Raw genomic sequence first — 288,358 nt, forward strand, 5'->3', positions numbered from 1 at the left:
GTTCAGTTCATAGATGCCTTCTCTCAGAGGTGTTCTAAGGGATCTCATCTAGTCTCATGGCTTTAAATACCATCTATATGCTGATGATACTCAAATTTCTATCTCCAACTTTGCCTCTTTCCTCAACTGCAGACTCATATATTCAAGTGCTTACTTGCTACCTCCACTTGAATATCTAATAGACATCTTACTCTTAACATGTCCAAAATCAATGTCTTTACATACACATGCCACAAAAAAACCTCCTTCAGTCTTCCCCACCTCAATTTATTGAATCTCCATTCTACCAGTTACTTAGATTCATATCTTGGTGGTAGTCATAACTCTACTCTTACTCTAACAGGCATCATCAAATTCTATTGTTTCTACCACAAAAATGTATTCAGAACATGACTACCTACCACCCCTACTACCATCACCCTGATCCTATCCTCTCTGAATAACTTCTATAGCCTTCTAACTGATCTCCCACCATTCACCCTTGCACTCTTTTCATCTGTTCTCAGTCAGCATAACATTCATTATTCTGCACAAAACCCTCCAATGTTTTGTGCACAAAAAGTTCCAATGGCTTTCCATGGGACTCAGAGCAAGAGCCAATGTTCCTTTCATGGCTTGTAAGATCCTACATGGCCTGGTCTTCATTACCTCTGTGACATCATTTATAACTCTCTCCCTCATTTACTCTACTTCAGTAATCCCAGCCTCTTTAGCTTTCCCCACAAAAATATCAGGCATGACCCAGCCCCACGGCCTTTGCACTTGCTATTCTCTCTGTCTGGATTGCTAACCCACCAGATACCTGCATGGCCACTTCCCTGACTCTCTTTAGGTCTTTCATCAAAATCACCTTATCAATGAGGCCACCCTTGGCTACTCTATCTAAAACTTTCCTTCCAACCCTCCTTTCTTGACTATTAGCCCTTATCTTTTTTTTTTTTTTTTTTGAGACAGGATCTGGCTCTGTCACCCAGGCCGAAGTGCAGTGGCAGGATCTTAGCTCACTGCAACTTCTGCCTCCCAGATGCAAGCAATTCTCCCACCTCAGCCACCCAAGTTGCTGGGTCTACAGGCATGCGCCACCGTGCCCGGCTAATTTTTTTATTTTTCATAGAGATGGTGTTTCGCTATGTTACCCAGGCTGGTCTGGAACTCCTGCGCTCAAGTGATTCACCCACCTCAGCCTCCCAAAGTGCTGGGGTTACAAGCGTGAGCCACTACACCTGGCCCCTTATCACAATCTAATTTTATTTACTTTGTTTACGTATTTTGTTTATTATTCCTCTCACTCACTAGAATGCAAGGTCCAGGAAGGCAGAAGTTTTTTTCTGTCTTGTTCATTACTAAATTCCAGCTCCTAGTGCCTGAAGCATTATAGTATCTCAATAAATAGTTGTTGAATGAATAACATTCAATATAGAGATAGTTTTATCTAACCATCACATTTAACTCAAGCAAAAAGAAATTAGGCAGAGTAAGAGTTGCTCTGGAAACAGATACAGGAGTGCTCACCGGGGGACCAGACCAATCATTAATGAAGCAACATGAGATATCAGACTAGAACTTGTGACCATCCAACTTAACATTGCCACCAAATGCATCAGTCATTGGATGTACATGGTTGGGAAGAAATAGATTTCACCAAAATCATCAGGCATGTTAGGCTCCTAAGAACTTATTTTGTGCTAAATTATCTGCTAAGGTTTTAACCAAGCCCTCAACTTTCTTCCATGCAGTAGGCTTAGCAAATTTACTAACCAGTAGTAATGGTTTTATTAGAACCTACATCACTGTCCTCTTCTTTGAAGTGTGTGTAAACATGAAGTTTTTGTCCTCGATATAGTGAAAAGAATAATGAGAGTTTTGTTTAAAAATTTTTTTTCATAAACTGATGACAAGATTGGTCCCATAACTTGGAGATTCAAATCTCTTTACTCAATCCTTCTACCCCTTATTTTTATTATTTTTTACAATTCTCCTTTTTGCCAACTATTTTTGCCCTCTCTTTTGTTGTTATTATTACTATTATTTTTTAATTTGAAGGTACATAGCAGGCGTCTTACATGGTTCACCTGAGAGCTACAGAAAATTAGTCAAGGAGTAAAGAAATACCTGCAATTTTATTACTCAGTAGAGACAAGTTTAGACAACTTTTCAGAATTGTGGCAAGTCTTCCAGTTTTGTTTGGTTGGTTGTTTGGTTGTTTCTCTGTTTTTTCTGCTTTGCTGATTTCATCACACCTAAGGCCAAGGGGAACTTCCCTTGCCATATTGTATCACCTACAGGCATGAAGATACCTATAGGCATTTGTGTGTATTTTCTGTTCATTTGGGGATTTGGTATATTACTATTAGGGTGTGGAAGATTTGTTTCATACAGGGAGTTATGTAGCATCTTCAGGGGATCTGAGACCTAGAAAACAGCAGTCCTATTCAAGGAAGACCATGTTACCAGGGAGCCCAGTTATCAATCAATGTACCACAAAAATTAAACTGTCTCTTATAACAGCAGTTGAAGCACTGTGGGCAATGAATTCTTAGGGGGTGGCAAAACAGATGAAATCCAGTCATCACATTTTACAACAGATCTGCTGCTTGATAAAGTACAACTGGAGAGCAGACTGTTAGCAATAAGGCCATTTCTAAGAATAAAATGAGTTTGTAAAAGATCTGTTTGAATTATTAACTCCAAAAAGTGGCTGGAGAAGAAAATGATTGCTGATATCACTGGCTTTTCTCCTCACATGTATGATTAGAACAAAGGGAGGCACAGGAGAGCAGGGAAAAGAAGTGAAAGCAAATTTCCCTCCGACATAAGGAGGCACATTTTCACGCAGTGCCTCATTGAAACATGGAGAGGCCACCTACCAGGTAAAGAAAAACACTGCGGCCATTGTAAACGCAAGCAGATGCCGGAGCAGGGGAAAATGACACTCATTTTTACCAAATGTTGTTTCTTTTTGTGCTTGCAGAAGCATTTCCTTAATACCAAGTGGACACATCTAGCCTTTATTCTGCACCCTGTAGATTTCCACTCCCCACCCCCAGACACCCCAGTCCAGATTCAATTTTAAATGCGAGCCATGTTGGAAGTCACAAGGAAACAGCCAAGATGACCATTAATATCTTTTTCTTGTTCGGAAGTTACAAACAGAAGATGAATCAATATGGAAAGACAATGTTAGTGTTTTCCAATTCAATATTTTTCACCACATTAATGATGAGATTTGAAATCTCTCATCCGAAGCAAAGCGGAGAAATATGTTAAACAGGTCACAATAGTCAATGCTCTCCTTTGACTTTGTAAGCATGTGTTCTCTATGTTGTAAGAAGACAAACAAATGCATTTGGACTTCCAAATATAAGATGCTTAGTTATGGAGCCTAGTCCAGTGAAGAAAAACAAAGCCATACTATCACTGCTACTGAAGATTCTGGGGTACTGTTTAGCCTTTTCCTCTATAGAATGTTGCTCTCAGGACCCTTCCAAGTCTTGATTTTCAAATTCTTTCAGTAGAAAACCCTGAAGTCTTCTTAAAAGAATGTACAACATAACCTTTCAGAATATGTGGGGCACATCGACCATAAATACCGTTAATAAGCAATGTCAATGTTTGCTGTTTATTTCATTGCTAAAAATGCATTCCTTTGCTATATAAAGAAATTGAATGTTAAGATAAGGTGAATAATATTTAGGACCACTAAGGATTATGTTGCTCTTCTTTTTAAAAGAAAAAAAAGTAGAGTTGAATTTACATCTCAAGTATTGCAGATCTGATCAGAGCACTTCAAGGAAGACATAATAAAAGACCCTAAATAAGAAAAAAAGAAAAGTGTTACAGACATGCTTCCTCTGAAAATCTGGAGAATGAGAGGCATATGATCAAAGGCTACAAAATCATAATGGATAAATAGATTCATTCACCAAATTCTGGAATAACAGAACTAGAATACTTGAAAGAAATAGCTTTAGATTGAATTATTGCTTATTGCTTGTTGTTGTTTTTAAGAAAAATTTCCAAATAGGGTAGACATTCATTTAGAAAGCCAGAGTTTTCTAAAAAATTGATACATGATCCAAAGATGATTTGGTTTCATTTTATTTGTATATATTCATAGTATGTTAGGCATTCTTCTAAAGGCTTTTTAAAAATTAGCTCATTAATCCCCACAAAACTTCAATAAGGTAGGTACTCATTATCTTCATTATTCAGATGGAAACTGAGGCTTAGAGAGGGTAAGTAACATGCTTGATATCACACAGCTGGTAGGTGGAAGAGTCTAGCCCTAGGGTTTGTGTTCTTCACTACTCCATCATCTCTTCAATAAATGTTTAGTCAGCACCTACTAGGTGCAAGTGGCTGTGCTAAGGTAAATTAGATGTTTCCTTTCTTCAAAATTTTTATAGATTAAGAAAAGGATCAGACATGGACACAAATGCCTACAGCCTAAGAACACATGAGACAGAGGAAATTACCTGACAAAGATGCCTGGAATGTATGAAGCAACTCCATAATCCTTACAAGTAGTCTTAATGAATTGAGAAGTGAAGAAACAAAAGAGAAGGACTTAGGAAGAGGGAATCATGGTGATGATAATGGTGAAGCGAGCCTATAGTAATTACCATTTAAATCTTGGGAAAACACAGTTCTTCATGGGAGAAAAATGGATTCTTACAAAATACTAGGATTGTGCCAATTTCAATGTGCTGTGGACTCAGGAAGTCTAGGTTTGTTAGAGCAAAACTTGTCTCTCTTGCCTTTTCCTCCTTTAGACAGCAAAGAAATTGACCAAACATTTCAACATTTTAAAAATGTAATTCATATACCTTAAATATATACAGTAAAAGATACAATTCAGGTACTACACACACATAATAAAGCTAAATTAAAAAAAAAAGGATTGACAATGCCAAGTGTTGCCAAGAATATAGAGAAAAATAGGACTCCTATGAATTGTGGATTGGAGTGTAAGATGATAAACCTCTCTGGAAAACGTTTGAGAAGTTTCTTTTAAAAAAAACACCCGGATGCACATCTACCTTCTGACCCAGCAATTCTACTCCTAGGTATTTTCCCAAGAGCAATGAAAACAGATGCCTACAAAAAGACTCGCGCAAGCTTGTTCATAGTACTAAAAGGTGGAATAATCTAGGTATCCATCAACAGGAAAATGGATACCTAAACAATCTCTTATACAGTGGGAGATAACTTGGCAACACAAAGAAAATGACTAAAAAACAAAACAACATGGATGAACAGCAGAGAAATTATGCTGAATGAAAATAGCACAAAAGACTGCATGCTGTATGATTCCATTGATATGCAGTTCTAGCCTTGGAAAAACAATTATATTCTGGAATCAAATCAGGACAATGGTTGGCTCTGGGATGGGCAGTTCAGGGACTTAGAAGAAACATGAAGAAATTTTCCTGTATTATGGTGTTGTTCTATATTTTGACCAGAGTTTAGGTGACACAGACCCACACATTTGTCAAAACTCACTGACTGGTAACTAAAGATTTCAACATTCCATTGCACATAAATTTCACCCCCAAAGCAAGAAAAAAAAGCGAAAAACATTGAACTCTTTCAGTTAAAGATATGCGTGAAAGAGTACTTAGGAGCAAAGCATACTCGTGTCTGCTACTTACTTTGAAATGTATCAAAAAATAAGATGGATTGATGGAAGGGTAAATAGATATGTGAGAAAGCAAAGATACTAAAATGTTAATTATAGAATCTAGCTGATAGGTCTATTAGTAGTATAAACTGTACCTTTTTTAGCTTTTCTGTGTGTTTGAAATTTTTCATAATAAAATGTTGAAAACATACAACTCAGATATAGATATACATACATATTTAAAGGGGTTTGAAGATTGAATTGCCAACAAGTTAAAGGTACTTTGCAGTAAGGAAAGCTTAGGTTCTTATTTTTTAAACTAGCCTTCTTTATTGAAGCACAAGAGAAAATAACCAGAGAGGTGACACCACTGTACATCATAGCTGAAAGAGCCCATTTTTATGGTACTAGACATTTGTCCTATATGTGTTATGAAAATAATTTGACTATAGACTTCAAATGGGTTTTGAATTTAAAAAAAAAACTAGAATAGATAAACAAAAGATAGTGGAATATAAGTGTAGTCTCTGGGGGCACTGGGAATTTATTGAAAGATATTTTTTGCTTGTTGTACAGAAAATTTGGAAAAGCACATAAGTGCACAGAGAAGGAGGAAGAAACCACCCATAATCCCACTACCAAAAGAAAAATTCACTGTAATAATAGTGACTTAATAGTCTGAAAAAATCATTTCCAATCATTCATCTTTTCATATTTTTAAGAGTTAAAATGGCAAATACCATACTAAAGTATAGTATAAATATGTTTCATCAGAATAAAACTTTTTTCATTGATAATCTTAAGGAAGGCCAGGCGCAGTGGCTCATGCCTGTAATCTCAGCACTTTGGGAGGCCGAGGCAGGCGGATCACAAGGTCAGGAGATCCAGGCCAACCTGGCTAACACGGTGAAACCCCATCTCTACTAAAAATAGAAAAAATTAGCCGGGTGTGGTGGCACGTGCCTGTAGTCCCAGCCACTCAGGAGGCTGAGGCAGGAGAATCACTTGAACCCGGGAGGCAGAGGCTGCAGACAGCCAAGATCGTGCCATTGCACTCCAGGCTGGGCAACGAAGTGAGACTCTATCTTAAAAATAATAATAATCATAATCATCTTAAGGACTACATAATGTTATTTTTAATGAGTATGTCACATTTTACCATGGAAACATGGACATATAGTTCTGTTGATTGTTTGTTTTTCATTTTATTTTGCTATAAAAAGTAATATTGAAAAGAAACATCCTTGGGCAAAAAATTCTTTACATTCCTATTATTATTAGGACAAAGAACTTCTGGAAATATAATTTTAACAGAGTGTTTAGTTTGCCTGTAAGTTAAGAAGAGTCTTCTTGTACTCTTAACAAAAGTACTCTTATTGCTATAGACAGCTCCATGACATTACATAAAGGTTTAAACCCCATTCCATGGTTTGTCAGTATTCCTCCAGCTCATGAAAACAACTCTGTCTACACTTGCAGTTCATGCAGACAGACTTATGAACTGGGCAGGGGGAGGAATGGGATGTAGGAGATGATGAACTAGACTTGAAAGTGTCCCTGTCTTTCCCAGCAAAGAGAGAATGAAATATTTTCTTAAGTGAGGCAGAAGCCTAGCACTGAGGAAAAGAAGGGAAGAGTTGCTCTTTTTCACAGTGTGAGGCTGTGCTTGAATCTCTCCCAGACTGAGGCCTGGTGGCCCCTGGATGGCCTCTGTATTATAAAAAGGAGGCCCTCTTTGAAGGTAGTGGGCACAAGAGGATAAGGTGTTTTTCATACATAGCTGAAAATAGCGTGAGCTGTAGAGAGACACTCAGAAATGGGGATTCATAGCAAAATAATTTAATTAAACACAATGTATCCTGCAAGCAAGAAGACCTGGTGTAAGGTGAGAAAATATTTGTATCTTTCTCATTTTCTGTCTCAGCAGATGACTCAGATCTAGCCGTTTGCTGGAGGTGGCAGTCACCAGCTGAAAAGAGCTGACTGATAAACATTCAGGAATTTTGCAATCTGGTTTGGTAACTTGAAATTGGTCATGACGCAGTATTTAAAGCATGGAAACCAGCAAATACTACAAGTCACACCTTTCCAGACCCTTCCCATCCCCAGAGATCTGGTGTATCTGTTCACCACACCTCAGATCCAAAGCTCATTTTCTGATTTCTCTCCCAAATTCAAGACCCATTATCGACACTACATTCAGGACATCCCTATCTGTCTCAAATTCATTAGAGGACTCATTATTCTCTCCTAGGTATGATCTTACTAGTGTGCTCTGTATTTCTATTAACAATTTATCATCTTCCCAAACAGCAGCAACCGAAACCTGACAGCCATATTTGACACTTTACTAAGTAATAAACAAGAAGAAAGAAAAAAAGGAGGAGAATTAGTCAATAAAGTAATTTCTTATGTTAGCTCTTGTGATAAGACTTTTACATATATTCCTATAACATCTCTTAAAGAAGGTATTATTCTAGCTGTGCAAAGGGAAAACAAGTTCAGGGAGGTTATGTTACTTACCAGACTTTGACAGTTAATAAGTTTCAGAACTATGGTTTGAGCCTTCTGAGTATAACCCAATATGTAAACCAATATGCCATATTTCTAATCAATTAATTGCAAAATCTGCCCTCTAGAACTTTTTCATTGTTTTAAGGAGGTATTATTTGCATACAATGAAATGCACAAATCTTAAATGTACATTCCCCCAGTGTTGATGAAGATAAACTGTTGTATAACTCACACTCCTATCTATATATATAACATTTCCATTGCTCAAGCACATTTCCTCCTTGTTTGTTCCAGTCAATCCCCACTTGTTACAGTCAGCATAACACTGCCCTAAAAAAATATTACAAATTGAATGACTTATAAACAACATTTATTTGTCACAGCTTTGGAGGGTGGAAAGTCCAAGATCAAGGCACTAGCAGATTCAATGTCTGGTGAGGGCCTGTTTTCTGATTTATAGATAGTGCCTTCTTGCTGTTTTTTCACCTGGTAGAAGGGGCAAGAGAGATTTCTGGAGCCTTTTAATTGGGATTAAGGGCAGTAAATCCCAATTATGAGGGCTCTGTCCTGCTGACCTAATCACCTCCCAAAGTCCCACCTCCTAATGTCATCACACTGGTAAGTAGATCCAACATATGAATTTGAGGGAGACACAAACATTCAGACCACAGAACCACTGCTTTATTTCATCACAGGTGAGTTTTACCTATTCTGGCCCTTCATATAAATGAAATCATATAGCGTATACTCTTTTGTGGAAAACTTCTTTAGCTCAGCATTTTGAGAATAATTTATATTATTTATGTATATCAGTAGTTTGTATATGTTTATTGCCAAGTAATATTCTATTATATGAATAAACCAAAGTTTGTTTATCTACTGTTTTATTGATGGACATTGGAGTGACTGGCTATTCTGAATAAGGATGCTTTAAACATTCTTGTACAAATCTTTTTGTTGACATATGTCTTCACTTCTTTTTAGCAAAACCTAAAAGCATAAGTGGTGAGTCATAGGTCAGATGTGTGTTTATATGAGAAATTGCCAGACTAATTCTTAGGTCGTTTTGTCATTTTATACTCTCATTATCAGTGTATGGTGATTCCACTTGTTTCCCATCCTCAACGACACTTAGTATTGTCAGTATTTTAGTTTTAGCCATTCTAGTGACTCTGTAGTATTAACTCATTGGTTTTAATTCATATTTCTCTAATGATTTATTATGTAGACCTAGACATCAAAGAAAACACAGGCGTATAGCTTAGTGACTTAAGAATAACAAAAAATTCCTTTTACAAGACACAGAAAGCACTCACTATTAAAGGAAAAGCATAAAGATATAGTAGACTTCATAGAAATTAAAATCGTAAGAAAATAGGTTTAAAAGCCACATGTATGTACATATAATATACACATGCAAAGGACTTGTACCTAGACTATGTAACAATTTCTATAACGCAATTTTTTTTAAATCCAGTGGAAAATTATGGGCAAGAGACTTGAACAGGCACCTCACAAAGGAATATATATATATATACACACACATATATATATGTGTATGTGTGTATATATATATATACACACAAACACAATGGCCAAAAAGCACATGAGAAAATGCCTCATAGCATTTCATCATTACCTTTTATAGAAGCCATCATTTTTTATTTTTGTACCACAGTTTGTGAAAGTATAACTCCCAACCCAAACTGTATAAACCTGAAAGTACAATGAATATTTAAGGCACCTTTGTCCTACCTCCAAGGTATATATACATGTGGAGGAGTGAGAGACTCACAAATATTTTTAAATCATTGAGCAAATGAATTAACGTTGTATATCTTAAGACATTTTAGCAGACATTAATATTGCAAACAAACGAAGCAGTAATAAGGCAGTGCCTAAAGAAGAAAAAGAAAACAGATAACAAGAGAAATAAGCCTAAGAAGTGAGGGGGCGGGGGAAGTATTTCTCACAGACAAATGAAGTGAATTTAAAACGCTAGTGTAAAATAAAAGAGGAAATAGGGTTAGTAGAATAAAACAACAAAGATAATGTGAAGCAAGCTTTCCCAAAATAAGACACCTACTCTTTTGCATGGGCAACCCATCTCTGTGTGGGTAATTTTGCATTAACAAAAGCCCAGGGGAAGCTATCAGACCAAAACAGGAAGCCGTGCACGTGTGCTCAGGTGGAAGTTGCCAAGACATGCCCCTTGTGTACTCTGATGTTCGTTCTGCTTGCCAGAAAACTCAGATTCCTTGTCAGAAGTTAGACCCAGAAAATGCAGATAGCATCATTATTGCATCCACAGTAGTGTTTTCAGATTCTGGTGACATCATCTAGGAATTCTTAGCCATCATAATTTTAACTCCTATGGGGCATCCTCTTTCTGAGATAAAATTTGTCCACTGAGCCATTTGTGAAAGACTTATATGAAACCCAATCATCCCCATGATTCAAAGACTACTGTTCAGTATTTATAGTAACTCTATAAGGAATTTTCTAGAACTATAGGCTTACTCGAACCATCTTTATAATTATTTCAAAATAATATGGCACATTGTTTCAGATGATGACCTCAAGACTCAGTTCTTTTCAGGCTAAATCTCTGCATATATTTCAATGATCTTATTTCTATCTCATATTTCAAATTAATTTGTTTAAATCATTTAATTTCCATGTGAAAGACTTTTTTCTCTCCTGATCAGATACTAAAATATCAGAACTTTGAAATGTGTAAATTCTGACCAATAAAGGCAATTTTCATGATTTTTTCTTTTTGGGATTCTCAGGAGGAAAAAAATACTAACCTATTGAATAAGTTAAATTTCACGACTAGGGCAGTAAATTAGTGGATTAGAGGTAAACTCTGGGTGAGGTGTATATGGGTTCTGGGAATAGAACCAAAAACAGACGTTTAAAAAAAGAGAGAAGCATGAAAAAATTTAGAGAACCCTAAAAAATGAAATTCCAGAGGGATATCTTATACTTAACTGTAAAATACATGTGCTTGTGTGTGTGTATGTGTGTGTGTGTGTGTGTGTTTTCGAGGGTGGGTTGGGGGTGTATGGGAGTCAGAAAATGAAAAACTTAAGTGAAAGTTATAGTTTTGTTGGGAAAACCTTCAAGGCTGAATTTTTCTGTCGTGAAACCAACACATAAAGCTATTTTATAAACAAAGGAGATGGAGACAGTTAACTTATAAATAGGTCTAATTCATACACTCATTCATTCATAATTTAAATCCTGCAATAGGAAATAGAGCATATTCTAAACTTAACCTCATCCCCTTCTTCAATGCATTATGAAGCTCAAGACAGTTTTGAAACAAATTAAAGATACTATCTTTATGTAAAAGATAAAATTTGTTATTCTAAGGTATAGTAAGTGGGTTTAGGCAATGTGAATCTTGTGTCTTAGGCCCATCCAAAAGTCCTATAAATGAATCCAACCTAACCTTAGAATGCCCATAACTACATGCACACAGAATTTCTGTCTGAACACCTGGACTTCAGCCCAAACTGTCATGCTCTCCTTAGCTTCCAGGTTCCACATCTCAGCTCCTGACATTGCTCTAAGTTCTTCTGAGTTTGGTGCCCTTGTTTCAGCCCTTCATTCCCACCATGCTATCAAGACTTCAGTATTCAGTCTCTCACACCAGATCTCCAGGTGAGAGTCACCCATATAGCAACTTGACCCAGGTTGGTGAAACCAATCAAACATTTGCTTACTCCCGTCAAGATTCCCTATAAGGAAAGGGTTACATTCAGTAATTCTATTTGCCATCTTTGTTGCAAGCATTCTCTTCTTTTTCTAGAAAATATCTCCTAGAAACTAAATGAAATGCAGGAGATGGCTTGGCAGTTACCAAGAGAAGTCATTGAAATAACTCCTGCAAAGTCATAAACTGTTGAGGAAGCAGAAACTAAGGACTGGCCATTTGCTTTTTTTAAACACCAAGCTGAACAAATTTTCTAGCTGTTTCTAAGAACTAGAAATTGTAATTCATTCCATTATACCTTGATAAAGCTGGAAAATATGAAATAGTTGACACCAACTTAAAGGAATTATCATGTCTGGGAATGTTTGAAATGACATTTTGGATTTCAGAGTGAATATGCAGACACATAAATGAGCCGAGTATAACATCAGGGTGTTAATATACTAAAGATTCATAAAACAATAGCAAACTGTACAAAAATATTGCTTTCCTTGCACACTCTGCTCAAAGAGAATTTCCCATTTTACTTTTAACATTTGGATCCAACTGTTTTTATAGCCATCTCTTTGGTGTTAAAATGGAGGATAAACATATTTATCTCTAAGCAAAACATACCCAGAAAGTAAGAACTCCTCTAAAAAATGACTATGCCTGAGATGCCACCTCAGAAGTATTCTTCTCTAATTGAAGACAACCATCTAAAACACACACACAACATACACACAGGTGTTGTGTGTATGCCAGATCTGAAGCCAGAGACCTAGATAAACATAAGGAAAGGAGAAGCTGCCAAAACCAAATGGCAGAGTACTCTTCAACCTGGGGGATGGACATACTACCTCAAACCATTCTTGAAGCCTCCCTTATTTCTCATGTTTTCTCAACGAATAGCTAAAAGGAGAAAAAAGTGCTGTGGCCAGGATTGGGAGAAAACAAAATTAAATGGTTCATAATTCTAGAATGACATCAAGGTAAAGGTAAATTGATTACAGTTATAATTTTCTTTGCCTTTTCGAATTTATAGTAAACGGACTCTGAGAATACATGCTTGGGGCTCTTCTGCTCTCCTTGACTGCCCTCTCTCAGGGTAATGATGGCTTAGATTTTCCAATAAAAAATCTGATATAGAATATATATACATCATTTTTCAGATGTTTTATATTTTTTAAATGCTCAAAGAGGGTCTCTTATTTAAAAGACTCCCCAAAATTGTATATGTCTAAGTTCTGATTTTGGCATTTGGGACTATAATGTGCATCATATAAGAATAGTATTCCATTTCAGAATTTGTGAATGGGTTTGCTACACCAGAACGTCAGACTTCAGGATGTTATTTTTGTATTTTGTTTTACATCACAATTCAGATCATTTTTGTGACCACCTATCCCTTTCTAATTTGAATTTTGCTGGATGGTTTAAAGCTTTTTTCTTTCTATCCATTCTTTAAGATGCTTAGTTAGCATCTTACATTTTCCCCCCAGGGCTTTATTCATGCATAATTCTTTGGAACCCCAGGCAGCAGGCTCTGAAACAGTTGTTGAGCTTTCTGTGGCCCCCAAACCATTCCAAGGAAAATGGGCAACTTGGGATGCTCCCAAGTATTTGGTGCCTGGGGTAACATGTACTGTTTGTTTAGTGAATTAGCACCTCAGAAAAAGATAGTAAAAGAAGGTGTTCCTAATGGCATGGAGTGCAAAAATAGGAAGCTGATTCAATCACTATTTGGTGCTCCGTCAGCACTATCCAAATTTTAGACTCTGGTTTGAAATTGATAACCTAGAAGATGTTTTTAGCCATGTTTACAGTATTTGAAGATACTATTTAGAAGATGTCAGCTGGAATCTGTGATCTTGGAGGCGCTTTGTATGAGAATGTGGTTTATTTGGTCACGGAGAATTCAACTGCCTATCTTGTTCTCTTGTGCTTCTTTGCTGAAATGTGGTGCAAATTTTCCAGGGATCTCAGTTCCAATGTAGATTTTTTTAAAAATTCTGTACTGTAGCAATAAATTTATAATAACTATTTTAAGATCTAAATATATAAAACAAGTGAAAAGGATACCTGCATTATTAGGGTAGTAACAATGATAGCTACCGTTTATGCTGTGCTAACTAGGGCACAGTTATAAGACTAAGCTATTTGCATACATCTAATCTTTATAATAACGCTACAACTTAAGTACTATTATCTATATTTTTACAGATAAAGAAACTAAGCCTTTACATTGCTAAAAAAGTGTTGCCTTAACTCCAAAGTCTAAGTTTTTGACCTTTACACTACACTGCCTCTTTCTCTAATGCATTTAAGTATACTTTGAAAATGTATAACAATCTCTATAAATGTCAGGTGGTACTCTTACCATGGCTACTAGAAAAGAGTCTTAATCTTGCACTATTCTTATTGCTACCATCTAAAGGAGGCGATACCCTAAAGTGGTATGAATGGTACAGCTATCCTTGTGAGCCATTTAAGTGAGTGTAGTTATACCTTGGGAATTGGGTGCAGTAATACTTCAAAACCAGTGTTTTACACTTTTAAGAACTCAAGATATAGGCCAATGTCACAAGAAGCTGTTGCTATTTATTTCTGAGTGAGAGAAGGAAGAGTCTTGATAAAAAATAAAAAATAAAAAAGCAAACAAAACAACTACTTCAAGGCTGATGAAGGCCTACCTTGGACACCTGCATTTTTCTGAGGCAGTTACAAAGAAAATGTTTGCATTAGGAGAACACTTCAGAATCAGTTCATTTATCCGCTCCCTGGAAGATACCCATATGTTAAGTTCCCTAAGGAAAAGATCTTGTTGCTGTGACACCACAAGTTAAAGACGTTTGTTTCCATTATTCATCACTATTATTCTGAAGAGAGATATCAATTGAAAGTCAAAGGTCAATACTCCTGAAGCAGAGAACTCATACAATATGTTTAGTACTTCAGCAACACTTTCCTCAATTTTTGTGGATATGATGTCTCATAGTTTAAGGATTATTGTTGTCTTACATGTTTCTATGAAAACTATATTATTTATCAGTCTTCCCTGAAGTAAAGGTAGGCATCACTATCAAGACGTGAGGCTGTTTTTGCCAACAAGTCGATGACAGGGGAAGAAATAAGCAATTGCAGGTTATCAATAATTGCTTTGTTAAGCAAACAGATTTTAGCAATTTCTCTCCAGTAAAATATTGCTTTCATGACATCAACCTTTTAAGTGAAAAGAGGAATTAATCTGTTGTTGAGACAACCAAAGTGATCTTAATTACAGCTATGGTTTGGTCTCATCCACAGATTAGAATAACTATTTTATTGATCTCAATGGATTCTTGAATTTTCAAGAATTATCTTTCTCTCTCTCTCTTTCTTTCTTGTGCTCTCTTTCTCTCAAAATTGTGCAAGAATCCTCAGGCCTGAACTAATGTAATAAACTTCTACTGAGGAATTCAAATTATGTACCCACTCTACCATTATCAGTCAACACTGCTTTGGAACGGGCACAACAACAAACAGCCTCTGTCAGTTGAGAGGGGATGTCACTACATACTGCTTGATAAGGTATGATACCTGTGATCACACACCTTCAGGAGGGAGCAGATGGGGTGTGTTAGGGTGAGAAACGTGAATAACCAAACTTGGTGACCATCCAAGCCAGGAGTAACCCAAGAATTGTAATTGGAATATGGAAAAGGGCTACAATGCATAACTAGTTTCTGCCCATTTCTATTTTTAAAATTCTTATTTTAAAAACAATGAAAAAACTGTCCCCAGTATCCCCTTTCAGCATTTTTATTTTTCTCTGCCCTAAAGAAATCTAATTTATTGTACACAATTCTTGTTTTGTGTTATCACCAATTTGTCCCATTTTGTTTTAAATTGCACCATGTTTTATTCTGGAGGGAAAATCTTGAAAATTCCAGCCTCTCATAACAACAATATGGTAGAGAATGTTTAACTTTTATCAGCCCATATCTAAAGATACAAGTAGAAAAATCACAGGGTTCTATGTAAATTGTTATTCCTGATTTAATGAGAGACAATGGCTTTGACCAATTAATACATACTTTTCAACCTTTAAAACAATGTGGAAAAGTCCTTAAAAGATTTCTGACAAAAGTAGCTAAAACAATGTGCATGTGTGCACGTGTGTGTGCACACACAAAGGTAAAAGCCAGAATGAGAGGTGAAAATTAAAACTAATACGCAGAGTCTCAAAAGTCTAAGTGCCGTGTTCAGTCTGAATCTTAAAGAAGGGTTTGAGTGGTCATATTCTATCTAAAATGGTTTGCTCATAAATAATGAATGACAGAAAGGCAGCTTCCATAACCAGTCCCTTTCCACCCAAAAGGAAATTTATCATTCCTTCAAAATTTTAAATCATTTCAGACTGTGTAAAAAGAATACCTTTAGGTATTACTCTTGACCAAAGTTTTACTCAGGCAACTTGCTAGCATTATATTCCATATAAGACAGGGTTACTCAACCTCAGCACAATTTGGACCAGATAACTGATTGTAACAGGGAGCTGTTCTATAAATTGTAGGATGTATAGCACCATTCCTGGTCTCTAGCCACCAGACGCCAGTAGTAACTACCAAGGCTCACTGAGAATCGAAAATGTCTCCAGTCATTGCCAAATGTCCCTTGAGGAAGATAGGGACAAAACTGCACTCAACTGAGAACCACTCATATACAAAATTACTAGTAGTGTCTGTGTATTTTGGGAGGGAAGACGGGGGAGGCAGAGGGTGGAGTTTGTTACTAAAGAAACCTAACTAAAAGATAATTTATCGCTTAAGATGCAACTGTACATTGAAAGACATGGCCACAGCATTTGGCATCTCCTCTCATAAGATGTGAAATGTATTTCCCCCTCTCCTCAAATTTGGCCTTGCCTTGTGAAGAACTTTGATAAAAAGAATGTGCAGAAGTGATATTGTGTGACACCTGAAGCTAGGCCTTAAAAGGTCTCCAAGCTTCCAGTTTGTTGTATTGGGGTGCTGCCCTGAGACCACTATAAAAGGAAGCCAGTCTAGCCTCATAGAAGATGAGAGAGCACACAGAAGCAAAACAAGATGCCCCCATGAACAGCAAGCACCAACTGCCAGACATATGAATGAGGCCATCTTGGACTTTGCAGATTAGCCTATCCTCCAGCCAACTCACCCTCACGAGTGAACCTGGATGAAACCAGCAGAGGAAACACCCAGCCAACCCACAGAATCAGGAGAAATAAGGATTTGTTGTTGTTTTAATCCTCTAAGTTTTAGGGTGGTTTGCTATACAGCAAGGACAAATGATTCCTCAGCTTGGGCTCAAAGTATGCTGCTATCAAAAGACTCTTATCTGTGCTATGTAATGTGGTGGATCAGATCCAGAGAGCTGAATGACTTATGGCTCAAGTCATGAAGACACAGGTCCTAGTGTCTTCAGAGATTTCATACAACTTCTCAATAGCATATTTGTCAATAAGGAAAAAATACATTTATCAACTACAATATCAACAATGTAGGAAGTGTATAAAAGAAGGAGGGGGAGGATATAGTTTTCTACCTGTTTTAAAACAGACTAAAACAAAATCTTGGCTATAACTGAAAAAGAAATAAAACATGGTGCTCTAGAAAAATATAGAAGTATATGCATTAAACTCATAAAGACTCTAAAGGTTTCCTATTGATAATTTATCAAATCGGCTATGCTGGAAGAATTTTCCCAAAGTTTCCTTTCACTTACAGTTCCAGATTACAGTTGATCAAAATCGAAATTCACATGAGGTTTTTAAGAGTCGGAGGTAGGCCAAGTGCAGTGGCTCATACCTGTAATCCCAGCACTTCGGGAGGCCGAGAAGGGTGGATCACCTGAGGTCAGGAGTTCGAGACCAGCCTGGCCAACATGGTGAAACCCAGTCTCTACTTAAAAAAAAAATTAGCCGGTTATGGTGGCACATGCCTGTAATCCCAGCTACTCAGGAGGCTGAGGCAGGAGAGTCACTTGAACCCGCGAGGCAGAGGTTGCAGTGAGCTGAGATCACGCCACTGCACTCCAGCCAGGAAAACTCCATCTCAAAAAAAAAAAAAAAAAAAAAGCTGGAGGTAAAGCTGTAGTCATTATACTCTGAAGTTTGTCATGGCTAGATGCAGTGAAAGATAGATGCAGAGATGCCTATAGATTCCAGCTTGTCCTTACTTCACTTCTGTTCCATGTCCAGTTCTGCTTCTCATCTGTGGCACTGCTGATCAACTGCTACCCCAGACACACCACCTGACACAGAGGCGACAGCTTTCCATATACTTCTCTACTCTCTCCCCTTCACAGTACAACTTCAGCATCTGGACATGCTTTGCTTCCCAGATTTTCCTGTAAGCTACTGGTTCTTTCATACCAGTGTGTCAAAAGGACCACTGAATGGTCCTTTTATTTGATTCTTCAACTCCTCCTTTTGGACATTTCTTCAACTTTACCCTCACATTTGTATAAGGTCTTTCTATTATGGATTCTGTATATCATAATAGTTTTGTTCCCCAACTGAACTCTGACAGAGTAACACAACTGTTCAGAAATGAGATGCTAAGGATGAGATTTTGCTCTGGCATTCTATGTGATCACAGTTTTATTTTGAGGATCCCGTATTAGTTTGCTTTTCTAGCATGAGTGATGCTGGAAAATGTCCTTACATTATAAGGGACACATAGCTCACTCATTCTTCACCTGGCATGGAGAAACAGAGGGTAAGAAAAAACATTAAAATCATTCCTGCCCCTCACTTGCTCCAGTTATAAATCCAAGAGGACTCAGAAGGTATTTTTACAGAATAGCATGGGGGATTATGATACTATCTGAAAACATAAAGATCTCCTATGCGAAAATTGTATTGAGGAATAGTAATTGTGGACATATTTTAAAACCAGAAATGAGAAAATGAACACCAGACATTTTAGTGAGACAAGAAAATGTTTATGGCATTTGAAGGAAAATGTATGTCAGAAATAATTTAAACAGGTTTCAGTGCCCATCATAAATACCAAAATACTGAAAGAAGAGTCTGTAGGCAAATGTAACCTTGAGAGGTATAAATTAGTAAAGAAGAAAAAATTTTCTGTAAGACAAATTCGAATGTGTCAGGAAGAAATAAATGCTAGGCAGTCTGTGCTTCATACAATTGAGCTTTGGACTTCTGAAAGTATTAGATGCACAAAAAAGTTATGTTTGTGGTGTTTTCCATGGTGGCTAGAAGGAGTTTTGAAATTATAAAAAAGGCTACAAGACTATAATTCTGAAATATATATAAAATATTTTTAAGTTTGATGGATCGTGTCAAACATATGCTATTGGTTTTCACTTATTTTGGGCCCTAAACACTTAACCTTGGGCCAAAGCAGTTGCAAAATCTATGCCGGTGGTTCTCTAACTAGAGTGACAAGAAATCACCTGGGGACTTGCTAAAAATAAAACATCTGTACTTATAGCCAGAGATTCTGATTCAATAGATCTTGAGCAGAACCAGGGAATTTGTACCTTCTCAAAATGTTCTAGGTTATTCTGACCTAGACAGTCCAAGGTCGCACCTTGGGAAACAGTTGTCCGGGCCCAACAGAATTGAATTCCACTTATGTATGAAAATACATAAATGTTATTTAAAAGTTTTAAAATAAAACATAATGTCCACCGTGCCACTTTGCTGAAGACGAAGAAAAGAAAACTCAACCATACCATTTGCTTTTGTCCCCAAGGAAAAGGCATGTAAGTTTATTATTTGTGCGTGTGTGAGTGTGTGCATCAACATCCTGTGCTGATGACCTTGATGTGGTTGCAGCTGTGCCTCAGGTGTGAAAGCATGAGGGTCTCAAGTTTGCTAGCAGGCCCGGGAAAGTGGCTCCAGACAAAAGCAAAATCTTCTTTCCTTGTGTATTGCTCATTCCAAAAAATGCATAAAATTGATCACATGAATTTCCTGATGCAACGAAAATCTATATTTTCTTTCTAATAGGGTATATTTAGGAAAATCAAGGAAAACTTTGGTTCACTATAAAGTGTTTACTTTCAGCAGAAGAGGTAATGTTCAAACATTCAGTTTTCAAAAACAGCAGAGGAACGAACATTTTGTGTTTAAGGATTTCTCAATAATTCAGATGTGAAATGGGATATTAATTTTCCAAACTTGGCATCTCAATTTTGCTTATTTTTCTCTGAGTGAAAATGGCATATCTGAAATGTCATTGCATTTAACAACGACAAGTGTTTCAAATGTTCTCTCTTGCATCCCTGCTTTGTAGACTGTGTTTTCCCTGACTGAAATGCCTTCCCTATACCTTCTTCACCTAACTAAATCCTGCTTTCCCTAGACACTCAGCTCAGAATCCATCTTCTCCAGGGGCCTTTGTCTGAAATGCCCCTCTCCCAACTGCCTCACCCCTGAATTAGACATTTCTTTTTATATGGCCTCATAGTGGCTATAGCTTCCCTCAGTGCACTATGATACTGACTTCTGTAGCCCCTTTGACTTTGCCAATAACCCGGGAATTCACTGAGGTCAAAAGCCTTGCCCTACTTGTTTCTGTGCATTTCTGGGGCTGAGCAAATAGTAGGAGTTTTTTTAAAATCTGCATAATAAGTGGAAGTTAAAAATTGAACATTATTGGCCATACATTAAATCCTAATAAAGCACAACATTAGTGTTTGAGCATTAGTGTCATATGTGTACATTTTAAAAAACATGTCATTAGTTGTAAGATGTGTAACAACATCAAGAAAAGCAAACATTATATCACACAACCACAGCAGCAAACACATACATTATTGCATAACTAAGAAAGTAGCACCATATGTTATGTTTAACTGCTGCAAAGTTAGCATGATTAGTAGGTGTTTTCCTCATCACACTGAAAAATACACACACATACACACACACTCAAAAGCAATAAAGTTTTCTGACCATTTTTGTTTGCTCCACATATACCACCTAGCTGTGCAAATATTGATCTTGCTATTTTCTTTGGTCTTATAATAGGAATAATCCAGAACTATTCTTTGAGTTATCCTCACCAAATTATCCTAACCAAAAATAAGAACACAAAAAAGTGCTTAATTTTCAAAGAAAAGGCATAAGATATTTTCTTTCATTGATTTAATCATGTAAAATACAACTCCACCACTTAATTAGCATTGCTTACTTGACTACAATTTTACATTTGTTTTTACTGTCCAAAACTTTTTTTTAAGTACAGATTGCTTATTTGTTTTGTATTCTTTTCTCTAACTGCAAGTTGAGATGTGCAATGCCAAGCAAACTGTGATTAAGAAAATTAGTTTTGCTTTTAATCAATTAAATTAAAAAGTTGGCACATGAAACTCATAGCTCCTTAAAAGAATGACTAAATAAAAAAGAGGTAGTTTAATATTTAGCACAGTGAGACAATAGTCAGAAGGTAATAAAAACAGACATTTTTAAATAGACCAAAGTGACAAATCTATATAATGTATAGGGTTTACTCCAATAATCTCCAAAATTAATATCTTATGAAAGAGTGAGTGCAAATTACTGCACTTTATTCAGTGAAATCATATTGGACCTACTGTCTGCCTATAAAGCTATCATTGCACAGGCATTTATATCCTCAGCAAACAAATATTGTTCAGGTAGGAAGATGAACACATATGGAAGGGCAAAACGTGAATATTTCAAATGGAAAACTATTTATTGAATTCAAAAAGAATAAAGACCTCAAATAGTTTTGCCCTACATTCACTCAAAAATCCCTATATCACTTTATATCATCTTAGAAATCAAAAAGCTTTATGATTTCAAATATAGTGCAGGTTGAGACGTGAGTGAAGATGCATTTATCTTTTTAGAAGTATAATACCTGGTTTGTTTATATACATACATACATACTATATATATAAAATTTCTTTTTAAAAGAGGGGCACCTACATTTTGGATTCTGAGATAGGCATGAACAAATATATTGTTCATATTATTGGAAAATAAATTATTCCAAAAGAAGTAGACATTGATGTAAAATAACTTCAGTATATTTTAAGGAACAATGCTGGGGTAATGTGAATTTGGAATTTTGACTCATCAAAATAATTCAGCAATTTAAGTAAAAGATAAATGCAAATTTCCCTATGAAAACAAATTTCTTTTTCTAAGAGTGCTTAAGGCAGCACTTCATAATCCTTTTCTACTGTTTCACCTCCTTCATGTCTTCACAGAAATGTTTCTTGCTCAACAAGTCCCACCTTGAAGACCCTATTTAAAATTTAAAATTAAAATATCTCACCCACATTTCTGATCCCCTTTACCTTGGTTTCTTTTTCTTTTTCTGCTTTACTTTTTTCATAATACTTTTTACTAAGTATTTAACTTTTATAATATGTTTATTGCTCAGTCTTTCTCCCCACACAAGAAAATGAGTTCCTCAAGAAAGGGATGTTTCACTTGATTTGTTCAGTGGTGTATCCAAGTATCTAGAATAGCTGCTGGTGCTTGAGGGACACACAATAAATTAGGTGACTTTCAGTGAATTTTTATACTGTTTCATAAAATCAAAAATATATGGGTTTTAGTAAAAGCCACTTTATCAATATATAGAAATTGTATTTGTGTATTATTTGACATCAATTCATGGTACAAATTTCAAGCAATTTTTAAATTTTACATAATCAAAATATTTTCATATATACTTTTGTTAATATAATAAATATGCCTGAAACTTCGGTACATTAGACTATAAAACTATTTTGTTTGCCAATGTATAAAGATATGCCTCTATGGGGAAATGACTTTTTCAAGAATAGCTTAACAAAACACAGAATTCTGAAAAAACTGAAGACATGGCTTCATTTTATACCCAAAATTTTGAACCTGAAACTCTGCCTTAAATCTGACATAAAACTTTTGAAAGAAAACAATCGAAAGGCATTTTCATAATACATTGTTTTATACCCATTTCCTTGATGATCTAATCCACCTCCATTACTGATCTACTGCCTCTATATTACTTACTTATCCATTAAATTTCAACACCTGCTGCTCCACATCTGTCTTGCGGGAATAACCTCAATGCTTTGTTATACATAGGACTATGAGTAAAACAAGTACTTTTTTTTAAACTTTTATTACTACACTTTTATTAAATTTTCCCAATGCCCACTTTCTAGTCAGAGAAATGTGACCTTGTTGTAAATTCTACTAGTAAGAGAGTTATCCTTGACCTAAGAAGGCCTCTGCTCTTCCAGGGAACATTGTAATCTTCAACCATGCAATGACATTTGGAAAGAAAATTTAGTATCTGCCTTGGAGTTTAGGGATGAATTGCCTCATCCTCTCAATATCACATCTGGCTACTTGGGCTCACAATTTAGAATTACATGTGATTCCCCACTATCAATACTCAAGTACCCAGACAATTCTAATACAATTTCATTTTGTAGCAGCCCATGATCTACCCATTATGCATAAAATACATGATGTAAAATTTGAACAACATATAACAGTACTAAAATTATAAAACTTTACTGACACTACTCCTCCTGACTACAGTGTGGATAAGGAAAAAGTAACAAGCAAAGTAAATTACAGAAAGGTGACCATTGTGGTTGTTGGTTAATGATGTAGCTCTTTATATGAGATGTAATGCCAGTTTCTAATAAAAGTGCATTTAGGGAAGGTATTGGGTCAAGTATTTTATGCTCCTCTTTCAGTCTCCAGTGCCATTGCAAAAGGTTAGATGACAATGATACTTCTAGACTACAGGAATTACCTACTAAAGATTTTCCCTTTCCAGTCCTGTCTTCTTTCTTTTCATCCTTCATGGTGTTTTAAAAAAAAAAAAAAAATTTCCTAAAAACTTTTCATCCTGGCCAGACAGGGTACCTCACACACTTAATCCCAGTACTCTGGGAGGCCAAGATGGGAGGATTACTTGAGGCCAGGAGATCGAGATCAGCCTGAGAAACACAGCAAGACCCCATATCTACAAAAATAAAATGAAAAATAATAAACCAGTAGGGTGTGGTGGGATGCACTTGTAGTCTCAGCTACTTGGGAGTCTGAGTCAGAAGGATTGCTTGAAGCCTGGGATTCAAGACCAGCCTGGTTAACATAGCAAGATGCCATCTCTATCTAAAACAGATTAACACAAAGTTTAACCCCTTTTCATCTACCTACTGTGTATATAATAAAATCCAAACATCTTAAGAAAGCATACAGAATGAGAGACCCCAATTTGCTGTTCAGATCACCTCTCTCTCCACTTTCTCTCACCTTTTTCTGCGTGCCTCAGAAGAAAACGCTTTAGTGTTTGCAATGTTCATGATGTTCCATTTGATTGAGGTCTCTATGCCTGCATTGTCTATCCAGTGATTAACATGGAACCTGACACATACTAGATAGCAATCAGCAGATTCCAGATTCAAGATGGTTGGTTAAAACATTTAACCAGTACTCCCCCTTCCAAATCACAGGAAAAAAATGAAGGTAAAAATATGTTCATAGCAGCACTTACGAATCTGTGACCCAATATATGTTCAAGAGAAAGCTCTTGTAAATTTTGCTGATTTTCAATTTTTAAGAAAAATGTTTGGTTTTTTTTGCATGGCCACAATAATGAACAGATTAGCAACCTCAAAGATCAAGCAAACCATTCTGTCAGAATGCATTGAGAAGGGTAAAGGTGTAGAAAGTGTGAAGAAACAGAAAAAATAAAGTATAGATTTAAAAGTTTCAATTTCTATTTAACAAAGACTCAATAAAGACACAATTAATAAGGAATAAGGTTGGAATAATGAAAGAATAATAAAAAAATTTCCCTGAGCTGGAAAAAACAGATGCAACTCTTTAATCTGACAGGACCATCAACTCCCAAGCAGAAATGTTCATAACCTGGTGAAAATGTGGAACTTCAAAAATAAAGAAAAAAAATCACAAAACCTTCACACAAATATGAAAAGAGTTATTTCAGCTTCAAAAGCATGAAATTAGAATGAGAATACAAAAGTATCAACTGCAATCTGGATCCTAGAAGACAATGAAAAAATGTCTTCTTGGGTTCTGAGATCACACTATTTTGAACCAAGAATTCTATGTCCAGCAAAATTATCAATAATGTATAAGAGTAAAGGAAAACATTCATGGGCATGAAAAGACTCTGACAGCTTAAAATCCACAAACTTTTTATACCAGAATTACTCAATTCAGTACTCAAATGAAGCAATATATATACATATATATATACATATACATACACATGCAATAAAAAAGCATAAGAATAAAAAAGTAGAAAAAAGAAAGCCATTAAAATCTTTATTCAATTTAAATTTTCATTATTTATTAAGTAACAGACATTTAAGGCAATTGTATAATTCTTATTCTCTAGAAATAATTTTTTAAAATAGCAAATATATACCCATAAAAATGAGAATATTATATTACATACTCCTTTATACCAATACACTAGTAAATCTAGAAATCAAGACTCCAGAATCCTGGATTCTAGGTTTCAATGGGTCCATAATCTTAGATGTTAAAATAAATTATGTCTTTATTTCCACTCATCTCTAACTCAAGTTTAGCGTGGCCTTCAATTATGAATTTAGGTAACAAACACAGAGATATTAGCAATATTTGTGACCTTCATCAATAAAAGTCACAGAAATGTTGACAGAGGCTCCTCGACTTATGTTGGGGTTACATCCTGATAAACCCATCATAAGTTAAAAATATTTTAAAGTTGAAAATGCATTTAATAAACTCAAGCGATTGAACATCATAGCTTAGTCTAAACTGTCTTAAATGTGCTCAGAACACTTACATTAGCCTACAGTTGATCAAAATCCTCTAATACAAGGCTTATTTTATAACAAAATGTTGACTATATCATGGAGCTTATTGAATACCGTACTGAAAGTGAAAAACAGAATGATTTTATGGGTACTCTAAGCACAGTTTCTACTGAATGTATATTGTTTTCACACCATTGTAAAGTCGAAAAATCTTAAATTGAGCCATCATAAATCAGGGACCATCTGTATGTCACTTTTCGGTTGGTGCATCTATGTGAAACTATCATTCATGACAGTCATTAGATCAGCCTATAGATTGCACATAATCTCCAAGTTTCTGTCTACAGATGCCCCTGCAAACGAGCTGACCACCCACCAGGCAAATGTGCCTACTTATCTACATTCTCATATTGGTGACCCAGCCCCTATTTTGCTCTCTAAAATTTTTATCTACCTATATTCATCAATACATGAAAGGGAGTGAGTTTTTTGCATTACTTATTAAAGCTTTGCAGAAGAGGACAGTTGAAATGAGAATTTTTAACTCTCCATAAGGCAGTATGGTATGTTATAATATAGATAACTGTTGAGCTGAAAGTATTAGCCTTGGAAGTTCAAACAAATCACATGATTGAGATAACTGCTGAAGTATTATTTAAAGTAACTTCTTATTATTCACAGATTGTGTGGTGATACAGGCCATACGTGTTGCAAGTTGCACGGGTAGTATTTTCTTTTCTTTATTTGACTTCCTCTTCAATTCCCTTTTTGTACACTGTGTTATGAGGTAAAGGAGGCGAGCACACAGAATATATTATTCAATCAGGGTTTATACATTTTTATTCCATAAAATTACTGAGAATATTGAGATAGCATTGTGAGAAAACCATGTATGTAAACAGAAAACACACACACACACACACACACACACACAATTTTTGTAGGAAGGCACAGAAAGTCATGTGACTCCACTCTCAAGTAGGATTTTTTTAAATGATTCTAAGAAGAGAGCTTTATCAACTTCATCAACTTGATCAACTGTTTCTTCCACAGGGAAGAAATAAATCCCTAATCCAGATGAAGGACAAAGTAGATGTTTTCTGAAGATAAAAATTACCAAAACGAACTTAGGAAGTAGAAGAAAATTGAGATAGACCAATAATTATAGGAGAAACTAAAGAAAAGGATAATCAAAGATTGGCATACACACAGGCACACATACACATACACTAATATCACCCTTACCACTACTCAAAGACTTATACCAAAATGCTGCTACCAAACTTTCAAGGAACAAATTTCTTTGAGCACCGAATGAAAGGAAAAAGCAAAGAAACAAAAGAAAGTTTCCCAAGTCATTCTACAAGTCCAGCAGAATAAACCCTGTTATCAAAACTAAGAAAAGCATGTCTACATAGGAAAACTGTTAAAATAATATTACATAAAAATATATACAAAATTCCTAAATGAAATAACAGCAAAGCAAATACATTTCTTCCATGTAAAAAGAAGGAAGAGAGAGAAAAGATACACAATTGAGAAGGTTTATAAATTGGTATATGGATGTCAAGGCTTCAATTTTCTCTATATTATGAGACATCATCAACCTCTGAGAGGGAAAGTCGGAGGAGATCCAGGGAAATCTGACTTTTGAGGGGAATGGAGACCGTTTGAAATAATAGTGGCAGACAGTGGGAGGGTGACCTAACCAGAGAAACTAGCAGGATTGCCAGATAGTATTGAGTGTCTTAAAAGGTGGGACATAACTGCCCTATGGCAGGATTTTCTTCAACAGTGCTTGTCTGCTTGGTTACACAGGGAATTGAGAGTTGTGGTTTTGCAGATGGGGCAAAAAAAGAGAGCGTCAAATGAAGTAATAACTATATAAGCTGGAAAAGGAGAGAAGTGAAAAGCAGAGAGGAAATGAAGAAAAAGGTCAAATCTATAAATCCTGCTGTTGGAACAGAATGGTGAGAACAGCTGATAAGTATGATAAGCAGTTGATAAGAACAGTCAGAGTAGTTGATAAGAAAGGGTATTACACAATCATATTATGGAATACCACATAGAAATTTAAAGAATGAAGTAGATCTATATGCACTAACACGTAAAATTCTCCAAGATAAACTGTTGAATAAAAAACCAAAACAGAAGTTAGCGTGTGTGTGTGTGTGTGTCCCCTACCAAATTATGCAGTTAAAAGGAAAAGGGCTTACGATTTTTACTTTCCTATAGTTTGAGATTTTTACACATACTATACATTTTAAGAATATTTTAAGAAGCTATTTTCATGTTGGAAAAATGGTATTCACAATTCCTTTATATTCAGATTCTACTGTTAACATTCTATTTGTTTTTATCCAGTATTTTTGATGCAAATTTTTTTCTTACAAAACAGAATCACATCGTGCATACTGTTTTTAATCAGCTTTTTTAACCATTTCCATGGCATTAAATATTTCTCTAGTATCGTTTTTAATGGCTGAATAGAGCCTGGTTGTTAAATATTTATGCTTTATCCAGTTCTTGTTTCTACCAAAAACACTTACATAAAAATCTTGTAGCTATAATTTTGCAAACATCTATGACTATTTTCTTAGCATGAATCCCCTAAAGTAAAAATGCTGGTTTAAAGGTTTTATGCAAAATTTGGAGGTATTCAACAGATATGGCCAAGCTGCCTTCCAGAAAGATTTTTACAATTTACGCTTTCAACAACAGCATACAACAGTGGCTCTTTCCATGCCATTTTGCCAACACTGAGAGTGTGATTTCTTTAAAATGTTGAAAATCCAGTTTCAGTATCAGGTTGCTAAAACTAGATTTATCTTGAAGATAAACATTTTAAAAATTATAACTCTATATTAAATTATATTTGCAAACTCAAATACTATAGTGATGACCTCAAAGCAATCAGTTTGATTCTGTGTGAAGAAATCAGGGAAATATTTGTGTACCTATTGCAGACGTTTTCCTAAGCTTCTGTTCTTTGCCAAGCAGTTGCACTAAAAGATTAAGGATTAAGTTCCGAAAGTCTCATTCTAGCCTCCAATGAGTATAATTATTAAAATTTAAATATAGCTTTAAAAACTGCGCATTGGACCTTTGTGCCATTGAAGAAGGTCAAGTTCAAGCCCCTTATTTAAAAAGACCTCTCCCTAAGAGATCACAAAAGGAAGCCTATTAACATTACTTTTTTCCTTTTTCTTTTCTTTGTTCATTTTAAAACACAGCTAATACAGACTGAAAGCTAAAATTGCAGAAAACAGTCATGGTTTATACTCGGTTGATGCAGAATCAAAATTGAGTGTGCTCCCCCGAACGAACTGGACATGATTATTAGTGGAAATCCTTGTTGAATCATCCATCTAAACAAAGCCTAGCTGTTTTGTTTTCTAAACAGAGCTACTAGAAAGGACCCATGAAATATTGCCATCTTAGGCATTTGGGAAAATTCAAAGTTTGGTATGGCTAAAGTTTGGTTATTAAACATTCTGTTATTCCCGTAAAAGACAGTGGTAAGGTTTCAAATACGAATGCTGTTTGAAATGCTTTAGCACTAAACTTCAAGACTATGAAATGGTCTAATTTTAAAAAAATTATTCTTTTGGAAAGACAAAAATATATTTGCTTGCTATTGCTGCAGTCATGCTGTATATATGCAAATGAAAAAATAATCTACTGAGAAAAAGATGAAGATGATGGTTGCAAATGGTTTTATTGTGTAAACACAGCCATACTCTTCAAATTAATTATGACAGTGTTAACTTTTATTGTTCATTCTCATGTAAAAATTTCAAAAATGCTACAATGCTGAAAAAAGAGTAGCTAAGGGAGATCAAAGAGGATCAAAAACAATTGAAACCTCTGGTGTCTTAGCAGTTATCAAAGAAAATCACATATCTCCCCAGACATTCAATACTTATTTATTTCACTAAAAACACACAGCTGAAGCCAAGAAAAGAAAAATGATATCACAGTAAAACGCTATTTTTGCTCCGTAGTTTCACCCAGGATCTTTTCAAATGTGTAAAGACCTGCTTATCTTATTTAAAAAATTATTACAGAACCCTAAAACTAAACTTTTATTTTTCCTACTAATTACCTATTTTTTTCATTGTTGAGCTCCAATTATAAAAGGTCCATATTAGCCATGTCTATTTCATTTTATTTCCAGCACAATTTCTTTGTAATAGCCCTATCAAAATATTAAGTTGTTAGTTTCAGTTGAGTTACCACATAAGAGTGATGCCATGTGATAAAGGAAGTGCTAGACCATATGGAAATTTACTAAAGGGGATGTGCTGAAACCTAGTTACAAATTTCCTGGAAGCCCTCACCCACCTCAAGGATATAAAAGTGTCAGGTTTGAGAGATGAAAGAGGAATTTCTGAGGAGGACCACTTTGAAAAGAAATGCTCTTGAGTCCAGTTCCCAAGGGGGAGAGGGGACACTGCTACCTCCTGCACTATGAAGTGAGATTCATTACTCAAAATCCTGTACTTGACATGACAAAATTTGCAGTGTAGAACAAAGACTGGTAAACTTCAACTGGAAATGGCCAGAAAGTGCATATTTTAGCCATTGTGCACCACATATTTTCTGTTGGAGCTACTCAACTCTGTTACAGTGTGGAAGCAGCTATAGACAATACATACATAAGTGGACATGACTGTGTTTCGATAAACTTTATTGGACACTGAGAGGGCACCAAAATTTGAATTTCATATAATTTCTAACATGCCATGAAACATTCTTCTTCTCTTTTTTTTTTCAACCACTTAAAAATGTAAACACCATTCTTAGCTTCTGAACCATACAAAAACAGTCAGCGGACAGGATTTGCTTAGCTTTCATAGTTTCCCAACTCATCGTGTAGAATAGGGGCGTCCAATCTTTTGGCTTCCCTGGGCCACACTGGAAGAAGAAGAATTGTCTTGTGCCACACATAAAATACACTAACACTACCGACAGCTGATGAGCTTAAAAAAAATCCCTAAAAAAATTTCATAATGTTTTAAGAAACTTTCCAAATTTGTATTGAGCTGCATTTAAAGCATGTAGCCACAGGGCTGCCAGTCGGACAAGCTTGGTGTAGAACACAATTTAGTACTGAGTGGTTCAGATGCAACAATAACAGAAGCATAAGGAAAAGAGATACATCATCAAGATCCCTTCAAAGAAAAGTCAAAGCTTAAATTGAATCTGGAAGATAGTAAAATAATTTGGATGAAAGGAAAACGGGATGTTTCCAGTCAGCAGTAGCATGATGAGTTGAGTGTGGTATTTAATAAATAGTGAGATTATGCTGAGTAGAGCAGACAGTCCTTATTATCCACCAGCTATTGGGTATCTGTGTGTGTATATACGCACACTATATTTTGTGCACACACACATACATATATGTGTGTGACCATACACACACACAGACATATGTGTGTGACCATACACACACACAGACATATGTGTGTGACCATACACACACATACATATGTGTGTGACCATACACACACACAGACATATATGTGTGTGACCATACACACACAGACATATATGTGTGTGACCATACACACACAGACATATATGTGTGACCATACACACACAGACATATATGTGTGTGACCATACACACACAGACATATATGTGTGTGACCATACACACAGACATATATGTGTGTGACCATACACACACAGACATATATGTGTGTGACCATACACACACAGACATATATGTGTGTGACCATACACACACAGACATATATGTGAGTGACCATACACACACAGACATATATGTGTGTGACCATAAAGTAGATAAAATGTAAATACTGCTTCTCCATCTCTCTTCTATTCTTGTAGAATTGCTTTTAGAAAAATATCGAACCTTCACCTTCTAGCCTTCATGAATCAAATTTTCTTCCAAAATTTTCTTCTCTGTACTTCTTTGATCTTTATTCTGGATGATTTCCTCAGATCTGTTTTCTAGTATCTAATGCTTGTTCTTCATTGTGTCTAATCTCGTGTGTAACACTTCCACTGAGGTTTTAATATCAATGGCTTACATGGGTTATTTCTAAAATTCCATTTTTTCCAAAATCTTCCTTTTCTAGTTTCATACTGTCATTTTTTTCTTAAACAAATTAAACATACTTATTTCAAACTATATTTTAGATTTTTTTTATTATCTTTAGTTTTTAGAGTGTTAATTTTCTGGGTTCATTGCTGATGAGGATTTGTTTCTTTGCTTTATAATTTTTGATAGTAAACTGACATTCAATAGCTTTTTACCTGAGAGACTCTCATGCTCAGGCTTATGAAAACATCCCTGCAAAGTGGTTTTGCATTTGTCCCTGCCAAGCCCATCGGAGTGTTACCCATTTCATAACCATTTCTACATTCATTTATTAGCTTCTGTGCCATATAGATAGTATGAATTTGGATCCCACAACTACAAAGAGTGCAGGTTTGAGTTTGATAATTTATGAGTGATTATTTTCTCACTTGTGGCCCCTAGCATAAGGCGCACATCTTTGACACCTCCCCGGCCAATGATCGGGTCTTTCCTACACCCTGTGTTGTTGAGGATGCAGGGTCCGGTTCTAGCTCCTTACCTTATCCAGGCCTGAAGCTTTCTTTCCTGTCCCAGCAATGGCATTACAACTTCAGTCCTGCCCTCAGGTCCAGGGTTTCGAATGTCTACAGACCATCGCTTTCTGTGCTGGCACCTGGGAATTTTCCCTGTTTGAGTTTACCTATATATTTCACACATTTTAAAAACAATATTTTATCTAGGATTTCTGTACTTGGAGGGCAAAAGGAGACTTGCCATTCACTTCCATCTGAGAAATTATCCAGAAGACCCAGTGGCTTTTATTTTCAAGGTGACAAGATAAACACATGTGAGGACTAAGGGGGTGAAGATTTTAAATGTGGACAGGAAGAAGGCAAAGATTTTTAAAAGGCAGAAAAATAAGATCCTATCAGAGAAACAGAGGACTGAGAGGTCTCTGTAGGTAGATGTTTTGTATGTTTAACTTTTTATTTTGAAATAATTTTACATTTACAGAAGATTTGTAAAGATAACACCGAGCTCCCATATACCCTTCACTCAGGTTCTTCTAATGTTAGCATCTTACATGACCAGGGTACAATGATTAAAAGTTAGAAATTAACATTGGTACAATATCATTACCTGAATTACAGACTTTATTCAGACTTTGCCAGTTTTCCACTAATGTCCTTTTTCTGTTCCTGGGTCCAATGTGGGATTCCACATTGTATGTAACTCTTCATCACCTTAGTCTCCTCCAATCTGGGACAATTCCTCGTTTATCATTGTCTTTCATGACACTCTTGAGAAATACCTGTCAGGTATTTTGTAAAATACTCCTCAATTTGCATTTTTTTTGCAGTAATAGCTATTTATTTATTTATTTATTTATTTATTTATTTATTTATTTTTAGAGATTTTACTTCATATTTCAAATATTGGGTCTCCTAGTCTGAGTAATTCTTTTTTTTTATACTTTAAGTTTTAGGGCACATGTGCACAACGTGCAGGTTAGTTACATATGTGTACATGTGCTGTGTTGGTGTGCTGCACCCATTAACTTGTCATTTAACATTAGATATATCTCCTAATGCTTTCTCATGATCAAATTGAGGCTATGTATTCACAGGAAAGATACTACAGAGGTGCGGTGCTCTTTTCAGTGCATCATATTCGCGGTACCTGTTGTCAGTATGTCTTATTACTGGTGATGTTGACCTTGATCATTTGGCTAATGTGGTGTTTACCATGCTTTTTAATTTACTGTAAAGGTTTTTGTTTGTTTGTGTTTGTGTTTTGTTTTGTTTTGTTTTTTGAGACAGAGTCTTGCTCTGTTGCCCAGGCTGGAGTGCAGCGGTGCAATCTCGGGTCACTGCAACCTCTGCCTCCTGAGTTCAAGCAATTCTCCCACCTCAGCCTCCCGAGTAGCTGGGATTACAGGCACCTGCCACCAAGCCCAGCTAATTTTTTGTATCTGGAGTAGAGACGGGGTTTCACCATGTTGGCCAGGCTGGTCTTGAACTCCTGACCTCGTGATCAGCCTCAGCCTCCCAAAGTGCTAGGATTACAGGTGTAAGCCACCGCACCTGGCCCCAAATAGCCATTTTCTCTCAAAACATTGTCCATTAATTTATGCATGCATAGGCAGATCCTCCCTGCAGCAACGTTTCACCAGTGTTCTAGTGTTCTCACAATGATTTTCTATTTCCTCCTTTCCTTTTACATCTATTATTTGGAATTATTCTGTAAGAAGTTGTCCTTTCTCTACCATTTACTTTTATTCAATCATTTATTCATATCAGTATGGACTAAATTGTGTTTATTTTATTCTGCTTCATAATTCAATATTTTATTTGGTCTTTGAAACTGGTCTAGCTTTAGCCATTGGTAGCTCTTTTAGGTTGGCTCCTGTGTTCTCTCAATGTGCCCCCACCCTTTTCTTGAGTACTTACTTTTTGGTACCATGACATCCTCCAGGCTCATCTTCTTTTATCCCTGCCCCAGCCCTAGACAAATCACTTTTCCAAGGAGCTCTGTAATTGTATTAAACCATAGTGGTGGATAGTTTGAACCCTCTCCTTTCATTCAGAGAATGAGAACAGAGTCAGAAGAGCAGCTAAGGAACTTCAGGTAAGTCCAACATTCAGAGACTGAGTAGAAAAGAGGTTGGGAGCCAACAAATGAAAAGAGAAGGAACCACGAAAGAAATGGGAGCAAACTCAGAGCATGGTATCAGAGAAGCTGAGAAGACATCCTCAGCTCTAACTTCAGGGTCCCCCATCATTTCCTATCTGATCCCTGCCACCTTAATCTATTCCCTCTAAAGGGAAAACAGGAATTTTCCAGGCAGATATCCTTACTGTCCTGGCCTAACCACATCCCTAACTCTGCTGGAACTGCAGTAAACATAGCCACAACCAGCAAATTCAGCCCTAAGGACTTTAGACCTTCATCTCACAAGCTGAAATGCTTTTCCCTCCTCTCTCATAACCAAGTATCACTCATCTTTCCAAAGCCAGGCAAGTCACATCTTTTCTTGAAGCTTTTCCCAAACTCTTGGCCTACATTTATCCACTGCTTTTTATAAATATCATGGTTCTTATCTCTTCAGTCATTTTAGTACTTGCATTATATTCTCTAAAAATTTTTTGTTTCATATAATTTATTACCTAACAATACTGTAGTTCCTTTAGGTGAGAGCCCATACTTCATGCTCTCTGGTATGCATAGTAGTTAGTAATATCTAACTAATAATACACATTTAGTAAATATATGTCAGTTTAACATTTATATCAACAAATCAATCACTATAGATAGTCATCAAAGAAATAGTTGAAAACTGGGAAGATTCCAGGAGCTATCTTATCTATTCAGGAATGTTAAAAACTACTCCTTACGATACAAAGTTGGAATAGCTATCAAATTCCTTATGGCCTTGGTCACATTAGAAGAAAATGTAACCCTGAGCCACAGGAATTCTTATTTCTCATCAGAAAATAATTCATCAGGATATTTATGGCTTATCTATTAATAAAATAAGTCATTATGGTATTTTACACAACCCTTTCTTGCTTTGTTTTAGAACAACTACCTAATTTTCTATTTTCAAAACCAACTACTTGTTATGGAATAACTAATATACAAAGCTATTCAATTTTCAAAGGACAAATAGAAGAATATTAATGGAATTCATTTTTTAAAGGTGAATGTTTATTTTCCTTATTAAAAACATAATGCTTGTTAGTTGAAGGGTCAAGAAAATACATATGAGAAAAAAATGTATTTCATAATCCCACAACCCAAACCAGAGACCATTAACATTTCATTGTATAACATACTATAAGTATATATATGGGGGGGTGGTGTATGAGATGATTTTATGCAAATTATTTTGTAACTTACCTTTTTCACTTAATATTTAGTATTTTCTCACATTACTAAATATGTTTCTACATTATCTCTTTGTGGTTGTGAATGGAATGTCAGATTGGATGTATCTTCATTTACTAAACTTCCAATATATGCCATGCTGTGATAAACATTCTTATGCTAAATTGGGAACACAACCATAATTATTTCATTAGCATAAATTTATAGAAGTAAATCTCTCTGTATGAATAGCTTTATACAGCTTAAGGGTTTTCTTGTTTTGTTTTTAATGACCAGTGCCCACCTGCCCATCAGAAAGGTTGTGCCAATTTACCATCTCAATCATTGGTAGTTAAAGCAACTTTCAGATACTGTATCATTTCATATTTCTAATAAAAACATGTATCTTTCTGAAGAGTCTCTATAAAGATGATGAAGTAATGCTACATTTTCTTTTATCTACTATGGGAGTGCCCTTTTTCCCTTCAACTTTTATAAATTTTTAAGTATTTTGCTTCCTGATATAAAAAATGCAAAACAACACAAATTATTTAGTATGAGTAGCAAAGAAAGCACAAGATCATCTGAGCAATATAGTCCAAGAGAACATGGCTGCAGCTAAGGAACAGTAATGAAACTGATTAGTCAAGCTCCTATTTATAAATCTGTCAAGAAAAATTATTTTTAAGTAAGTTTTTCTGCTTTCTTTGGTATTATTAGTGTATTTGCATGAAAGATAATATTTTGCATTTTTATTTGAAATTCACCATTTTTTTTATAAAAGAGAATCAGGCTTAGCCAACACTTGCATGTGCACAAACACATCATGGAAAGATAACTGACACATTTAAAGTAAGAAATAATGATGTTTCCCAGTAGAAATGTGATCATTAGTTATTTATTTATATTTATATTCATTTATACACTCACCTTTACATAAAAAATTTTAGACAGCAAATTTATATTTTAAATAACAGAATAACAAAATAATTGGCTACACTTATTATTTTAAACAAACCAATAATTCCAAGACAAAGAGAAATACAAATATGTTGGTATGATAGCTCTGCTTGAATTTAAAATTTGATTACATGAATTGTCTGCTCCTATTTGAGCCACAGGTCTTCATTTCTAAGAAACATATCAAACTTAATAAAAAACATTAAAATGAAAATTTAATAATTTTCAATTATTAATACTTATTGCAAGAGAAAAATGTACACAAGTACTTAAAAGAAACAAATGGTTAATATATAAACTTTTCCATTTCTCTAGATAAAAGTCAGAAGAGCAGTGTTGGACTAAGATTACTTTTGAACAACTTTTGAAACATTTGATCAGACTGCAGTTTAAAAAACTAGCCCACTTTCCCCTTCAAAGATCTGAAAGGCAGAGGATAAAATCAACATTTTCCTTTCTACTCACCCAGCATCAATCATGGGTGACAATCTCTACAAGACTGCTTTAAGTTGAACAGTCTTTTAAACTAATATTGTATTCTTAAAGACAGATGAAGTTGGCATCTAAGAAAAAAAAGAAACACTTTATTGATCCCCAAAGAGGTGTTAAGAAAGCCAAAGATCACATAAGAAGTCTGTTTGGCAGTGGCAACAGCACAAGGAAAAGCTATTACTAAACATGACAGGGCCCAGCAGGATGCAGAAATCTGCACATACAACCCCATTTTGCTATTTGTAATATTATTTATATTTCCTGCAAATTAGACAATATACATTTGGTAAGCTAAACAAAGTTGCTTCCAAAACAAAGAAATACTGGGCAAAAGAACTAGTAAGTGATTAGCAAAGTCAGGTCTACTTCCATCAAGCACACACAATATTTATAAGTCATGTACCGTGTGAGATTGCTAGAGTGGCTACAGGACCACTGAGCAAGACTCACGCTTCTCGAAAAATGCCTCCCAGTTTAAATGCTAAGAGAGTGGCTCTGTAAATGCATGTTACACTTTGGAAGCTCCCAATATTGTGGAGTAAAAACACAACACATCTGCATGCAAAATGCCTTATTCTTTCATTGTAATTTTCCAAATTTTAAAATGTATTTTTTTATTGGTATGAGTTGTCTCTATGATATGAGCAAATTACCTGTTTTTCTAGCTTACATTTTTGGAAGAGTGTTTTTTTGGTAGATTAAGAGTATGAATTGAAAAAATGAAATATTATTTTCCAGGAACCATAGTCATTACAAACTTTTAGAGGAAGAAAAAAATTCATGTAAATTGGTACTGTGCAACTCAGTAATTCTGAGAGCTTTAGTTCCTTCTTAGTAGAGAACGAATTTTGTCTGTGTGTGAAACGATATGACTAAATACGGTGAGTTACTGAGAACTTAAAATTAAACTCCAAAGGCAGCTTCACTTATATCCAGCGAATGCCTAAGTAGTCCATCTTTTACTGCATCTCATTGTGTGCAATAATGTCATATTTTGATTATTATGTTTCTTCTTTGTTTTTGTTTCTGGTCTTATAGAAGTATGGTATATCTCCTATGTCTTTTAAATCTCTGACCAGTAAGCACTTTCCTTTTCTGACTGTATAGAGGAGAGAGGAAACACTTTAGAAAGGACCCCAGACTCTTGCTTCTCAGAGACCAGCAGCATGGCATCATCTAGGAACTTTTTATAAAATCAGATTAATGGGCCCCTCCCCAAACATACTGAATCTCAATCTACTTTAAACAAGATCCCCACGAGATGCAAACACAAATCAAAATTTAAGAAGCATTGTCTTGAAGCACCTTTACTCATCTCAGTTCTGGTATTTCCCCTGCCAACTCCAACTATTCTTCCATTTAGAAAGAGAGGCAACTATGTGAACAATGGCCCATTTGCAAATAGACATGAAATAAAGGTAATTATATTAATCTACTCTCTGTTTATGACCTCCTTTATCATCTAGAAACATCCACCCTCAGGGTGGGCAGGATTTGAACTATTACAGAAAGACTATAAAGAAAAAGAGAAAGAGAAAGTTAATGCTCAACATACAGCATCCTAAGTGGAATGTTTTATGCTGCGAAAAGACAAAAGATTTTAAAATCCAAGTTTATTAAGAGAAATAATGTTTCTATCATCCCTTCCCTTCCCACTTTTATTATATCACAAAGCAAGTGAATGTAGGACACAGGGTTTTTCATAGACTAGAGAAGATATCCATTCTATCTATTATGTAGGCCATGTTTTTTTCTTATATTAGTTTTATTTTGAAATAATTTTATGTTTACAGAAAAGTTGTATAGATAGTAGAGTTCCTGTATACCTTTCACCCAGCTTTGCCTAATGTTTGTATTTTCTATAACCATGCCATCAAGTTAGAGATTAAAAACTTAACACTAGTACTATACTCAGACTGTATTCTCATATCCAAGCTTTTCTACTGTCCTTTTCTTTTCAGCCCAACTTATGAAACCATATTAAATTTAGTGCATTAATGTCCTCCAAGTTGTGATTGTTTCTTGTTCTCTCCTTGCCTTTCAGGACCTTAACTGTTCTGAAGAGAACTGGTTAGGTATTTTATAGACTGTCCCATTTTGAGTTTGTTTAATGTTTTTTCATGGTTAGACTATCCTTATAGCTTTGGTGGGAGAAAACAAGAGAGGTGATGTTAGGTCATGAATGTTTATCCTTGATGTATAAGAATAAACTCTGGAGGAAATAAAAAGCTTCTACTTCTGGACCCCAGAGATGGCAGGGAGAGAAAAGAGGCAGAAATAGGGCAAGTAAATAAGATGATCTTAGGGTTTTAGTTTTTATTCTCCTCTGCACACACACCTTTTTGGGGTGGACCCTTATGGGAAGGGCAGCTTAGTAACAGCTAGATATGTATAGGGTTATCACAGGTCATTGGGTTAGTGGCTCACTTTCCCAGATGCAGGCTCTGGGTGGTTGTGTAAATGTTTAACAACTGGCTGGGGGGTGGGGAGGTAAGGGAGGGTGGAATGCTGATTTGTCATATTTGCCAATTTCCAAGATATAAATACTCCTATCATGGCTGATTTCAAGCTACCAAAGTGATGTCACTGAATGCAGAGTTGGGAAGAGCTATGTGGCAGTACACCATTAAATATCATTATGTAGTATTTCCACCATACACATACAATAAGCATAGATAGTACTAAAGTGTAAAACAATAAATAGGAAGTGATGAGTTGAGGGCATTATCTTTATTTTTAATATAATATATTTGATTATAAGTTTATATTGTTTAATTTTCAACAATTGCTGTGTTTAAAAACTGTCTCACAAAATTCCTGAAAATTTAAGAATCAGCTAAGGTATATAAGCTGCCTCCAACATTCCACTGCTTCTAGAAGACTGACCATTTGGCTCAGCACCACATTTCATGTGACTCAGGAGGTACAGAGGTGACAGCAGAAGGTGGGTAGATATATCGGACTTAGAAAGCACCTGTCTCATCATGGCCTTTGTGTGGGAAGCAGGATCCACCAGGCTTCTTACTTCCCCACTGAGAGTGTTGGTGGACTGGCAGAAGTCTAGGGGAAAAGAGGTCATGGGGCCTTTTTGATGCTTGGGGAAATGTTCAGAACTATGGCAGTAGCAGTGAGGGCAAGGACACAACATCTCAAAAGATCAGTTGGGTTCTAGTTATATTTCAGTGCTCCCAATTCCAGGGAGAAGATAAATTGAGCCTCTCTATAGTAGAAACTATTGATTATTTAGAGGATAGTGCATGATCCAAGGGTGTCACAAGATTATAATAAGACCCAGATCTATAATCATGTACCCAGATCTATGTTGGGAACGAGATGGAAGAGGGAGGTAGAGAATCTAAGAAAGACTGTGCATTTTCCTATAAGAGACAGTGTCATCTATAACAATGTCACTCGAAGTGTGGTCCAAGGGCCAGTGCCAGTCCACAAACTGTTCCTGTTCGGGGGTGAGATAAATACAGATGAAAGTTCATGTTTAGAAACTTCTATCATAAATTGACATTTCCATGACATCCTAGTATGTGATCAGTGAGCTGATCTTGTTAAACAGGATATAACCAGTTCAGGTGTGTGGAACTGGCATGGTGAGTTGCTTGTAGCAAAAGCTGAATACTGGTCATGCGCAATCGGACTATGTATTTGGTACATGATTGGAAAAATCAATCAGTTTGAGGAGGATTAATCTAAGATACTTTTTAAATAATCACTTTTGGATATGAAATAAACTCTGAATAGTCTGAATCAGAGGTTCTTAAAAGTGTGGCCTGTGGACCAAAATGTCGGCATCACCTGGGAACTCATTAGAAATGCAAATTCTAGGGCTCCACCTCAGATGTGCTGAATCAGAAACCTTGAGGGCAGACCCAGTAATCTGTGTTTTAACAAGCCCTCCAGGTGACTGATGCATGTTTGCATGTTTGATTTTAAGAACTACTGGCTTCAGTGTTGAAAGTGAAAGAAGTATGTTCAAGCCAGAGGAGAATGAAACACTATTAATTAAGTGTCAATTATCCCTGCTAGACTGCAGACCTGGAGCCCATGAAGATCAGACCAGGCAGAAAAAAGAAAGAAAACTAAACTTTCTTTGCACACTATATTTGAGTGATATGCAAGTGGATGAGGCCAAGATCTGGAGTTGAACACTTTTAGTGGATGATCATTTTGGATTTTTCTCTACAAGCTTACTGCTAGAAGCTTACTACCTGTGGCTCCACATTTCTTTCTTTCCTTTTTTTTTTTTTTTTTTGAGACGGAGTTTCACTTTTGTCACCCAAGCTAGAGTGCAATGGTGTGATCTCGGCTCACCACAACCTCCACCTCCCAGGTTAAAGCGATTCTCCTGCCTCAGCCTCCCAAGCAGCTGGGATTACAGGCATCCACCACCACGGCAGACTAATTTTGTATTTTTAGTAGAGACAGGGTTTCTCCCTGTTGGTCAGGGTGGTCTTGAACTCCTGACCTCAGGTTATCCGCCCTCCTCGGCCTCCCAAAGTACTAGGATTACAGGTGTGAGCCACCACACCGGGCAGGCTCCACATTTCTAAGCATAACCCATTTCCCAGCCCACATCAGCCTAGAAGTGGTAAAAATAGGGTCACAGTACTGGCAACATTAATTTCTCTAGCTTTATTCTTACCATACAATTGCTGGCTTGCTGGCTTTTCTCACATTCCCTACAAATACTACTACTATTAATAGTTCAGGAGGTCCCCTCTTGGCTAATTTGTGTCAGCCATCTTTCTCCCTCTCTGCCTGGGTTGCTCTCCATCCCTAGGTTGTGTCCTTCCCAGGCAAGGTTGATCTGGTTTTAGCTTAGTATCCGATCAACCTGGATATTAGCCATATTACAGCCCAGAGGAAATTATTTCTGCTATTTGTGCTCCATTATTTACTGTGGGATGCCACAAGATCTTTTGAGACAAACTCTAATGTGCATACAAATCACTCAGGGCTCTTGTTAATGTGCAGATTCTGATTCAGTAGGTCTAGGATGCCTGAGTATCTGCATTTCTAACAAGCTCCCAGGTGAAGCCTATGCTGCTAGTTTCTGGACAATATTTTGAGAAGCGAGGTTGATAGCAGTGATTTTTTCTATTTTTATTATGCCTTCTCCCCAGGTCTTGAACACAGGTGAAACGGCAGAGTCTTAAGGTGACTAATTGTCCCGCTTTGACAAGGATTGTCCTGGAAATCCTATGACGTGGGCTATCCCTCACTCTTGGGCAAACCAGGATGACTGGTCATCCTAGCCATCTGGATTGGTCATGCTAGCAATCTGAACAGCTCACCTCCTGCCTCTCCCCTCCATCTCCTTCCCAACTGACCCATGATATCTCTGTCTTGACTCTTTCCCCTTTAGGATAAATGTTTCCCTGCAGCTCTTCCTTCTTCCTCCATGTAATGTGCTCTCCTTTGGCAGATTTGTATCCACCAGCCCTAAAGACATAGGTGTGTTTGTAGCCAGTGCAGTTGGCTTAGTCCTTGGCATAGGCTTAGCTGCCCACTTTAAACCAATTTGGAAGGTTCCATTTAATGTTTTCCCACAGTTGGTCAGGACTAAAGGCTTACTTACTCCTCTCTCTGCAGAAAGGTTGGGGCCATATTTGACAGTCTGCTCTCATTTTTTTTTTCACATAAACATTCTCATCCTGCCTGGCCTCTGCAGACCAAGTGGGTTTTCCCAGTGCCTGGGAGCAATGCTTGTTCTGCTTTGCCTCTTAGGTAAGTATGGGGATATTATTTGGAAATAGGAAAAAACAAAATCTTCATCTCTGGAGCTTGGAAAATACAGTGTGTTTTCCAGTACTTCTAATTGTCCTTTTAATGCTGAAGTCATAGATATTGTAGGTACAACCACCTGCCTCATCATCCTAGAAATACAGCAGTGATTATATCCACCCACAGTTGAAAATCTTCATTAGCACTGAACTTACAGAAAAATAATTTCCAAACTCCCCACCTTAATACAAAGTCATGGTTCTCAAAATTTTGCTATGCGTCAGAATGACTTAGAGAGAAACAGATTGCTGGGTCCCACCCTGAATTTCAAATTCATAATTCTTTTTGCATTTCTAACAAGTTAACAGGTGGTATTGACACTGCTGGTCAACAGATCACATTGTGAGAACCACAGACCCATTCCAGCTAGCCACATTCACATCCCTAACATCCAGTTCTAGTGCATGCTTCCAAATAGAACCCCTTATTCTCTGCTCATATTATGTGCTTTCCTACTCCATACCTTTGTTTAATTCATGTATTCACTTATAAATTCATTCATTCAACCAATAACTAATTATTTCACCAAACATTTTTTAAATACCAAAATGACTAGCTCTGTTAAGCGCCATCATGAAATTTATGGTACAAGGGAGAAAAGGAAAAAAGATACCCTTTTCATTTGCAGAGTGTTTCTTGGTTTCCAAAGAGCTTCCACATCCAAGCTCCCATTTGATCTTCTCCAGAGTCCTGAAAGACCAACAGGGCAGGGATTATTCTACATCTCTCACAAGTGCAGAAATTGAAGGCTAGAGGGGAGAAGTGGTTCATCCAAGGTAATACCAATCTGTCTTTCCAATCCTGGGACAATGGTTTTTCTCTCAATTATACTACAGTTGTACCTCTCCTCGGCATGCGCAGGGACACCCCACAGCATACCAAAATCCTGGTACACTCAAGTGGACCCTGCTGAATCCACATAGAAGAAAAGTTGGTCCTCCCTATACATGGGTTTTGCATCTATCAAATACCATATTTTTGATCCACTTCTGGATGACAAGAATCCACTATAAGTGGACCCATACAGTTCAAACTTGTGTTGTTCAAGGGTCAACTGTGCTTCAGTCATAACTCATTATATTTCCTCTCTTCTTGCTTTCCAAACTATACCCATTCTTTAAAGCCCAAACACTACCTATTCCATGAAACCTTCCCTGGTAACCCCAGATAAAATGATTTTTCCTGCTTAAAACTAGGACAGTGCTTTATTTTGTCTCTCTAATGGCATTAAAAAAAAAATCTCCCTTTCTAGATGCCAATGTCCTTGAGAACAGAACAATACCTGACTCTCCTTTGTGTCTCCCATAGCACTCAGTTCTTAGTTCATAGTAGAAATTTGATAAAGCACTGAGAAATGAAGGATGAAGAGATGAGAATTTTGCCTGTTTTTAAGTTTACTCATAAGGTAATCAATGAAGGATATATGTAAAAATAAAAGTAGAGCTGTCTGTTATCTTTTTTCATTTTACCTCCATAAATAAGGGTGGGAAGGACTAGCATTAATTGCTTGCTGGGTGCCAGGTGTTTTATGTTATGATAATTTTGCTCTCATAACCTAATAGACAAATAATAGAAAATACAATTGTTCTCACTTTCAAGCAGAGGTAGTGAAGCTCAGAATTGTTTAGAAATTTACCCAAGTTCAGACACTGAACTCATGTTAGAGAGGGAACCAAATCAATTCCGTTTAAACCCATGTGGCAAAATGAACACATGAAATTGCGTCTAATTATACTATGACAATAAGCAATTATCCAGTATTTTCCTATATAAAAAAGCAATTCATATGCACCAGTAATCTCGAGAAAAACATTTTTTTCTCACCATTTTACCACTTTTTATTGATTCACCACTTGCTGGTTGAATCTTTTGATCCACTTTTTCAAGAAGGAAAATGAATTTCACTACTACCAGACTATGGTTCTTCATGTGACCAGTTATTTCTGGTTGTGAAATGCTGTCCTGAGACTTAGATGGTAAATCTGTCTTAATAAGTACTATTGTGTCATAACAGAACTTTCGTGTTAGAAAAGCGTGGAAGGTTTGGGGTAAATCCTGGAATGGGTCGGGGGAGGCATAAATCCAGAAATGCCTTCATGAATAAGCCTGAGAGGAATAACTTCAGCAAAAATGAAAAACTCAAACATTAAAGCAATGTGTTAAACATTTACCATAAGATAGAGCTGAGAATTATTAGGAAGTTTAACCAAAGGACTTTGCCAATGAATGTCAGATGGACTTAATTGAGGCAATTAGAACACAGATGGTATTAGTGAAATGGTGGACTCACCTACAAGGATTCACACGTGGGTTCTGCAGCTAACTTCTTACAAGAGCAGAGGCCTGCAATATTATGAAAACCAAATAGACACATTAAAGGTGATTGTTCTCACAAACGTATGAAATGACAATTTGTATCCCTTCCTCTTACAGGTACTGCAATATCCTCCCTGGTAAAATCCTGTCAGTTCCATTGGTAGGGTTTGTTACAAGGTCTTATATCACTAGCCATTAAGATAGTTAACCATAAGTCTTGGTAACCTAACAGATATATACATTCAATTTTCATGAAACAACTTCAAGTCATGAGGGAATTCAACCAAAAGCTTCCAAATTTTTTTTGGATCTGCCGGGTGGAACAAAAAGTTTTAAAGCACATTTCTAGGTTCTCTGGGGCACTTAATTCAAAAAAAACCCCTGCATAGCAACTCTTCTATTTTTTAAAAAAACTTTCTCTTGCTGTTTAGCCTGTCAGGCAGAAAGTCATGCATCAAGAGACAGGTGGAATTGGTGACATTAATAGATATTTTCTCTAATTCAGTATTGATAATGTTAATGTAATATTGCTTTCAATAGACAGTTTCAATCACACACGTACGTATGTTTAGACACAAGCAGGAAGCCTGAGCTTACTGAAAGTTAAAGAACACATCAGATGTTTGATTTTTGTCACTGCCTCTGGGAAAGAATTCAGAAGCAACCCTTCAGCCAATGGCAGGTAGGTTCCTAGAAACCTCAGTATTGGGGAATTCATAGTAAGGATGAATAAAGATCCACATACAGAAATGAAACTTACTAATAGATGTGCCCATCTGAGGACCAGCTGGAGGGAACTGTCATTTTGCCTGGTCACCTAGGGGCTCTGAAACAATAAGCTTTGGTAGTAAAATAACAATAACAACAAAATAGCTTATGCTTGCATATTTTCCAAGTAACAAATAGTGTTCTAAATAATTTAATCCTTACAATCATGTTATTAGGTAGTTACTACAATTATCTTCATTTTACAGGATAAACTTAGAGACTTAGAAACAAAAGGTCAATAACTTGTCCCTGGTCACACATCTAATAAGAGATGACACAGGCAGTCTGAGCCCATGCTCTGATCCAATACATGCTACTACTTTTTAATATTTGTTTTTTAATATAGGCAACACACATTACTAAAAATGTGAGAAAATGAGAAAACAAACTATTGTACTACTAACCTCACCTAACTGCCATTAACCTTTTGGGATATTTGCTTTTGATCATATTTATATGCATACATCACATCAGAAGTATTTGCCATGTTGCTAAAAGGGTTCAGAATGTTCACTTTTTAATACCTGCAAATGTCACACAGACCAGGTATATTGCATTTACTTAGCGAATGTTAGCTATTTAGGTTGCTTCCAAAAGCCTAAATAAAGCAGGTTAAAGTGCATGTGGAACCAGGCAGCCTGGTTCAAATCCTTGCCCCTCTATGCACTAGCTATATAATCTTGAGCAAGTTACTTGACTTCTCAATGTTTCAGTTTTCTCATCTGTACAATGAGGATAGTAATGTTCACTAGCACCATAGATTGTTGTGAGGATTAATCTGCATTAATTGAAATAAAGTATTTAAACATTGTCTGTAGATAGTTATTACTATCATAAGTCTGTAGGGAATATCTTCATACATGAGGCACTGTGGATTTAAAAACTTACTTCCTATGGCACATTCCCAGAGATAAGATTACTTGGCTAAAAGACATAAATTTTTTGTTCAAATAATGAATTCACATTGTCAAAGTATTTCCAAAAAGTGGTATATAGGTTTACATGTCACCAGTTACATGAGAGAAACCATTTTCCAATACACCTTTTCTGACTTTGTTAGGTATTAACATCAAACTTTCTACTGCTCATAAGTTTGTTCAACAATTTCTAATCTGCTCTTATATCCAACTATTGAGTTTTTAATTTCAGTTAATTTTTCAGTTCTGGAATTTCCATTTGATTCTTTATCACAGTTAATAGTAATCTGTTGAAATTTTCTATCTCCTTATATAATTTTTAAAAGATAGCATAGCTATTTTAAAATTTGTTACTCCTGTATCTGGATCTCCTCTAGCTCTGTTTTCAGTCATTTTATCTTGTCTTCTGGTATGCCTGGTAATTTTGTTGAATGCCAGACATTGTGTATGAAAAATTGTAGAGATAATTTAGACCTCTGGCAGATCATCTCTTCTTTAAGTGATGTTTTACTTTAGTTCCTGACAGGCAGTTTGGATCTCTCTTAAATTCTCTGCTCTCAAGCCCTCTCCACTGTGGAGCTCTCCAGAGCTTTTAAACAAACGTTTGGTAGATTTTATTCAACTTTTCTATTTGTTCTACTTGTACTTATAGGATGAGCTGATCTAAATGTAACAGCTGAAAGTGTAAGTCCTTGACATCAATTTTAAATAGTTGATGAAACCTAAACATAACTCATTTTTTTTTATTTTAGTGTATATTCATTTGATTATTATTAAGGCTGGATTTTTATGTGCTTGCAAATGTGTTATATTTCATATTTTATGAAATGTGATTTCATTCTTATCTCATATATTGATTAAGTATGAGTTTGTATGAGCTCTTGTGAAATAATCATATCAACTCTTTGTTATTATGTTCAAATAACTGCAATTGCACCTAGGCCACCCTTTGCTTGTTACATTGTTGTTTTAACTAATCAAGTGTTTAATATAATCAAATCTATTTTACTGTTCACTTTGCAATTTTGTTACAATGTTTTAAGCCTTTGAAATAAAGTCTTGTTAGACTTCCTAAGGTTTGAGTTTGTGTAATGTATTTTATGTATATAATGAGTGTAAAAGCTGATTTTTTTTTCCAAACTGTTAGTCCATATATTGCAAAATATTTTCCCTCTCCTTTAATTTGTGGTCCAGTCATTATCAAATATTTCATTTTTATATATAATTTATTTGCCCACATGTTTTCCCTCATTAATATATTTATTTTGGTGCCAGTATGGCTTTAATTATTATAACTTTATTATATATTTTAATATTTGATAAGACTAGTCACTCATTCTTCTTCTCTCTAAAAATTGAACTTTGCTATTCTTGACTACTTTTTCTTCTAGATTTATAATAAAATCAAATTCTTCTCACCACTACCTCAAAAAGTAAAAAATGAAAGGGAGATTGTTATTATATTTCCATTAAACTTGGGAAATAATTAGCAATATAAAAATGTTATCCTTCACACTTGAAACCAGTCTGTGAATTTGTTTTTTATAGCTCTTTTAAAAGTTTATGTTTGAGTTAATGATTGCTTACATTTATACTGCTGATTTATGTTAATGTTTATATGTTTCAATATTTTACTAATTATTAAGTTTATTTAGGTTTTCATTGACTACTTTGGGTTTTTAAACTATAAAAATATTTTTTCAATACATAATGTTGTATCTCTTTTTTCATCCTATATAGCTTTTCTTTCCTTGGTATGTTTTATTACATTGATCAGAGTTTTTAAAATACTATTAAATGATATTATTATGGCGAAACCATTACAGCAACTTCCATCCCATCCTGTTTTAAATATGTACATTTTTAGTATTCTGAATTAATTTTGATATTAATAATTAGGATAAAATATTTATTATTTTGAAAAATATTTTATTTTTTCTATTTTCACCATTTTATCATGAACAGATAGTAAATTTTCTCTTCTGCTTTCAAAAAACCTATTAAATTAATAATTTATTTCTTATTTAACCTACTGATACAAAGTATTTCACTTGTATAGCTCCTAAATTTGTAAACTTTTGTACTGCTTGTATATATATTATTTTGCTGTGGTAAGTAATACTGTATTTTTAAAACAGAATGTATAAATTATTTTTTATTTGTAGTTATTTAATGCATAATCTTTCAGTACTATCATTCCTTCAGTAGAACGACATTATTAGCAAGTATAAAATAGTCCCCTTTGTCATGTTTACTGTTTTGGAGTTTTTTTGCCAAAAATTCTGCCCTGTTTGATATTCATATTGTATTTTTGATTTGGACATGAACATGTTAGGCTGGAAAAAACTTTGCCATTAAAAAATAATTCTGTGTCCTTTTTCTTTAAGTATGACTTTTTTAAGCACCACCAAATCATTAGACTTTCATTTTAATTTAATCTAAGGATCTTTCCATTTGAATAGGAAAATTTAAGCCATTTATACTCGTCATATTTTTTAAGCTTGATTGGACTTAAACTTTCTTCTCTTCAATAGTTCCTTGTTGTTGTCTTTCCATTTTGTCTTTTGAATGGACTATGTTTGCTTTTTTATCTTTGATAATTATTTAGAAAATAGATATCCTGCTTTCAATTCTACTAGTGCCGACATTAAATTGTCTACAACTATACTTTTATATGCATTCTTATTTAATGACTTGAAAATAAAGCAACAATGCTGCTTCTTATAATGCTTTTATTTCCTTCCTGTCCTCTTTCCATATTGTGATCACTAGGTATAGATGCTTTATTTAAAAATGTAAAACCCTCCAGGATTATTTTATTGAAAACATTGCTCCCTTAGTAAAAAATATCTAGCTATCAGCATCAATTCCCAATTCACTTTGATTTCACTATATTTCACTTATTTTGTCTTTGCCTTCAATGCTTAGTATTAATCTTTTTTATTGGAATTTCTTATTCTTGAGTTTTTATACTATCTCACCTCTCAGTGACCTGGACAATATTTCCTGCAATTTTTAAGGAAAAGACATTCAGTTGTTATGTTCTCTGATACCTGGAAGATTTTGTTATTCTGTTGCTTTTATGCATAAGTTGATAATTGGGTAGGCATAAAACGTTTTATAGAACAACACCATTTCTACATAAATAGCTATAGTTCCAAATATACCATTGTGTTAAAACTAATACTAGCTGGTACAATGCAAATGATGTAGCTTAGTGCATCATTGGTGTTATCTCCAATTCCTTTTGTAAAATATCAGGAAGTAGAAGTGATTGAACTCTCATACGGAAACAACCAGAATTTCTAGTATACTTCAAACTTGTTTCTCTTAAAATTATGTGGACATTTACCTGTGTTCTTTAAAAAGTTCTTGTTCTATATAAGAAAGATGAAGGCAATCTACAAAAGCATGATGTTTTTCCTTCACATGTACTTTAAGAAATTTTCTTTGTCCCAGAAATTTAAAAATTTATTTACTTACACCTTGCATTCCTTAATTTTGCTCAAAAGAAATCCTACAATGTCAGTGTAGTTGTTACATATGGAAAGTTTTATTTTATTATAACTTATTATAACAAGTTTTTGCTTCTGATCCATCTGCTCTATTTTTAAAACACTCATTATTTTATTTATAAATTCAAGAAAGGAATGTTTATTTAACAATAATAGTATATACTATATGTTAAGCTATGTCTTTGGGGTTGGGTAACAACAAGATGTTTATTGCCATTAAGTAGCTTACATGCTAAATTAGAGCACCATAATTTGTCATCTAATTACCTCTTATCCATTTAACTCTATTCATTTCCTTGGATGTTTATGAAGTTATGAAGTTTTTCCTCTATATCTTTGATTTCTATTTCTGCAAAACAGAAGTTACATCTAGTACATTTTTTCATTTGGTCATGATCTATTCTTATTTTCACCTGTTCTTGTTTAATTAAAAACAATATAGTCTCTCCTACTATACTGTTATAATTACATTCCTAACAACATTCATATTATCAAATTGGTATTATAAAAACAATTGTTTCCAGAGGAAAGGGGGCTAGGGGCCAAAGAGTTTCAAATGCATAACAATAAAATAATTTTTACTACAATCTCAACAATAAATGTGTTTCTATATCTCTAAATGTTTTTTTAACTCAAATTACAACTAATGAATTGGTCTACAAAAACAAATATATACAATTCTAAACATTATTGATCAAGTAATGGAATACCTACAACGTAAAATAAGATCAGATCTTAGACAAGAAGTTTCCAGGACCATAAAATAAATTACATCAGTTTGTGACTGCCCATGGTAAAGACTGTTAACAGTAATTGAGCAACTAGCCATTCAAACAAATGTATTCCCATTTTTTCTTTATGGAACAACTTCATTTCTACATGGATAACTCTAGTTCTAAATATGCCATCATGTTAAAACTAATAATAGCTGGTAAAATGCAAACGATGTATCCTAATGTATCAATGGTGTTATCTCCAATTTCATCTATAAAATCCTCAGGAAGTAGAAGTGATTGAACTCTCATTTGAAAACAACCACAGCTTCTGGTACACTTAATGTACTGGGGGATGTTAATAGGCCCACCTCCAAAAGCTGCAAGGAGACCCCACCAAGTGGGAACCCAAAAGGAAAAGAACCCATGCTTTCAGTGTGCTTCCACGAAACTCTCCTTTTCCTATAAGCTCACAGAGTCAGCTTCTGGCACTTACAACTAGAAAACAAAGGAGAAAACAGAAAAGATCAAAGAAAAAATATCTGTGTGGTGCTAGCATATTTCAAGTCACCCATGCACTAGGCTCAAGAAGCCATCAGATGGGAAGTTTTTTATGTTTGTCCATTAAAACGCAGAAATAAAGTTCTGACCAGGAGCAACTTTCACTCTGTTAGCAGAGGAAACTCTCAAGATATTTTAAGGTCAGCAATACAGAAGACCATATCATAGGGTTTGGCTGTGTCTCCACCCAAATCTCATCTTGAATTTTCACATGTTGTGGGAGGAACCTGGTAGGAGGGAATTGAATCACTGGGGCAAGTCTTTCCCATGCTGTTCTCGTGATAGTGAATAAGTCTCACAAAAAAGAGGAGTTCCCCCGCACAAGTTCTCTCTCTTTGCCTGCTGCCATCCATGCAAGACATGACTTGCTCTTCCTTGCCTTCTACCGTAATTGTGAGGCTTCCCTAGCCACGTGGAACTGTAAGTTCAATTAAACCTCTTTCTTTTGTAAATTGCCCAGTCTCAGGTATGTCTTCATCAGCAGTGTGAAAACAAACTAATACACCATAGGACCATGTTAGCAAGCAAACTGGAATTAAAGAAGCAAACCCTCCATCCCTTCCAATAACTGAAATATTCTTATTTCTTATATTTTTATTGTTGATAGTTTTTTTCAGATGATTCTGAAGCTTTTAAAGAGTAATTCAGTAGAAGAGTGTTCATATACTGAAACTCACTTTGCGTCTTTCTAGAGTCCCCCAAATTGGAATCTTAAAATATGCATATTAGGATAAAAAAGCAGCTTAAAAACAGTTTTGTTAAATAAGTCTATTTTTTAATTCAATGAATGATTTTAAAAATTAGCTTCATTGTTTTTTAATTTACCATCTGTTAACTCAATAAATACGAGTTCTTAAAGTTATCCTAATTGTCTTGGAATTTGCTGTTTTTGAAGTTGATTAAAATTATTTAAATTAATTTTATTGTATATCCAGGCTAGAACAAATCATGTCTGGATTTGAATAGATCTTGGCTAATAATTTATAAATAAATGTGCCCATTTCTAAAATGAACCATCTTTGTTTATGGCCCTTAATATGTATTAGTCAATATGTAGATATGCGGAGAAGAGATGCCGATATTAGATAATCAAAGAAGTAAAAAACCAACACAACAATAATTGTTGCCATTAAAAACTGTGACCAAATGCAAAATTTTTGTGAACTCTGTCTCATGTCTAATGAAGAGCAAATGTACAGTAGATCTCAACTGTGATGCAATTTCTTTTCACCCCACATTACAAGAGATGAAAGAAAATGCTATGTTTCTTTAAACATCATCCTGCCACTTGTCACAGCTTATTGGAATAAGGGTGGTCACTGGACCCAAGCAGGCCAATCAGACTCTTCCCTGAGAATTGTGAAAGACAGGAAGATGGTCCTTTCTCAGGGTGGACTGACTGCAAATGGCTCAAGAACAATTGGAAACCATGATTCGCTGTGTGAACTGAGGAGGCGGGGAGCTGGACTACTCTGAGGAAGAAAGACAAAGATGAGATATGGAGAGAAAGAATTGACTTGGTTCCCTATAGTACTTCAATAGTTCCTCTATTCTTTTTTTTTTTTTGAGACGGAGTCTCTCTCTCTCACCCAGGCTGGAGTGCAGTGCAATCTTGGCTCACTGCAACCTCCGCCTCCCAGGTTCAAGTGATTCTCCTGCCCCAGCCTCCCAAGTAGCTGGGACTACAGGTGTGTGCCACCACGCCCAGCTGATTTTCGTATTTTTAGTAGAGACAGGGTTTCACCATGTTGGCCAGGATGGTCTCGATCTCCTGGCCTCATGATCTGCCCACCTCGGCCTCCCAAAGTGCTGGGATTACAGGCATAAGCCACTGTGCCCAGCCAGTTCTTCTATTCTTAAGGCTCCATTGCATCCCTGATTTTGGATTGCATGAAAATCCCCCATGTGCTTTGCTTAAACTCACAGAGTCAGCTTCTATCACTGCACTGCAGCCTGGGCGATAGAGTGGAGCCCCTGTCTCAAAAACAACAAAACAAAACAAACAAAAAACTTGAACGAAATGCACAAGAGAGGAAATCCTTCTGGTAGTAATGCTTGTTTATAAGGAATTTCCAGATATCACCCCTCACTCTGCTTTTCTTTAAACATAACTTTTTAATTAATTAATCGTAGAAATGCAGTCTTGCTATGATGCCCCGGCTTGACTTGAACTCCTGAGCTAAAGGGATCCTCCTGCCTCAGCCTCCTGGGTAGCTGGGACTACAAGCACACGCCATTATGCTAAGTTTTACATTTTAACATGTAATTTACCTATTTTTTATTTTATGGTTATTGTTTTCTATGGCTTATCTAAGAAATCTTTGTCTATCTACAACTTACATTATGTTTCCCTATAAAAGCTTTATACTTGTAGCTTCTACATTTGGATCTATAATCCATTGCAAATGAATTTTGTGTATGGCATGATATGGATAAATGTTGTTTTGTTTTCCCACGTGGATATCTATTTATTCTAGCATTATTTGTTGAAAACACTTTTCTCTGCACATTGGATTACTTTGGTGAAGGTAAGAGTGGGGCGAGGGTATGGAAAAGCCATCTGAAACTAAACTAATGACTGAATACTAAAATGAAGAGGTAGACATTTTATTTTTATTAATTGTATTAATGAGCTTAAGGAAATGATAGCAGCTTCTTCACTTAACAAAAATAGGGGTTAATAATTCATTCATCAGAATTTACTTCCATGAACTCACATGTAATACACCTAAGACCTATCTGATAACTAAGTCAACTCAATTTTGTCTTCCACACTGTTGCCTGCTTACCCCTTTTCATTATCTGTATAGCGTGTATCCATTATGTTTCAAACATTAGTGGGAACCAGGCATGCTGGGATCCAGGCTGGGGCTGTATTCATTAGATGAATACATTTGTCCAAGATTATTAAATAAACACAAACTGATAACCAAATCAAAGCAAGATTCAATTGCTGGTCCTGCTTATTTCTTTGTCCCATTTTTTTTGTACTAGGGCTTTGTCTTTTCAATTGCATCAACCAACTTCCAGGTTCTCTCATGAAGATCCTAGAGTAGTACTATTATTGTACGTCTGAGATGACTTCAAAGTCATGTCAAACATACAATAATGATTTTGACTGATTCTCAAAATCCACTGATTCCCAAAGCACAAGTCACAGATCACCTGCACATAAATCACCTTCATAGCTGATATGGTTTTGCTCTGTATCTCCACCCAAATCTCATGTCAAATTGTAATCCCCACAAGTTGAAGGTGGGACCTGGTGGGAGGTGACTGGATCATGGGGGTGGTTTTAATGGTTTAGCACCATCCCCCTAGTGCTGTCTGAAGATCTGATGATATCTGACGGCTTAAAAGTGTGGCAGTTCCTCGCTTGCTCTCTCTCTCTCTCTCTCTCGTGCTGCCATGTAAGATATGTCTTGCTTCTCCTTCGCCTTCTGCCAAGATTGAAAGTTTCCTGAGGCCTCTCCAGCCATGTGGAACTTTGAGTCAATTAAACCTCTGTTCTTTATAAATTACCCAGTCTCAGGTAGTTTTTATAGCAGAGTGAAAACGAACTAACACAATAACACGTGTGGAAAATACTTAATATTTTCCCCAAACACTGAGGTAAATAGGTGAGGCACCTGGCACTGGGACTGTGACCATCTTAGGTACTTCTCAGCCCCTGCTTTGTCACGTTGAGGGCTGAATGCCTCAATGTCTTGGAATATTGGTTATATTTTTGTAACATTTTTGGATCATTCATCTCTAAATACATCTTAAAAATGCTCAGTAGTGGAAGGAGATCTATAGTTTTGGCTAAAAAGCACCCATTTTCCTTATTTCTAAAAAAATTAATACCAATTTGTCTTGGAGAACCACCCCACCTTCACGTCCAAGCCCACATGGTTTGAGTAGAGTGACTGTACTCCCAAATGCAAGGTGGGCATTTGACTCAAGGCTGCTGAGGAGTGAGTGAATCACAGGTGCTGACCATGGTGATGAGTGCAGGTATGGGTACCTGACATAATCTAATAGTCAAGTTGGGCATAGTTCTTTAGCTGGAAAATTTGAGAAAAAGGAATACTGTTTGTGCTGGGGTTTCTATGTCAGAAGAATGGAAGCTAGGAGAAAAGGCAGATTAAGAATGAAGTTCTTAAAAATGAACTCCTTAAAGTAAAAACCAGACTAAAAAGAGAAGAAAGCATAACCAAAAGATGGTTGGTGACATTATTTGAACAGCTAGATCTAATTATGCCTTAAGCAGTCCTTGCATTGTATTTTCCAATTTATGTGCAGGGAGGGGAAGAGAGGGGGGACAAAAAATGAAGCAAAATAAAAAATAAAACTTTCCTTTTTAAGTTGGATTTTTGCTCCTTACAACCCAAGCCCCAAATCCATGTGGATTGCAGAATAGCATCTGGTTCTACCAAATCTGAATTTCTGGGCATGGACTCAAAGAACCTGCATTTTAAACAAACACTCTATTTAATTCCATACACAATAAAGTTTAAGATCACATCTTTGTTTTGTAGCTGAGGAAACTGAGACTTTAACAAAGTGTCTTTCCCAAGATCATTCAACATTATCTATTTATTCAAGGTGTGGAGGATTATCAATGAAAAGGACAAAAATCTCTCTCTTTATGGACATTAATAAGCCAGCTGGTTAGTAACAGAATGGGAAATAGAATTCAGTTCAGCTCTTTTCTTTTTTGTGACTTGATTTCCCTAAGGTCATGCTCTAATAATTTTCTTCTTTACCCCAACACATTTCTGGTTTAAAATCTGAACATTTAAATGGCAAAGATTCTACACTTGGGCAGCATTCATAGCACATAAAAACAGGAGGTACTTTCACAGTTTTGAGGTAAATGCAACTAATGTAACTAGTGTATATGGTCTGCTAATCGTTAAGCATTTCCACCAACCTGAAAAAGGAGAGAGTGCAGCAAAAGGAAGAAAATGCAGTTCCCATTCTTCCCCCCAAAGTCCGAAGCAGCTGAAAGATTTTTAAAGACTCTTATTTTTCTTTAAAATTCATGCAAAATGCTACAGTTAATTCCATTATATGTGTGACTTTTTTCATAAGAAAATAATTTCTAAAATCCTCAAGTAAAAAATAAATATTCCAGAAATACAAGCCATAATTCTTCTTTGGCTTGTGTACCCCCAGCACAACATCATGTCATCCAGGAGTAAGTACTTATATCCCCCTTACATCCTAGTAAATTCATTTTTCTATTCTGAAGCACTCTGCATCTACTAACCCCATCTACTATTAGCATCCCTGTAACATGGATGAGGAAATTGAGGCATAAAGAAATTAGGAGATTTGCTCTAGGTCACATAGGTAGCAACTAATTGAACCAGGATTAGAATCCAGACAGTTGGACACCTAAAGTGGCTTTGCCTAGATGTATTTATTTACTCCAAAGTTCACATAAAATATAATTTGCTCATGCTGCCCCTTCATATTCAAAACTCACAGAACACATAAAATGGATGACTTTTATTGTTTATAAGTTAGATAAAACAACTCAGGAACGTTGACTTTCTTTTAGTCAAGAAGATCGAATAAAATTTGTAATCTGTAGAGCCAAGTTGTCAAGAACTTAAAGACCTGATGGCCCAGTGAATTGAATGACTTTAAGAATATGGATGTACCCATGGGACCAAATCTACAAGAAAATGGTCAGCATGCGTTATGAAAGGATACCTAGTATTTCTAATATTATAATGGTTATAGGAAAGTGTGGGGTGTTGCTGCATATTTCTGACTATTGAGTGGCAGGCAAGTCTGGCATCAAAGCAAGAGAGCAGCTAGGAAGAGTAAGTAATTAGTGGACTCAATTAAAAAAATAACAAAAATTAAATATCCTCAAGACAGTCCTTAGGCACATGGCTATGGGATAGGTTGAGATAAAATAGGCAATAGTCTTCCTTTATTTGAGGTTTCTCTTCTGGAGTTTCAGTTACCTGAGGTCAACTGCAGTCTGAAAATAGGTGAGTACAGTGTAATAAGATAACTTTGAAAGAGAGAGATCATAGTCTCTTTTCTTACAGTGTATCATAACTATTCAATTTTATTATTAGCTATTGTTAGTAATATCTTACTGTGCCTAATTTATAAATTAAACTTCCTCACAGGTATGTATGTATAGGACAAAACAGTATACATACAGTTCAGTACTATCCACAGTTTCAGGTATCCACTGGGGATCTTGGAACATATAACTTGCAGATAAAGAGTGGCTACTGTTCTCCAATGGGTATAAACACTTTGACCTTCAGTAGAAATATACATGCAAAAGCTATACAAAATGTGTCTGTAGGTCAAAATTAGCTTAAGGACTAACAGTGTACTTCAAAATATGGATAAGTTGACAACACTTAATATTCAATTTTTCATATAAATCTAAATTTCCTGCTTTTCTTTGGAGAATGGAGGCATCAATGGCATTTACTATCCCATTTGGACAGAGGATATATTCTTCACGTTGCCACAGCCCCACCACTGCTTATAGTCTTAACTTGGTCTGCTTTAATCATGCACATCCATGCATGGCCCAAGGTAGACATAAGAGTTTGCAATTCCTGATGTATGGGATAATGTCCGAACTCCAGAGAATGTCTGCAAGGCCCTTCAGAATTTTCAGCGTTTACAAAGACCCCATGTGCCAGCCTCACTGAATTCCTTATAGTTCCATAAACAATAAGTTTTGTCATGTTCAGTGTCTTTGTCCATGCTGGTCTCCTTGGTTGAAATATCCCCTCTCTCCCTCCTCTTTCTGCCTGGAGAAGTCTCACTTATCCTCAAGACTTAGTTTAAGTGTCAATTCCTCTATGGAACTTTTCTAAATCCTGCCAGCTAGCTATTTGCTTCTTTCTAAGTGTTCACATAACACTTTGTGCTTCTATTAGCATTATAATGACTTTTAATTCTGTCTGCCCAATCAGAAAATGTGTTTCTTGAAGAGGAGAACTCTTAATCATCTCCATATCCCCGGTCCTTAAAAGAGTGCCTGCCTTCTACTAGATAGAAAATGAATATTTATTGAATGAGCAAAAGTAGGATAAATGAATGAATGAAGATTTTTAAAATTTGTGTTACAAAATCGTATAACACATTTGACGTTCACAACAAGGGAAGTAGCTACTCAAGACCACATTTCAAATTTTGATAACGATCATGACATTTTCAGATAACAGTTGTTAAAAATGCCTGTTTATTATACCCTTGCCAGGAAAGTAAGTCCTGAGAAAATAGAATGTATATAATATTAGTAAATATAAAAGAGTGACATAAAATTGATAGGAGGCTACACTTTGTTAGGGGTTCTAAGGGTACAGGAGGTTGCAGTGTTGCATTCAAAGAGACAGTAGGGAGTAAAAGAAGTCACACAATGTGTTGCAGGAAGTCAGGGACCCCGAACAGAGGGACCAGCTAGAGTGACAGCAGAGGAACATAAATTGTGAAGATTTCACTTTAATATGGACACATATCAGTTCCCAAAATTAATACTTTTATAATTTCTTACACCTGTCTTTACTGCAATCTCTGAACATAAATTGTGAAGACTTCATGGACATTTATCAGTTCCCCAAATTAATACTTTTATATTTCTTATGCCTGTCTTTAACCTCTTAATCCTGTTATCTTCATAAGCTGAGAATGTACATCACCTCAGGACCACTATTGTGTTAAACTGTACAAATTGATTGTAAAACGTGTGTTTGAACAATATGAAATCACTGCACCTTGAAAAAGAACAGAATAACAGCGATTTTCAGGGAACAAGGGAAGACAACCATAAGGTCTGACTGCCTATGGGGTCGGGAAAAAAGAGCCATATTTTTCTTCTTGCAGAGAGCCTATAAACAGACGTGCAAGCAGGAGAGATATCGCTAAATTCTTTTCCTAGCAAGGAATATAATATTAAGACCCTAGGAAAAGAATTGCACTCCTGGGGGGAGGTCTACAAATGGCCACTCCAGGATTGTCTGTCCTATGCGGTTGAGATAAGGACTGAGATACGCCCTGGTCTCCTGCAGTACCCTCAGGCTTACTAGGATTGGGAAACCCCAGCCCTGGTAAATTTGAGGTCAGACTGGTTCTCTGCTCTCAAACCCTGTTTTCTGTTAAGATGTTTATCAAGACAATACGTGCACCACTGAACATAGACCCTTATCAGGAGTTTCTGATTTTGCTCTGGTCCTGTTTCCTCAGAAGCATGTGATCTTTGCTCTGCCTTTTGCCCTTTGAAGCAGGTTATCTTTGTGACCTACTCCCGGTTCATACACCCCCTCCCCTTTTGAAATCCCTAATAAAAACTTGCAGGTTTTGCAGCTCAGGTGGGCATCACAGATCTACTGATATGTGATGTCATCCCCAGCGGCCCAGCTGTAAAATTCTTCCCTTTGTACTCTTTCTCTTTATTGCTCAGACTGGCCGACACTTAGGGAAAATAGAAAGAATCTACGTTGAAATATTGGGGGTGGGTTCCCCTGATAACAATGTTTCCCTCTAAGCTGGTGGCTACTCTGGCAGTGTTTGCCCTAAAAAATGGAAGACTTGGGCCATAAAGTGACAGGAAGAGACTGTTTAGCTGGCAGGTTATCATATGGACAAGGATTACCACCAGGCAGTAGTCCACAGAATTGTGTACCACAGCTCTCTACTGTTGGGTACAAGATAGGCTGCACTATCTGATCTCCTTGTCATGATTCTTTGGAGCCGCACAACTAATCCTGGTTAATTCTTTGTGAGGTCATATGATGTATGTCATTTCCAGGCCATAGCATTTAAATGTCACCATGAAACCCTCCAGAGTGATCTTTATTTTTGCCATAACATGAAACATTCAAGATGGCAACTGTTCCATTAGCCAGGGACCTGGAGTGACAGACACGGAACAGACCAGCTGGACTGCAATGGATTCAAACCATAACCAAGAAAACGTTTGCTGTTACAGGCCACTAAAAAATTGGAATTGTTACTCCAGCACAACATTGCCTATCTTGACTGATAAACAAATTTGTTCTGTTTGGCTGCAACTGGCAGGACGAAGACTAATGGTTGGAAGTTTCAGGAAGACTAATTCTGTGCAATATAAGGTAAAAAAATATATATAAGGTAAAAACATAATAAAGTATATAAAGATAAACTGAAATACTTTTGAAATTATCCATTCACTTGCACAATATATAGTGAACTCTATTCTCTGGTAAGTACTGTATAGGTAAAAATCCTTGCCTTAATGGTGGAAAGTAGTAAGTTCCCCTTCACACCCAAAATGTCTGCATTGAATGGCCTCTAAAGATTTGACAGAACAAATGAACTTTAAAAATACCTTCCAACCTAGAGCTTTAGGATCTCTGATTCTTCCGGTCTTAAAAGAAAAGAAAAATACATACATATATATAAATTTTTTTCCTCAAGTATTTCTTTGATTTAAACCACTAACTGATCCATTGTCTTTTCACATTTTGATGTCTTTTTTCCAGCAAATAAGTTCCTTCAAGGCCAATGCTGTTTTATCCTTTCCCTTGATCTTCCTTCTAATATTTAGTAGGCAATATTGTATTGTCTATTCTTTCAAGGAAATAACCAGTGTAGCTTTTGATACCAGCTACTATTATTGGCCATTTGATATGTTCCAGATTTGTCTTTCAGTCATTTAAGTTAGATTTGGACTTGTTAAAAAAAATCTAGTAGCACAAATATATTATCGTGTTAGTTCATTCGAGGTGCTATAACAAATTATCTTTGACTGGGTAATTTATAAGCAACAGAAATTTATTGCTCACAGTTCTGGAAGCTGGGGAGTCCAAGATTACAGCACCAGCAGATTCAGTGTCTGGTGAAGGCTCACTCCTTGCTTCACAGATGGCACTTTTGTTGCTGTGTCCTCACATAGTGGCAGGGGCAAGGTAGCTAGATTCAGCCTGTCTTATAAAGGCACTCCTCTCACTCATGAGGGTTGGAGCCTTCATGACTTAATCACTTCCCAAAGGCCCTACTTCTTAATACTATCACTTTTGATATTAGGTTCTAACACATGAACCCTAATATTGGAGGAACACTAACATTCAGACCATAGCAACTAACCAAATAATCCAGATTAAATGCCCCTTTCTTCTGAAAAATGATCTTAGCCTTGTGCTATGAAATTTGTGGCCAACTACAATATTTTATTAACATCTTAATATTTAATAAACCCCTACTATGTGGAGGTGTAAGGCTTAAGAGTTTATCAAGCTATGTTATTTAATGCACTGCACCCAGAATTACATAATTCTGTATTCTAACAGAGCCCATGTGCTTTCTATACAAGACAACTTGGAGGAAAAAGCAAATTCAAAAAATGAGGGGCAAAATGTCTCTTGGTTCAACTCAGAGGAGCATATCATACTTACAGTTATAGGGGCTTGGCTGATAACTTGGGGAAGCAGATGAGTATATAAGAGTGTAAGAAAGAAAAAAAAACCTTTTTTAAAAATTTCAAATTTCTGTTCAGCTTCATTTCAGGCTTTCAGAATTGGAAAATCAACTGCCTGCTACCATAAATTACTGTTAAGTAGTAATTAAATACTGAGAATGTATTTTTTTCCATTCAAAACCTGATGTCTTTCTCAGACAGAGATATTGTTACTGGTTAGGAAATGCAGCATTTTTGGTAAATTAAGGCAGGAGGATTTAATGTCTCCTGGGACCTGTGGGCGCAGAAAGTGATCCAAGAAGGAAAACGTTTTACTATGTTTTGCTCATTATAATCATTTATACCTTTTTGCTTTGCTTTACAAAACTAGGAGTCGTGGTGGGCACTTGTATCTTTAAAAAGGAGGGTTGGTTCCCTAAAAGAACCCTAATTCATAATTTTAAAAAATTCCTGTATGTTTGGAATTGTGGTCTCGGCATAAAATGATGATCAACTGAAAAAAGATGAATAAATTCCAGCGAATTCAATAACCATGGATGAGGGAAAAAAAGCAGCATGAATACATGCTGTATTCTCCTTTATTTAGAAAAAGCACACAAAAATACAGCAGAGTTGATGTGTTTGTCACCAGGGCTTGAAAGTCGAATCAACCACTGTGTAAAAGATAAAATAAGACTGCACGGATATCAGGATTTTCCCAGCGTGCTTTATTCATAGCCATCTGACACAACAGGACCTAACAGAGCTTTTAGGAAAAACTGAATTCTCAGCCCACAATCACTTTCCAGGAACTTCCCTGCAAACAGTGCTGTGCGCTGGCAGGATGGAAATCTTAGCAATCTCCCTCCTGCTTCCATAGTTTCCTCCTCTCTAAATAAAATTATTTATGGGGACTTAATGAGAGAGCAAGCCTTTTGTGAAAGGCATTCAAGAAAGTGCGGCTTCTAAAAATACACCTAGGCAGCTCCACAGTCCTTATTGTTATAACCTGACGTTTTGCAGTTCATGCCATGAACCTAACTACACTTCTTGCCAAATACACACACGTACAAAAAAGAGGAAAAGTAAAAACTATGTTTTCTCTTTCTGCAATCCCTTTAACTTTGAGTAAACAGTAGTAATTTTCTGTTGACATACTCAATGCAAATTTCCCAAAGGCTACACAATACAAAACAAAAGACCTGTTAGCTTCCTCAGAGCTGGGGGGAGGAGAGGCAGGGGCAGAGAAATAAAGTTGATGGAGCTCCAGTTTCTCCTAAGCCTGCAGTCCTGAGCCTCCAGTCACCCTAGTCTTTTTGTAGAGATTTTTTGAGTTTCAGTCTCCACTTGGGAAGGTTCCTTGGCCCCTTCTCTCCCAATGTCAATAAAATCCTCATCTCTCCCGCTTTGCCCCCAGCTTTTTGGGGAAATTGGACCTTGCCTAGGCGTCTTGTTCCAGTGGGTTGAAAAGTACAGCTGGTAACGTGAGGATATTTAAACAAATGGGTTGGGTCACAGCGTGGGGGTCTTCAAGAGAGGGCCTCCTCCTCCTTCCGCCACGTGCTCCTCACTTCGGGTGCAGGGCTCCTGGATAGGGGGCTAAGAGGGACGAGAGTGGGATGAAGGGAGATGGACAGACCAGGCTGTAAGTGAAGGAGGCCCTCTAGGAAACATCGTCTCCACCGAACATTGACAGAGGAAAAAAAAAAAAATGGCCCACATGCCCCTAGTGGGGAAGCATACACCCCACGCAGGCTGGGTTGGGGTGGGGGTGCTTCGCGGCCTCTCACCTGACTTCCTCCTCCGCCTGCACACACACTACAGTAACCCCCCTACTCACCCCCCAAAACCCAGCCAAACAACGAACAACAAGAGGAAGCCGCAGGCGACAAGAGGAGGGGTGCGCGTGTTAGGGGCCCCCGGAGAGGTGAGGGGGCAGGGTTGGCGGGCGACGAGAACCGCGCCGCGCACCCCAAGCGGACCCCCAAGCGCCCACACTTACCCCTCGAGGCTGAGGGTCCTGTCTTCCGCGCCAAACCCCGTGTGCGCCCCCTGGCCCGCCCTCGCCCCTCCGGACCGCCGCCCCCCACACCCCGGCCGGCGCGCTGGGAGGGAGCCCGGGAGCGGTGCGCAGCGGCGGCGGCGGCGGCGGCGGCTCGGGCTCGGCTCGGCTCGGGCTTCAGTGCGCCTAGTGTCGCCAGCGGCCGCCGAGGCTCCCACCGCCAGGGGGAGAAGCCGGGCGGGCGCTGGGGAGGCGGGCCAGGCCCTGGCCGCCCCGCTGGCCAGCCCGCGCCGTACAAGCTCCGAAGCGGCGGCTACGCGGGGTCCGCCGAGCCCCCGGGCGCAGCGTGCCCGGCGCGAAGCGCCACGGCTGGATGCGCGTCCCGGGTGGCTGCGGGCTCCCGCGGGGGGCGCCCCGGCCGCTCCGGTGCGCCTCCAGACTGCGGGCGCCGCGACCGACGAGCCGAGAGCAGCTCCCGCCGGCCCCTTCCCCCTCCCGCCCCCGCCGCCGCCCCCTCCCCCTTCTCCCCCCCCCGCCCGTTAACATCTCCTCCCTCCCCCTCCTTCTCTTCCTTCCCTTGGCCCCGCGCGCTCGCTCGCTCGCTCCTCGCCTCGCTCTCCCCTTTAAACGCCCACTTCGGATGGGGAAAGAGGACAACTTGAAGTCAAGTTGCAATTAACTTCCGCGGCAGCCGCAGCTCCGGCGGCGGCGGCGGCGGCAGGAGAGGCAGAAGCCGCCGCCTCGGAAGTCCGACGCCGGCGCGCCCGCCCGGGGAGCCGTTCCTGGTTTCAGGCCCGCACTCGACAGCCACCGCCGCCCCCAACGTCCATGCCTGAGTGAGTTCTGCTCTTTTGCCTCCCTTTTCCCCTTGCTACTCTTGCTGTTTTATCTCTGTCCCTCTTTTAACGGAATCAACCCAAACTTCTCTGTAGCACCCACCCCGCGTTCCGTATTGGGGCGGCTCGGCTCCCCTCTCTTGGGCGCAGGGCTTCAACGGTCTTCCGAGCCCCTTTTCTCACGCAGACGGACCTTGGAGGGGTGGGCTGGTAGAGTAGGGGAGAGCGGTCGGGATGGGGGACTTGAAGATGCCATTCATTTTCTGTCTGGGTGTGGACGCACCACCACACCTGCCCAATAGACCCTAGCTGAACAAACTCCTTCAGGTCACCGGTATGGCCCCTTTTAGAAGAGGAAAGGGGAGTGGAAAAGACCGAAGGAAGCAAATGGGGAAAAGGGGAGCCTCTCGGTGCGTTCTGGAGCCGGGCGGGCAGTAAGGTGCCTGGAGGAGTGGGCTGCAGGAGTGGTAATGTTCCCCCACCGGATCGCGACTCTGCTCTGCATCCTTTCCCGGTCCATCTCCGCCTCCCTCCGCTCCCTGCCGGCGCGGCTGATTGTAAGCATCGGCGAAGAGGGGCCTGGGAAGTTTGTGGCAACTTCTGCATCCCGGGAGCTACTCAGGCGCCGGGGCGCTCAAGTTGGAGCCTGGAGTTTGAAAGCGGCGGCACTCCTCATTTCGAGCCCTTGCTGGCTGTAGCGAGGCCGGTCCTGGAGAGGTTGCTGGCGTGAATGTGGGTTTGGAGTTGGGCAAGAGGCGGAAGAAAGGGCCGTCCTCTTAGCAGGGGCCGGGACATCACAGGTGCAGCCTCGCAGTCCACATCGTGTCTCCCTCCTGCTGTCCAGACCCGAGCGCGGTGGCCTTTTCCTATTGCTCCAGTGCCAAGGCTCCCGGGGCGGCAGAACCGGGGTTTGGGAAACCACGACGAGAAGGACGAAGCAGGCAGGTGGCAGGTCCGGGGAGTGCCACGTGCTTACTGGGGAAACGCAGTTTCCTCTTGGGATGACCTCAGAAGACCAACAGGGGAAAGGGGCATAGGGATCTCCTTGAAGGGTTTGGCCTTGGCCTCCACTGGGGTGTTGCAAATTTCACTAACAAATGTCAACCACAGGGTTCTCTCTCAAAGTGTCCTGGTTGGCAACTTTGACCTCTGCGCCCTTCCTTGGCGAACTTTCTCAGTGGCATTCCGGACTTACAAGCAAATGTTCTAAGACTTGGACTCCACATGGTTATAAAAGAGACAGGGAAAACAGAAAGATGCCCTATTACCCGGAGAGAACCTTACTGCTCTGACTGACTGGGGTTCCATGTTTGCATCCTTGGAGGCTAGGGGACCTGACTTTCTCAAGGGGGTGGGGGGTAGGGTAAGAATGAGTAAAATGTTACCGCTCGGTGTCAGGTTTTGTCCTAAGCAATCTGATATTTACGGTGTTTGTACTGCTGACAGAGTAACTCATCCCGTTGAAACTTAGTTGAAATTTACACTCTATCTAAAGTGGATTTTTCTGAGATGTCAGGAATGTGAGATTTATTCTGTGGTCAAATGTAGCTGCAAAAATCAAAAATAAAAACCCATACTTTAAGTCTGAAGAAAACCAAGGTTGAGGTGTTTTCTCTAAAAACCTCTCATCTCCTGTATGGTACTAGTGCTATGATTTAGCAGTAGTCCTTTATTTCTATTGCATATTATTTTCGTAGAACAGTAGTACATTCATATACTGGCTGCTTCAGTCTGCTGGCAAACATTAGCATTCAAGCTTACATTTTTGACAAATGTGCAGACAGGAATAGCATGAATAGGCATCTTAAATATTAACAACCTAAGCATCTGTTGTGAAACAAATTTAATATATTTACTCTGTTTTTCTCACATTGTTAGAAAAGGTTATAATAAGTGCATAATTTCAACTTTAGTTAGCAGAAGTAACTGGCTGTATCTTTCACTACCTCTCCAAGTGTTTATTACACAATCATCAGACATAAATACTTTAATTAACTTGGTTAAGCACATTATTAAATACACTGTAGACAATGTGTATACTATATAAAATGTAACAGTAGCAAACTATGTATTCTATTTGTACACGTTTTAAATGACTATGCATTTTATAAATATACCAAATATGTTTATTCTTCATCTTCATTTGACACTTACTACTTCATAGTTTTTTCTAATGAAAACAATATTTTAAATGTAGAGTTGTTCAGTCATACATAATACATAATATGTAAACAGTAGCTATAAAATAAAAGGCATTGTCAAATTTGGATAATGCTACATCTAACATTATACAAGAGAAATGAAATTACAATTCAATTTTGTATTTATTTCTGAATAATGAATATAAATGATGTATGAAAAAATAACGAATAGGAATTTCTCTCCTAAAGTACTACCTCCTTAAAATTTGGTGGGAGGGCAGGATGGGGGGAGAAAAAGGATAGAGAAAGAAGACCTAAATAACTTCCAAAAGTCTGAATAGTTATTTCCAGAATCAATGCATTCCTCACTTTCCCACAAGCTGAAATATGTAATAAATAATAGTTCTTTGTATGTAAAAGTATTCAAAAGGAATGTTTTTTGTTCAAATTTGTAAGAAATTAATATATTCTTTGGTTGATAATCTACAAAAGTAGTTCTTTTGTCTCCCAGCATCTTAAGAACGACAACAAAATGAATATTGGTTTATTTCTGCAAAGAAATCTGTTGCCAGCTATATGAACCTGTGATTAAATAAGACATGATATGCTGAGTGATGGTAAAGAAATACTACATTAACTTAGTAAGGACTAAAATATCTGGAGGAGAAGTTTTAGTTCTTTTTCATATGACAGGTTGTGGATTGTAAATTAGGCCTAAAAGGTCAGGTGACAGGCACCTGTTCCTCATTATTGTAAAAATATTTTGGTTACAAACACTATTAAGCTAAACACAACATGGATATACAGCAGGGACTCTATAAAGCACTCTAGTGGGTTTTCGTCTGCTCTGTAAATTTCCAAAAGGGCTATACATAGATATGCCCTTTACACACATAGTTTCTTCCATACATGTTGTCTTGGATGGCTGTAATTAATATATTAGCACTTGGAATTGATGAAGTATTTAAAATAAATGCATATGACTAAAGCAATCTTCAGACTATTTCTAGGCATGATGTAGTTGAATGCAAAAATGTTTTTAATCTCTTTTTCCTTTTCAATATATTGATTATCAGAATTTTGTTCATGTTATAAATAGAAACCTCCCCAGATTGCCTTTTACACTTTTTAGATAAGATGGGTTCTTATTTTAAATGATACCACGAAATATTTTGCTCAGTACTTATGTATAAAAAGAAAATTAGTTGCTATATACTGTCATAGCTTTATGGCATACATAAAATAGAAAAAACACGTTTTACATGAATGCTGTTAGGAAGGATATCATCATTTGATCTTCAAACTTGCCGCTTCTCTCAGGAGAGTTCAGCAATATTTCTATTGGAATTAAGGAATGGGGTTTGATTTTTATGAATGGTTTACCTTCAGATATTTCAGAGAGCAGAATAAGCATACATATTGAAAAGACCAAAGTGGCACAAGGCTGTAAAATATTAAAGGTGCCAGGTGCTTTTAATTAACAAATGAGGAATATCTCGAGTAAATCAGATAACTCAGATTAAGTTCTATGATATTTCAAAATGTTTTTTGTCTTTTTCGGTTTTGTGTGGTTTGTGCTTATTATATTAAGTATTCATTTTTAGCATTTGTGATCAGATTACAGAACAGTCATTACTCTTGCTTTTCAAATTGATTTGGTTTTCAAACTCCAAAACTCTGTGATGATTTTTACAAATTGGTTTACATTTTGACAGAACAGAGTTAAGTTAATTAATAGATCAGGCACGAAAAATCATCCACAGTAGGGTATATTTTCTGGTAAAATGAAAGTTATGTTTCAGCATGATGAGCATCAGGCTTCAGTAATCTGTTCCTCGTGTGGAATGAACACTTCCTACTTCGAGCTAGCAGGCACCTACTGTTTATTTACGCTGCATTAAACTGACAGTGCAGCAATCAGAGGAAAAATATTACTTGCCTTCCTGAAGTAAATACCAGTTTATAGGTTAGTGCACGTATTTATATTCCTGTTACCACTAAATAACGGCTCTGTCTCCTTTTTAATATCTACCTGTGCTATAATCCAGGGCTTCAGACTCTTCCTGGTTGGGGATAGGGGTCCAGAGGAGTTTTTCTTATCATTTCCCTATGGCAAAATTTTAAAGACAAGTAATTTCATCTTCTCATTTCTGTCATGTGAGAACCAGTTGAAAGAAATGTTATGCACTTTTACTTTGCATACCTCAACTATAACATCAAAACCCCAAAAGAATCTGCATGCCACTTAAAATAGTCATCTTAAAGCAACCTCAGGATAAATATGTTCAAACACATTCAAATGTGTTTTGCTAAATTAACTTTCTACAAAGTTCCAAAAAGATTAAACTATTTGATTCCTCAGATAATAACTTCAATAAAGTGTCTCCTCTTCCAAGTCTTAGATGGAATGTTTGAGTTTTTAATGGAGTTCTGAAAATATGAATATAAAGTGGGGCTCATTGATTGATTTATTGATTGACTCGCTAAGCTTTTCTCTGAAAATATTCTTACCTCCTTCATTTGACTTCTTGTTAATCTGCCATCCTTAAAATAAGGGAGATTTCTACTTTGTTGTAATACTAAATGTGTTCGTTGTTTTTCTTTTACATTAAAAATCCTTTCTCTTTCAAGACGCCTTTGAAACATCAAAATACTATTAAAGTTGAATTCCAGAACTCACAATTAACTTGAGAAAAGGCTTATTTTCACTTAAGTTATCTAAGAAGCGGTTACACTTAACTGTCTATACACAGTTATCAATACCTAGTCACATATTCCACTGACATCAGGGTAGAATATGGTCTTAATAACAACATATAAATCAAATCTGTTACACAAGGTTCTTCTCCTTCACTATACTGAAGAAAAAGTGTCTACTATAGTAATTTATATATCATTCCTAAATGCTGTTCTCAATGGTAAGTCTATTTAAACTTCATGTCTTCATAGAGTGTGATCAACACATTAACACACATTATTTCATACTTTTGAACTTACGCCAATGGTATCTTTTGCTGTTTATTTTTTTAAGTCTTTTTTAAGATTAGATATTTCAGAGTAAATAGATACAGATTGTGTGTATATATATTCAGGGTGAGATTTAGTAGGGTAGCATTTCTCCAACATATTGGCCTATCTTTATGCTTTCAAGTTATTTTGTATCACTTCTACAGTTGTTGCAGTTTGAAAGTTCATAATCGAAATTCTAATAACCTCTTTCAATGGACTTTCAAGGATGTAATTCAGTTTATGCGGTGATGTAGTTTAGTTACAAGAGATGAAAATTAGTTAACTGGTACCTCAGGATTTATGTCCCTGGTTTCTGCTGAAATTTATTCAGTCCAGTTATTTGACATTTGGTAGAGAAGTGGCTTGTAATCAAAAATTAAGAGTTGGTTCAGTTTCCAGTGGAGGAAAGATTTTGCTGGATAAAACATTTAACTGTGCAATATTTTATTACACTCATCACTCATTTTAGAGCCTGCTTATTGTTGCACACATTTTTGAATACCTAGGGGTGCAGGTCCCCAGATGAGGCTGAAATGCTTGCAGAAGAAGCAGATGTCAGGCTGCACCTGGCTGTGCCTTTACTAGTACCTATGTGGACTTAAGCTGCCCCCCCGCACCCCTTTCCCCCCAGGTGTGCAGGAAGTAGAGGGCGTTATACTGGGTGAAGTGGGTGGACTCTACCCAGAGCTATGACCTGATTTGTGACGCACCCTCAGAACTGCAGTAATGGTCCAGCTGCTTCACAGGCAACTGGTAACCACCTCATTTGGGGATGTTTCTGCCTTGCTAGCAGTGCCAGAGAGAACTTCATCATTGTCACCTCATCAAAGACTACTTTTTCAGCCATCTCCTGTAGGGCTAGATTCGGAGAGCAGCTTCTGATATTTGGAGGGTAAGTGCCAGAAAAGTTACTGTCATGTTACATATGGAGAATCAGGACTCCAGCCACAGTGACAGATAGGCATTGAGTGTTCGGGGGAGGGCTTTCTGTTGGGATGTTGCTTTTTCTCAGCTCTAGAAAATTTGGGACCAGATACTAAGAAAAATTCTTCAGTGGGCATTCTTTTTTGGGTGGTGAGATATAGTAGCAAGTTCCCAGGGAGAATTATTAGACCTTCTTGAAATATTTAAAGAAAAGGTAGTCAGTAATCTGTGTGAGGGGGCATTCTTTAGATGCAATTTTCCTGGAAGCTAGGCATGTAGTAGAGTTGATTGCTAGAGATTCCTCTATAGTCTTATTCAGTGGTTCCTGATATGCCATTAAGAGCATGTAAATGACAATTTGGCCTTTTAATGTTTATAATGTTAAGGACTTTAAGGCAAAAGAGGTTTTATGTTATAAATATTTTATTGTAATAATTATTGTAAATAGAACCTAGTGTATGCAGATATCTTTGAAATGGAGATAGTCTTGAATATAGCATATCCATAATTAGTTGTTTGATATTGAATGCAATTGAGTTTTCTTGTTCTAGTGAAACAGACAATGGAAATCATTGGGGATTAACAACAGGGCTATGTGATTCTTGATATAGCAAGCCTTTCTTTCCCCCAGAAAATATTTTATCAATGAATGAAGTACTAAATTAAGATGCATACAGTTTTAAATTTTAAAAAAATCTATAGAATTTGTAAAATAATCCAAATGCTTCCCATTGTATTTTCACCAAATGAAATGATACTTAGATGTAGTGTTTAATGGTAGACGGTGATCTCCAGACTGTGGGAGGAAAAAACAATATTTTAATAACTATGTTTTAAAAAATTTCTTAGAGTTGCATTTCCCTTTGGGTGGTTTAAGAGGACTCAGAAACAATTTAGATCATTATCTTAAAAGTTTAACAATGACAGTTTGTATAGAATCACTGTATTTTAATAATACTGTTTGCTTATTAGTGTTATTAGAGCAGTAGACAGTTAATTACAGCCTTTTCTGAGACATGTTAACTATATATTAACAACCATGTTAAAAAAGAATGATGTATACTCTTAACATACAAGCGGCTGCTTGCTTGATTCTTTAAAAAAATTCTTTTAGAATGTATGGAGTCAGGGTTTTGGTTCAGAATTATGAAAGATTTTCTACTAAAGCAACTTAATTTTAAAACTTTTCACTGGGTTATAAAATTTTTCTCCTGTGTTTTTTTTCTTTCCAGTGTCATTAGAAATTATTGCTCCTCAGTGGTTTTAGTTTTCCCAAATTGTATTTTGAGATACCCATGTTTTCTTGTTTTTTGATGACTTTGGCCAACATAATCCATTAAAAGCTTATTCCATTGATTTTGCTCCTCTTAATACTTCTTTTTGTGGAATAATTTTAGTCACTTTTTCTTTAGCCAAATTGTGATTACTTACAACTCTGTATAACCTAATATTCTACATACATTTCAGCAGTTAATCACAGAGGTAGTTCTAAGATTATTTCATTGTCTAAATCTCAAACCTGGATTTTCACTATGGCTTCTGGCATGGCAAAACAATGGGTTACTGAAACTAGAGGGATTTAAAGCTAGACTTAGCCTTACTTAGACAATTCTATCAAATTGGTTAACTATTTGAGTTATCTTGGTTGATTTGAATTTGTAGATCTTGTAACCTCGTAATATGGCTCTCAAAAACGCATTAGTATTCCCAATTTCTGAAGTTTGTAGAAGCTGCTATATATTTCTGTAAGTATTAAACTACAAAAAAGTAAGTAAGTAATAAGGTATGTCTGTGTTATATAAAACAGAAAGTTCATAGTTAGCATTCTGTGTCTTGTACGTATTGAGCACTCATTAAAGAATTGCTAAATTAATAATAAAATATAAAATGTAGCTTGTGCCGATAAAGATTTATTGGCAAAGAGACTTTTCTTTCTAATTTTCTGCTTTTACTAGGGTTATCTGAACACTTAATCTGCATATGACTCATTTTCTGGATAATTGGATAATATTTTTTTTTTTTTTTTTTTTTTTTTTTTTGGTAGCATCTGGGTCTCTGTTCTAGCCTCATTGTCTGACCTTCAGTATTAGGTTAAGTATGCCTGCTCAGCTTCATTCTTTGGTGTTTGGTTGTGGTAACAAACAATACTGGAGTCAAACAGAGCACTCCCCTGAGTTCCTTGCAATTTGAGCCATCAAGTAGCCATCCTTCTGATATTCCAGAACCAAAAATACTATGGACTAGTGCCTCAAGGCTGATTGACCTTCTATGCGTTCTTTCCTACAATAATGATTGTTTTTCAGGCTTCCATTGAATAAATACTACTGTACTTATTGCATAAAAAGATATTTTTCATTGCAGCTTAAATACATTGTTTGAAAAATATTCTAAGATTTGGAGTGTTTATATATGAATATTTTACTCCATTCCTTAAAACTAATTCTGAAATTGCAGTAGGGTTGTGTTAGCTGCATCCAAAATATTCTGAAAAGTTCTAGGCATTCTATGAAAGTTATCTAAAAAAGACACTTCCTTTTAAAATTTATTTTCATTTTAAAATATGAGTGGGGCTGCTTGTAAGACAGTCCTATTTAGTTACACAAAAGACAGAATTTCTTAAGTGGTGCACTGCTGTGTGACCTATTACATTATCATGCACATTCTGTCTCTTTAAAAACACAGTCTCCTCTATTTGCCCTATTAATTGTTGATATGTTGCCATCCACGAGACAAAAATTAGAGCTGTAATTAAATAATCATGTGATGCTCCTTAGTGCCAATGAGAGCAAACTCATTTTTCCAGGCCCTGATGGTCACTGATTATTGTATTACTACTGGCTTGCTTTATTTTTTTTAATGATTCTCTATCTGTAGATTACCTAACTACTGTCCTTTTCAAAATTAAAGAAAGTAGAAAACATTCAGCCAGTTAATTGGCTAGAGGTCCTCAGGGACATAAGGTAGACATACCTTTTTTGCTTTTGGTCACCTGGTAGGTTCTTTGGGGAGGCTACATCAGTGGTGTGGTTGCCTGCCATTTAATTTACACTGGTGTTTTGGCTGGGATGGAGGCATATGGGGAATGCCAGGAGAATTACAAAAGGAGCCGGGTATTAAAATTCAGAAATGATTAAAATTGAAATAAAAGGATGCTGCTTCTTTGCCAGTACTCTGGCAGTCATAATGACACATAGAGATTAGTTTCCACCTTCATCTTTTCCTTCTTTCTCATTTCCTCTTGTTTATTGTTGACACATTTTCCTTATGTCTGTCTCCTGTCTCTGTATCTTTTTGCACCATTATGCATTCCTACTTCTCCCTCTTTCTTTAAGCATGGAGAAGCCTACTTAACCTTATTATAACAATAACAGAATAGGTTATTAATATTTAATATGCACATGATTAAAATTTCTCTCCTTTAAACATAGGTCAGCTGTATTATTACTAACCGGCATGTAATTTTTCATTTAAAATATTCGTATTCTGCCCCATGCCGTTTCTGAAATGCAGTCAACTTTAGTAGTGATTTAATACACAACGTTCAGAAAATTGTGGTCGGCTAGTGAGAAAAGAATTTACCAGTCATGGATAATCAATTATGCATGAATTCAAATGTAACAGATGGAATCTGGTGAGTTAAAGTTTCTCTTTGCCTTAGCGGTTTTTTTTTTTTTTTATTTGTTTGTTTGACACCTGTCTCTTATATAGAGATAAACATCTAACGTAGCATGTGAGAAATTTCCTTATATTTGTATTTTCTCTTTCAAGTGAACTTATTTTTTTAATTGAAGAAGGATTTTTTTATGTGATCTTAAAGATGATCAGACTCTATCCATTCATTTTATAGATACAGAGCCTGATCCTGCTTAACTAATGAAGGATCACTCAGCTAGTGAGTAGAGTAAGAAGCAAGACCCAAATCTAGTTTCTCTATCTTTTCTCCACTACTTTTCCCACTATGTGATTTATGTTCCTTTTTGTGGGAGTTACTTAATAGTAGGGGTATTATACTAACTCTGAGTTTTAAAGGCTTTCTGATGAAAACTGTGGTAGACTAGTTTTAAACTGTGAAATACTCTCGTATAACATGCAAATATTATCTGTGTACATATAAAAATGTTATGCTATGTGTATATTTTATATATATATATATACTTATTCTTACTTGGATGTTGGCCAAACAATTGGATTTTTCAAATCTATTGAGAATGCCCCAAGATTTGGTTTAACATCCTAAACTGCGGCATATGCCAGCCTTGAAGATACATTTACACTTGGTTGCAGTGTTGTAAATTTTTAGTGACAAAACTCCTTTGTGCAAATCAAAATAAAAAGTTATTTTTGAGAGCCTTGTTACCTCAAAGAAAAGAGGTTAATTTTTATTAAATATAATGTGAATATGTAGTGTTTCTTCAACTGTAAAAGTAATAGAAGAATAGTGGATATTGACCTTTAAAGCAGTGTAGCCTTAAAACAGAAGGCTGGTTTCCATCAAAATTTTTCATAAATGTGCTATTTGTTTCTCTCCCAAGTGTATTTATGTATTAAATAATACAAATGAAAAGTCTTTGCAAAATAAATAAAAAATAAATGATTAAAAAACAGCCTCAAGGCTCTCTAGTTCTTTTTTTAAAGTTCTACTGTGGCATTATTTATCAACTTTTTCCTTCATGTTGGCTCAAAATGTCCATGTATAGTCCATGCTAGTTATTTAATAAATTTTTAAATGAACACATTAATAAAGAAAAAGGCACCTACAAGATAGGTAACTGGATATGCTTTAAGTACAGCTATACTGTGAAGCTGTCTTTTAGTATTTTATTTAATGCTTTTACACATAATAAATATATGTTTGTAAGTTGGTTTCACTATATTAGCATTCCTTAATCATGCGTATAAGAAAAAATATAGATATGAACGTCAATAAAATGATTTATACATGAATTTCCAAATCATTAAAAACTCCATCATTAATACAAGTTTTTAATATAAAATCCGTAGGAATAGATGATATGAAAACTGAATGTGGAACAGTATAGGAAAAGATGATATTTCAAATTATTATATGTAGATATACTTTCATCCTTATTACCAGCACTAAAAAAGTAACTGACCTGATTAAATTTGAAAGTGTTTTTTTAAACAAAATTTTCTTTTATTAAAAAAATAGAATCTAAAGTCTTTTTATATAGACAATTAGCAAATTAGTACTTTATACTATTGTTACAATTGCAGCTGTTCTGCATATACGAGCGTGACACTCAAAGTACTGTGTAACTGAGAAAATCTATTTCATGCATATAGTTAATTTTTACTGTTTTGAAAAACATTCCAAAAGAATTTTTTGGGCTTAAGGAACTCCTGTTTGTTTTTGTCTATGCGCCTTTCTCTTTTTTTGGCTAAGATATTGTATTGAATAAAACCTTAAAAGAGAACCATTTTCTTACATTGAAGGAACCTCAAAGTGGGTGGGATCTTGGTCTCTAATTACCAATCCGTGTTAATTATCCTTGGGTCAGGTATTCATCATATTAATTATGTAGCATAGACTGGACTGTAGCTGTTAGCAGGTAAGGACAAAGCAATGTAAGATTGGGGTGGGGATGGGATTGTTCAATGTGATGTAGCTCATTGTTTCTCTGAGGCTTGGCATGATATTTTCCTGATATTATATATCTGCCAATGTTTGGCATACACGAAAGATTGTTTTGCTTTTGTTTTTTTTTTTTGAAAATGTTTATATGGTAAAATATGTGTAACAAAATACGCCATTTTGACTGTTTCTAGGTGTACAATTCCGTGACATTAATTACATTCACACTGTTGTGCAACCATCACCACAGTTTCCAACTCTTTTTCTATCAGCCCAAATACAATGTGCTTTAGTTTTGAATTTAATTTCCCCTTCACTTCAACAGATTTCAAGTGTTACAGTAGTATTTAATTATTGTCCAGGTGTGAAGCATTTGTTTCTGATGGTGGCTTTCCTTCTCGACGGACAATGCCTCGTCCAGTGCCTTATGGTGGTGGGCATAGCAGTACAATATCAGATATTGCCTTTGGCTGATGTTGCCACAAGAATGACCTGGACAAGGATTCAGGACCATTGTAACCTCAAATTCTTTCTCCCTCCAATTAAGCTAGGAAAGATTAGAAATAACATTCACATCAACTAAGGAAATTTGGTTGATATGTACATCTTGGTTAAAAGTTGATTGGGCACAGTTGCTGTTTGATTTCACCGGAATTAAAAATTGGAAGATTTTACCTCGAGCTTTCTGAGAATATTAAAGGCACAGCAACTAGGTCTAGGATGCTTTGCAGTTGGCTCCTTGACATGGACAATCTAAATACTTTGGTTCTGTTCAAGTGCAGTGACAGTCTGGAAATAAGTTGAACAGTTTTCAGCCCTTCAAAGAGAAGCCCACTCAAGGTTGAACAGTTGACTGAGAGAAAAATCATGTTATCTTGAAAAAAGAATTAGAGGAAACTTGGATGGTTCTGGCTCCAGTAAATAATAGACTGGTTTGAGAACTGTACTTCCATGTATAATTTTGTGGTTAGTCACTTATGTCTATCATGATAAATAACATACCTGCACAGGATTTCTGGCACCCCAGTAAATCTCAAACAAGTGCCCAAATGCTAGTTTATTATGCTTCCTCAAATAGCATGTGTTTATTTGCCAAATCAACAATCCAATAGCTTCCTGCCCCCACTTTTATTGCCTTTTTAGAAATTTGAAACAAGTAGCTTGTCCACACATACATTTCTCAAATTTTGGTCTACTGCTGGTTCATACAACAGCTTTAGCTTTTCCAAGTGACTCCAGGAGTGAGTTAAAAACCATCTCAGAGATGTCCTGAGTATTTGATTCTCTATCTCTAAAACATCACCTAACCTGGTAGATGCCAACTGGCTGTATATGAGAATCACCTTGAGAGCTTTAAAAAACTGAATGTCTTCTCCTCATCCTCAGCCATTCTGATTTAATTGCAGTGGGGTTCAGCCTGGACATCTGGACTGTGATCTCAGTACCTGGTTTTACTTCCTAAGATTGTCAAAGAGAATCCAGAAATATATACATAAGTAAACCTTCAAGATGCTTAGAGTCTTGCAGTTTGGAGAGGCAGACATATAGATAGATATGAAATGTCACATTGCATTCAGGCAGTGTGATGGAGCATGGAGAAGGAAATAACTAACAACTGGAGAAGGCTTCGGACTGAAAAGGGGAAATCAAACCGCACATTAAAGAAGATAGCAGAAAGGAGGTCCTCAAGTGAGAAGGGACGGGAAGGGCACTCCACAAGCTATAGGAAAAAAATGAGGCATCTTTGTGGACTCTAGGGCAATTTCAAGAATCCTTCCTTCTTACTCGATTTTGGATCTGGGTCCAGATAAAGGTACCAATTTTGATGGAATTATTACCACTGTGCCCTGTCAAATAAGTGATCCATACTGACATCCATGGAAGGAAAGGTAGCTAAAATTTTTTTTCCAAAGAAGTTCCCAATGAAACAGTATTGTTTCTGAGTAAAAGGCCCAGATATCCTGTCGGTTTCCAGAAGCCAGCTGCAATGGCTGCTCGTTTTCCCTCTCCAGATCTCTCAAAATAAACATAAACATTGGGTTTTCCACCCCTCAACTATAATGACCTTTGTCTATTAAAACTGTATCATGAATTACCACTCTGTATTTACATCTATGCCAAGTAATTAGGGAAACAACTTTTGATCGCTATCAGTCTAGCTAAAACTGAAACTCAACTTCTTAGAGGAAGAAAACAAAACCAAAAAATCCTTAAACCCTATATTTAGAGTTCATTATCATCACTCCTTTAACTCGCCTGCAACATTTTGAAGCTTTTTGCCATTATTCTCTGCAGTGCATCATTATTTGTTATCTGGATGCCCTCCCAGTTCGAGTAGGTATCTACATTAATGCTTCCAGAAGAGGCATTTCTAACGGTAGCTATGCTTATATAATGTAGGTACAGGGGTAAGGGTGGGAATGACTGGTTTTTAACTTCACCTATGAGACATTTAAATGTTCATGGAAAGCAGCTTTTGGAGTAAACACATTACTTAAAATGTATTACAGAACCCTTTCAAGTACAGACATGTCTAGAAAGTTCTTAAATTTGTATTTAGCAGTATACAGGTATCATTTCCTGCAACTTTACAGATCTACAGGCTAATTCTAAAATGGAAAATTATCTTGACTCAGATGTCATTGGAATGTCTGAAAGCCATTTAGCACCTCTAAGACTCCTGCTGGCCAGGTCTTAGATTCCCTTAGTTGTCTTTTAAAGGAGTTCTCTAGGGTAAGCACTGTCCAATGGAACTTTCTGCAATGAGGAAGTGTTCTATAGTCTACACTGTCCGCTATTAGAGTATTAGTCACATGGGGCTATTGAGCACCTGAAATGTGAATGAGGAATTAAATCATAAATTTTATTTAAATTAATTCAAATTTAAATGATATAGCCACCTTCTTCAATGTTCCCTCCTACAATCGCTCTAAAAAACTGTCAATGCAATTTGTAGTGGAAATTGGTTGCAAGAGACACTGTGAGCTTTTGTTCCCATTTATTCATTTATAATATAAATATTACAAGGACACTGTATAAATTCCTAGTAATATGGTAGTGAGCAAGACACCCAGTCTCTGCTCTCATAGGGCTTACAGTCTAGTAAGGGAGACATGTATTAAGCCAGTAATTACCCAAATTGTTAATTAATTAAGACTGTGATGACTGTTTCAAAGGAGAAATACAAGATTCTGTGAGGGTATATAATGGGGGCCAGAACTTCTTGCATAATTAGAGAGTTTAATCAGAGTTCTAATTATTAACTAGACAAGAAAAGCATGAGGCAGCTTCCTTTCCCCAAGTTCAAGGCTGGGTCAGGTTGGCTGCAGGAGGCACAGCTCTCAGAGTAGGGCAGCTAGCATGTGCCATGCCATGACCTCCAAAGAAGTGGGATCTGTTTAAGACGTAGGATCTTAATCTGATTAAGCTGTGTGCACACAAATACTGCAAACTTCTGAACTTGAACAAGTAGATTCTTTCCCAAACTGTATGCAGTTGTAATGATGTCGGTCACAGATAATATGTGAGAAGAAGGGTGCAATGTTTACAGGATATTGCATTTCTTCTCCAATATATATTTTGACAAAGTTGTTTGGGCTGCAGCCCCAGCTTTTTCCTCCTTGCTCTTTCAAATTGGTATTTGGTCCATTCAGGAAATGATGCAGAAATCGGTCCTGACATCCCAGACAGACAAAATGAGACACATGACAGCAAAACATATGGCTCAGATACACATCCTTATATGGCCAACAGAGACCATATTCCCAGAAATTCATATATGGAAAACACCACCTGCAGCTAAAGCCAAAAAACAAAGAGTTGACACGACAAAAAGAGCAATATGCTACATAAATTGTGCTGCTTTAAGAGTGTAGAGATAGCCAACTGTATTTGAATTTAAAAAGATGAAAAAAAAAAAAAAACATGTCCTTAGAAAGTGTTATGGTGGTAAGCATTGCTTTGCTAACACAGTCACTGGCGGAGTTGCTATATCTTAAAAGCATTCGAATTCTAAATGCTTTCTCTGTTTATTACAAATGTATGTGCTATTCAGAACTCTGAATGTGTTTTAATGCGTTCGGATATCTGCCTGCATATTTATCTTAATACATTGCCATCTGAAACATTGCAGTAGTCCTTTCATTAAGTTTTTAAAAATTTTGTGTGTAGCCAGGATAATGCCTTCTCATGTGATAGAAAATTGATGCACTCTGTTTTAAATGTGCATCCACATGTTAAATAGTTCATGTATTTGAATTGCAATATTTTATGTTCCTGAGGTTTTCTATTTTGATGGCCAGACTTATAAAGTTTAACTTTCTTCAATACTTGCATGCATCATTATTGCTTAATATAAGATCCCTGTATTGACGTTTTTTCCTCCCACCGTGGTAGTTTATGCTCACATATGCCTAGGAAGGTGGTATTTTCTTAATTATTGCTATTATTTGAATACTTGTCCTCTCCAAAACTCATGTTGAAATTTAATCCCCAATGTGGCAATATTGAGAGGTGGGGCCTTTAAGAGGTATTTGGATCATGTGGGCTTTGCTCTTGTGAATGGATTAATCCATTCGTGGATTAATGGGTTAATGGATTAATGGGTTATCATGGGAGTGGGACTGTTGGCTTTGTAAGAAAAGGAAGGGAGCCCTGAGCTAGCATATTCAAGCCCCTTGCGATGTAATATCCGGTGCCACCACGGGACTCTGCAGAGAACTCCCACTAGGAAGAAGGCCCTCACCAGATGAGGCCCCTCCACCTGGAATTTCTCAGCCTCCACAGTGTAAGAAATAAATTCCTTTTCTTTATAAATCACCCAATTTCAGGTATTCTGTTATAAGGAACAGAAAACAGACTAAGACAAATTTCTTTCTTTTTTTGTTCTTTATTTTTATCTGGCTTTACACTGGCCAATACTCAGTGGCTTATAATGAAATATTCTAAAGGGTAGTTAATATATAGTAATTAATTTCATCAGTGATGTATACCACTAGTACATTAACCTCTATGTGCCATTTTACTTATGTCATTTCTTATAGTTCTGGAATAAAAAATGTGCTTGAGGGAAAGTTTATTGTGCTATATTGTTATTCATTATAATATAGTCATTATTAGATGCCTTTATGCTCATTTATTCTGTTTATCATTTTCCAAGGCCATGTCAGTCCTTATTACATACTTTCATGTTTTGTGTTTATGAATAATTTGTGACTCAGATAAAAGGTGCTATTCAAATTTAAGGATTGCTGTATTCCTATATTATATTAGCATTCACCAGGTCATTAGGAGGGTAAAGCATTCAGATGGCATTTTGTCTTATTTATTTCTGTAAAATGATGTAATAAGCATATTTACGATATTTTATTTCAGTCTATCTTAATATTGATATTTCCTGTGATCTTTGTTTAGTGGTGTTTTCTCTTAGTTTAAATTTTATTTTGCCCAACAGCCCTCTTTTCTTTTATAAAAAACATTCAGCTTGAGGTGACATTGCCTGGCTAAATTACATTTTTGTGTGTGTGGACCACTATAATTTTTCTTTATTTTTAAATGTTGCTATTGTTTGTAAATTTGTACAAGATACTAGAGTGCACAGTCCCTGCTGAAAACAAGGCAGGTTTCAGGGAAACATGTCAGGCATTACTAGTTTGAAGCAACTATTAAAGTATCCATATTGGAAATTTCAAATTTAACCTACCATATTTCTATTTCTTATACTTTAGCTAACATATCTTCCTTCCGATTTCCCCACATTTTAACTTTTAAAAATTTACTATCATTTGGGCTTTTTACTAAAAATTTGCCTTAAATTTCTTTTCCTATTTTTGATGCTGTGTTTTCTGTTTTATTATCACATGTTCATTCTTTTGCTCAAGGCTTGGGTTTGTGTGCCAAGATTCACGGTTGCCTTCCCAGATTTTGACTAACCTTTCTGGTTTGTGGGTGAAACTTAGGTGCTACTAGAGTGATATATTTTCATTGTGTTTCTCCTAAACTTACTCTCCCCCAGGAGGCCATCATTTCCTACACTTTTCTGCTTTACCTTTTGGCTTTTCTTTAGATTTGTAATGTAAACGGTGTGCCTAAGAGTGTATTGGTGGCTTTACAGAGCTTAATTTGCATATTTACCTTTTATCTCAGTACTTGTGCTAACTTGTTGCTTTTTTGTGTAACAAAATGTTTATCTGACTGATTTTTCTCTTTTCCCTACCAGCATATTCTGAAAAATAATTCTTATTTTTGTTCATGATTAACTGCCTTCAGGATGCTAAAATGGTAAAACTAAAACCTAAGCGATAAATGATGCATTTCTATTTTGGGTTACATTGTAATATTCTTTATTTTTACATGAACTATATTTAATAGATTGTCTAAATAATAGGATCATACTTATGTGGTAATGACCGTTTATCTAACTGGGTAACCTACCCTAGATTACAGCAGAAGTGTTTATTGCTACAACAGATGTATTTACCAACCCAAACTTTCCTCTTTTGCCTAGGGTAAATTATTTGAATGATGGCATCTTTTCCTTTATAATAAGAAGTCAGGTCTCTTTCAAGTGACCCAAATTTTGTTTAACTCGGCCACGTATTTCTTCTTCCAAAGTATTCTATGGCTCAGAAGTGAGGGCGATTTGAACCAACGTCTGACTAGTACAGAAAGCTCTTACTCAGTTCTTTCTAATGTTGGCTCTTCATAGTTTAAGGACCACCCTCCTTAGAGGATAAACACTCGGAGCGTTTCGAGGCTCCTGGCCTTTATTGCTGTACGTTTCTGCACCCTCCGTGCTTCTCCGGAGAGATCTGCCTTCCGTCTGTACCCCTCCAGCCACTTCCTGATGTCTCCCTACCTCAGTCCTCAGCGCCTGTCACCTGCGTATCCGCGCCCTTCTCCCACTGGGCCGGTGCGTCTCCCTGTCCCCCCACCTCGCCTGTCCCTCTGCGACGCTCCAGGCGTACTCCTTTTTGTGGCTTTTGTGGTATGTGGGTGGTTGGTTAGTTTTCTCCCCTGGCCCTCGCCCCCTCCTCCCCGTCATTTTCTTTCCCCCCGCCCCCCGTGCCCGTCCTGCCCCTCCTCCCTCCCCGCTCCCACTCACACACCTGCCCCTGCCGCCAGCGCGCCGCGCGCTCCCCTCCCCGCTCCGGCGGACGCTGCCAGGGAAGCCCCCTCTCCTCCTCCCCTCTGCGCCCTCCCTGGCGCGTCTGGCGGCGGCCGGCGCTAGCCCTCGCGCAGCGCCCTGTTATTCTGGGTATTGTGTGTAATAAATGTCGGGCCGCCTCACTCTAATCAAGCTCATTACAAATTCTTGCGCGCCCGGGGCCGGAAATCGTGCGCTCCCCCCCTTCCCACACTCATTCACTAGTTACTTGTCTTTCGGCTTTTTAACTCGCCGCCCCCGCCCCCTCCCCCAATCCCGGCCCTCCAGCCCGGGTTTTAATCTCCATCCCTTTTCCGCCCGCTCCGTGCACCCTGCCCCCCCACGCCGCCTTCCTCCTCGGCTCCGCACCCCCTTCCTCCTCTCCTCCCCCCTCCTCCTCCGCCGCCGCCGCCGCCACTTTCTCGCTCGCTCCCGTTCCCCGGACGCGGCGGATGAGCCGGCCCCGCTGGGGAAGGCTCCGGGCGGCGGCGGGCGGCCGGGAGGAGGCTGCGTGCTCGGGGCTGGGGCTGCGAGCGGGGTGATTTTGTATTAAAATGAGGAGGAGGAAGAAGAGGCACCCACAGCGGCAGCGGCGGCGGCGGCGGCAGCAGCAGCAGGAGCAGCGGCGGAGAGGGCTGCAGCCCGGGCGGACGCGCGGAGCCGAGCGGGGCACGGCGGCGGCAGCGACAGCGGCCGGGATGAGTCAACTAATAATTTAATGGGGGCAGAGACGGCAGCGAGGGGGAGAGCTAGCGAGGGAGAGAGCGAGAGAAGCAGCCCCGTCCGGGGACGCGCTCACACTCACGCACACACACAAACACACACACACCTCTCCCTGTGCCACCCAGCAACACCCGGCCTCGTCACAACAACAACAGCCGCGGCCGCCCTCTAGCCTGCCCGGGGGCCCAGCCGAAAGCCAGGGCGACTCTAGAGGACGCTGCCCGCCCCCCTCTTTCATTTCAGGAAACTCCTGATCAGTTTTGTTGGGGTTTCTGGGTTTCTTTTCCCCCAAAGTCCTAGTGCCATTGTGGTGCTCGTTGTTTACCTCGGACTCTGGACGAGTGAGAGCTTGGCGACTTTTTGGGGGGAGGGGGCGGGGAGTTTGTCGCTGCCTAGGCGGTGGAGGTGGCTGGGGGTGCCTTCTGATCTTCTTCCTCCTCCCCCTCCCCCCGAACCTCTTCTCTCCTCACTTGCTGGGACCCCAGACGCTCACAGCCCCGCGTCAATGGGCAGGGAGAGGGTCCTTGGGGCTGTTGTCAGCGAGGGCAGAATCAAAAGTGGCATTTTAGTGCCTTTCCGGGGCTTTTCTCGCGACCCTCTGCCCCCCACCCTCGCTGTCCCCCGCTAGATGCCCTCGTTGGGGGTGCGAGGCTGTGGGGAAAAGTTTAAGGTTCGTTAATATTAGTCGCGATTGTTGGGGAGGGGGGTGGGGGTGATTGGAAGGGAGGCGAGGTGGCCTTCCCAGTGCGCGTTCTTCGGGGTTATTGAAGAATAATATTGCAAGTGACAGCCAGAAGTAGACTTTCTGTCCTCACGCCGAAGAACCCGAGCGAGCAGGAGGGAGGGAGAGACGCGAAGAGACCTTTTTTCCTTTTTGAAGACCTTGTCCGCAGTGATTTTTTTTTTTTTTTTTAAAGAGAATCATCAGTCACCACCTCGTTTCCCCAGCACCATCACAGTGTACAGCTCATAACGGGTTTTGCTTTGTTTTTACGATTTCCCCCCAACGAATCACTTGTCAGATCAATTTTATCTTTTTCCTCCTCCCTGCTTCCCACTCTCCCCTCCTCCCCATCGCAAACCCCGTTCTCTGAGGTTAGACATTTTACAAACCCATATATGTTGGTTTTCGAATTGTGATTTTTATTTAAACCCCTTTCTCATGGCTACTCTTCTAGACGTTTATTTCTGCCCTTCCCCCGCTTAGGGGGGCGGGGGTAGGGAAAAGGAAAATAATACAATTTCAGGGGAAGTCGCCTTCAGGTCTGCTGCTGTTTTTTTTTTTTTTTTTTTTTTTTTTTTTTTTAATTAAAAAAAAAAGGACATAGAAAACATCAGTCTTGAACTTCTCTTCAAGAACCCGGGCTGCAAAGGAAATCTCCTTTGTTTTTGTTATTTATATGCTGTCAAGTTTTGAAGTGGTGAGTTTCAGGTCGGTTTTGCTAATTTCACTCAGTAAAACTGCAGTGTTTCTGTTTCTAGATAGTACTTTGCTTCTTTGTCTCTTTAAAAGGTCACAGTGAAAGCTTGGCCTGGATCGTGCTGGCCATATGGAATGGATAAGGGCACAATCTTAAAATGTGATTGTGGGGTTGTGTGGGGGTGAAGGAGGCGATCCAGCTAGAAACTCATTGAAAAGGATCTCACTTTGCAAAAAATCGGTTCTTAACTAGAATTTCGAGATTTTCTTTCTTTTTAAAGGAAATAATTGTTGTTACTGAGTTCACTGTTTTATTCAGTAATTATCATATATGGTCTTAGTTTATGGGCAGATAAATGGGATTTTCAGAAAGTAGCTTGCTTTCTGTGTGGCAACCAGACATTACACTAAAATGGGTTGTAACATGTGTAACTCAAAAGAAACTCTTCAGCCTGGCATCTGTTGAGACCATAGTTAGTTCCTGCTGCTGTCATCCAGGCAGGCCTGTTGGAGGTTGCTCTTTTCAATTCCAAACTGAGGTTTGGTGAACTTTAGCCCGGGCATAGAGTTAAAATGAGTAAATTGGGTGTTTTATGGGCATTTAATTTTGATTTGTAATGTAAAGCTTTTTACACCACGACTTAGTGTTTAATAGATGCTTATAGGTGGGTATTCAAAGGACAGTTTTTCATGACCTATATGATACTTTAGATTGTCAATACATTAAATTATAATGTATCACTTTCATTTGCTGTACAGTTTCTAGTGTTGTTAAGCCTCATGATTACTTAATATGTTTTATAGCATTAACTTTGATGCTGTTGGCTACACCCCCTCCCTTTTTTTCCACTTAAATTGCCCCAAGGGCTAAAGATTTTTCTTTTCAAATCATATGTTTTAAAATTCATCTTCTGCTCTAGCATGAGGCAACCAATTTCAGAAAAAGCAGCTCTGTGTTATCCACATGAAACATTATAAAGAGTGTTTTGAATAAGTTAATAATCATCTCTTTCTAATTTTGGCTTTAGACTGCAGTTTAATATAATGGAAAAGAGTAATCTTGCTAAAAAGTGGTTTAAAAAGGCACATTTATTGTTAATGAACCTCATAACCAAAAACAGATGGGACCTCTATCAACGGTAAACCTTTAGTTCTCAGTGTGCCACTCTGGAGTACAAAGATAAATAGCCATTAATTTTTCTCAAACTTTATAGTTCTTCAACTGGCATTCTTAAGGTTGCTTTTAAACTTCCAGATTATCATTGCTGCCCCCCTTTTCTTGATTATATGGTAAGAAGTAGGCTATGGTTAAACAGAAGAAAAAAATATTTACAGAAAAGCCATGCTAATACAAACTGGCTTTCAACAAATCCAGATTTAAATAGCTCCAGTGTAAGAATTTACAACAAAAACAAGCTATGTCAAATTACTAGACAGCTAGGAAAAATGGTAATTATTCTCTCTGGTTTTCCTAAATATGATCCCCTTAGTTTCATAAGCTCAATATTTCAAATACCATCAAAGTTCATAAAATAATTCTACTTACGTGTTCTTATCAATTCTAATTAAAACTATACTTTAAAAATGACTTTGATATTGTCTAATCACTTTACTATAAATGATGGGAAAATTGATATCTAATATATAACTGAAAATAATTATCTGTTAATTTTTTTGAAGTTAATTACACTGTTAACGCCATTGCATGCTGACGTTATTTCTGAATACTGGATATTTTGTTTTACCAGTATCATCAAGGTTTTTTGTTTGTGTTTTGTTTTTTTTTTTAATTGAGCTTGGCACTTCAACCTGATGTGCATATCACGAAGTGTATTCAATTTTTTAAAAATATTTATTGTTAACAGCCCTCTATTACTAATGGACACCTAAATACTAACTCTAAAACACATGAGTTTTAATGCATCAGTACGTTGGATATTTGAAAACCCTTCACTTCTTCCTGTTTCTTTAGGGGTAAACTGATCCAATCACATCTTTGACCCAAAACTTGACTAGATCTGTCACATACTCTTGGAACTTTGACAGTAGAAAACTTTTTCTATGCATTAATTTACAAAAGCCAATGGGGAGTTTAAAAAGCAGTTAGATGTTTGTTACCTTCTTTTGAGATGGTTTATGTTTTTTCTCATAAGAATTAATATACATACACATATAAAATATATACATATGAAACATATACATTAGATTTCTAATATTTTGAACTGTGATCATCTTTCCATCCTTTATTAAAGTGTTTCTGTTGTATTTTGTAATGAGTTTCTAGTTGTTAAAAATTGGGACTACATAAGTACAATTTGCTGTTTTCTTTTTAGCTATACTTGTAATAATTCTTGTTCTAAAAGTAAGCCCATTTTTCCCCACTTAGTTTTTTTATAGGTCAATTACCTTTTTATTCATGTGTATTGGTACAGTTTCCACAGATCATTTTGTTAATTTGAATAAGAATGTAAGGCTATCATCTAGAAATACAGTAACATCTGTATCATATCTAGATAGGCCATTTTACAAATACATTATATTTGTGGAGAGATATCTAGAGCTAAAATATTTACATAGGACACATATATACACGTAGGTCCCCACCCAATTATAACATGTCTTCTTTTTAAATTCTGGCAGGTGATCTTTAGACAGTGACTGAGTATGGATCATTTGAACGAGGCAACTCAGGGGAAAGAACATTCAGAAATGTCTAACAATGTGAGTGATCCGAAGGGTCCACCAGCCAAGATTGCACGCCTGGAGCAGAACGGGAGCCCGCTAGGAAGAGGAAGGCTTGGGAGTACAGGTGCAAAAATGCAGGGAGTGCCTTTAAAACACTCGGGCCATCTGATGAAAACCAACCTTAGGAAAGGTAAATACTTTCAAGCCAAATCTTGGAAAGCCGAAAGCCCTGTTGTCTACACAAGGCCACACTGTGTGGGGGTGGAATGGCAGAACATGTTTTGTATACTCTGCCTTTATTCTCCTTATGGTCTTACATTAGTTACATTCTGGGTCCTTAGTATCAATCATGTTGGAAAGTATAGGCTCCATGCTTGGGTGGAGCGTTTTACTATAGACTGGAATCATGGAACATTTTGGGTAATAAGGACTGAATTAAATATAATGGTTTTAGTTTTGGCAAGGGTCCATTCAAAAGGTGTTATAGTAGAGGATTGTAGGCGGCTGTTTCTTTAAAATAACCTGATTAAGAATAAAACACTTAGGTGATGTGAGAGTTACCCTAGCTTCTTCCTAAGATTCTTAGTTGTAGGGCAGTTTCAGAGATCTTGGAAATCTTATGTAGAAGTTTGGTAATGTTATTTTTTGTGGCTTATTTTCTTAAGAGCAAATTCATTAGCAGTAAAAAATCTGATGATTCTAGTTTTTGATTTTTGTTTTAATTGCGTATTTTTGATGAAGAAAGAACAGATTTAGGCAAGTTTATAAGGGGAAGATGTGTAACTGTGTGACTCTTTTTCTTTTCTACCAATATTAAATTGATGCAGTTTAACAACTTTGACTGTGTTTAACAGTGTTGTTCCTGTAAAGCAGTGCCTACTCTGGGTGTAATGCATGTGCCTCATAAGGAGTTTCATGTTGTGTCTGAATAACATGTATAGGAATCAGATGTTCCTTACATTTGCTAAGCAATGGATAAAAATGCTATATTTTAGCAACCAAGGATATTAAGTAGATAAAGTTAGAAGGCAGAGGAATTTCATTGTGTTTGATGCATAACATTTATCATACAATCATTTATTTTTTCCTTGGTTTGGCGAAAACAAAGAATATATTGATCCTGAAATGAACAGACACAGCAGTCCGTATTGTTAGATCTTTATCTATTAAAAATGGGAAAACAGCACTTCAGCAAATTCTTTGGCCTCTACTCATGATTACCCTATTTATTGATTGTTTGCCAAGAATGTATGCATCTTAAGAAAGCCAGGGTAAGAGCATTAAAAATATAATTTATTACGGCTTTTCAAACAGAGTGCATTAATATCGTACTGTGAAGCACTGGGGCTCTATAAAAAAGACTTTCTGACGCCTGCAAACATGTAAGTTCCATAAATTCCTAAATAGGAGATTTCAGCTGTCTCTGGTATTATGTGATATTTGCACAGCAAACTTTAATGCCAGGACAGTTTTAGACAAGGATTCTACAGACTTCACTGCTCCTTATGGCAGACGTGCTGTTTACACAGGCTCATAAACCTTCAGCAAAAGCTTCTAAGACTGCCTTCAGGTTTAAATCATGTGGTATTTTTAGCATTCAGCAGTGACCAGTGCTCTCCCCTTTAAATGCTGGAAGGTTATGAAGTTGCTGTAGTTGGAACTCTCACCAAACACTAGCACAAATAATCAGACAGTTCAGAAAAGGCTTATGTTCAGCATTACTCCCAGGAACGGGAGGGTAACCGCAACAGTTTGCTAGAAGGTCTGTAATTAGATAGTACTATTGTCACTTTATAGCCATCTTTATTATTTTAGGGTACCTCTAAACATGCTCAATAAAATCCACAATAAATCCAATATATTTCAATAGTTTGAAAACCCTGCAGTTATTTCATAGATCTAAGGAAAAGCATATTGTAGAGTACATCTGATTCATCCTACAAAAGGAAAAATAAATGTATATGTTTTTGTTGTACTTACCCAACTCTTTGAAGATATCAGGACAGGAGGAGGAAGAACTAAAAGTACAGTAAATTCACTTCCTGCTCAAATGCTTTTTGGTTTTGTTTTGTTTTGTTTTGGATGTATTCTAAAAATGCAGTTTAATTGTAGGAGGGTCTCAGATACTCCAAATAACAAAATTGCTAAAGTCTTTTTGTGGGTTTTTATTAACATTTTCATCTTATTTTTCATGTGCATGGTTTCTGTCTGACAGGTGCTAGATGAAAATTATGGCTGAGATGAGAAAACACTACTAAGAAAAAGGGATTGAATGTTTTTATTTGTTTAGGCGATTTTGCCAAAATATCTTCAAACCAAGGAAGGAATCACCAGTTTGCATATTACTATATTTGCTATGGTCTCCCCAAGTTGTCTTCCGATCCCCGACGGGTTCTCTCTCTGGTATAAAACAGCTGAATGAATGACAAAAATATTGGCAAGCTCTGTGGCTTGTTTTTCATGCCTAGCCTGTTGGTACCTCCGAATGAGTTTGAGTTTTTCTAAGTAAACCTAAAGGGTTTTGTCAGACCTAGAATCTCTTGTGAACAGTTCACTAAAGCTTTGGTGAAGACTCACATGTAGAAAGATGTGGCTGTTTTAGTGCCGGCTTTTGTTCAGCAGAAACGAGCAAATAGAGAATCTTTGAAGGGCCTCTCTGGTGTCAGTAGGAAATCCTGATTTTTAGCTACGGTTGGTGTGCACTAAGACATCTTCAGAAGTTGGTATGATTCTGTGAGTCCAGAGGACAGAGCTTATAGAGGCGTTAGTATTGTAGGACTAATTGTGGATCCTGGGTGCCCTGTTAAAGTAACCCTTGTCATCATTTATGCTAAAGATGATACCCTTCTGGCAGTTTGCCACAGTACAATTCAGATGCATCTGCTTTTAACCCTTTTCCGTTATCATTGGAAGTCTGACAGTGCGCTGCGTAAACACCTTGTGTACCACAGCATTCCGTAATACCAATTTCTAGAAGAAGCCTCTTTCTAATAGTAGTGTGGCCTGTGCTTATTAATCATCTGGCTACTGAGTTACTATATTGGATTAAAATAAAGAGAGAGCACACCAAATCTATGCATATTCCTTTATCCAAGTATATCAGTTTCCTTTTCTGTCTCTCATTTTTACCTTATTTACTGTAACAAAGATTGTTGATTTTAAAGACTTATGGGTACCGTGCTCTCTTTTTAGTTAGGTAGGTTAAATGAATATTCATAAAAGCAAATGTTATTTTTCTACATTATGCAGACATTGAAATTGTGTATTATGAGCACCAGTTTGGTTAAGTACTTTTTGTGGAACCAGTTAGAGTTAATATCTAAAAAAGGAAGAAAATGAAAATTCGTGGTCAAAGATAATTTGTTTGGACACAAACCCAGGAAAAGTTTATTATTAACAAAATCATGTAAGCAGTAGAAAGGTGGGTTCTTCTGAAGATAAATAGTGAGTTATGTTTGCATACTGTATACTTCTCATAGCAAATTAGAGAAGACACATTTATTTCTCTTTCGTCACCATTATTATTTGATCAGAAAGGTAATTCTGCATTCATTGCTTTTGGAAAATGCACTGTTAATTTAGAGCACAACTTACCTTAGGACCAAGTTCATATTCTACTTAAATATTTCTGTTACAACTTTAAATAATATGAGAATGTATATATTTGTGTGCATTTGCCTGTAGTTCTGTACCCAGTCTGCCTTGGAAGCACAGTGAATCTCTTGTGATTATTTATTTTCATGGCTAATTTTTCCTCCCCCCCATCCACAAGCTGTATTTCTGAAGATTGTTGGTTTTCCATCTCTTCTTCATCTTTTTGATAGGAACCATGCTGCCAGTTTTCTGTGTGGTGGAACATTATGAAAACGCCATTGAATATGATTGCAAGGAGGAGCATGCAGAATTTGTGCTGGTGAGAAAGGATATGCTTTTCAACCAGCTGATCGAAATGGCATTGCTGTCTCTAGGTTATTCACATAGCTCTGCTGCCCAGGCCAAAGGTAAATAATGTGTACGTGGGGTTGGAAAAATTGCTTGGCATTCTTTGTTTACCTTGCAGAGAAAGCACTGAATATTTTTATTCAAAGAACTGTAGCCTGTGTATTACATTGGTTCCTTATAGGCTGTGGCTTTAAAAAATTGGCTTAATTCAGTTTGGTTTAGTTAACACACATTTTGCTCATGTGGAATGTCGAGGTAGATTTTTTTTTTTAAATTACTTCAGCTGAATCATTAGTATGCTTATTGACCTTAATAATCTGCTCCACTGAGGACCCACAAGGAAGTGAGGAGTGTATTTGAGCAGATGGACTGTTGAGAGTCAATTTGCATTTATGACTGAATATCTAGTTCTGTTTCTTTTATTCTGTTTCTGATGGTTTTATGGACTGTAAAGTATTTTTCAATGCTGATTCCCACTGCAATAGAGAATCTTATCTAAATTGTAAAGCCATTTAGAACTGGTTCAGCTATGTCTTATTAGAACTTCCTGTAAGTTAGGAAAATGTGGCCTTATGCATAGGTTTTATTGATGGGGTTTTATTTCCAAAATAATAACAACCCTACAGTCATTTACATAATTTTACAATTTGGAAAGCTAAGCTGTGAATATTTTCATTGACCTGCCTTTTAGAGGGAAGGGAATCATTCAAACAGAAATAACGGTATTACTTGTGGTAGGAGTAGTAGAAAAGAAAAGAACACCCTTCTGCTAGATATATTATCTGAGGGTAAAATATTTATTGACATATTCTCTTTATCTGAAATAGGGCTAATCCAGGTTGGAAAGTGGAATCCAGTTCCACTGTCTTACGTGACAGATGCCCCTGATGCTACAGTAGCAGATATGCTTCAAGATGTGTATCATGTGGTCACATTGAAAATTCAGTTACACAGGTGAGTCAAGACAGCAAATCTAGGGTGAAACATTCTTCTTACCTGGTCTTTTGAAATGAAGCATTTCTCTCTGTTTGACCTTCAATTTTTTTTAGTCTGTGTTTCAGAAAGGTTAATACAGATCAATTTTGTTACCCTACCCTTCTGCCTTTTTTCCTAACTTCAATGTATAATTTAAAAGCAATCCCCCCCCCACACACACACACAAAATGTGTAGGTTTGTGGAGGTTATCAAAAGACAAGACTTTTTACGTTTAGTCAATTAAATAATGCATCACAAGAAGGCATTTTACATAAAGTTTACTTAAGAAAAAAATGTTTTTGCATATCATGAACAGTGCCATCTGTGTACATTTTGTGAAAGACTGTCTTATTCACTATTACCACAGTCTTATTTATTTATTTATTTATGATTTTAATTCGTATGAACAGAGTAATGAAAGGAAATCAGTTAATACATTAAAGCTTTTCACGATGGCTCAGGAGAAAGCAGTACACCTTAAATTGTCTTCCCAAGCGCATCAGAGCAGGAAGGTAGAAGTAACATGAAAAAATAGCCACCACAGGCAGCTGATGTATAATTCATGCATCGATACAGCAGATGTGTTGTATAAAGTAATTAACTAATCGGAACAATCAGGAGACCGAGAGCAATCTCCAGATGCATCTGTTTGATGCGCAAAATGAAATCTGTCTGTCTTAAAGGAATGTTCTGCAGCGGGATGCAATCTTGTAATAATCCCCTTTCTAATCTATGTCTCAAATAGTTGCCCCAAACTAGAAGACTTGCCTCCCGAACAATGGTCGCACACCACAGTGAGGAATGCTCTGAAGGACTTACTGAAAGATATGAATCAGAGTTCGTTGGCCAAGGAGTGCCCCCTTTCACAGGTACTTAGCATAGCATGTAATAAATAATAAGACATCATGGGCAACCCTGATTTGAGGTTTGATGGAGCTCCCTGGTTTAAAGCAACTGGTATCTGAAGGAAGAATCTGCCAAAAATGCAAAGTGACTTGACCACTGGTGACCTTTTAAAATATGCCTGATTCCTTGTGAACAGAGCCTATAGGCTTTTTCTCCCTTGGGGAAAAGAGCCAAAGGACTGTTTACAGGAAAAACAGTTCTGTGGAAGACTCCGCTGGCTAATTTTTAGATTCGTCTTCTGAGTGCTATTAGCATGATGGCTACATTCTCCTGAATGCCCTTATTTAAGAAAGAGTCGAGGTGGTACTACTCCCACAAAGCTTCGGTGAGAGGGAATGGCAGTGTCAGTGTTAATGTGTAAAACTTCACCGTGCTATCTGAGTAAAATAACAGTACAATTCTTGGATACTTTACTCATTACTAAAAAATTAAAAGTATTTTGGTACAAATAATTATTAAAATAATTACTCTTAACTAAAGGTTGAATAGTTGTTAATTCATTAGGATTTTGTGACCAGTTTTGTGGCTTTGGTTTACTTCTTTTCTGTTTTTTTAAGTGGAATTTTCTTTTTTCCCTCTGAGATGCCTGTCATACCATCAGGGATTTTTGAAATGAAATAAAGATTTTTTAATTATTTTCCTTGATTTCTTTTTTTAGAATAAATTTGGTGGAGGGCAGCTAAAACGCTAGATAGAGACTGCCTACCTGCTTATAGACAGAAAATCAAACATCATTTTTGATGAAACTCAGCTGATTTCAAATAAAAAAGAAAAAGGATGCCGTGAACCTGCTCTTAAAGGGCTGCTTTTGTGGTCACCATGTAAATGTGTTATAGTCATCCCCTCAGTACTCAAACCCATTTTAAGGCCATTCCATGATACAGTATAATTAAAATGTTGGTCCAACTAGATTTTTACCAAATTTTTAATGCTATCTTTTAATTTGAGTTTTAATTCTGAATATTAATCTTAGCCATTTGAACTTGAACTGTAGGACGCTGCTGTAAACATTTCTGCAGTTGAGAGATCTCAAAGTGTATTTCTGCTATATTCTGAGTAGCAGATATTCTCAAAATGTGTTTCTAATGTGAGGCTCATGAAGATTATTGGGTACCTTTGAAGGGAATCTTGTCAGCTTTGTGCTTCTGTTTCATAGAAACTCCATGCATTTCAGATTTGCTAAGTTACATTCCAACATTTTTACTTTGATATTTGCTAGAAATTTTAGGAATGAAGCAAATGAATTAAGTTTATAATTAATAGCTTCCTATATTCTTCTAAAATAAGCTGTAGCCACAGGTTACATATTCTCTGTATTGTTAAGTGTCCGTTTCTTGCAATTCAGAGAAAACTCTTATTTGTCATTTCAGTTATACCTACAGCTAATCTCCTATCTTCCCTCTCACCCTTGGAATAGAGAGGATATGAATTTATAACCATCAAATAAAAGTAATTTAAATTAATTAATCACAAATGAATAGGATGATAGAATAAAAGGGTGACTCTTACTTCAGGGACTTTGTTTCGCAGACAACTCCAGATAACATGTTACATGGTTGCTAACATTTGAAAATTTGAAATGATCTAGAAATAAACTTTTTAAAAACTCAGTTAAAATATAATGTAAACACCCAGTACTGGAATCGCATGTGTCTTTATGTTACTAAATGTCCCATTGATCTTGGAGGCATATTCAGACAAAGACTTAAGGCATTTACTATGAGCTGAAGAAGAGGATGTCGGTACAAATATTTATTGATAGAGTCAGTGAGAACTAACTGTTAAATGATATCAACATTCCGCCAATAAACTCCACCTCGCTATAACTTTATAAACAGAATTGTGAATTTACTTAATGTTATCATGCAAAATGAATTGCATACAATTATAACATTACGTAGAATGACAAAATGTAATTCAGGACTTGGTTTTGGAGTCATACATTGGTGAATTTCTGTAGAGAGAGGTTTTCAGATATATGGCTTCCTGTGACTGGATACCTCACTGTAATCATTAAGTGATGGAGCTAGGCTACAATTTCAACATCAGTTATAATTGCAGTATTCTTTTCCTTAAAAAAACTTCTAAAAATTATGCATAGTTTAGCAGTGAAAGCAAATATTTGAAATTAATTTAACAATATGAAAAAATGTAAATTGTTCTCTAAATGAGGTACTTATTTTATATTTTGCTGAATCATCTTCTCTTTTTCTACGAATCTAATACTCCAGTCAGAATGTTTTCAACATAAACTGTTTTCTGTTTGCTTCTTTATTATGTTTTTCTGTCTAGAGTTATTAAGATGGGAGATGCAAGTTCCCTAAAGCCTATGTCCAAAATATATGCCAAGTTTGACAAAACTACTCTTTTTCCTATGGTTAAGATTTGGTGATGAAGATGTCATGGTGAAAAAAGCCTAGCAAATAAATATGGCCTCAGTCTTGAGCAAAATGGGACCTAGCACCAAGAAATGCCAAGTATTAAGCCCTTTCTTCCCCTGTGGAGTGTTGGTTTATTCATGGGAGAGAACCTTTAGCATGCAATTCACCATACACATTTTACTGTACAGTATGGGTTTTATTTTGTTGAATATGATAAAGTACTTCAGTAGCAAGTATGGCTACAGGGGCCCTAAATACTACAGTTAGTAGAAAGTTCACCCCGTGGGCAGGTAAATTCCTTTTATAGAGCAGGGGCCAAGAGGAGTGGAACTGGGGAGCCACCAGGATTTTGCCTGGGGTGTTGAATAAGCCCTGCCTCCAATGCTCTTAGGACGATTGTCTAATACTTGCTAAGCAAATGTCCATTTGGACTTGGATTCTTAGGACCAGAAGGGATTATCCTTCCTAGGCTCCTCCTTTTGACAATTGAAGGAGCCAGTGTCCCTGGAGATTAAAGTCACGGTGCAATGACTAACAAGAAAGTCCTGACTTGCTAAGCCTATGTCCTTGCCTGACAATAAATTTTAAAGTGCTGATTTGGCTACTTGGGAGGCTGAGGCAGGAGAATTGCTTGAACCCAGGAGGCGGAGGTTGCAGTGAGCCGAGATCGCACCACTGCACTCTAGTTTGGTGACAGAGCGAGACTCCGTCTCAAAAAAAAAAGGGAATACTTACATTTGGATACAATAATGTTTTCTTTGATAATATTCATAAGGTTTTCTCCAGCTGCAGAAATTCCTAAGTGGGCTTGGTTTGATTTACAACTCATGCCTTTATTTCTGTTATCGCTTTCCTATCATAAATCTGCCCAAACAGATTGACACTAATTTATTAAATTCTTTGTACCATGTATTTTTTTATATTTGTAAAGTGTTCTAAGACATAAGAAACGCTTAGCTCATTATAGGTCTGAGGTTAGATGTTTTGTTGTTACTTTTGTTTTTTTCAGTGGATGTGGTTAGGTAAGTTGGATGGTGCATTCTGAACTGCAGCTAAGGAGAGAATAAACACTGATTTGGGGACAAGAGAGCCTGTAGTCATAAAACTTTTGAGGATATGGATTTGGGAGGAAAATTGGGAATTTAAAAAGTAAACATTTGTATTCATAATAAAACATTACATTTTGATGCTTATTTTCCCTGGAGTTTTAGAAATTGCATTTAAAAACTAGATAAATATATATACATTCTGATACAGGGTAGATTCATTTTGTTAAGCAAAGGTCAGCTATTCTACCAGCGTAATGTCTTCCTTCTAAAAATGTTTAGGTCAAATATTTCATGGAGGTTTTACTCTGATTTGCGCATTTTTACCTTCCCTCTTTCACCACACATGTGGGCATACATACACACTCGCGCGCGCACACGCGCACACACACACGTCACAACTTTCACATTTTTAAGGCATTGGATTATTTTCTATCTTATTTCTCACCTGGAAAAGATATCTTTAAGCCAAGTCATATAAAGTGGGTGAGAAGTGTTATTTTTATTTTCAAGTTGCAAAATATATATAAAATAAATTTAAATTTGAACATTCCATTTAGAAGTAATATTGAGAAAGATGATTTTCCAATTTTCCTTTTATTCACAGCTTCCTAGGATCTCTAATATGTTGGACAATTTATTTATTAATGGAAAAATAAATTTTAAAAAGAAACTACCTCGTGCTCCTGAAGCTTAGCTTCAGTACTGCTCTCCTGAAACGTGACAGTCATTTCCGTAGGAATTAAATATACTTACGTGTTTAGTTGATTTTCAGTCTGTATTATAAATGATACTGGAGCAACAATTACAAATCTATAATGTTATACAAATGTGTTTTTAATAAACTGTACTTTATTTTACAGTTTTTGGACTATAATGACATGTTTCTTAAAATTTTAAATCAGTTTTAGTAATCACATTCTTAAGAGAATAGCCAGCATCAGTGTTCATATACTGCATTTCACATGAGAGTCTAATCTATGAAATTTGTTCACATTCATATATTCAAAAGTATGTATTGACAGTCTGCCGTATGCCAGGCAATCCATTTCCTATGTAGTGTTAAGGATATAACATCTTATTAGTTGAAATAATAGTATTACACTTTCATTTAGTGCTTTTGATGTATCAAGAGTGCCTTTGGTCCCCCTAAGTAGGATATATAGTTTTATATCCCCATTTTTAAATGAGGAACCTGAGGCACAGAATGTTGACATGAGTGTCCATGGCTACATCGCTGGTGAAGCAGAAGGGTGAGACTTCATACCCAGAGCCCGTGAGCTTCACCAAGTAGCCTTTTCATCACATACCACAGATAAAGGAAATTTAAAAAAGACAAAATGAAAGCCTCTCAGATGAATTGGATAGGTTTTATAATATGCTTTGATTTCTCTAAAGTAGTGATAACTACTTGTAGTTTTCCAAGTGTATTTATTCTCATTGCTGAAAATTTTCTTTAACGTGTTTTGGTTTTGTGTTTTTGATTTTTTGTTTGTATGTTGTCTTGTTTTAAAAGTACATTGCTGTCATATCAAGCCCCTAATCATGGGTGATCTAGACAGGAACTGACTTTTGGGATAACTTGGTATTTGGGACGTTCCAGAAGATTTGCCGCTATAGTTCTGTGCGGTTACTTCTCTTTCCTGTTCTTTCATATCCTCAAGACCAGTAGGCATAATTATACTAATAGCCCTTTGTTTTGAACCCCAAGGTAACATTAGTTATTTTTATTAGAAATAGTGGGCAGATGAATTTCTTGGGTCTGTTTGAAAATACAGACTCTAGTCATGAGACTGGCCTGATCCAGTGAACGAGTCTTTTACGAGCAGCTCCATTTTAAAATAAAAGGATTTCTGTTTGAGATGAGCTGGAACGATTTTGTACTTGCCCCTTCCCAGTATAAAATTATCTTATGTTTAAACATCATATATTTTGAAGAAAAGCTCTACAGAGAATCTTCTTTCCTTTTTAAAATTACAAAACTTTCCCTAGTTTTTACCCTACTGACCATGGGAATCTTAGATTATAGATATCTGCTTTGCCAGGCACTGAAGTACTTGATACTAATTGGATATTATGACCACTTTTCAGCAATTGTATTACTGTAATGGTGGGATCCATAAAGGAAATGGTAAACCTGTCTTATATGGGTAGTTGTGTGAATTGCAAAACTTACATCAAATAATTTTTTTGCCTCGTCTTTTGAACCAGTCATGACATCATTCTAGTTCCTTTTTCAACTTAGTGAGATGTCTGCTCTGTGTTAATATTATAATATGTATAATCTACAACAGAATTGTCCTCCAAATTGCAAGTTTTCCTTTTTGAATCTAATATATCAGGCTCATTTTTAGATGACTTAGATACATAAGGATTTTATTGTAGCTTGATGTTAGCTCTCTGTAACCTTTCAGATATATTAATCAAAAAAGCCAAACTTAATAAAGCATCTAACTTAAAATGGATTGATCTCATATATTTTATAGCCACTATCTTTTCACAATAGTAAAACATAAAAGAGTTTAAGCTATGCCAATTTAGAGAGTGCTTAACAATGTGTAATTACTTTATTTTCACTTAGTAGATTTTTACCTGTGCCTTGTTTCAGATCTGAACAGGTTTCCTTTGACCTCAAAATCACTAATGCAAGGAAAATTACCGTATCATGAGAGTATTTTTCCTCTTTTTTTTTTTTTTTTTTTTGCCTGATGCTTAGAATAATAAATACTCCCAAGGCTTAAGAGTAGACATGGCCTGAGAGAAAGCCTATTAAATGCTGTTTTCTAATGGTTTTAAAAAACAACTTAACCAAATCGTGCTAACCAAACTGATTTTCTTGCTAAAACAGAACTAGTTTTAGAGTATATTTTAGACATCTTTTTTTCTCAATTACTAGTTAAACTTGAAGTTGGGCTCTATCTGGATTTGCTTTATAGATCTGCTTCATTTCATGCCAGATTTGGGCAAACCATGAACAACCCCCCACTCCAAAAAAAAAATCCAGATAATCAAAACAAACAGATACACGAACTCAATTTCCCCCTCTTTCGTTGGAAACTGCTTGATTATAACGTGCTCTGAGTATAAAAAACATAAGAGAGCCTTTAACATAACAGAGGAGAGCCTCAGCCCTGGTTCTGCAGCTCATTGCCAATTGAAGTAAGGAACGCTCTGGCTGTTGGGACTTTTAAATCTAGAGTTAAAAGTTATTTGTTCCGTTTAGCATTTTTAAAATGATTCTATTAGGAATTGTATGTGCTTCAGTTTTAATTTTAACTCATAATGATTGTAAAGCATCCTGGGATGCTCGCATGAAGGGCGCTACAGAAATATAAGATTGTATTGTGTTCTAATATGCAGTCTTACGGGGTGCTGGAGTTTCATCATGGACAATTCATAAGGTTGCAGAATTCCTCATGGCAGAGAAGGTGGCTGACTTCTTTAGCAGTCTTTTTCTCTCATTCTTACTCTGAAACTTTGTTCTCTTTAGTCATCATCTTTCTCTCTTAAAGAAAATTGATTATTTTCTATTGTAATATTTTCCCATAGAAATGCTAATCTAATTTAGTTTACTCAGGTTGAAGATGCAAACCAGTTGATAGGTTGGAAGTTAAGAAACGATTAAAGCTTTAATTGCTAGCACTATTTGAGATCACATTCTTATCTGAGTAACAAGACATGGTACTTCATTACTGGATACCACCAACTCTCTCAAGCTTGTCCCATTTTACTGTCCACCTAGTATTTGTTCCAAGGCAGTTCAGAAATGTAACAAGTATTAACTTTGTGAAGTGTCACAATGAGACCCTTCTCTGTATTGAAACTCCTGTGTTATGATAACATACGACACAGCTTGGTCTAGTTTTCTTTTTACTTTTTAATGGGACTATTTCTTTAGAGTAATGGCATTTCTTCAGCAACTTCATTCTGTTACTTTTTGTGTGTTTTTGTTTGTCGTTGCTCTCTAGCATCACTTTAATTAGCTCCTAGCATCGTAGGAATCGGGAATGTGAGTTATGTTGTGGCCAGCTATATGAGCTTGGGCAGCTGACTCCATGACTCAATTTTCTCATCTGTAAAGTAGGAAGATAATAGTACCAATGTCTTGCATTGTTTAGAGAATTAAATGAGCTAGTACTTAGAAAACATTTAGAACAGTTTTCAGTCCTAAAGTGTGCCATAACTAGTTGTTTTTCTCAAATGTGGGCATTGAGAGTTTGAAATCACACTTGTGCATGCCACATGGTCTACGTAACTCTCTGGCTACATGGAAGATTTTGGTGCAATCTTCATTTTTAGTGAAAATAACCAAATACTTTTCATTTGTGAAAAAATTAAAAAACTATATTATAACTCAATCTCAACATTAAGGAACACTTACAGTTATTATAAAGTTATGATGTATTTTAAAATGGAAGTGGAAGACTGAAGCTTATACTTTAAATAAATCCATTTGAAAGTTTAGCAAATATGATACCCTAGGCTAGATAATGTCAGATATAATAAAGATACCTGATGGGACTGTTACCAAGAGGTGAGCTTTTCCCAATGTCTTTTCCATTAACTAACTTCGCCTGTACTCCCAGCACCCAAGGTTCTGTCCTCTCCTTATGTGCCCATCGTAGCATTTGCCACATTGTTCTGAAATAGTCTGGACTAACTAGGCTGTCTGTGTACACTGTAATTGTCCCAAAGGAACTAAGTTGTATTCATCACTGTCATAGATCCTGACACACAGTAGGAACTCGGGAATATTCATCAGATTTAAACAATCTTGTAGGATTTGCACATGTTTATTTCATAAACCAGTATACCATCTCAGTAGTTGTATTAGTAGTACTTTATACTTTTATCTACAGTATCCTATCTTATGAAATATTTTCCTATTATACTTAATTCTGTATTTTTACCTAACAAAGAACAAATCACTTCTGAATTTTTCTCTAAGAAAACCTACTGACATTCCAAGCTGTCTCATGCTTTTATATATTTGATAATGTTCATGAATATGTGTACTAAACGTTTGTAAGCCCAACAATAGCCTTGGAGTTACAGGGAACACAGAGGTCTGAGTGCTTAAAAAGACTTGATTATACATCACAGTTAAGGACAAGCTTTAAAAACATATGCAGCATTTCTAAATTTTAAAATTTTTCTTCCACAATTGTACGTGTATTTCAGCCTGGCTAATAATTTTCATTTTGTCTCAGTTGCATTATATTTGAGACCCACACTTCTTCACTGTTATTTTCTTCTCATATTCAAGAGTAAAATAGGAAATTTTCAATAACAGATAATTTATAGACAAAGATGCTGATGTTGCCAATACGGAAATGTTAACAGTATCACCCCATGTTCACTTCCAACGTCCATTCCTCGGTTGTGTTTTAAAGTCTACGTTTGGCATAAGAGACTCCATTTAAGGCTATAAACATATAGTGTTTTAAAGTCAGCTGTATACAGGTCTAGAGTCACCTGAATTTAGAGAGAGCTGCAAGGGTAGATAACTGTTCAGCCATTCCATAATCGGCCTTAGGGACTTGGTTTGTTCACTTTCTGCATGATCACCAGCTCAGCCTGGAAAACACATGTTGAGTGATGGATGGAGCTCTTTATTATATGATTTACAACCCATTCCAACACATTTTTATCATTTCGCCATAACTTCTAATGAGATGATTACCAGAGGATGGCATTTTCCTACACTGTGAAGGATTTTCGTAATATTGATTGAGATGAAGCCAGATTAATTTGATTTTTCTTTATGATCTAATCCAGAGGTGACATTGGTTTATGTTTATCTGGTAGACATGGGAAGTCTTATCTAAAAGCTAACAATGATGAATAAAACACAGAAATCAAAGCTGTGGTTTAGCCCTCAGTCTTCTGTGAAGTTTTGGGTCAGATCTCAGTGGGGTCCATGGACCCCCAAATTGCTCCAAGGTTTTGTGCAGACCCTGAAATTATAAGCCAATTTTGGGAATGCATGGAGGACAGCATTCATAGGTTTTATGTAATTTCCAGAGTTAGTTCTGTGGCCCTGTAAAGAGCTAAAAGCCAGGAGATATTTTACCCCCAATTTTTAGGCAGTATGGCCTAAAAATCTAATATGCTTATGTACAGAAGGAATGCAAAGAGGTAATATAAAGTCTTCCTGTGAAGAGTTACAGAACCTAATTCTAATATTTACTTTTGGAAAATGAATTGCTCAAAGTACTTTAGTTCTTGTTTTCGCTCTGTGGTTTAAGGGTTTTTTTGTTTTGTTTTGTTTTGTTTAAAGGCTCTATTTAGGACCTCTGGAACTTAACACAAATTTGGTATCTTTCCAGATACTAGAAATTGTAATCTCTAGAGAGGATGAGCGATTTAACCACACAAGGGCATCGGAGAAAGAGATTTCTCAAATGTATACATTGGTATAGAGTGCCTAAGATTCAGAATCAGGAAACAATTTTTGCAATAAAATCAAATAAAATTCTTTGGATTCATATTTATCTAATGAAAAACTTGTGAAAATTCTATTTGGATATAACATAATATTTAAGTTAATAATGAGTATATTTTAAATAATCATAAGCAGGATGCCAATGGGGTCATAACCTTCCTAAAAATAAGACTCTAGTTGGAGACATTTGCACAGTGAGTACCTGAGAATGAATAATGTGCGTTACAATTGAATCTTCTTTAGTCACTCTGTTTGAGAAGACATACGGATTTCATAGACTTTTAAATCTGTTAGAGGAGACGTTGGAGATTATCTAGTTCAGTTCCCTTCATGTTACAGCTTCTGTGTGCAGTTAATTTGGAATATCACATGCTCTTAATATACCTTTTAAAAATATTTTATAGTTTAAGCTCTTTACCAGTATATTCATTTGGTTTGAGTAAGGTTTCAGTGTGATAAGAAAGGTCTGGCTAGGTACTTATACAAAAGGGCAGAATAGAAAATCTGGTCGGAACATACTATCTGGGCATTATATAAGTTATTTTAACTATACGGAAGAGCCATATAAACTGTGAACCAACATTTTCTTTAAAAGTTATGAATTGAGTATTTAAATAAATAAAATTTCTGTGCTTTGATATGATCACGTTTTCATCTTTAGGAAATATAGTAGGAAAATTAAAATAGAATTGGATGTGTTCTCTTTGTACTTCCTTTTGTATTCCTTTGGAGCTTTGTGCTGAGTTTCCAATTTTAGCAATGTGCCAGGGTTACTTTGTATGAAAATGCCATTTTCAGGCACTAGGATTGATCAAGATGGCAAGAGCCATAACTATGACAACTGGAGTTTAAGTAAAATTTAGAAGTGATTAGTCTCTTCTCAACAAATTTGAGATTCCAAATATGCCCCAGTTGTATCTCCCAAGAGAATAGCTTAGAAAGCAATAGAGGATCCAGAGGGAAAGATTTGGGAAACAGAAGCTAACAAGCACAGACAGAATATTACACTTAGAAATCCTGCCATTCGCTCTCATAAATTGAAGCCCATTTCCTGTCCTTCCCACCCCAAAATACCAGATGGGAACTACCTGTTAATTTTCAACAAATTCATTTTTTGTCAATATATCATATCTCATACGATGCCTCTTAGAGCTTGTTTGTAGTATTTGGTGTCCTTTGAGATTAAAAGAAAACCTCATTTACGAGGCATCCCTGTGAAAACTGTATTTGAATGTGGAGTTGATGTGAAGTTAAAGTTTGACCTTTGAATTTTCCATGGACAGATAAAAAGCTGCTGTAAAAAATCAGGCCATAGGTAGTCAGGACATGCACAAAGGGGTAGGAGATTAGAATGTATGAGGTTGTACTTCTCAAAAAATAAAAATATAACAAAAGCCAGTAGTTTGACAGATTGTTAAGTAAATGCTCGTTTTATTGAAAACTACAAAAACTTAATGCCTTTGCACCATTAATACAATACATAAAAAGGTTACTGTCAAGATTAGTGTTCCATCCCTGAAAATTAACTGTAGGGCTTTATACATCACCATGCATAGACTGAGAAGTTAAAAGTTTTTTTAAATACACATTTTGCATTGTGCAGGCATTTATTTCAGAAAACAATTATTTTAGACTTTGTGCCAAAGACATTAGGAATGATGTGCTTTCATTTAAAGCATAGACATAGCAGATATGTATTATAAACAAGGTAGAACCATGAAATTTTCCTTATAGAATAAAACCTGTGCAAGATTATTTCCCTTGCTGTCTCTCTACAGTATTCCAATTCAAAACATACATTCCTTCCTACAGAAAAAAGATATTCAGATTCCTTAGTTGAAATTAATTAGCATTCAGAAACCAGATAGCATGTTTTTGGGTATTCATGAGATCTCTGTTTGAAAAAAATGTTTTTAACTTGTAGAAATGTGTTGCAACACACAGATGGGAAGAAAAAGAAAAAAAAATCTCTTTAGCAAGCACTGTGTGTAAAAGGAATATTACATTTTGCACGCTCCTGATTGCTCTGTGTAAACAGTTTTTGACATCTGTCTTTATAGTTTTCGAGGAGAGGAAGACTTTGTTAAAAGAATCATTTTTATACAGCAGTCACCATTTCAGTCTTGCTTTACCTGTATTATGAAAGCAGATGGTCTGCATGTCTTTTGAATATTTATAACTATCAAAAACAATCTCTTGCTATTCACCCTTAGGCTTATGAGATGTCAGGACTGTTCTGGTTGAAAAAAATCATCTTGGGTGTTTACAGAAAGAGGATTACATTAAGCTGAAATGACTATACATTTTCCAGTTTAATATTTGTCCATCAGCTGTTTAATCGTATTTAGATAATTGTGTAAATAAGATGTTGTAGCCCTTGCCCTCTCTGCTGATGGAGCCTGAAAGCTTTAAACATGGGTGAACCACCATTTTGTAGATGCTCTTGCTACCTCCTCCCCACCTCAGCTAAACCATCGGCAAGTCCTTGATAAGTTTTGATCATGATATCATAGTCCTGTTTTTTTTGTTTTGTTTTGTTTTTAAAGTAGTGCACAAAAAGCAAGTATGTAGATCATATGAAATACTAGGAAGCTGCTGGCTTCCGGTACAGGCTGTTTAGTTTATTAGGGTATATTGTAATATGCAAATATGGTACAGCACTCCAATTACCCTTTAAAGCTGACATGGTTTTCTCTTTATTTTCTATGAGCATGCAGAGCTCTGAGGGTATTTGGAAAACTTTTGGTATAGTGGGGGTTAACTGTTTTTTGACTGGAAGCTGAGCAATCAGAGATAACAGATTTTGCTGTGGTTGGTTGATTTGGCAGAAAAGCATGAACAGTTTTGGTTTAAATGATTGAATAACCTGATTAGCATTGTTTTGGGGTGGTTTTTTTTGGTTGTTGTTAAAGGCACAACAAAGCAATTTTAAGGGTAATCAGATCACTGCCTTTACCCATCTGATGAATCTTTTTTTGAGAAGGCCTCACCTCTCAAAACCCCTTCATTGGCTACTGAGATGAACAAGTAAAAAAAATAAAACAATCTTCCTTCATTTTTTAAACGTGTTATAGATATATACCTACAGTACATATGATATTGTAGCAGGGGTTTAAAAGAATATGATTTTTTGAAAAATTATGTAACCTTAACCGATTCCTTGTGGTTTTTGTTTTTCAAATTTAAAAGAGCTAGAGTATTTTAGAGCAAAGGTTCAGAATGTTCTATCTATCTTTAAGTTAGGCTTTAGAAAAATTCCACCCTTACCTTTTCACAATTAGAAAGGTTATAAATAATGTATTTGGCTGAAAAGGAAGCTCAGCCTGTGGCAGATGGTATCATTCTAGAGTACTGGGGTTTCTGTGAAGATGGCATTCTTTCAGATCGGAACTTCAGCAGACTCGCAGAAAGAACCGAAGCTCCTCATAGGGAGTAGACATGTGCTTTATGGATCTTAGAAAAGCTTACAACTTGGCTCCTAGGATGAGAATATTGTGTCACACTGGGGTTATGAGACCCACAGCCAATTTCTGCCAACTTTGAAATTGTATTTCCCAACACTGGAAGCTGTGGCCTATTTATTGGTTGGTGTACCGTGTAGCATTTGAACTTGGGATTTCAACCGACTGAGTTTTGTCGGTTGGTTTATTTTATTCTGTGAACATTGATGTTTTATACAGACCAGCCACTGAATAGGAAACTTGCCATACAAGTTGTGTCTTTTTCAAAGTGCTTTGGATAGCTTATATAAATAGACACTGAGAGAGAACTGGAATAACATAACCACCGAGCACTGCAACTTCCGAGACATCTGTGTGGATGTATTTTGAAAAACCTGGGAAGGGATCTCTTGCAAATTAATGAACAAAGGTTCTTGAAACTATGATTTCTATCACGACAGCCAAAGCGATGGATTTGAAAGATTCGTGTCACAGTTAAGCTGCTATTATGTTTGACATTTAAGGGGAAAAAAGGGGAAGAGGATTTCTGGTGGCTTGCTTCAGTGACCCTTTTTATTGATCACCTAGTCTGTGTCCAGCCCTCTGATGAGTCCAGGATATATTGAGATGAGACCTAAGGCCCACAGTCCAGTGCAAAATAAACAGCAGGATAAGTGCTGTGGTGCAGAAGGTTTGGGAAGTTAGGAAAGGCTTCATGGAAGCAAGGATGCCCAGGCTGTATCCTGAAGGATGAGCAGCTGTTAGGTAGAGATGGGAGAGGGCATGGGCCGTGCATCCAAGCCAGAGGAGTGGTGTGCCTTCTTGATGCTTTCTACCAGATATAGGCCAGCTTCAGAAAACACCACCAAATTGGAGTATGAGAAGGAATGAAATATTTCCCCTTGGTGTTTTCCCTTACTATGCCTTGTCCCAACTTGTAACTTAATAATTTAATCAGTATACTTCATTCTACATTAAAAAGACTCAAAATACTGTATATCATTTGAAAATTTTATCTGATACTCAAAACATAGTCACCTGATATGAAATGTGATCATATAATGAAAGCCCAGTGATGAGGAGGAGGCAAAGGGTTGTCATAGTAATTAATATGTCTTCAGTCTATATGTAATATGTTACAGGCTCTGTGCTAATTGTATCACATCTTTTATTTATTTTCTGTCCAAGGGCAGATAATATGTCTCTTCAAGTCATTATTTTCCTAGTGACTTGCCCAGTGCTTGGCACATAGTAGAATTTAAGTATATGCTAAATTAATTTTAAAAATGCCTGAATTGATGGATTCTCAGAACAACTCCATGAGGTGTATGCTATTATCATTCCCATTTAGCATAGGAAATTGTGATGGAATGGTCAACTATTGGACCCAAGCTCATACTACCAGTGTGTGACATATCCTCACTTGAATATATGTTTATTTCTATTCTGTTTTGTCAGATGAACATTTAGTGTTTATTTTAATACATGCCAGGCATTGAGCTAGAAAATAATATGGTGCCCCAGACCTACGTGAACTCACAGCTTAGCGCAGTCTTTTTAAACCAGTACCTCCTTTTAAGTGACACAAGAATCCCAAGCCTTTCTAACATGGAACTTGGCCTACTATCTGTACATCCCACCACCTAGGAAAATATTACCAGTCATGACTTTTTTATTTGTGTTATCAAAACAGTACGTGTTTTTTTCCTGATATTCTAAATTTAAGATTACACTACTGAATATGATTTTTCAAATGCCATGTGCACCAGAAAATTCTGCAATCTCTTTCCTGCCATTGAAACCGGCTGGCTGGTCTACTCTAATGCTATGCCTAAGCCTTTAGTAGGAATTTTACCACCTGAAACACACACACACGCCCACGCCCACACACATACACCTCATGAAGTGGCTATATGAGCAATCTGATTGGACAGATTATTGCGTATTCTCCAATAAAAATAGACATGACTCCAAGTTACCTGAATTAGGAAATATTTCCCAGTCACCCGAAAGCACAGAAAGATAGGGAATCCAAAAAGTTGCTTTGTCATGCATTATAAGTTACGCATTAGCCTTTTGATTTAAGTCTTGCTTAGGCTATTATTTACATTAATCAGAGTTTCCTGAGCATATACCATGTGACAGAAAAGCACTTAAGCCCAGAACCTACCAATTTAGGGTTAAGTAGGGTAGGGGGAAGCTTTGACGATGATGCACATATGGATATTATTTTCCATGTACGTATAATAATAAACCATATATAGCACTATTACATATAGGGTCTAGTTTTATAAAACTATTTCAGACATTTTTTCACACACATCATGGATGATTCTTCCTTCCGTCATCCCCTGTACAGTTTCCACTGTCGATATACCAAATCACATTAAATTGAGATGATCTATTTACATATCTGTGTTCTTAATAGATAGTAAACTTCTTGTAGGCAGAGGCTGTCTGCCATCTTTGGATGACAGGTGCCTCATCTTTGTACGCAGAGGCTGTGTGCCATCTTTGCATCGTTAGTACCAGCCAGGCATATAGTAGGTGTACAGCAAAGAGCAAATTTCATATATAGAATTTGTTGGCAAACTGGAGTAGACTGGATGTTTGTCAAAAACCTTGGCAAAATGTGGATATTCCATACACTTCTAAAAAGTAAGACATAAACCACATCTAAAACTTATGTGTATTATTATATTAACATTTAAGGAACTGCCAGAATGTCTAGATAAAGAGTAATAATTTTTTAAAAATTGGACCAGAGCGGAAGAACATCAACTGTCATCCATTTGCAGAAGAATCACCATTATCCATCAGCGATCTCAATAGTTTTTATTAGTGTCTGACTTTATTGATCCCTTATTACAAGAGAGTAAGTGAGATGGAAGCTGAAAGATCAGGTAATCTTCTGGCTCTGGTTTTGGCAACTTTGCTAAGTGTCTTTTTACACTGTGGACTGTGGGAGGCTCTTAGTGAAATTGCAAGCTATTGGATTAATGGCAGAGCATCATGAACACATTAAGAATGTCTTTTTAGAGATATAAAATGTGAAAATGACTATAGAGAGTGTCAAAAAAAAAAAGATATCACAGTGCCTCTTAGGAAAGATAGCTGTGTTTTACATAAATAATGCGACTGCAGCTTATCCTTCACTGGAAGTTCTTTAGAGATCTCCCAAATTTACATATTCCAGAAATGTGTGCATGCTACAGAATTAACACTGATAGTGGATGTCAGGAGAATGAATAACAACTGAAAGAGCTTTACATTAGAGGTAACTTAAATAAGATAATTATATAAAAATACTTTTGTCCCCAAACTGGCTTTTCTGGTTGTTACTGCCTCCTGAACAATGCTGCCTTCTATAAATTATTTCACCATAGACCAACTGATGTCTGAAATGTGAGTTCTCCTGTTCCTGCACATAGGGGTGAGGGATAGATTGGTGCTACAAAATCTTACTCCTAAGACTCAGTAGGAAATTAAGTTAGCTGTTACTAGAGAATATGGGTAACAGGTTAAAATGGACCATGAATTTAGTCATTGAAATTACCATAACCAAAATTTGCTGGGAAGATTGAAAATGATTAAAAAAAAACCCTCCTAGTAATACATTAAAATCATGTCTGTCTTCATTTTTGTATGTTAAAGGGCTGACAGTTTTCAGGGCATTTATTAAAAGCAGGATGAAGATAAGTCACAATAGGTCATCTTTTTGTGGTATCCTTGAGAAATTTAGAAGCATGAAATGTATAAATTTAAAATTTTTATGATCGGTTTGAAATTCAAAACTTAAGCTTTACTATTGATGAAGCCAGTAATAAGATTGCAGAATGTTTTTCTCTTGATAAAGGATCTCTGTGAATAGTTTGTTTCTTCTCAAATGTGGTCAGTTAACCTTTGATCAGCGTTAATGCACCTCCACTTTAAATCCAGATAATAGAGTGGAAAGTGCAAGTTCTGTTTCTCATATTTTAACATTCATGCGAATCCCCTGGGATCTTGGTAAAATTCAGGTGCTAAGTGCACTGGTCTGGGGTAGGGCCCAAGATTCTGCATTTCTAACAAGCTTCCAAGTGATGCCCATATTGCTGGTCCCTGGTCTATACTTTGAGTAGAAAAGATGTAGAGTCCAGTCAAAAAATCACAAAGTCTCGTATATTTATGAATAACAATTATAAAGTCATCTTCATGTATTTGGATTTATTGGGACCAGTGAAAGTTTGACAGCCTAGTAATAGATGACATTGATGGAGATTCAATAAATGTTAGAGCAAAGTCTGTGGGTTTGATAGCTTTATACTGGTCTCAGTGGGCTGTTGCTTTCTACTTAAATAAGCATTTGATGATCTACTTAATGAATTTTAAGAAGTCGAAGCTTTAGGCTAAAGTGTGAAACCAAAATGTATTGGTACTCAGTTGATTAAAAAAAATACAGTTGCCACAATTGAGATTATTTCTGTGTTCCATCTTGTGCTGCTGTGTATTACAAATGTTCTCCCCCCTTCTTCATGCAGAGTATGATTTCTTCCATTGTGAACAGTACTTACTATGCAAATGTCTCAGCAGCAAAATGTCAAGAATTTGGAAGGTGGTACAAACATTTCAAGAAGACAAAAGATATGATGGGTAAGCAAAAAAACGTTGCAGCAGTGGCTACGTACCATTACGTGTCATTTGGGGTTTTATCAAAGTCACATCTAAAGCCAGGTCTTTTGATTGCCCAATTAGAGATCAATTTAGAATGTTTCTTTGAGGGGGTGGGAAGTGGGTATGAGTATAATGAGATAATTAAATTCAATAAATGTTTGCGTTTAAATCAGCCAAACTGACTTGGTTGTCAGACATGCAGGAAATCGAGGCATTAGAAGGGGAGGTGTCATTTTTTAACATCTCAGTGAAGACCTAACCAGGCCTTGAATAACTAATATTAGCTGTGATTTCTTTCTCTGATAAGTCCTGCTTTTAGGTTTTTTGTTTTTGTCTGGTTGAATTAGAAAGTGCCTATTTTTACACCCGATTTTTAAGGAAATTAAGCTTCTTAAATTAAACTATATTTATAGTTTCCACAGCAGAGATCAAGTGATTTTTATAGTTCTTACCCCCAGCCCCCATGGATGGGCACTTTGATAAGCACATTGCTCTACCATCCGTACCAGAACAATTATTGCATCATTTCTAAACTTTTAATTCCAAGGTAGCATTCTATCTTAACACATAAATTTAGGTGAATATTTGTTATGCAAGAAGTACACTAAAATTATCTGCAGTGTAAAATGATAGATAAAAGTTATGTATGGTACCTAAGCATTTAGATGATGGCATTTTCTCTCTGTTGAGTTTGTTAATGTTCACAAAAGCAAACACTGTGATTAAGGTTAATGTTTTAATTTTTATTAATGTTCTCTTTCACCTACTTTTACCCTCCAAAACATATATTTTAAAACAATATAGGAATGGGCATTATGTCCTGTTTTAAATCATTTCTGTTTATTTCTTTACATTCATTTAATTTTTTTTTAATTTTTTAAGAAAAATTAATCCAAATTTTGAGCATGTTTTAGCTGTTAATATTTGAAGAAAAACCATCCATCTACCAAAATGGATACTTTGCCTTTTATAGCTTAAGGCTGTAATGAAGACAATGCATCATTTTTGGAATAATTGCTTGAATTACTATTCTCTGTGAATGGCCCACTTGGGCTGATATCACTGGTAGAAATTGAAGGTTTCTTCCCCAATTCTTAGTTACATTTTGCATATATCAGGAGCTATAGCGCTATGATAAAGTTCCTCTAAATGTAAAACCTGCATATTTAATGAAAAGAGAATTGATGATTAAAATCAAACCAGAGTCTACACATGGGAAGTCTGTGTACAATTTGGAAAGTCCTGTTTACGTACAGCTTCGTGCTCAGCCCTTCCAGCCAAGAGCATCGAACCAGTCTCCTCCTCCTACAGAAAAGCATTTACACACTTAGAGATGATGCTCAGCCAATCCGCATGAGGAACCTAGCCAAGGGAGAAGCATTCATCCTGGGTAGGTGGGAATAAATTGCAAAATCATGACAGCCTCACCATTGTACCAGAACGATTCCCTGCAAGATTGTCTTTAGCATCTGGTGATGGCCATAGCTTCCTGAAGAAAAAACATTTGGATCTTAGCAACACTGGGTATGCTGGCTTGATATACAATAAATCCCTTGCTTTATTCTAAAAAATATTTCCAGATACACCTACTGCCCATGATGGTTAGAATTAAAATGAAACAAGGCATATAAGATATTCAGCAAGCGTTCAATATACACTTACTATTATGCCCATTTTTATTTATTACATTAACTACTTCTGTTCACTGCTAGGTAAAAATTGAAAGCAGGTAACTTTTTATGTCATATTTTTTCTTTTACACCTTTTTCCTAGAGTACTAAAGTTAATGAGTATCATGAGAATATATTTGTAAATTTTTTTAGTTGCTTATTATAAGCTTATTTTCTCAGCTCAGCTCACTGTTTTTAGTTGTCATTAAGCAAATGACGTTCTTTTAGAAGCCATTTTAAAAAATTGTCACTTAGAAGCCTTCTTGGGGTGATAAGTGAGAGTGAACAACTAGTCGGAAAGAATTTGGATATAATTGATTTTGTGCCTTAAATCTAAACCACTTTTTAAAAATGAGATTAGGAGTGCTGTCCCATTTCCAAAGTTTGTAGAATTGTTCAGGAAAGGAGAGCAAAAACACAGCCTGGTAAGTTGCAACTTGAAATTTTCTTGGTTTTATTGGATTTGGGGTGTGCCCTGTGCCTACCCTTTTTTAATTTAGGAAATGGTTAGAAATCTTTATCAATGCCAATCATTGTTGGCTGAATGTGATTTTACTCTTTGTCCACTTTAGTTGAAATGGATAGTCTTTCTGAGCTATCCCAGCAAGGCGCCAATCATGTCAATTTTGGCCAGCAACCAGTTCCAGGGAACACAGCCGAGCAGCCTCCATCCCCTGCGCAGCTCTCCCATGGCAGCCAGCCCTCTGTCCGGACACCTCTTCCAAACCTGCACCCTGGGCTCGTATCAACGCCTATCAGTCCTCAATTGGTCAACCAGCAGCTGGTGATGGCTCAGCTGCTGAACCAGCAGTATGCAGTGAATAGACTTCTAGCCCAGCAGTCCTTAAACCAACAATACTTGAACCACCCTCCCCCTGTCAGTAGATCTATGAATAAGCCTTTGGAGCAACAGGTTTCGACCAACACAGAGGTGTCTTCCGAAATCTACCAGTGGGTACGCGATGAACTGAAACGAGCAGGAATCTCCCAGGCGGTATTTGCACGTGTGGCTTTTAACAGAACTCAGGTCAGTTGTGTTTTGTAAGTGGTTCTGTGCTGTCTCCTATTTTCTCTTTCTTTAGTCCCATCTATAACTAAAGTTTATTCTTTTACTTCTGTACTAACATTTTCTCTCTCTCTTCATGTGATCATATTACCTAGTCCTGGTGGAGCCTCAATTTTACCACTCCTTTTCCTATGATATACTTCTGAATCAAGGGAAACCTATGTGCAGATTGATCCCAATTCAGGGCCTTTGAAAGACTAATTAAATGTATTTTAAACTGGCATTACTTATGCTTTTATAATAATGGAATCATAAACTACAGTAGATGGTTAAGAAAATTTCATGACTCGGTCAAGGCTATTGGCATGATTCCAGGCTTCTGGCCTATTGTCTTTTCCATTTATGTTATGTTACTACCCATATCAAACTTAGGTATATAAATGTTCCCTGTTAAAGTTCTACTGCAGCGTTGTTGTTGTTAACACCTTGGAAGCAATAATCCACTTAATTCTAAGTAGCCATTTTGAAAAAATATTATATGACTTATTAACATAAACTGTTTGTAAGGTATGTGCTCTCCCTCATGCTATTGTCTTCCAAATTGATTGTCTAGACCAGGCATCAGCAAACTTTATTCTGTTATCGACCAGATAGTAAATATTTTAGGTTTTGAAGCACTTAAATCTCGGTCACACTGTAGAGTAATAAAGCAGCCATAAACAATAAATGAATGGCACTGGGTATGGTAGTATTTCAGTAAAACTATTTATAAAACAGCCATGGAGTAAGTGTGGCTGGCAGGCCTTAGTTTGCAGACCCATTTGTAGAGATCTCACTGCCTGCTTATACCGCTAATGTGCACACCTTTGTCTTCCTGGCCCAGTTCCTGTGAAGATACTATCTATCAGCGTGGAGGATGTTTAAGAGGGTCATGGAGAAAAAGTGATACATATGAGAGGTCATAAGATAAAGATACTTGAGAAGCCCTAAACAAATTGACTCTGTTGAACTGTGAATGAGAAGAATTTTTTTCTTTGTTTGGAAACTAGTATGATACATGATATATATGGTGTTTATTTTTGGCCCAGGTACACTAAAACAAAACAAAAAAAACAACAAAACCAAAAAACAAACAAACAAAAACGAAAAACCACGTAACTTTATTAGAATGAGGACATTATGCCTTTTCAACTTTTTTGTTTTACCACTGTTCTTTCTTTTGTCAATTTATCTTATTTTTTGGCCTGACTCACATTTTCCTTTCATATTTAAGTTATTTTGTTTATTACATGATTATGATTATAAGAATAAAATTCTGGTACAGAAATAATCTAGTATTAATTCCTAGTTGGCAGAGTTTCCATACCTAGGAGAATCCCAGCTGTGACTTATTTTTGGCGTGCCTTAACTAGATGGGGAGTTAGGAGACCCAACAAAGCCTCTAATTCAGTGTTTGTTTTCAGTCGATTCATCTTTTTTTTTTTTTTTTTTTTTGTACGTTCGTCTGTTTTTAAAAAGGCAGTTGCACAAGGCTATGTCTCAGGTTAAAATTATATGGTTTTACCTAGTTCTATATCTTTATAGCTTAAAAACTGTGTTCATTATTAGCTGGTGAATTTAATATGACACCTATATTCAGTTGGGGGATAATTATTGAAAATGAATGACTCAAAAGTCAACCCTCTAAATATTCCTGTTTCTGGTAACATTCTTTATTTTAGTAAATATAGTAAGTACTAATAATTCTCCATACTAGGCCAAAAAAAGTAGGTCTTTACATAACATTTCAATAATGCTTTTTTGAATTGAGTTAAAAGCCCACAAAGACATCATGACATAGACACAAATTATATATATACGTATATATGTGTATATATATATGTGTGTGTGTGTGTGTATGTGTGTGTATATATATGTATATATGTGTATATATATAGTTAACTGGTGTCTTAAAAATTGAGCAAATAGTTATTTCTTAAAGCACTAAGTAAGTGTCCTTTATATAGTGAAGAATGCTAAGACAGTAGAACTCAGAGAAGTGAGGATAAAGTTGCCACCCATCATTACAGCTTTTCTCCTCTTGGGTTTATGATGTTACAGCCATTACTATGAGGAGTTGGCCATTTGTTCTGCCTTTGGTCCTTAAAAGGACAAATTCCACGACATCTACAGGAGTTGTTACTGGAAGAAAGGCAAAATTTTCTCTTTTATACCATATTAATCTCTTTGAAAAGGTAATCATCTCTGTGGTTAATATCAAAAACAGTGACTTTTTTTTTCTGTGAGAGGAGAATGAAAACTTTACCTTGTATAGCTTGATTACAGATACCTCCTTATTAATAATAGCCAATTTAGGAAAAAAAGTCATTACCAAAAAAATATTTAGTGCCCTGGATTATGAAGGGTGTTTTAAAGCTTTATATTGATAATTGATACTCTTCAGTCAAAGTAGATATAGGGCCATATTTGAAGATGTTTGACTTAAGAGGAAATTTGTATATATATTTCAATATTCCTTGAGAACTAACTTTTGCACATGCAGGCATGAATGTATTTTCATTGGTCATTCTTAAAAACCACACACACGTACATACACAGCTGCATTTTTTTTTAATGATTATGTATTGGTACGACTGGATGTAGTGTGTTTATTTCAAAGTGTGTGCATTTCAATAAAAGCAGGTGCAGAGAGAGGGTATGGTGTGAGTGTGGAGTACGAAAATACACATGCTAATGCATATGTATAGACAAGGAGCTCTGCAGAGTTAAATCGCACATCACACATTTGTGTGCACCTAGTACAATGTGCAGTTCCCACTCCGACTTTTAAAAAATTAATGTAAAATATATACATACAAATACAAAGTTATATGATAGAGTCAGATAAAGATACTGTTTCTTATAAATAAAGATACTGTTTCTTATAAACAGCATTAAGACCTTAATATGATAGAAAACACTTGTATGAATTGAGGGTTATTTTAGTCATTGACAGCTCTGTATAACTTTAAAATCCTGGGTCTTATGTTTTAACTATGGAGAATTTTCTTATCATCTTAATAGGGTTCGCTATATTAACACATTACCCTCTCAAGACTTTCATACGTGGCTTTTTTTTTAAGCCTACCTTTTCTGAAAATTTATGGTAAACTTATATAATTACTTGGTTTAAGGAATTTTTCCCCTTCTGAATTGATGGGCATATGTTCTTTAATTGCCGTTGACGATATCAGCTTTTAGCATATGTCATTCATTCAGTTATGCCTACTTGATGTCTTTTTAATGGAAACCTATGGCTAAAAGTAATTGCCAAAGCTTCTAGATTTATACGTTTCAATTCACTTCTCTATCTTGTTATTTAATGGTTCTGATACATGCAAATACATTCCTTAATACCCTTTGATTTTTAAAAGAATAAAATCCAGAGTTTAACTCTGATCCCACTCTGTGGCTTTTTTCCCCTTTTTCTTCCCCTCCTCTTGTCTTTGGCACACTTTATTTTCCAGTAAAATAAAGAATGAAGATGGATTATTCAAAACTGATAACAGTAATGGACCATCATGTAATGTTTTATTAAATTTGAGTTCTGTAAATTATGTGGTGGAGAGAAATTTGCCTGCTTAAGTATAACAGAAATTGCTACTGTGTTTCTATAATTCTTCACAGTGTAATTTAAGAAAAGTCCACTATCCATATCACTATTGAATAAAAGGTAAAAAGGTGCTATTACCCCAACAAGACAGCTCTCTGGTTAGCCTGCCAAACGACAGAGATAAATGTGTCTACTTAAAACTTACTTGGCATGAGTCCATGGTAGTAGGTGGAGTTTGAAAATAGTCTTTTACCTGGACATGTGATTAAAAATTCACCAAACAACAGAGGCAGGTAGCCTTGAAGAATATTCTATGTATTTTCTTTTTAGGAGGGAGGTTTCATCAAATCATATTTTCTTTCTGAGGGCTTTGAAGTTCCATGAAGCTGATAAAATCTATTTGAATCAGTGATTATGTTCAAAGAGGAGACAAACGGGAGGCCAGACAGGCTTTTTGTTCAGATTGGCAGTCTCTTTCGCTTATCTGCTGTTTTAAAGAATTCATAATTAGCTTTTGGAAATACTGATAATATTTATTGGAGATTTTTTTCTTTCTTTTACAACTACTAATGAATTTTACTTGTAATAACTTGTAAACTGTTTTTGGAATGTTAAAACAGGTTTAGGAATTCAGCATTAAATTCATTCTTTAGTTGAAAAAATTAGAACTCTGACTTAACCACTATGTAATGACAATGCAAAATAATTTTATGTTTTCATAGTTAGAGCACACATCTAATTATTGGTAAGATGTGAAGTCCCAATGAAAGGCAGCTTCTGATTTTCAATAAAATTAATATTTATGAGGTACTGGTAACTTCCTACATAACATACAAGTTCTCAGATTCTTTTCAGACACAAGAATGACTAATGATTTTGTTTAATTTAATTCAACAAATTTATTGAGCGCCGATGATTCTTGATACTGATGACATATTTTAGTCCTGATGTTTCAGCATATTCTATGACATAAATAAGGTACATGATGGCTTTGGCATGCTATTTTTTAGCATGAAGAATTTTTGGTAAAGGGTCATGCTTACTTTCCACTGTGTGGGCATTACTACAAATGACCTTGGCAAGTCTATACTATATCTTCAATTATAGGATATGGGAACTGGTGGCCACATATATCTTGAATTCAGCATATAAATATGAATGCAGCTATTCAAGTAACAACAACCTGAACAGGACCAAAACATGCATTCCCATATCTGGGATCTGATAGCAGTCATTTTGCATCCAAAATTATTCTAAAGTGACTTTTTTTTTTTTTTTTAAGTAATTATCACTAATCAAAATGTTTTCTGACAATATTTTCAAGCATTTCCACCAGGGGGCACTCCCCTCATTGAAAGCTCTGGGCCAAAAAAAAAAAAACAAAAAAACCCCGAAGGTTTCTGAAACACCTGAGACTGTCTACACTGGCTGCTTTAAAGCTCTTTGAGTGTTTCAGGGTTTGAAACATCACTTTATACCATCAACATATTTCAGACAAACAAAAAACTTTGTTCCAGTAGAATAATTAAGTGGTAGTAAAATGCTTTGCCCCTAAAAACACTTGTATGCTCAAATAGGAAGTCACACCAACATCAAAATATAGGTAGAGAACTTTTAAAATTTTCTCCCAAGTGACATACTACCTTCCAGTCTCAACCATATGGAAATGACTTAGTCTTATATGTTAGCAAGACTTGAGAAAGAATATTATTTTGTATGTTTTCCTGTATTTGACTTTCTTACTATAGATCTCTGCTGCCTCAGGAAATATTTTTGATAGAAATATGTGATATAGTACTTTGTTATTTGGGATTTTTAAATATCTAATTTCAAGTTTCCCAAATAACATCCTAAATATTTATAACTATGTTTTGCCCAAATCTAATTTTTTAAATTATTAGACAATTAGGAAAAACATCTCAAAAAATGCCACAGAACTTTTCACTGTAGGCCCAACATGAGTGCTAATAACTACCACTAGAATTTACTCATGGGTAACACATCTTAAGTTTTTATCACCTGTTTGTGATTTTTTTCTCCATTGTGGTCTTTATACACATGATCAGTCCATTTGGTAAATACTTATTAAACATTTACATGAGAGACATTGTGCTGGGATGATGAAAGTGAATATTAGATTATTATGCTCAAGGAATTTGTAGCATATTGTGTTTATACTGATGTTTTCATGTATCCATATCTGTGTAGTTGAGAATATATTGCTTTGTCAAGTACATTTTTTAAGACATAACATTTGGTGGAGAGGACTAAAGAGCAAGGGTTATTTCATTACACCTATTTTCAAACTTTTTTTTTTTGAGACCTGAATGTTTTACTTTCAATATGGCACATCAGAAGCACAGTCAAACTAATTAGATGGCCTTGTGCAAATTAAATAGCTGGATGATTGACTGCCTGTTTGACTGAATTTTAGTTAAATTGACTAGATGTTTTGCTCTTGTGTAGACACAGTTACAGCATTACTCATGAGTATCCTAAGTAAAAGGACACATGCCCTTCATTCTTCAGTCACATTTCTTAGGGTAAAAACGAAAGTTCAGGTCCAATTTCCAGGCTTTAGCTATAAGAGACTAAGTGAGAGACAACTTTAAAATGGACTCTGAAGCCCTCTGCACCTGTTAAAAGTTCCTTTTAAATACCAGCTTATAAATCATTTTAAGAAGTATCAGTACTTTTGTATTGTCTGCACCCAACTGTTGCATTTCGGCAGTGTGGTACATTATCTTTAAATTTGGGAACAAAACCAGGTTTGTACTTCTAACAAACCATGAGAAAAACAAATGTTTTAACCTTGGGACTTCATTGTTTTGACATGACACGTTACCTTCCTTCCCCCAATATACCTTTAACCATTTCTGCAGGATATTGGAAAGTAGATTTGCAAATTATATAGAAATCTTGACAGAATTTTATTCTGAAGCTGATACTCTGGCTAAGTGAAGAAACCAAATATGTCTTACTATTCCAAGCATTATTTCATATACAAAATTAAAGAGAGAAGGGCTGCTTAGCCCTTATAAAATGAACAGAAAATTTTCCAATACTTTTATTTCATATTGTCTCTTAAATGCAATGGGGAAAACCACCCATTTTTGAAAGAGTTCTTCCAAAAGTTAAAAAAAATTAGTTGAAAATTGATGTTCTGTTATTTAGGGGGGAAAGACACCTTAAGAGTTTTCTAATGGTTTATAAATTTCTTCTATCACTAATAATTTTTATTCCCCAAGAAATTTGATAATTACAGAATTTGATACTCTTTTCCTTGGCATTCTATGATGGACTTTCACAATGTTGAAAATTAGTTAATATATTTCAAATCTTGTCTATGGTTTTTAAAGTTCAAAATTTAAACCTGTTACCCAGTGGTATAATACAGCAAGATAGTATTTAGAATCATTTGTGAGAGTCAGTGAGGTTCTCTGAAAATGGTAAATTGAAAGGGTCATGTAGTGTCATGTACTTTGATAAGTTGGAGTTTAAGGAATAATTTTTAACATTGCCTGTGAAAATACAGCATAAACCTTAGGTGATGCTTTAGTAATAACCTTTGTTCTAATATGTTAAAATTCATTTTCTGGTATTTTCTTTGAAAGTTTTACTTCTCTAGAAATGGCTTTGTATCTACGTATTGGGCTGTAGGCATTACACTGCCTTTGTCTAGGCAGCTTGAGAACTATACAGTTCAATGCTGTTGCATTATAAGGATTTCATTTATTCTTAACTTCCCTGGATCGTCTCTCTGTGAAAGATTTCATGGCAAGTTAAGCTACTCAAAGGAAGGAGACCAATTAGGCAGTTTCAGTTTATGTTATATGTAAAGCAGATGCTTAATAAAATTAAGAATACAATTGAGGCTCTCTTCTCTACCACTTCAATTGTAACTAATATATTCCTATGCAGAATTAATGCCTCTGACTGTTCATTTTCTAAACAGAGTGGAGAAGAAAAGGGAAGGATCACTGCTGGCCAGGCAAAGCAAGGGAGCAGGCTCACCCTGTGCCTTTCATTTCTTGCAGGGCTTGCTTTCAGAAATCCTCCGAAAGGAAGAGGACCCCAAGACAGCATCCCAGTCTTTGCTGGTAAACCTTCGGGCTATGCAGAATTTCTTGCAGTTACCGGAAGCTGAAAGAGACCGAATATACCAGGACGAAAGGGAAAGGAGCTTGAATGCTGCCTCGGCCATGGGTCCTGCCCCCCTGATAAGCACACCACCCAGCCGTCCTCCCCAGGTGCAGTCTCCTTTTCCTCCTTGCCCTTCTTTGTTTAGCCTTTTTTTTTTTTTTAATGCTTGAGGAAGAATCTCAATAAGAAATTAGATAGATAGATACATAGATTTATATGTTTTTAAATTCGTATGGTTGCTTGAGGAGAATTTGGTCCCAAATCATTAATTCTGATATAAAAACAATAAGCTTCTAATTAGACAGAGGGAAGAAAATTGGTTTGTGTTCCTTCATTCTTTGGGTTATTTGGGGGTGAAAGTAGTCTTTAAATGGGATATTTGTCTCTACTGTTGTTATTAAGTAAAGTATTTTAAACTCAATAGAAAAAGAATAAAGTCAGTTTTTTCCCAAGTGGTTTCAGAATCGCCATTTGAATAGTAAATAAATAAAAATAAATAATTTCGTTTGTATTTATACTTTCCAATACGAACTGCAGCTGGTACCAATTACACACCATCTCGTTTGTAATCTTTCATAATTAAGTTTAATAAAATCCTTGAAGGCAGCTTTAAATGGGGCTGATAAGGAATTCTATCCATACTCCAAGATACGGGCATGTTTTCTCTTTCTTAAAATTTTTGGACTTTTTAGGAAAGAAAGTTGCCTTCTGGGTAACTTTGGGTATGTGAATCTGTATTGTTTTTTAAACTAAGTTTAAAAAGTAACCTCGTAACTGTTATAATTCAGTAAATCAATTTGCATTACAAACCCTTAGATAAAAGTTTGCTAGTTAGTGTATTAGACTCAAAAACCACAAGCAAATGTTTTCTTTTTTTTTTCTTTTGAGACGGAGTGTCTCTCTGTCACCCAGGCTGGAGTGCAGTGGCACGATCTTTACTCACTGCAAGCTCCGCCTCCTGGGTTCATGCCATTCTCCTGCCTCAGCCTCCCAAGTAGCTGAGACTACAGGCACCTGCCACCACGCCCAGCTAATTTTTTTGTGTTTTTAATAGAGACGGGGTTTCACTGAATAAGGTCAGCTGAAATTGGATAAAAATTGAACATGGAAGAAAAAGTCAAAATACTCATATGACAATGTCATAGTGAAATTGTATCTCGATGTTACTTTATTCTCATCAATAGTAGAAAGAGGTTATACATTTTCATGTATAGAAATCTAGAAAAAGCTCATTCAACACTAAAGAGTGAAAGTACTATGGATACTGCATAAATAAGAAATATTTAGCCACTTGTTGAGTGGCTAAATTGCTTATCATAAGGTTCTGAAACGATTATTTTTTAGAAATGTCACAAAATCCATTTTTGCTAGTTTATTTAATGAAAATCAATCTGGTCTTGATGTCTATAGGAACAGACTATAAGGAAATCATTGCTATAATTGTGAATAAAAAAGTCATGCTTTAGGAGAAAAGCATGGCATCTATATACATATGTACACACCCACCTGCCCATGCACACAAAGTTATTGAATTTGATCTCTAAATGCTTCTATAAAATATTTCCTAAGATAAAGAATGAGGAACTCTTTATGTATAAAAAATATGACTTCTAAGTATGGTTAAAGAGAAAAGATAAACTATGACTTCTAGGAATGATTAAAGAGAAAAAATGTACGAAATGAAATAAAATAATTTGGTTTGGTACTTTTTCTGTAGTGTTTGGTGTTAATACACACACTTTTATTAGTTAACTTTGCTCCTGAAGTCATCACTGACAGGACTCTGAGCAGAGAATTACTTTACTTATCATAATCTGCAGTACTAATAAAAGAATGGCTTACTTAAGACCAATATGAACTTCAACATTGAACTGCTTTTAAAAAAAAAAAAATCTAGCCAGATATTTGACTTTGTGGTTCCTTAATACAGCTTTTGTTTTCTAATTTTTCTAGGACTCTGGTTTTATTTATTTTCCAAATGTGATTTGGGTGTCCTTACTTACCAAGTTTTTTCTTGAGCTAAAGTTATACCAGTTCTTATTAAGTGATATTTCTTTTCACATGCTGTTAAGATACTATAGGATAACTTTCCTATATGTATGCTTAAAGGCTTTATCTGCTGCTAAGTTGAGATAGAGTATATTTTTGATTTATCTTTGCCTGAATTATTGGTTAACTGGTTGAGCCACCCTTAGCTGTATTTGTTTGTTCTGAAGAGGAGTTGAGACCACGCCCATAGCGAGGGTATTCAGCCAGTGATGAAAATATACAGTATATACATACTGTAGATTCTTAGTGAAACTCTTTCAAATAAAACATTTCTATTACTGCAGTATTACTGGCTATCTAACCAAACTCCAAAATGACTAACTGGTATGTGTATGTGTGTGTAATTTTATTTTGCTGCTACAATATAAATCTTTAAATTATTAATATTATTATAATGGAGATCACTACCAATTTGTTCACATTCTTCCCTTTAACCATAATTAAATGAATTAAATTTTAAGAAATCTTAAGGTATTAAAGGTATTATCAATGCAAAATTAGTACTTTAGATTTGGAAAACCACGTTATAGAGCACTTGAATTAGTACTCTCTTGTAGCAGTTGAAATAATGAAATAATGCTTAAACTGGAACCAGTATGCATATTAAAAATGAGTTAAAATAAAGGATAAAATGGAGAAAACCACAGATAACACAGACTGCAACATTTTGTCTTTTTAAATTTTACATTTTGCCAAAGAGGAGTCCATGTGAAATCAGTATACCTTTCATTTCCCCCAAAATGAGGAGATTTGAAACATATTTTGAGACAAATCTTGGGTTTGGGGTGCAACTGAAACCTGATTTCTTTCTAAAGAACCACACGTTAAAAGCAGAGGCCCTCAGTGGTTCACAGAAAACCCAGCCCCCATTAAGGCCTGGGAAACTGCATTCTCTTCCACCTCTTTATAGAGTGTAAAACATGCAGAAGATGATTTTGGAGTGCCCTTGGGGCATACCATAACAAGGACCTAAACTATTGAAGGACTTGAATTCTAAGTCATCTTCAAGAAAGGACTTCCTGGCTAGTCAGGCCCCACCTGGGGACACCTAGCTTCGGGAAACACCAGAGCTCCTTGGTGGCCCAGTCCAGGTGAGATGCCTCCCTGCAGAGGTATCCCATGTGCTCCAGTAGGGACAGTTATGCCCTGTGCTTCATCCTCTGCCTGGGCTATAGGCTCTGGGCCAGACCTGGTTGCTACAAACATATTTTCACAACTTACATGCTCTAGTTCAACAAATAAGAATATCTTGCACCTGATAATGTTTCACACCCTAACTTGATAAAAGCTATTCTGAAAGCAACTGAATACATTAGTTCATTGAATCCTCATACCAACCTTTCGCTAGAAGAAAAATGAGAAAACCAAGTTTAAGGTTTAGTCAGAGTTTTCAAATCCTCTGCTAAGTCTCTTGCTCCTTCCTCTACTTCAAGCCACCTCCTCAGAATCCAAGCAAACTTATTTTAGAAAGGGAAAAGTGAAACTTGGAGATCTTTTTGTTTGTCATAGAGGATGGGAGGTTTTATTGTTAGAATGGGAAGAGGAACATGTGCTAAAGCATTGTCCTAATGAAATAACTTGTTTGACAAATTATCTAGTTGGGAAAACTAGACAATGGCATTTCTGGGATTGTGGGGAGAACAGCCCCTTTTAAACTTTGGTCTTATGAAAATATCTGGGAGAACCCAGTCCTCCCAAGTTCCTTGGTCTTAAGGTTTCTTTTCACTATAAGCTTTGCAAATTTTCCTGATGAGTTTATTAGAGGAATTTTTATAAACAATAATAATTCATGATTATTATCTGAGAATTGTATATTTTACAGAATTTTAAGTGATGATTTCTACCATAGGGGTATGTTTTTTTTAAAATTTGATTTGTGCATTTTACTGTGTGTGACTTTTGGAGTTAAATTAATTTAGCAGTTTGTTTCCATGAATACTGTTAGAAAGCATATAATTATTGAGTTACAGCTTTTACATGAATTACACAAAAGTCTTTTTTTCTTCATTTTTTACATCTCTTTATGTAATTCTTTAGTTTCTACTAAAGGTATGCTATTTCATAACAATGCTTTAGAAAATTTATGAAGTTAATATAAACAGTATATGATTAATCTGGTAGTTGCACTGTTCTGTCTCTTTACAAGAAATCCCTCTACGATATAATGAAGCATAGGTTCATCTTGATTTCAGGTTCAGTTACAGGCAGGAACTTAACACTTGGTAAAAGTTTTATTTCTTATGAATCCTTTGAAGATCATTTTAAGATGTTGCTTATGTGGTTATAAAATGCATCCCATTAATTGTCATCTTTTAAAAGCTGGAAGACTTTTAAAGTCTAGATTTGGAAAATAATACTGTTCCTGGAAAGAAAGAAATATCTAAAAATATGAAACCATGGTGCTAAAGACAGTGTTAATATATTAAAATTTGAGAGTGGGAAATATTTTCCATCACTAATAAGCATCCATAAAATAGGACATTTCTTATTTTCATTAATAAGAAAACATAATTTTTATACCCTGAAAAATAAATTTAGATTGGATTTTAATATTAATTAAAAATCAATAGTTATTAAAAAATTAGACATTAATGAGCTAGATTTATCAAAGGGCCACCAAAAAACAAGTCCAGCCTGCTCTAAAAATTAAGAATTTTTTCAAGTAAAGAAGGCGCATGTAATGTCATGAACTCTAAATAACTTTGTGGTTTCTAGTTAAGTTTAGATCTCAGCATTGCTCCACCAACAAATTGTTTAACCTGTTTTAACAGAGTTTTCTCAGTTTTAAAATGGGACAATCATAATACCTCCTCTGGGCTGTTAGGCAAGTTAAGAAGTTAATATACATTAATACAATGTCCAGCACATTATAAACAACTAATAAATGTCAGTGTTTATTATCACAATTATTAAAACTACATATAACTTTAACTTTGCTTGTGTAAAAGCAGTGTGCTTGCAGGCAATTCCTCATGCATCAGAGTAGGATGTTCACCAATCAAAGCTAAAGTAGAGTTCATTTTGTGTAAAGTATAAAAGCATGATTCAATGCATGCAGCAATCCATGAAGAAGGAAAATAGAGTTTTCATGGAAAATGTGTGTCCTGCCGCACAATTTTAGTGAAATAAAAAGCAGACCCTAGTGCTGCACCCTGTCCCCACATGGGAGGGTAAGTAGCAGAAGCTCCAATTCTTAACTACTTCCCCGGCGCCGCCTTAATAATGGAGTAGTACACCCTACCTTGATAAAAGCTATTCTGAAAGCAACTGCATTTATTTTACCTCCTGTGCTATTTGCGGAGAAGAGCTGAACAGTAGTTTGTTTTGCCTGGAATGAACTACTTTATGAATTTTAATGTGTGATATAATATTAAAAGCTAAACCAGGATTAAAGAAGATTTTTTTTATACTAAGCTAAAATAGTACTTAGTAGAGTGAGGTATAAAAGATTTTTGTTTCCATTTTTACCTGGGGAAAAATTCAGCTTTCATATTTTTGAAAAGCTGTCCAAGTCAGTTTCCCTTAAGCAATAGCTTGTGTTTAGGGAAAAAAAAAATGTGATTCTAGAATTCTAATAGCTTATCTATGATAAGATGTGTATCTGGGCCAACAAGATGGTAAAGAAGAGCTTTCCTAAATATTTTTTAAATGAGTAGTACAGAGATACTTTCTAACTTTGTAATTGTTAAAGTTTCACCCTCACATTCTTTTTTTTTTAAAAAATTGTTTCTTGTATACTTTTTTCACTTTTGTTTTGATTGTGTTGGCTACTAGGAAATGATTTTTTTAAATAATTTAGAATTTGTGCTTGATTATAATTGCTTTAAAATAAAAAAAAATTAACCAAAGAAGTTTTTAGAAACAAAGTCACAGGGTTGAAACAAATGATTATAGCACACCTCAAAGATCCATTCTTAAACATCATTTTTACAAAACAATGAAAATTATTTTAAAAACAGATCGAAACACCAACTTTCCAAAGTCTGTTCTTTTAACTTAACTATTGCTTAGCAGATTGCTACCAAGGATCTATTTCTTCAGTGCACTGCACTTGGTGCCCCCATTTCCATAACATTCAATTTTCAAAATGATTGAAATGGGTTTTCTTTTCTCTTTCATTTAAGCAGTGAGAAAAATAGGTATTAAAAGGGACCCCATGGGGTGATCAAATCTATCCCTCTGCCTCAAAGCAAGACCACCCCAGAGCAAAGTTTCCAATCTCACCAAAGCAACTTTGTAGGCAATTTATGGTAATGTGTTAACTCTTCTGCCTCTTAAAGTGGTGTTTAGCAGATTATTGCTTCAAAGCCCTGTATGTGTTCTAGTGGCCTCCAGTCATTAATATATCTCTATGAGTGCCCTTGCTTACTGGAGTGGCAAAGCTAGAAGGGGAACTCTGGAGAGGAGGCGGATGAGGCCCCAACTTTGGTCACCTGTCCTGCCTTACCTGCTGTGTCCTCTTCAGGCCTGCGGGCCAACTATTTCCCAGCATTATCTTTTCCATGCTTGGAAAGGTGGTATCATGGTGAAAGCATCTACCAGCTTTCTCAAGATAAGCAAGAAATGAATTATTTTTTTAATTGGCTAGAAATTAGGATTCAGCAGGCACATTTTAAAGGGATCTCCTATTTATGCTTTAATTACGGAGATTGAATCACTGAATATTTTAGGAACAGAATAAAATAAATCTTAAAGTCCTGCAGCTTGACTCAAAGGCTATATCATTTAATGCCAAAAAAATCATTTGTTTATTCCACAGCATACTTCATTTTCTGTTTTCATGGTTTATGTGAGAAATTGTCCAGGATGGTAAGTTTCTAGAGGATAGAAACCTGGGTTCTGTAAAGTAACTGAAAAGATGAGGTCTTTAAGGGATCAGTTTGCTGGAAGAAACATGGTTTTGTGTCTGTAGTAATTTTTCATTTATATTTTCATCAGTTTCCTAGTAAAAAATCAGCTACATGTTTTTATGTAAATTTTCCAGGTTAGTTCATACTACTGTGTAATAAAAAATAAATTTGGAGTTTTAAAAATGAATCATAGTATCAGTACACTTTGAAGTTGAGATTCGATTTCAGCCCCTAAAATTTTGTTGCATTTTACTGCAGATATCTGCTTATCACTATTACTAAAGGCATTGATGCTGATTTTTCTCTCAAGATTGTACTTTTTGAATATATTAGTAAAGTCACTGATTATATATTTTGTGATGCTTACAGCAATATTTTATTAAATATTGTGAAACATTATCTTATTGTGTGGTTTCACAAGTCAAGAGGAAATAGTTATATACAGGGGTGCCAGGAAAAGATGAAATAATTATACAGAACAGCTTGGACATGCACGTGTAAAATTCAACCAGCCTTTATGATAATTAAGCAAGGCACTCTACCTGCTTCATGGATGGATAGAAGATTTAAATACGCAGTTCTACAAATGGCTTTGTTATGGAAGATTTTTTAAATGAAACATAAGAGGAAGATGCATAAAAATAGTCTAAAATTAAAAAGGCTGTAGTACGTAATAGCTATTAGTGATGCAATTGTCTATTAGGCACCAGGCACCCAGTGAAGATACAGCACTGTGCGTTATGATTTTAATTGTGAATTTCCTTTGTTAGGATTGCAATGGAAGGTAATTGGGAGACAATTAGTTTAGGGTTTTTCAAGTCTTTGAAACTATTTCGTTTTCCAGAAAACTTACTTTATAGCATTATAATTCCTGGTTGTCAGCTGGCAGTTGCTGTCATATTACAGATGCAATCACCTGTGACAATGTGACTTCCTTAACTTAAGCAATCTGATCTCAGGGCAATAACTAATGTTGAATGACTACACTGTTGATCACCTTGATCATAAAAGGAGCAACAGTGTCCAGTTTGGATGCTGAGCCTGAGAAGCTTCAAAACAATTTAGCCAATGAAAAATGACAGCCCTGTTCAAAATGTTTTGTAGGTGAAAACAGCTACTATTGCCACTGAGAGGAATGGGAAACCAGAGAACAATACCATGAACATTAATGCTTCCATTTATGATGAGATTCAGCAGGAAATGAAGCGCGCTAAAGTGTCTCAAGCACTGTTTGCAAAGGTTGCAGCAACCAAAAGCCAGGTAAGAGCCTCTGTTAGGCATTGAGAATGTTTATCTGTGTTGTCTGTGGAATTTTCAGTAAAAGGAGTGTCTATTTTCAATATGAACTTGCATCACGGAGAGGCCTCTATGTCTAGGATTATTTCCAGAGCTCTAAAATGAAACAATATTCAAATTCAGGTTATAGGCACTTAATTTTGTTTTTTCCAATAGCCACTCCTCAGACCAAGGATTTTATGGTAAATCCCCAAGTCAGTTAATAGGTATTTTGAGAAGGATATCATAATGGATAGTCAGTTTCTCAGTCTGGTCTATTGTAGTAGAATAAATAATGTGAATTACTATTATTTCATTATTGCTTAGATGATCTTGATATTTTTTCCTACTTAAAATGCTACAAAACTTTATACAGTTTCTTCTGTTCCAATTCAGCCATCTAATGTGGCATTGGTGGTATAGTGGTGAGCATAGTTGCCTCTCAACTCAGCTGTCTGCAACTATTAAATAAACTTATTAAGACAAACTGACACACACACACAGCTTTGCATATTAATTATTTTAATTTTTCTGTAGAGTATACAAGACACACAGATTGATTACAAGTTGTCCAACTCTGAATTACAGCTGAATAGACTTGAATTGGAAAAGTTGTAAACTTCTACCAAACTAAATAAAAAAGGATAGGTCGTATAGTCTTTTATCAGCATAACTGTCATATATTAATAATTCATGTTCATCAAAAGTGGAATCATCTACATGAACAAACTTAGTTATCTATAAACCCTTCTCCAAAGCCAAGAACACTTTTTAAAGGACCAGAAGAACACTAAACTCTTTTCCCCCTTGAAAAAGGATTTGATGACACTATCAAGGTGAGATTAGAGGCAAATAGGGACTCCAGGTAAGATTTTAACAACTTGAAATTTTACACAAGTATATTTTCATTATCATTAATGAATCCTAAAACAGCCTGGCTGTTGTCAACTTCTGATAAAATACACAATTGTGGGAGTATTTATAATCCCATACATTTGTAACATCATAATCTTTTCAGATTTTCCTAAACTTCTACCCTGTCGACATTTATAGTGTTACTTGACAGGAGTTTTGCTTTAGAAGAATGTTGTTCTTGTTTAAGTTATAGACCTGATGAAATACTTAAGGAATATCTTGGAAATGTTATATAAAAATGATTAAACTCAAGCTGTGGACTGTAAAAATTATAGCTTTATAGGCCACATGCCTGCCTACCCTTCAATCACTGTCAAAGTGATAATTTCTACAATAATATGTTTCTTTTATTGTGAGATTCTAAACATCAAGTGCTGTTTAAACATTAAACTGAATTGTTTATGTTAGTGCTGTACTCAGCGTGTCATACATCAGGCCACCGTAATCTCTCATGGAATGTAAAATTCTGTCATGAATCATGGCTTGTATATCGGAAATTACTGTAATTTTGATTGGAAATTACAGGGCTCTTGAAATGTTTCTAATTATGATAGAATGTTAGAGCCGCTTTAAACCTGTGTGCTTCTTCAGATGTCTTCATTTACATGCCAAGACTACGCATTAAAGAGAAATATCGTGGTCTCACTTTCCCCCCCAACCTACTTGCCCACCCCACACATTCTTGTTTTGGCTCTTTAGTCTAATTATGATGAGGATCTCATATTTAAATGTATATTATCTTGCCTTTCTTATTCTACATTTTTTTTTCTGACCTGTCCAATCATCAGTAATAATCAGACTGCATTCCTACAAAAGCCTCTTTCCCTAAATCTCCAAAATGGAGAAACTGGACATGTATTATTATAGTAAAGGTTAGCTTTAAAACAAAAATTAATATTACAACTTTTTAATAACCATATTTAGTTGTCTATCACCTGTCATTTAATTCAATCTACCCCCACCCCCTGCCATCATTTTCTTTTCTGATTCCCTGTGATTGATAGTTCCTTTGCTATCTTTGACTTCATCCTTTTAAATGATACCCCGGGTTCTCCCCAACCTGGGCTGAGTACTGATTTTGGAGCTATTTAGACAGTAGCAGCAATTGGCTAATAATGTCATATAGGTGATGTTCTAAGCCATTTTAAACATCCCTGCTCTTTGTTACCCTGTCCTACACAGCTCCTCATGGGTCTCTTATTTCAGCAATGTAAATAAGCAAATTCCAAGCATCTTCTGTGATGGTGTGTTTCCCAAAGCCCCAAAGCTTTTAGCTAATTACTCATTACTGGTTGAGAGAAAAATCAAAGGGGCCAATAGTGGGCTATGGGAGTCAAGCAAACTATTAACTTTATTCCCTTGGATAGTTATTCTCAACTTCTAATTTACTCTAACGTCCTAGTAGAGCATTTTTGTAGTCTTGACTTAGTTGTTCAGTTTAATGTTAGCACTACCCTGTTTATGAAAATATGTAGAAAGATTGATGATTGCTTAAAAAGTTAGTCCAAAACCTGTGTATATCACTAACAAAAGAAACCCGACTTAATAAGGAAAAGTGGCCATTTACTTAGGTTCTTTTCTCATGCTATGATGTTTTGTGAAGGAAACAGAAAAACTAACAGAAAAAAAACCTTCAAATCAGACTGACCTTTTTAATGGTCAAAATGTTGCACTTCTAAAAATAGATATTTAGGCCTCAGATGTGTGCCAGGGCTTGCCAAAATGAGGCAGCAGTCCCCCAAGACAAAATGTGTGTAAAGCAGCAAGAACCAGAGTCTCTTCTGTCTCAGCCCATCTACCTCCATCTGCTTCTGCATCTTGCCCTGGTTGTCTGGATTGACTTAACCATCGTGTTTTTTGTGCTAGACCCTATCATGCATTATAGATTATCTGCATTAATTTAGTAACCCTGTGAGCTATTATTTTCTTACTTTTACACATGAGAGTTTCTTAAATAATAAATGTAGTACAGCCAACTCCAAATTCTCTGCATTTCTCCTATTTTAGACTGTCTTCAGGGTTCAAGGCAGCTTCATCACTGAAGTACTACCCTGATCTGGGGAAGAGGAATTAGGGATAGTGGTCTTATTGATAGTAGAAACAGTGAGGGCTTTCCTTTCTTCATTGACATATTCATGGAACACAAGGTTCTTACCAACACACAGCCTTCAGAATCCAGGCTCTATCATACCTAATGGAGGTGGGTGTACAGGGTGGAGGAGTCAAAGGAGGCCAGCTCTGATCCAGGTTGTGTCATTGGTGGTATAATATTGGGAAATTTTAACTTTTGAGCCCAGGATTCTTTTAACATAGAAGGCACATGCTACAATGTATGCAAAAGAGCTTTTAAATTATACAGCACTATACCCAAATGGTAACGTTTCATAATGTGCTAAGCAAGAGGTTCAGTCCTCCACATGGATAAGAGATTTATTTATCATGTATTTATGTATCATAAATACCTTCCATTTTAAAAGGTAAAGCGTGCTCTGCAGTGACTAATGCACAGTGTATTTTCGGTAAAAGAAACCAACTCATGTGGATTCCACCATTTCACATGTATTGTCTCTTCAATGAATAATAGATATGGAATTGTTTTTAACTCTAATAGAAGTATCTGATAAAATATGCAAGTAAAAACTGAAGGTAGGCTACTTTTTGTGCTTGGTTAGGAAAGCAGGCTAATGCAAACTTTAAAAAGATGATATGCTTTAAACATAATGTGAATAGCTACAAATGAATACACTTTATATTCTGGGTATTCAAATAAGCAGCAGTTTTTCCAAGTGAATCATATTGGAATTTTATCAAACATTTAGTCTGATAACATTCAAATAATTATGAGAGCAGAATTTGCTAATTTTACTGTTTAAAAAAAAGTTGATTTGGGTAATAACCATTACAGTATCAAGGTTCAGTTACTGTTCATTGGTTAGTGTTTTCATATGGGAGATGGAAATGGAATTTTTTCCTTAATGGTGGCAGATGTTGGAATCTAATTTTATTCCACAGCAAACCCCTTGAGAGCTCTGAGACTTAAGGTGTGTGTCCAGCAAGGGGACATTAGCAGCACCGTAGGCCTTGCCTTGTACACTGAATTGTTACATTGATTTTCATGTTTGCACAGGTGGAGCTTGCAGATACAGTAGTGCAGTAAGACAGTAAAGGGCTTTCACAGAACCACACTGCATCATCACTTGTGCTTAGAAAATAATTTCCTCTAGTGTTTTATTGAACAATGTATTTATTTTGGGTAAAGCAACTAGCCGATAAAAATTCTGTTTGACTAACTTACTTTTGGTATAATATTTTTGCAGTCTCTGAGTTGTAGTACTTTCTGGCTGCTACAACTTTGGCTGATGAATAGGTATGTTTTTAATACTAAAAAAAATAAAAATAAAGCACATTTCTGACTATGCAAAAATAACATGGCAAGTAGAAGAGACCAAATAATTTAAAGCTTTCTCTTTCATCTACTTTTCAGTCACTTTGTTTGTCATTGAGATTCATGACCCCTAGGATGAGAGAGAGGGGAAAACAAGGACGAAAGAGAAAAAGAATACCTCCATTTTCCTTAGCTTTGTAGGTGAAAGAAAACATCGTTCTGACCTTTAGGTTTGGAAATTCTCACATGGTAATGGATGTCTTAAATGCAAGTAAGACATATGTCACACATCATTGGGGCTAGGAATAGGGCTAAAAATGTAATTTTCATTGCTGAAAATAGATCTATAGTGACAAAATCCAGGAATAAAATCATGGAACCATTGACATTGCATTCTGTATGCAAGCATGCTAGTGAAGGCATCTTTTATTCTATTAGAATTAAATTACACTTCAGTTTTTAATTCTGTGCTGATTCATTCTTTTGGAATGTTCATGTAACAGGCTTTGCTGCAACAGGAGTTCACCTGTGTAGCCTCCTATTTAAGGCACACAGGAGGCCTTGCAGATTTGAGAATCATGGTTTCTGTTATTTCCGGTGCTACATCCTTTTGTAGCGGTCTGTGGGATCTTCACATTGTGGCCTAAGAGCCCCTTCTCTTGGGCAAACGAAGCCTTCTTCATTCACTTTCTAAAGAGAGAACTGCCCCTTTACATGTTCTCCATCTAAATGTGTAGAGGATACTCTGAGGGGGATACAGCTTCTGTTTCCCTGGGACCCACTTGCCTGGAAGAGGAGGAGGCAAGAGAAGTATTTGTGGGGAAAACAAGAAGACACATAAGACAGTCCAGAGTGTGGTCCCTGCATCTCAGCAGTCCGCTGGTGTTAAGTTTAACACAGATCTTTGGAGGTCCCTGTGCTCCATTCTTGAGTAAGAAGGATGTGGAGTTCATCAGTCTCCTATTTAAGGTGTTCTATATTAGTAGCCATTTATAACAATCTCTTACATCTTAATGTTGGGATTTCATATTGGATTCAGTTTTCTAAAACGTTGATGTATTTTTATATTTCTACCTGAATGCCAAACAGGACTATTAAAATTAATGGCTTTAAATATTGACATTAATAGTTTGAAGGTACATGATTGTATATGATTTTTTAAGAGCTAATTAAATTTGCGGATCTGAATATGCCTTCTTTTCAGATTTCTGCCTCCTAAAACTAAGTATGTTTGTTTTAGTAATCTAGGATTTGATCTATGAGGTCCAGAATTATTAAATAGAACAATTGCTGACTTATCATATTTTTGGCTAAAAAGTCGTATCAAGAGGTGATTTATCCCCTAGACACTTGGTATTACCTACTTTTAAAAAAATGAACAGAAGATCTTTGGTTATCGTGTTGCTTCTTTGAAATAATGTAAAATTTTCACCTTTTCCCCATAAATTTCGAATTAACTGAAAGTCAAATGTATTTTCTCTTCGACCCACTTAATATGCTTAACTGTTACAAATATAGACATAACTCATTAAGCCTCATTTCTCCATCTTTAGAAGATGTCATAAGAAAATTTTTAGACCAGATTTGAAGAGAATTGATTTGTGAATATTGAGCCAGCTTTAAGGAGGTTCATCATGTGAGGAAGCACAAAGAAGTTCACTGCAAGAGTGGTCCCTTTACAGCAATCCAGCATATATGTTCTGAAGCACGGCTATGCCGACTATATATTCATAGAACCTGCTTTAATATGAGAGTACCTTTTGTCCTAAAATGTTAGTGTAAGCTGAAAAGTGTAAACTAAGAATATTCTATAACGTTTTCTCTTTTTGGAAGCTCTTCTGTATTCAGCTTTGTCAGTTGAAGAGTTAGTTCTTCAGGACAGGTTCGGGTGGGTACAGAAAACAGCAAATCAACAAGGTTTCACTCCTAACAGGAATTAATCTTAAAACTGAGTGTCATTCAGTTAAACTTATCACACAACTGTAACACTGATATAATCCGTTAACAGTCTACCAATTTAGAAGATGAAAGTGTTTTTTCTTAAAAGTCTCAGTAGTTGTCTTTTATGTTTTTGATAATGAAGGTAGGTTTTATTTTAATTTTATCTTCTTTTTTCCTCACATGAGAAATGAAAATAAAGACCCTGTGAAATGAATGAGCTATGAAAATGCATTTATACTAAATGACAATAGAAAAATAGCTGTGGAAGAGACTGTACCATTAAAATTTCACATCAGTGAAAGGTGCTAAGAGAGGAATGGAAGAACTTATGTTAGTAAAATGAATCTAATGTAGAAATTTTCTGCCCTGCCAAGAATATCAATGGTATCTTAAAAAGTAACCTTAGAGATTACTCATTTTTCTAAGTATAATTGTTATGCTTTTAGATATGCAGCCCATTTGCTTGGCAGAATGACACAAATCATAGACCACCCATTTAAAAATATGTATCTATATTTTAGAGATTAGTAGACATATAACTACTCTGTAATTTATAATTACATACCATGTAAAAATAGAAGTTCTAAACCATTTATGAAATCAGCATACAATTGTCAAATTGATGATGTTTTTTTCCCTAAGTCTTAATCTACTTCTGTTGTATGTTAATAGAAAATCTATTCTCCTTTGATTTTGTGATTCAACTATCCCAGTTGCCTCTGTGTATTTTTTTAACAATTCCCTTTTCAACCAGGATGCTTCAGGAATTGGGTTTAAACACACTGTTTCATAAACTGCCAGCCTCCTCGGCCGCCTCAGTGCCTCTGATTTCGTAAATCAGATCATAGGCAGCATGCTGTCATATAATAAGGTGTCTGATCCTTATTACCAGTTTGTTGATGCACAGACTCCTTCAAATTGACCATTGCAACACATGGTTTCCCCTGAAACTAGCTGTGATAATTAGCGTGGTTCTAATGAGACAGAATGTCACTGATCTTGTGCTGAACTGTCGAGTATCGACGCTACGGATGGGAACTGTCAGAGCCTGCCATCTGTGACAGCGCTTGGCATATTCCAGTGGCAAGGTAGAGCATGCTCAATAGTATTTTCAAACAAATGGCCCTTTTCTTGATGAGGCCTCTGTTTTCTGTTCAGCAGGAAGAATGCATGCCCCAACTCTGTCCTATGCTAAACCCATTTTGAGATCTAAATTTGAGTAAATATTTAAATCTGTTATGTGTTACATAAGAGAGGAATCTTTTGTTTAGCAGGTGACTCTTCAGTGGCATTTCTTTCCTTATTTTGGGGGTTTTTTTCTTTTCTTTTTTTTTCTTTTTTCTTTTCTGTTTTTCCTTTTTTCTTTTTTTTTTTTTTTTTTTTTTTTGCCTATCTCAGTTTGGTCCAATATTGTCAGTTAACAGTAAAGCAGTAATTTAAGATACTTTTCCCCAATTTTAAAATTGCCTTGTTTAGAGGAGATTTGTTGGGGAGTTGGGGATGGCTCTTAGTGATAAAGCAGTCTGATTTAACAGAGGGAAAGGGGAATTGAAAGTAGTTGTTCAGAATGTGTATAAGAATACATAAGTTGGATAGAAGAATTAAAATGGACAAGACAGATCTGTCGGCTCCAGAGAAAAGTAGAGATTTTTTGCTATAGTAAAAGTCCAGCGCTGCTTATCATTCCAAAATATGCTTTGTTGCTTTTTATTTCCTCCTCTCTGGCAGACCACACAGGGCTTGTTCTGAAGAACATTTTCACTAATCTGATCAGGCAGCCAAATACGCCGGGAAAACTGCTTTAATGATCCCACTAATTACCTCAAGTCAATATGAACTGTATTATTAGACTGAGGGAAAATATTCCATTAGGTCTCCCCCTTGGGAGTTTCTCCGCTTTGTGATGTCACTGAAGCCTTCACCCTCTCGCTTGTAATTAATTTTATTTACACACGCAGGCACGCACAAGGTCACACCTGCACAACCGGCGCTGGCCAGGGAGCTTGTGGCACTCCGGCTTAATCAGATCTGTCATAATTACCATTCTGCATGTTTCTGACACACGCTGTGAAATATTTCAATTTAACTGCCGCTACCAGCACAACCAGATGTAGTGCGAGTGTGGCTGCATTGGAAATATTATTCCTCAGGATAAACTCTCTCCTCCTCCTTTTTCCTCCCACCTCCCCCCCCGCCCCCCCTTTTACAGCTAATGTGGCACAGAAGCTGATGTATCCTGTAAATCTTGAATGCAGTGCTAGATTGATAACAGGCGATTAGACAGTTTAACCACAAACAGCTTGTTCATTTTTCACAAATGAAAACCACATGTGGTGTAACTAAAATTTCAGGCCCCCCCCTTTTTTTTTTTAAGGGTTGGGGTATGTATGTGTGTGTAAGATGTTCTTAAATAAAAATAAAATGCAATCAAAAGAAGTTGTGTCTAGAAAAATTGGGTTGTCTAGTTTTTTCCAGGTTATTTTATCAAAACCTTCATCAAATTCCATTTTTATACTTTTACCAAAATTCAAATAGGAAAAAGATTGTATTCTGTATTGGGCTTTTCATTTGTTTTCTGTAAGTTTTTTTTTGGGGGGGGGTGGGTAGGGTGCATAATGTCCCTTGATTCTATGCTCTATTATGTTTTCAGTGTTAAACTGTTTATTTGAACCTAAATTCTGAAAGTATTTCTAAGACTGGACACAGGTAGTTTTCTAAAGGGCAGTTTTTCTTTTTTTTTTTAATGCAAAGTTGTTACTTCAGGCTTTATAGTCAGATACCAGACACTCAAAAAGCAAAAATGGCCCCAGTTAGGAACTTTATTTCCTGGAGATATTTGTGGATTTGTGTAATTGATTTGAAAGGCAGAGTTGGAAACCCTGAGGATTCTGTTTTTATAGAAATTGGAGATTACCTGGCAAAATGCAGGCACAGTAGGTAACTGTTTAAGGCTAAAGTTATCACCAGTCTGAGAAGAATCCCCCTATAAAAAATTGGATCCATAAGAAGGCAGATAAGCTGGTGGAAAACTAAAGCTAAGAGCGGAGGAGGAAATAGAATCAGTGGTGCTTTTGAATCATACGTCCTGGAGCCAGATCACAACAATCCACTTTAGAGACCATTTAAAACATAGATATAGCCTACTTAAATATCTTTTAACTCCCAAGTAAAATACACTCTTTTTCTTTTTATCTTTATTTTTGTTTCATGACTTCAGTTATGAACCTAGCTTGGAAGCTACTTAGAATGGTGGTGGTGGTGATTCCTCCTGTCCAACTGAGAGAAGGTGTACTTTCCCAAAGAATAGTGGGGGTTTTTTGTTTCCTTACTCTACCCATTTTCCCTTTGCTTAGTAGTTTCCTCATGTTGTGTTTCTTGTTCTTCTTTGTATAATCTTTGCTTCCTAGTTTTTTTCTGGAACTTTCTTCCCACTTAGTCTATTTTCCATGTGTTTTGTGTTTACTCCATGATAACTTTCAACTTTAAAATCTGATATTTTCTTCTTCCTATTCATTGTTTCTTTTGGCCTAAATATCACTTTAAAGGGAAAATAAAGTACTGTCTTAGCCTTTTAGTTAGAACTCTTCTTCCATCTAATTTAGGTCATTTGTTTCCCCCATCTTAATCTACCTTTGTAATCATTTTGCAAGATATAGTTATTGTAGAATATTTGATTCAATTCCCATATCACAACACTCTCCTGATGAGTACAGATATCACCTCAGAATCCTTCTTAACACAGAAGTAAAAATACCCATTGCTATTCAGGGAAATAAACCCATCCCTGCTGTAGTCACTTGTATTTTAGGATTCCCAAATGGGGGTTTGCTATTCAAAGCATAGTTGTGTAGGATAAGTCTTAAGAAATAAGAAAAGTGGAGGTAAATAAAATTTATGGCTTCATTGCTAATGCTCTTTCTTTAATAACCCTGAAGTTTTTTTGTACAGCTACTTGAAGGTATGTTAGGGATAAGCCAGCATGCAAGTTCAATCACATTTTGCAATCACTGGTGGAGCTCACCATTAAAAGGAGTCCTAAATTGTTCCTTTGCAAATGAAAGATTTCACTTGCAAGATAGAAAATTATCCACTAGTTTTTCATGTTTGCAAACATTTTTGTGTATTTGTATTTCTTTGCCTGGCATACCTGTTAAGACAAAAGGGAACAGAAAAGAGATGGGAAAAAAGTTGCTTCATTAAGGATGCTGTTGTGTATACGGAGTTTAACAAGATCATTATTCTGAGTACAAAGAAAGAGCACATCTTTTCATTAAATTAATCAGTAGACTACAAGAATCCTGCGTTTCAAAGACAAATTATTTATTTACGGACCCTTCTAGGTCCCTATCTAATAAGGAGATATTTTCCATTTGTCTGTTAACAAGTCACCAATGAAGAGTCAATAGAAATGTTACAAACTTTATCTTGCCCCAACTCAATCCACCATCCTCAGTCACTCTGCAATCGCTATTCTTCAGTGCTCTCATATCTTCATGAAAACATACAGGAAGGAAAATTGATTCCTTTTAATGTTCTTTGTTGTTTTCTTCTGGACCCACTGTCTTCATTTTTCATCATCATTGTTGAAGTCATCAGTATCATTTGCAGTGTAGCCTAAGCTGAAAGGAACTAGAGGGCATGGCTACTGATTTTCTACATAATACAGAAATAAGGTAATAGTACCTAATTTGCAAACTCACCGATGTTTTACCTAACAACTTGTAAATGAATTGCATCATTCATGGAAAACATTGGGAACTGCAAAGAGTGGTAGTCCCAGTTCCACTGCTAACCTGCTGTGTGGTCCCAGGCAAGCCGTTTGACCTCTCAGACATTGAACTTCCCCTTCAGGAAAGTAAAATAGGTTAGGTCATATTATATCTAATGTGCCTTGAAGTTCTAGGTCTGTGTGTTTGTGACTGAAACAGGTACACAAGTATTAACAGAGAATGCTATTTTGATTGAAGACACTGCTGACAGGTGTTCTAGTCTGGGAAACAAAAGGTAAGAGTTTGGATAATGGAAGGGCTTAGTTTGGGGGGTAGGCGGAAAAGTGATATTTTGGGGTCTAGAGCCAAGAAGGGTTATTTACGGGTGGCATATAATGGGTTGAATTGATTGTTGGAATCCAGTATATGAACTCCATATTACATGGTGTGAGTTGAGCTCGTGATTGATATACACTCTTCATCTGAGACTTGTTGATAGATGACTGGAAACTCTCCCTTTTATCATACAGAGACCTGGCAGCGTCAGTACAGTATAGAGTATGAGATTAGCTGAATTCCATTGGGGAATGGGCTTAGTTTAATATGTGGTAGGGTGGTGATTGCTAGCATGATATGATTTGAAGGTTGCTAAAGACTTTCCTCTTTAAATATGTCTCTTTTTTTGTTTGCTTTTCAATTGATGCCTGAAGGTCCACCCTTAGCTGCTCTTTTGATTGATTGATTGATTGATTGATTGAAGTTTTTTTCTGGAACATTAAAAACTTTAATAGCACATTAAACAGGGGAAAACAGGGCAATGTGAGAATACTCGATTGATGAGAAATCACAGATTTGGAAGAGATTAGGGAGATAGGGAGTAAACACAAAGGAAAAGGAAGCAGGGAGTGACAGCTCATTCGAGAGAATACCTTGAAAAAAAAAAAAGAATACCTTGAAATCCATTTTTGCAAGTTTATAAATTGGTACCTGTAGCATTTAATAGCTGCTGAGATGTGTCCATCCCCAAATGTCGCGTTTAAATGTTTACCCATTTTACTTATGGTACCAACAGGAGTGCTGCTTGTCATGGGTGTTACTTGACTGGTTTACTGATTAAGTATTTGGTTGTTTAAATGAAATGCAGATTAGGTAAAAATAAATTACTTTCAACAAGGTCAAGGAAGTGAAGGTTGTAAATAAAATATACATTCACAAACAGACAAATGCTATTTGGAAATCTAGCTTAGTCCATGCCAAGCTGTTACTGTCTAAATTACCTTCTTTCTTCCTGGCTTGCAATTAATTTTTGCTTGTATGTTTGGAGATTGGGGGAAGGGTAATAGCCTAATGGATAATGATTTTATTTTAGTATTTTGATTAAAGAGACTAAATAGCTTGGACCCTGGATAACCATAAGGACGAAAGCCTTATCCATCAAGCTTAATTTCTAAACAGAAGTTTATGCTTGTATTTCTGAGCAAATTAGCATTGAGCCACATATAATGTAAAGTTATGAGATGGTTATGTGCTCAATTATTTTCTACCTGTCTCCCCCCTTACCATCTTTTCTACTCACCTTCTTTGATCTTCTATTAGACTGGAGGACAAGGCACAAGGCAGCTAGTTAGACAGACAAAGACTGTATAGCCATGTGCTCTTTGAGAGGCAGTGATGAGAGAGCAGGGACTGGTATTTGATCATTGCTAGTTTCCCAGCATTTGCAGAGCCACTCCCCTCCCCAATCCTACCCACCCACACATCCAATGCTCGTGCCACTCTTCCATTCTGTATCCTGCCTCTATCCTGTATCTGTCCTACCTTATCTCCTTCTATTTGGAAAACCTCTGTGTCTTTGGAAAAACTTGTTGGTGTTCTCCTGGCAGGTAGACATTTCTGAAAGGATACTCTGCTAATCTTATTTACCTTCAAAATTACTTGGATGATATGATGTCAATAACCCAGTAAGAATTTAGATGCTTTATTCAGAAATTGTAAGCCCAATCTCTGCGTTTGTAACAGGACCCGGAAAACAATGAGGTATATATGTGCTAGTGCAATTGTAAACCAAAAATTGTAAGCTGTAGAACCATCATTTAATGAATGAAATCTCATTCAGAACTGAAATATATAAATCAGATGAAAGTTTTCTCCATTTTGATTGACCTGAGGATTGAATGGGGGCAGGGACCTTCTCATCAACCCCTTACCCTACACATATACAACGCGGGTACTTCTGAAACACCTCTAATGGAAACCTGGGGCTACTAAGGACACAGTCTGGGAACCCCTGTGGTAGTGACTGTTTCTCTCTAACCCATCTCTAAGAGGCATGGTCCTTCAGTGGCAAAAAAAAAAAAAAGGAAATTTGTTTCACAAATCCGTAAATACTAAGATTTTCTAATATGTTAAGAACTTATAGGAGATAGTTCTGGAACAGTATTTGAAGTGTATGTATATGTACATGTGTATATATATATATACATACATATATATTTGATAGCTATGTATGTATACACACACACGTTTATGTGGGGTAAGAGGAAGGGCCACCCATTTAGAGGTTCTTAACCTTGGCCCACCTTCTCCCCCAGGGAACCATGAACTTGGATGAAAAAAATGACTTTATTTTCTCTAACCTCTTCTTACTGAAAGTTGACATTTTATTCAGTTATCAATATAGGCAACAAATCACAGTAGCAATACCTATGAATTTGTCACCATTAAAAAAAATCACAAAATATTTTCCTGTCCTATTATGTTGTTCTAGATATCTTAAAATATTATTTATGCCCATCACTATAAAATTACAGTAGTTATTAGATCTGTTGCTGAACTGTTAGTGTGTTAATGAAGTATATATATTACTGTATCACAAATTTTTGATAGCTGTATTTCAGTATAATTGGTTTTCTTTGTAATCTTATGTATTTTATTTCAGGCACATAAAAACGCTGTTCTGAAAAGGCATCCATGGGCTTTACCAGACTCCCAGAAGGGTCCATGGCACAAGAGATGAGATCAATGATTAGATAAATTTTGTAGAGGAAAAAGATGTATATATATTTTATCACATGAGCCGAGGGATTCTCAAATTAACCTGAGAAACATTTACTTTTTGTTTATTGCATTTTGGTATGCTTGCTCTTCAAGCATCCTTCACTCCAAAGCATGTAAACAGAGGTAACAGTGATGCAGTGGCATTTAAAACAACCACCAAAACAGAAACCTTACAGACAACCTTTTCTCTGATATTCGCATGCCCACATGCAGTGCTGTAGGACTTTGTGAGAGAATGCCTTTGCTTTTAGATTAGACATTTTTTTTTTCCAATTGAAGTAACTATACCTTTAGTATCAACTTAAACCTGAAGTTTAAGTGCTTCTTACCTCACTGGACAAGAAGTTTTGTCCCCACATCTCCTGTTAGCCTACACAATGACTAGCACATAGATGGTAGTCAGGAATTCTTTGTAGGAGGATAGAATGATTCAGAAGTAAATTTTAATCAGCTCCCAATATTACTGTCACAAATGCCAACCTATTCCAAAGGGAGTCAGTGTGGGACAGTGGGAAGAGGCGCTGGAGTGGGCTCACAAGGACGGAGTAGGGTCATGCTTCACTGCTGCCATTCTCCCCTGGAGCCTTCTCTGAGCTTGCTTTCCCCAGATGTAAAATGTGATCAGAGGAGTGATTGAGACAGTCTGTGCAAAGCCCCAGTCTCCCTTGTCTCCTTTTATTGGTAAAATTATAACCCGGCCATTGTCACTGAGACCCACATGATGCTTCTAGAAATATTTATGCTTGCCTTTTTTAATGCCTACTTGTAAATCACAAGATTTGGGTCTTTCAAATTAAGCCAACTTCTGATTAGCAAGTTTGTATAATGGATAAAATGATGTGGTTTTGGCCACAAAATGGGTGTTACTTTATCAGCAAAATCATAGGCAAGTTGGGAGCTCATAATGACCCTGCTTGCTTGTTCCTCTTAGGATGTGATTCCCTAACTTTTACAGTCCCAAATTGCTTTGCCCTGCTTTTAAAAATTTTTTGTTATCTCTCCTAAAACATCATAGAGGGAATATTTAAATTTTTAATTCCCAGTCCCTAAATATGCATAATAAGGAGTGTAGCTCATTTTAGGATATACATGCAGTGTTGAAAAGTTTTACATAAATCAGTGTAAAAGGCAGTGGCAGAAATATTTATCCAAATCAACCTGGTAGTAAATTATTTTTGTAAGCAAACAAACTACCCTGTCAGGTAAATTGTCACCTTAAAATTATTCTTTTTATGATTTCTAATATTTATGTGGGGTTTTGGGTTTGGGGTTTTGGGTTTTTTGTTGTTTTTTTTTTTTTTTGCACATGGCATATATGAATATTCAGCAATATTTTTTTCTTAATGACCTTCATTATTTTGAATAGGAAAATAAATATTGTAAATTTTTAATAGTGACTTTAGGAAGCAACATAATAAATTTGCTTCATAACATTGCAATATGAGAGCACATACTCATTTGGGTTAAGAAATTTAGGAAAAGTAAAGTTTCCTAGCATAAATTCTTCTTTTTAAAGAAAATAATAATTTTATTTGCCTTTGACAGAGGTTTTTATGGTGCTGTCCTGTCTTAAACCTATTATGCTGAGCTCAATTTGAACCTTATTTTTTTTTTGGAATACAGAAACATCATTATGAATACAAATTGTTGGACTTTGCTACTATACATGAGCCCTCAGAAATTGCCGAGGTGTATACAGTATTTTACCACTAAATGGCCCAGATTGGGCCATTTTTGTATCTTTCTGTGTACCCCCATTTGCTGCCGCTTGAATTTGTTGTGGTGAATCTTTTGCTGCATTTTTACATTCACTCATTGAAGTGTGAGCCTCAGGGTGTTTCCAAGCTCTTTGGGTGAAGGAAAGTGAGGAGTTTGCCACTCAAAGGGCTATTTGTGTTCACATTTGTTTGTGATAAATGTAACTCAAATAGCAGGGTTGGGGGTGGGCTGGAATAAAGAAGCCCATCAGAATTAGATTATTGAAGAAATGCTGTGGGACTGAACCACAGCAGGAGGAATGGAAAAGAAGGAACAAATTCAAGAGATGTTTGAGGGAGTATTGACAGGAATTCATCAGTTATGGAAGAGACAGACAAGAAAAGTTAGATTTTTAGTTAAAGCCACTTGCTATATATTTTTATTACAAAACTAATACCTAGCTACTATAGAAAAGGTAGAAGATATAGGCATAAGGAAAAACATAAAATTATCCATAAATTTAATCACCTAGAGATGACCACCTTAAGGATCCCGATTGACGCTCTTTATACATACACACACACCCACATGTATCTGTCTGTACGTATATATGTGTGTATGCATGTATGTCTTACATTTATTGATGTGCTGAACATACCATTTAATTCCCCACTGAGGTGTATTTAGGCTATATTCAACTTTTGTTAGTACAAATAATATGAATGTAAACATTATAGTTAAATATTTGTACATATCCTTATTTCCTTAAATCCTTAAAAGTGAAATTATTGGATCAAAAAGGCATTTGTGTTTTACAGATGATTGCTAGATATTTCCACATTCTGCAATTCACAGTGTCCTTCAGAAAAACCATACCAATTTATGCTTCAAATAATAGCCTTTCAGCCTAGGTGATTGGGTATGTGGTAATACTATTAACTGAGTAAAACTTCCTAGGAGGAGAACCTGGCTTAGGGGAAGATGCTTGGTTCAGATTGGAATATTGTAACTGAATTATTTTCATTAGCCCCCTTGATATTCAAATCCCTTGTGTGATAATAACAACAATAAAATAATAATAGCTTACATTCATCCTACTGTTATTGTGTGCCAAGCCCTTTTCATGAATTATTTTACTTAATTCTCACAACCCTGTGAATTAAGTGGTAAAATTAGACCCCATTTTATAGAGCAGAAAATTGAGGTTTAGCGAACTTGAGTAATCTGCCTAAGGTTACAAGGCTATGATAAATGGTAGAATAGATACTCAAATTAAAACCCAGACTTCTTAAAAAATAGATCTTAAAAGTCCAGTAGAGGAAATGAGGTTACAGTAACTAAGTAGTATTCTCAAGAAAGTATGGTAAAGAGCTATTAAAAAAGGGTCATAGACAGTCAGTTCAAAAGCAACTGGTCTGTTTTCCCAGCCTCCTGCTAATTCATCTTGTTCTGTTATTTATTATTTTTCCTGTTTTAAATATTGTCCCCTTTCAAATCCAAGCCAGTATTTCTCTTCATTAATGAAGAATTCCTTGACAACCCTACCTCAACTCTTCTTCTCCACGTGGATCCCACTTGATGTCTGCCCATCAATGACCTTTATCACGTGCTATCTTGCACTAATAGTTATTTTTGAATTCCAGATTTTCCCAAATGTGCTTGGAGACATTTAAGGCAAGTGCTTTCAGTAAAGTTTATAAGACCTTTCGGTAGTTACCATGGAGCAGGCATTGGGCTGAATGTATTCTGTTTCACTTGTACTGGCTACTATCCTGTGAGATTAATACCATTATTATCTACAGTTTGTAGAGGAAGAATCTTGAGGCTCAGAAACATTATTCAAGTTCACATAGATAAATGCCTATATGAGATATAATCATTTTATTGGCATACAGAAGTGCTTGAGCATGTCTTGAAAGACAAGTAGTATTTGAATGGGCACCAATAAAAATAGGAGAAAGGGCTTTCCCATTAGAGAGAATTGTATAAGGAATGGAGAATAGAATGTAGGGCAGTGCTCAGCAATAGTTAATAAATAGTCCAACAGATTTGGACATCAGTGTCATTGGGAGGAACCTTGAAAACAGCCCCTGAGAAGGTGAACTTTTCTCCTACCTTGGGAAGCCACTGAAGGTCATGGCGCACAGTAGGGTAACTATGGGCAGTTTGAAAGTGGAAGACTAATGTAATGATTCACACTCTGGGATCCGATTTACAAGGATATCACAAAGATGGTTAAGAGGATTCAAGAAAGCTTAATGAAACCCGTTTCTTTAGCTATCAGTAAGTTTCATGGGCAAAATTAAACATCGGATTAATGTGCTTTTTTGTAGGAATCACATCAACTCTGTGTGATGACACTGGTTCTCTATTCTTCCTGAAAACTCTGGTCATCATTGACTTACTTTTCCCCTAACTTAAGAGAGGAAAAGGAATGATTACTTAAAAGCTTTTTTGTTCAGAAATCAAAATAATTGCCCATTGGAAGTAATTAAAAAAGAATGTTGTTGTCTAACAGAGTAATTCAAGGAAGAGGTGCTCCAGTTCCGACGAGTCAATAGTGGTAGAATGGAAGAGAGTAGATGGTTCTTAATGATAGAAAGAGACACTAAAACTGATGAAAATATTACAGCATGAACCTTCAGAGTGTTGAGTTTTCTGTTTTTTTAATGATACCAGCTATGAAGAATGAGGAGAAAATTAAAAGTTAACATTTGAAGAGAAAGTGCATAAATGTTAAATAGGAGCCAGATCATATCACTGAAATTTATGTAATGTCAAAAATATATCTTAGGCTGACAAGAAAAAAACAGGAACTTTTTTTCAGAGTCCTTATTCAAGTATCAGATATATAAGCCAGAATTTTATTTGTTTTGTTTCAGCTTTGACTAAACTACCCTAAAAGCAGGTTTGACGTATATATGAAAATTAAACTTTCAAATTAGGTATTTTCCAGATCTAGTGTTTTAAAAATAAATTCAGACCTTTTTTTGGGAAATTCTCTATTTCAATTAAGAGCTCCTCTTTTTGCTAACTGGTTTAATGGGTTGTCTAGAATTTTATACTTTTATGTTCATTCCTGTTTTTTTTTTTCTCCCCCCTTCTCAAATTCTCCCTCTGAAAATATTCTTTAAAATGTGAGATCTCCTTGCTCAACAACCTATTTAAGTCAGAACCATTTGTATCTGCTCTGGCCAGGTTGTCATTTGATAATCTTGTTATGGACCAAATGATTTGTAGCCTAAGAAAAACCACCAAATCCACATGTGCCCTAAAGTTAGTGGCTTTGAAAAAGTAGAAAAGAGGTAAACATAAATACCATTAAAAACAAATGATTTGCACCTTTTTATCTGATTAAATTGTAAACAAAATTGAAAAATAAGATCATTTACCAGTGACTGTGAGTATTCCTTCCAAGTTCACAAAATTTTAATAGAAATTTTTCTCCAGGTTTATGCTAATAATTTTCTTTATGTGTAACCTTTAGAAACTCTGGTAGAGGTGTTTAACTTCTTAATGTCTAAGTGGCAAAAATTTACTCAAGCAAAAAATTTCCTGATAGCCATTTTATGTCCTATTATTACCCCAGTATTGGAACGCACAAATTTTTGGCTAAGATATTGAGTCTCTTAAATAAACTGGAGCCTCTAGAGAATTCAAAAACAGTAACAGTTTAGAAGTTAAGAATGGTAACATTTAAAAAGATTATTATTATTTTTTTCTTTCAGCAAATATAAGTATCAGAAACCACACTTTGAAAAATAAACATATTGGGGGATACATACGTGCACACACATATGCCTTTTAAAATATATTTCCTTTTTAAAACCCGTCTTTGAATCAAGTGGATGTAATGTGCTACTTTTAGAATGGAAAATGCATTTACTGGCACGTCTCTGTTCAAATTTATTTTCCATGTTTTCTTTAATAAGACCAATGTTAACTTAGCAGGAAAAGTTACTTACAGTGCCAGCTGAGGTTCTTTTCACTTTACACAAAGTAGATGTTATTAAGCTGGAGAGAAAGATTAATGCATTTCCTACTAATTCCATAGAGGAGAACATGTATCTTTATTAATGTTAATGGTGGGGGCCTCTCATAATGTTACAGAATAATCTGCTTTAGCAAAGGTATTTGTTCTAAAGAACTTCATAACATTTAAAGGTTAATATGTTAGGTAAAGAACAATATCTTAAGACAAGTGTTTTTATTACAGGACATGATGGGATGGTTTATATTAAATTATATGATGATTTGAATGGGAAAGAAGAAAAAGTGCATCGCTTCTTGCCCTCAACTTTAATGCCTTTAATCAAATAATGACCTTCTGGAAAATAGTTAATTTTAAGCATTTGGAAAGATCAATACCACTTTGCCACCAAAAAATGGTCTAGATGATGAAATTTGATGTATTTAAAGTATCATTTCACCCTTTTAACCTAGTAAATAATTTAAAATGCTTTCAGTATTGCTTTGCCACTGTTTTGTTTCTCACTGCACAGTGTTATGATTCTTCATGAAAAAAGGTCACAAGTGGGTGTGTGAAGCATTTAGACCTCACACCTAGAAATGGGGTTGTATCTCCGTTAGGTCTTGGGTGTTTCTGCATTAGCCCTCCCCCCTAAAAGTATATATTTAAATAGTACCTTTGAGGCAGAGTGTGCATAAAACATGAAAATAGAACCCTTCTGTAACTGTACTGTTGTAATATTGTTTTAGTTGTTTTTTCAGACAGAAAAAGGGGTGGTTTAAAACATTAGTCACTTTGCATCTTTGTGATATCTTTAAACCTTTATGCTAAAGGTGAAGGATATGGTAGCTCTGACAATTAGAACCCATTTTCCCCCAGCTTGTAGAACACACTGATACGAAATTACCCTTGAGTGCCGACAGCTTTGTTTTTTAAAAAAAAAAAAATTGCCCTCTATTAGCATGTTTGTGGGCAGATTAAAAACTGTCTTCATTAGCATAAGTAACACTTACAGATTCTTTTAAAAGTCGAAAATTATTTGCTGAATGATAAATTGCTAGCTTTATAGTTAGTTGTTGTTGAAAATGTACTCATTCAAATGCCTGGTGTAGTTTAGTCTACAATACTGAATTTTTTGTTAGAAGTACTATTTAATGGATTACGTACTTAATCCTTGTTCCTACTACTTGCTGAAATGTAATTCATGCTTTCCACTAAAATGTTTGTATCAAATACTTTCCTATTTAGATTGATTTCTTTTAATATCATATATTATTATACTATATGCCCCAGAGATTGGAACAAAATATTCCTGCAAATAACACATAAAAGATGAGGGTGAGGGGGAATAAATACAGACTGTAAAATGTTTTGCTTTTTAGAACTCAAATTACCATTCTATTTTTTCAGATGTATTTTTCCTTCTTAGTTGCAGTAAGAATTATTTGTCATTTTCTTTCTCTTTTTATAGCTCTTAGTTTTAAAATGTATATGTACATAATGATAATATATACATATATGTATATTGCATTAAATGACTTTTTTTCTCAGAGAATACCAAAGTCTGTTTCCTCCTGGAAAAGTAGTTATGTTACATACTCCCAGCTTTGTCACAGAACAGGCCTTGTTAGGGGTTCTCTTTTTATGCATGTGAGGCTTTATAAAGTACAATAAATTCATTTATGAAAGGAGGTTACTTTCTTGACTCAATTAAAATCATTGTGCACCCCTTCCCTATCTGTTAAAATGTCAGAAGCGAATTGACTTGAATTAAATGTTCTAAAAAGAGTGGAGTGGAAATCAGAGATTGAGTTTGGTTGGAAATTAGCAGCTGAGAGATGAAGGTGCCAGGATTTTTATTTAAATGTGGTACAACAAGATTTTGTCAGTAAAGCACATCATTAGAATATTGAGTTTAGAACTGCTAATTTTTCCTTTAAAATGAGCATACAGTCATGTGTTTCATGGACCATAATAAATTGCCATTGTGTTATCATTGAGTTTGTTTTGCTTTTCTGCGGTACTGATTTGGCAGTTATTCTGCATTTTCTCTTTTCCTTTTTTTTTTTTCAATCTTACATTTCTTTAATAGATCCCTAACCAAAACCAGTCAAAAGAATGTTATTTATTTCATGCAGTCTTAGGTTTAGCATCTTTTGCACCATTTTCTTGCTTACGGTAGCAAGACATTTGCAGATGGTTCTTGGTTACTATAAAGTACATAACAGTATTTCCTTTGTGGCAGATGGATTTAAGACTTTTAGTTCTCAATAAATGTAGGTTTACAATACATAACTTTACAGGATTTGTGTTGTATATAACAGGTTTGAACATATTATCTCAGAATTCATCTGCATGGCATTTTCAGCTTATTCGGGGTCCATGCCACTTTTTTTAAGTAATAAGGGGAGCACTGTGATTGATCGCAGTAGCTCAAGGCGTGATTTTGAATAGAAACAAAGGGTTTAGAACAGAAGGTGTCAAATTAAACTTTGTCAGTTTGAAAAGTAGTAACATCCTGAAAGTTTTACTAATTTATTTACATGTGGCTACTGTTTATATTTTGCCCTCTTTATATGCAGTGTAATGTTGCTTGGCAAATTTACTACATTTAAAGTTTAGGTTGTTCCTTGTACCATTTTAGTTTTCTGAGAATGGATCGGTCTCATTATTTTAAGGCTGTTAGTCCCCTGTCTTTTCTACTGTTCAAGACAGTTGTGAGCTAATTTAATTTAGAGAACAGTTCCCTGTTCCTTCCTATGGTCTTATGTATATCAAGTCCCAGAGACCTCTCTTAAAAACGTAATTATGTTTTGTTTTGTTTTTTTGGTGTTTTTTTTTTCTTTTTGCAACAGAGCACTGCATTTCATTCCTCATCTCTGCTCCCCCACATAAGTCTATGCAGTTATCACTTAAAAACTAGTACAGTACTTTGGGGAATCATTATTTTTGTCAGATATTAAAAATATTGTGACATATTCATTTTCTTCCCAAGTTTATTTGTTCTAACAATATCACTTGTGGAAAACTGACCTAGAAAAAGGTACTGAAGCATTAGAAAGCATTTGGCTTCTTCAGTCATTTTCTGCAAAACATAAATCAGATTACTGTCATTATTAATAGAGTAACAATCAATAGGATTTGAGGTAGTCAAAATATTCCAAGGTATTTAAATAGCATTAGAATAAATTATCTTATTTTTGCCAGTGTAAATTGGGAATGAGCCAATTTATTTCTACACTGACAGAGAGCTAATGTATCAAAATGTCTGTTTTCCATTATTTTTTTAAGAGCAATGCACATGAAGAGAAGCAACCCCTCCCCCTTTTAAATTTTTTTGGAATACCCTTTAGAGCTAACAGTTCCCAGCTGCACCGTTAAATATTTTTCTAAGAAGCATCTGATTTCAGTCTCTTAAAATCATCGCATTTCTTGAAAGGCTAGCGGAGACATGCTTCAACTTATAATTCATCAAATTATTTTTAGATAAGGAATTAGAAGTATTATTTAAGGGCAGAGGTTAATAGCAAACTACTGGAAATGTTATGTTAGTCATGGGCAATTAATAAAAATAAGGATCTGTCTCGTAAGTCTAGAGACACAGAAGTGACAATATGAGCAAAATATTTGTTGAATGAGTCGGGGCTCTTTTTCTGAAATATTTGTTAAACCAGCATGAGTGTGATTGTTTAGGAATTAGCTATCATTATTAGCCATTTTAAAAGAACTAATGATTTTCTTTTCCAAAGAACATCTGTGATCCACATGTTTTTTCACATATATCCAAGTGCTAACTGATCTCTGCATTACTTTAAAAAGTTTCTAAAGGATGTGAAAAATCACTGGAGTTTTTCAGCTCTCTCCAAGAAGCTTTTCTTACATGAATCATTCTTAATTTAACTTTTAGCAATTTTTAGTTACAAGCATTTATTTCTAAAAAAAAATTCTTAGATGCTCAATGTTTAGCATTTATTGCAATAGTAGAATACTAGCTGAGTTTAAAAAAAATCTTCTGTGTTCTTTATGAACCTCTAACTTCTTTTGAAAGGTATATAAAACTGTGTGTTTGCTGTGTTCGGGTAGAGGGGTTCTGTCAATTATGATCGCTAAAGGAGGCAGACAAGGGGGAGAGGGAAAGTAATCTCACCCACAGTTAATATTCAAGCCTACCAGAAGATAATATATCTAAAACATACATAGCAACAAAATTTAAAGGTAAAGTATAAAGAATAGCTTAGTTGTAGGAAAATGTATATTTTCATGGCTTAATTCAGATGGCAAATATTTACCAGTAAAAGCTAAGTAAACATCTGCAGGGCACCATATGCAAGTGGGTCTCAGATACTTCAGATGTTCACATACAGTTTTATAGTTAATATATTCACATAAATAGAGCTGAAATATGTCGTATTATAGTATTCTGGAAATAAACATAGAATTGCCATGGTTAGAAGAGAAGCAAATTCAGTGACATTGCCATCACAATGATTTTTATGTTTTATTTAGCTAGCTAACAGTCTTTCAGGTAAATCTTCAGTTTACTGCCTGCTGTCTTAACCTTGAATTATGCCTTCAGTGGCATCAAATGAGTGCATGGTTACAAGACCATCCCATGCATATATTTGCTTAATTAAAAGACCTGTTGAGTAGGAATACTAGTAGATGTCATGAGATACAGCAGTCGTCACGATGAGCTGGTTAGCAGATAGGCCTTAGGAAGCCAATATGTCAGTTTTCTACCTTTTCTTTTAAAATATTTCAAGTAGGCCATTTTTGGGAGAACAGGCCATGCTTCTTTCCACTATATATATTGCAGTTGAAGAATTTTCTCTCTAATGGTTTCAGTTTGAGAAGGGAAGGAAAGTCATGCCATCCTCTGGCCTCACTCCTGGTAACATAAGAAACAAAACCCTCCTTGGCTAGATCTAAAAATTACATAATTAAAAAAAAAACTACTTCCATTTTCATCCGACTTATTTAAAATTTCCAAGAAATGTCTTTGTCTTAGATCAAGTTCCCTAAATGCAGAGCCTAGGATGGGGAGTTAGGTGATCATGATTTGGTGAGGGCCCTGGGAAGAAAGGAGGAGGATAGGGAAGAGAAGGAGGTCCCGTAAGGATGTGGTCTCAGGCAAAATCTAGCACCAGATTGATGGGGGCAGGGAGCAAGATGAATGGGGATGACTGTCTCTAGTGAGTAAATTGAAGGGTAGAGTAAGTTGTCCATTTTCAGAAACAGGGGCAGAGACTTTGTGCCACTGGGTCAGCCAGTCACTGGCCACCTGGGGTGAGGAGGTCAATGAAGAAGTGTAGAGATGGCTTCAAGACAATTTTTTGAGAGCTGAGTGCAGGTGAGAGGTATTAGCAGGCAGCAGAACAGCTGAGGGGTAGCTGCCTTGGCTGGTGGGGGTCTGGATCAGACACCCTCACTCTTCCCCTTCACTCCATTGTTTAGTGTCCATCATGGCAGGCAAGGTGAAGACTCGAGATGACTGGAAAATGTATTCTCATGATCATTCAGTTCTTGATAGATAACCTCAGGGTAAAAAACTGGGCCTTGGAAGCATCAGAGAGGTGCAGATTTTGGCAGTCATTGGACATTTTCTTCTCTCTTAGCCCAAGAAACCTATTAAATTCTTGCCTGACAAATCATATGCTCCCACTGCAGCAGACGGAAAAATAGGACTCCAGTGTCTCTTTTTGGAGAGTTCTTTCATGGCAAATTCCTGTAATGCCCATTCTAATCATTATGCCTTATACTGGACAACATTCTTGCTGGTGTAATTGCACCTGTCCTTTCTGTTTCATACATGTACACACATAAATATTCACACACAGTTTTCTTTCAAATCCAGAAAGTACAAGCTTAGGAAATCCTTTTAGAAAAAAATTATTTCTAAAATCTGTCCTGCCCCTTAGGCATTTCAGTATCCTCAGATGGCCAGCCACTCATCACATAGCAAAGTTGTGCAAGACTGAAGCACATCAACTTTGTTTTTCTCCTGTTTCATATATTAAAAAATCTGTGATAAATGCTCTCTTACCCTCAGAGTCTGAAAAAATATGTCCCTCCTTTGAGATGCAAATCTGAAGTTTGATTAGAAACAGAGTCTACCTCTGTGACAGCCACAGATAACCTCTCTTAACAAGTTAAAAACAATTTTTAAAGCAGAATGGTGTGTTCTGAGCTTACGAAAAAGTTAATTCCTAGGGTTTTTCCTTTTTAGCTCCCAATGGAAAATGCCAGCACCTCTCATAGGCACAAACTGACCTATTATGCCGTTGTCTCTAAGGGATGGTTGTGCGAGCTGTTACGCTGGAAAGAAGATCCTTCTCCAGAAAACAGAACCCTGTGGGAGAACCTCTCCATGATCCGAAGGTTCCTCAGTCTTCCTCAGCCAGAACGTGATGCCATTTATGAACAGGAGAGCAATGCGGTGCATCACCATGGCGACAGGCCGCCCCACATTATCCATGTTCCAGCAGAGCAGATTCAGGTTCGTTTACTTTGGCCAATTCAATATAGCAGTAAGTAAATAAAGCTTTAAACTTAGCAGGGAAATTAGTGTTTCTCTTCTTCCTGCCAGTCTAACCATAGGCTTTTTAGCAAGAGATAACAATACACTGCCATCTTGCTCAGGGGATAAAATGAAAATTAACATGCTTTTTCCAACGTATGTATTGTGTTTCTCTTTCCTCATCTCCCAACCCCCAAAGCAACAGGAATGCCTTTTTTACACTCGTTTGGCAAATGTGTCTTTGTTGGTATTGGGTTTTGTGTTAAGAGCTTAAAATTTTTGTGTGTTTTTTAAAAATCACAATTTAAAACACCACCTATTTTTTAATTAATACCACAGTGCCCCTGAGGAAAAGAGCAACCGCTGTTGCTGTAAAGGAAGTTTGTAGAATCACAATTTTATACATTGGATTCTGTCCAGAAAGAGGAGGGGAGGGAAGCTTAATTGGAATCTTGCTTTACAGTCCTTGGCCCTTCCTTCACCTTGTATTTAATAGCTGTCTCCCCACACTTCACAGAATGTAGGTTAGGGGTGAGTCATATCTGTTTGTTTTTCCTTTAGAGCCCCTCTCCCACCACCCTTGGGAAAGGAGAGTCTAGAGGCGTTTTCTTACCAGGCCTGCTGATCCCTGCACCATGGCTCGGTGCTGCTCCTCAGGTGAGCGGGCACAGTTACCTATGCCAGCAAGGGACACAGAGAGAGGGTGACCTAAAGACCTGCTCCCCAGGTCAGGATTTTCAAACCTGTAAAGGCCCTACTAACCATGGTCGTGAGCAGAGCTCACTGTGCCAGCAGATGCAGCCTTATGCTTTGTTTGTCATGTCATGGGACTTGTCACCATTCATCTCCTGAAGACACTCTTCTGTGAATGTAGATGGAAAAGTTCTGGGATCAGGTCTTAGGGCCTGATCTGGGAACTGCTCTTAGGGCCCCAGTTGCTTAGAAAGCGTGTTGTCATTGAACTTGAGTTGCATAGCTTATTTTTGTTAAAAGGGGATGATTTTAGCTGTCTTTTAAAGTAAAATGCCATTGCCTTCCAGAGTCCTAAAATTCTACCTCTGTTGAATCACCTACATTCTGCAATTTTTTTGTATTTCTGTGAAAAATTATATATGTGTGTGTGTGTGTATAGATATATACGTATAACTAAAAACAGAAATAAAGTTATTTATCTACCAGGATAAAAAAATTCTCAAGTGTGTATTAAAGATAAAACAAGTTGACAAAGAGCTTCCCTTTAGGATATCAAGCACTAAAATAATCGTGAAAGCCTGAAAAACTTACTGTTTAGCAAAAACAAAAAAGAGAACAATATATGTTAATTAATTTTAAAAGTATTTATTTGAAAATATAAATTGTTTTTAATAAAATTGCTTCTTAGGGGTGTAAAAGGAAATGCGTAGACACGGTATCAGCATTCTAATATTTTGCCACTTAGGTTGATTTGCTTTGCTGATAAGAATTATGGATATCGAGTGTACAGTATGTGCATGTGTCACATATTTATGTATAATTGTGTATGGAAATTGTAGCGCATATACATATACTGATTATGAAGAAGTGTCTGTATACACTAAATTTGAATCCTAATCATATCTGAGTTTACTATAGACAAAATTCGCTAGCCGTCATATGGTGGATTGAACCTTTTGAGGTAAGAAAAAAACTTGCAGTGTCAGCCTAGTGCAATTTGGTAAGAAATTGTGTGTGTATTAAATTGGAACTGTCTGATAGAAAATTCACAAGTGTGAGAATATCAGAAATCCTTTAGTCTCATGACAGATAACACTGAATAAGAGCATAAGCTCATCTTCTATTCTTGCTGGCCATCCGATGAAACAGAGGAGAACACAAATTTCTTTTCCCACTGCTGTGTAGCTCACCTTTCTGAAATGTCTTTGAAATCCTTTCCTCTCAATCTTCATTTTAAATCTTTGTTAATTATTTACATCATAATTTGACGTGCTGTCTTCGCCTTTGATGCGTATCCTTCTAGTGAATTTTATGGTTCACATTTTCAGAGCACTGAGTTTTCACTTCCCCTGCTGATCTCTGATAAGTAAGTGCAGTAGCCCCCCAAAGCTGTATTAATTCATCCCTTCCTAGTCATATCATTTTGATTTTTTTGTAAATGCTGTCGGCCATTTCGCTGGCCTACCTTTTCATTCTAAATCTTCATCCCTATCAAAGAAGCTATATGTAGGATCCGGGACCACATTTTTCCTGATTGTAGACGGCTTTGTGTGGAACTCCACGATAGCAGAGCTCTGACTGTTTCCTTGTTTCTTTGCAGCAACAGCAGCAGCAACAGCAACAGCAGCAGCAGCAGCAGCAGGCACCGCCGCCTCCACAGCCACAGCAGCAGCCACAGGCAGGCCCTCGGCTTCCCCCACGGCAACCCACGGTGGCCTCTCCAGCAGAGTCGGATGAGGAAAACCGACAGAAGACCCGGCCACGAACAAAAATTTCAGTGGAAGCCTTGGGAATCCTCCAGAGTTTCATACAAGACGTAGGCCTGTACCCTGACGAAGAGGCCATCCAGACTTTGTCTGCCCAGCTCGACCTTCCCAAGTACACCATCATCAAGTTCTTTCAGAACCAGCGGTACTATCTCAAGCACCATGGCAAACTGAAGGACAATTCCGGTTTAGAGGTCGATGTGGCAGAATATAAAGAAGAGGAGCTGCTCAAGGATTTGGAAGAGAGTGTCCAAGATAAAAATACTAACACCCTTTTTTCAGTGAAACTAGAAGAAGAGCTGTCAGTGGAAGGAAACACAGACATTAATGCTGATTTGAAAGACTGAGATAAAAGTATTTGTTTCGTTCAACAGTGCCACTGGTATTTACTAACAAAATGAAAAGTCCACCTTGTCTTCTCTCAGAATACCTTTGTTGTTCATTGTTTGGCCAATGAATCTTCAAAAACTTGCACAAACAGAAAAGTTGGAAAAGGATAATACAGACTGCACTAAATGTTTTACTCTGTTTTACAAACTGCTTGGCAGCCCCAGGTGAAGCATCCAGGATTGTTTGGTATTAAAATTTGTGTTCACGGGATGCACCAAAGTGTGTATCCCGTAAGCATGAAACCAGTGATTTTTTTTTTTTTTTTTTAGTTCTTATTCTGGAGCCTCAAACAAGCATTATACCTTCTGTGATTATGATTTCCTCTCCTATAATTATTTCTGTAGCACTCCACACTGATCTTTGGAAACTCGCCCCTTATTTAAAAAAAAAAAAAAGAAAAAAAAGAGTTTGTTACTCTATTGTATGTTACAAAAGAACTATAGACTGTGGAATGCAGTTTAAAGATGACATATGCCAACAAATGCCTTGTATTATATGGCACTGCCGTAATTCAAATTTGTTTTTATTTTGGAAATAAAAGTTCACTGTAATTTTTTTTCATTTTCATTGTTACATGATTTTTTAAAAAAAGGAAAAGAAAATGTGAAACACAATTTAGTCCTCTATTTATTTGTAGATCTGCAGCATCATGTTGTAATTAATTTTTTGGAAGTTTCCGTTAAATGTAATATTGCTTCTCTTGTTACCATACTGATTCTTTTCTATTTATAAATGTATTTTGATGGGCAGTAAAACAAAGTGTCTTAAAAGTTTTAAATAGAGAAAATGTGCTTTACACAGTTGCCTATAAAAAGTGCTCTATGTTATCCAAGCAATTCATACTATAAGCTTCACTCTTATTGTTGTATGCAATTTTTACTATCATGCAAATAAGCTTAGGTAAATAAAACTAATAGATCACGTTAGAAAATTATGCAATTAATGTGAAAATAATTGATGTTTGCAATGTGTCTTCCTTTGGTTTACAATCAATTTTAAAGCTACATCTGTATAAAATTTCTGTATAAAGGTGTATTTCTTTTTTATGAGTTTATGGCTATGAAAACACCAGCTATTTTGTTACAGCTGGCTGTTTTTATAAGTGTATCACAATTTTCTTTATGCAGAAATGTTCTGACTAGGAGTGGTTATTGACTGTAACTACACAATTAAAATTGTTTGTATCATATGACACGGTAGGGTTTGTCTGCTTATGTGAAGTAACTAAAGAAGAGTCAAAGGATGGCCCTCTCATTTAGGTGCATGTTAATACTTGTTATTTTACTGATTTTAAAAAGAGCAATTGACAAGTTACTTGAAACACTGTAAATTTAAATTACAAACACGTGCTCATTTTTAAATAGGTATGAAATTTCACAATGAAAATAACCTGTTTTGGTTAACATTTTGCTTAATAAGTAGAGATAGGATGGTCAAAAGACTCTCCAACAAAAACAAATCCAGTCTCTAGCAGTTATGTTGTTAGAATGGATTCATCTCTGCTTATTTCACAATACTTCATTTATAGCAACGCTTTTCCTTAAGCTAATGTACAAATATTTCTAAAGGCCATTAATAGTAACAAAATAAGTAGGGGAAAAAATGGACCTTCTGTATAAAAACCGCTTAGCTTTTTTTTTCACAAGTTATATAAGTGGAATAAGTTAATAACTGAGCTCATAAGTGTATGTCATAACTATAAGAGTTACATGAAGAAAGGAATAACACACCTGGTATTTAAACACAATCTTCAAAATTCTTGCAACATTAAACATAGTAAAATGCCAGAATATAAAATGAGGTGTGCTAATGGTCACAGGATTGGGGCCAGCATTACAGTTTGGGGTGATTTTTCTTTTATTTGCTTCCTCACTTTGTTTCCTAGATGCTAGTAGGGGTATCTGGGTTGCTTGAGATACTATTTTGCAATTGCCCCTTCTCTTTCTGCCTACCGTCTTCTCAGGCCCTGATGAGCTTATTGGTAGGCAACTGGGCTGCTTTAATGTTGAACTTGTACTTTAGAAACTGAAATGGAATCATTGAAAACTTTCAATAAAGCTTTAAAGTTCCATTCACTTTTGAAGCACAGCTAAGCTCCTCTGAAGGCAGCTGGTTTGTTGCAAACTTAAAATTGTACTGAAAAGTTGCCACTTTTTATTTAGTAAGAAAACAAACATTCCTGCTAACTAGAGTTCAGAAAGGTAATAATTTGAGCCAAAGGAATTTGAATTAAGAAAATAGAAACTAGGTTTCATGTATTTAAAAAATAGGAAATAAAATAGAAACTCGAATGCCATGAAGTTATCTTCCTCTTCCTTATATCCCCTAAGTTTAAGGGAAAAGGCTGGATACAGCAGAGAGTAGAATGGATACCCTTTATTTTTAACCAGCCCGACCCTTAACACAAGGTGTCAAATGGTATGAAATTTAGTAATTTTTTTTTGGAAGGAGAAATTGGGTTGCAAATAACTTTCCCATTCCTAATAACCTAAATTATTTTGAAATAGTGTTTTCAGTGAAATGATGAATGTTTGTTTGGTAATCAACATAACAATGCTAACAAAATTCCCACTTAGATTTTTTAACTTTTAAAAGTCAGCATGGTTTTGATAATTTGATATTTTAAATGCCCACACACACACACACACACACACACACACACACACAAGCATGTTAATAAACTGATAGGAGGGAGTGAGCAAAATTGTTTTCAGGGAAGATGGCACATTTTAGAAAAGACTTGCCCAGATGATCTTCCATATTGCTCCCCCAATGTCATTTATCGCTCGTGCCAGTCCTCCTCTTGTTACCTGTGGCTATGGTAAAATTCCTTTAGCAAGCTTCATTGTGTCCAAGTATTTCAGAGACTTTTAAAAGCTGGGCATGACATAGCGTTTTGTGCTATTAAGACCTTAGCAGAGTCAGGTAGTTTACGGGTAATATTCAACCTTGTGCATCTGAATCTGTCATGGATTCCCTTCACTCAGCACTTTGCCACTAATTTGTATTACAGTCTGTGGCCATATAATACTTGCACATTATGCAAAAAAAAATGTTGATAGTATCTCCTTGCCACACAGTATGCAGAGTTGACACATAACCTTTGAAAACCAAGGTAACTAATATGTATGTCTTAGTTGTGTGGCGCTTGGTAACAAAGTCTGTACATATTATGTATAAAATGTGTATTGGTTAGCATTTAGTACTAAGAATTTCTGAGTTTAAAATAAGTGATTTTTTTCAAAGTAGCGATATCTATATCTGTGTTTATCTAAAAATACTAGCTTGAATAGAAAACATTCTCAAATGGTTCAAGATTGAGTAAAAATGAGAATCCCATACATTCCATTATTAAATTCTGCCCTATTCCCAATTGTTAGCATCTGGCTGATATTAAGGTCTTTGATTGTCACAATATTCTCAATAAATGAGACATTCTGAACTGCCTGGTGATATTTTCAAAAAGAGCAATTAAAATGTGTATTCCCTCTAATACAGCTGATAGAACTGTTGTGTTAAAGCAAGTTGGAAATTTGCATGATAGTGTGGAAACCAATGGAGGTCCAAAATACTAATCATATCTAAAATATCAGAAAATATCAATACTAGTCTTCCTTATGCATATTTTTGACTTTTTAAGAGGGCTTATGAATTCAATGTTTCTTCCGAGGCAATCCTTTTAATGTAAATACTAAATACTTGCATGTCTTTTGACAAAGGCTAAACTACAATCTATTAATATGCACATTTTTGATAAAATATAAAGTACCCTAATTAAAGAAATTGTGGTAGAAGGTGTATGTCCTGAATACTATACCTGTTTAACAATACCAAATGTTAAATAAAAATAGTTTGAAATTAATGTTTAAAAGATGAGCCACATTTTTAAGACTTTCTTACATTACCCTACTTATAGAGAGCATATATCTCCAAATTTAATTCTATCAAAAGAACACTACCAAAACTCAATTACAGCTTCTTGTCTGGTACCAAGGTTGTGTGATTACCTTTTCCCAACAATTATTTTCAGCTGCTAATACACTTACTGTGATCAAAAGCACTTGACTTGGGCCCTGTTCTCTATGATAGTGGTTGATGAGCGAATGCAGTAGAGCAGTATGTTATGCAAAGTAAACACTTGCAAAGAAACTCCGAAGTGACATATTTTGCAACAAAGTAAATGTTGAACATTATTTACTGTGAGTTGAATCAGAAATACTTGCTTTTTTTGGTACTCAAATACAAAATTTTCATTACAATGACACTTTAATGCATGCCCTTACACCACCACCCCCACCTGACACAATGATGTCCCATGTGCTACTCTGATTTTCCTTTCACAGGAGAAACAATACCTGTTAGATGAGAATGTTGAAGAATATTCAAATATTTAAATATGTTTATTTGTTAGTCTGTGGCAATGTGATGCAAAATGAACATTTGTCCAGAGCACAAACCTGTTGAACGGCATCTTAATCTAGGGACAGGTTTCATCTATTCTACCTTTGTTTCCAAAGGGAATTTGCAAACATTTGTTTCGCTAGATCTAGTACAAAGGTTTTCTCCTTCTGAGGCCCCCTTCTTAGAACCATCCTCACACATGTTTTAAATATAGAAAAAATATTTGTAGAATGCTTCATTTTATTAGGCACTGCCACAAACATATCTTGTTTAAACCTCTGCATTCCACCTTGAGGTATTTAAGGCAGGCACTGACATTCTCACTTCAAAGACAAGGGAAGGGAAACTCAAATAGGTTAACTGATTCGTTTAGCTGTTAAGTGGCCACATTTGTCTCAAACTCAAGTCTATCTTCACATTTCTCTCTCTCTTTTCCCTAATAAAAACTCTCTCAAATGCAAAAAAAATGCACACACAAAAACCTAATGGTAATTTAAAATTTTCAGAAATATATTATAATGCATATTTTGCTAATATGAAGACTTTGATCACTAACTACTTGAAATCAAGTGTATGGAATATTTCATCATGAATAGTGACCTCCAAAGACCTATACATACTAAATGTCTTTCAAAAAACAAACTTTGTTATGGAAAATTTCAAACACACACACAAAAGTAGAGACAAGGAACTCCTATGAATTTATCACCTAATTCAACAATTGTAACATTTTTTCATCAATAAATACTTCATGAAACTCAATGAAGATAAAATTTCTACAAAAATCTTTAAACTATTCAATGGTTTTAACCCATAATGTCGTTATGACATCATCTTTTTTTTTAAGAAATGAATTTTCTGATTTCTAGAGAAAACATTAAAACTTGAAGTTTTTCTCAGAGCTCTCTGAGCATTTTCAAAAAGCCAAGTTTTAGAAGGAGAACATGTGAGAATTCCACAAATATTTGTAATATAAAAAAAAGAGACAAACCAGTCTCTATTTATAAACAATACATGCTTTCATATCATTGTTGAAACTAAAGTACATAATTTTCAGTTATGCATAATAAAATATGTAATTAAGCAACATTCCATGGTGGATTAAAGAATTAAAAGCTTCAGGTGCAGAAAAGATTTTGTTGGCATTTTCCTTTTCAAGGTAGTATTTTGAGGTGTTACTTTTCATTTTCGTTTGACATCTTATACACAAATAAATAGACAAAAACAGGTGAGAAGCAGAGAAAATGAAGAATTGGCTCTATTACAATAGACCTGGAAAACATAACTAGGTAGAATATTTGCAACATGCCCAAGAAGGCTAAATAAAAAAGAACAGAAATCTTAGCCTGGAGAGAAAAATCTCTAAACAGGGGTGTATGCCTCAAGACATAGAAATAGCATAATAAAAACTTAACTGGATTTGGTAATTCCTATATTTCAAACTACATTAAATTAATCCACACTCCAACTGGTACAGTCCAGCAAACTTATTTTTCAAATGAAGAACTAAATTTAATTAATAATTCTGTGCTGTAAACACTGAAGTTGATACAGGCATTTGGCATTTGTCCTATTTTTTTAAAGGATAATACATCATATAAAATCAAACTACTTAAATGTCAGAATGTGTCAGGATGATTCTGAAAATAAATTATTCTACCAAGCATCTAAGAAGAAAATAATGTTATAGAAATGAAACTGCATCTAACATCAGGACTTGCTATTTAGTGTCTAAAATTTTAAACTACAGTTATAATCAACCATATAAGATCAAGTAAATTCAATATCATGTACTTATATCACTCAAATCCTGCCACAGAAATATGTTCAGTGAATGAATGAATGAATGAATGAAATTAGACAAATTAGAAAAACCATTGAACAGATTGTATGGGAATGAGAACTACATCCTATGGACAGTCCTCTTAGTGAGGCGTTCTAAATTGACATGCAAAGAGGCATTTATTAGCCTTTAAAATATCACATCTCATGGTCCTGTTGAAATATAACATTGTTGTACATCTTATTACAAAAAGAATTTGCTAAGACTTTCATATATACTACAATGCAATAGAATCGAAAAGAAAAAAATACAACAAAATTAATGCAAACTTGAACAGAAAATAACAAATTTAAAGGAAAGCTTGACACAAACAAATGAATATCATGAGATCTTACACAATTTATTAGAGGGGCCTAACAAAATTATTGATGTATGATTAACATAAACTTTACATATTTACAGTATACAACTGATGTTTTGACATATATATGAAAAATATACATGAAATGTTTGTATATATATACATACAAATACATACATGCACACAACTTGGAAACATATTGAACATATCCATCACCCCAGTAGTTTCCTTGTGCCCCTAATCCCTCCCTCCTATCCTTCCCATTAGCATCAATCACCATCCCCATGAAATCATTGATCTGCTTTATAATGAATATTAAATTCAAGTACCCAAGTCTTCTATATTTCTTCTTCTTCTAACTTGTTTCAGTGATTCTGGGTACTTTCATTATGAATTTTAGATTCAGCTTGTCAATTTCTAAAAAAAAAAAAAAAATACAGGATTTTGATTGAGATTGCTTTCACTCTCCATAGATCATTTTGGGGAGAATTGGCAGGTTAACAATATTGAATCTTTAGATCCATAAACACAATACATCTCTCCATCTATTTAAATCTTTAACTTCCCTCGGCAATGTTTTATAGTTTCCATGTACAGTTCTAGCACATCTTTGTCAGATTTATTTCATATTATTATCAATATTAAATTATCTCATTTTTCTATTTGATTGTGAGTGATATTTTTACACATTTTCATTTCTAATTCTTTGTTTTTAGTATAGGGAGATACAATTGATTTTTTTGTATATTGAGCTTCTATCCTACAACGTAGTGTGAACTCAATAGTTCTAATAGCTTTTAGATTTCACCATCAGATTTTCTACATAAACAATAATGTCATCTCTGAATAAAGACAATTTTATTTCTTCTTTCCAATCAAAATCCTTCTTTCTTTTTGGTTCCTACAATGTCTAGTAAAATGTTCAGTAGAGATAGATAGTAAGAACAGATATCCTTGCTTTGTTCCTGAAGCTAAGTGCTAGCTCTGTTCTAAGGCCTTTACAATACAAATTCACTTATTCTTTAAAAAGACCATGGAAGGTAGCTACATTATGATCACTATATCTATTGATGATAAAACTGAGGCACAGAAAGGTTATGTAACTGGCCCCAGTGGATATGCTGTCCACCTCTCAAAATGCAGTTGTACTTTTCGCCCTACACTTACTGGTCTATCCTGACTTTCCACAAGGAATCAGCTTCTGATTACGTTGTCAGGCTAATCCATAAAATCCTATTTAAGCAAAATTAAGATGAAATATGGTAAGGGGAGTAGGAGGAAAATTGCGCAAAAGAATAAAACTAAGAGAAGAATAGGAGAGCTAGGAGAAGGGAGAGGGACACAGGAAGAGAAGGATGAAGGGTGTGTTGGAGAGATGATAGGAAGACTTTGGCTGGTAAGTGCAATTACTCAAAGGGGAAGCATACCTGCCGCATGTGTTCATATTATGAGTGAAAAACAAGTTCTAGGAACCACATAGAAATTTATTTTGTAATGACTCTAAAGACATTACCTATTTATGTTTGGTGCTTTCTATAAAATGCCCTAATTTTGGAGAAAGAATGTATTTTTACATACAATTGACCCTGGAACAATGACAGAGTTAGGAGCACCAACACCCCATACAGCCAAGAATCCACTTACAACTTTTGACTCCCCCACAACTTAACTACTAATAGCCTACTTTTGACTTGAAGCCTTATCAATAACATAAACAGTCTATTAACATCTATTTTGCCTGTTATATGTGTTATATAATGCATTCTTACAATAAAGTAACCTAGAGAAAAGAAAATGTTATTAAGAAAATCATAAGGAAGAGAAAATACATTTGTAGTGATGTACTGTATTTATTGATGTCATAAGTTTACAATCTATTCACAAGATGAATCCTCTGTCTGAAATGCTGGGCCACCATGGCTGCAGACCTCAATCTATGATACATATCAAGCAATTTAACTTTTTCTTGTAATGTCAACACTTTCCTCTGCTTTTTGGAAGCACTTCTAGTATCACTAGTGACACCTTGTATGTGTCCCATGTTACTCAAGATTTACAGTATTCCACTAAACATCATGAAAAATACACAGTCACTGCGAAAGATCACTTTTTACTGAGATGCAATTTACTGGAGAGAGGAACAGATCACACGAAGGTGATTAATGAGTGTCACATGGTGTTTTAAGCAGACACTTGAAGCATGTAAGTTCACCACAATGGCTACAGGGGTACAGTATGGACTGCCGTTAATTTTATGCAGTTATGGTTTAACACTGCACCTTTACATTTGTTTACATTTCTCTAGACTGTGAATGGCACATGTACAGTCTATGTTTGTGTTCCTAGGTTCTGATCATTTTAACTTTTTAAAATAGATTTATATATATTTTATGGTAGGGAATGATAAAAATAGACTGGTATCTACATATATTTTATGCATTCATGACATACTTTTTCTTAATGTTTTCATTATTTCTAGGCTATGTGATTCTTCTTCAAGTTTTTTCAAATTGTTGCAAATATAAAAAAAAAATCCCAGTATCTTTATGGAAAATAGTTCATGTGTAAGTGGACCTGCACAGTTCAAACCCATGCTTTTCAGCATCAACTATATAATGTTAGAGGAGATAAAATGATAATGCCCTAGATCAAAAAACAGCAAGATCAAAAAGCAGCAAGCTCTGGTTCATGGGCCCAATTTGGCCTGCCACTTGTTTATAAAGTTTTGTTGGAACACAGCCGTACCCGTTCATTTACCTATCTCTATGACTGCTTTTGTGGTATGACAGCAAAGTTAAGAGTGGTTGTGAAAGAGACCATATGACCCACCAAGCCTAAAATATTTACTCTCTGGTCCTTTACACAAAATGTTTGTCAACCTCTGCCCTAGATCATTAAGCTGTGCCTAAGTTTGCAAAGGTAAAACATTAAAGCAATTTTCTGAATAACTTGTATCAAAACAAAATAATCACTTCAGTGTTTTTCAGAAGAGTTGGAGCATATATTAATCAGAAAACTCTTTCACTCCCAGTTCTACATCTCACTTGATGTGTATGAAGGACCTAATTTTTGTGTTTCTATTAATTACTTTGGCCTACACAAGAGCATGAGATCAGAGATCCTACACCCTGTTGCTCACCAGTAAATATTCTATAAATTTAGAAAATTATTGAGTAGAAACTTCACCCCTTCTTGATAAACTCTAGAAGTGTTAATATTCTTGGCAAAATTGTTTTTGCACTAATTGCTGTATCCATCTGCTCTGTGAGATTGATTAGACTGTGAGAGCATTTGCTCTCTCCTGCAATCAATGCTTCCTGGCCCAGCAGAAAGCTAGAGCTGTTTTATTTCCATCCTGAGAAGGACGCGCCACTGACAACTGTAAGCTTTTCCTTTGAGGATTTGAGATTAAATTGGCACTTGGCTTGATGGTCCTTCGGGAAATGATTCAGTCTAGAGAGAGTTCCATTGAAGTAAACCAAGACCACGAGGATTTAAATGATTCCTTCTTACACAAAGAACCCTCCCCCCGGCCCCGATTTCAGAAAAGCTATTTTTTTTTTACACCCAGTGCTTGGGTGCTATATCCTGGAGAAATGTTCTACTGACCACTGGAGAACCAATGTAGAACAAAGGGCTCCGCCCTCATCTCTCTTAACTTTTCGGCTCATGAAACCTGCAGAGACTGAGTAATGCTGTCAGTGTGTCTAGGAGAAAGCAGCTGCATGGACTAATTCTGTCTGGATTGGCTAAATATTTATCTGAATTTTATTTATTTATGTGCTAAAAATACACTCATCATGATAGCCTCTGGTAAAAAAAAATGGGGAAAACATGAGAAAGATATAATAAAATTTTATGCAAAAATATTAACAAATTGTAATCCTCCTCATGGATCTTAATGTAACACCATATTGGACGATCATTCCAGAATCTGGGAGTATGTGGTATAGTGTCCTGCACAGAATAAGCAACTTGATTTTACAGATCAAGTGTGAAAAGATACTCTTCTCTGCAAGCCTCACAGAATGAATCTGGAGAGTATTTCATTTAACAAAATTGTATACTCTCCTTACTTTGAGCCAGGCAGTGTTACTTTAAAATTCCCATTTCCAGAAAGGCCAACTACAACAGGAGTTCCCACATACTTGCCTCTTCATACGTGTCTAAGGAAAGCTGGGTTTCCACTGGACCAGAGAGAATTGAGAAAAATAAAAAGACAATTGAGGTCAGTTTCTTTTACAGTGCTAAATTTGTGCGTCTGAAAGGACTGAAACTTCTAAGCCTTTAGTCTTTTACTTCTGGTGGTAAAACACCTCTTCTGTGAAAAGATGGTGATAAGTTATAAGAGGGTCATTTGTTTTCTACTATCATTATGTGGTGCAATGAGTAGAAGGCATTCTTACTGAGACCACCTTCAAAGATTTTTATTTTATTTTGTTTTACATATTTATAACATTTAATACCTAAGAACATTTGAATTTGGCCAGTAGTTGTCAAACCTTTTGGACTCAGGATTTCTTTACATTCTTAAAAGCTACTGAGACTTCCACTTCTGGGAAAATGGAGCAGGTAAACTTCTCCTTATTCCTTCTGCTAAGTACAACTAAAAAGCTCTGAACATTATACATAAAACATGCACTGAAAGACTGTGAAAGTGGACAAGAAGGAGGAAGACCAGGTAGGGACCTCAGGACCGAAAGAACAACACAGTGATAAGTGCCTTGGATTTTCTTTTTGCCTCATCCATCCTAGACTTGAAGCTGAAGAGGCTAGCAACCCAGAAATAGCAATGGATGTGACAAAGGAAGTCTCCCAAAGCCTGTTCTCTCTAACTGAAGGAAAAGAAAAAGGACAGCTCAGCAAGACTTTTAGACCGTAAAAGAAAACTTTTAGGCCATAACTATGTTACTCCAGCCAAACACCATAGAAAAACTGCGGCCCTACCTCCACCCAGGCCAAAAAAGTTGAATGGGGAGCCCAGATTTCTACCCTTGAGAGGCTATAAAAAGGTTCCCCAGTGTCCCCAGGGAGTGGTGTCAGAAGAGAGCCTACTGGACAGTCAAGAATTTTATCACTGCCCAGTGGTGACAAAGCCACCCGAACCCCCACCCAATTATGTCAGTGGAAGGTGCAAAAGGAATAGTAACAAGGTACTCCCACTTCTCCCAGCCAGGGAGATAGCACTGGAGTCCTAGTGGGGAGCTGGAACTCCTATCCCCACTTGGCAGTAAAAAGGTGGCATCCCCACTTTCCTTGCCAAAGCAATGTCAAAAAAAGACAGCTAAAATAGAGGATTTAAATAAGATCCAGAGTCTCATAACATAATACCCAAAATATCCAGGTTTCAAGAAAAAAATAAATTATACTGCAACCCAAAAAAATCTCAAACTGGATATGAAAAAAGGAATCAATAGGGGTAAAGGAAGGGAGAAGGATAAATATGTGGCACACAGATGATTCTTAGGGCAGTAAAACTACTCCCTATGATACCATAAGGGTGGGTACATGTCATTGCAAATTTGCCCAAACCCATAACATGTACAACACCTGTAATGAACCCTAATGTAAACTATGGACTCTTGGTGATGGTGATGTGTCAGTGCAGGTTCATCGACTGTAACAAACGTACCACTGTGGTGGGGGATGTCACAATGGGCAGGCTATGCGTGTGTGATCATGAGGGCAGGGATGTATAAAATCTCTGTACCTTCTGCTCAATTTTGCTGTGAACCTAAAACTTCTAGTTTCTTATTTTTGGTGGTAAAATACCTCTTTTGTGTTCTGTCTTTTAGAACTAAAAACACATTTTTTGCTCTAAAAAGTGAAGCTTATTAAAAAATGTTTAAACCTAAGTATTACTTACACTAGTTTGAATTAATATGTTATGAGAAGATAAGGTTTTTAACATCTTTCATGACTGTGGGGAGCAATGAACATTATTTCAGATTTAAAAAATAGACCCAGGCTGGGCACAGTGGTTCACACCTATAGTCCCAGCACTTTGGGAGGCCAAGGCAGGCAAATTTCTTGAGCCCAGGAGTTCAAGACCAGGTTGAGCAACATGACAAAACCTCGTTTCTACAGAAAATACAAAAATTAGGCATGACAGTGTGCACCTGTAGTCCCAGCTACTTGGGAGGCTGAGATGGGAAGATTATGTGAGCCCAGAAAGGCAAGGCTGCAGTAAGCCATGATTGTGCCACTGCACTCCAGCCTGGGCAATAGGAGGGAGACCTGTCTCAAAAAAAAAAAAAAAATATATATATATATATATATATATATATATAGGCCTGTTATGATTGCTTTGCTCCACAATGAAATAGAGAAATGCAGGATATATTCATTTTACCCACTTTTAGAAAAAAGATCAAGATAGAAAAGAATTTATATGTGTGGCTTTTTAAAAGATCATCTTTATAAAATAAACATATTAAGCATTAAAAAATACAAGATGTGCAGACATTGAGATTACAGAAATGTTAGAATTATCCAGTAAAGATTTTAAAGCAGTCATATAAATTGCTTCAATGAGCAAGTACAAACATGTTGAAAACAAATGAAGAAATAGAAAGTCTCAGCAAAGGAACAGAAGATATAAACAAGAATCAAATAGAAATTTTAGAACTTAAAAGTACGAAAACTAAAAAAAAGAAAAAAAAACTGAGGGGATGGGCTGAACAGCAGACTAGAGACAGAAGAGAAAAGATTAGAATATGGAAGATAGAACAATATATGTTACCAAGTCCGAACAACACAGAGCAAAAATGCCACCCCCAAACCAAATGAGCAAACAAAGCTTCAGAGATCTGTGAGATGATCAGTAAAGATCTAACATTGATGTCATCTGAATCTTAGAAAGAATAGAAAGAAAGCAAAGCTGAAGAAGTACTTAAATATTATATATTTTACTTTTTTAGTGTATTTACTACTATATCCCACTTCAAACCCCTATGGATTCCAATTTCATTGAGTTTGGCTATTATAAATATATCATTTGGAAAATTAAAAAAAAAGAAAAAGAAATAATAGCTGAAAACTTCCCAAATCTAGCAAAACACATGTAGTCAAGTTGATGAAAAGTAAAGACTAAGAAATTATCTTGAAAAAAGCAAGAGAGAAACAACAAATTACAAACAGGGGAAAAACAATTTGAAAAACAGCACATTTCTCATCAGAAACCATGGAGAACAGCAGGAAGTGACATACCATGTTTTAAGTACAGAAAGAAAACAACTGTCAATGCACAGGTTAAGAAGGGGATGGGAGGGGAAGTGGGTCTGACTATAAAAGGGAACCATGAGAGCTCACTGTGATGATGAAAATGTTCAGTATCTTTATTGTATCAGTGTCAATGTCCTCTTTGTGATATTGTGCTATCATTTCTAAGATGTTTCTCTTGGGGATAACTAGGTAAAGGATGCATAGATCTCTCTGTATTAATTCTTAAACTGCATGTGAATCTACAATTATCTCAAAATAAAAAGTTTAGTTAAAAATAAATTGTTGAACCAAAAATAGAAATACCATATGATCCAGCAATCCCACTTCTGGGTATATATCCAAAAGAATTGAAAACAGGATCTTGAAGAGCTATTTGCACACCCATATTCATAGCAGCACTATTCACAGTAGCCAAGAGGTGGAAGCAAATCAAATGTTCATTGACAGATGAATGGATAAACAAAATGTGGTATATACATACAGTGGAACATTTTTCAGCTTTAAAAAGGAAGGAAATCCTGTCACATGTTACAACATGGATGAACCTTGAGGACATTATGCTAAGTGAAATAATCCAGTCACAAAAAAATAAATACTATATGATTACACTTATGTGAGGTATCTAAAGTAGTCAAATTCATAGAAATAGAAAGCAGAATGGGTTTTCCAGGGGCTGGAGGAAGGAGGAAAAGGGGAGTTGTTGTTTAATGGGTATAGAGTTTCGGACTAACAAGGTGAAAAAGTTCTGGAGAGCTGTTTCACAATAATGTGAAGTTACTTAACACTACTGAACTGTACACTTCAAAATGTTTAAGATAATAAATTTTATGTTATTTGTTTTATTTACCACAATAAAAAAGAAGGAAAAAATCACTAAAAATCCCAAAGACTTTTTGTTTATAAAGATGATATCTATTAATATTTACCATATTTAACATTAAAACAGAAATTTTAAAAATATGTATTTATAAATTCATTTAAAATGATAATTAAAAAGCCATTGCTTATTAACATAAATATTTTTTCATAAAAATTGCCAAATATCTGGAAATAATTTACAAGAATAGTGGTATTGTTTTACATTTTGCAAATTTCTTTTTTTGTTTGGTTTCTTTGAGACAGGGTCTCACTCTGTCACCCAGGCTGGAGTACAGTGGTACAATTGATCATGGCTCACTGCAGCCTTGATCTCCCAGGCCCAAGTGATCCTCCTACTTCAGCCTCCTGAGTAGCTGGGACCACAGATGTGCGCTACCATGCCAGGCTAATTTTTTTGTTTGTTTCATTTTTTGTAGAGATGAGGTCTCACTTCATTGCCCAGGCCATCTCAAATTCTTGGGCTGAACCAATCCTCTTGCTTCAGCCTCCCAAAGTGCTGGCATTACAGGTGTGAGTCACTGTTCCTGGCTTGCAAATCTCTTTAATGTCTGCCCCCTCAGAAGACAGCTGGATTTTTACGTCTGCTTCTGCATTCAATTGCTATCATGTTACACATCTTGTAGGCTCTGGAAAACTACACTGTACATTCATGAAGGAATAAGCATAAACAGGTCAAATAACATCTCATTATTACTATTGTGAACATAGTTTTAACCTTGCAGATCCCTAAAATATTCTTGGGGATCCCAACAGGTTTCAAGATTACACTTTGAGAACCACTAAACAGACCATTTATCACCCCAACAGAAACAGCATTGTAGTGCATTGAGCTATTATTGGTCACAGTTCTTGACTCCCATGTGGTAGTGTTTACATCGTCACTCCTGCCATGGAAAAGTACATTTTCCCACACCTTAATTTTGGGCTTGGCCATGTGATTTGCTTTAGCCAGTGAAATGTTAGCTGATTTGAGACAAGTACGGGGCGTTAAATGTCTTGGGTAGCTACTTTCCCTTCAGCTGACACCTCATAACAAACATGGAGTAGACCTGAGTTCAACTTACAGTGAGGAAACAAACTCAACCAAATACCCAGATTAAAGCAGAGCTCAACTGAGCCCATCTTGATTAGCTTAATCCACAAACTGCAGATTCATGACTATAAGAATTAATATTTATCATTGGATGCCACTGAGTTTTGGGTTGGTTTATTATACAGTCTTACTGTGACAATGATTTACTAACTAAAGCCTAAACCTTGTCAATAGAATAACTGAGAAGAAACAGCAGGATTGTTCAGATAAAAGAAAGATGAAAGTAAAGGGCAAAATTATAATCTTATTAAAAGAATTCTGATCATGAGTCTTGTCTTGAATGAGGTCAGAACAAAAGAAAATTCATTAAAAACACAGCTAAAGCTCAGTGAAATGAAAGATAAATTCTTTGATGAGTAGCCATGAAATATTACTGAAGCAGACCCAGACAGGAAGAAGCTCTCTTTCTTTGCATAGGGAAGCTACTAAAGGTGAATCCCAGTAAAGACTTTTAGAAACCATGTAGAATGAAGCCCAAAGTTGCCCTTCTAGGAATGGGAAGGCTTGGATATTTATCCACCGATTTCTACCTCTCATTGATTGTGAGATGGCACTCAATTTATTAAATCCAGTAGGTTTGAATTGTTATCGTGATAGTTATTCTTAACATAATTTTATTGACAAAGAGTTGCCAACTATAGCAGGAAATACTAGAAATGTGATTGCGGTGGAACAGGCAAACTGAGCATATTCCAGATAACCACTTACCTGGGAGTATTAATAACCCACACGTTGATTAAGCCTGGCCTTTCATAATGTGGTCCAGAGAGGAATGCCCTTGGTTCTTTTTAGAAATGCCGATTCCTGGCCAGGCACGGTGGCTCATGCCTGTACTCCTAGCACTTTGGGAGGCCAAGGCGGGCAGATCACCAGGTCAGGAGATTGAGACCATCCTGGCTAACACGGTGAAACCCCGTCTCTACTAAAAATACAAAAAATTAGCTGGGCGTGGTGGCGGGCGCCTGTAATCTCAGCTGCTCGGAGGCTGAGGCAGGAGAATGGCGTGAACCTGGGAGGTGGAGTTTGCAGTGAGCCAAGATCGTGCCACCTCACTCCAGCCTAGGGGACAGAGCGAGACTCCGTCTCAAAAAAAAATAATAAAAATAAAAATAAATAGAAATGCCGATTCCTAAATATCTGAGGGTGACTCTTATATCCATGAAATGTCAGATTTATTTAGACTGAAATTTAGGATCTATGGATTAGGAAGTAAGAGTCTGTTGATAGGGAAAGCACAGGACACTGGAGAAAGATTTGTTTTCACTCGAGAAAAATGCATACTACAGTCTATTAATTTCCAGATTAAAATCTCACCTACACGTATCATTATATCTTTTATTCTATTCTATTGTCCCCAACAACTCAGTGGGTTGTGAAACAGTGTGGAGGACATACGAGGATATCTAAAACTGGTGACAAATAAATCATAAGTAGAAAAGCCTGCAATGAGGAAAATACTACCATAATACAGAGAAAAATCTCTCTCCAGGACATTCACCACAAATCTTTATTCCTGAAAATGTTTCAAGGTTAATTGTTTTAAAAATGTTATCATGAAGTTCCTCTTCCTACTAGCTAAAATGGGTAGGGTGACAGTGGGGTGAAATGGGAATTCAATTCACAAACAAAAATAATATCATCCATATGGTTCTCCAATCAATAGCCTCTAATAAATGAAAACTTATCTTCAAGTTTTTCAGTTAGAGATTGAAATACAAAACAAATTCACTTTCACTATAAATATATGTTAGAAAAGCATCTTTATCAATGAGACTTACGTATAATATTGCCCTGATTTTAATTTATTCCAGTATACCTTTCCACATTTAGAACAGTTGTTTCACTATAGTAGAGATTGCTGGCTAGATGACAATTCAAAAAGTTAAGATGGGGTAAATTTAAGAGAATCAAAATCACAGAGCATATCTTCAGACATAATGGAATTAAACCAGTAACAGAAAAATATGGGAAAGTCTCCAAACACAAGTTAAACAATATACCTGCAAGTAACCCACGGGTGAATGAGGAAATCTCAAAAGACGTTATAAAATATTTTGAAGTGAACAAAAATTAAAATGCACTACAGCTAAAGCAGTGCTTTGAAAGAAATTTATAGCATTAAGGGCTTATATTAGAGAAGAAAAAGTCTCAAAGAAATAACTTAGTTTACCATCCTTAGAAATTAGAAAAAGTAGACCAAAATAAACCCAATTAAGCAGAAGGAAGAAAATGATAAGCCGAAAACTTAAAAATAAAAACAGAAAAACAATAAGAAAATAAAACCAATAGATGATTCTTCGAAAATATCAATAAAATTGATAAACCTCTAACAGGATGACACAGGAAAAAAAAGACTCAAATTATGCATATTGGAAATGAAAGAGGAGATATCACTACGAACCCAGCAAATGGTAAAAATAAATAAATAAATAAAAGAACACTATGAACAACTCTGCATACATATATTTGAAAACCAAGATGAAGGGGACTGATTCCCCCAAATTCACAAACTACCAAAACTCACCCTAAACGAAATGTGTAATCCAAATATCTCTATAATTATTAAAGAAATTTATTTTAGAGTTAAGAAACAAATTCTTAAAAAAAAAATTTCCAGGTTCAGGTGATTTCACTGGTGAATTCTACCAAACATTAAAATGAGAAATAATACTAAGTTTGCACAGAATAGAATTTTCACAGAATATAAAAGGAAGAGACACTTCTCATTCATTTTATGAGACTATTACCCTCATACAACACCAAAGACATTAAAAGAAAACTAAAAACCAATATCTCTCTCAAAAACAAAAATACAAAAATACTTTTAAAAAAGAACAAATTGAATCCAGCAACATATAAACAGAATAATATACCACAAACAAGTGGGATTTGTCCAGAGAATGCAACAATTTTTCAATGTTTGGGAATCAATCAATGCAATCTACCGTGTTAGCAAATGAAAGCAGAAAACCCACATGGCCATATCAATGCAGAAAAGCATTTGAAAAAATTCTATTTACAGCAAACTAGAAATAGAAGTAAACTTCCTCCACCTGATAAAGGGCATCTGTAAAGAAAAAAAAAAAAGAAAGAAAGAAACCCTACAACTAACATCAAAATGTGTAAAGGCTGAATGCTTTCTACTTAAGATCAAGGGAAAGGCAAGGATGTCCACTCTCATCACCTCTATTTTTTACAATAGGGTGAGAAAAAAAAAAGGCAAATGGTCTGGAAAGAAGGTTAAACTAGCCCTATCTGTGGATAATATGATATATTTTATGTAGAAAATTCCAAGAAATCTGCCCAAAAAAACCTTCTGGAAATAATAAGTAAATTTTGAAAGGTCATGGAAATCAAGGTCAGCAAATAAAAATAAGTCACATTTCTATAAACAAGCAAAGTAAAATGAAAAACTGAAATTTAAAAATAATACCATTTACAAAAGCTTCAAAAAACTAAACACTTAGGTGTGTATCTATCAAAACATGCACAAGATCTATGTACTAAAAGCTATAAAACACTGCTGAAAGAAATCAAAGAAGTTATAAATAAACATCATATGATGGATTAGAAAACAGCATAATGGAAATATCAATTCTCCCCACATAATACGTAGATTTAATTCAATAGTGATCAAAATCCCAAAACGATTTTTTGTATATTTATGCAATGCTCTAAAATTTATGCAGAAATGTGAAGTAAAAAGAATAGCTAAAACAATTTTGAAAAAAAAAGTTGAAAGGAATCATACTACCCAATTTTCACCCTTACTATAAAGTTACAATAATCAAGGTAGTACTATATGGGCAAAATGATAGACATAGATCCATGGAACAGAATAGAGAAGCCAGAAATAGACTTGCGCAAATGTGCCCAACTGATTTTTGACAACTGTGCAAAGGAATTCAGTGAAGGAAGTATAATCTTTTCAGCAAAGGGTGTTAGAACAATTGAATGTCCATAGGCAAAAATATTAACCTCTTCTGCATCTGTTGAGATAATCATGTGGTTTTTGTTTTTACTTCTGTTTATGTGATGAATCACATATATTGATTTGCATATGTTGAACCAACCTTGCATCCTAAGGATAAAGCCTACTTGATAGTGGTGGATTCGTTTTTCAATGTGCTGTTGGATTCAGTTTGCTAGTATTTTGTTGAGGATTTTTGCATCTGTGTTCATCAAGGATATTAGCCTGAAGTTTGTTGTTGTTGTTGTTGTTGTGTCTCTGCCAGATTTTGGTATCATAATTTTGCTGGCCTCATAGAATGAGTTAGGGAGGAGCCCCTCCTCCTCAATTTCTTGGAATAGTTTCAGTAGGGGTACCAGCTCTTCTTTATACATCTGGTAGAATTTGGCTGTGAATCCATCTGGTCCTGGGCTTTCTTTGATTGGTTGGCTTTTTAGTACAGATTCAATTTTGGAACTTGTTTATTAGTCTTTTCAGGGATTCAATTTCTTCCTGGTTCAGTCTTTGAAAGTTATATGTGTCTGGGAATTTATTCATTTTTTTCTCTATTTTCTAGTTTGTGTGCATAGAGGTATTCACAGTAATCCCTGATGATTTTTTGTATTTCTGTGGGCTCAGTGGTAATGTCCTCTTTTTCATTTATAATTGTGTTTATTTGGCTTTTCATTCTTTTCTATTAGTATTGCTAGCAGTCTATCTATCTTATTAATTTGAAAACAACAACAACAACAACTGCTGGATTTGTTGACCTTTTGTATGGTTTCTCATGCTCAAGTTTGTTCAGTTCAGTTCTGATCCTGGTTATTTCTCATCTTCTGCTAGCTTTGGGGTTGGTTTGCTCTTGCTTATATAATACTTCTAGTTATGATGTTAGGTTGTTATTTTGAGATCTTTCTAACTCTTTGATGTGGGCATTTAATGCTATAAACTTCCCTCTTAACACTGTCTTAGCTGTGTCCCAGAGATACTGGTGTGTCGTATCTTTGGTCTCATTAGTTTCAAAGAATTTCCTGATTTCTGCCTTAATTTCATTATTTACCCAAAAGTCATTCAGGAGCAGGTTGTGTAATTTCCATGTAATTATATGGTTTTGAGCAATTTTATTGTACTGTGGTCCGAGAATGTGGTTGTTACTATTTTAGCTTTTTTTTTGAAAGGCTTTCAATAAAATACAACATCTTTTCATGTTAAAAAACCCTCAACAAACTAGACATTGAAGGAACATATTTCAAAATAATACAAGCTATCTATGACAAACCGACAGCCAACATCTTACTGAATGGGCAAAAGCTGGAAACATTCTCCTTGAAAACTGGCACAAAACAAGGATATTCTCTCTCACCACACCTATTCAACATAGTACTGGGATTCCTGGCCAGAGCGATCAGGCAAGCGAAATAAATAAAAGGCATCCAAATAGGAAAAGAGGAAGTCAAACTATCCCTGTTTGCATATGACATGATTCTATATCTCTGGCCCAAAGCCCCTTGATTTAATAAACAATTTAAGCAAAGTTTCAGGGCGCAAAATCAATACGCAAAAATCAGTAGCATTCTTATACAACAACAGCATCTAAGCCAAGAACCAAATCAGAAATGCAATCCCATTCACAATTGCCACAAAAAGAATAAAATTCCTAGGAATACAGCTAACCAGGGAAATGAAAGATCTCTACAACAAGAATTACAAAACACCGATGAAAGAAAACAGAGGTCATACAAACAAGTGGAAAAACATTCCATGCTCATGGATAGGAAGAATCAATATCATTAAAATGGCCATACTGCCAAAAGCAATTTACAGATTCATTGCTATTCCTATCAAACTGCCAATGACATTCTTCACAGAACTAGAGAAAACTATTTTAAAATTCATATGGAACCCAAAAAGAGTCTGAATAGCCAAGGCAATTCTAAGAAAAAAGAATAAAGCTGGAGGCATCACATTATCTGACTTCAAACTATATTACAGGGCTACAGTAACCAAAACAGAATGGTATTGGTATAAATACAAAAATACAGACCAATGGAACAGAACAGAGAGCCCAGAAATAAGGCCACATGCCTAAAACTAGGATCTTCAACAAAGCTGACAAAACAAGCAGTGAGGAAAAGAGTCTCCATTCAATAAATGGTGCTGAGATAACAGGCTAGCTATAGGCAGATGGTTGAAATTAGATTCCTACCTTACACCACATATAAAAATCAACTCAAGATAAATTAAAGACTTAAATGTAAAACCTAAAACTATAAAACCCTGGAAGATAACCTAGGCAATACCATTTTGGACATACAACTCGCCAATAATTTTATGATGCAACCCCAAAAGCAATTGCAACAAAAGCAAAAATTGAAAAATGGGATCTAATTAAACTTAAGAGCTTCCGCACAGCAAAAGAAACTATCAGCAAAGGAAAGAGAAAACCTACTGAATGGGAGAGACTATTTGCAAACTATACATACAACAAAGGTCAATATCCAGATCTATAAGGGACTTAAATAAATTTACAAGCAATAAACAAACAACTCCATTAATAAGAAGGCAAAGGACATGAACAGACATTTTTCAAAAGACATATATGTGGCCAAAAAGCATTTGAAAAAATGCTTAATTAACATCACTAATCATTAGAGAAATGCAAATCAAAACCACAATGAAATGCTATTTTACAATAGTCAGAATGGCTATTATTAAAAAGTCTGAAAACAACAGATGCTAGAGAGGTTGTGGAGAAAAGGGAACATTTATACACTTTTGGTGAGAGTATAAATTAATTCAGCCATTGTGGAAAGCAGTGTGGCAATTCTCAAAGAACTTTAAACAGAATTACCATTTAACCCAACAATCCCATTACTGGGTATATACCCAAAGGAATATAAATCATCCTACCATGAAGACACATACAAGTATATGGTCATTGCAGTACTATTCACAACAGCAAAGACATGGTGGAATCAACCTGAATGCCCATCAACGGCAGGTTGGATAAAGAAAATGTGGTACATATATATCATGGAATATTATGCAGCCATAGAAACAAACGAGGTCATGTCCTTTGTAGCAACATGGATGTAGCTGAAGGCCATTATTCTAAGTCAACTAACACTGGAACAGAAAACCAAATACTGCATTTTCTCACTTACTAGTGGGATCTAAATGATGAGAACACATGGACACTAGGAGGAGAACAACAGATACTGGGGCCTACTTGAGGGTGGAGGGTGGGAAGAGGGAGATCAGGAAAATTATCTATCAAGTTCTATGCTTATTACCCAGGTGACAAAATTATCTGTACACCACAACCCCATGACATGCAGTTTACCAATATAACGAATGTACACATGTAAGTTTGAACCTAAAATAAAAGTTAAAAAAAATTAACCTCAACCTAAACTTTACATCTTTTATAAAATAAATATATAGAGGCCAGGAATAGTGACTCACACCTGTAATCCCAGCACTTAGGGAGGCTGAGGTGGGAGAATTGCATGACACCAAGAGTTTGAAACTAGCCTGGTCAATATAGCAAGACCCTGTCTCCAAAAAAATAAAAATGAAAAAAATTAGCAGGGTGTAGTGTCATGTACCTGTAGTCTCAGCTACTTGGGAGGCTGGGGAGAAGGATTGCTTGAGCCCAGGAGTTCCAGGCTGCAGTGAGCCATGATCACGCCACTGCACTCCAGCCTGGGTGACAGAGTAAGATCTTGTCTTATAGAAAAACTTAACCTAAAAATGAAGCATGGATCTAAATGTAAAAGTATAAAAATTTTAGAATAAAAACAGAAGGCTGCGTGCGGTGGCTGACGCCTGTACTCCCAGAACTTTGGGAGGCCGAAGAAGGTGGAACAAGTGAGGTCAGGAGTTTGAGACCAGCTTGGCCAACATGGCGAAACCCTGTATCTACTAAAAATGCAAAAAACAAAAAACAAAAAACAAAAAAAAGCTGGGCATAGTGGCAGGCACCTGTAATCTCAGCTACTTGGGAGGCTAGGGCAGTAGACTCACTGGAACCCGGAGGCAGAGATTGCAGTGAGCCGAGATCACGCCATTGCACTCCAGCCTGGGTGACAAAGGGAGACTCCATCTCAAAAAAAAAAAAAAAAAAGAGAGAGAGAGAAAATCCATGTGATCTTGGATTTGGCAATGAGTTCTTGAACATGACACAAAAACCATAAGCCACAAAAACAAAAACATCAATAAATTGGACATAAAAATTAAAAATGTTTGCTCTGCAAAAGACACTGTTCAGAAAATAAAAAACTCGGTGAAAATATTCACAAATTCTATATTCAACAAAAGATTTATGTCCAGGATATATGAATTCTCAAAGCCAACAAATAAACAAGCCCATTTTTTACACAAAGCAAAATCTATCAACAGACATTTCCAACAAAGAGTATATCAGAATGTTGAAAAGATGTTCAGCATCATTGTGCATCAGGGAAATACTGATTAAAATCACAGGGAGATACCACTACACACCCATTAGGTGTAAAATATACCTAAAATACCAAGTTTTGGAGAGGATGTGGAGCAATTGGAACTCTAATACATTGATTATGGAAATGCAAAACGATACAGCCACTGTGGAAAATTGGTTGTCAGTTTCTTATAAATTTCAAGATATGCATGCTTTTTGATCCCATAATACCACTACTGAATATTTGCCCTAATGAAATGAAAACTTACATCCACAAAAATCTGTACACAAGTTTACAGTAGTTCTATTCACAGTTCTCAAAAACGAGAAACACTCTAGATGTCCTTCAAACAAAAAAACAGCAGGAAATTCATACAATAAACTACTATTGAGCAATAAAAAGAATGAAATTTTGATAAATGAAACAAGTTAAATCACAAAAGCATTATGCTGAGTAAACAAAGCCAACCTCAGATAGGTTACATTTTGTATGATTCTATTTACAGTTGAACCTCATTATTCATGAATTCTAAATTTACACATTCACCTACACACTAAAAATATTTGTAACTCCAAAATGTATACTTGGGACATTTTCATGGTCATTTGTAGACATGTGCAGAGAGCACATTCCCAGCTGAGGTAGAATAAGACAATACTCTGCTTTCTTGTTTCAGCTCTCATCCTAAAGAAGTGCCCTTTTCAAAGTATATATTTTTGCATTTTTGTGCATTCTGTTGGTGATTTTGCTGTTTAAATTGGCCCCCAAGCATAGCGTTGAAATGTCTAGTGTTCCTAAGTGCAAGAAGGCCGTGATGTGCCTTATGGAGAAAACGTGTGTGTTAGATAAGCTTTCATTCAGGCATGAGTTACAGTGCTATTGGCTTGAGTTCAATGTTAATGAATCAACAATCTACAGTAGACCCTTTGTATCTGTGGGTTCCACATCTATTGATTGAACTAACCAATGATCAAAAATATTTGGAAAAAAAATTGCATCTGTATTGAACATATAAAGACTTCTTTGGTCATTATTCCCTAAACAACAGAGAATAACAACTATTTACATAGCATTTATATTATATTAGGTATTGTAAGTAACCTAGAAATGATTTAAACCATACAGGAGGATGTGCAGTAGGTTATATGCAAATACTGCGTCATTTTATAGTAGAGACTTAGGCATTCACAGATTTTGGTGTCCATGGGAGGTACTGAAATGAATCCCTCAAAGATACTGAGGGACGACAGTATACTGAATGAGATATCTAAACAGAAACACATATAAAATAAGATTATGTATTGATAAGTTGATGAAGATGTTGTGATCAGAGGTTCACTGTTTAGCCCCAAGTCAATAGTTTAGTATTTGCTAATTCAGTGTTCATAGCAACTTCATAGAAGATAACAACTGAGAACCAGCTGTATATGATATTCCAAAAAGGCCAAACTATAGGGATGGAAAATAGATCAGTGGTTTCATGGAAGTGTGGAAGGGGAGTGTGAAATAGGTGTGATAACAAAGGAATGGCACAAGGGATATCCTGTTGGTGAGAGAAATGTTCTGTATCTTCATTACGGTGGTGAATACACAAATGTTTACATGGGTTAGAATTTATGGACTTGCATATTAAAAGAGAAAAAGTCATTTTACTATATGACAATTTAAAAATAAATTTTTTGAAAGCTTAGCAAGGATACGTTATTGCGAAGGGCTTCCCTGCCCTGATTATAGTATACAAAACTTACATTCTGTGTTTCTCCTTACACTGATCGAGTAATAATTGATGACTTCTATACCTTTGAATGATTATGAATTTGAACTCACATAGCTACAATCTATAGATTCAAACATTTGGAACATTTCACTTTGCTGAGTCTTCATATAATTTGTATGCTTCAAAATCAACATACAAGAATCACTAACATTCCTATGCAACAACATCCAAGGTGAGAACCAAATCTGGAATGTAATTCCAATCACAATTGCCACAAAAAGAATAAAATTCCTAGGTATACAGCTAACCAGGGAAGTAATAGATCTCTCAAAAAACAAAACACTGATGAAAGAAATCAGAGGTCATACAAACAAGTGGAAAAACCTTCCATGCTCATGGATAAGAAAAAGCAATATCATTAAAATGGCCATACTGCCAAAAGCAATTTGCAGATTCAATGCTATTCCTATCAAACTACCAATGACATTCTTCACAGAACTAGAGAAAACTATTTTAAAATTCATATGGAGCCCAAAAAGAGTCTGAATAGCCAAGGCATTTCTAAGCAAAAAGAACAAAGCTGGAGGCATCACATTATCTGACTTCAAACTATATTATAGGGATACAGTAATGAAAACAGTATCGTACTAGTATAAAAACAGAAACATAAACCAATGGAACAGAATAGAGAGCACAGAAACATGCTGCACACTTAAAACCATCTGATCTTTGACAAAGCAGGCAAAAACAAGCAATAGGGAAAGGACTCTCCATTCAATAAATGGTGTTGGGAAAACTGGCTACCCATATGCAGAAGATTAAAATGGACATCTTCTTTAAACCATGCACAAAAATCAACTCAAGTTGGATTAAATACTTAAATGTAAAACTTAAAGCTATAAAAACCCTGGAAAACAAGCTAGGCAATAACATTCTGGACATCAAACTTGCCAAGAATTTTATGATGAAGACCCCAAAAGCAATTGCAACAAAGGCAAAAATTGAAAAATGGGATCTAATTAAACTTAAGAGCTTCTACACAGCAAAATAAACTATCAACAAAGTAAACAGACAACCTACAGAATGGTAGAAACTATTTGTAAACTGCATCAACCAAAGATCTAATATCTAAGGCTGGGCACAGTGGCTCATGCCTGTAATCCCAGCACTTTGGGAGGCAGAGGCAGTTGGATCACTTGAATTCAGGATTTTGAGACCAGCCTGGAGACCAGCCTCGCCAACATGATGAAATCCCGTCTCTACTAAAAATACAAAAATTAGCCAGGTGTGTGGTGCATGCCTGTAGTCCCAGCTACTCTGGAGGCTGAGGCAGGAGAATTGCTTGAGCCAGGGAGGTGGAGGTTGCAGTGAGCCAAGACTGTGCCACTGCCCTCCAGATTGAGTGACAGAGTGAGACTCTATCTAAAAAAACAACAACAACAACAACAACAAAAAACTAATATCTAGCATCTATAAGAAAATCAATTTTACAAGCAAGAAACAACCCCATTAAAAAGTGGGCAAAGGATGTGAACAGACACTTTTCAAAAGAAGACATACATGTGGCCAACAACCATATGAAAAAAGCTCAATATCATTGATCACTAGAGAAATGCAAATCAAAACCATAATGAGTTACCATCTCATGCCAGTCAAAACAGCTATTATTAAAAAGTCAAAAAGCAACAGATGTTGAAGAGGTTGTGGAGAAAAGGGAACACTTATACACTGTTGGTGGGAGTGTAAATTAATTCAGCCATTGTGGAAAGCAATGTGATGATCCCTCAAAGAGCTACAAACAGAACTACTATTTGACTCAGCAATCCCATTACTGAGTATATACTTGAAGGAATATAAATCATTCTATCATAAAGACACATGCTTGTGTATGTTTATCGTAACACTATTCACAATAGCAAAGACATAGAATCAAACTAAATGCCCATCAATGGCAGATTGAATAAAGAAAATTTGGTACATATACATCATGCAATACTATGTAGCCATATAAAAGAATGAGACCATGTTCTTTGCAGGACCATGGATGGAACTGGAGGCCATTATCCTTAGCAGACTAATGCAGGAACAGAAAACCAAATACTGCATATTCTCACTTGTAAGTGGGAACTAAATGATAAGAACACATGGACTCCAGGAGGGGAAAAACAGACACTGGGGCCTACCAGAGGGTGAAGATTGTGAGGAGGGAGAGAAGCAGAAAGCATAACTATGTAGTACTAGGCTTAGTACCTGGGTGATAAAATAATCTGTACAACAAATCCCTGTGACATGAGCCTACCTAAATAACAAACCTACACATGTACCCCTGAAAGTAAAATAAAAGTTAAAAAAAATCAATCAAAAAATGGACAAAGGATTTGAATAGACAATTCTCAAAAGAAGACATACAAATGGCAAACAGGCATATGAGAAGATGCTCCACATCACTGATCATCAAAGAAATGCAAATCAAAACTACGATGAGATATCCTCTTACCCCAGTTAAAATAGCTTTTATCCAAAAGACAAACAATAACAAAGGCTGGTGATGATATGAAAAGGGAACCCTGGTATCTACTGGTGAGGAGTGTAAGTTAGTACAAGCACTATGTAGAACAGTTTGGAGCTTCCTCAAAAAACTAAAAGTAGAGCTACCATGTGATCCAGCAATTCTCCTTCTGGGTATATACCGAAAAAAAGAGTGGAAATCAGTTTATCAAAGAGATATCTGCACTCCTATGTTCACTGCAGCACTACTTACAATAGGCAAGATTTGGAAGCAACCTAAATGTCTATCAACAGATGAATGGATAAAGAAAATTTGGTACTTACACACATGTACTATTCAGCCTTAAAAAGAATGAGATCCTGTCATTTGCAATAACATGGATGGAAGTGGAGGTCATTATGTTAAGTGAAATAAGTCTGGCACAAAAAGACAAACATTGTATATTCTCACTTATTTGTGGGAACTAAAAATCAAAATAATTGAACTCACAGAGATAGAGAGTAGAGGGATGGTTACCAAAGGCTAGGAAGAGTATTGGGGGCTCAAGGGGGTGGAAGATAGGGATGATTAATGGGTCCAAAAAATAGTTAGAAAGAATAAGACCTACTATTGATAGCACAACAGGGTGACTATAGTCAATAATAATTTAATCATACATTATAAAATAACTAAAAGAGTAAAATTGGATTTTTTGTAACACAAAGGATATGCTTCAGGAGATGAATTCCCCATTCTTTATGTGATTATTACACATTGCATGCCTAAATCAAAACATCTCATGTACTGTATAAATACATACATGTACTATGTACCCACAAAAAATAAAAATTAAAAAAATTTACAAAATAATAAAAAAATTATTCTTGTTCCTAGGACTCTTCTGAAAACCACATTTACTTGTACTTAAAGTCAACTGTTTCGAAGTGAGCTAAAAAGTTCAACATTCTTCATTCATGTGATGTGAGATTTTCAAAGTAGTAGTAAAGGCCAGTATTTTACCAACTGCCTCCTCACTTGCCTACAACCACCATCACCACCAAAACCTGGAAATCTTAGAAGCATTGAAATGAACTAAGCTACTAGTACTTCATAATTAAAATAAAAATATTAAACCTTACTATCTCATTATTGACCAAATTAGTGAGTATCTTATCTTCCAGAAATAAGATGTCAGGGTTTGCTATGGGTATTTAAAATCTGTACATACATACAACAACAGAACTAACTGATGTTTAGAATTTTTTTCACTCTTTGTTAATTTAAAACTATGAAATGTAAGTGTTGGGATATAAACATTTATTTCTATTTTTCATGAACTTAACTTGGTATAGCACATAGATGACATTTTATACACTAAAACCACCAAAGACTGTAGACATATTTTTATTTAAGATCTTTGGTGATTAGGGAAATGTTTAGAAAAAACAGAGAATTTCTTTTTAGGAGATGCAAAGTGGTTTTAGGCCTATGAGACTGTAAACCCAGAAGAAATCATTCTGCCCTCCAAGGCCAAATGTTGGGAGCTAACATAGCATAAACACATGGAAAGGAAATGGCATTGTTGCACTGATGAAGGAGCAGTTGAGATCAACAGACTCTGGGATATTCTGAGGCTTTCTCCTGGAGAGGTGGGTCAGGACCAACCTGCGCAGAAAACATTGATAGGATAAACTTCTGTTTTGCTTCCTTTCTCCTTTCTTCATGGAGTTCTGTTCATGTTCTGTGAAGTCAGATACTTTCTGGGGGAGTTGAGGAAGCTCACTGACAATACAAAACATAAAAAACAAAGATTAAGAGAACATTAATTGGCTTTTTAAAAGTCAGGACCATATGATCCGGCCATTTTATGCCTAGATACTCACCAAGAGAAATGAAAGCATATGTCCACACAAAGACTTGTACACAAATGTTTGTAGCAACTTCAGTCATAATAGCCCTAAATTGTAATGTCCATCAATTGGTGAATGGGTAAACAAATTGTGGCATATTTACACTATGGAATATTAATTAGCAATAAAAGGGATAAATTACTGATATATAATACAGTGTAGATTAATTGCAAAACATTATACTGAATGAAAGAAGCCAGATACAAGAGAGTGTATACTGTATTATTCTATTTAAATATAATTCTATAAGAAGCAAAATTGATCTATAGTGACAGAAAGCAGATTAATGTTGCCTGGGGCAGGGGTGAGGAAGATTATAATGGGACATGAGGGAACCTTTTGGGGTGAGGGAAGTGTTCTGTCAATTGTGGTGGTGGATATACCAATAAATAAATTTGTCAAAACTTATAGAAATTGTTCCACTTAAAATGGGTGCATTTTAATTTATGTAATTTATATCTTATTATTGTTTGTTTTTAAAGAAGACAATCACTTTTCTTTACTTCTTTCTACCAACTATCTGACTCTGAATTATCCTTCCTCCCTCTCTCTCTCCCTGCTTCCCTCTCACCCTTCCATCCTTCCTTCCTTCCTTCCTTCTCTATCTCTTTTTCTTTCTTTCCTTTATTATTACTATTATTATTTTAAAACTCAAATACTCTTCAAGCTACAGATGGTTCTACTGATCTTGGGATAAGAGGAAAATCAATATCCTCTGGTCAACAACCCAAAATATTAAAAAGGGATTGACAGAATGCTGGAATTATTTGGAATCATGTGTGATAAAAACATATTCAGTCAACTGGTAGAAAGCATAAATCATACCTGTATGTGTATTTCTGAAACAAGCTCAAGCTTAGCATAAAATATGGTGGACAAACACTCTAAAGTGGCCCGGCTAGCAGAAGGCAAGGCTTTCAGGCTGTCAAAGAATTCAGGGGAAGAGAAATGTTTTGGAGGCTAAGATATTTCTGATGGTGACTCAAGCTGACTGAATTACTCTAATGGAAAAGACAAAGATGGCACTTTCTCTTATTGTCAGACTTGGGCTCACTACCAAGATGAAAGAAATTGTTAGGGAGAATTTCTCTTCTGGGACATTAGGGTCACAAAACAGGACATTTTAGCTCTTGTTTTACATTATTCTAATGTTTGGAGTCTAATTCCTATATTCACATAAATTTTATTTGGATCAATAAAGAATTCCTTCAAAGAGGAAAATCTCTGCTTGGTTCACTGAAACAATAGTTTTCCTTCAGTTTTTTTAATTCATAGAAACCAGGGTTCTTCCTAAGGACAATTTATTAAACGGCTAAAAGTTTAGTCAAGGAAATATCTTGATATCATTTAAAACAAAAATTGAGCTGACATAAACTTTTTTCATTTTCAATAAATTATATTTGAAGGCACAATCTAAAACCCATTTCTCTGTCTAAAGTTCACTAAGCAAAAAAGAACTAGTAAGATTGTATCATCGCGTCCATGTGGGTACACAAATCAATTTGGCCAGGGCAGACAGGACAGAGTACGAATATGGATAAGATCAGCAGTGTTCCTTTCCAGTTCAGTGGACAAAGCCACATAGTGGTCAAATGGTTTGACCAAACATCTTGTACCATTGGTACGAGTGCAAATGACACACAAGTGTGTGTGTGTGTGTGTGTAATGGTTTCCTGTTCCCACAGATTAATGGCTATATCTTCAACCAATAATCACTGAAAGTTTGAAATGTGACTACACCCCATCAAAAACCAGCCAAAAGTTCGTTAGTGAAAGAATGTTCTAAAATTAGCTGCATGACATTATTTGCTAGAATGACATTATCTGCCAGTTACGTGGAGAAAAATGTCACTTATGCACAATATTATTTGTAATTATAAAAACAATATATTGACACAAAAGATATTTTGAAAGATAAAAGCCTAATGTCATCATCTTAATGGGACTTTTTGTTTTGTGCTTTTCTTTATCATTGGCCCATTAAAAATAAATATCTATTTACTTTATTGAAGTCTTATGTTACTTACAATCGTGTTTTGAGAAACTATACCAAGAACACTTTGAAGAAACATTTCCATTTTTTGCTGTTTTTTTCTAAATGTCCTAAAATAAAACTATTAAAAATTTCTGCAATAGACCATAACTCACAAGGAAATGAATGTTTTAGTGAAATAACAGGTTGTTTTCTTAGTTCTATAGTACCTTAATTTTTATTCTGAAACTCTAAAAAATACCTACTCTGCTTGCCAGAATGGTTGATGAAATCCTACTATGCTATAAAAGAATGAATTCTTGGTATCACATGTAGTTCTTTAGCAAACATTCTACTAGCTCACATACTAATGTTATTTAAGGCACACTCTATTAGTAATGTCTTGGTTCAAAACACTGCTTCTAAATGATACGAGTTAAGGGTTATTTCTGCATGTTAAAAAAAATAAAGAAGTATCTTTTCCCTCATCCTCAGGATGGCAGCTGATATTCCCAAGATATCTGTATTTCTTTCATCTTAAGACTTGATCCATATGTAATGCTAATATAACCTTATCAGTTTGTATATGCAAATGAATTTTCAAGAACCCAAAGTTCTTGTCCTTGTCTCTGTCTGCCCAGACCAGAAGCTTCCTTTCTTTCAAAATCTCCTTAGAATGTCCCTGGGAATCTCCAAAGGGCTAGACTATCTGGCACATGCTGGTCTACCAGTTATTTTTGGCAGGTTTTCAGTCAGATTGGCTGTCATGGTATCATGCTGTACAGGTTGTTAAATATTTTACATTGAAACCCCTGTATGTGCTGACAAACTAGGCTATATGCTATGGACAACTATTGGCACCTGTTGCTTCTCCTATCTGCTGTGCAAGGAGAGTGACCTGTCTCACAAATAAGCCACTCTCTAATTTCACTCCTGCCATTGCCAATGGTACTTCTGTGAAAAAGTCTGCCATCTATGCTCCTAAAGCCACCAGTCTCTTATGTGTCATGACAGACTGCGAAAAGAAAAGGAGAATGACTCCTGCCCACACTCTGGCCACACTTTGTCACCTATAACCTAAAGCAAACTTGCCTCTGCCCAGAGCTTCACGAAGTCCCTCATGAAAGGAATCACACTGTCCTCAGACAATTCCCCAGATAGACCCAAACCCAGCCCATAAGAACAGGGTCAGTCTTAGCTGCTTCACCAGAGTACTCATCACTTCTCCACATTTTGTGAGTTCTGCCCTCAACCGTATACTTCCTTTTTCAAATAGTCTCAAAAAGAAAGTTCTCATGAATATCAGTGAATGCTACCAGATAGGTGGTAGCTTGAGAATGAGTACAGTTCTCATCAGTTGCTACCTGGATCCCAAGTCAAGTCAAAAACATATCCCTTCATACTTATTAAAAGGTATCAGGCCTTGGAAGGATAAATGTACACACTAGTGTATATTAAAAGACTTGCATAAGTGACAAGGGAGAACGTGGAGGGGTGGGAAACTGATGAAGCCATCTGTAGCACTTATATTGAAATAGCTGTTTCTTGGGTATTTATTGAAAGCATTGATTGTTGACAACATAGACTCTTCTATCTCCACTAAGCAATGACTGCCTTCTTAACTCCACAAGAAAAAAAAAATGCATCAGTATCTTTTATTTTTGTTTCAAATGGCAGGAATGTAAGGTATAGGCCTACACCTTCAGATTTAGAGCTGCAACAAAAATCTGGCCTTTAAAGAAGTTTCCAGTTTCAAAACACAGATTCTGTGAAAGAATGAAAACACTGATGGTTAAGCAGCCATGGTCAGGTGAAAACTTTAATGATATTGGTCAAATTCTATTCAAAAAGCCTCTTTAAACAATCGATATGATGCAGTCTTTCAAATAACATACGAAGTCCCAATCAGTGGAGATGGAATATTTCCAAAATTAAAAAATGGTGATATTTCAAAGCTGGTTTCACATATCAAATCAATGCATCAGTGTAACTATGGCATCTCATATTACTTTTGCTCTTTTTTTAAAGTTATGATTCTAAAAGAAATGCTCAGAAAGTTAGTACATGGTCATGTAATACAGTAATTTTATTATTTAATGAGAATTATCTTCAGTATAAACTTATATCATGATTCCAACTTTGCACGCAGAAGGGAAGGTAACATTAAGTGCTGAATATTTTTGGTGCCTAGATTATATTCTCATTAAATGTGGCAGAGGCTGTTTACCAAAATCTTAATGCTGTTCTTCCTGAGCACACAGTTATGTTGATTTTCCAGACTTCCTTGTAGTTGGGTAAGATCATGTGACCCAGCTCTAGCCGTGGTGTGCATATAAAAATGATGTAAGCCCTTTCTAGGCCAAGGCTTTTAAGAAATGGCAATTTTTTCTACATGCTCACTTTCTTTTTATAGGCTGAATGTAGATAATGGCAAGTGTTGGAGGGGAATGTGATGTTCAATGATTCATGGGTATAAATGAGTATAGTGAATAAAGACGATTGCAATTGTATGTGTCGCAGAAACATAGATGGACACATAGGACTGTCAAGAGTAGTGAGGGTTAGATCATGAGGACTATTTTTGTCATACCGACCTGTACTGGCTGTGGAGCTATGGAAGAGTTCTAAAAAAAAAAAAAAAAAAAAAAAGAAGAAGCTACTTGCTACTTGTATTTAGAAAAATCAGTCCAGCAACATTAGAGAGGATGGACCAGTGGCTCAGAAGTCTGGAGGTAGAGAGTCAAGCAAGGAGATGATTGCACAAGGCTTTACATAGAAGACAAGAACTTGGTCAATGAGAAAAAAGAGCAACTGAGCATTCAGGAAATGCCTCAGAGACACAATTCATAAGGCATGTGATTAGATGGATGTAGATAATGATGAAGAGAGATAAGTTTAAAATAATTCCTGTTTTGTGTGTGTGGTTTAGTTTTGCCTTGAAGGCAGAGTGGATTATAATACCATTTACAAAGGAAGAGAATTTTTTTAAAGGAGCATAATGTGGGGCAAAGCTGAGGAATGTGGTTCTGGATGTCAAAAATGTAAGATGTTATCACAGATGTAGTAGGCAGTTATATATCTATGCATCTGGATTGCAAGAGAAGTCAGGGAGTGAATGGGATTTGCAGACCATCAGCAGAATTAGGAGTTGAAATATTGAGCGAGCATGTGCCAATGTACAAATGAAGAAAAGACAAGGCCTGATAGAAGAGTGTTGAAGAGCCCAGATTTCAGAATCAAGGGAAGTAAAGCCTGAAAGAATGAAGAACGTTATAGACCCAAGTGATTTGACAGATGTTGATGAGGAGAGAATTTCTGAGAAAAGAGAAAAAGTAGATACTGTTGTTTTGACTGTCAGTCATCCCATTCTCCATGCTGCTTTCCTTCATTGCGAGTAGTGTTGGTCAGAGGGCTGGCCTATTCTCTATGATAAAACCAAATGAGGCCAGGTCCCTCCTTTTCCTACCCTGAGCCAACACAGATCTAGGCTGGGCCAGAGGGAACATTCTCTGTCATGACTTTCCGTTTTGAACATAAACAGCAAGAAGGTAGGGAACAATGGAGAGTTAAATCACCTCAGTGACAATGTGGACAAGTCTGAACCTGGTATGTGCTCACAGTAGTAGGTCTTTTACCAAGTTCACCTGGGCAGATTTGTCCCTCCTAATTTTCCAGTTTCCTAATCATTTTCCCAATAAATTCACTTTTACTTAAGACAGATAAGGTAGAGTTAAATGAGTTACACCTAAAAACTCTATAATAGTTTCACTGTATAAATAGATTAGTAAACACAGGTTCAGTGAAATTAAAATCATCCAGAATCACAGAGTTAATTATGATGTAATGGGACTAGAATTTATGTCTCTTAACTTCTAGGTTAATTTTTTTAAAATTTTTAATTGTGATAAAATACACAGAACATAAAATGTATCATTTCAATCATTTTTTAAGTGTAGAGTTCTGTAGTGTTAAGTACACTTACATTGTTGTGCATCTAATCTTTAGAACTCTTTTCCCCTTAGGCTAAGATACGTTTGGTCATACTACTTGGGTAGGTACTTCTGTATATGCCCCCAGTATTCTTTCTCGCCTTTGCTTTCATGGTAAAAGGACTCCTCCAACCTCTGCAAGTTTAACCTGGGCACATGGACACCCAATACAAATCTACTTTCTGAGTATTCCTTGTAGCTAGGTCTGGTTGATGGATGTGAGAGGATATGACTTGTGCAACCTATAGATTGTATCCTTGAGAAGAAACAGTAACCCTTCTTTTTCCATTGAAAGAAATGTGGACTATGGGCCGGATGTTGAAGGCAATAAGCAGAGATGAAGGCAGAACAAGTTTGAAGAACACCCTAACAACTGACAACTTCATGAAGCAGAGAGCCCATGATATCTCAGCCTATTATATGCTAAAAACAACAACAAAATCCTCGTATACCCTTTAAACCACTGTTATTTTGGGTGCATCTGCTACAAAAGCTAAACTAATTGCACCTCATACAACAATACTGGATCTTATTTTCCTTACTCTTCTCAAGTCCCACAGAAAAACAGAAATGGTTTAGGTTCTTTCCTTCTGAAATGTTGAATAGACAGACTCACATTTAATATCTTTGAACTGAAAATCCAAGAATGACATTTACTTTATCTGGTTAGCAAAGTCAAGTTGATGGAGACACACATGCATGTAATGCTACAATTGAGTGGATGAGGAAACCAGGAGGAAATCTATTTTAGACAATGTGTTTGAAGTGAGACCTTGTTACCAAAGCTTACCAGATAAATAAAGAGAAAAAAAAACCCATCTCTTTTATTCAGGTTTATTTCCAAAAGATAAGTGTGTGCAGTTGGGGCGGGGGATGAGCAACAAGAATGCACAAACATTTTAATGTATTCTTACACATGTGAAAACTAGGAATATTCACTCAGGAGCTGGTAGTTCCACCAGGTGGTAAAATGCTGGATAAATAATACAGAAAAGAACGTTTTGTATTTTAGCAAACCATGGAGAGCACTGTAAATGTTACTCATTCTAATTCACAAAAGCCTATAATTCTTATGAAACACTCCTTTATATAAAGATGAATTATAACTCTGAACGCTTTTCTTCTAGAGACTTCTTAGATAAATCAATCATGTACTACTTCAAATAATGACAACAAAGCTACTTAATTTTCCTCCAGTAAGGTCATTTAGTGTATTCTACTAGTAGAGATGCTCAGTGCCTTAAACTCTCTCATCAAGGAATCAGAAAGACTGCGGTACAAACTCTACCTCAACCACATGGTAGTTGGAGAAAGCTACTTAGCTTTTCTGAGCCTCAGTTTCCTCACCTGAAATTGGAGATAATTATGTTTTTACTATAGGGTTGCTATGTTCTTTAGAGAATATAATTATGTAAAGTGCTCAGTAAATAGTGCATGCTGCTATTGTTTATTGTTGTTATTACTATTTCTAAATGGTAATTTCATTATAATAAAGCTTGATAGTTGGAAGCACCCCCTTCATGTGTCATTTTTAAAAATTTTCTTGGCCCTGGTGATGTTTTTGAATATGAATATTGAGTTTTAAATTAGAGAAATTACAATTCAAAAAACTTTAAGGAAATATTTTACCTGAATTAGAATCAGGACAAATATTTTCTTAGAAGAGGAGAGAGAGAGAGAGAGAGAGAGAGATAATTCAGGTCATATGCAAAAGTGCAGAAAACAAAAGAGTAAAAAAAAAAATTAAAATAGCAAAAAACTAAGATGTCGCTGGGCGTGGTGGGCCATGCCTGTAATCCTAGCACTTTGGGAGGCTGAGAGGGGAGGATTGCCTGAACTCAGGAGTTCAAGACCAGCTTGGACAATATGGCAAAACCCTGTCCCTACAAAAATACAAAAAAGTAGCCGGACATGATGGTGCACACCTGTAATCCAAGCTACTCAGAAGGCTGAGGCAGGAGAATCACTTGAACCTGGGAGGCAGAGGTTGCAGTGAGTGGGGATCGCACCACTGCACTCCAGCCTGGGTGACAGAGCAAGACTCTGTTTCCAAAAACAACAACAACAACAGCAACAACTAAGATGTCTAGTATTTTGTTGGTGCTCAATAAATATTAAGTATCACTAGTGTGAAGTTTTATTATTGAAAAACATTGCATCAACAGACATAGACCAAAAGCTTTTGGAAATACAAGGAACAATGCACAAAATATTATTTTACCAAATTACTTGATAATACAGGTAAAAAGTAAATAATGACATATAGGACCGAAGTAATACAACTTTTCTAATTGAATTCAGTTAAATACACACACACACACACACACACACACACACACACACACACATTAGTCTTTAGACCCTTCGGAAAATAATATATATATTTTAGGCGAGTATAGAACATGTACAAATTTTATTTGTCAAAAAGAAACTCCACTACTAAAAAGCTAGATTTATACAGGCTATGAATGCCAATGCAAAGAAAAAAGAAATTAGTACTGCAAGCTAAAATTTAAAGGCCAAATTACTAAAAAAAAAAAATTTTAACTCCACTTTTGTGTCAAAAGGGACAAAAACATTACAATTACAAAAATATTTAGAAAATAGTAATAACAATGCTATGCATCTGTAACTGTGCATTGTGGACAAAGATATACTCAGGGGAAAGTTCATAAACTTTCACTTTTTAATAAGAAAGAATTTTAGAAAACAAAGCAGATGTTTAACCCAGGGAGGGGGATTTGCTGAGTTCCTAAATAGCTTTAATCAGATAATATTCACTTTAACCAGATAATGTGTAGCCGAATCAACTATCTTGAATTAAGATACATTGAGGTAACAAATTACTCAAAAATTATAGTGGTTTACAATAACAAAGGTTTATTTTGAATGATTTTATATGCTCATCATGAATTGGCTGTAGCTCCATGCTTTCACTCCCATCTCCAGGATGATGGAGTAAGACCTTAGGGAGCTGGCTCATGGCACACGGAAAAGAGAGCATGCTTATGCTTCTTCAAAGTTATTCTCAGTAGTGGTACATGTGTTTTCTGCTCACATATCATAGCCAAAATGACTTCAATCAACATAGTGTAAATGTATAATTCAATCACAGGAAAGGACAGCAAATGCTTGGAACAGTAATGCAATCTTTCCACCCTCCTCCTTCTTGGTCACAAATATTTTTTCCTTCCCTTCTGCATGTAAAATACATTCAGTTCATCCCTAAAGGACACAACACAAATGACTCCTCCAATCACAGTGTCAGTCTTAAATAACAGAATTGTGACAGTTTACACCAGGTGTGAATAGGACTCCATCTGGTTTGGAGATGTATGAACTAAAAAGAAATCAGGGGCAGGATAATCACAGTAAACACACTCTCTTGGAAAGGGAAAGAGTGAGAGTCATTGCAGCCACTGATGCATAACAATGTTGAAAGCCCTTTCAACAGAGCCAGGACTCTGAACCACAGCACTGGAAAATATATCTTTAATAGGTCCTGGTTTTGCCTCTGCAGTTACTGCCCAGTCCATTATTCTTCATGGATCTTGTCCATTTTTGTGAGGTCCTGCCTTTTGCACATTCTCTCTTGACCACATATAAAACCTAGGGGAACACTTCCTCCTTAAGGACTGAGCAACTCTCTTGACCTGCTTCTTGGCTACAGAAACATGAGAGTCTGTGTATAATCTTCCTGATGTGTTAGTAAAGAGAATAAAAAATACTTTCTACCATAATACAATCTACCACACATACTTATTTTTGTTTCTGTTGAAACCTTCCATGGAAAAACATTGTTACCAACTTGGGGCCATATTGGATTTCCTTTCAAACATGTATTTCAGGTTCTAGGTTTTTTGTTTAGTTTCATTTTGGTTTCTGCTTTTTTTTTTTTTTTTTTTTTTTAATGAGGCTCACAACTTGCCTCAGAGAGACATTATTTTGGTTAATCAGCTTATTGTTTGATATGCCTGTATAGTTATCTTGACTTGGGGCCATTAGTTCTCAACTGAGTCAGTAGTTTCTAGTAACTTATTCTGCATTTTTGCAGCCGTCCACCAGGTCAGAGGAAAACGAAATTTATCTAGGTATGATGGTTTTTCTTATCTTGCTTTAATGGCCTTAGAATATTTCACCTGCAATAAAAAAAAGAGCTACCCATGGAGCTACTGTAGTCTTTTCCTTGAATTAATCTCAGTACTAAATCCTGTTCCTCAAAATTAGGAAATATGAGTTAGGGTTTTTAATTTTTTTAAGTATTTATTTTACATTATGGTGTTTTCTTGAAGGTCATTGTGAGTTGCTTCATGGTTTCATGTTTCAATTTGATTCCAATTTTACATGTTAGTTTCAAAATGGAAATATATTTATTCTCTTTTCTGGTTACCAAAGTAGTACATGCTCATTGTTAAAAAAAAAAAAAAAAAAAAAAGCAAAATGAAATTAACAAACTCTGACCTGATCGCATCATCTGATGGAAAGTGGGAATTTCCATTTGGACACCTCATATATGAAACAGAAGCAGCTGGATGGCACAATCCCAAAATGGGCTCCATATATGTAGTAGATCATCTCCACCCACCTGTACTTATGCAACCAAGTCCAGTTTATTACCTGCTAATCAGCAGCACTCAGAGACTGTGCTTCCTTAATATGGGACAGAAACATGTGCAGTGTTCTGGCTTTGCAAGACCTACTTCATTTTCTCTACCATGAACCTCATTCTCCAGTGCCTAGACTGTGTAATTGGGTTTTGTGTTTGGCAGTAAAATTATTTCACTCGGTGCTCAGCATTTGAAGTCTGAATCTTTTATTTTCTTTAACAAGACATTTTTATGAGCTTCTTGCCAATTTTAATCTCTGCCTCTTGTCATTACCTGTACCGGACTTTTTCCATTTTTTCATTTTCATCATTTTATGTGTTCATCTTTTAAATTTTTATTTGTAGGAGTACTATCCTTTTGTGAAATATGTTCAAGCTTTTATTTCAATTTGTTATTTGTTTACTGTGTATATTTTCATATATAATATCTTACATATTTATAGAATGTATTAGTCCATTTTCATACTGCTATGAAGGAATACCTGATACTGCATAATTTATAAAGAAAAATAAGTTTAATGGACTCACAGTTCTACATTGCTGGGGAGGCCTCATAGCCATGGTGGAAGGCGAAAGAGGAGCAAAGGCACATCTTACATGGCAGCAGGCAAGAGAGTGTGTGCAGGAAACTGCCCTTTATAAAACCATCAGATCTCATGATTACTCACTATCACAAGAACAGCATGGGAAAACCCTACCCCCATTATTCAATTACCTCCCACCAGCTCCCTCTCATGACATGTGGTAATTATGGGAGCTATAATTCTTGATGATATTTGGATGGCAACAGAGTGAAACCATACCGTGAAGTAAATGTGATATTTTGTTACATGCATAAAATGTGTTAATGATCAAGCCAGCATATTTGAGGTGTCCATCACATTGAGTATTTATCATTTCCATGTGTTGAAAACAATTCAAGTCCTCTCTTCTAGCTACTTCAAAATATAAAATACATTGTTGTTAACTATAGTCACTCTCATCTGCTGTCAAACAACAGAACTTATACCTTTTATCTGCTATGTTTGTATCTGTTAACCTACCTTTCTTTATACCCACTTCCTACCCACCCATTCCTCCTAGCCTCTATTATCTATCATTCTACTTTCTACCTTTATGAGATTAACTTTTTTTTAGCTCCTACATACAAGTACATGTGATATTTGTCTTTCTATGCCTGCATTATTTCACCTAATATCATAGCCTTCAGTTCCATCCATATTGCTGCAAATGACATGATTTCATTCTTTTTATGGTGGAATATTATTCCATTCTATAGATATATCACATTTTCCTTATCTGTTTGTCCATTGATGGACACTTATGTTGACTCCATATTTTTGCTATTGTGAATAGTACTGCAATAACTATGCGAGTGCAGGTATTCCTTTGTTATACTGATTTCTTTTCCTCTGGATAGATACCCAGTAGTGGAATTGCTGGATTGCATGATACTTCTATTTTTAGTTTGTTGAGAAATCTCCTTACTGGCTGAACTAGTTTACATTCCCATCAACAGTGTGTAAGAGTTCCTTTTTCTCCACATCCTTGCCAGCGTCTGTTATTTTTTATCCTTTAGATAATCATTCTAACTGGGGTAAGATGAGTATCTTATCGTGGTTTATTTACATTTCCCTGATGATTAGTGATGTTGAACATTTTTTCGTATACCTGCTAGCCATTTGTATGTTTTCTTTTGAGAAATGTCCATTCATGTCTTTTGCCCACTTTTTAATGGGATTATTCGTTTTTATATTGTTCAATTGTTTGAATTCCTTGTATAATCTAGATATCAGTCCCTTGTCAGATGAATAGTTTTCAAATATTTTCCACCATTCAACAGATTGTCTCTTCACTCTGTTAAATGCTTTCTTTGCTATGCAGAAGCTTTGTAGTTTAATATAGTCCCAGTTGTCTATTTTTGTTTTAGTTGTTTGCGCTTTTGAAGTCTTAGCCATAAAATCATTGCGTAGACCAATGTATTGAAGTGTTTTCCTCATGTTTTCTTCTAGCAGTTTTATAGTTTTGGGTGTTACATTTAAGTATTTAATCCATCTTCAGTTGATTTTTTATATGATGAGAGATAGGGGTTTCATTCTTCTGCACAAGGATATCCAATTTTCCCAGCACCGTTTACTGAAAACGGTATACATTTTCCAATGTATGTTCTTGGCACCTTTGTCAAAAATCAGTTGGCTCTAAATATGCGGATTTACATATACTGATCCAGTAGTCTATTCTGTTTCATTGGTCTAATTTTAATTTTATTTTTAATTCTAATTTTAGGTGCATATGCTGTTTTGGTTACTATAACCTTATATTTTGAAGTCAGGTAGTGTGATGCCTCCAGGTTTGTTCTTTTTGCTCAAGATTGCTTTGGCTATTCTGACTCTCTTTTTGTTCTATGTGAATTTTAATATTGTTTTTTCTATTTCTGTGAAAAATGACATTGGCATTTTGATATGGATTTCATTGAATCTGTATATTCCTTTGGGCAATATGCTCATTTTAACAATATTGATTCTTCCAATCCATGAGCATGGGATGCCTTTCCATTTGTTTGTGTCCTTTTCAATTTCTTTCATCAGTGTTTTGCAGTTCTCCTTGTAGAGTTCTTTCACCTCCTTGGTTAAATTTATTCCCAGATTTTTTGTAGCTATTCTAAATGGTATTGATTTCTTGGTTACTTTTTCACTTATTTCATTATCGGTGTCTAGAAATGCTACTGATTTTTGTATGTTGATTTTGTATCCTAGAATTTTACTAAATTTCTTTATCACCTCTGAGAGTTTTTTTGGTGAAGTCTTATGGTTTCTCTAAATATAAGATCCTGTTATCTGCAAAGAGGGACAATTTGACTTCCTATTTTCCAATTTGAATGTATTTTATTTCTTTCTCTTGCCTGATTGCTCTGACTAGGACTTCCAGTACTATGCTGAATAGGAGTGGTGAAAGTATGCATCCTTGCCTTGTTGCAGTTCTTAGAGGAAAGATTTTCAACTTTTTCCCATTCAGTATGATGTTAGCTGTGGGTTTTTCATAGATGGCCTTCATTATTTTGAGATATAGTCCTTCTATGCCTAGTTCATCAAGACTTTTTATTATGAAGGAATGTTGAATGTTTGCAAATGCTTTCTCTGCATCTATCGAGATGATCATATGATTTTTGTCTTTCATTCTGTTGATGTGATGAATCATGTTTACTGATTCACGTATGTTAAACTGTCATTGCATCTCTGGTATAAATCCTGTTTGATCATGGTATATTACCTTTCTTATATGCTGTTAATTCAATTTGCTAGTATTTTGTTGAGGATTTTTGCATCTTCATCAGACATGTTGGCGTGTATTTGGTGGTTGTTGTTTTTGTGTCTTTGTCTGGTTTTAGTATCAGGGTAATGCTGGCCTCATTGAATGAGTTATGAATTCATAGTCATATCACATGAATTATTTTCCTGACCAATTTTTTGGAATAGCTTGAGGAGGATTGGTATTAGTTCTTCTCAGTATGTTTGGTAGAGTCTGACAGTGAATACATTCAGTCCTGGGCTTTTCTTTGTTTGAAGACTTTTTATTACAAATTCAATCTTGCTACTCATTATTGTTCTGTTCAGATTTTCTATTTCTTCCTGATTCAATCTTAGTAGGTTGTATGTTTCTAGGACATTATCCATTTTCTCTAAGTTTCTCAGCTTGTTAGTGCATATTCACAACGTTTCTGATTATCTTTCATATTTCAGTGGCATTAGTTGTAATGTCTCCTTTTTACTTCTTATTTTGTTTATTTCAGTCTTCTTTTTTTCTTGGTTATTCTAATTAGTGGTTTTCAATTTTGTTTATTTTTGAAGAACCAATCTTTAGTTTCATTGATTCTTTGTGTGTATATATATATATAGTTTCCATTTCATTTACTTCTGGTCTTTATTCTTTCTCTCTTCCTGCTATCACTTATTTCCTTCTTCTCATTTTGGATTTGGTTTGTTCTTGCTTTTCTGGTTCCTTGAGGTGCATCATTAGACAGTTTATTTGAAATATTTCTAATTTTTTGATGTAGACATTTATTGACATCAATTTTCCTTTTAGTACTGCTTTTGCTGTATCCCAGAGGTTTTGGTATGTTGTGTCTCCATTTTCATTTGTTTGAATAAATTTTTTTATTTCCATTTTAATTTCTTCATTGACAACTATAGTTCATGAGTGTGTTATTTAATTTCCATGTATTTGTATAGTTTCCAAATTTCCTTTTAGTATTCATTTATAGTTTTATTCTATTGTGGCCTGAGAAAATAGTTGACATGATATATATATTTTAAAATTTGTTGAGACTTCTTTGTGGTCTAACAGACGATCTGTCCTGGAAAACATTCCATGTGCTAAGGAGAAGAATGTGTATTCTGCCATTGTTAGATAAAATGCTCTTTAAATGCCTGTTAGGTCTATTTGGTCTAAACTCCAGTTTAAATGCAATGTTTCTTTATTGATTATCTGTGTAGATAATCTGACTAATGCTGAGAGTGGGGTGTTGACGTCCCTATTATTGGATTGGAGTCCATCTCTCTCTTTAAATCTAGTAATATTTGCTTCATAAATCTAGGTGTTTCAGTGTTGGGTATATATGTTTAGAATTGTTATTTCCTCTCTCTGCATTGATAATTTTATAATTATATAATGATCTTCTTTGTATTTTTTTTAACTGTTTTTGGTTTATTGTCTGTTTTATCTAAGTATAGCCACTCCTGCTTGTTTTTGGTTTCTGTTTGTATGCAACAGTATTTTCCATCTTTTTACTTTCAGTCATTACATGTCTTTACAGGTGAAGTGCATATTTTGTAGGCAGCATATAGTTGAATCATGGTTTTTATCCATTCAGTCAGTCTATAGCTTTTAAGTGAGAGTTTAATCCATTTACATTCAAGATTATTATTGATATGTGAGGTTTTGTATCTGTCATATTGTTTTCTGATTGTTTTGTATAGTCTTTGTTCCTTTCCTTTTCTCTTATTGTTTATTATTGTGGTTTGGCAGTTATTTCTGGATGTGTCATTTGAGTCCTTTCTCTTTCTCATTTGTGTGTTTGCTTTACCATTTTTATACTCTTATGTGTTTTTATAATGGTAAATCTCATTATTTCACATCCAGGTTTAGGACTCCCTTGAACATTTTTTGTAGGGCTGGTTTAGTAGTGATGAATTCTCTCAGCTTTTGCTTGTCTGGGAAAGACTATTTATTAAAGATATTTTTGCTGGGTATAGTATCCTTGACTGACAGTTTTTTTCCTTCCATTTCAGCACTTTGAATATATCATCTCATTCTCTTGTGGCCTGTCAGATTTCTGATAATAAGTCCGCGGTTAGTCAGTTAGGGGTTTCCTTATAGGTGACTAGATGCTTTCTTCTTGCTGTTTTTAGGATTCTCTCTTTGTCATTGACTTTAGACATCTTGTCTGTAAAGTTCTGTGGAGAAGACCTTTTTACATTGTATTTGTTTGGGTATCATTGGGCCTCCTGTATCTGGATGTCTAAATCTCCTGTTAGACTTGCAAAGTTTTCTTCTATTATTTCATTAAATAGGTTTTTGTACCCTTTTGTTTTCTCTTCACCTTCTGGGATACCAATAATTAAGGTATTTGGTTGCTTTATGGTGTTGCACATATCATGAAGGCTTTGTTCATTCCTTTTTTATTCTTTTTTTAAATTTTTGTCTGAGTGGGTTATTTCAAAAGACCTATCTTCAAGTTCTGAGATTCTTTCTTTTTTTTGATCTGGTCTATTGTTGGAGCTTTTGAATGTATTTTGTCATTCAGTCAATGAATTCTTCAGTTTCAGAATTTGTTTGGTTCTTTTTTGTGATATCTATCTCTTTGGTAAATTTCACATTCATATTCTGAATTTTTTTTTGTACTTTTTTTTTTTGAGAGAATTTCACTCTTGTTGCCCAGGCTGGAGTGCAATGGCATGATCTTGGCTCACTGCAACCTCCGCCTCCTGGGTTGAAGTGATTCTCCTGTCTCAGCCTCCCAAGTAGCTGGGATTGTAATCCTGCCACCACACCTGGCTAATTTCTGTATTTTTAGAAGAGATCAGGTTTCATCATATTGGTCAGGTGGGTCTCAAACTCCTGACCTCAGGTGATTCATCCTCCTCAGCCTCCCAAAGTGCTGGGATTACAGGCGTGAGCCACTGCATCCGGCCTGTACTGTTTTTAAAGTTCTTTTGTATCTCACTAAGCTGCTTTAAAATCAATAATTTGAATTCTTTTTCCAGGATTTTGTGGATTTCTTTTTGATTGGGATGTGTTTCTGAAAAATTATTGTGTTCCTTTGGGTGTGTCATATTTCTTTGCTTTTTCATGTTTCCTGTGTCCTTATGTTGCTATCTATGCATCTGGCATATAAGTCGCTTCTTCCAGTTTTCTGAATTTGCTTTTGTAGGGAAGGACTTTTTCCTAAGGATGAATCTATGGTGTTAGTTGGCTAAGGCACTTTGGCTTTGACTCTTGGTGTATGCAGGAGAGTTGTCTCTGCGTGATTTGTTTGTCTGTAAACAGCGTCAGTGGTATTTGATATTTCCTTGGTGGCTTAGAGTGCAGTTATTAGTAGATGCTGTGTGCAGTTTTTCCGGGAACTGAGATGCCAGATAGGTCAGCCTTTGGGCCTCAGTGGTGGGTAGAATGTGCCTGTCTTAAAAGAGAAGCTGGCATAGCATGGGCAATGGCAATGGCAGTGGCAGTGGCAGTTGTAGGACAACTCTCTGGTTCCTGATCACTGTGTGCTGGTGCTGGCAGTGGCTGCAATGGCTGAAGAAGTCAGTCTCCAGGCCCACAGGTAGCAGTGCATCTAGGTGCCAGCTGTGGTGATAGTGGCCCAGTAGTTAGGCCCAACCTCAGGTCCCTGGGAGGAGTGTTCAGGTACCATTGGTGGTGGACTAGGCTGGGCAATCCCCCGGTCCCTGAACTGTGTGCTGCTCTGTCATGGCAGAGGAAGGAGGGATGAAGCTGGGGCAGGCTGTCTTGCCCTCAGGCCCCTTTATAATGTGTATAGGAACTGGCCATGTATGCAGGGGTAGGGTAATTCCTAGGCAATCAGTGGAATGTTCAGGTAGGGAGTGGCAGTGGCCATGCTGCTGCTTTGCCACTGGGGGGCAGTGCTATCTTCAGTGATGGCATCCTAGACTGGCAGTTGGGGAGTGTGCATGCCACTCATGCCTCAGCCCTGGGTGTGGTAGCCTGCAGTTACTCATGCCTAAGCCAGCTCTTTTCTTGCACCTCAGCCTCAGCGCTGCTGGGCTTCAGGATAGTGTGCAGCCTGTTGGGGATGGAGTTCTAAAATGGCACCTTGCCATTGCTGCTTAGGTCTCAAAGAATGTGAGGGACCCAGCACAAGCTTTCCTCCCTGGCACAGTGCTTGTGGTACAATTTCTTGTCAGCTCCCTACATTAGTTTCAGGGCCTGTGAGGGTTGAGGGGTTCTTCCATGGCTAGGATTGAAGGAGTCCATGGTGAGAATGTGGACTGCTGAGGGTCTCTCACTCTTTCCCCCATATTGGGGAGTCTCTCTCAGCTCCCAGCTAAGCCAGCCAAGTAGGCTGCCTTGCTTCTTTCTCCTTCCTTGCTTTAGGTATTGCCTGTCACTTATATGTTGAATTCCAGTGTTTTCTCTTGGATGATCTATTTAAAGTGTGATTATCTACTTGCTATTTTGGTTCTTCTTAGTGGAGGAAGCAAGTATAAAATGCCCCTAGTTAGCCAACTTGGAGCCTCTTATTGTGTACTTTTTTACATAAAGACTCAACTTTGAAAAAAATAGTTAAAACTGCCAATTCTTTCCAAAGTATACTATTTTTTTGTGCTTTTCTTCTTTTCAAATTTGGGAAAATGTTTTTAAAATTTGCACTTACTATACCTGAAATTCCATTTAATTTATAATAATTTTCACTTTATATGTGTGGTTGTAATTGTAATTGGTACAGGGAGGTTTATAATTTTTACATTTTCTTTACCAAATATACCCTGTATTGATGTAAAATGACCCTCTAAGACAAGGACATCCTTTACATGTTGCACTGAATTCTATTTTGCCTAATATTAATTAAACAACATGGTTTCCTTGATCAGTGCTTATTAAACACATTTTAATCTGTACTTTAATGTTTAGTGGTACAGCTTTGTGTCCGTTTTTGATGTATGCCATTGTCAGCAGATAATGGGATTTTGGTTTTGATCAAATATAAATCTTGGCTTTTAATGCGGTATTTTAATCAATTAATTTTTTTAGAAAATAGATATTTGCTTTTAATTATCATTTTATCTGTGTGATCTATTTTATGCGTCCTCATTTTTTCACTTTTTTCTGACTTTTGCTATCAAAACTATATTTCCATATTTCATATTTTCCAAGCTTTGTAAAGATAGCTTCTGATTTTTAATTCCATTAAGTTATAATTAACAATTTCAAAATACATATTTAATCTATATTTCTCTAATTTTCAAAACCTTAGAAAAACAACAAAATTTGAGTTTTTTCCCACCCCACATCAATCAAAGTTCAGTACACTTTTTCACATATACCTCACTTTTCAGTCTTTCTTAGTATAACATAAGATTTTAGATGCCCATTATTATATATATACACACACTATATATATCTATAGTTATAAATACTATATATAGAGTTATACATTATATATACTATGTTACTCTGGCTATATACCAACTATATCTTTAATTTTGAAAATAATTATTGACAATTATAATTATTTAATAGCTAGTTTTCAATAATATTGTAATGCTTTATACTTACTGTTACAGTTAATTGGCAGTACTTACTGCTTTTTGTATCCATCTTTTTTGAGTGTTTTTTCTTTACTAAGTTATTTTTAAAATATCATCAATTTTTTCCAAGAAGGGCATATGTGGGGTGTATTTTAAGAACTCTTGAGTATCTAAGAATGTCTTAACTCTATATAAAATCATTGAGTCAGAATATTTTCTCCAAATTCAGTAGATACTCATTTACAGATATCTGCCATTTAGTGTTGTGGAAGAGAAGTCTGATCTATTTTTATTTTTGTTCTCTTAAGTAACTTTTAGGTAGAATGCTTATTAACAGCACATAACTCTTTTTAATATATTTTATATATAATAATTTTTGCATCAACATAATATATAGGTAGTTTTAAAATGATGGCAAGGTATGTCAGCTATCTATTTCAGCATTTTTAAATTACCCTCAAATTTGGGGGCTTAATAAAAACAGACATTTGTTATCACTTCTGTGGGTCAGAATCCAGTAGAGGCTTAGCTGAGTAATTTTGACTTAGCATCTCTGATGAGGTTGCAGTCAAGGTATTGGCTAGAGCTATAGTTATCTGAAGGCCTGCATGGAGCTGAAGGATCCGCTTCTAAGATGGTTCACTCACATTGGCTATTGGCTGGAGGTCTCAATTCCTTACTGGTTCTCATCTGGATGCTTTTGTTCTTTACCACATAGAACTATTTTATAAAGCAGCTGACTCCCCTCAAAGCAAGTGAAAAGAGAGAGAGAGAGAGACAGAAGCTGTGGTGTCTTTTATATTCTAGTCTCTAAGTCAAAAACTGTCATTTCCAGAAGCAAGTTAGAAGCAAGTCACTACTAAATCTGGTCCATTCTCAAGGGAAGAGAAACTAAGCTCTTGAAGGGAAGAATATAAAATAACGTGTGGCCATGTTTTCTTAAAGCATCACACAGAATAAGTTCAGTTATGGGTATGGATTCACTAATTTTTTTCCCTGGAAATTATTAGCTCATGAAATCTTCCTTTTTTTTGAAAGGTTTTTCTCAATAATATTTTTGGTGTTTTTTTCTGTTGTATTTGCTTAAGATTTTCTTCATGAATTCTAATTATTCTGATAGATAGATAGATAGATAGATAGATGATAGATCAGCTTTCTGTTCTTTATAGTTATATCTTTTTTGTAACTTTCGTATCTGTGTTCTTTTCCTCTGAAATCTGGTAAAGGATCCCAAGTTTGTGCTCTACAGCAATTCTGCTCTTTCTGACCTCAAATATCATTTTAAATTCCCTGTTGCATTTTAAAATTTATCTGCAATACTTTCACATCTCATCCACATCTGTTTTTCCCTAACACTGTTGTCTTTTTGTGTCAACTTGTTGGCTTTCTTCCTGGGTTATTCTCACCATGCACATTTCAGCTCCTCTTCATCAAAGTAATTTTTCCTTGTATGAATTAAAGATGCCAAAGAGTTTCAAGATTTTCTTCTGAACTAGAAGCTGATAACCTTTATAGTTACACTTGTCATTTGAACCTTCCAGATTGGCATTATTTTCTATAGGCCAACTGGTGCTTTCTTTTCACTTTCTTTATAATCTTGTCATCTGTCAACAAATAAGATATATGGATTCCCTTGGTTCTGTCCACTTGCAAACAGATGGTAAAATTCCTTGTTCATCATAACAACTAGAGGGCAGGTTGATGAGTTTACTCCATGTTCAATATCTACTTCCTAGAAAGTGCTCATCTATTGCAGCTTTACTTTATTGATATGGCATCTTCTGCTGCTACTGTCTGGTTTTATGATGCTGTGAACAGGTACTTTTTGATGCGCATTTCCCAGCATTCTTCCTATCTCTGCCCCTAACTTAACAGATTTCTTTATAGGGCTCCGTATCCTAGGATGGGAGGTATTACCACCAGCATCCCATTTGTTTCATCAGTTGCATCTTGGGTATAGCTGTTTATGTAGTGGTGTACCAAAAAGAGGTATTGAAAGGAAAGAGTCGCATTCTTAAGAAGAAACAGCTATAGTGCAAAGAATAGCTTCTAATGTTCCATTTAGTGAAGATCTTGAATTCTGAGTAGGGGAAAGGGAGTGGGAATGCACCTAGAGTCATTTTTCTTCTCAGAGGGCTTTTGTACTAAATACAGGAGATAAAGATTGGGCATCTCATGAGGTAAAACTTAAATAGTTTTGTTTCTTGCCCAGTTTTTTTTTTTTTTTTTTTTGCTTTGTAATTAGTAGTCCTTTGAGAGTCTAACGTTAAATTGCTAATAAATCAAAATTTTTAGAGTTTCTATGAGCTTTCATTATTTTCTGGTCTTTATAGTTGTTTTAGTTGGAAATTAGATAAAGTTGTATTTTGGTAATCAGCCAGAATGGAATTTTAACCTGGAACTATCTCACGGTATTATTTACATTAGCAAAAAATAAAATACTTTGAATGCCCAACAATAGAAGATAAACCAAATGAATTAAAACATCTCGTTGTGAAAGAACACTCTGTAGTCATTAGAAATCATACTGCTGAAGCATATTTAGTGGTATAGGAAAATACAATTTATCACTTGGTGAAAAAAAAAATTGCAGAACAGTATGTCCAATGTGGTTCCAATTTCATAAAGCGAAAAAGGAGAACAAAAGAGGCAGGAGAGATATATAACATTCACAGAGGTTGTCTAGAGTGTGGGGTTTGTGGTAACCTTCATGTGTTATTTTGAACTTTTTTTATTTCTTTAAAATTCTTAAAATTTTATATATTTTAAAATATTTTTATTAACATATGCATTACTTACCAAAATAAAAAAATTCTATTTAAATTATCAGTGTATACCTGCAAGTTAATTCATTTGCAAAGATTACATCTTCTCTAAGTATTAATTATATATAGTGGTTTGGGAGTCAAAAGGGAAATATATTCCCAGGTATAGAGAGAAATTTCTATATCCAATTAAGAGCAAACACGTGAGAACCACAGTGTTCTATATTTAGTGTAACACTAATGAGATATAGATTTATTATCTTTTAAAGTAATTGATATATAAATATTCTAATGTGTGCATGCACCCACATATGTGGTGTGTCTTCTAAAATTGATTTGAGGGTATTCAGTGGCCACCTTAATAGGATAATGATATCCTATAGCCGTAATAAGGCAATGTCTGGCCACAATAAGAAAGACTAATCAATAGCCACAGTGTAGTCCCTGGACCAGCAGCAACAGCATCACTTGGGCTCATATTTCAAATGCAAGTCCTCAAGCTTCACCCTAGACCCACTGAATCAGAAACTCTGCATTTTAACAAGCCCCCCAGATGATTCTAACATGTGTCAATCTGACAGACACTGCCATGGTCATGGTAATGTGAACATTATCAAAAGAGCAAAAGATTTTAACATGTGTGGTCACAAAGAAACAAGAACACTCTGAGGCAGAAACCTCTCTGATACTCAGCTAGATGACTATTCAAAAGACACGATTGATTGTGAGTGCCAGATTGAACAATAGGAAAGTGAGAACTTGTTCTTATTTCCTTTGTAGTTCTGGTAAGCCACAGGTATTTATTGTGGAAAATAAAGAAGAACAAAAAATACAATGTGTATTACAAAGTTCTTGTGAGCCCATCAGTTTAATTTGTATACCCATCATAACATAAGAAATAGCAGCGTCTCAGAAGTATGTTACCCTGTACTTCAGTAGAAATGATTTGCTAGCACTCTGGCCCTGTGGAAGAAGCGTGCTGATGTCAAGGAGCCACATCTAAGGTCATTTGTTGGACCACACTGCTTACTGTTGGAAAGATTGAAGGTATGAGAGCTCAGAGACCTTAAAGCAGGATGGATGTTCCTAGTCTCCCTTTCTTCTTACATGTGGTTGGTGTGGTAGAGGGGCCCTGGGCTACCTGACATTTGGGAAGAGGCATCTTTGTGGTGAAGCCTGAGCTAAAAAGGTTAGACGCATCTGCTATAGACTTTATAAAGAAAATCTCTTTCTTCCACTTCCTTATTTGTGATGTCCTTTGCTAGCTAGTGGGCTGGTGATGATGTATGTGACTGGGATATGGATGTAGGTCCAGGTGAAAGGGGCCCAAAAGGGCACTTGCCTTAGGCTTACAGGTAATTCAGGTACTGGGAGTCTTCTCCTTAATAGGTTTGCCAGATTTAGAAAAAACAAAACAAACTACAAAACCCCTAATGCCCAGTGAAATTTGAATTTTAAATAAACAACAAATAATCTTTTAGTATAAATATGTCCCATGCAGTATTTAGGACTTCCTATATACTATAGAGTATAAGTTTTTCTTATATAAAATATAAGAAATATTTTATATGTATAATATATATGTTATTTTAGTATAATTACAATTTCATAATTATGCTTGCATATCCTATGTCACTAGATTGGATATTTTGGGGGGGGGTTGACTATACATTATACCTCTAGCATGCAATATTTGGGACATACTAATACCACTTATTTGTTGTTCATCTGAAATTTGAATTAATGGGGTGTCCTGTATTTTATCTGGCAGCCCTACCAGGTACACTTAGCTCACTGGGAGACTCCACCATTAGGATTGAGACAAAAGCCTTATGAGAAAAAAAAATATTTAACCTGAATATTCATCCTCCTTCAGGAACGTGGCCTAGTAATAGGCAGATGGCTAGAGATTTGAGTGTTTAGTGCTCCTGTAACCCAGAAACCCTGAAGCTATCTTAATATTATTCAACCAGTAGTGGAACAGCCAACCAGCTATACATTTAAAGTCATGTTTTTTCTTGAGTAATTTCCTAATTTCTCATGAATGTTGACCCTCAAAGAGGTGAGATTGGAGTGGAGCTAATTCTTTTTCATGACCCATTATCAATTTCTTGAGAGAAATATATTTTTTTGGTTCACTAACTGCAGAAAATACAACCATAGTTCTTCTGCATATAATTTCCAAGTAGAAGTAACAGCATTGCTGATAAATGGGTCCATCACTAGGACTAGCAGACAAATTTCAGCCAGGAGCTCAGGAAAGCAACTGTGATTTATACTTGATTTTTACATTCCTATATCCATGACAGTTTACCTAAAGCAAACAACAACAAAAAAGACTTTCAAAAAAAGAAAAATGACATTTTATGAAAAAAAAAATAAAGTCCAAAGCTCATCAAAGAAGGCTAAAGGAATTTATTTCATGTTCTCCAACTCGGCCTATTTGTCAGTTTGGAGGCACAGTTCTATGCAAAGTTTTTGTGTACTGCTGGTTTTCAGCTGGGGAAGTTGTGTATGAGCTATTGCTCCTCTCCCAGGTGAGAACAGGTGTACACCACTTTAAATTTCCCGTGGCTCTGATTGCATCATTTGTTATATTGTCCAACATAATGACACGAAATACGTAAATAATAAAATGCCAGTTGCCTGCTGAAAATTTAAAGTGGCAGATCCTCTTTCTTCCATTGGAAAGGCTGCTATCTCTTGATGGAGCTTTCACCACTGAAAAATGACGATCAAGCTGAAGGGAGCCACAGGGAAAAACTTATTCCCCTGGGTGATAAAGTGAATACAAAAAGGAACAGCAGGACATTGCCCCATCTCCATTCCACACAACTGGCATATCTTCCTGCGGTTATCATATGCTTGACAGAACAGGTTAACTTTAAAGAATGCATTTAAATTGTAAGACTGTGGAAGGGAGTATATGCAAAGGTTAAATGCTCTGCTCTTAAGAAAGGGTGAAAGAAGTTGCAGCCTTTTCCACTGTTTATTTGTTTGTTTAAATATATATGGTTACTTTTGCTTGCTTTTTTATCCAAGGGTCAGTTTGATAGGTAAGTGTTCATTTTGGGTAGAATCTATAGTTCCAGGGGTGGAGTGTAGAAACATAATATGTTGATTAAAGTATTTCCCAGAGATTTGGGAATACAAGGCAAAACTCTTCCAAGTTGATTCTACATACTGTTTGTTTTGCTACCTAAGTTCTTTAAAAGCCCAGAAAATTTCCCTAAACTTGGATAACATTATCCTCAGATTTCCACCTGTAGCATTAACAAAATGGGCCAGGCACGATGGCTCATGCCTGTAATCTCAACACTTTGGGAGGCTGAGGCAGGAGGATTGCTTGAGCCTGGGAGTTCAAGACCAGCCTGGTCAACAGGGTGAGACACTGCAATGTAAAAATTGCATTTTTAATTAACCTTAGCTATTTTTTTAAAAAATTAGCTAAACATGGTGGCACACACACCTGTAGTTTCAGCCATTCAGGAGGCTGAGATGGGGCAATTGCTTGAGCGCAAGAGGTTGAGGCTGCAGTGAGCTGTGATTGTGCTGTTGCACTCTAGCCTGGGCAGCAGAATGAGGCCCGTCTCAAACAAAAAAACAAAATGAACCACCATTTTTTATTCAGTTGCATTCAACACAAACATATGAAGCACCCATTTTGGAAGTTTTGTGTGAAGTGCAAGGAGTATGATTGCATTGAGTTGAGTGAATAAAACAGTTTCTGCTCCCAAAGGCCTTACAGTCCTGTTGATCATTTCAATATGAATTTAGGATTTCAAATCTATGATGCAATTTACAACCAAGAGATAAAGAAGCTTCATAAAACAACCATTACTTATCTCTAATTTTCTTTTAAAAAGAACAAAAGATAGAATTTTCAGCTAGTGTTTAAACGATTGGACAGAAATGACAATTGAAGTCTAACTCAGCAAATGTCTCTAGATGCTAATACCAGGTCAAGAATTGTAAGGGATAAACATATATATGGAATATGAGAATAAATAACCCATTAACAAAGTAATGTTTGTCCTAACCAATACTGTTGGGCTTTTGTTCTGGACCAGAAAAAAAATAGATATACAAAATATATTCTGGAGACCCTACAGGAGACAGAAACAGTGTGGTGCAGGACTTAATGGGGGATTTGGCTATGGAGCAATTGCTGGTGTGTTGGATAAGGAATGGATGCCAGCACTGTACACAGTTATGAGAATTGCCAGCTCAAAGTATTATCTGCTTATGAATTAAGAATGCATTTTGATGGAGCTCTGCTAATTTGCCTAAAGGAATGAGAGTGAGGGCCATAGGAATAGAAAAAGCTCCCAGATTGGTGAGATACTGATGACCTAAACTCTATGTCAGTTGTAGTTGAATATGTATGTGGGAGGAGAAAACATTATGTATTTATATTGTTACCATTCTGGGCAGTGTTTTGGATGGTGCACCATCTGACTATAACTATTCTGACTTAAAACTTGTCATTTACAACGAAAGTGAAAATGAGGTTTTGAGATATTTATTCAGAACTATCATGGTGTCTTATGTCCTTTTCTTCATATACGTTAGCATCTCTTCTATGCTCTGTTTACCCTTCCCATCCCTCCACTTTCAACTTACTCCTTCCCCCTCTAGGTAGGAGAGTAAAAATGTATGATGAACTGTTGAAGGCTTAAAAGTGTAAATTTGGATTAATGAAATGTAAATGGTATTTCTCCTAAAATTGAATGGTTACACAAAGTTTCATTATGATTATATATATACATGTCTTATCTCACTTATGTCTGTTTTTGAGGGCAATGATTTTACTTTATACCTCCATGACCCCTCTACTATGCCTTAAGCACAATAGAAGCTCACTAAGTGTTTACTGGATAAATAAATAAATGAATAATTCTAGAGAATCATTCACAGTCCTATTGCAAAATAATACACAATACCATATGCTTCTATGAATTGGAGATTTTTTTAAAAAACAACTAAGAAACAAAAGTACCAAAATTTGTGCACCTACAACAAATAGTGCTTTCTAGTTCCAAATGTGCCCAATTAATCACTATTGTTATTATAACAGATCTCAATCTTACCATCAACATGGTAGGGCATCAACTCAAGTTTGTAGAATGAGCTGGTCTTCTTCCTCAAATCCTGGCTCCACTTGATCATAGTCCTTCTATTCAAAGAGCTCACATCTCACAGTATAATTAGAGCTCTATATAACTAGTTCTGATATGCTTGGATGGTAGAGGCCAGATACTGGAAAATAAAATAGTTAAGCTATGGTGCTTGGAATCAGATGTTCACAGATTTGAATCTCAGCTCTGCTAATTGCTAGCAACTTGACCTTGGCTTTCATTTCCCTTGTTTGTAAATGAGAGAAAATAATTGTGAGAATTAAGTTAGATAGGCGTATAGAGTACATGACACACAGTAGAAGCTTTTATGTGCTAATGTTATAGAATATTGGGAAAGACATGATCAATTTTTGTGATGAAAATTGGATGTAAATTTTGGGCAAGGCCTTAAAGGATGAGCAGGGATTTGTTTTGTTTTATTTTGTTTTAGACATAGAAATAAGAGAACAAGATTCCAGACACAGGAAACCGCAGAAGCAAAGGCACTCAGGTTAGAAAATATATATGTTCAGAGGCCAAAAGGCCATCCACATACAGTGCCTAGAACACAGTGAAGAGTACACAGGGATGGCCGGGAGGACATTCAAAGCCATGGCTTGTTCATAGCATAGATAATGCTTAGAACCTATCTCCTGACTTTCAATGAATGAGTTCTTTAATAAATACCAGTCTCCCTGAACCTAAAATTTAAATTTCCAACAGTTTTTAGTATCTCCAAGGAAGTTAAAATTCAGTCAATGCAGATTGCTGGGTAGAGAGGATCTTTATTCAACCCCCTGAAAGCCAAGAGCCTACCTGTTCTGGGTGAATATTAAAGCCTTCTCAGCATGCACCGACAATGAGGACAGATGTTGCTGCCAATATTTTTAGACAGAATTCAGAGACCTGCTAAGAATTCTGAGCAGCTGAGCATTTCACTCTCCATATAGGCTATTAGTCATCCCACAGACATATCTTTAAATGCCCTAGTATGAAGTTTGCTCATCTTGATCCTGCAATTCCAACATCAGCTGTTTGTGGATGGTTACTTAGTAATTGTGATTTAAAGAAGTGCAGTGGGGTCCATTTAGAGTGGACCAACCTATTTATAGACAGGAAGCCCAGAATTACTGCCATGCTTTGGGAAAATTATAGTTCTACTTATAATGACTTACTTTCCATTACATTTGGCTTAGGGAAAATAACAACTGTTAAGTTTTTAACTCGGTTTTTTTGATTCTCTATGTAGGAGTGCAGTGATTAGCATAAAATGTTCAATAGTATATAGATGCTTAGCATAGTAGGTGTCCCATGGCATATGGTAGGCATATTTTCAATAAACATTTGTTGAATAAATGAATGAATGAATAAAATCGACTGACCTATACTTTTAAACTGTATCTCAGGATTTGTGAATCATTGGTTAAAGATGACACCTGTGGCTATGCTACTGTATGGAAAAATGAACCACGATATGTTCTAGAGAGATTCATGGGCTGGTGTCAGTTTACCGACCTTGAACTAGTCATGTAACTTCTTTTATTTCCTCTTCAGAAAAATGAAGGATTTGAACTCAATGACAACTCATATCCCTTGTAGCTCAAAAACCCTATGATTCAAATTCTGGTTTGACTGACACCAGAAGACATAAAATGGTCTCCTGTAACACTGTCCAAAGTTGAATTATTTTGTTTCACATTTGAAGCATTGCAATCCATCTTAATTTTTTAATAAAAATAATGTTTCCTTTCACGGTTTGCATCCTTGTTTGAATTTTTTCTTTTATACTCCCCTTGCATTTAGTATATATTTTTCTTATACTGAGTCATTTTTAATTCTGGTGTTTCCCTCTCTAGCCAGGGAATCCTGAGAGGCAGAGTCCATGCTTTATTCATCTTTGTATCCTGTAAGCACCTAGCACAATGCCATGCATAACGGAATCCATTTTTTTACAATCCCAGTGTTATTTGTTTAGCAGTCATCCTGGAATAATGGTTCCACCCTAATTTGTGGGTTTAATAAAATGCAGCTGCTGCAGCAGCCAACCCATTTTATCTCTCCCTCCCTCATTAGGTTCTAGCCACGTGGCTGCCTTTTGATTCCTCAAAAATGCCAGTTTGTTCTGGCTTCTGGGACTATGTCTTACCTGAACTGCTTTTAGCTGAGGTCCTCATTCAGGCTTCAGGACTAAGGGCACCAATTGAGAGAGAAACTTCCTGGCCATCCACTCTAGGTTGCCACTCAGCAAATGTTGCCTCCTTCTTATCACACCACTACCTGAAATGACCATTGCTTAAAAACTTATTTTTTTGTCTTTCCCACTAGAATATAAGACTCACAAAAGCAAAAGAGTGTGTCTGTCTTGTTTTTCATTCTATCGTTAAAGATTTGTGAAATAACTTGAGTGCCTTCTTCCTCCCTAGCACCACCAGCTCCCTGTCACCCTGTCACCTGCTGCTCCTTTTCGCTGCTCCCCACCACCCTCTATGGCACACCTTTGCCTATGGCACACCTTGGTCAAGGACCATCATTCAACACTTCCATGAAATATCATTCACCACGTTTTCTTTTTGCTACCTTCAGCACTATCAACCGAGACTTTCTTACATTGGTCCTATTTTACTACTAAAAATAGAAAATGTAATCTGTAAGCAAGTACAGATTTTGTCAGCGAACAGAGAAAAATTCTTTGAAATTTTAATGTGATGTTACTGCTAGACATTATATGATTATAATAATGGGAATGGAGTTGAAGGCGTACCGGAAACTTGCCAGTTTATGGAATAAGAGCATGCTAATAATAATTGTTATAAGACTTCATTAGCACTGATACTATCTTTGGTTCTATATATAGAGGAAAGAAAAATAAATAGCTCATCATAAGGAAAGCAAATAAACTAATATTTAAAAAATAACTATAGTCTGGTATCATAATACTTTGTGTGTATTTTCAGAACAGTTTTCGGTACAATGAGATCCCTCACAGAACAGTTGCTACAGAAAGCCCTGTTAAATAACTTATAGGCAGAAGAGTAAGTGGAAGCAGTTTCAGACAATCCTGCTGCAGTTGCAAACTTTCCCTGAGGTTGCTGTGGCAGCCATTGGACTGTCGCTTCTCAGTTTATTTCCCACCCTTCCCTTGCCTGCAGTGAATCACAAAGGACTGAGACATAGATTTCCCAGTTCCTTTGCCAACTGACTTTCAGTCAGACTCTGTCAATGGGAGTTCCTGGCAGGAAACTGGATGTGAAAGGAGGGTAAAATCCAATGCATTTCTTCCCATTTCTTTGCTTTTGGCTGTATCTCCAGCAGTGGCTGCCTCTCTTCCCCGGTTCCAGCTCTCTGGAGGGAAGCCCTGGCACCTGAACTTGGGCTACACCAACTCTTCCACTTGTCCTTCCAGTGCTAGAGATGAGAACAATTTTTTGCTGTTGTTAATATCTCGGCTGTCTAGGCATCTACTATCTTCCTTTTTGTTCTTCCAATATCTTTCTAATTATTTCCTGCCATAAACTTCCCTCTATTAAATGATCTGGAGTGAGTTCTCTTGTCCTGAGTAAATATTGATGGATACAATAGCTTAGTAGTCAATTCCAAAACTACTAGGCTATTGTATCAATTTAAATTTTTAAATTTAAATTTATGAACCCATGGTCTTTATAAAGACTTTAAGAAAGAGAAAAATGATCTCCACTAACTTGGACCATATTCTTTTCAAGTACTTTATACAATGCTTAGTCTCTATTGAAAAAAAAGTAATTGAAGTTTAAGAATGAAGGATAATTCATACATAATAAAAATGAAAGCATGATTTAAATATAATAATGGGAACTTTAGCTTTTGAAAGACCCACTTAAGCATCTAATTAATAAAGGAACAAGGAAGGGCAATAGAAGATTTTCAACACCAAGTGATTTGACTGAGAGCAAAAACAAAAATAGCTTTCTCAGAAGCCAAGAATATTTGCCTATTAAAAGGACATGGACATCTTGAAACTCATTTTACTGAATTTGAGAGCAAGCTAACTGCAAAATCAAATGACATTCAACAAAACACTTCTAGAGAAAAGTTATAAAACTCTAAACAATATGTAGGAAAGGTAAACAAGAAGGGATTCAAAGGTTTACTAATGGCCCTAGCCAAGAGTCCTCATGATACTGAAAAACAGGGCTGTGTGTTCTAATAGTAGACACAAGCTATAATGGCAGATGGGGATAGGGAATATTGTTAGAAAACTGGAAACAAACTACACAGAACATTATTTTAAAAGTCTGATATACCTAACCCAAATACTGTAAGACATAAACCTTCATTCCTTTCATAAAGATACAGCAGATTTGGCAGTTTTTATACCACCTACCATGGAATTCTCTTGTTTTCAGACTACACTTTGCGAAATACATGATCTGAATGAATGTGCCTCAAACTAAAGTTTCTAAAAAGTAGTTCAACCTGAAAAACATTGCTTGTGCACATTTATTATCCTTCTCCTAACCCTCCCCAGGCTATTTCAAATCTTTCCTTTCTTCTCTGGCTTTTGCAGTATGACTCCTGAGACCCATGAAAAGACTTTCTTTTTTTTTTTATGAATTCTTTTCTCTTTTCACAACATATCATGTTCTCATGATCTAAAAAGTTGTCGTTAAAAAAAGATCAGGCACAAATACATTCTGAGGAATACATGATTGTTAACAATTTAAAATGTTGCCTATTCTGGAGAGAGAAGTTAAAGATATGAAGTATTAAAAAGTCCCTCATTTCAATTCTAGCTCCAACACTTCATTTACTTTTTGTATGATAGGTATTAGATGAATTAATTAACTTCAATGTACCTCCATTTATTTTGCTCTTTGGGAGGATAACACAGGCATGCATCATTTAACAATAGGGATACCACCTAAGAAATGTGTTGTTAGGCAATTTTGTCATTGGCGAAAAGCATGTACTCACACAAATGTAGATGGTACAGCCTGCCACACACCTAGGCTATATGGTATGGCCTATCGCTCCTAGGCTACAAACCTGTAAAGCATGTTACTGTACTGAATACTGTACGCAATTGTAACACAGTGGTATATATTTGTGTATCTAAACACAGAAAAAGTACAATAAAAGTATCTTCCAGGACCAGGGGCCACCATTGTATATGCAGTCAATCGTTGACTGAAACATTGTAATAATGTCTATGACTGTCCTAATAGTACTGTATTGGTCATATTTCTTAGGTGCAAACAACAGAATCTACTTTGGCTATGTTAAGGTGAGATCAAAAATTTTAAAGGATATTAGGCATCTCATAGAATCTGTAGGAGTAATGAAAGAACAGGCTCAATTCTAAAGTTTCAGAAACAATGAACAATATCCTAAGCCATGAAGAATTAAATGGATGAGGAAGATAATCCTACTGTATCCGGAATCCAATTGGACAGGAATTCTTCTGTATTCACCACTGCTAACCACTTCTTCTGCCACCCATGAGAGAAAAATGGTTGTCCTTCCCCACCCATTCAGAGCCTCTTACCTCAAGCTGTTCAAATCTGAATGAAGCATGAGCAGATCGTTGAAATTATGGCACATCTCCACCCTAGCTGCAAAGGAGCCTGTGGGAAGTGAATGTTTGTGTACACCTTGGGAAGGTGGGACTCATACAGGGAATCATGAAAACAACGGATGCCCATTGTTAAGTGCTCACCTCATATAATTGGAGTAAGGCATGCTTGTGATAATCCACATAAAATGTTTAGTAGGTGTTCAGTCCAGGAAACCTCTTTACCAAATAGATTTTATCAATAGTTGTAATAAGAAGCTGGGAATGAACTTGTTACCCAAACCAAGCACCAACTAAAAGTTTGTCAGAGAAAATTAGCTCAACCACTATAAACTCTCATGTGATTAATTCCATAATCGCTTTAATGAGATCAAGAACAAGGACTCAGCCATTGAATATGGAGACCACAGGCTAAATGTAAGGTAAGGACATAGAAAGCAGATGTGAAGATTCTGTAGGTTTATATGAATAGATACAAGGGAAGCCTGGGAAGCAGAAATTTGAACAGATATGAGAGAAATCAGGAGAGATTTAATTGTAAATAAAATCCTACTTACAAAGATATCTTGGCCTTGTACAACTGTTTTTGTTCATTTATTTCTAGATGAAGGATATTTGTGATTGTTTATACTTTGGTTGAATGGTACTTATGAAAAGAGGCTATTATTTTTAATGGCAGTCATTGAAATACAAAACATAGAATATGTAACAAAGGAAACTTAGGACCCTTATATTACTTTCCTTTCCTTGTTCAAATTCTACTTTGAATTGTACACCATTGTGTAACACAGAAGATGTTATTTTTCCAACATCAAATAAGGTAAATGGTGGTTTGCAAGAAAGCCTGGATGTTGTACAACCATTTCCTTAGCTCCTAGAAGATGTGCATATATCCTGCTTCCCTTTAGCATATGAGGCAACTTCAGTTTATTTAGCATATGAGGCACCTTCAGTTTAAAATGCAGATGTTCTTGGTTACAGTTGCTATGTGAAATGTTATGAGATAGAAATTACTGTCATAATTAATAATAGGTAAAGGTTTTACCTTTGATATGCTGCATTCTACCTTTGATTGAGTCTTTTTGATTGTATTTATTGTACATCTCTATCATCCCCTTGGTTTTCTGGCTGTTTGTGTGCTTAGCTTGATGTCTGTTTCTATTTAGTCAAGGCTATTAGTGCCTTTCAGACTTACTTTCAACTGCTCTGTAAACCCATATGGTTTACCTTTAAAGGGAGATTTACGCTATTACACTCCTGGATATTAAAACTCGCTTGTGTCTTTCTACATTTTGCTATCCTTAGAAAGATGCTGTGATTTATCGAGAAGGTGCATATAATTTTGTTCTCACAGTAGCTGAAATAAGAACAAAGACAGTCCAGAAAATAGACTCTCCCAAAGCCAGAAATTTTAGTAAAATAAAACCCCTCCCTGGTATATGTGAATGGAGAATTCCATTGGTAATTTACAAACCCCATTCACATATACTGGGGAGGTATTTAATATAACACTTTGGTGTTACATTAAATGGGATTTTATGATTGGAATGGACAAGGTTTGCTTTTACTTGTTCAGCATCTTTTATCCTTTCTTCTGGAAATAGCATCCTAATTTTGCTTTGGAAAATGTCTCATCCTCAATTGAATATAATATTGATAAAACTGTTCATCAAAGAGATCTGACCTCTCCTGGCAAACGGGTGGGCACACGGTTGAAAAGACATTAGTATCCTTCTTCCTGGAATGTGAATGTTAAGTATAATTCCCCAGGCTGAAAATAGTTGAAGGTAATTTATTCTGACCATGTACCCCTAAAGAGACTGCCTGTTAAGTTTTGCTACTCACCCATTCAGTGCTGTTTGGCTTTCTAAAACTTCAAATTTAGCTTTTCTTCTAATTCTAAGGGTTACCTGATATCCATTTTGTAAGATCATGCACATTTTTTTTGTCATAGCACCTTTTATTTGCAACCAAAGAACTCTGATACAAGCACTGGGAGGAGGAGTAAGGGGGCAGCTAACACCGTCAGGATAATACGCAGTATTTGGAATTGGTAATTAGGCAAAACACACAATGGAAAAACGACGAAGTTATTGCCTCTGGATACTCAGCCTCATACACCCATTGGAAACAAAAGTCTCCATGGAGTACATGTTTCAGTCCCACAGAACAACATGAGGAAACTGGAGTGAAGTTGGCATTGGCCATCTTTAAGGAGAGAGGATGGTAAACCAGAATAGGGAAATTCTTTTATCAAGGCCCCGAATGAAATTCAGAGACTGTCCTCACCATGCCTCATATAGACAAAGGTTAAAATCACCAAAAATCATAGCCCAGAGTAAGATTCACAAGTTGCTGAATTGTAATGATGGTTGAACTCACAACCACAAAAGTCTTTTACGTGAAAGTTATGTGGTAATCTAGCCTGTGACAACAGGAATGGTGACGTCTGGAGAGAGTTCAGGGTGTTTGTAATACCCTGAACCCAACAAAACACTCTGAAAAATTCCCGTGAAATACTCCCTTATCTCATGAGATATTCTCTTCATTGCCTGACGAAGCAGAGACTTTTGTGCAGGATGGGGGAACTAATAAAAGCTCCCCCAAATCCCCCACCATTATTCTAGGCCAGAATCTGATCTTAACATGGAATGGGGTGAGGAATTTGGAGTCAGAGCAAAGAAAAGCGTTACAAAAGTTTGCTAATGTATATTATAAAAATATGTGCGTTGTGAAGATAGACTCTCAAGGTAGTTGATAAAAAGGCATAGATTGGTCTGAATTCTTTGATATGAGCGTACCTTGAAAATGTCTGCCCTCAATGTGTTAGTTCAGACAGCTTGCTGTGGTTCTGAAACTTTCTAGGTCAGTTAATACAGAGATGGATTAAATGCTTTCCTCAGTAAATTAAATAGACAGGCCAGAAATTCTGTGGCATAATGTAGAACAGTGGTTCTCAAACTGTGGTTCCTGGACCAGCAGCATCAGCCTCCTTTGGGACTGTCTAGAAATAAAGAGTCCAGGCTCCACTCAGACCTGCAGATTCTGAAACTCTAGGGTTGGGGCACAACAAACTGTGTTTGTAACAAAACTTCCAGGTGATTCTGATGCGTGTTCAAGTTTAAGAACCACAAATGTAGGGGAATAATTTAAGGAGTGGGAAGCCACAGTGCTGGCTGTTTCTTTTAGGTACTTCCTGCCCACTCACCCCAAACCTATGCCCTTCTAGAGGGCCTGGAAGACTCTCTTGTTCAGGAAGGCCTTGAGCAGAGAGTCATAGAAATAACTCTGTTGGCCCCTTTCTCTCAGATGGCAACACTCGTGGAAAGGACTGCAATAGAAACTTCCCTGACTCTAGTGGGCATGATCTCATAGTGGCAGAGGGAACAGATGCCAACCATAATAGGCATCAAGGCTGGTGGGGTAGCCAAAATATTCGAGGCTTATTCTGACCTGCAGATAGTTCTGGGTGTTCTTAATTAAATGTGAACTCGAAAGGATTAAAATTAATAAGCCACTACCCCTAAGTCTTCTCTTCATTTATTTAATGAACAAACCAACAAAACACTCTGGGTCTGGTGAATAGAAGTCCAACTTGAATCATCATCCTTGAGACGCACAGCCCTTCACCAGGTCCCAGACCTGAACTGTATAGCTCCAGAGTCCCAGCCACGAAAGAACAGTAGGATCCTGGGAAGAGAAAGTCCACAGCTATACTATTGGTGTTTATTTCATGCTTTCTGTGTGCAATAAACACAGGTCCCTGGAAGGGACCTACAAACATGTATCAAGGTAACTGTGTACTGGAAAAAGGTAACATCTAGAGAGAGTTTTGCTTAATTCAGCCTCGTGGTATGTCTAATAAGATCTTGAATATTTTCAAGAGTTATTTTCCCAGATTTCCAATATGTAGTTGGAATAGATGTTTCTATAAACCATCAGAATTCCTTCTTTAGATTATTCAGTAAGTTGTGACTATTACAGAAAGGGACTAGACAAACTGATGCTGCTCTTTTTCCATCTCAAAGGGGTAAATCAAAAGCCACTGAGTATCATTGAAGGGAGTATGGTGATCAGAGCCTACGTAAAAGACTTCATAAGAATAGGGTATCTTAATCAATTTGGGCTATGACAAATGCCATAAACTGGGTAGCTTATAAAAACAGAAATTTATGTCTCACAGTTTTGGAGGGAGGAAATTCGAGATTAAAGCACCAGCAGGTTCGGTGTCTGGTGAAGGCCTGCTTTCTGGTTCAAAGATGGCACCTTCTTGCTGTGTTCTCACATGCTAGAAGGAGCAGGACAGTTCCCTAGGGCTCGAATCCCATGAGGGCTCTGCCCTCCTGACCAGATCATTTCCCAAAGGTCCCCACCTCCTAATTCCATCACACTGGTGATTAAGTTTCTATGTATGAATTTGAGGAGACACAAACATTCAAAGCATAGCATATGGGAAGCGTATCATTCACATATAAATCACTAAAACTAAAGGTGGAGTTAGAGCATTGATGATAAATGAGGTGCATCCTCAGGTACCTTGGCATGGCATAGTGGTCAAAAGCATAAACTCCAGCACCAGACTACCTGGAGTGAGCCCAGCTTTGCCACTTACTAGCTGTGTGACTAAGAGTGTCACTTGATCTCTATGTGTTTAAATTTCTCTCTGTATAAAATGGAGATGGTAGTATTAATTTCCAATAAATAAGGTTAGAGTGAGGAATGTATGAGTTAATATAACTTTATTTAACAAGTTAAATAAAGCTCTTGGACAATATCTAGAACATAAATGCTCCATAAGATGTTATATAAAATCAGAGAAATTCAGAACTATGGCTTAGTTTGCTTTTATTTATTCATACTCAATGACTATATTAGTCCTGTAGATCACTGTGTCAGGGGTTTAAATTGGTTCACATTGACTATATTTGGTATGTTCATCTAGACAATGGATAGTCCTTTCAGTGTATCTGTTTAGTTTTCTAAGGCTTCCATAACAAAGTACCACAAATTGGGTGGCATAAAATAAAATAAGTTTATTCTCTCACAGCTCTGGAGACCAGAAGTCCAAAATCAGAGTGTCAGTAGGGCCATGCTCTTCCTGAAACTTGTAAGAAATCTTTCCTTGCCTTTTCCTAGCTTATGGTTGTTTATTGGCAATATTTGGCATTTCCTAGTTTGTAGATGCATTGCTCCAATCCTCTGTCTGCATATGGTGTTGTCCCTGTGTACTCTTCTCCTAACGGTAGACCTGCCATATTGGATTAGGGGCCTACTACATTCCAGTATGACCTATTTTTAACTTATGTTTGCAGCAAACCTATTTCCAAATAAGGTCACCTTCTGAGGTACAGGAGTCAGGACTTCAACATATCTCTTTTGCAGAGACACAATTGAACCCATAATGGTATTTTTAAATGAATTTTAATAACTTTGGATAGGCATATGTTCTTGATTTTGCCACAGATCCCACCCCTCCATATTGTCTCACACCTAACTTGCTTTGTTTATTCATATGACTTGCTTTCCATTTGCTCTACACCATGAATATCAACAGACAATTAGGTGAGAAAAGAGAAACAACTTTATTAAAATGTCATATTCAAAGCTGGATTATATTCCACATACCTAGAAACTTCCATGCGTCTATACTTGAATGCTGTAGAGAATACCAGATTTCAGACTTTTTTCTTTTTAAGGGCATGAGCTTTGGAGTTGAATTTACTTGGGTCAGAATGCAGCTCCACTACTCACAAGCAATGAGTCTAAACTGAGCTTGTTTCATCATCTACAAAGTAAAGGAATTAACATCAATCATGTAGAATTGATCTACAAAATGAGGGAAATAACATCCATCAATGTGAAGTATTTAGTATAGTTCTTGGAACTTAGTAGGCCCTCAAAAATGGTAGCATAGCAACAGCAGCAGTAGGAGTAATAAGAATGACAGTTATTCTTAGGTAGGTATTAATATCAAACTGGGCAAATATTTACTTTAACCATGCATTCTGTTTTTTATATTTTTGCTTGTATATTCTTATTCATCTTTTTTGCTGATTGCATGTTTAATTTTGCATCTTTTACCAAGAAAGCAAGTCCTTAATACTTATCCATCCTTATACCACAGGGTCTCTCGCCTGCTGTTGGCACAGATTGACCCTGTCTGTGCCCAGTGACATTAGTACACCTCTTGAAAATTAATTCCATATATTTTTTATATTCAGCTATATCTTCTGCATGCTTTTAGCATTCAGACTTCATGTATCCTTGGGTCTATGTTTGCATTATTTGTTCACCCCTAGAGAAGGAAGCCAAAGAAAGATTAATTCATAAAAAATGAATGATTGTTGAAACTCTCTCTTCAAAACCTTGATTTACTGCATAGTTAGTAGACAACACTAGAAAACAGAATCTCTTTCTGCCTGTGAATTAAGTAAATTGATTAATTCATTAATTACGTATGATAACTCCATAGATAGCATAATTGTATCACTGGTTAACAAAACACAGCAAAAGAATCAAGCATGTTTTCAACATGGTCAAAAATTTAATTTACATTATTGGATCTCTCTCTTAGAATCCTAATTAAAGATCTCAGGCCCTGGCGCGGTGGCTCATGCCTGTAATCCCAACACTTTGGGAGGCTGAGGTGGGCGGATCACGAGGTCAGGAGATGAAGACCATCCTGGCCAATATGGTGAAACCCCATCTCTACTAAAAATACAAAAATTAGCCAGGCGTGGCAGTGCATGCCTGTAGTCCCAGCTACCCGGGAGGCCCAGGAGGTGGAAGCTGCAGTGAGCCGAGATCATGCCACTGCACTCCAGCCAGGGCAACAGAGTGAGACTCTGTCAAAAAAAAAAAAAAAAAAAAAATCAGAAGAGCTCTATATAGTCCAAATACAAACACATTACTGGAAGGAGAGTTGTATTACTTATAAAGTATGCTACAATTAACAACAATCCTCTTTTCTCCCAGAATTTCTTCTCAACAAGAAATAACCCATTCATTTGCTCATTAAACAAATGTTCCTGAGCATACAGGATACAGCAGTGAAAAAATTAGACAAAAATCTCATCCCTCATGGAGCACACATTTGAGCACTGTTCTGTTCATTATGGTAGCCGCTAGGCACATGTGACTTTTTACACTTTAAATTAATTGAAACTAAAAATTTGGCTCCTCACTGACTAGTTAAATTTCACATGATCAGTAACCATACATGGCTAGTGGTTGTCATATATATATGTATTTTTTTTGAGACGGAATCTTGCTCTGTCGCCAGGCTGGAGTGCAATGTCAATGCAACCTCTGCCTCCTGGGTTCAAGCGGTTCCCCTGCCTCAGCCTCCCAAGTAGCTGGAACTACAGGTGCCCATGCCCGGCTAATTTTTTTGTATTTTAGTAGAGACTGGGTTTCACCATGTTGGCCAGGATGGTCTCAATCTCCTGACCTCATGATCCACCCACCTCAGCCTCCCAAACTGCTGGGATTACAGGCGTGAGCCACCGTGCCTGGCCTAGTTATCATATTTGACAGCACAGAAGAACATTTTCAACATTGCAGGGAGTTCTCTCAAATAGCATTATTCTAGAAAGTGGAGATAGAGAACAAAAATTAATTAAGTAAAGAAGATACTTTTCGACTATGATAAAAACTCTGACAGAAACAAACAGGGAAATGTGATAGAGACCATTTGGGGACTGGGACAGACATGTCTAATGAGAACACATTTTAACTAAAACTTAAAAGAATTCAACTACACGAAAAGCTGTCAAAGCAAAGGATCAGCACGTGCAAAGGCTGCAAGGCATGAATGAACCAGATGTATTTGAGGAAAAGAAAAGGGGTCAATGTGAAATGTAAATGCAAAGAAGAAATAGAGTTGAGTACAGAATCTTTTGAAAATAGAGTTGAGTACAGAAACTTTTCAGAAATAGGCCCAGAAGCAGCAATGGAACAAGGTCTCAAGAAAAGACCTCTTTTATAATGGGAGAAAGAAGAACATGCTTGCATGCTTAGGAAGCTGATGCAGTAGACAGGGAAACAATGATGGATCTAGGAAAAAGAGGGTAAGATCTTAAGAAAGCAACATTATAGAGATACAGAGCATGAATAAAAAGGGTTGGTCTTCTATTGTACTAGAAAACAAAAGCAGAAAATGAGGGTGGAGATACAGATAGGTTTGCAGATTAAGTGGCTGGCTTGGAAGATAAGAGAGTTCCAGTAATGTTGCTTGTAGCTTCACAACAAAAATTTTTTAAAAAATTGTTGAAGCCACAGTTGTAAGATGCAATGAAGTAAGTCATTTTTCATCGCCTTGGGCTGAGAAGAAATCATTTCAGTGTCCTCTGAGGTCATTAGCTGAAGACTGTACCAGATAGGACTTTGGAGTTAGACCTGGTATCAAATCTTGGCTCCATCAGTTGGGACATATGTGCCTTTGAGCAAATTATTTAAATTATCTTAGCCTCTGCCTCTTCATATGTAAAATTGCAATTATCACATATTTAGCCCATTAAGGTTCTGGATAATATGTAAGAAGCAATATACATATAAAGCACATCTGAAAAGACAAGCAAAGAAAATATAAAAGCAGCAAACAGAGATTGAAGAACAAGAGGGGCACACTAGTATTAATGTCAAGGGAGGAGAGAATTTCAAGACTAGGAAGTGGTCCATAGACTCACATGATACAAAATAATGCAAGGAGATTCAAGCTGAGGGAAGGCTGCTGTACTTACTCATGAAAATGCCACGGATGATTTTCAACATAACAGTTTCTGTGAAAAGGTAGTCACCAAAATCAGAATGTATGGGCTTTTTATATAAGTAAGCTGTGAGGAAACAGGCAGATACTATAAAGTTTGAGTGGTAAGTAAGGAGAAATAGAGGCTATTGATAGTAATACAAGAGTAGAGTTGGAACAAGAGAAGGCCCTCTTTCGGTATGAAGGAAATGGAGCTATGCTTTAGGCAGATGAGAAGGAGTTATGCTAAGGGAGAGAAGATGCAGGAGAGAGTGCCCATGTTAACAAAGAGCAAAGTACCTCAAGGACTCCATAGAGGTGGGACTTTGGAAAAGCAAATGAATTTCTGTTCTTATAGACAGAAAAAAAGGAGAGGATGAAAGCTGAGGGAACCAGGTTGATACGACCTCCAAGTAGAGAAAAAATAAAGGAGTAGAATACCAAATGAAAACCAGAGTTACTAGGAAATCAGAAAAATGGAATGAACAGGTTTAAGAGCATCAGATTTGGGTAGACTGAGAAGTCTTCAAAATTAGGATTCACCTGTCTGGAAGATGGACTTTCCCAATAGCCTTTCCCTTCTTGGCTTCCAAGACACAAAAATGGCAACTTCTTTTTTTTTAATTAGTCTTTTTTCATGATCTGTTCTCAAATAGGTTCCATTATAGCAGATCTGGTCTCCCCTTCCTAGATTGCAAATGAGTTTCTGACCCATCATTACACGATGTCTTTCAGTTCATTCTGTCATCTGAGATTTCCTTAGATAGTCCCAAAACATTGAGTCACAAACTTGTAGCTACTCTTACAGTTGGCTAATCAAATGTACTGTGAGCGGAACTTATTCATTGAATTATTAATAGAAAATCTTAGTCTGTTGCTTCTATGAAGATCACTAACAGGACATAGCTAAAAATCAACCAATTCACAGATTGATGTAACAGGTGCTCATATTGGAATGAACTGCTCATCAGAGTTCTCATCTTATTCTCTCTCTCTCTCTCTCTCTCTCCATTGTCTGTACCCCACAGAAGGCCTGAGCTGTACAATGGAAATGATCGTAAGACAAGTTCTCTCCACCATGGCCTCCGAACACATATACCATTTCATTAATCAGCTGGTATTCCCAAAACCTCCAGGTTGTAAAAGGAGTCTATTTATGAAATATCTGGCTACGGCGTATAATAAACAATGCCAGAGTGAACTGAAAACAGACTAATTTAATAAGCAATTCCTTTCCCCTACACTATTTAAATTTACATAATCAACTGGCTATAATATTTAGCATACTTTTAATGTTTCTCATTTGTTTACACTACGATTCCGTGCTTCAGACTTCTCCATTCACCAAAATATTGATTGGTCTACTAAGGGTACAGAACAGCAAATATTCCACTGGTAATCATTACGTGAATATGGAGGAAGTGAGAAGTGGAGCTACTGTATTTTTCTTGTTAATTACAAACCTAATATTCTATTAAAATGTATGAGATGACAAAATCTCAACAAACTCTTTAAAGCTATTACTAGCAGATAAAGTATTCTACCAAAGTATTAATATTAGCATCATTAAAATAGTTTTATCAAGTGTGCATTTATCTCCAGATTGGAAACAATAGCAGCCTGAAGGCGAGAAATGCCCTTGAGTGTTGTGGTATGAAAACCAACAGCAGTTTTAGAGTCATATAAAATCTTCTTGCGGCTTCACAACTAAAGAAAAAAAAATCTTGAAGCCGCAGTTATAAGATGTAATAGAGTAAATGAGTCCATTTTTCATCACCTTGGGCTCTGAGAAGAAAACATGGCAGAGTTATATCGATAAGGGAAGAGCTCAGATATTAAAATACATTAACTTTACTTTAATTGATTTAAACAGATCCAGAGCTTTCTTAATGCACATGATGTTATTTCTGCATTAGTGGACAAAATAGATCTGTGTTAGATTGCAAAGCTCCATCTCTGTATCTCTGTCTGGTATGGAGAGAAAAACCTCTCCATTTCTTAATCTCTCTTAAAAAAAAACAAAACAACACAGGAAACCATGCATATTTATTAGCTCTAGCCAAATAATTTCTTTCTTTATCTTCTCCTTGAAATGTCTTTTGGTAACATCAATACAGTGTTCTCCTATAGCTCAGAAAGCTATAATCAGGGAACAATAACAATAGATAGCCAAAGTTTCTTCTATACACCATAAGAATAAAACCTTTACTTAGACCCCTCCAAATCTCTAACTGAAATAGTTTATCTCATCAGTTTCTTCCTCTCTATTATTCTCATTGTTTCTCTAGCACAGTTTGAAAAATGTCAGATGAATCACTGAAGGGTAGAACCAACTAGAAAGGCTCACCAGATATGACATCCAATCTCGCATTCACAGATGAGGAAACCGAAGCTCAAAGAAGGAAAGTGACATCACAGAACTTGTTTATGACAGAGTCCACTCTAAACTCTTGATCTCCTTTATGTTATTTGAAGCATTTGTATGGGGTCCCAGAGAAAAAGTGAAAAGTGTAAGTATAGGCTTCCATTTCAACTCACTCCTTTTAAATTCAGAAAATTTTAATTTTTGGTCAAAAATCTATAACAATCCCTTGTTCTGATGTGAGAAGAACGTGAGAAATGTGTAGATGTTTCTCTAGCAGTCACATTAAATGATGAAGCTTCCTCTTTGTTTTTTGGTTCATAGAAAGTATTTTCTTCTAGAGTCTCTGCAGACTGGAGTACTGCTTTTAATCTTGGGTTTACTGAAGCACCAGTCAGGGCCATAAAAAAGTTAGAAACTATGTTGATTCTCAGAAAGGTAAAGTCCAAGGTGATATAGAAATATGCTGCTACCACCCCCACTTTCAACATCCTACTACACATACAAGGATCAGCAAATGAAAGATTAATCCATGTTAGCACACTCTGCGGAAGCCAAAACTGTATTTCTTTAATAATCCTAAAACAAATGCTATTGAATGGACTGATTTAAGTGCTTTGTTTATTTTATGGAAATATTTCCGAAGAAAGCCCTTCTATGTGGTGCCATGAAAAGGCTTTTATAAAAGTATATGAATTATATGCTGAAGTTGAACCTATCATTGAGCAAGTACTTGCTGGATAAAATACCAATATACTATCACATAGATCTACTAATTTAGGTCAGTCCTGATCCTAGATTTCCAGCTGGGATCTGGAATTATTTAGCAATTATTTAGCTGAGCATAAATATTTAGAGACAGTTTTTGCTAACAAATCTTGCCTCTAGGAGCCAGGCCTATAACAATATTCTTGGCACTAGCTTTCCACACATAAATCAAGGATCTAACTTCACACCTTCTCTATTTCATTTTTACTATTTTGTGTAGTACCATCACTCCTTTTTAAATTTCTGGTCTCTTTTTGCAGTATCCTGTAGAACAGAAATCTGACTGACCTCATGGGGCCTGTAATGAGAGTCTGAAAAGTTGCTCAAGAGAAACAGGTTGAGTTCTTTTTGAATATTCCATTTTGGATTTGTAAAATTTGTGAGAGTTTGGGATTTTCCAGGCCTGGGATCTCACTTTTGTAAAATGTGCTCCTGTTAAGCATTCTCTCTCTTTGTTTTGTGTCTGTGCACACATGTGCACAAGTGTGTGTCCCTGATCCATGACATGGAAGGCTATGAAAAGCACTAGGATATTTCTCAACCTGCAGGAGATTCCCCTGCTTTGAATAACTGACCAACTGTTAATATGAAATCAAGTGTTCAAAGCAAGATATGCCCTTTGGTGGAGTGGGGTAGGTTTTCCTATATCATGTGGGTTTTGAGCACTATGACTCTTATTAACTTTTATCCTTTGAAAATGTAATTCCTCTTTGGAAATAAACAGTTTGCTGATTTTCCAACTCTCTGCTGAAATTTCATTGGGAGCATCATTGACAGTAGCACTCCAGCTGAGTTCTCTATATATGGTAAATAAATCATGTGAACAACAGTACCCAATTTCACATTAATTGTTTGGAAATCTCCACAACATCAAACATTTTGTTAAAAGTCTAGAAAGAAATAAGTGTGGCTCTTTTGTTGTTGTCATCGTTGTTTTGCTTCGGAGTGATTTGTTCTAAATACAGCTTAACAGGCAGATGACTGGTTTGTGACTAGAGTATCTTTTCTGAGATGAAAAAGCAATACAAATGCTTCCCAAAAGGATGCCAACCAGGCTCAGAGCAACACAGGGACTATGGAGTGGGTGCACCTGGGGAAATCCTTATCACAAATTGGATTGACAGGGAGGACTCAGTGCCTTTCCCAGCACACGTGCCTCTGAAAAGCTGAAAGGGAATCACAATGCTTTAAGAACGAGATCTGGGAATTGCCTAAATATGAGAGCTTCAAATTGCTCAGGCAGTAAGAGAATAAAAACATGAAATGCAAATATTGCAGGAATAAAGGGGGAGAAGATATGGCACAAAACTCATAATCATTGAGAAATGGGAGCAGAATCTGAAGCCATACTCTAGGATTGGTTTTAGAGAGATCGCTTATTCCTTATGAAGGGCATCCTTCACTTGCTTTCATCCCTCCTTTTCACAGCTGACTTCGGCACACCATGCCTGAACAGAAAGAGAAAATGAGGATTCCTTCAGAATTCCATTGAGCATGAAAGAGGAACATCTATTTAGACCTTTGTTGGTCAAGATCTTTCTCACTTGTGAGAAAAATTACTAGACTACAGAAATAGGTGAAAACCAAGTTATAGTTGTCTGCAAGAGTTGCTGTAAGGGTTAGAAATTAAGAGCTTTGATTTTTTATGTGATGCCCTCTTGGCTCTTCTAGAAAGTTAAGATGCCAATACCTCTATTACTACAAGGGATTAAATAGCATAAAGTAAGACAATGAACATTATTCCACAAAACTCACCCAGAAATGTGGAAATGTCATATTTCTATATGGTTCCTTAAACTCTACTTATATTTCCATTTAGAGTCTGCTTTGCAGGTAAGATCATGGCAAATTTTGCTTACATTTTTATTTTTATAAGATGGAATCCAAAATCCCTGTTGTAATGGGTTTCTGTCTAATCAATCATGCTCCCCAAAATAAAATAAATCATTTATTTTATTCTGATGAGCCCACTCATGTGAGTTATGAGCATGGGCATTGGCATTAAGGTATTGAGTTCCAAAGCTATATGAATCCTTAGACATTATTTCACATGAAGACTTCTGGATATAAGAACACGTGACCCCACTGAGGTAAAGGAACTGACTGAAAATCACAAAAGCAATTTTAAGCTGAAGGGCAGAAAGAGCAGCCTAGATTCTCCCAACATTACTTTTTTCACTCCATGCTCTCGGGATTGAGGCAGTCTTGAGATTTTGCATAGCTCAGTATCAATGGAAGCTTAAATGTTGGGGTATCAGGATGAAAGAAATCAATCCTGTTGACTCTTCTCAACAGAAAATCAGAGGAGCCTGTTCATAAAAAGAACAATGTGAGACTATGGAGTTTCCCCCAAAGTATTAGCTCCTATATTTTCTCTTCCTCCTCACTCTATAGAGCATATTAAATAGTCTTAGGAGGGGGCAAAATGTTCCTTTGACAGAGCTGTGGTTGATACATTTATGAGCACAAGAGAGCGGGAGGCAGGATAATGGAATCAGGAGGTTAAACTCTGCCCAGGACTTTTAGGAAGCATAGGCTGGCTCATTATCCTTTATTGAGACCTAGACTGTTGCTTTCTAGAATGGGAACAACTCTAACCCACTTTATTGCTGACTTGACTTCCTTTCTTTATAATAGTGTTTCCTATAAATACCACAGAACTCTTTCCAAGGGGCTCCTTCTGCACACAATGTACACAGTGCCTTCTGGGCTATCATGCTACATAGCAAAAAAGGAATATGCTATTCTTATTAAGAGTGAGGACTGCTACCCATTATACCTGAGTTGGCTCTTGAGTAAGTTGCTGAAGTTTTCTAAACCTCAGTTGCCTAATATGTAACATGGAGCTACTGGGATCTCCAAAGGTGATTAGGAATATTGAATGAGACAGTGTGTGTAGCATAATCTGAAAAATGCCTGTTTTATAATAAACTTGCAATAATGCTTGCTATTGGTATTATTATTATTATTAAAAGATGCTCAATAATATTTCTGGAATCATTTCATGACCAGACAGGGAACAACTGAAAGTGTTTTTCCTTAAAAGTTTAACCTGTGTTTCCACCCGTGGTTCTGTAAACATTTGAATATCCCCTAAGTTTCTAATGTTGTACATGCAGCTGGCCCTTAAGTAGATGGGCTCCTACCCTGGAATTGTCTTTTTACCAGAAGCTAAAAATGTAAAGGCTCAGATATGCTAGTGATCCCTGGAAGAGGAAAGCAAAAACAGTAATACTAATTAGTAGCTACCAGAGCTGTTCAGCATGGCAATAAGCTGTGAATTTATGGTTTTGTTAAGAGTCAGGATACATTTGAAATCTTTTATATAATATTAGATATGAAAATACACACCATCTGGACCTCTTGCTGGTAGCCTTGAAATGTCTACATCTCACAGGAATCAAACCCATTTTACCTGCTAGGGAATAAAACACCTGTTTCACATATTACCTCACACTGGGTGATGAACATTTCCACTATCTCCAGCCAGAAAGAAAAAAATGAAACTGTGGCTTCACATTGTTTAGTAGATTTTAAAAAGCTAGCAGGGCTGGGGGCTGTTTTACTGTCTTGTTGGAAGAAGGCTCTGCAAATTGCCCCTGTAACAACCCCTAATAATTTGGGGGAGTTCTCTGTAGCCCTGGTTACTATCAATAAAATGCATTTTCCTCTCATTATAAATCTGCTTATGAAAACACTTAGTGAGATGAGCCAACTGCATCTTGGCTGCTGGTTGCATCTTGTAATGGATGGTCCCAAAGCGGATAGAGGACTGTAATTCACTGGAGGAACTCTGCTGATGACATAAAATAGTTGAACAGTTTATGAATAGTCCTAGAATCTTGAAAGAGAATGAGGCTTTGCATTCTTTCCTAGGACATCTGTTGTTATTCTATAGATATCCTTCTGCAAACTTGGGGAAGTGGGGGCGGTGGCAGGGGAGCTTCCTTAGCATGTCTTTCCTTTTCACTTGCCATAAATCTTTTTGTTCTTCAGCTGAAACCAAACTGCCCTGGTAGGAAATTAGGTTGTTTTTTTTCTTCAACATAATCACACTACCATTATCTCTCTTGAAAAATGTCACAATAACCCCTTAATATTTTCAAATATCTAATCAATGTTAAACTTTCCAGTTGTCTCATGATTTTTAAAGTTTATTTGTTTGAGTCAGGATCCAAATAAGATCTGTACATTGCTATTTCCTTGCAATGTGTTGCCTGCCATTTATTCCTTGCGTAACTATTTGTCTTATAAAGGTTCCCATAGTCTGGATTTTGCCGATTGCATCCCTGTGGTGTCATTTAACATGTTCTTGTGTCCTCTGTATTTTTGTATATTAAGATAAGATATAGTATATACAGTATATACTGTAAGTTAAACACTTGATTGAATTCAGGTTAATTTCTTTGGCAAGAGAGTTTGATTGGCAGTATTTCCTCTCCTACCAGGAGGCATGTATTATCTGGCAGCTTGTGTTCTTGTCACATCAGCAGTCATTGATGATCAATATTGAGATTCATTAGTTCATTAATTGAAAAAGCATTGCTATTTTAGTCCTATCACACCTTCCCTGTGTATTAATTGTAATAAGAGGAAACTTTTTCCTGATCCACTCTTGGTTACTCAGTGAATAATTTCATATAGGAAAGAGAGACCAAATACATTATTTTTCTCTTTCTATATCAATTTCAAAATAGTGATGTGGGTTTCTAGCCTGCCCAAAATTACCTATTTTCTAAAGTATCATTATAAACTCATAGATTTAAACATATTTGAAATGTTCCAATCAATTGAAGTTTTATATATTTTTATGTTTTTTCTTGAAGAGGAGATTTTTTGACATGGCTCTAGTAAATTTTAGTAACTTCCTTACCATCTGCTACAAGATGTTCCATACTCATTTTGTACATATGCTGCCTCAAACCTGGAGTCGACAATTTGTTAAAGGTGTCCAGGCTCCTCTTAGCGGGAAATGGTATTTGTATACTATCATCTGGACACTAGGATGAATCATTGTTACTGGGTTGGTCAATGTTTCTAGACGTTTTCAGTGGAAAGAGCTCAATGATATATACCCATACTATTAAGTAGTGGTAGTGATGCTTTCAATTCTAATTCAAGACCACAGAACTCTTCAATCTCAAATGTGTATCTCCTCTTTCCCTTGCCAAGAATCCCAGTTCTCAACAATGACAACAACGATAGAATTGGAATATCCCATAATTATTTGGCTGCTTTATCACATGGTATACGCACAGCAAGGTCAGAATAGCAATACCTACCCTACCAATGATAATATGATTACTGAAAATAGTTTATGATTTTTAAATTTCTTTCTGTACGTAAGATACGTCACATTAGACATGTCAAAGTTCAGAGTTTTAATAGCAAATGGAATTGTTTCTCTCTGTTGTTATGCCACCAACTGTAAATGCATTAGGTCCATTTGTTTCTTTTTATTTCCTTTCTCTCTCTCTCTCTTTTTGAGACAGGGTCTCAGTCTGTCACCTAGGCTGGAATGCAGTGGTGCCATCTCAGCTCGATGAAAACTCTGCCTCCTGGGTTCAAGCCATCCTTCCACCTCAGCCTCCCGAGTAGCTGGAATCAAAGGCACACACCACCATGCCCAACTATTTTTTTTTAATTTTCTGTAGACACGGGGGGTTTACCATGTTGCACAGGCTGGTCTCAAACTCCTGAGCTCAAGCAATCCACGTGACTCAGCCTCCCAAAGTGCTGGGATTATAGGCATGAGCCACCACACATGGCCTCATCTTATTTTTCTTTCTAAAAGTTACTTTTTAAATTTTGTTTTTATTTTGTAATTGTGTAAAATATTTACATGATGTGAAAATCAAATCTACAAATAAGGCAAATTAAATAAAGTGTAGCATCTATTCCTATCCCCTAGTGTTGCCCTCTTCCCATAAACCATAGGTAATTTTTTAAATTACCTCCTCCAGAGATTATTATATAGTATTTTAAAAACCAAATTATGCCTTAACCATTCAGGAGCTTGTTTATTAAATATAAGTAGGTATATTTTATATCTGTCTCTATATAGATATATCTTAGATAAACAGTAGCTCGCTATATAAATTTTTATCCATTTTGCTTTTTTGACTTCAGGTACAACTTGAAAATCTCATAGTGGCATACAAAGGAATTTCTTGTTTCTTTTAATTGCATAATACCCCATTCTATGGCTATACTGTAGTTTATTCAATCAGTCTCCTATTGTTAACTGTTTGGGTTGATTTTGGACCTTTGTTATTAAAAATAGTTCTGTAATGAGTATCTTAGGGCACATATTTTTTCATAGTTTTATCAGGTATCTACCTGAACTAGATACCTAGAAATGGGATCACTGGGTCAAAGGGTAAATGGGCATTTACCCTTTGACCCAGCAATTTTTGCCAAATTCCCTTCCCGTAGATATCACACTATTTTGCACTCCCAGAGACAATATAAGAGAGTAAGGCCCTGTTTTCATGGCCAACATCTTCCTTGCTGGGTAGAGTAGCAATTGGTATTTTACCTTACTCCCTTTATTTCAGGAACAAGATATAAGGACAGTCATTTCTTTAAGTGACATTTGTGGAAAAAAATCTTTCAATATAGCAAAAATTGAAAGAGATTTATAATGATCTCTTGCTCTACTCCAGTTAGTCAAGAAGTAGGAGTATGAAACTTACACAAAAAAGCTATCAACTTATGAAAATGGTCACATTCCTTATTCCTTTAATATTTGTTGACTAAGTTATTTCTTCCTTTTAATTCTTTCTTCATGTGATTTTAAATGGTATGGCCTCCTCTGTGTCCCGCTAATCATCAGAATGAGTTAGCGTGTCTTCTTGTTTATCTATTTTATTTTATTTTACTGAGATGGAGTCTCGCTCTGTCGGCCGTGCTGGACTGCAGTGGCGCAACCTTGGCTCACTGCAAGCTCTGCCTCCCGGGTTCAGGCCATTCTGCTGCCTCAGCCTCCCGAGTAGCTGGGACTACAGGAGCCCGCCACTACACCAGGCTAATTTTTTGTATTTTTATTATTCATTTATTTATTTATTTTTTATTATACTTTAAGTTTTAGGGTACATGTGCACAATGTGCAGGTTAGTTACATATGTATACATGTGCCATGCTGGTGTGCTGCACCCATTAACTCGTCATTTAGCATTAGGTATATCTCCTAATGCTATCCCTCCCCCCTCCCCCCACTCCATAACAGTCCCCAGAGTGTGATGTTCCCCTTCCTGTGTCCATGTGTTCTCATTGTTCAATTCCCATCTATGAGTGAGAACATGCGGTGTTTGGTTTTTTGTCCTTGCGATAGTTTACTGAGAATGATGATTTCCAGTTTCATCCATGTCCCTACAAAGGACATGAACTCATCATTTTTTATGGCTGCATAGTATTCCATGGTGTATATGTGCCACATTTTCTTAATCCAGTCTATCATTGTTGGACATTTGGGTTGGTTCCAAGTCTTTGCTATTGTGAATAGTGCCGCAATAAACATACGTGTGCATGTGTCTTTATAGCAGCATGATTTATAGTCCTTTGGGTATATACCCAGTAATGGGATGGCTGGGTCAAATGGTATTTCTAGTTCTAGATCCCTGAGGAATCGCCACACTGACTTCCACAATGGTTGAACTAGTTTACAGTCCCACCAACAGTGTAAAAGTGTTCCTATTTCTCCACATCCTCCCAGCACCTGTTGTTTCCTGACTTTTTAATGATTGCCATTCTAACTGGTGTGAGATGGTATCTCATTGTGGTTTTGATTTGCATTTCTCTGATGGCCAGTGATGATGAGCATTTTTTCATGTGTCTTTTGCCTGCATAAATGTCTTCTTTTGAGAAGTGTCTGTTCATATCCTTTGCCCACTTTTTGATGGGGTTGTTTGTTTTTTTCTTATAAATTTGTTGGAGTTCATTGTAGATTCTGGATATTAGCCCTTTGTCAGATGAGTAGGTTGCGAAACTTTTCTCCCATTTTGTAGGTTGCCTGTTCACTCTGATGGTAGTTTCTTTTGCTGTGCAGAGGCTCTTTAGTTTAATTAGATCCCATTTGTGAATTTTGGCTTTTGTTGCCATTGCTTTTGGTGTTTTAGACATGAAGTCCTTGCCCATGCCTATGTCCTGAATGGTAATGCCTAGGTTTTCTTCTAGGGTTTTTATGGTTTTCGGTCTAACATTTAAGTCTTTAATCCATCTTGAATTAATTTTTGTATAAGGTGTAAGGAAGGGACCCAGTTTCAGCTTTCTACATATGGCTAGCCAGTTTTCCCAGCACCATTTATCAAATAGGGAATCCTTTCCCCATTGCTTGTTTTTCTCAGGTTTGTCAAAGATCAGATAGTTGTAGATATCAGAAATTATAACAAACTGTCTCTCAGACCACAGTGCAATCAAACCAGAACTCAGGATTAAGAAACTCACTCAAAACCGCTCAACTACACGGAAACTGAACAACCTGCTTCTGAATGACTACTGGGTACATAACGAAATGAAGGCAGAAATAAAGATGTTCTTTGAAACCAACGAGAACAAAGACACAACATACCAGAATCTCTGGGACACATTCAAAGCAGTGTGTACAGGGAAATTTATAGCACTAAATGCCCACAAGAGAAAGCAGGAAAGATCCAAAATTGACACCCTAACATCACAATTAAAAGAACTAGAAAAGCAAGAGTGAACACATTCAAAAGCTAGCAGAAGGCAAGAAATAACTAAAATCCGAGCAGAACTGAAGGAAATAGAGACACAAAAAACCCTTCAAAAAATTAATGAATCCAGGAGCTGGTTTTTTGAAAGGATCAACAAAATTGATAGACCGCTAGCAAGACTAATAAAGAAAAACAGAGAGAAGAATCAAATAGACGCAATAAAAAATGATAAAGGGGATATCACCACCGATCCCACAGAAATACAAACTACCATCAGAGAATACTACAAACACCTCTACGCAAATAAACTAGAAAATCTAGAAGAAATGGATAAATTCCTCGACACATACACTCTCCCAAGACTAAACCAGGAAGAAGTTGAATCTCTGAATAGACCAATAACAGGATCTGAAATTGTGGCAATAATCAATAGCTTACCAACCAAAAAGAGTCCAGGACGAGATGGATTCACAGCCGAATTCTACCAGAGGTACAAGGAGGAACTGGTACCATTCCTTCTGAAACTATTCCAATCAATAGAAAAAGAGGGAATCCTCCCTAACTCATTTTATGAGGCCAGCGTCATCCTGATACCAAAGCCAGGCAGAGACACAACCAAAAAAGAGAATTTTAGACCAATATCCTTCATTTTTTGTATTTTTAGTAGAGATGGGGTTTCACCGTGTTAGCCAGGATGGTCTCGATCTCCTGACCTCGTGATTGGCCCACCTTGGCCTCCCAAAGTGCTGGGATTACAGGCGTGAGCCACCGCACCCGGCCTATCTATTTTAAAACATTCTGGATTGAAAAAAATGATGCACCAGATTTATATCCTCAACTTACTACCCTCTATGGCAGTGCTACTCAAAGTGCACTCCATAGGCAGTGCCAGTCCACAACTTGTTTCCTACCACAGTGAGATAAGCACACAAATTAGAATAGGTATAGCAAAACTCTTAGAGTAATTTGACATCATGTGGACACCAAGAGCATGATCAGCAGACTTTACAAAGGTGTTGATCTATGATGGAACAGATATGTTTTAAAAATGGCCATTTGCCGCAGATAGTTTAAGTAGCACTGCTCTGTGGTCCCGTGTTTTCTTTCATCATTTTCCTGAGATCCTGAGCCAATAGTTCTGCCTCTTATGTGTTTGCAGAATCTCCTTTCATTTGACTTAATCTTCGAATACAATTTTCTCCATTGGTTTGGTTCAGGGCTTTCCAAAGTAGGCCGTGCTGTAGAGTTATACAGATGTTATTTATGTCTTCCCTGAGGAACTTCTCAGGGCCTTTTTATGCTAATGTGTATTACCAGTCTCTCTGAGATAATATCCCAGAGGTAGTTGACTATGGAAGTCTTGTTTATAAGTGTTTTATAGAATCAGGTTTGCAGAGGAGACACAGGGAAGTTCTGGTATAGGCTCATAATTTTCTTTCTACAAAAATGGCATCAAAATTGGATAGTTCTATCAAATCATCAGGCATGAAATAAAGGCAGGGCAAAAACAAACAAGCAAAAACCGTCCCAAGACTTTAGATCACCAGATATGTCTTAACCTCTAAAATTAACCTTTATTCCACGCTTTCAAAATATCTGATTATTTATTTGATGCTGAAAGATTAGTTAGAAACAAGGTCCTGTAAATTTTTTAATAGCTTGCTGTAATGTTTAATAATTTCTATTTTCTGGAAGTTCTCCTATGTGACTGCTGTAAATCTTATTGGCTTTATTACAATTGAAATTATCTTCTCTGTGTTTCTAAAGTACTTCAAGTTTCCTTTTCCATTTTTAATAATTCCAGAGCTAGAACTCTATACATTCAATCTTTTTCTCCCAAGAGCAGAATATTTCTATAGTAGCTTTCAATCCATGTGATAGAGACATAAGGGGCCTATGTTTTGGAAGCAAACACACCTGGGCACAGGAGTAGTGTAAGATGTCTAAGGAGACACTGATTAGTTCAAGCAGATTTTTGCCTTGATGAGTTGAAATTCTGTGATTGACCCTTATTCCCCATCTCTTTATCTCTAATTGTGTTGAGTTGTGTCCTATTCTCAAAATGAATTCCAGAGGCCAGTTCCCTCTTCTCTCAGTGAATTTTTTCAGTTAATATTTATTATTATTCTTCCTCATTACCAAAGACATATTCATTGCAGAAACTTAAGAAAATATAGAAAAGTAAATATTTAAAAACAAAAATAATCCCAAATACGATCACCTGACATAAAAAACATTCTGGCATCCCTCCATCTGATGCTTTCCCCAAGAATACATATTATCTGTATATGCAATAGGTATTCAATCTGTACAACATTGTATATCTATCACATATATGTATCAAAATATGATACATATATTAGATGACAAGTATAATAAAAATAGGTTTGTATATTGCAAATATCAGTTCTCATTACTATGTTTTATTTTATGAATCATTTTTAGTGACTGCATAGCTCATCATTTCATGGATTTGCCATACTTTCTTTACATTAACTGCTGTTTTGTAACACTCAGCATTAGGTTTTAAGCAAAAGGTAACACTTAATGTTATGTTCTATGATTCTCCATTTTGTTGTATATAGTGGGGGTAGATTTATTTTTATTTTTACTGTTGCATAATATCTATTGTGTTAATATACCAACATTTATTTATGTAATGTCCTCTCAATGGGCTTATAGGATGTTTCGATATTTTTGCTATTATTTTCTGGTGTATATTCAAGAATGTCTTTGTTATTCTGGGTCAAATGATATGTGCATATCCAATTTTATAGGACAATGACAAATTGTTTTCCCAAGTGGTTATATCAATTTATACTTCTATTAAAAGAATATGAGAATTCCTTTTCATCCAGATTCTGACCAATATTTGGTTTTACTAGACATTTTAATTTTTCATTCTGAGATATTTATAATGTTCATCAGCCTATTAAGGACTCTGAGAAGTTCTACAAAAGAAAGTTGTTTTATTTCATTTTATTCCAAATCTCCCAAATTCTTTGACGATGGAAGCCTTGTTTTGTAATTTACCCATGAAACCTATGCATCAGAGCCCACTTTTAGGAGCCCTGATCTGAACTGATGATGAAAACTAAATGAGGGTATGAAATTCGGTAAGCAGAAACTTCAAGCCCACAGTTGGAAAACTACTGGTTCAGTACAATCGTAGCCAAAGAAACAGGGTCATAGAATAATGCTTCTCAAAGGTACAAATTTATGGTTAAGAATCAGTACTTACCACCAAATCATTCACGAATCGATAATTTTGTGAAAGTCCACCAATGACATGTTTGAATGTTACCACTGTAGAAGTTTCTAAAAGCTGAGTTTCAGTTTCTGTACTGATCTCATTGTGAAACGGTGACACGCTTTCATGGACTGGCATCATCCATGGACCACACCTTAAGCAACACTAACATAAAGGATAGTACTTGAAGATGAAAATCTAATACATCATTTTATTTAATGGAGACTATTTAAAAATAAATAAATAAATAAATAAGGGTATGTCCCTTTCCTTGGTGATAGTGACTAGTTAATGCCTGAGTAAAAAGGCCAGGCTTGGGCATGGTGGCAGGCGCCTGTAATCCCAGCTACTCTGGAGGCTGAGGCAGGAGAATTGCTTGAACCTGGGAGGCAGAGCTTGCAGTGAGCCAAGATGGTGCCACTGCACTCCAGTCTGGGCGACAGAGCGAGATTCTGTCATAAAAAAAAAAAAAAGGCCAGGCTTTCTTGCCTCCATTAGGGATAACGTTGACGAGTGATGCCAGCTCCAGGGCTCCCTGTGGGATGGGCTGAGGCTTTTATTACAAACGACTTGAAGTTCACAAGTTCCAAAACAACTTTCCCTCCACCCAATTATGTTTGCTTCACTTCCTTATAGATCTTCATCTTGTCCATGAGAACATTTCCTAATAATTCTTCTGCAGGTAAGGCTCAATCTCAGTGCCTGTTTCCTGATTACCTTACCTAAGATGCCACATTTTTATATGCTTATGTGTCAGTTGTGTTTCCTTTTATAGGGTATTTCTGTTTATATTTTTCTCTATTTTTTAATTTATTGGGTTGTTTGATTTTTTCTTGTTGATTTGTGAAAGTTATTAATATGTTCTTTTTTAATTTTGTGGCAACTGTCTTTTTTCATTTTGTGTCTTGTCTTTTCGTTATCTTTATGGTGACTGTTGATGAGCAGGTAATCTTATTTTTATGGCAGTTTAATTTGTCAATCTTTTCTTACATAGTTTATTATTTTTGTGTTTTATTTAGGAAAGACTTCCATACTCTGAGATCAGAAATATATTCTCCATATTTACTTTAAAATGTTTTCTATTTTGTCTTTCACATAAATCTTTAATTTATAGGGAATTATATTTACAAGGACTGTTAGGTAAAGATTTTATTTACTTCTACAAGGATCTCATATCTATCCATATTGCTAAACTCTTATTTCTAATAAATATTTGGCAACTTTGGAAAATTTTTTTATATTAAAAATCACTTCCTCTTTGGAAAATGACAATTTTGTTTCTTTCTCTCTCTCATATTTTTTAAACCTTTTTTCTTGTTTTATTCCAATGGCTGAGAATTCAAATTCAGTCTTGAATATAAGTAGTAGGTAGTGGGCATTTCTTGCTCCTGCCTTCAGAGGATCATTCTCACCATTAAGAAAGATATTTGCTTTACCTTTTGGTGATAATTTTTACAGGCTAAAATACATGTTTATTTCTAAGGGAATTAAAAAAAAATCATTATCAAATGCCTAAATTCATCAGATGTCTATTTTGCCTATATCATGAAAATCATATGTATTTTTATTTAGTCTTCTTTAAAATGTTTTTTTTTTAATTATTTTTTAGAGATGGGGTCTTGCTGTGTTGCCCAGGCTGGTCTCAAACTCCTGAGCTGATGTGATCCTCCCACCTTGGCCTCCCAAAGTGTTAGGATTACAGGCCAGAGCCACAGCACCTGGCCTTATTTAATCTTTTAATAGTATAACTAATATTTACAAATTTTTCTAACACACTGTCCTTGTAGAAGTGTGATAAATCCAACTTAGTCATGACATATTATCTCTTTTATTTGCTTCCTGAATCATTTTGTCCGTAAGTTGTTTCAAAAGTTTGTATCTATGTTCATATATAATGGTGACTTCTCTTATACTCTCCATTGTCTGGCTTTAATACTAAAGTTTTATAACATTCATAAATTGAATTAGAAAATTTTTTTGTTTCCTATATTGTAGAAAGTTTTATGAAAGTTTAGAATGATTCGGGTTTTTTGAAAGTTTTGTAGAACTCACTTAAAAAGCCATCTAGGCCAGGCGCGGTGGCTCACGCCTGTAATCCCAGCACTTTGGGAGGCCGAGGCGGGCGGATCACAAGGTCAGGAGATCGAGACCTTCCTGGCTAACACGGTGAAACCCCGTCTCTACTAAAAATACAAAAAATTAGCCGGGCGTAGTGGCGGGCGCCTGTAGTCCCAGCTACTCGGGAGGCTGAGGCAGGAGAATGGCGTGAACCCGGGAAGCGGAGCTTGCAGTGAGCCAAGATCATACCACTGCACTCCAGGCTGGGGGACAGAGCGAGACTCCGTCTCAAAAAAAAAAAAAAAAAAAAAAATCCATCTGGATTTTTGTATTCTTTGTATTCTTTGTAGAAGGTTTTAAGCTACTAATTAATTTTTTTTAAAGCTTATAGAGTTATGCAAGCTTTGCAATTCTTGAGAAAGTTTAGTGTCTTTATTTATTCTTCTTTTCAATGGACCAACTTTTGGCTTTATGGTCCTTCTCTATTGTGTTCTCTTTTCTATTTTTTAATTTTTCTACTTTATTTCTTATCTTGTTGAAAATTTTTCTAACTTCTTAAGTTTGACATCTTCATTTCCAGCCTTTCTTTTTTTTCTTTTTAACATAAACATTTAATGTTACAGGTTTTGCTCTAGGTACCACTTTGGCCAAATTCTATGTTTTGATCTTAATATTTTCATTAATGTTTAGTTCTTGTGTATTGTTATATTCCATACAAGTTCATCTTTGGCCACTTATTTGAATTTATGTCATTTTGTTTCCAAATATATGTTTTTGTCTTTTGTTATTGACTTCTAATTCAATTGTATTTACAAAGAATGTGGTCTTTATAATAATGATTTTTTGAAATTAGTTTAAAAATGTATTTTGTAACCCAGTACATAGTGCTTCCATGTTTATTTGAAAAGAATGTGTTTTCTTTTTTGTAATATTCCATAAATGTCCTGTATCACAAGTTTCTTTTAAAGTTTCTTCTTTCAACTTTTGCCCTTGAAATAGTCTTGCTTTATTAAATTTTTGGCCATTTGGAAGAGGTATATTGAAATGTCTCACTATGATCATGGATATGTAATTTTCTCCCTGATTTCTACCAACTATTGATTTACTTATTTTGAGATATTTTAATGATGCATAGACATTTAGATTTTTATGTTTTTCTGGAAAATTTCCCCTTTTAGTCTAAGATTAGATTTCTTCCCTAACACAGCCCATATTCAATTATCATAGTGTCCTTTGTGGTAAGCAGAATTCCACAAATGTGCCCCAAGATTTCCTGTCCCCTTGCTATACCCACACTACATAATCCCTGGGACTATGATTTTGATGGCTTTTTCCCCATGGTTATGTTGTGGCACTGTTGACTTTAAGAAAGGGAGATGACTAGGGTGGGCATAAAAGGCTCACACGAGCCTTTACACAGAGAGTTTTTGCTGGCTAGGGGCAGAAACAGAAGCCAGAGAGATTTGACGCATGAAGAAAGATTGGATGCAAGAGAGGTCTCTGTTGCTGAGATGGCAAGGATCCAGTGTGAAGACCTGATAGTAGCCCTAACAGCTGAAAACAGTCCCTGATTAACAGCTAGCAAGACAACAGAGACCTCAATCATATAGCAACAAGGAAATATTTTCAGCCAACAACCAGAAGGTGTTCAAAGCAAATCTCTCCCTCCTTATGCCTCCAGGTAAGAATGCAGCCTGCCAACACTTTGATACCATCTTTATGAGATCCTAAGCACGGAATCTAGCCATGTTGTGCCAGTCTTCTGACCCATGTTTACTGTGAGATAATAAATTGGTGTTTTTTAAGCCCAAGTTTGTAATAATTTCTTACAGAGCAATAGAAAACATATGTAACCTCCTTACCCTTAAGAACGCTTTTTGTTGGGGCAGAGCACAGTGGCTCATGCCTGTAATCCCAGTACTTTGGGAGGCCAAGGCAGGTGGATCATGAGGTCAGGAGTTCGAGAACAACCTGGCCAGCATGGTGAAACTCCGTCTCTACTAAAAGTGTAAAAAATTAGCAGGGCAGGTGGCACACGCCTGTAGTCCCAGCTACTCGGGAGGCTGAGGCAGGAGAATTGCTTGAATCCTGCAGGCGGAGGTTGCAGTGAGCTGAGATCACGCCACTGCAATCCAGCCTGGTTGACAGAGCGAGACTCATGTCTCAATTAAAAAAAAAAAAAGGAAAAAGAAAAGAATGCTTTTTGTTTTAACATCTATTTTGTTTGTTATGATTACAGTTATAACAGTTCCCTTTTGTTCATATTTTGGATGTTTTCCATCCTTCTGTTTTTAGGTTTTCCATATTATTATTTTTTAGACATTGTCTTATAAGCAGCATATATCAAACTGCAAAAATCCAAACTGAAAATCTCTGTGTTTTAATTTAAGAATTTTGTCTAAATTCATTTAGTGCAATTACTAATGTGTTTAAATTTGGATCTACCATCTTTTTTTCTGTGCTTTTTTCTTCTATGCTTTCTTCTACTTCCTTGCTTTTAAAAAATTGGGCATTTTCTTTTTTATTGAATGTTTCCCTTTTAATAGTTTGGAAGTTATACATTCTAACTCTATTTTAGTGTTTACACTTAAATTTTACTATGCATATTCAATAAAAATATGGGAAATTTTGTGAATTTAGATGTCATTCTTGTCCCTGGAACCATCAAAATGTTCCTACATTATTTAAATTTACTAAACATGTAACTAAAGTGAGAAGTTGCCCAGTGATTCTTTGCCTTCTCGCTTCACCTCCTCTGAAAAAAGGGAGGGAGGATGTCTTCCTATTCTTCCCACCTTTGTCTTGTCCATGCTGATATCATCTATATACAACAGCGTTCAGATTCCAGAACTCCTGCAACTTTTGACAAGTTACCTGTTTTGAGTTTTACTTTACTGATCTATAAAGTGGGGATAGCAAAACCAAGCTTGTTGGAGTTTTTGAGATAAATAAATTAGATAATATATGTATAGCAGGTAAATGCCTAATGTGCAATAAAATCATTATTTTTATTCATTAAATATATTGATTTTACTTTTTATATCATAACTTCCTTTGATTAGCAACTTCTCTCTTCTCAAGGATATGCATATCTTTATGTATGTCTGTGTTCACATTGTATCCCATTTTGTTTCACTGAATTAGACTCCCATGTCAGACACAGTAGTCTATTAAAGGCCTTTTCATATAGGGTTTGGAGTGTAAAGACTATCAGGTGAAAAGTAGTCCCTAGGGAGCACCATTCTGTAGGTTCCCATAATACTTTTGAATATGGAATGAGTGAGCAGCAATAATTATAACCCTAAAAAATATTATCCCCATGACAGCCAAGAAGGACAGGGCAACTTTAGTAAGTTTATGTAAATTGAAAACTGTATAATTTTTAACCTATGTATTTGGACTTCAGTAAAAGCCAAGTGGAGAGCATTGCTCCAAATAGGCTTTCAAAAAGAGTTCATGAGATTTTAGTAGCTTTCTAAATTTGACCATGGATGCTTATACCTTTTAATTTAGTGGATTTGAAATGCTTGGCTTCAAGTAGCATGTTGTAAGAAGGTTATTTCTGGACCTTCTCCATGTGTAATGTATAAAATTAGCATCCTTCTTTGGCAATTGAACCTCTTCATTTCAAAGTTAACCCAACTCATCAGATTGTTATAAATGAAGACTAATTAACTGTTCTTCTGCTTTAAGTTTAAATCCTTTATTGGCACAGATGCCTAGAAGTCAAGTTTGTGTGGCATGAGTCAAACAAATGATCAGCAGTATTACAATTACACTGAAGCACAAATAATTGAAAATAATAAAACAGAATTACCTCTTTGTGATCATATTAAAGTCAAAATGTAATTGTAAGTGTTGCTCTTCAAAGATTCAACCCAAGGGTGAAAAAAAGGAAGTCTACTTAAAGCATATCTCTCGGACCTTCACATTTCCTTTTTTTCTGAAGTTGAGCAGCTGCAATGGAAACTGCCAGCACGTCTGCCTTGCACATGAACAATGAAAACTATACCCATGATTGCCAAGTTAGCTAGAACCCACGATGGTAGAGAGGCCAATGCTGTTAAAAAGGATGCAGATCTTCACTAAATAACAGTATAAAAAGACTTGTCCTAGATCACTACTGCCAAGGGCAGGGAGGAGAGTCCTTTGAAGACTAAAAGACACACAGAAGACCATGTTGTTCTCATTTTTCAAGGAACCGGGAACATTACAGGCAGGGAAATGTTAAATGTGGGTATATAACAAGGTTTCACTGTGTTTCTACTTTCAAAAAGTTTCAACAAAATGAGAAAATTGAATCATTCTGCAGCAAGACCTCATGAAAAACAATCTATGGGGCATTTGAGGAAGAGAATGCATGCAGACACTGTGTTTATTTTGCCTTTAGAAATCTATATAGTGTGGGTGCCTTCTCTTCAATGCACTTTGAATTAATAATCATTTTAAATTATTCTTCCCAACAGCTTCGTGAGGCAAAACCCTTTTACAGATAAGGAAATAAAGTTAAGGAAGATTTAAGAAATAATAACCATAGTACTTCTATTATTCATTAGGTATTGATGATACACCAGTCACTGAATTAGTGAATTAGAAAACATTATCTCGCTAAATACAGACAACAATCACAGGGATAGGTCACATGATTTCAATATTAGAAGTTAGAAATGGAAACTCAGAGAAGTATAATAATTTCTCCCCAAGGACAAGTTGTGAAGGAATGGCAGAGTCAGAATTTGAACCCAAGCTTGTTGGATTCCAAAGTCTTGTCCTCTTTTTTAAAATCCTCTAATGAAAAGTCTCTCTCAGTCCACTATATTGTTGAGCCAAGGAAACTCCAAGGCTGACAAGTGTCCTATAATAAACAGCCCTGCAGGTTCCACGGCAATAGTAGAGCTATCACTCAAATGTACCCACTGAGCCAAAAGGGCTACACTGCTCCCGGAAACTAGTAGCTCTGTAACGAGCTACCATCATTGCCGATGGACTGGTATTAAAACAAAAACTGGGATAGCCCCAACAGATGCTTTCCTTGTGGCTGCTAGCACAGGTACCACAGCCAATGGTGTGGCCCACCATAGTGAGCTTTAGCCTCCTGCCTTGGTTGTGGTAACTGCTGCTGATATATATTTGTACCCAGGCCGCCATGTCCCTTTCAAGATGCGAGAGAGGACAATACCCAGCTTAAAACATTTGCCAGGAACTCTAGGGCTCTTTATATTCATTCACCTCGCTCTTTCTCCAAGATGCAAGCCTGCCCGCAGCACGGCTGGTTAAACGTAAGCAGCACGGCTGGTTAAACGTAGCAGCACGGCTGGTTAAACGTAAGCTTCAGGGACTATGCTCCTTGAACCACTCAACTCAGCACCAGCTCTTCCTACTCTCCTGGTGATTTCTCAGACACTGTCTTGCCTGAATCTAGGCCTTAGAGACATTTTTTTCTCTAAAACAACAATTTTCTGAGGACTTCACCAGTAGACTGCAGTGCTGGTGAATTTTTTTCTGCTACAGTTTCATCAGAGATGAAACGCAGTATCTCCTTTCTCTCTGGTCAGAGCCAGCATTATGTTCCTAGAGAATTGACTTCCCCTTGCTAAGGTAGACTATTGATGTGGGAAGTTGATAACATTGTGTTCTGTAACATTTCAGATGCAACATTTAACATGATAACATTTCAGAGCAAGTAGAGAATTTGAATCATGGTTCTACCACTGTTTGATCTTGTGAAAGTTACTAAAGCTTTGTGCGCCTCGGTTTTTTGCATCTGTCAAATGGAGATAATAGTGGTACCTACTTCATAGGATTATGTGGAGGATTAAGTGACTTAAAACATACAAAGCGATTAGAAAAGATGTTGACCAGTGACTCTAGGTCCTAGAGTCAGGCAAGAAGGTCCCTGGGGGAAATCACCATGAGATTAGGAAGAGCTGGGGTTGAGTTGAGTGGTTCAAGGAGCATAGCCCCTGAAGCTTACGTTCATTTAACCAGCCGTGCTGCAGGCAGGCCTGTGTATGGAGAAAGAGCAATGTGAATAGAGAGAAGCTCCATCAGGGTGTTTCTGCCATCCTGCCATAAAGGAGGCTGTATATTCCAAACACTAATAAGAACATCAGCCTGACTCTGGATGACTCTAGAGACTGCAAGGAAGATAGAAAATTGTGAGTAATACAAGGGGCAGAAACTGGATTGTCATGTGACTCACCAGCTGAGGTTGACTGCATGGTACCCATGCAGGCTGGGCCTTCAGGCACCATGGCCTGAAAGGTTGCAGAGGCTGAGCTTGGTATGCAAGGAGCAGAATGACAACAGAGCTGGAATTTTAAATAATCCATTCAGGCTTGAGCAAAAAACGACACTGTGGCCTGAAAACCTAAATTCTCCTTTAGTGCTCTGGATTGTGTAAACCACTAAGATATTATATAAGCAAAGATAGGGGAAGATGGCCCTTGAAATGGAAAATTTACCATTGATGGATCTATCATAATTTTGAGTAATAGCTAGACCTAGATTTAATTTGATTTATTTAAAACAAAACAAACAAACAAAAAAAGGACTGTAACCTTTTTTGCTCTCAAATCTGTCAGTTATATAGATCTTTTCTATTCTTTAGCTGCTTTGTAGGTATTAGGGATGACTGCAATGTTTGGACAATTTTGCCAAGCACTTAGGGGCTCTACCATGAATTGTGGGAAGCAGGAAATGTACAAGCAGCATAGGAGTGCACCACTGAGGACAGAGTGACTATTTTACAGCAAAGTTTTCCTTTCTAGTGATATAAAAAGCAGTGGGACATTCACTGCTAATCTCCTTGTGATGACATAAGGAAGAATCCTTATAAAGGTTTAGGACTCAGGGAGAGATGTACTTCCCTTTTGAAAGGATATTTCTAACAATGTAGAGCTTGAATTTGGCTTCTGTCACACACATCTAATGTGATGGGTGCCGCATGTGAAACTCAGCACCTGTGACAACCTACTGAGGGACTGCTCAGAGACTACTGCTTCTAGGAATTTGCTGAAAGCCTTGGAAAAAGTGGGGAATCTCCATTTTCAGGGTTAATGGACTTAGGTATAATTGTTTCAATTATCTGAAATAACATGTTTGATTTTCCTCAGAATATCACAGTGATTAAAGGGCAGGCTCTGGTTCTGAAGTAGTTGGTTCAAATCCTAGCCCTGCCACTTCCTGGCAGTGAGACCTTGAGCAAGTTGTTTAGCTTCTCTATACCTCAGTTTCCCCCTTACTAAAAAGCAATAATAATAATCACTTAATTTCTATGAGGTTAAATATACGATACACTTGTAATCAATGAATTCAATACACCTGTAATCAAACTGGTATGTATTAAGGATTCAAGAAATGTTGGCTACCAGTCTTTTACTAATACTATCCTATTTATACCCTGGAGAATGCCTGATGCAGTCATTTGTGGTCATGCAGGTATGCATACTTGGGGTCCAGCCCACTGGATTCTTTGTTTTCTACGTTGGATAAGTACTGGGGAGTCCCAGCTGGAGTTGAAGCTCTGCTCACAACTAGAAATTTTAAAAGGCTAGACATTCTAGGGGACTGGTGGTGTGTACTGCTAGGGTTTATTGCATCAGAAGATAGAAGACCTTCCTGGAAGACCAGTAAGGAACCAGCTGAGACACAAGTTCACCTTGGGGAAACAGTCATCAGGTACACAGCATAGTTGATTAGCAGTGGCCAAGTCATTGAAAAGAAGGGGAAGCGTGATTTCAAATACATCAGGGGAGACTGTTTTGCTCTTCCTATATTCCCTTGTTATTGAATATTTAAAAATTAGGGGCTATTAGAAAACCCACAAGCACTATTTTCATGAAAACCTGTACTAGATTGTCATGAGAAATCCTTAAGAAAATCCTTAACGTAATGGTTTCTCTTCTTCCAGGAATAAACGATTGTCACCAAGTTTGCTAAGCAAAGGAGGCTTGGGAAATACCAGTCGGATTCCCACCAGCTGTCCACTGGGGAATCTGAATGTTTTTACTGTGGGAAGGAAACTTCCATTCCTTTCTTTTGGTAATGAAGAGAGTCTGAAAGATTGGTGAGGACTGAAAGAAATAGAGGTGGATTGTGCTCACTCTGGCTGGTCAAAGTAAACTGAACAACCTTGTTCTCTAAAGCTTGCAAGCCTGATGATATTTCAGGATGGGCATGGCTGACTTGCATTCAAATTTCAAAATTCTTCTCTTTGGTTGAATTTTTTCCTTTTTCCATTTCCATATGTTGTTACATGGACATCTTCGCCTCTGGCCCAAGTAAACTATGATATCAGAGTCCTCTAAATACAACTATGCATACTGTTTAGATTTCGGACTGTATTTCCAATAGGTTCTTACCTCCAAAGGTACAGCTAACAGTAAATACACTCTTCTCCTCCACTCAAACTTCTACTCTGCTCCAGCCTCCCCTCTGTGCTTTCCCTTCAAAAGAGGTGAGGTTTTGTTCACAAAGACCTGTTTTAAAATAGAGACATTCATCTTAAGGATAATACACTCCACCTCTCCAAAAAGAATGAGGCAAACAAACAGTTACTGTTGGAATGAGAATAGGAAACCGATGCTACACACCATATCTGCTCCAGGCATGGGATCTGGCTTCCATTGAACTCTGGCCTGTTTTTGCATTGTGACTGGCCAGGGGACCAGAAACCAAAGGTGGCCTGGTCAGGATGCAGCCATGAATAGAGTGGGCATAGATCATTTACAGAAGATTAGTTCACAATACCCCTGGAAATAAAGAAGTCTAATAGGATCTGGGGTCAGAAAGCCTTCACCTTGGTTACCCTCTGGAGCTTCGGGTTTTGTCTCAGGCATATTCCCTGATTGTTAACTTTCTAAAATCCAGTAAAATCTCTTGTTCCAATGACTTACTGATGAATTTCTCTACAGGCCACCTCCCTGGGAGCTATTGAGAACTTCCACATATCAAAGCTGTTGAATTATACATCCCTTACACAGAATGCTTCAATGCATTGTTAAATGTCTTGACAGTGGCCCTATTTATCTGATATTGCTAATCTGACTTAATCTAGACCAACCCCCCACCCCCCCAAAAAATGTCTGCTGGGCGCCACAAAATGCAAAGGAACTCTCTTCTTTCTAACTACAAAGCTTGCTGCTTAATTGTACAAATATTTGTGGTTTTGGCAAAGGTGAATGCTAATTTGTTGTTTTAGTATAAAGCTGGAAAGGTTAGGAGAGTGCTAAGAAAATAGGATCTACATACATGTGATGTGCTAAATTCTTGGGAGAAGCTGAGGCTCTGCAAATAGGACTCTACAAGTAAAAGCTTGCAAAAAATCTGAAAGGAAACATTTTTGGTAGTTACAGGACACACAGAAGAGACAACAGAAAAAAAAAGGCAAGAACTGGCCCTAGGGGTAAAAAGGAATTTTTTTCTCTCTATAGATGTGTCTTGCCTTCATTTGGTTGCTTACTGAATTTGATTGTTACTTTAGAAATTGGTTTAAGGATTATAAGGGAGGGAATGATTTAATGAGTCATAATGCTTCAGCCTGAAAATTAGAATATTCAACAATGAGAGATAATCAAATAATTAAAATTACAAATATGCCTTTCTTTATGCATCTCTAAAATAGGTGCAGTGTCCTGTTAGGAAGATGAATTAGCTAATGATTAGGAATCACTTGGAGACCCTCAGGTGAAAGTTTTATTGCTTTGCTGGATTTATTTGTCTGAGTTGAATGTTCTGTGGTCTAAGGCAGTGCTTCTCAAACTTCAATGTGCATACGAAACCCAGGGGGGCTCTTGTTAAAATGTGGATTCTGATTCAGTAGGTTTGGGGTGTTGCTCAAGAGTTTGCATTTCTGGTCAGCTCCCAGTGTGAATCTGCCGGACCACACTTTGAACAAGGATCTAAAATCCCTATTTTTCAAAGCTGGCTATAAATTGGAATCAGCTGTTGACCTTTGTAAAAACTTTCCAAAGATTCCGATTTAATTAGCCTGGGGCCTCAGCCGGGCATTGGGATTTTTTAAGTTCCTCCTTTTCTTGAATCTCATGTACATCCAAGTGTAAGAACCACACTGGTCCAAGGAGCCGGTATTCTGGCCCAGTCTAACAGGTTGTGGTGAGAACTAAATGAGATAATGCAGCAAAGTACTTGGCCCAGCCCCTGTCACATAATGGTCCCTAAATAAACCTTAATTGTTACAGGCAGCCTTGGCTGTGACAAGAGATACCACCCAAGGCGCAGACAACACTAACTCACAGAATATCAGGCAGATGTCAAGGATATTGGCAGACGTCAAGGTCAGCGATAGGGCAGGGGAAACTTTGGCCCATAGTAGCTGCACAGCAGGTATCTCTGTGTAAGCAGAATAAGAGAGGAGATGGGACAGCTGTGAAGCTGCATGTCATGGCCTCTGTGTGAACTTGAGAAGGACCCTTAAAAGGGTGGTTCACACTATGGAAAACAATATGTCGGATCCTCAAAAAATTAAAAATAGAATCACCATATGATGCAGCAATTCCACTTCTGGGGGTATACCCAAAAGAACTGAAAACAGGATCTTGAGGAAGTATTTGTACACGCATGCTGATAGCGGCACTATTCACAATAGCCAAGAAGTGGAAGCAACCCAAGTGTTCATTGGCAGATAAATGGATAAACAAAATGTGATGTATATGCACAATGGCATAGTATTCAGCCTTTAATAGGAAGCAAATTCTGACACACGCTGCAACATGGATGAATCTTGAGGACATTATGCTAAGAAAATAAACCAGTCACAAAAGGACCAATAGTGTATAATGCAACTTATATGAGCTACCTGTATTAGTCAAATTCATAGAGACAGAAAGTAGAATGGTGGTTGCCAGGGGATGGAGGGAGAAGGGAATGAGAAGTTGTGTTTTGTGGGTATGGAGTTTCAGTTTTATAAGACAAAAAAAGTTTTGGAGGTTGGTTGCACAACCATGTCAATGTACTTAACGCCACTTAACTATACACTTCAAAACAATTAAGATGGAAAACTCTATGTTATGTATATTTTACTATAATTTTAAAAATAATATATATTTAAAAATAACTAGAAAAGTGGATTTGGAATATTAACAATGCAAAGAAATGATAAATGTTTGAGGTGATGGAAATCCCAGTTACTCTGATTTGATCATTACACACTGTAGGCTTGTATCAAAATATCACATGTACCCCCCAAAATATGTACAATTATTATGTATCCATAAAACTAAAAAGAAAAGTTTTTTAAAAAGATGTAACTCAAGTGTCCTCAGAATGAGTGAACAAGGAATCAGAAAAATGTAGGCTTTTATATAACTTGCCTTTTCCTGTAGACCTCTGGAATATGGAAATTTCTAGGTCCATAAGTAGAATGCATTTGAAAGTATCCAGTAGGACAGCTGGGCTATTAAAATGATAACTTTATCAACACAGTAACAGTTAAGAACTTACTGTGTGGCAGACACCGTGCTAATCACTTCATATTGATTATTTCCATTTACCCTCATTTTAACTCTGTGCAGTAGGTTCAAGTATTATCCCATTTTCAGATGAGGAAAAAGGCTAAGGGAGCTCAAGTTTTCTAAGAAAGCAAGAGCTGAGCTTCTAACTGAACCTAAAATTATGCTCTTAACTACCACATCATCCTATGCATATAATATATTACTAGTGAACATTTCTTTATTTTTCAGTCCTAAAGACTCATATTACATATTGGTTAGAATATGAGACCTACTTAGCATTTGCCACAGGAAAAGTTTGGTGGCTAAATTACTCATCTATTTAGAAAGATTGAATACTTTTTCACAAAAGAGAAGAAAGCATTTAGATTGCAACAAGAATGTATGTAGAAGCACTCTGACTTCATAAAAGTCTATGTTGATGTAGTATGTTACTAGAGATCTTTTCAGTTAAAAAAAAAATCTAGGCAATGATATTTTGAGGTAGACTAAGTGACCTCTTAAGCTTTGACTTTTTATATAGATTTATACTACCTAAAAGCTAAAAGTAAACAAGAAGTTAATTATTTTTAAAAAATGCTTAATTTAAAGACAAAAGCCTTATGGAATATCTTATGAAATGATATGGGGAAAAATAAATATATATAAATACACACACAAATAAGAGAACTACTGTAATTTTGAACAAAGCATAAGGAAAAATGTCTCTGTCTTTGAGAACAGTTTGAGGAGATGCAGCATGCATTCATGGCATTAGTCAAAGGCAGGGCTTCATATGGTGATCTGTTACCTCTGTATTTACTTCTTACTATGTGCTAGACACTGTTGCTAGGTACTTTGCATATCTTGTTTCATCTTACCCTCACAACCACTCCACAAGCCAAATATTATGATCCCCCATGTACAGATGAGAAAACTGAGGCCCAGAGAGTTTGAGTGACTTGCCCAAAGTCACACATCTAATCAATAGATGAGCCAGGTCTGAGATCCAGGTCTTTCAACCCCTAAATCTGTGTGCCTCCAGGAATGCTGTGCCAGGAAAGACTTGGGACACATATCACAGAGGGGTAAGGGAACGTTTTAGCAGGGAGAGTGAGTGGGAGCTTACAAAGAGTGATGTCAAGGACTTTGGGATAATGTTCCTGTGTACTCCCCTCACCTCCATTATAGGTCCCTTTCCATTTGTGTCACATTCTTTATTGTTAGTAATTGTTGGGCTATTGCATTATGTCTCAGGTTACCCCATTTTAAAATGAGATATTCATGACAGGGGTCAAATGTGTGGATTTGTTTTTTTCATAATATGAATTAGTTTGTCAAGCCAAGTTCCTAAACGATCTGAAAATCGAGAAAATGGAAATGTAGATTGACTGGTCAAGGGAAGGGATCAGTTTGAAGCCCACTTGGGGGAAGCCTCAGTGGAAACCCAGATTCATGGGGCATTGGGTGTCTATGAAAATGGGCAGACTGAGGAGCACAGAGGGACCAAGGACAACCCTCCTTCTAATTCACCGTTTACAAAAACAGTCTTGAGATGGTGCTTGAAGAAAACATTCAAAAATAAGTGAGGGACTTCCTCACATAACCTAAGATTGAGGCAAGAATGACTGGACAGGAAAGGGGGTAATCTCACTGGAGAAGGGGATCTATGTTGGGGAAACGTGAGATGAGAACCTACTGGGTGAGATTGGACAGTAAAAGAAGAGGTGCTAGTGAGCTACTGCATGTTTTGGACGGGAAAAAATGATGGGTCGGTACATAATCTGAAGGATAATAAGAGGAAGAAGCAAGACAAAAGGTTGCTGACATAAGCTCAGCTACTGATGACATGGAGCAAAGAAGAGAACCTGGGGAATATGTTAAAAGGCAAATAGGCAAGATTTGGGGATGAATTTTAGCCTCAAGGGCTTAAGAAAGGTCTTTAAACAAGTGGGCAAGCTAAAAGTTTGGGAGAGAGGATAATAAGTTCAATTTGAAATTGTGGTAAACATAAATGTGTACTGGTAATAATTCAACACAGACTCTGATTTTAAAATAAGCCATCATTTAAAAATGTTTTAAAACACTATAGAATTATTGAATTATAATAGTAACAGCCAATATGCATAGAGAACTCTATGAATCCACAGACACTGTTGCATATTACTTCATTGGATTATTGGAGTTGGAATTCGAATCTATGACTTCCGGCTCCTCTTAGAATCTGTGCTGACTCCTCTATCCTGCTTGCTAAGCCCCTCTTCTCAATAATAGAAGGGTGTAAACATGGCCAAATTAATCTGAAAGAAGAGTTTCAGCCATGGGTGAGGAGAAGCAAGTATTTGTCTACAAAAATGTCGACAGCGCTTATCCAGACCTCTTTAAATAACTATATAGGTTGGCAGCTATTTTTCCAGCAAGTTGAATTTTCTCGGAATTCTAACCATTATATGAAAGAGTAGGCATTTTTGTTATCTGATCTGCCCTTTACTATTTCAGTACTCTGTCTTGAAAATAATACAGAACACTGGTCAACCCCTGAAGTGAATAATGAACTTCCCTGAGCACAAAAGGTCTTTGTTAATGTGGCTAGCAAATAACAAAGATAGTATTAGAGTGATAGATCAAATGACCCTACCCAGGTCAAGCACATGGGGATGCTATTAGTTGTGTTTATTTTATTTATATTTATTTATTTATTTGAGACATAGTCTCGCCCTGTCACCCAGGCTGGAGGGCAGTGGCACGATCTTGGCTCACTGCAACCTCTGCCTCGCAGGTTCAAGCAATTCTCCAGCCTTAGCCTTCTGAGTAGCTGGGACTACAGGCACCTGCCACCACGCCTGGCTTGCTTATTTATTTATTTATTTATTTATTTATATTTTTAGTAGAGACAGGGTTTCACCATGTTGGCCAGGCCAGTCTCAAACTCCTGACCTCAAGTGATCCACCTGCCTTGGCCTCCCACAGTGCTGGGATTAAGGCGTGAGCCACCGCACCAGTCCATTAGTTGTTTGTTTTTAAACAGCTTTATTGAAGTGTAATTTGCATACCATAACATTCACCAGTTGTAAGTATACAATCCACTCATTTTTAGTAAATTTATAGAGTAAAACCACACTCTAATTTTAGAGCATTTCCATTCTCCCAAAAAGCTCCCTCATGCCTGTTTCCAATTAATCCCTGCTCTCACCCCCAACCCTAGGCAACCTCTGATCTGCCTTCTGTCTGTATCAATTTGCCTCCTCTAGACACTTCATATAAATGGAATCATGCAATATGTAATCTTTTACATCTGAATTCTTTCACTTAGCACTTTTATTGAGGTCCATTCATGTTGTGGCAAGTGTCAGTACTTTATTTCTTTTTCTTGTTAAGTAACATTCCACTGTATTGATACACAATATTTTGTTGTCTACTCGCCAGTTGAACTTTTAGGTTGTTTCCAGTTTGGGGTCATTATAAATAATGCTACTGTGAACATTTGTATACATGTCTTTGTGTGGACATTACATTTTCTCTTGCACAGATTCCTAGAAGCGGAATTGCTGAGTGGTACAGAAGGTTTAATTTAAAAAAAACAAAAACAAAAAACAAAAAACAAACAAACAAAAAAAACTATCTAACTGCTTCCAGAATAGCTGTACCATTTAACATTCCCACCAGCAGTGCATGAAGTTTCTAGTTTCTCCATACACATCCTCCCCAACATTTGGTAATGTCTGTCTGTCTTCTTAATTAAGGCCATTCTATAGGTGTACAGAAGTATATCATTGATTTTAATTTGCATTTCTCAAATGACTAATGATATTGAGCATTTTAATATGCTTATTAGCCACCATTTATATTTCTTTTTTGGTAAAATGTCTATCAAATATTTTGTCATTTTACAATTGGGTTGTTTGTTTTGTTACAACTTGTAACACTTTGTTATATGTATTCTGCATGAAGTCCTTTGTCAGAAATATGATTTGCAAATATTTTCTCCTAATGTGTGGCTTATCTAATTATTGTCTTAGTGGTATCTTTTGAAGCACAAAAGTTTTCAAGTTTGATAAAGTTCAATTTATCTGTTTTTTTTTTTTTTTTTTTTTTTTTACTTTAAGGATCATGCTTTTGATATAGTAGCTAGGAACTCTTTGCCCCACCCAAGACCACAAAATTTTTTCTCCTATATTTTCTTCTAGAAGTTTTATTGTTTTCACTCTCATAGGTCTACAATTCCTCCTTATAATGACTACATAAGGAATATATAAGCAAGGCTGTGTTCATTGGGGTTACACAGAATATAATATCTTTTTTTTTAATTTTCAGTGTATTCTGGAGGTCAAGCAGAAAAAGAATCCCTGAAATTTGAATCCTAGAAGACAAACATGCTTTTGGTGGGGAAAGTGTTTTTTTTGTGAGACTTTGATGTAAGTGTGGAGGAGGAGAGGACAGGGCTGGGATATGCTGCAAGCATGTCCTTTTCCAGGTCAGCCAATCAGAATGTGCTAGATGCAATAGCAAGTAGAACTGGCCATCTGGTTTCAGCCTAAAAATGAAAAGGAACTATTTAAATCTGCTGTCTATATGCTCTAGGCATTATTTAGTACATCTGCATATTCAATAAATAAAAATCAATTGTAAATTCCATTTCTTCTTACAAGTCTATGTTCATTTGATTATAGGAGTGGTTTGGGCACAGGTAGAGGGAAATGGGAGGACAGGTGATTGACCAGGAGGGACTTGATGTAAGAGGCAAAATCATTTTGAGTTGCCAGGAAAATTGAAGATTTTATATTAGACCTACCAGAGGATAGATAATTTCAAGAATGTAAGGATCTTCCTAAATATTCTCTTTCCTCCTCCATCAGCTACTTTAAAGTATGCAGTCGCCACTAGACCGCTAGCCTCTCTCAAGTGAAAGTTTTCACGTTCTTCTCAATTACAACAGGAACATTCATAAGCAACCATCACAGGGCTAATAAATAACACCTTAACAAAAGATAAACAAGTAGTGATGATGATAAGAATGACAAAGGAAAGGAAATGTGCTCAGAGGATGGCTCTGTGCAAATGCCAGATGGAGCAGGAAGGGAAGGATTTGGCCAAAAGGGAATGCAGTAGATGTCTCAGTTCTTTTCAGGGAGCAGAGCCGTCAGTGCACGACTAAGAACTGATATCATGAATTAATATTTTAAAATTAATGTTAATTACAAAATAATACATTAACATCTAATCCTTCCAAAAAAAGAAAAAACCTGATTGCAAATAAAAGTAAAAACGTTCTTTGTACCACCCCTATGATCTCCAGAGACACTCTGTTTCCCTTTTCAGAGATAACTCTGAGTAAGTGGTTTGTTGTGGCACCTTCTAGAACTTTTCACTGGATTTACATGCATACATGAGTCCCCATAAAGTATGTAAGTGTTTAGGGTTTTTTTTTTTTTACATAGATGGTGTTAAACTATATGACTCACTGTGCAACTTGCTTTTTTCATTTATCAATACTTCTTAGAGATCTCTTCACACCAACACAGGGAGACCACCCCATTCTAGTTGTCTAGATGTGGTAGGTTGAAATAGTTAAGGGTTTTTCCTATGCAGCTGGACTACATGGGTTCACATCTCTGTCCCAGCTGAGTGACCTTGAGCAAGATGCTTAACCTATCTGTGCCTTAGTTTCTGCATCTCTAAAATGGGAATTAGGATGGTACCCACATCAGAGAGTTCTTATGCACATGAAAAGCACTTATAACAGGATCTGTGACATTATAAGTAGCCAAGAAATGTTATTGATGCACATTTAGATTATCAACAATTTTTTGCTATTGCTAATAATGAATAGTTCAATAAATTTCCCTAAACATGCATCTTTATGCATCCATGTAAGTGTTTCTGTAGAGTAGATACCAGGAAACGGAATTCCATAGATGTAGGAATTAGATATCTCAGATATAGCAATAATGCAAAATTGACCTCCAATTTCTATTCCTGTCCATGAATGAGAGTACCCATTTCTCCCCACTCATGCCATCAATTAATGTCTTAAATGTTTATTCCTCTAGAAAGCAAGAAATGATCATGCTTTAATGTTTTAATTTGAATTTCTCTAGTTATAATGGGAACAAAAATATTTTCATATGCTTATTAGTCATTAAGGTTTCCTCCTAGGTGAATTCCCTTTTCATAACCTTTGGCTATTTTTATATTGAGTCATTTGATTTGCAGAATTTCTTTATATGTTCTGCATGCTAATACTTGGTTTGTTACATATGCTGAAAATATTTTCCCCCAGTCTAGGCATTAATTTATTAAAGTACTCCAAGAAAAACTTAGCCCATCCTCAAGTAGTCCTGTAATCAGTGGGCTCCCAGGGGAACTAAACCACACAGAGACCATCACAGCCACACTCAGACCACAGCTCTAACAGATTGAAAAATGACACAGATGAGCTGAGGGCTGTGGACACAGCTTAGAAGACAACTTCTGTGCCAGACACCCTTTAGCTTCCCTGGTCTAGACATAAATGGTTCTGAGGGCCTCTGTATTTTGTTCATTTGATTATTCCTATGCCCTGAACCCCTGAAATATGGTTCCAGGCGAGGAAGTGGTGACCAGCAAGCCCCTGGGAAGAAGTACAATAGATATGAACAAAAAGAATAAGAATAAACAATCATGAAATTCCTCCAGGACCTTGCTACTCAAAATAGCAGCGGTAGCATCACTAGGAACTGGCTAGAAATGCAGAATCTCAGCACCCACCCTAGACTGACTGAATCAAAGTATGCATTTTAGCAAGATCCTCAGGTGATTCGTGTATATATTACAGTGTGTGAAGTGCTGCCCCAGGCCTGTTTACACAACAGAACTAGCTTCTTAGTGGACCTAGGGTTTCTCTCACCATCTGTTATGAGTTGAATTGTGTCTCCTTCTCTCAAATTCATATGTTGAAGTCCTGACCCTCAATACCTCAGAGTGCAACCTTATTTGGAAATAAGGTCATTGAGGATGTTATTCATTAAAATGAGGTCATACTGGAGTAGAATGGGCCCCTTAATCCAATATGACTAGAATTCTTAGAAAAGGGAGAAATTTGGACATAGGCACTCATACAGGGAGAACATGTGAAGGTGAAGACAGAGATGTAATGATGCAGTAGAAGCTGAGGATGCCAAACATTGTCAACAAACTACCAGAAGCTAGAAGAGAGGCAGGGAATAGGTTCTTCTTCACAACCGACAGCCCACACCTTAATCTCAGACTTCTGCCTCCAGTAATGTGAGACAATAAAATTCTGTTGTTTAAGCCACCTCATGTGGTACTTGTTACTGCAGCCCTAGCAAAAGAACACATCATCCCTTAGGTTTCCCATGGTGGAGGGACGGGCCATGCAATGCCCTAGAAAAGACCCCTGGGTTTATCCTCTGGATGATAAAACAATCTAAGGGCACAGATGAATAGGGCACAGATGCCACCTCCCTCTCAGGCAGTCACGGTGCTCCGGCAGTGCCTGCTGCTGCATGCTCTGCACTTTTTGCAGGGTCAAGCGACACCTCCCAAGGATTTTGGCAGTTGGCTCTCTGATGCTACTCACACTGTGGAGCACTGGAGCTTTTTTTTTTTTTTTTTTTTTTTGCCTTTAAACAGGAGTGGGAAGCAGATAGGTAAGGAGAGGAAAGGCTGGCTGATGAACAAACCCCATTATCCTTGTTTTTGTGTTTCTACTCAAGTGTTTTAACTAATGGGCTGTTTAGAGAGAGTTTGCCCTGGTGAAATTAAAAGCAAAAAATGGATTTGAAAGAGTATCCATTTCTTTCTTTATCACTCATTAGCGACTCAGAGCAGTTAAGTCCACAGTTTCCGATTTACTCACAGCCTGTTTAGGCAGAGTCTGTGGCCTTTATTAAATCACAGAGTAAACAAATCATCATCTTCCGGATTAAGGTTAGTTTCCTCCTACTTGGGCTTTTCTGAAATGTGCAGTACCTGCAAACAAGGTACTTTAGCCACTGAATGCCTGCTGTACATTACCTAGGTTTATCTCTGTGCATTAGAATATAGCATTTTTTGTCCTAAGTAGTTCTTTTAGAATGATGCTCAGTTCTTCCAGAAAAGGGTTTTTTTTTTCCTAATAACAATAGCAAATGTTTATTGTGTAGTTAAATGTGTTAAGCACAGAGCTCATACCTCACACATGGATTGTCGCACTTAATTTTCATTGCATCCATCCCAGGTAGGTGATGTGATTATCTCCATTGCACAGCAGAGAACACTGAGGCACAGAAAAGTTAACTCAGCTGCCCACACACAGCTAATAAGATGTGAGGCATTATCTTCCTGGTCACCTCCAATCTCCAATGGAATGTAGATAACAATAGCTCTGCAAGGAAGGCTCACATATGACACATTTTACTCCTAAAGGGTCTTTTGTTCCTGGCACCACATAGCCATGAGTGGGAAGGGTGTAAACAATGGAAGGCCAAAGGAATGGGATGGTGAGATTTTGTTCTGGAGATAGCCAGATGCAAAGGCTGAATCCAACTGAAAAGATCAAATCAATTCAATAGATTAGGCTCACCAAGCCTAAAGTGCCCCATAAAGGGAAGCGATAGTGTCTAGGGCATGGTTCTCAAACTTGAGCATGCATCAGAATCCCTTGGAGGGCCTATATTGAACTCTGGTGCTGGACTCCACTCCAGACTTCCTGATTCAGTAGGTCTTGGACGGGACCTGAGAAGTTATCTTTCTTATAAATTCCCAGGTAATGCCGATGCTGTTTCTGTGGACCACACTGAAAATTCTGTGGGCTAGGGGCTAAGAGCAGAGTCTCTTAAAGAGAAGGGAGAACATCAAAAAGAGCTAAATTTAAGTCCCATGCCATCACTGACCAGCCGTGTGACGTTGGGCAAGTTTTAATCTTCTCTGTACTTCTGTTTTCTTTAGTAAAAAAAAAATGGGGCTTAAAATTGTACCTTATTTCTCACATTAATTATAAGACATGAAAAAGATACTACATACTAAAATAATTAGCACAAGACCTGGTACTTATTAAGCATTCAACAAATGCTAACCACTGCCACCACCACCATCGCCATCATCATCATACCTTTTGTTGTTACACACAGTTTATTCTTACACCTCTCCTCTCATCTCTAACACACCAGACCTCTTTGTGTTTCTGTGCGAACAATGGATCTTCATAATAGGTCTTATGTCATAGGTCATAATAGGTCAATAGGTCTGTTGTGAGGATTAAATGAGTTACTCTTTATAAAGAATTTAGCACTGTGCCTTATACATAGAGCTCATTATAATTCCTCTTCCTGCTATCAAATGCATTCTACTAGTTGTTTTATGTACATTATGTTATTTAATCCTCAAAGTAACCTTGAGAGGTAGAAAATGTTATGATCGTTTTATAAATGAAAAAACTAAAGCATCAGAGGTTAAGTAACTTGCTCAGACTATGCAGTGGTTAATTTAAACACAGATCTGTTTGACCCAATAAATACTGCCCCTTTATTATTTAATAAGAGGCAGTATCTTGCTCGAACTTGTAACTCATTTCAGAATGAATTGGGACCTACTGGATTGCGGACTGGGAGTTTTAACAGAAAGCAGGTTTTGATTTAGAAATGTAGTTTTGGAAAAATAGTTTCACTTATTGGTCCACAAAATAGATCAAGGCTTGTTGCCATCATAATCCCCTTTGCTTTTTAGACAATCAAGGTGACTTCCACCTTGTAAAAATTTGCTGAGAAAGAAAGCAGAACAGCTACGAGCTAGGCTCATACATATTTGCCGTGTCACCAGCTGAAAAGCATTAATCTTATTCCTGATTCTACACCTTGTTCCCTTGCTGGGTCACCGTCTATCCACACAGCCAGACTTGGGAATGTTGAAGTCATAGTTATAATAATTTGAAACTGGCCAATGCAATGTCACAATGTTAGACTCAGATTTCCCTGAAGAAAGAGGTATTTAAAGAAAATCTAGGCACTAGCTTTGAATCTACCTGAGTTAGTTACAAGATGAAAATGATTTTTTCTTTCTGTAATTATGCAGGTAGCCCCCAAAGACGTTTATTATGTTAAACTGGCACCAAGTGTCAAGGAGTGTTCATAGGTAGCTTTCAAGGTTATAGAGGAGGACCAGATATTTACATAGGCGGGAGCCACAGGCTTGACCTAGGAGAGGAATGCCTTCCAACTGATGCATGTGGTTAATGTTTCTAGGAAGGAGAAGCCTTTAGCAGTGGAAGATCAAATTTCGATTTACCTGGAGGCAAATAATAATCATAAACAGGTGCTCTTGAATGTTCAACCATGCTGTCTGAGTTCTTAACCAAATACCTCCTCATCTACCTCAGGCTTCAGTGAGGAGAAGGCAATTTTAATTTGCTTCCCTTTTACCTCAGGCTCCCTTAAAAAATATAAAATAAAATCTTTTAGGATAACAGAACATGTGTACAGAATGTGGTTGTAGCCAGAAGTTATCCCATAGCTCTGGCCTGTGACCAGTTTGCCTGCGAGGATTTATTTTAAGCTATTCTTATCTGAATTCGTCTGGCTGCGCCAGCATGGAAGCTAATTCTCTGACAATAAGCCTGCTGGGGTGTGTTTGGGTCTCTGTTTGTTTGTTTTGATGTGCACAAAGACTGCAAAATGGATAGCGGCATCACACTCCTCTCTAAATGAGAGGCGCAGGCTGGCACAACAGGGGAGGCTTGACGATATTTGGGAATCTGGGTAGCGAACAAACAAGCACTTCAGGGGAATGCAGGTAGGCACATTCTCTCCCTGCAGGGAAACCCAGAAGCACAGGGTCTCTTGAGATGAATAGGACTACCAGGATTAGAAAATTCCAGCCTGTCAAGATCACGGGGAGACATCCAAAGTCTGTGCGGGCAACGAAGTGAGCAGAAATGCTGAGCTCTGAGCTGCAGTTGCTTGAAGGAGCCCCTGAGTTGGCATTTTATGCCACTTACACACCCAGCTGAGGGGTACTCTTGCTCACAGTCTTCTGCTATCATCCAGTCTTCGCTGGCAATAACAGACTATTAAAGCCTCTGGCTTCAGTTCCTTAACCTCCTCAGTTCCAAACCCTCCAGTCTTTGCCTCTCTTTCACCTCAGCCACAAACCTCACCATCACCTCTCAAAACTGTTCCACTGCCAGAATGTCACTCACTGGAATTTTCCCCAGCTCCTACTACCTCGTGTCCACTGAGCACACGCCTTTTATCTTTTACCAGTGGGCACTACCTCTTTTCCATTCCATCACCATCGTTCTGATAAAACCTCTCTCAATACAGCCTAGACCTTCTTGCTTCCTTGGTGTTGCCAGAACTCCATTCTTGGGAATACTGTGGTCTGTCAAATACTAGGAGGTCAAGATGTTGATGTTGGGGTGATGGGGTCTACCGCACAGTCATGCTGTTTGACCTCAGGTGGCCCTTTAGCCCATGCCAACATATTTGTGTTGCTCTCTAATTGACTGTCAAATTCTCCCATGGTTCTTGTTCCAAATGTTTCATTTCTCCCTAATACTGCCACCTTAGCCCTGGACCTTCATTTGAGAGAAATATCGTGATGGTTAAGTTCACCCTGAAGACTGAGGGCATGCAATAACTAAGCATCCTCACTTTCTTTTCTCTTCACCTCAAGATCCCTCTACCCTTAGCTTCTCTACCTTCAGAGGGAGAGATACTTCTCCTTTCTGCCAAGAGTCGTTCAATCTTATCCTATAGTTGGATCTTATTCCTTATAACTTCAACAATTATTTAATCTCATCTTCCATCCTTCTTTCTGTTACGTCAAACTCTTCTTGCCAATAAGCATGCTCAGATCTTCTCTATATTTAAAAGTAAAACCTTTCCTTGACCCTGCAACCATCTTAAATTACTAATTGATCCCTGTCCTTCTTTAACAACCACATTTAGTAAAGAGGTATTTCAAGACATGCACACACCCTAACTTTATTATTTTGTTTTTTGGCATCTGAATTCTGTTTCTCACTAAACAAAAACTGTTTGTTCCAAGATCACCAATGAAAATGCCAAACTGAATGTCTGCTGCTCCCTTGGTTTCTGTAACTTTCCACCATCCTAGTTCTTTTGTCTTTTTAGCTGGTTTTTCATCTATCTTCTAAACTTTTAATATTGTTTTACCCTCTCAGTGCTTCTCCCATCTCTACGCTCGCTGTCAGCATCTCACCTGCTTTCCTGGCTCCAGATGCTATCACCAAGCAGAGAGCTCCTCAGATGAGCTCTAGCCTCTCTTTCAACTTCTACCCTATAAATCCAACTGTTAGCTGGATTTCCGAGGAATAATACTAGTAATGATAATATCCACAACTTATTCAGCATATACTATGTTCCAAACACAGTACTAAGTTAAATTATCTTGTTTAGTTTCTTCCACAACTCTACAAGTAGATATTATTATGTACTCTTTACAGAGAAAAACATCAGGGCTCAAGGGGATTAATTAACTTGCTCAAGATTATATATTGTTTGGCAAAGGACTAGTACATGAATCTGACCCTGGAAAGAGCATTAGGCTAAGGGTTAGAGGATCTGAAATCAGAGTCCTGGCTTTGACACTAACTGGGTTTGAGTTTTGAATGGATCATTTAGCCTTACTGGGCCATGGCTCTCTTATCTAAATGATGACGGTAAAAAATCCTACTAGTGTTACTCTAAACGTGCAAATTCTTATAGTTCTACTATTGCAATGTATTTCTATGACATCTGAACTCCAACAAGATTAAAATCAGTTACTTGATCATAGAAGTTCAAATCTACTGTACTCCTTTTGGGCATAATCATTTCAGAATGTCTGGCAAGTGCCCCTACAAGAGTTTCTTTCCTTGATGGGTGTAGGATGTGCTGTCCCAAGACCATTATTACAATAGAAATAGCAGCTGTTTGTACAGGATGATCACTGTACCAACCAACTGCAAATAGTGAGTTTGGAACATATTAAAAAAGGTCTGCAGTGAGCTGAGATCACACCACTGCACTCCAGCCTGGGCGACAGAGTTAGACAGTTTCAAAAAAAAAAAAAAAAAAAGTCTTTGAACTTGGTAATTGGGCCTTATAAAAAGTCATTTTAAAAATCTATTGGTTTCAAAAAATGTTACTTTCAAGTTGGTCTGTGAAATATCCTGGATGAAAAAATGAAATAATACATTAAATCATCCCGAACAAATCACTATGTAACTATTTAGGACCTCCTAAATCAAATGTCTGTGATTTTTTTAAACTTCTACTTTTTTCTTTACAAAAGTAATAGAAACAACATAAAAAGTAAATAAACTATGATAAGAAAAAGAAAAAAAAATCATTCATAAGCCTCAGTCCCTGGAACATCCACTATTAACATTTTTATGTATGATTTTGTAGCTTTTTTTTTTTTCCTACATGTGCTTTTTTTTTTTTTTTTTTTGACAGTTTTACTCCGTCACCCTGGCTGGAGTGCAGTGGCATGATCTCGGCTCGCTGCAACCTCCATCTCCTGGGTTCAAGTGATTCTCCTGCCTGACTCCCAAGTAGCTGAGATTACAGGTGTGTACCACCACACCCATCTAATTTTGTATTTTTAGAAGAGATGGGGTTTCACCATGTTTGCCAGGCTGGTCTCGAACTCCTGACCTCAGGTAATCTGCCCACTTCAGCCTCCCAAAGTACTGGGATTACAGGGGTGAACCACCATGTCCGGCATACATGTACTTTTAAAAAATAGTGGAATCCTATTCTAAATACTGTTTTTGATTGGATTTTTTATTTTAAAGTACATCTTGAATATCTTTCTATAGTATTATGTATTTTTTCTTCAACTTCTTTCTTAAATGAATGGATGCACAATAATCCAGAGTCAGGATGTTCCATCACGTATTTAGCCTATCTTTTAATATTGGCTATTTAGGTTACTGCCAAATTTTTACTCTTCAAAACAATGCTCATTGAACGGTCATATAATTAAGCCTTTGCACGAATTCTTAAATATTTCAAATAGATTTATGAATATGGAATTAGAAAGTTAAAGGGTATGCAATTTAAAAAAATATTTGATATATTATTACCCAACTGTTTTCGAAAAGGTTGTACTAATACATTGTCTACCAGCAGTATAGGAGATTTTCTGCTTTCTTCCAGTTTCACCAGTGCATCATATTATTGTTTCAATTTTTGCCAAATTTGGAGTTGTTTTAATTTGTATCAAATAAAATGCATATCAAGTATTGTGTCCAAATTGATATTAATTGGATAACTGTAACTGATAACTATATAGTTATAAGTATATTGGACACTATATATATAGTGCTCTCTATAACAAGAAAAATTTATTAGTGTTATTGATGGCACTTCATTATTGATAGTACTAAGAGTTTATTAGTGCTATCAATAACAAAGGTATCAGTAGATTATTTTTCTTGTTATAGAGAGCATATATATATATATATATATGCGTGTGTGCAGTGCGTGTGTGTGTCTGTGTGGTTCTCTATAAAAAGCAAAACAGCTCAAGAAAAGAGAAAAGCAACTCCAAAAGTGGTATGGATATGGAGTAAAATGTATTTCTTGAAGCAGTTGGTGTAAACAACTGTGCCAGGACTGGTTGTACAAAATCAAGGGAAAGAATAGACCAAAACAAACAAAAACAAAACACAAAAAAGTCCTTATGAAATAGACTTTAAAGGAAAAAATGAATTGATCATAGGAGAAACTATTACACTTGGGGGAAAATATTTCCTTGTGATTCTATGAGAAATAGAAAGATAGTCATATTACACAGGATAATAGTTAATGCAAAGAAGACTGTGACACAGGATGCGAGAACTGGTTCACACATTATGCTAGAATAAAGCATCATCCAAAATGTTACAAGGCTTAAGCCTTGTAACATGAAATTTTTTTATGTACCAAGAAAACTCTTGGGTACATCATTGGGAAAATGTCCAGCAGCCCAGTTAATAGAATGACCAACTCACTTATCATTTAGTCCTCAACAGCCAAAAGGTTTAGACCTGATAATCTCGGCTCTCATTAAAAAGGAGGCAGAACAGTGGGGTGTGAAAGGTTTCTAAGACTGGGGTTTACATCCTAATGCCACCAATTCCTAGCTGTGTGACCTCCATTGGGTAAATTGTCCAGAGGCTCAGTTTCCACTTTGGTGAAATAGGGGTAATACTATTATCTCACTTACCTCAAAGAGTTGTCATAAGGCTCAAGTAGGATGACAAATGTGAAAAAGATGTTTGTAAACAGTTAGGACTGGGGAATACAAAGTTAAATATGGTAGGATACTGAAATCCATAAATATCACATGACTAAGTTGAAAAGATATCCATAATATTTTCCAAATCCAAAATGTTAGTCACATTCTTAAATCCCCAAATCTAGAAAGGCTGTAGGGTCTAGTTTTGCAAACTATTTTAATAACTATCAAGATCAAATAAACGTATGTCTTTCTGTGGTCTGGGAAGCCTAACTTTCTTAATCTTGTCTTGGCAAACCCATATCACAATTTGAAAAACATGTTGTCTCCAACCCAACTGACTCTGCCTCCAGTGTTATATTATGCTCTACGTCCCACCAGGTGCTCGGCCTAAAACTCCAGAGTCTTTTGATGTTTGTCACTTTCATCTCCTCCCTCTCTATCAAATTAACTCAAGAAAAAAATTCCTTTCATGAAGATGTACATATATTTCTTAAAACTACTCTATCAAAGCTATAAAATTAGTCCTCAAAACTCAAAGTTAAAATAAAGTTATAACTTAAGTAGGTGAGTAGGTATCTTGATTGCTGTATTTTTATTCTGAATTATTATTTGCTATACAATTTGTTTATTACTTTGCAAAACACAAAAATAACTTCCAACATGAGTTTTCTTCTCCCACGTGCAAATTAAATACTTGCCATTGGAATTATACATTGGTTGGTTGAAATTGGCTAGCTCTTTCTTATCAGTGTTAAGTGCTTCCTGCCTCAGAATTGACAATTATCATGTCTCCTGCTCACCCTGAGAATTTTAACAAGTACATGTTAGCACATCTGAAGGGCTATTGTCTATCATTTCTCAGTAGTTGATATACCTTTGTTGAATGGCCGCACTATCAAAATACTGTCTGTGACTCTTTGTTCTAAAGAGGTTATTTCATGTAAGACAAGAAAGAAGCCAGATTTATTCATTTATCTAGTATTTACTGTGTGCCAGGTACTATTATAGGCACTGGAATATGGCGTTGAACCTGTCTTCTTGCTGTCATGACCTTTGCATTCTAGTGAAGGAGACTTATTACAAACAAATAAATCAATGCCCGTCTAATGGCACAAGGTGATAAGTACTGTGATGGTTACATTTTATGTGACAATTTGGCTAGGCAATGATGCCCAGTTATTTGGCCAAACAGTAGTCTAGATATTGATATGAAGAAATTTGATAAATATGATTAATATCTTCAATTGGTTGTTTATAAATAAAGGATTTACATTTGATTATGTGGGTGGGCTTCATTCAATTAGTTGAAGGTGTTAAGAACAGAAACTGAGGTGTTGCCAGAAGAAAAAGGAACTCTGTCTTAAGACCATAACACAGAAATCCCCTGAGTTTACAGCCTACCAGCCTTCCTTACAAATTGCAAACTTGTGAAACCCCTCAATTACATAAGTCAATTTCCTAAAATAAATTTATATATTCGTACGTAGATTTATTCTACTGGTTTCCTGTCTCCGGAACACCCTGACTGTTATAAGTACTATGAGAAAAATGAAGCAGGTGAAATGGGGAGACCATGTGGAAATCAGGGGGAGACAGCTTGGAAAGGTTGTTGAGGGAAGGCTCCATGGGGAAATGACATTTCAACAGAAGCCTGAATCAAGTGATGGGATGAGCTAGGCAAAGAAACAGAGACAAGATATTCCAGCCTAAAGGAATAGTAAGTGCAACGGCACTGAGGTGGAACTAATCTCAGCGTGTCTGAAGAACAAGAAGTGAGACTGGGTAGAGCAGAGTAAATGGGAAGAGGAGTGACAGGCGATGAGTTTAGGGAAATGGGCAGGGGAAAATCTTGTAGGGTGTAGTAGATATGAATGTGATAAGAAAGCACTGGAGAGTTTTGATCAGGGAAGCAATACAATCTGATACACATTATGAAATAATTGCCACTCCAGCTGCTGTGTAGAGAACTGACTAACAATGAGAAACGGAAGAGCAGAGAGATCAGTTAAGAGAACTTGCAGGCCAGCTGTGAGATCATGATGGCTTGGATGAGGGTGAAAGGAATGGAGGTATTGAGAAGTGTTCAGATTTGGAATATATTTTGAAGGAAGAACTGATATCACCTTATGCTTTCCTATCTCTTTAATAGGGAATATGGTTAAAAAAAAAAAGAGAATCAAGAATGATACCCTAGTTGTAGCCCAAGCATCTCAACATAAATGATGCCATCAAAGAGATGGGAAGCCTAAGATTTAGTAAGTTTTGGAGTAATAGAGAACTCAAGAATTCTGTTGCGAACATGACCCATTTGAAAGATCTGTTGGCTAGTTAAGTGGAGGTGTCATGTAGACAGTTGTCTATCCTGAAAAATTGCCCAACTCAAAATATTTTTGAGAGTTTAAATCATGGTAATCCATTTTGCATCTTGGACATCAGTTATGCACCAGTGATCAGCAAGTGGGTGTATTGTTTATAGATTGCTCTCAATAGTCTCAATCTGATAGAATGTTTACTTAAAGGTGGTTGCTGTCTTTATTAGCTATCTAAATACTGAAACAAGTAGTTTAGGAAAATGGATAAATTATCATTACTTTTTTCCCAAAACAAATTTTTTAGGGGTTTTCACATATCCTTTTAATGTGATAAAATCTCAATCTGATATAATAAAAGTGCAGTTATTAAACAAATAGTCATTAGGTAAAAAGAGAAGAGGCAATATCTATTAATTTGTTAATCCCTGATAGATCCAGTTAATGTATATATGTATCCCTAAGCAGGTGATTCTAAAATTTCTATAAAGTAATATTAGACCTAGATTCCAGTGGAACGTGATCATAATTGGTTCAACAGAAGATATGCTGCTAAAGTGTTACCCAAATGTAAGTTTCAGTCATAAGCTAGGTCCTGCTTCACTTAAGCAATACATTCCTTTACAAATATTGGTCCCATGAAAATTCCCAGTAAAACAAGCTGCCTACCTAATTGATAGAGCTTTAAGTTCAAGAAAAAGTTGTGATTTAATCCCCCAAATCACCATAAGTTGTCCTTTACATGTTCTTAGGAAACAGGACCTGTATCAAGCATTTCCATTTCTGTCATGCCTGCTCTGGACAAAGGGCCATCATCTGAGCTTGTCACATGAAATCCAGCCAATTCCATCATACTTTGCAAGAGTCCAGATCTCTCTCACTGCCGACGCCTTTGGAGCCACAAAGTGACAGTCAGCCCGGCTGTTATGGATGCCCAACACATGGCAAACCTGAAAATAAATGTTACGAAAAAGGCCACAGGGCCATAATAGAGTTGTTATTAGAGCCGAGATGAGTGCTGCAAAATGACTGAACATCCACTATCTAGAGAGGAACAGAAATTTCAGAGACTGTTTGGGGGTAGATGACTGATGGAGTTGGCTAGTTCCAACTCCCATTTCTGCAACTGACACACAGAAGCAGAAAAAGCTGAATGTATTCTAATGTCTTTTAAAAAAAAAAGAAAATCCAAACAAACCATGAGTGGGGCTAGTTTACAGTCATCAAATGGTGACTTTCATTGGATTTGGAATGATTTGGAATGCTTTTCTGCTGTGTTCTATCTTTCCTATAAGGAATTGAGAGCTTATTATACTCAAAAATCTGAGAGCCAGATAAAAGAGAGATCTTGCCTCAACTTCTCTGATGAGATAGGAAGGAATAGTGTAGGCCCAAAACTTTAGGGCTCAGATCCCGCAAAAAGTCATCACTCTTCATCTATTCAACTTCCTGTCTTCATAAGTATTAATTTTGAAAAGAATGCGTAAGTTGAAGCTTTTCTTTAAGATTGACTATACTTTGTCAAATGATGGAAAATGCTTTTAGCCAGAAAATCTATTCTTTATCATAAGGCACTCTTCATAATGGCTTTTTAAATTCAATGTAATTTGTTTTTGGAGTATAAACAGGTTCTGCTGCTCAACTGGTAATTCAGGATTCGTTTTCAAAATAAACTAAAGACACATTCGTGATCACCACACGTTACTGAATGTCTATCCAAACATCTAACACAAAAGTTTTGAAAAGTTAATTTTCTGACCATTCCTCTGGTGTCATTCTTAATTCTGTCACCTTGACATCATGTTGACTCCTTCAGGAAGCAGTGTTAAGAAGAGTGAAAATGTGTCATCAGGCAGTGTTGTGGGTGAATGTACTACTCTGAAGGCATTAAACTTTTATGGATGTGTTTATGTATTATACATATACAAGTCAGCAAGTCTGTATTAGAAATAATCTGCAGAAGCAATAAATTAATGCTGTATTACTAATATTAATTTACATGTTCATCAAATGGCTCCATGTTTGTCACCAAAATCCCCCTCCACATGAGCTATCCAGTCTGTTCCTGCCCTGAAGCTGGCATGTGCCCTTTTCAGCTCTGAAAAACCTCAATTTGCATAAAGATCCTCAGCCATCTGAACTAACTTTGTTTTTGTATGGAACCGTAAAGGTTGAGTGGTAAGGGCTTAAAGAATCCTCTTAAATAATTAAATGGGGTAAACAAAGTAACACCTTGAAAAGTGAGTTTTTTTTTTTTCCTCCCCTTGGGAGAAAAATAGCAAATTCCTTAAGACAATACATTAGATAGAAAGGGGCAAACATTTTGAATGAATAGAGTAGGGTTTGGAGGAGTGTTGAAGAAGCAATGCAGGGTTTTGGCTATAGCTACTTCTGGTGCCAGAGATGGTTTTTGGGGTCTTCTTTACCAATGTGGCGGCAACATCTGTGAAAAGTGAAGATTTAAAAAACAACTTTGCAAGCTGTTACAGAGGATACTAAAGATGCATCACTAATGACATAGAAGGGTGTGTGTGTCTACATAGGAGAAAATGGAGTTACCTCTCTCAAAAGTGTCTCATGAAAGAACAAAGACGACTGTCGGACATAAGGGATTTTTTGAGGTATCATACTGTTCTGCCCACCAGCTGATGATGAACCTATAGATAATTTTCAAAAAGGATAAAAATTAACAAAAAGTGAAAACAAGAACATTTTCTGATGCTATTGATAATGAAAATGTAAAGATACTTATGTGAAACTGAATTTTATTTTCCAAGGGATAAAGGAGAAATGTAGACTTCCAGAGCAGGTTCATTTTTGCTATCGGAAGTATAACCGAATAAGGCAGCCTCAAATGAAACCTAGAGCCAAAAGTTTTCTTCATTCCTTTCTAGTGTGTCCACAACTCTCCTGGAATCTGTGAGCTTGCAAGACAATCTAGCACACATTTGAGCTTTCAAGATGCATGGCGCATCCAGACTCGATGTGGTGTTAGTAGCTCCTGTCATGACTAAATTCCTTTGCACAGTGGCTTCAAACTACCTGTCCATCAATTGCTTTCTCTGTTATTTGGTTCCCCTTATTTCATGATTTTCTGAATGTCAGAACTTAGCTAAACAAAATGAAATACAACTTTCTACATGTAACCCTTTTACTTCCTCATTTCCACATGGCAACATATCTTCTTACTCCAAACACTGCAGTATTTCAAATTCTACTCAAAACCTCTTTCTTCTATAAACCTCATTCAGTTTCTTTTTATTTATTATAGTATCCTTTCAGAATTCATTCATTCATTCATAAAACTTTTTTGGAGCACTTACTATACATAAGGCAAAAAAAAAAAAATAGGATCAGAGACTACACAGATGAACAAGTTGCATTCTCTACTCTCAAAGAATAATCGTCCAACTGTGTAGATGGGCAATAGATTGTGGTAACTGCAGTGAGAGAAATGTCTAGGAACAGGGGAGTGCACCTGAGGGGGTGTCAGTAGAGAGAGAGGTTAATGTGGCAGTTTCCTGAAAGATACGATGTCTGTGATGAGTCTTAGAAGATGAGTAGAAGTCAGCCAGGCTGGGCATCCCAAGTATGAAGGGTAGTGCCAAGCCTGAAAACAGTATACTAGAACATCTCTTCACATTGACGCTTTTGTTGCCTAAGTGTTCACAGTAGTTTGTCTTGGTTCCACCTTCAGGCTGACTTCAGACCAACTGAGGGAGGAATTAAATGAGATAATGTGTTTATCACAAAGTGGTGGGAGATGGCTTCTAGAATTCTTATTATGATTATTAAACCTGGTTTCTGCTTTATCTCTTATTTTCCTGAAGCACCATTAAAGTGCTCTAAGTACCCAAATCTTGCTATTGGTTTCTTTACTCCTCTCTTGTCACTCTGGTAGCAGACAGGGCAGACCTCGGCTACCAAAGTGAGAATGAGGACTCAAGGAGGAAGTGAAAGATGGTCACAGAATCAAAAACATCCCCAGACTTCCTGTTGGGAGCTCTCTGCTAATGTCCCCAGGGTGTTGACAGTAACTGTTCTGGGGGATGAGGCAAGGGAGGGGTGCAGTGGGCTGCAGAAAGACACAGCAGCTGGCTTCATTACTACATCCCTAACAAAGGGTCTCTATAAATCAGACAGGAGGGAAGTGTATGTTTGGCAGGGGGAGGGAAGTTGGTGGGTGCTTGCTCTTTGGCAAATGGTTTAGAACTCATTGGGGCTTACAACCATAATCTACTGATTTGGGAGCCATGGACAAAATCTTTTCTTTTCTAAGCGTTATGCTAACAGTGAATATAGATTTTGTTTTCTGGTTTAAATGTGAAGCAAAAAGACACATGATATGATTTTTAAGTAATATGTTCTTAAGTCTATTTCATTTTAAGCAACTGATCTTCACCAAAAGTGCATCATTAAAGCTGGTGGTAAATATATGTATACAGTTTTTAATATAAATCTGCCTCTCAATCAGTTTCCACATCGCCTGTACATTTATATCAGATCTCAGAAGCCCACTGAACATTAGCAAGAGAAGTGTGAAAAGACAGAAATAGTATCCAGTCCTTGCAGAATGTCTCATTTAGTGGAGTGGGGAAGCTGAGGGGAAGAAATAGTAGTAATATTTTTTGTGTGTGGCCCCATTACTTTTTCAAAGCATTTTCCACCTTTAATTTAGTTGTGACTTCCAGCTGTTTTTGACAGATGGGAACACAAAAACAAGTAGCAGCCAATCAAGTGACACCCAAGCCACATTTCCTATAGCTGCTGTATCCCAGGCTTAATCTTTGCTTTCCTCTGCCAAATCCCTCTGCTTTCTTCACAATGAATGCAAGTCTCTGATCACACCTCAAAATAGCCAGCACATTCCTCAGTCTAGCTTTGTGACCAACGTCAGGCACCCAGAAAAGCTCTAGGCAGAAGTCACGAATTCCACAGCCCACTGGGACCAAAGAGGTGATTTAAGAGAGGAAAGTGGGCAGAGTGGAAGACAGCATGAAGAGGTGGGAACCCAAGAGAATGCAGGCCCCCTGAAATAAAGTGCTGTGATGGAGTGGACTTCAGAGGGCCGATTATACACATCTCTTCCCAAAGCTCTTTTCGGTGTCCTCATCTTGGTAAGTCAAAATTGACCATTTACGCCACAGGAATTGTCAAACATTGCAAATCAGGGCTTCCACTCCACTCCCAGAGAGTTGGTTGTTAAACATTTACTTGCACACCAATGCCTAAGAACATTCAAATTCAATTCTTAATTACTGGTGTATGAGCCAAACAAAACTCATTTGCTCCTGTGTCTGCCCCAAGGCTCCAGGTTTGAGACCTCTGCTCTAGGGGTTAGGCTGTCTTTGGCATGGTGACAAATTTGAATCTTTGTTGGTTCTCCCACTCTTTCCTTCTTTTCTCCCCTCCCCTCAACTTTCTGACTTCTGAAGGAAAAGACCAATAAAGTAGCTCTACAAAATTATTATAAAGGAAATAATCTAAAGGAAAGAATACAACTTGCCAACAGGTGTTTGGATAACTTCAGTCCGAGTTACTTTCTCTCGGTTGAAACTCTTCGGCCCACCTCTATTGTTAACACCTGTGAAATTGTTCAGTCAAACAATCCCACAAGCCCTCTCTGTCTCTCGAATGTGTAGTCTTGTTATATTTCTTGTCCATGAGGCAGCACATAATTCATTTAGAGGGCCATGTGAAGTGTTCGTAAATAACAAATTAAGATTTAGTTCAAATATCCCTGATGGGGTCTTGGTGTGCTTACCAGGTTTATGGATCTGTCTCATGGGAATGCACTTTACAAAGTTGCATTTGTGGGTTGTTTATTCAGTTAATAAAGGTATACATTATATATTTGTCATAGATATGAATGGAAGAAAGGGAAATAATTGCTGGAAAAAGCTGTTTCAGATTTTTGCAAGTTGAAGTACTGTGTTAAAGAAAATGGAATAATATGACAAGTATTAGATACTTCATTAGATAAAATAAAAATAATCATAAGTATTACTCTATTGTTTTTCTTTTTATGAAATGATTTTCAACCAACATTGGAAAAGCTTGGTAAACAAAACTCGTGGACTGTCTAAAATCAGGTTCTTACGCTGGGGTTCACAGACCCAGGATGTCTGTGAACTTGAATGTAAAAACAATTACAACATTATTTTCACTCACTTCCAACTGAAATTTAGCATATCCTTCCATTATGAATAGAGTCAACAACCTATGGTACTATTAGCAGTACCTGTCTGTCACTAATAGAAATCACAGATTTTTTTCTATGAAATTAAAGTTGTTGTAGATATCTGAAAACATTATTTATACTCTTCATTTCTTCAAAATTGTAGTAATTATTGGATCCACTGCAAGATTTTATTTTTTAAAAGCACATACATTATTATATCACACATTCGACTTTTACATGTTTTGATAACTATGATTCCATATAATTGGTTTCCTTTGTAATCCCTATACATTTTATTTTTTTCACTTAAAAATATTTTCCTGAGAAAGGGTCCACAGACTTCACCAGATTGCCAAAGAGGGTAGGATCCATGGCACTAAAAAGACTTAAGAACCCCTGTTCTAAAATTGGCCCCAAATTTCATTTATTAATTTATTCAACAACAATCAATAACATTTAAGTGCCTTCAAATGCCCTGCAGTGTTCAATGAACTAGGGATATAAGAACAGATGAGATAAAATTTCTACCTCAAGGACCTTATATTATAAAGAAGATAATTTATTTTACCAAAAAGGGTAATTCTTTAAACATTTAATCTCAAAAGCAACAAGAACAAAAACTCACAAGTAGCACTATCCAAAACGTGGTCCACGAAACAGCAACTTGGGCATTGTCTGGGGTTTTGTTAGAAATGCAGAATTTCAGGCCCAATCCCAGAATCTGTATTTTAATAAGATCTCCAGAAATTAGAAAATTTGAGATGTGCTAGCCTAGACTTTAGTCATTCATACTACCATCCTTACCACTTCCTTCTTCCCATTTGGCCTGAACAATGATCTAAAACAATGACAAAGTCCCAAGGAATCAGGAGACCACTAATAAAGTCAAGTGTAGACCAAACTGATTTTTCCAAGGCTTGTGAAAAAGAGCATGGCTCTTTTGAGAATTCTATTTCTAGCAGTACCGAAGAGTACAAATCTAAGCTGGGAAAAAAAAAAAAAAAAAAAGAAAGAAAGAAAGAAAAGAAAAACATGATTGGAAATCTTGTCACATTTTCTCGTGCCTAATTTGGTCATTCCTTTGTATGAAGTAAAACAAGCTCATCTTGTTTAGTGTTACCTCAATGGAGTGAAATTGGCTACACCGTTCTTTCACTCAAAGAACTATTCATAGATTTCTATTCTCAAGCATGTTATTTATATTCTGCCTAAAAGTAGGTTTCACAGTTATTCAGAATCATGCAGCATCAACTGAATACTTCTTTAATTTTGATCTGAAAAGTGAAACATATTTGAATTTCCTAATATAATATTTGGGGAGAACCCCAAAGTGTGAACATTGAGAAAACAATGATATAGAAAAGATATTAGAATCCAGTGATTACTTAAAAGCTTGAAATCAATTGAATTCTATGTTTGGTGGATGCTTCTGAAATTATATGCAAACTGCAGTGATGTGGCTTGATAATCTAAATCTTATTAATGATCCAGGGGCAGTGCTGTCTGTCCATTGCAATCTCTGACCCTGTCTTTATTTAAAGTTCCAACTTTTTTTCCTTCATTAATTTTTCGCATTGATTTTCATTTTTAAAACTATTGCATTAAAATATTTATCTTGATTACTGAGATTTTGGACACTCCTTAAATTTTGTACTTGAGATCCTAGTCCTGACCCTGTTGGACATACAAGGTCAGAGATGAATAAATAATTACAATTAAAGTAAATTCTAAAAATGACAAATAAATATTCATTTTTGCCTAGCAACAGTATTACTCTTTTTTTTTTTTTGAGATGGAATCTAGCTCTGTCACCCACGCCGGAGTGCAGTGGCACGATCTCGGCTCACTGCAAGCTCCGCCACCTGGGTTCACGCCATTCTCCTGCCTCAGCCTCCCGAGTAGCTGGGACTACAGGAGGCCACCACCACACCCAGCTAATTTTTTGTATTTTTACCGGAGATGGAGTTTCACCATGTTAGCCAGGATGGCCTCGATCTCCTGACCTCGTGATCCACCCGCCTTGGCCTTCCAAAGTGCTGGAATTACAGGTGTGAGCCACCGCGCCTGGCCAACAATTATATTACTCTTAAAATACTACCAGTGTCATTAGAATAGTTTTTAAAACAATCGTAATACTTGTGTCACACTGCATATATATGCCACTCATAAACATAAAGATCTTTTCTTTCCAGCACACATTACAGGCAAGAAATTCTTTCAGTTAATTAATAGGTAAACTGAGGCTTGGATCATTAACTTGTAGATTCATGATTTCTCCTAACTGTTCCCAAGTAAAATGTTTACCAAAAGATAACTCCACTGTCCTGTAAGAAGCAGAGTTTTATTGTTTGTACATTGTGTGAAATGCTATTGTCATCAAAGTTAATCACCAAGAAAGCCAAGGCCAATAAATGGCTTAGATGAATTGGAAAATTTGATCTTTACTTGGATTTTAATTAATGAAATTATACAGTATCAAAGACAGCACCTCGCTAGGGCAGGTTAATGTTAACAACTTTCATAATAGTCTCAGAGGGCATTGTTAAGAGGAACTCTCTGAATTGCCTGATTAAAAAAAAATGCATTGTACCAGTATTTTTGCAAACAAAATGTAATGTCAAATAGAAAGGGGTACATCATAGGAAAATTAACCTTAAACGCTATCATCCCACAAAGCACAAATAATTCCAAACTTTCCCAATGGCAATAGCTGAATAAAAATTGCCTGGTGCCATACTGAATAATGCCTGAAAGATAGAAAATAAGTAAATAAGACACGGTGATCAAGCCCTTCACTTGCTACTATGTTAGCTTTGTTTGGTTTTAAGAAGCAGAGCCCAACTCAAGCTGGTTCAAGTTAAGGGAGATTCATGTTAAGGATGCATGGAGAGCAATAAGAATGATAGAATCGAATGGAATGTGGCTAGTTTTGAGGTTTTCTGCAAGTGTAAAACACACGGTGAACTTTCAGTAGTATGAAAAAATGTTAAAAAAATTATACTGCTGATAGATTGATAATATTTTGGATATATTAGGTTACATAACATATTGTTAAAATTAATTTCATCTGTTTCTTTTTACTCTTCTTAATATGGCTGTTAGAAAATATAAAGTTGCATATGCGGCTTGCATTTGTGGTTCACATTCTGTTTCCACCGGACAGCGCAGCTCTAGAGATATTGGTATTGGGTTTATGTTAGGGGAAGGGATACTCTTTATATAAAACAGGGAAGGCAGGTGGAGCTGAGAGTGAAGTTTCCTTCAGAAAATAGTGAGGGCCTGACAAGAATAATGTACTGTTAACCCACTGAAGGGTAGGAGAAACCAGTGTGTAGGCACTAGATACCACAAGTCTGTATGAGAAAGCACTCTCCTTCCTTCTTCTCCTGCCTCCTTTTCCTTCCTTCCTCGCTCGTTTCTTCCTCTTTCCTTTCCCTCCTCTCTTTCATCCTCCTTCCTTCCTTCCTTCTTTTCTATTACTTTTTAAGAAAATGGAAGAAATCTTGATGATCCTGAGTGGGTCATACAAGAAAGCAAGTCATGACTAACCACTTACTTAATCCTTGCTAGAAAATCAGAAAGAGAAGTGAGCAAAATTTAGAAGTTAAACATTTATTAAGTAGAAATTGAAACTGAATTTCTCATTGTTTCCTCAGGACGACAATGTCTTCTTTGCAATGGAGAGCTTGTTGCCCATGCCTTACTGAATTGTTCTTCCTAATCAGCTTCACAGCGTTTGAGGTGATCCTTAAAGGTTTGCGCAGACCATCGTTTATGTGTATGTCAAACAGATTGCATTTGTAACATTTAATGCCCACAATAACAATAATAAAACATGCTGGCATGCGCTCTACTTGTAAACACTTTCTTCTGAAGATAGAGCCAGTGAAATGTTTTAGGAACTTTGACATTTATAGCTGTATTTATAATCTTTTTTGGATCATTTCCTCACAGAGTCACATGTTTGTATATTTTAAATTCTCTGGAGAAATAAAAATGTTTAAACATAATATAATGATGTGATATGCATTTTATGAGCCCTTACTCACCATCTAAGCATGAGCAAAGAGAGTTGTATAGTGAACCCTGGGAAGAGTTTCTATATAATTGTCGAATTTTCTAGACATATGTGACAATGCCAGAGATTAGAAAGAGAAGGAGGTATGTATTCAACTCAGGTAGAGATTTTTTTTCCTTTTTCTTTTCTTTTCTTTTCTTTTTTTTCTGCTTGAAACCATACTATTCTAAAGTAGGAAACTAGACATTATGTATTTGGGAATATACACTGTGGAGAGTCCTCTGGGCGTCACATGCGCTTTTTTCCCACTTTCTACAAGCGTAAAGGAAGCCCAGGAGTTTTATTGTCATGCTAAACTCACACATCATAGGAATTTACTTACTGTTTATTTCTTGAAATTTCTCAGCCTGTAGCACAGCAGCACAAGGTGTATTCATTATG

The 288,358-nt window shown here is 36.4% G+C and overlaps 1 protein-coding gene and 2 long non-coding RNA genes across 11 annotated transcripts in view; 1 reads left to right on the plus strand and 2 right to left on the minus strand.

Annotated features, from left to right (window-relative positions):
- Positions 1-36,435: 36,435 nt before the first annotated feature.
- On the minus strand, positions 36,436-64,359 carry LOC129032680 (uncharacterized). Of its 4 annotated transcripts, none has more exons than XR_008501440.2 (6): positions 63,992-64,359; positions 56,500-63,588; positions 50,578-50,659; positions 45,871-45,936; positions 45,085-45,137; positions 36,436-43,484 (listed from the first exon to the last, which is right to left on the minus strand). It is a non-coding gene; the product is annotated as an uncharacterized LOC129032680 (long non-coding RNA). The 4 variants fall into 4 exon arrangements; XR_008501439.1 differs by lacking the exon at positions 63,992-64,359 and having other exon boundaries at positions 36,436-37,069; positions 43,408-43,484; positions 56,500-63,961; XR_008501441.2 differs by lacking the exon at positions 56,500-63,588.
- On the plus strand, positions 63,898-161,073 carry SATB1 (SATB homeobox 1). 6 transcript variants are annotated; one of them, XM_054480297.2, is made up of 11 exons: positions 63,898-63,916; positions 88,422-88,656; positions 92,291-92,467; positions 93,236-93,362; positions 94,130-94,253; positions 112,123-112,234; positions 114,498-114,952; positions 122,561-122,773; positions 130,670-130,825; positions 156,808-157,011; positions 159,326-161,073. In XM_054480297.2, the coding sequence occupies exons 2-11, from the start codon at positions 88,446-88,448 to the stop codon at positions 159,836-159,838; spliced, it is 2,292 nt and encodes a 763-aa protein (XP_054336272.1). In that variant the 5' UTR covers positions 63,898-63,916; positions 88,422-88,445; the 3' UTR covers positions 159,839-161,073. The 6 variants fall into 6 exon arrangements, with proteins under 6 accessions (XP_054336272.1, XP_054336270.1, XP_054336271.1 ...); XM_054480295.2 differs by lacking the exon at positions 63,898-63,916 and adding an exon at positions 64,610-64,827; XM_054480296.2 differs by lacking the exon at positions 63,898-63,916 and adding an exon at positions 68,537-70,869.
- A 73,237-nt stretch (positions 161,074-234,310) lies between these two features.
- LOC129033484 (uncharacterized) overlaps positions 234,311-288,358 on the minus strand; it is a 322,758-nt gene continuing 268,710 nt past the window's right edge. Inside the window, exon 5 of the long non-coding RNA XR_008501589.1 lies at positions 234,311-236,217. This is a non-coding gene — a long non-coding RNA (uncharacterized LOC129033484). The remainder of the gene's footprint in view (positions 236,218-288,358) is intronic.

This window comes from Pongo pygmaeus, chromosome 2, assembly GCF_028885625.2.
Source record: "Pongo pygmaeus isolate AG05252 chromosome 2, NHGRI_mPonPyg2-v2.0_pri, whole genome shotgun sequence".
NCBI lineage: Eukaryota > Metazoa > Chordata > Mammalia > Primates > Hominidae > Pongo > Pongo pygmaeus.

Bases quoted from the DNA above. Each gene is read 5' to 3' on its own strand.
- SATB1 (XM_054480299.2), top strand. From the start codon at position 88,446: ATGGATCATTTGAACGAGGCAACTCAGGGGAAAGAACATTCAGAAATG. The intron at 112,235-114,497 runs GTAAGCAAAAAA...TGTCCACTTTAG, and splicing joins GAAGACAAAAGATATGATGG to TTGAAATGGATAGTCTTTCT. The intron at 157,690-159,325 runs GTGAGCGGGCAC...GTTTCTTTGCAG, and splicing joins GGCTCGGTGCTGCTCCTCAG to CAACAGCAGCAGCAACAGCA.